The following is a 209,040-nucleotide window of genomic DNA, read 5'->3' on the forward strand; positions in this document are numbered from 1 at the left end:
TTTTTTGAAAAAATCACTATTGATTAAAAAAATCATAACTCGGTCAATGATTTTTTGCACAACCTGGAAATTTCTGAAAAGTTGGCATTTTATGACCTCTAAAACATATCAAAAAATAAAAAAAATTGAAAATAGTATTTTTTTGCAAATTAAGTTTTAGTGATAAAAAGTTAAATAAAAAAATCACCAATCACCTACAACTTTGCCGAAGACACCAAATCGATCAAAAAATTCCTTCAAAAGATACAGATTTTTGAATTTTCATACATCATTTTTGTATGGACAGCTGCCAAATTTGTATGGAAAATTATATGGATAAACTAATGATGCAAAATGGCTTCTTTGGGCAAACCGAAGGCTCCAAAAAGTTTTAGTCGGATTAAAAAATACAAAAAAAAAAATCGAATGACCGAAATCCTAGAAAACTGCTCAGCTTTGATATGTTCTACAAAGATGTAGAGCATTAAATTTCCATCTCACTTTTGGGAATAGATCGAAGAAGCGCACCATGCAGACCAAACTGTAAGAAAATTGGGTTTTCCATACATTTTTTTTTCGATTTTTCCCATACAAACTTCACCTCCGAGTATCAATGACCGATGTTGACCGATTTTGCTCATATTTGGCTCAGAGTACTAAAATAGCTCAAGGAACGATATTTAGCTTGTGGAGCGAGGTTTTGAGAAAAAGTCTCATATTCTGGGCATCCTAGTGCCCATGTTTGCCCACTTTTGAAAAAAATATTTTTGAATAGCTGAGAAAATTCACTATATTTTGCTTTTTTGAACTTTGTCTATACGATCCTTAGTTGCTGAGATACTGCCAGGAAAATTGATGTTTTCCAAGTCTCACCCAAACAACCCACTATTTTCTAATGTCGATATCTCAACAACTAATGGTCGGTTTTTCAATATTATCGAAATTTTGATAAATTTTTAAAAGTGCCAAAAATTCAATATTACGCCCATTTGAAATGTTAGTTTTGGTATTAAAAACTTGAAAATATTGTTTTCGAAAAGATCGAACAATTTCACAAATGTTTCATATTTTAACATTGAAAATCGGACCATTAGTTGCTGAGATATTGACATTAGAAAATCAGGCTTGAAATTTAGTTTTTTTTTGCTCCTCTCACTCCCTTTGACCTGGACCAGAGCCGATTGATTTTTTTTACTTAAAAAGTGCTCCAAACCAACACAGATAGGTTTTAGTTTTCTTCCAGTTAGTTTTCCTTCAGTTAGTTTTCCTCCAGTTAGTATAACTCGCCTTCACACAAAGCCGTCGTTTCTGGTTGCACCGGAAGCAAAGCAAGATCGCCCCAGCAGCTGGACACCGAGTTGCGGCTGAGGACAAAACGCAAAGGCCAGCAGAGCCAACCAAGACCCCTACACAATCCCCCTTCCCACCCCATGCCTTGTCTTTAACATCAATCCCTTCCCTACTAACCCTGAGTAAGCCGCGGGTAATCGGCTCCCCTCCCACTAACATTTACACACAAGATCCTCTGTAATTATTAAGTTTTTTGTAATTACAAAAGCCGACTCGGTCCTAACCAGGTCCCAGTACCGAAAAGGACCTAATAAAAATAATTTTATGAAAAAAAAAAAAAAAAAACACAGATAGGTTTAGTGTTACAAAATAAATTCCAAAGGACTATTTCTCAGCCAGTTTTCCCGATTTTCCATGTCAAGATACGAAATTTAGAATTACATTTAGAATAAAGTGTAAATAATTTAATTCAAACACTGTTGGACAATACGTTTTTATCAACCCTCTAACGCCGATTGTTACTCCAGAGCACTACAAATGTTTGGTTTCAAAATTAAATTTCTCTTCAACCATGCGTTTTTTCAACCTGGTTCAACCTGCATTAGTTTATATAGAATATTAACTTATAACCAATAAGATTTCATCTAATTTGGTCGATCCCATTACGAATAATGTAGAAAAACGTAAAAATCTCGATTATGCTCTGGGCGAAAAAGGGTTAAGATTACAAATTAGGTTTAATTTTCAGTTTTGATTCTTTTATTAAGTTTTTTTGTGATATTTGGCCAAATAAAACATCATTGAATATTTCTCAATTTTATTATCTTTCTGTTTGCATTGATTCAAATATAAATTCTCTCTATTTCATCACCGTCGCTCTCTCTCTTGTTCTCTCCAGCAACCTTTTGAACTGCCACAACAACATTCGTTATTTTGTGTTATTTCTCTCTCTCTCTCTAACGATTTTTCTCTTTCTTCACCTCGCTTCGCTCCGCGTTCCGCTTGCCTCTCTCGCACCTTCCAGTGAATGCTCTCCCGTGAATTTGCATCGCACAGATGTATTAGTAGAGGGAGAGGCGGCGTACCGAAATTGAAATCGTACGCGTAGCGGAAGCTATTTGTTTTTTTCCTAAAATGTAACCAACATTCCTCTACAATTTGAGAATTTCGCGTTCGAACCTAACTTAGAGCACTTATTTTTTGGCTAAACAATTTTTCAACACAAGTCGACTCAACTGCCTGTAACTGAGTGTTTTTGTGTGTGTTTGTGTTTTGTTTTCCACGAGAGAGAGAGTCTACGACTAAGAATAGTTAAATAACGCTAACGTTTGCTCTCAGCTAGGTTTCTCTTGTTTGTTTTAGTATTAGTGATGTTTTCTGGATAGTTTTTAGTTGTCGTCCTCGTTTTGCACGATGATTCGTTCTAGTTTAGCTGACTTTTCTGTATGTGTGTGTGCTGCAAACGGGTTCGCTTAACAATTAATTTGAATTCTTAAAAAATTAATTCCTCTTCTAAATCTTTATAACGTGTCTCTTTTGCTAGTCACATCGTTCGATTGTTTTAGACATGCTCATTTTTTTTTGTAGTTTAACTCTCTCTTTATATAAACTGAAGCTGTGGAATGTCGCATGTTGCTTATAAATAAGATGGTTCTTACAACTTGTTTGTTTTATTCTCTTTGTCTAACTTACTAGATTACTTTTAGCTATTTTGAACTAACTAAATAAAAAAAACGTTGACAGCGGACAGCTTGGGTTTACTAATTTCAACACTTTTATTTTATTTTTGTAAATATACAATACAAAACAGAAGATAAACAAGGTTCGATAACGATAAGGATTACTTGTAACATACTGCATGCAATGAGTAAGGAGTAAAAGACAACAAAACAGTGAAAATCAGAGAATGGGACAGGTTGACGAAGGTTGGCGATGAGAAGTTACGGTCCTGTGTTCAAGGTGTTTCTGGCTGGGTTGGGAGACAAAACCGTGTCCTGTTTTTGCTTCTGATATTCAAAGATTTTCCTTTTTAGCTTAGCTGTTTAAACCTACACGGTTCAGACGGGCTTAAATTACCTTTCTTTTAACATTTTTTTTTAACTTCAATTGACCAATGATTCCACTCTGTGTTTTTTGAGAGTAGGGGCGTGTTCTAAAGCTACGTTACTCAGCTACAGCTCTCTGATCGGGACTTCGGAAGGATATCACATCATTTGTTCATTCACACGTGGAAGGTCGTCCGGGATCGACCGGTCCTCTTTGCTTTCTTTCAAATATGGCAGCGCACGATTTAGCAGCGGCACGGGCAGCAACCGCATGATCAATGCCAGGCGAAGAGCACGTGGGCGAACATCAGATAGATAGTGGACACGATAATACTGCCGACCATCACTGGGAAACCGACCCTGGAAAAACGGGGAAGAAATGTGTGTTATTTACTGTCTACTAAATAAAAATAAGAATTAACATAAAAATATCATTAAAAAAACTATTCCAATCCTTTTGTTTCCACATTGACATACATTTCAATATATAATAAAAGCTAAATTTTAGATATCCCAGAAAGAGATTCTTACAATTACAAAACTCAATAAAAAAGAACATGTACTGAGAATAAAAAAAATTAGTTTACGCTCGTGAAAAGCTGACTGAGCGCCATAACGAAGCGACGTTCAGTGCACGCACAATAAGGTGGAACGAACGAAACCAAACTCAACACTCAGGCAGAGCAGTTGCTCGAAGCCACATAGTCCTTCTCTCTTTCTCTCTCTCTCTCTCTTTCTTGTCTGTGCGGTGCTGCGTGGCGACAGCAATCATTTGAACGCAGTGAACGGAGTTTGGATGGAAGGACAATGGAACGTGCTCTGCGCGAATGCATTGCTGATGACGAGAGCCAAATAACGTTGTTAGTGTGACAAAAGCAGAATGTCAAAATCAGGTTGACTTATTGAAGGCGACGAAGCGCTCAGTAACATCGCAAAAGTAACATTTTTGAACTTTACGAACTTAACGAAGAGGCACAAAACGTAAAGTAGTGTTTGACGATTTTTTGCGCGGTGCTTGTTTGCAATAATTTTTGATGAAAATCTGAATAATTTGGATAGAAACGTCTAAATAAATTTGTATTTCATATAATCATATTTAAAACTCAGAGTAACCGATCTAAAATTAGAAAGTCTGAATTTGTTTTTTGTTCAGACGAATTTTAAATTTTACGGCAAAAATTTAGTGTCACATTTTTTTGAATTTCATTAATTCAACAAATAAAATAAAAACAAGGATTTAGAATTCTAAAATTTAAAGCTAGGAGAATAATTGAAACATTAAATATAATTCACCCAATATTTAAAAATTCTGAAATGTATGAAACAAAAAATAAAGCATACAAAATTCAAAAATTTCAAATTTAGAAAAAAATCCAAAATTCTAGATTTCTAAAATTTTAAAACTTGCGGCATCAATAATTCCAAAAATTAAATAAAAAGAAATAGAAAAACATAAAAAATTTAATTTTATAATTTTGAAATTCTATAACCCAAAAATTCATTTAATTAAAATAACCAGAAATAAAAAAGGGATTCAGAATTCCCAAGATTTATAAATTTTCAAAATTTGAAAAATCGAAAATGTAAAAATTTCGAAATTTTAAAAACTAATTCTTTCAATTGACAAAAATCTACATGATTGTACGCAGCTTAGTCAAAATTTTAATTCGGACATTAAAATCATGAAATTTTTTACTCTCGTTTTCATCAAAATTTGAGTCTCTAACCAAAAGTAAGATCAGTTGCAAAGTAACCGCCGACCTTACAAGTCGCATTCTCAACGCCAGTCCGCAGTTTGTGTGCGCGTCGCCGCTTTTTTTTTAAAATGTGCACCGTAGACAAAAACAGTGTGGTTCTGGATTTTTGTCAACTCCAAAACCAACCAAGCCCGAAGCTTGTAAAAAAAATTCTCGCAGACCTTCAAGTAAACCAAGAAAACTTGCGAGCATTGCAATTATGCAATAGAAGAAAAATAGCCGTGTTGCAGTTCGCCGACTCAGCAATGGCCTCGCCCATCATCGACAAACCTCTGGTATATCAGGGTTGCAAAATCCCGATTTACCTGGACAACAACGCTACGGAAGTTCGTGTGCTTGACCTACCTCTAGGCATAAGCAATGATGACGTAGTCAAAGTGATGAGTAAATACGGCGAAATTTTGACCATCACCAACGACCGCTGGATTAACTTCTTCCCAGGGATCCCAAATGGAGTTCGGACCCTGCGGATGTTGCTGAAACAGCCAACGCCGAAATCAATCACTGTAAACAATGCTGCTGCAACAGTGACGATTATAGGCAAAAAATCGCTTTGCAAACTCAAAGCAAAGAACAAAAAATGTGCGGATTCGAGACAAAATGTGAACCAAAAAAGCAGTACACAACCGATTGAACCCGAACCAAGCAGCAACAGCAGTAAAAGCAACAATAGTAAACCAGAGCAAAATGCAATGGAAACCAGTGAAATGGACGAAGAAGACAACGATGGATTCGAGACCGTGCTTTCTAAGCACACCCGCCGCCGAAAGCGCTTACAGGAATATTTGAACGCGGAAGACGAACTAACAAAAAAACGAAGAGAGATGGCTGCAGAAGAAACAGATGAAGAAGATGAAGATGTCATAAAAGCAAAATATTATAAGAAAAAGTGTTGTGAGATAACTTCAAAATCCCTGGAAGAAGAGGACGAAGATAAACTTGAAGAGCTTGATAATTCACTCTTTAAATATTCCGCTAAATATTTGAAACATAGACAAAAATCGTTAGAAAAAAGGCATGGTAATAATTATTGAAGTGATTTTAAACTCTGTAATCTTTCCTCTTTCACTATCCACCTTGAAGAGATGAATGCACAATGGTGTAAAGTCTCTTTAATAAAACTAAAAAAAAAAAAAAAGTAAGATGATTGTGTATTCAGATATGAATGCTAAAATGGTGGCATTAGGATACTGCAACATTTTATTTTTTATGTATTAGGCAACCTGCAGGTTAAATTCAACTAATGTGGGATCGCTAAATTTCACTTCAAAAATAAAAAATAGATTTTTTTTTCAAGGATTCGATTCACCGATGTTTCTAATTGAATCCTTGTATGCTTAGTAAAAATCAGCTTTTTTATAAATTTTGGATTTTTAAATTTTTGTGTACATTAGAATTTTTAAATTTTCTTTAAGGAGCGGCCGTGGCTGACTGGTTACGGTGTTCGCTTTGTAAGCGAATGGTCCTGGGTTCGATTCCCATCTGCTCCCAACGAGAAAGTATAGGAAATATAAATCTTGAAACTATGAACATGTACGAAAAATCAAAGTCGCTCGAGTCGGGGTTCGATCCCCCGTCCTTTGGATTGGTAAGCAAAAATGCTAACCACTAGGCCATCGCGACTTGGTGAGCTATTACTGGAATTAGGAATACTGTTACCACCATCAACTATATACGCGCTGGGTCCTTGTCCATTTGACAAGGGTTCGGAAGTTCTAAATAACGTTTGAATCTGATTGGTCCAAACGTTCTTCAGGGCGGGGCTTGTCGACAAAGCTGAAGTACCTCGCGCTCGGCTAGCCAGCGTAGAAATGGGTCACCTAAGCTCGGCAGAGCTAACACCTTCCAAATGCCTATGCGAGTTATTTGTATGTATAGAATGAGAGCTAAAAATACATGGAAACAACTCAATTTGTAAGAAGCGACCGCGTGGTCCCGTTTGGTTGGTTGCACACACACACACACATTAGAATTTTTAAATTTTCTTTTTATAAGTTTTTTTTCCAAATCAAACAATAAATTAATTTTGAAATAGCATAAAGTTTTTGTAAAAAGTTTTTTTTTTTAAATTATTGCTTGTGACAAATTTTAGTCCAGGTTTCCATTTTGAATGCAAATGTAGAATTTAAGAATTGAGTTTTTAAAAATCTTTTCTAAATCATGGAAACTTAATGTTGCATTTGTTTATGCGAAAAAAAATGTCAAGAAATTGATCAATCATTGATCAAACTCTTTGTACTTTTTTTTTTTTTTTTACTGTGAACAGACACGGACCACTGCGACACTTGCGTATCTATTGTAGTATGATCTGTTCTCAGGTTTTTTGTTTTGCTGCTATACACAGCCTGCCGAACGATCGTCTTCCGTAGCGCTATTGTTTGAGCGAGACAGTTTTTGACGAATTATTCGAGCAGTTGCCCCTCTCATTCCCCAAACCAATCACTCAATGCCATGCCACACGAGCACGAGAGACCGATCCGAAGACGTGGAGATGAGCGAGATTGAGGGAAATCTCGTTTATTTTTGACCCATCTAGAGATCGTTACCGATCATATAGCCCAATCTTCAGCTCGAATTTTGCCTGAGAGCATGTGACCGAGTCGAAAGTAGCATTTGAAGCTCTTCTCTGTGTATTGCTGCAGAGTTCTTCAACGCTCAGACTCAGTCGCCAACAGATCGTCCGAGAGATTGGATGTGATGGGTTTTGGGGAGGCTTGGGATTTGACAAATCAATTCCCGCAGCAGCCGAAATCCCCTCTCGACCGCCACCTACCCCTTTTGCCTCGCCAGATGGGTTTCAAGCCATCGACCTTCCGCTTACAAAGCGAAACCCGTACCACTAGACCACGGGAGTTCGGCAACTACTTACTTGAAATATTCTATAAAGGTAAACCTATAGCCGTGCTGCTCAGCAACACCGGCGCAGACTACGTTGGCGGAGGCACCAATCAGTGTACCGTTGCCTGAAATAGAGAATAAATATTAGATGCAAACACTCTAAGAATCCAATTGTTAACACCGACCTCCTAAACAAGCTCCTAGGGCGAGCGCCCACACCAGCGGCTTCAGCGGCAGGTTGAGCGCCTCGTTCTCTGCCAGACCGATCGCGATCTTGACCATCATCGTGGTCAGCGGGATATTGTCAACAAAGGCGGATGCGAATGCAGATACCTGGGGAGAGAATTAGAAGGACTTAATTTAGTACAAGGTTTCTCGGACTAGGGTGATTGCTCCTACCCAGAGAATGAGTAATATGGCAACAGCTAAACGAGATTCCTCCGATACGGATAAAATAACATTCTCGGTCTGCTTTCCGATCCACTCGATCAGGCCGAGCTCGGCGAGGGCTTCCATCAGGATGAATAAGGCAGCGAAGAACAGCAGGGTCGACCACTCGACGCGGGCGATCACCGATTCGATATCTTCCCTGAAAGTTGTTCAAAAAAGGCGTTAAGTAAAGCTTTGGGTTATGATCAGCGAGGTAAGCCTACCTGTCGGCTAGGATCAGCAGCAGTATCGCTCCGAGCAGGGCAGTCCAGCCGAGCGACAGCTTCTGTATATCCGGAGCCGAGTGCAGGAAGAAGAAGGTGATCACGAACACGAGCGTGACGGCCGACTTGACCAGCAGCGAGTAGTTCCTGATGGGGTACTGTTGAATGATTTTAGTTAGATCGGAATCGTCTTATAGAAATGACGGATAGTCCCTACCTTGCTCTTCAGCTCATCCAGCGTGGCCTTGTAGCTCTCGACCGGTACGGACCCGCTGACCAGCTTCTTCTTGAGCGAGCGCGACAACCGGTTCACCTTCTTGAGCAGCGTCTCGCGCACCAGGTCTTCGTCCTTGGAGTAGGAAGAGAGCGATGCGGCGGCACGCTGCCACACTGCGATTTCGTGACGGATCTCCTGCACGTCCTGGGGCTCGGTGAACCGCAGATCGTTGATCGTCTTGAACTTCATGCGCAGCTGGAAGTACGTCGTCACCATAACGATCGCAATCGGGATGGCCATGTGCAGGGTGAAGGTCGCGAAGTTGACACCCTAAGAAGAAAGGTTTTAGCTCTGAGGTTTCAGAAGCTGGTTAAAGGAATGACTCACATTCTTGGAGATGTAGCTGTTGGAGGCGATGATGACGTTTGGCGGATCGCCAACCGGTGTCAGTGTGCCTCCGACGTTCGAGTAGATAACCATCGACATCAACACCGGCACCGGATTTAACTCCATCACCTCACACAGTCGTATAGTAACCGGTGTCATAAGCAGCACCGTAGTGACGTTGTCCAGAAACGACGACAGCACCGCCGTAAACACACACAAACAGTTGATCAGTGACCACACCTTGCCGTTCGTCACCTGGTACGCGTACACGGCCAAAAAGTCAAAGATGCCCGTCTCCGACAGAATCGCCACCATGATCATCATTCCGAACAGCAGCAGCAGCGTCTCCACGTCAATCCACGAGATCAACTTCGGCATACTGGGCCTCTCGTTCATCGCCGCCAGGACACCGATCGCGAGCGTTGACGCGATAATCGCCGCAAACGTACGGTTTACTATCTCCCAGATGATCAGTACGTACAGACCGAGCAGCACGATCGCCGCGTACATGACGCCCGTTTCCTTGTCGATCGGTGTCGGGTCGTACGTGAACCGTACAGGCACGTCCGTGTCCGCGTTCGAGCTGAGCCGGACGCGGATGACCGCCTTGCCGGCCGTCACCTTGCGGTGGTTCGCAGTGCCGATGTCGAACGTGTGTTTGCGGGAGATCTCGTCGAGCTGGTCGAGCCCGGAGACGTCCATCGGGATCGGGACCAGCCAGGCGTCGGTTACGTTCTGCAACGAGGAAGTCATGGTGAATTATTCATCTACAATCTTCAATCTCTGTTTTGTGTTTTCTTGAATTTCATATTTGCTTTTCATTTATTTTCTTAAACATGTTTAGACCCGATTCCGGCTCCAAATAAAATTTGTATGGCATATTTTATGTCATATTAAGACCGTTGCAAATTTCATTTTATGTTTTTGTCCTTCAAAAAATTAAAAAAAATGAGAGGAATTTTTATTGTAAAATTGATATATTCATTGAAAAAAACATGTAAATTCTACAATATTTTCATCCCGATTTTTAAAACAAATAGGCGAAAAGTATCACAAAATGCTTTATACATCATTACAGTTATACTACTATCGAAAATTGCAAAATATCAATGAATTTACGAAAACATTTTTTTTCAAAAATTGTTTTTTCAGTTGTTCTATAATTTAAAATATTAAAAAGTCTATATTTGGTTATAAACGCATAAATAACAGGGTGACCACTAGGGTGCCCAGAATATGGGACTTTTTCTCAAAACCTCGTTCCACAAGCTGAATATTGTTCCTTTCCCTATTCTAGGACTCTGGACCAAATATGAGCAAAATCGGTCATCATTTACCCATTGATACTCGGAGGTGAAGTTTGTATGGGAAAAATCGAAAAAATGTATGGAAAATCCAAGTTTCTTACAGTTTGGTCTGCACGGTACGCTACTTCCATCCGAATATTCCCAAAAGTGAGATTCTTAATGAAAATTTAATGCTCTACAACTTTGTAGAACATACCAAAGCTGTAAAACTCGATCCTGAAAAGTTATTAGCGATTTAAAAAAGTCATTTTTGTATGAAAAACATTTTATACACCAACTTTAAGCTCGGGTATCAATGGGTTAATCTCATCCAATGTCGCTCAAAATTTACACAGATGCTTAAAATAACCCAAAAAACCGTTTTCCGCTTGTGGAGCAGGGGGTCATTTTTTCTGGGCACCCTAGTGACCACTCAAATCCCATTTTCGAAATCCCGACTTTTTTAAAAGCTCAAATAATAGCCATTTCTAATCTAAAATAAAAAAAATGATTTAAAAATAAACTCTTTACAAAAAGTGAACATCAACAATCTAAAAGAAAAATATAAATGGATTTAAAAAATCCAAACTATTTATTGAAAGTTTTAGAAAAAAAGCAGAACTTTACAACAAATTTCTAAGAAAACATTTAGGTTTTGATTCAAATAAGAAACATAAGTTATTGAAAAATAACCGAAAGCTTAACAGTTTATTTCTATAATTGGCAAACGTAGAGTTTTTGATTTTTTTTTAAATAACTCAATTTGAAATTTGATTTTTAATTTTATTTTAAATCAATGAACGTTTGAATGATGCTCATGATTACTGTTCTTATTCTTTCGAAAAAATAAAAAAATATCTAGAAATTCGTTAAAAAAGATGTTATCACCAAGTTTCCATTTTAATTTTGTAAATTTTGATGTTGAAATTTTGAATCAATGTTGATTTGTCTTGTTGTGAGTATTTAGCTGTTTTATTTTATTTTATTTTTCAAATCAATTATTTTTGTTTTTTTTTGCAATTTCAATATTTTTTGAAACGTAAAACATACTAACAACGATTGGATTTAATTCGATATGTTAGTTTTTCCGATAACTGAAAATCAGGCTTTATCCACAGTAATTTATTTATACTTACAAAAACGCTCAATCCAAAAAATTGGGAAAATATATTTGAAATTACATTGTATTACATAATTTGAATATTTACCACAAAAAACCATTGCCAACCTTTATGAATTTATGATTTTTTGTCAAAAAGTCGGGAATTCTGAGCATACTTGTTTGAAAATTATTTTTTAACTCTTGAATAATTTTGTAGTATTATGTACAATTTTCAAATTGAATTCACTCATTTCTGCTTTAGTAACTTACTTTAAATTTAAGGTTCTTTTCACTATTTCAATATATTTGAGTATGGAAAAGCTGTTGAGTATGGAAAAGCTGACCTTCAAAATCTTTATGAATAATGGAGTCTTTGACACAGATTTTCATAATATTTTTTTTATGAATCAAATGATCGCTATTATTTTTTGTTCATAAACAAGAGGTAAATTTAATGAAAAACTAATATAAAAATAGAATTATGATTCTATTTCATTTTGTCACACAATTGAATATTTGAAACAGGATTCGAACTTCAGTTTGGCAATGGTTTTTTTTGGGTAAATATTTGTAATTGTTTAACTAAATTCATTAAGTATTTTAAAATATGTTATTTTTCCAAATGTTGCCCTTGAACTTTTTTTTGTGAGTATGGGTAAATTACCTACCATAGATAAAGCTTGCTTTTCAGTTTGCGGAAAACTTAAATATCGAATAAAATCCAAAATTGAAAAACTTTTTTACGTTTTGAAAACATAAAGAAAATATTGAAATTGCAAAAAAAATAATCCAAGAAATTTTGAGTTATTGCAAAATTCTTTTAAAAAAATTGTCTTTTCAAACATTTTGCTTAAAATAAGTGGGAAAACATAAAATCATATAAAACTGAATTTTCATTGAAAAAAAGAACTGTTAAGTACTGACGACTAGATAAATTAACATTGATTAAAAAATTCAATATCAAAAATTACAAAATTAAAAAGGGAACTTGGCAAAAACATTTTCTTTTATGAATTCCGAAACTTTTTTTAAATTCTTTGAATGAATAATAACAGCAATTATGTTTTAATCAGTCTTAAACAAAGATATCAAAAACTATACGTTTGCCAATTTAGAAAATACCGTGGAAGTTATAAGTATTTTTGAACTTTCGATTATTTTTTCACAGACTAATTGTTTGTGTTTCTACTCTGAATCATAATAATGAAATTACATTTTTGAAGTTTTCTTTATTTGTTGTTTAGTTTCTGTATTTACAAAAAATGCCTACATTTGCATTTTTTTTAAATTCATAGAGATTTTTTTTTCGGTGGTTAATATTGACTTTTCTTATAGAAAGTTTTTTGTTTGAAAAGTCGGGAATTCGAAAATGGAATTTTAGTGGTCACCCTGAATTTATAAAATATTGTCTATACTAACAACGATTGGATTTTATTCGATATGTTAGTTTTCCGATAACTGAAAATCAGGCTTTATCCACAGTAATTAATTTATACTTACAAAAACGCTCAATCCAAAAAATTTGGGAAAATATATTTGAAATTACATTGAATTAAATAATTTGAATATTTACCACAAAAATCATTGCCAACCTCAAGCTGGATTCTCTTTTCTAATAATCAATCAATGTAACAAAATGAACAGAATCATAATATTACGCTGACCATAGTCGTCAAAATTAGGCTCAATTTTTATTTTAGTTTTTTTAACTTTGTTACTGTTTTTAGTTAAATGTGGTTTGATAAACTAATTTTTTTTTTTAATATTGTAATGAAAATCTGTGTCAAATGCACCCAATATTTATTCAGATTTTTACTGTCTTAAATAACCTTTTCATTCTCGTAAATATTGAAATAGTGAAAGGGACCTTAAATTTAACCCTTTGAGACCTGATGGGTCATTATGGGTTATGTCGCAAATATCAGAATAATGTGAACTAGCCTATAATTTTCGCAAGATAAAATAATCATTTTCCCATCATTAACTATATAAATATTTTTTGAAAATTCAGTCCTGAAAGGGTAAAGTAAGTCACTAAATTAGAATGTTGTTGGTTATTTTGATTAACGTGATTTTAACCTAGAAAAGTCATTCCCTTTTAACAAGTTTAACACGTTATGTTTTATCACTCATTTCTTTAAATAGGGTTGTGAGATCTTCAATGGTTGGACTCGTTGGAAAGGTCTTACAAATACCTTTCTAAAAATATAAAACATGCCGGGTTTTCTTTCAAAAACAATCCTGCGAACTTTAGTCAAAATCGTTTTGTTAGCATAACTTTTGAAGTCTTAACATCATGATTTAAAGATAGCTATTCTCATATACCGTAAAACGGGGTGACTTTGATAGGTTTGAGATTTTTCCGCAAAATGAAGAATACAAATTAAATACGTACGGAATGGTTTGGAACCATACTGACCATGGTAGAGAAGTACTCAAAGTACATCAAGAAGAACTTTTCATAACATTTTGAAAGGTTTAAAAAGTTAGTTAACTATTTTCAAAAAAAAATGTTGATGAAAAGCATTATTTCAAACTACTCAAAGTGTCATGATTTTCTCAATTAACATGATTTCGAATCGGAAAATGGAATACATTTTCGGATTCTTTGAACAATTTTCCACTAGGAGAAGGTAAACTAATTTTGTAAATATTAAATAATATGTGTTTTTGAAACATAATTAAAAAAAAATCCAAAATTAAAGGCAATTTCAGTTGAACAAATTTCATATGAAATGTGAAAACTTGTGATTCGTGCTTCGAATTCAGTTAAAAATGTAATATAAATCGATAATTTTATGAACAATACTAGATTTAACGAATTTCAGGCAAAATTCCGACTTTTTAACAACTTTACCTAAAATTTATAAGTATTTTGTTAAAAAGCCTTAAAACTTATTTCACTTCATATAAACATTGGTTTTTTTTCTTGAAAACTATATCATCAACCTTAGTGATGGTTCATTTAACGTAAAAATGACGTTTGAGCACTTATAGTCTGATTTTAATAAGAAAAACTATGACTATCAAAGTCACCCCGGAATTTGAAATGAGAATTTTTAACGTAACTATTTTTCTGAACATTATAAAAAATAACTTTTTCCAGAAATAGTGCATGAACTTTGTGTGGCCTACACCAGTACATGTTTTAAAAATAATAATCTTGAGAAAAACTTTTCCAGTTGGGAAACATTCCAAAAATAAATTGAAATCCTATCAAAGTCACCCCGGTTTACGATATTAATAACCTTACCTCCACGTGCTTCACGTCGTGCTCCTGCACGTAGGACATGTTCCCAGAGCTGTTGTTGCTGTTGCCGGTGTAGAGCAGCTGCAGGTTCACCGAAACGTAGTTGGTCGTCATGTTGTGCTGCTGGTCGTTCAGGAAGGAACCCTTGAGGTAGATCCCGACCCTGGACCCGGGAGGTGCGTCCGGCAAAATGTATGCTAAAACGAGTAAAAGTGAATCGGGTTAGAAGATTTGTCAAGAATGGGGTTCTCGCTCAACTTACTCCTAACTTTACTCTCCGGGATCGACATCTGCCGCGGTTCCAGCTCCTTTTCGTTCTTGGACATGAGAAAGCCGGTGAAGACGAGCCACACCACCAGCAGCGCCGTCAGCTTGATGTACGTGAACACCTTGCCGTGCTGCTGGTGCGGATGGCCGTGCATCGAGTGCATCGTAACTTCCGGCTCCTCGACGTCCCCATCGGTTGTGGTGTTGGGGCCATTCTTCTCGCCGTTCTGCTGCTGTTTGTTGGCACGTGCTACCGCCGTGGACGAGACGCTCCGCTTGACACCGTCGGTTCCGTCGGTGACTCCGCTCGAGTCCGGATTTGTGACCTTAATTGTGATAAACTCCTTGCCGTCATCTCCGTCGTCCGCCGACGGATCGTCCTCCGTAGGCAACGGATCGTCTTCGGTACCTGCGAAAGATGATAGGGAACAAAAAATTAGCATTGATTTTGTACTTGAGGACAACATTTAAATCGCAACCATGGATAAATTACGAGCAAACGTAGCGACAGAATCAACATCGCAGTCATCAATCACCTAAACGCGTTGAAGGTCGGTGAACCACATAAACTCATCATAGCTGTCATGCTCGGGAGGGGGGACTCCGTGCTTCAATCTGCGTTGGTCGGTTATGGATCTTCCACTCGGTCCGGAAGATGGATCAAGAGATAGTAAAGCCAACCTGACTTGGTGACTTCTCGGAAGCAAACACTTGTCACACACTGGGAGGAGGAGGAAAAATCAATCAATCACGCAATGTCCACTAAAGCTTCCAGCCATAATTGGCACGAGTTGAGGGAAGTAAAATCGACAAACTCGACATCTTCAAAGGAGGAATTTTGATGCGTGCGGAAAGAATAAACTTGGTGCGATAAGAATCAGGCATTTAGTGTTTGTTTCCCATGGACCTCGGTCACTAGGTGAAAAAATGGTCCGAGGGGTGGGCGTCAATCGCCAATTTGTCATGGGCAACCCCTATAGTACTGTCTAGTAGTGGCAGGCAGAACTAAGTGGCTTGTTGAGGCGAGATATCACCACGAGGGCGCCTATCACATGCATTGCAGCACACCTCTAACATTGTAACAATTGTGTTTTACTGCTTCCGACTGCAAACACTCCTCCTCCTCCTCCTCCTCCATGCTGACTAAAACAACCGGCTAGTGATATATCCGCAACGAGTTTGCAAACAAAACTTCAAGTGGATGACCGCGTGGAGGGAAACGATGACGGCGTCGGGCGTGACGATTTTTTTTCTTCAGTTTTATTCTTTCAGGAAAAGAATTACAAATTATATTTCAATAAAAAAAGTGGCAGCTGAAACATACATTTGATCTTCATATCAAATTTTGAAATGTGATTGGGTCTGGGTGGTGAGATTGGGTCATACAAATTACAGCATTTTTGTAAGACCCAATTTCACCCCCGAGACCCATTGTCACCCCTGATGACGGAACAAAAAAAGATATCTTTTAAGTAGGAAATCTGGTTCCAGAGTTTTTTTTTGAAAGTGAAGATCAGATTTCACAAAAGTTTCATTTTATAACATTGAAATTTTTTTTATAAAGCGTCAGTTGAAAATGACATTCTAATCAAATGACATTTATTTTTTATTTTTTTAGTGGATCAAAAAAGACAATTTTTGAGCCATGGACAATGACAAAAATATTTGGCAGTGCTGCCAGTTTTTAGAAAAAGGTATAAATCGGTCGAAAGGAATTCGCTTTTTATTTTTTATTTTAATTAAATTTTGTCCTTTGTCAAAAGACGCAATTTTGCATCATTAGTTTTTTCCATGCAATTTTGCGGACATGTAAATATTTTATCAATAAAAGTTGAAATCTATTTTTCTTCATTTTAGAGATTTTTTATATGTGTTACGGGACTAAAAAATGCATCTTTTGCGTCAGCATAGTGCAACATCTGGTACTAAAACTGTATTTTTTTGTTCGGATAAAATCTAAAATTTTGTCGATCAAAATTTCAAAAATCATATTAAAAAGCAAAATCGAATTGAAATTGAAAGGAGCTGATAATTTCACTACAGCTTATGAGTTGACATTGAGAAAATCTCATTTTTTAACCAAATTTAAACTTTAAGAAGCTTTTTCTATTTGAGCAATTCTCTGAGATTTCGGTCATTCGATTTTTTTTTTGTATTTTTTAATCCTGCTGAAACTTTTTTGGTGCCTTCGGTATCCATATAATTTTTCATACAAATTTAGCAGCTGTCCATACAAAAATGATAAATGAAAATTAAAAAATCTGTATCTTTTTCTGGAATGTTTCATATTGTAACATTGAAAATCGAACCATTCGTTACTGCGATATCGACATTAGAAAATGTTGGGTTGTTTGGGTGAAACTTAGAAAACATAAATTTTCCTTTTTTTAATTTTTGCATGGCAATATCTCAGCAACTAAGAGTCGTATCAGCAAAGTTCAAAACAGCAAAATATAAAGATTTTTTTCAAAGGTGGGCATCAATTAAAAAAAAATAACTGCGACTATCTTCAAAAAAAATTCCTAAAAATGGCTATAACTTGAAAACGGTGCACTTTATCAAAATTTCACTCTGGTACTTTTTGATTGCAAATCAATTTTTACATCGACAAATCAAGTTGAAAAATTTTTGCGGTTATTATTTCGATTTTTTTAAAATCAGTATTGATTCAAAAAATCATAACTCGGTCAAAGATGTTAAATGCTCATTTTGGAAATTTCAGAAAAGTTGACATATGATGTCATGTCTATATCTAAATTAAATCAGAAATAGAAAAAATAAAAATAATGTTTTTTGGCAAATCAAGTTTACGTGACAAAAAGTAAAATTAAAATCACAAAAAAATTTACCGTGTATAATTTTTTTCAATGTAGTCCTTATCCATACCTACAACTTTGCCCAAGACACGATCAAAAAAATCCTTCAAAAGATAAAGATTTTGCCAAATTTGTATGAAAAATTATATGGACAAACTAATTATGCAAAATGGCTTCTTTGGGCATACCGAAGGCACCAAACAAGTTTCAGCTGGTTTAAAAAATACAAACAGCAATTCCCCACGAAAACAGCATGATTCGAAAAAAAGTTCTCCGATCGGGCTCAAAATTTTTCTGGGGGTTCCTTGGCCGATATAATTAGACCCGTATTTTTTTGTTATGCCATTAGGGTGACCTACGCCGTGTTAGGGTGGTCCGAAAAATGGCAATTTTCGTCGATTTTCGCAAAAACACTTTTTTCAAAAAATCATATCTCCGCGCCATTTCATCCGATTTTTACTGTCTTGGATGCAAAAGAAAGGTGATTAGTTTGACTATTTAGGAAAAACAGTTATAAGTTTCAAAAATCTAGCTTAACATGTGAAAAGGTCGTATGAAAACTTAATATGCTGTTTTGAAGGTCTCGGGACCAAAGAGCCTTTGTCTGAAAATATTTTTATCGGATTCCTCGGAAAATTTCACGTAACATATCAAAAAATTGTGAAGTTATGTTTTCGATACTCTGAGATACGATTTTTTGAAAATAAAAACTGAGTTTTTAAAACGGCGATAACTTAAAAATTTCAGCGATGACCTATGTTAGGGTACCAAAATTTTTCGTAATTGAAATACGCAACATATCTCTGATACCGTAATCTGGGGTGAATCGGGACTACAGTCTGAATAGGGACAGCAGTTTTTAGAAAACTTAAAGCTTTTAAATTTGGAAATGGATGTACACATTTTGTTGGCCTGAATATGTTCTAACCAAAACTAACCAGAAAAATCAAAATATTGTGCTCCAACATGGTTAAAACTGCTGTCCTAATTCACCCCATGAGTTCCGATTGACCCCAGTTTACGGTACCAGATTTACTACCATCCCAAACTCTGGCGCAAAAGATGCCTTTTTATAGTCTTCCTAAAACAATGGGTGCGGAATAGTGGTTCGCAAAACGGCCTCAATTTGGAACTGTCAAAGTGGAACCAATTTACTGTTCGCCAAAAGTAGAGAGTATTGTTATCGATCATTAAAAATTGTTTGTTTTTTTTTTTTTGGAAGATGAAAAAATGTGTGGCTTTTGAGGACCTGGAATTTAAGTCAAGAAATCTTAAGAAAGTTACAGGCGAGATCATCCTTTTTTTAATAATAAATGGATCATCCTTTTTTTAATTAAAAATGTTAATGGAGTCGATGCGGTTTTATCCATCCAAAACTGCCCACCATTGAAAAAACGGCTAATATCCACTTTTGGCAAAAACGAGATATTAGCACCAGGTGGTAGAGGACGTTCCAACGCATCTTCTGGAACTTAAATTTTACTGAAATAGTGTCTAGACTTGGCTGCCGATGCAAAAAACCAAACGGCTAATATGCCACTCTTATGGGAAATTACCTTGACGGAGATTTTGTGTCAAACACTAAAACGCGTTTTTCTAGGAATACTTGATTTGGCATAATAGCCGAATTTTCAATTATGGGCAGAAAAGTTGTCTTTATTGCTTGATTCCGTTTGAAAACCTGGTTTACTGAAAATCTTCTCTGTTTGTTGGATCAGTTTCGCTAGAATTAGCGATGTTTTTTCGCTGGACCAGAAAAAGCTGCAGGATTAAAAAATCATCCAGGGAATTTATCTGCAACATCGCAGAATGACACTCTCGCCGCAGTTCTTCGTCACCCGTAAAAAAGAGAAACCTCTTGTAACCGATCGATATTTGAAAACACACACAATTTTCCAGTAAAATATGTAAAATACTAGAAAAAATGAAACACAAGCTACTGATTATAAAACAGCTCATTTTCCAGTAAGAAAAAAGTCATGCTTGTGCTTGAACAGCCTCCTACAAAAACCACCCTTTTTACAATCTTCCGGACTTTTGTTAAAATCGTTTTTTTAGCATAACTTTTGTAGTACTTAACTAAACTGCATAATTTTTAATAGCGACTTATGGGACCCCAAGACGGATCGAACGACGCCAAAACGGACAAAATCGGTTCAGCCAATGTCGAGATAATCGAGTGACAATTTTTTGATCAACATCCCACCACACACACAGACATTTGCTCAGAATTTGATTCTGAGTCGATAGGTATACATGAAAGTGGGGAGGTCTAGGAGGTCTAATTGAGAAGTTCATTTTTTGAGTGATTTTATAGCCTTTCCTCAGTAACGTGAGGAAGGCAAAAATACAAAACTAGAAATCGCGAAAAAAATGCGAAATTCTAAAAAAATAATCAGTTGCATCAGATTCAAAAACAGAAAGAACTTTAGGCCGTTTCAAATATTTTTAAAAGTTTATGTCGTTTACGGCCCCCTTCAAATATGGCCCGAAAAATCAGAGGGCAAAAAAAATTAAAAAAGCACTCTAAAATTCCTTTTTCTGCATTGATAATCGTATTTAGTATGATTGAGCTCGTTGAAAAATAATTTGAACTTCTATGAAATTACAATGTACAGCACCGTAAAAACTTTTTTTTCTCGCAAAAATAAAATTTTTGTTTATATTTAGAAATTTTGGAAATAAATGATTGCAAAACAACTGGACAGGTGTATAATGCATTTTAAAACAATTTTTTAATTCAAATGTTGATACCGTGGCCTGTAATTTCATTTTTATTACTTTTTTTATTTTTATAGTGAAAATAATTAGGTAAATTTAGATGTTGATTTGTACTTAGCATTTCTAAATCAAAATCTATAATTATAAATCAAAATCTACTAGATAGCCTCAGTAACACGACAAATTAATATTTCTGTTTGACTGATAGGAAGTATACAAAAACTTAATGATTATGGCACATTTGTATAATTCATTTACAGATTTCTTCATAAATTCACGAAATCACGTAAATTGTAAAAAAAATTGCGGGATTCGATTTTTTCATGCCTTTTTCATGCCAAACCTCCAAACATTCAGTCGTAATTTTTAATAGCTTTGCGCAACTTTCCAACTCATTCGTTGCCAGATTTGCTCGGCCAATATATGCTCTCTTTCTATTGCCACTTGACATGAACCCTTTCCTACCGCCGCCGTCGGCATCGTCGTCATTTGTCCCGCGGTAGAATAAAACCGAGAACCGGCTCAATGCGATAATGAGCGGAAGTGTTTCATGGTGGATATTTGCATAAAATAATTGAAGATAATCTTCCCTCATCGCCGTCGTCATCTTGACTGATGCTGATGCTGGTCGGACACTTTGAAGGAACCGACCTGTTGCAGGCCAGTTGAACTCTTCAAGGGACGGCGGACAAATTCGTTTGCTGTTTACTTTTCCATTTGTGCGCGCGGGAATCAAGTCAAGTCGCGGGATTGAGCAACAAGTTCTTCCAACTCATTCGGCCTGGACCAACCAACTCCATCATCATCATCGCCACCACATCAAAGTGAGGGTCTTAATTCGAGGCGAAATCTGTCACACTTCCCGGCCTGACATGGCAAAATTGCCACTTCGGTCCGAAAATAAACCCCGCGCACGGGCTCACAACAAACTCACATTTCGAGAGATGATTCATGGCCACACTGATTAAGGTTCGACCCGGCCCCTGGCCCGCGGCGGTGGCGGTCATCAACACGTGAGAATTGGGTTGATACGAGGGATTAGTCGCTGGGTGATATGGTCGGGTGTTATATGTTGTGTGCCAGTGTACGGATCGTTATCGGGCAATGTTTGGAATTGTATGAAGGTCGACGAATAAAAACAATAACACCAAAAATAGTTAAAAGAAAAGATGAGAAAAATAAGCTTAAATCATTTCTCGAAAGTATTTGAAATATTGGTTTTAATTGCAATTGTGTACCTTCCTCAAAACAAAATAAAAATCACAAGAGCTGATTTCTGGGAGAGTTGCTCAAGTTGCAGATTAGATTTGAATCATATCACTAGGAATTTTGCTTACATACTGATTGCCTTTATTGCCTAATTGTTCACAGATATTGACTTGAAAGCTTTCGGTAGCACGCGTCAATTTGAAGTGGACAATGACATTGCTCAATAAATCAGGTTTTCCAAGGTAATAAAAGTATTTTTCTTGTTTCTATTTTGCTATATATGATGAATATGTTGTAAAGCAGAGAAAGATTCTTTATGATGTTTTTTTTTTATTTTAATTTATCAAAAACGTGTTTACCTACAATGTTTTTGAAACTAATTGAGAGAAAACGGAAAGACAAATAGCACGTCCCACCAATTTGTTCAGCAAGTAGCAAAATAGACCAATTTCCGGCTCCTCGCATCTTTAGTTTGCCACAATGAATTGTAATACGCGAATAATCTTGCAATTTCAGACGATGATCGTGATACGGCCAAGTTTATCTATAAATCATGCTCATTCACAGCCCAAGTGATGATAAGCCACGTCGAGCATAGAAAGAGAGAGCTCCCTGCTCAAATTTCACCAAACCTCAACTTATGATGACGGTCATAAATCACTCCTGGATACTGTACATTAAGGTGATTGGGGGGGTGCCTCCACTAACCACTAAGTTCTGGTGGGGAAAGCAATTACGGCCCCCGGGCAAGTGGTGAATTTATTTGATTTTTATGCTAAAAATAGCGACATCTAGCGGGGCGATATTGAAGCTTCCTGGATGGGCATAAGCTTGCGGCGTTATTGCCTTCAATGATAAGTGTGTCGTTGCTGAGCTTTGTGGAATTGGTTTTATTGTTTTGCTAGATTGATGACAACTTGTGATTTGCGAAAATAAGGATATTGTATAACTTGAAGAAAGAAATCAGTTCCACGGGGCTCATTTCTTCAATTGAAATGTCCTTTGCGAATTAATTTCATGGATGTTTTGTACTCTGGATCGTTTGGAAGAGTGTTCTGAGAAATAGAAAGATTTCTCAAATCTCGAAGCCACAAGTAAAACATCACCCAAAAACCTAAAATATACCCAATTATTCATGATTACGCGAGAACCATGAAATGGACAACTTTTTCGCCGATTTTCCTCTCACTCTCCGTGAACGACATTGACCTTGTCGGATGTGACCGACGTCGCTGCCGCCGCCGTTGCCTGGTGATTTTCCCTAGCATCATTTTTTTAAGCATTTCTAGCACGTACCGAAATCGGTCCAAATGGTGGAAACTCACCCCACCCACCACACCGTTTATGCTGTTTTTCTTCTTCTCGCTTCTCCCCGGGGTGGACCATCTGGCGATTGGCGGGAGCCTGCGGCGGCGCCTGTGACGCCAGCAACCGGAGAGAGAGAGAGAGGGACGTCACTTTTGTGGCAAGTTTGGGCCATAGAGTGAGGTTTGTGATAGTGCACAGGTTTTTTTCACAGTTTAAAAAAACGTGGTAGTTAAAAAGTTATTTAAAATGAGGATAACACTTTTTCAATAGGAAAAAATATGTCAGACTTCATTTTATTTTTTGATTTTTTTAATATCTATGGAAAAGATTAAATTTGAAAAAAACATTGAAAACTATAGAATATAAAAACAGTGGGAAAACACTAAGTTCAAACTTTTTCAAATGTTAGAGATGATTTTAAAACAAAGAAAAAAACACGAAAAACTTTTACTTGAACAATCAAAAAATTTCACGGTTGTTTCATTTTTTGACAATGAAAATCAGAAGAATAGATACTGAGAAATTGCTATCTGATTATTGAACGCTAGTTTGTGGGACTTCGAATAATCAAATCAAGAACAAAGAAAAAAAAATCGTGTTTTTTCAATATCTTGTTTTTAACAGAAAATTTGAGTTCCACGACCCTATGTTAGGTAAATTTGAGTTGTTGATTGCCTATTAAAAAATAAAATGCATTTATTCAATATTGCATCACTGCCATTTTGGACGCCATCTTGGATTTAAAAATTCTAAATCATTTAACCGTAGTTTAGGGGCCATACCTAAGCTCGACAATAAAAAATTATAGGGGAAATATACCCTTTCTAATCAAACACCTATCTTCGTCATATGAAGAGTTTGATGCTCGATTAAAGCTCCAACAATACTTTTCAGGCTATAAACATACCAGCAACAGCACCGCCTCGAGTAAGCACGCAAATTTATGCCACTTACTGGCCAAAAAGATCAAATTTAATGCACTTTTGATCATAATTTCTATTTTGCGAGACCATTTCTCATCATTTTGGTGGCACACACATCCACACGCAAGATGAGAGGTTAACTGCTTAACGAAAGCCGCCATCGAATCTTTTCACTTGCGCTAACGATTTCAAAGCGCTTAAGATATAAAATTGCTTCCAACTACCGGCAACATGTTCTTTTGACCATTACTTAGTCACTCACTTGAAAAATAATCCCGAAAAATATAAATAATAAGCAAGCACCAACAAAAAAACAAACGCGCTAAGCCTTTTGACGTTTCAATTTTGAACACCGGTTCTAATCGAAAGGCTGAAGAAAACCGAGCGAGGAGCGAAGGCAAATAAAGAACAAAGGGTGGCCACCAACACCACCAACATGCTGGTGCAGCGCCTGTTGGAGTGAGCAAGTGCTGCCAGGAAACTTTCGCTATAAATGCTACTTTTCGTGAGTGTTCGCCTAAATTTTCACAAATTTTGGCAGCACTAAGCAGACCCAAAAAAGCGCTGAAAGAAAAAAAGAACTAAGCTGAAAATAGAAAAATGGGCGTGGCCCAATGCACTCGACTGATTAGAATGCATTTATGAAATAGCTTTCTTAAATGCTTGTAAAAGGAATAGCATAACCTTTAATAAAAGTGAAAATAAACAGAAAAGTTCGCAAAAAGTTGCTCTACTCGTTGGTGTACTTGGTTTTAGTGAATTTCAAGGAACAATCCAGATTATCGAGCATCATTCAAACACGACCGCTTATTAGGCTTAAAATGGGCATATTTCCCCTACAATGAACATTTTTTTCGTGGTTCCATTATCCGAAGTGAAAATTTTCCGAGGTTTTCGGATACTCGAGTCTGGACTCTAATACAAAATCAATCATATTTGGAACAACATTAATAAACATGGTTTTAAAATTTGCTTTTCGTACTTTAAACAGAAATTTCGATGTGTATTTTTAACACATCGAAAAATGTGAAAAATATAGTTTTTTCAAAGCAATTGTAATCAAATTTTACCGTCATTATGGCTAAAAAAAATCATAACAATAATTGTTTTTTTTTGTGGAATATGTAAAAACTACTGCCAAAATTGAATTGTATGTATGTATTGTATAATTGTATGGACGAAATAATGATGCAATGTGTCTCCTTGGTCATAGAGGAAGTTCTAACAAGGTTTGAGCTAATTAAAAAAATCCCTCGAGGTCTCAGAGAATTGCTTGATAGATTGATTTAAATAAAATATAAATTTACCAGAAATTCTAAAGAAATTTTTTAATGCAATTAGCTAAAATTAATGTGTTTCTTATTAAGTTGTGTGTGTGTGTGTGTGTGTGTGTGCAACCAACCAAACGGGACCACGCGGTCGCTTCTTACAAATTGAGTTGTTTCCATGTATTTTTAGATCTTCATTCTATACATACAAATAACTCGCATAGGCATTTGGAAGGTGTTAGCTCTGCCGAGCTTTGGTGACCCATTTCTACGCTGGCTAGCCGAGCGCGAGGTTCCTCAGCTTTTATCGACAAGCCCCGCCCTGAAGAACGTTTGCACCAATCGGGTTCAAACGTTATTTAGAACTTCCGAACCCTTGTCAAATGGACAAGGACCCAGCGCGTATATAGTTTGTTAGTATCAGTATTCCTAATTCCAGGCGTCGTTCACCAAGCCGTGATGGCCTTGTGGTTAGCATTTTAGCTTACCAATCCAAAGGACGGGGGATCGAACCCCGACTCGGGCGACTTTGATTTTTCGTTCATGTTCAGTGTTTCAAAATTAATATTTCCTATACTTTCTCGTTGGGAGCAGATGGGAATCGAACCCAGGACCATTCGCTTAGAAAGCGAACACCGTAACCAGTCAGCCACGGCCGCTCCTTAATGTGTTTCTTATTAAGTTATATAAATAACAGAAAAAAGCACAAACAACAATTCATTAGTTCATCATCATAGGAAATTTCTGTGTAGTCATTTATTTAAATCATTAACAAATTTCTTTCTTTTGCATTGCAATTGCAGCTTAAGCTAGTAAAATAACTAAAATAATTCTATTGTATTTTTATTGCTCAGCTATTGTATTGCCTATGTTAATAGGAGCTTTCGAAACAAAACTTTGGATTTGTATTATCAATTAAATCAATAAAACAATAAACAAAACCAGCAAATGAATTGTATTTTCATGGAAGTGGAAAACGGAAAGCATTATCGGGTTCTTTGGACAATTTTACATTAGGAACAGTTAAAAAAAGTTATTAGTTAAAAGTTTTAGCTGCTACTGAAACAGAATTAAAAAGTATCATCAGAATATTAGGGATTTTCAGCTGAACAGGTTTCGCAGTGAATTTGGAAAATTGTTGATTCATAACACTGAGTTGGATTTGGTGACAAGAAAAGAGTTATTTTTAAGAAAAAAAAGAAAACAATTTCTAACGAGTTATGATCCTTCAAACTTTTTATACAAGCAACCTAAAATGAAAAGATTGAAATAACAAGCCATGATCTCAACATTTGAATGAAAAAAGTGTTTTAAAGTGCATTTACACCTGCCTAGTTGTTTTGCAATCATTAGTTTTCGAAATAACCAAGTATTGAAGAGAATTTTTTTTTCACCGAAAAAAAACTTTTTGCGGTGCTGTACATTGAATTTCCACAAAAATGTAAAATATTGATCAATCCCAGACATGCTGAATATGATTTTACAGTGACAAAGGTTTTTTTAAATTCAGCATTTTTTGTTAAAGTAATATTGTTTTTTGAAACGTATATGAACATAGAGTGGCCTACCTCGAAGATTTTCATTTAAAAATCAAATTTTCAGCGACTTTTTTCATCTAGTTTTTAATTTTGACTAAATAAACCATTTAGTCGTCTAGAATTCAGCTCTATGATTTGTCAGTACTACCAGACATTTTTTTCCTTCTCTCTGTCTAATTTGGCAGGGAAAATCATCACGCCAACAATACATGGCAAAGACGACGGCTTTGAAACTAGTCTGGAAATTTTCCGGAGGATGGTGTCCGTTGATGCTGCGGGAATGATTTGTTTGTTTTATTTTGATTTATTGATGATCTCGAACCGGTTGACGGAGCGATGAATTCGTTTGTCTTCGAGAATCGAGTATTTTGAAAATAAATAAATCGTGTTAATTTTTTCTGCGGCATTTTTAATTTGCGAAATTTGTTCACGGCTTGTCTAAAGGTTATTTTTATAAAAATTGAATGAACCTCGGTAATTCTTTCTGGAGCTTGTTGGAGAGACTGTCCCGAGTCAGGGAAACTGTTTATCGAAAAATTCTATCGGTAAAAATTGATTTTATCTTATTTTGAAGCTTTTATACAATAAATTTAAGCTAAAATAATGAAAAGTATTAAATAAATTGCTGAAATTATGATTTTTTATGTTGTTATTTCATCAAAACATCAGTTTCGAGTTCCTTAAACATGTCTTCAATATTCTACATCATGGAAAAATGTTTATCTTGGTCGTCAGTTTCGATAATAGCTGCAAAATAGGTTTTGTCCTATTTTTTTTCTTTTATATTCATCTGGAAACATCAACTTTATTCGTGTTTATCAAAACTGTTTACGTGGATTTGTAGCAAATAAGCAAATAAATTTGCAGGATAAACATGATATTACATAAAATTTCTGAAAAGTTTCAACAATTTTAGTGTAGAGATAACACTTCAAATTTTAAAATTCTGTGATATTTATTCCCTTTTTGTCCTACTACTATTTAAATTAATTTCAGGATGACAAATCAAAGTTCCTGAGCTAGATTTTGATATTTGTTTTATTTGTAAAAAAAACATGTTGACAAATTATTGAACATCTTACAATATTCTGCTAAGTGACTTAAGTGTATTGTTGAATAAAAATGTTATATTTACGGTGTTCCAATACAGCAATTTCCTACGCAAACGGCATGACCAAACTCTGAAGTGTTCAAATCGGCTTAAATTTTTCGAGATTCTCTTCCCAAAATAGTTTATACATAATTTTTGTTAGGTCATTAGGGTGGTTTCGGCCGCGTCAAAGTGGGCCATAATATGGCAATTTTGCAGAAAAAAAAATAAATAAAAATATATGTATTCCCAAAACCATTACTTGACATTGTTTCACTAAATTATTGTTATCCGGTTTGTGAAAGAAAAGTGACTAATAAGGCTTTCAAGGAAAAATACGCATGATCATGTTAGTTTAGTTAAAATGATTTAAAAAAAAATCTCAAAATTGTCATCTTTGAACCACCCTGACGCGGCCAGAACCATCCTCATAACCTAACAAAAATTATGTATAAACTATTTTGGGTAGAGAATCCCGAAAATTTGAAACTGAAAATAAGCTACAAATCCACGAAAACAGTTTTGATAAACACGAATAAAGTTGATGTTTCCAGATGAATTTAAAAGAAAAAAAAAAACTAGGAAAAAACCTATTTTGCAGCTATTATCGAAACTGACGACCAAGATAAACATTTTTCCATGGTGTAGGATATTAAAGATATGTTTAGGGAACTTGAAACTGATGTTTTGAATAAATAACAACAAAAACATAATAATTTCAGCAATCTATTTAATACATTTTAATGATTTTAGCTCAAATATATTGTATAAAAACTTCAAAATGAGATAAAATCAATTTTTACCGATAGAATTTTTCGATAAACAGTTTCCCTGACTCGGGACAGTCCCCGCAACAAGCTCCAGAAAGAATTACCGAGGTTCATTCTAGTTTTATAACAATAACCTTTAGACAAGCCGTGTGTTATTGAAGTAAATTGGTGAACGTTTAACTAGGTTAAATTTCTATGATTGTTGGGTGGTATATTTGGCATAATTTTGGCACCGAGTGAAAAAAATTGTCCTCATGTTGATATCGTAAAAATCAAGACAATTTACATGTTTAGTAGCTCATGAACTGTACAAACAATATTTTTGCGATATTTTTCAAATATATTTACAGTGTCGAATAAATAGACCAGAATCGATGGTAATTTGTTTGGGCAATTTTAGCCTGCTGAGACTACTCCAGGGGTGCTGTCCAAATGGGGTTGACCAACTGCTACGAAATGCCTTTAGCAGTCTGAAGTGACGATTTTATGGATGCTGTAATTAGACATTAAACAGCGTGAAATTTTTGTGTCATTTTTTGTAAATAAGAAGAGGTTTTTTTTAGTACAAATGCATTATTTTGTTCAGATATCAAGGTCAGACAAGATAATTTGACAAGTTAACCAGGAAACATTAACCATCTTAACAGTTCATTACATTTCCTCCTCGTGACAAATGCATTTCCTGCAAGTGGACCTATCTTAATCTTTCGTTAAAACAATTAAATATCCATTTATTATTGTTCTTAACACGACAGCGCTGCGCAGAAGTTTAATTGCTTGCTTGAATTCGCTTTTGAAAGCTACTACTATTCAAAGGTTTTACATGTCACTTGTTCTAGGGGAAGGTGGGGCAGAATGACTATTTTATTATTATTTCAAAATAATCATTTTAAGGTGTGTGTACAACTGTTTGAACTAACTCATAATTTCATCATTAAATATTTTTTTCAAAAAAGTCCACTTTACCCCACCCCTCAGGTCACTTTAGCCCACTCATTCACCGGCAAAGTGGACGTAGTGTTTTACGCTAGACAATACCGGCCGTCGTCGTCGCGGAACGGTTTTAGTCTAGGTTCGGGTTCTATTTTACGGCTGTCGTCGTCGCAAGCGCAACCGTTAATTAGCGAAAATTGAGCGCAATTTTTCATTCATAAAACGTGTGTGCGCTGAGTTCGCTGAGTCAACTCCATTTGCCGCTAATGACTGGCATGGCACTTTTTTTCTGCTCTCTGCGATAAAGTGCTCGATATGCGGCTGCCCAGTTAGAGCCTGATCTTTGGCCTCGTGCCATCGGGGTGTGGGGCATATTTAAAAAGATCTCCTGGGGGTGATGTGGATCTGCATATCTTGGACGGAATGATGATTAATTTGGTAAGAGTGACCTTTTGACATGAAAACATGGGCGAAAGTGAGTGGAACAGAATTTATGTAGAAAGTTATTAATACAGTCGATTCCCTGGTTGCCAATATTGAAGGAGCCATCGAGGTAGAGAATACCAGTTTATAGAATGATGAGAAGAAGAACATCTAAGTATGCAGTTTGAAGGGACTGAAGAAATCATCGATATATAGAGCAATATTGAGAAAGCGAAGATCGCCAATATTCTAGTCATGAAAAATAGTAGCATAGATTTTGATAAGGAAAAGGATTCGAATTTTGTTATTTGTTGCAGGACGTTACAACCTTAGGTGTCAATTTCAATAAATAACTTAGTTTCCCACCATCAATAGTACAACTTTGAAAATTTTCATTATGACAGCCAGTCAGACAAGCTCTAAAACAAACCCATCATCCGCCACGATGCAAGATGAAACCGAGCTAAACCGCTGCTGGTCGAGGTTCGAAAATAGAATTCCATTTCCATTTTTCTTCCTGTCTCTACAGGACCGTATAGTGTGCGATCGGTTTTGTCAGGCAGCAGCACTCCCCCCACCAACAAAGTGGTGCAGTAAAAATAGACCCCCCAGATAACATTGATGGGGTTTCTTTACTTCGAACTTGACCTATTGGACGCGCCCCCCGCTGGGAGCTCGATGTCTGGCGATCGAAAGGGATGTTAATTTTGGGACACGCAGGTTTTTCGTCTTCACAGGCAAAGAAGAAAAGCAAAATCGATCTTTATTTTTAGGAGTCGTATATTCATCAAACCGGCAGCCATAAAGTACAACCAAGCTGCTTCTCAAGTGAAAGATTTTCAGAAGAAAAAACAAAAAAAAAACTTTGAGGTTTCTCTGACTCAGAAAACAAACTCACAGAAGACTGGGAAGGTTCTGTACTGAAAGAGATATTGCACGTCTCTCAGCTGTCTACACGATGAAAATCATTGTTTTTATGGGACCTTTTTTTGTCTTGGGACATTCAAGAAGACATGTTTGATTCGGTTGGCGCCATTTAAATTCAATAAATTCGCTTCATTTAATTTTAACTCATCACAGAAAAAAGATGAATTTAGGAATGTTAAAAATTTGGTAGGTTGATATTACCTCTTTTTTATTACTATTACAAAAAAATGTGTAAAAAAGTGAACCTGATGAATATTCGTCAAAAAGTGATGAAAATTCCTCATTTTCTGAGGTAAAATTAATCATTTTTTTACACAAAATCTGTCACCATTTCCTGATGAATATTACCATTATTACCGCTTTAAAATGAACTTCGTGAACATTTAGATTGTAATTTTAGATAATTTTTATATTGACAATTTATTTCTTTTTGAAGCTTAATTAAGCCTAGTTGAATTTAATATTTACTTGATCTTTTCTGTTCAAAGATAAGACAATATTCCAGATAAATTGTTTAAATGCATGTCCTAACTAATAGATACACTTTGGTTACAATCCTATTTATATTTTAACGAGTCTTCTCAGGAAGGTAAAATTGGTAAAATTTTAATGAGAATTCTCATAAGCTTCTCACTCAAAACATCAAATATTTCGTCATAACTTACCTTTATTTAAATCGAAAAATTTAGCAACGAGTGAAATTGATAAATATTAAACAAATTTATATTAACAATTTAATTTATTCAAATTTCATGTATTTTCCTATTAAACCGCCAATCACATTTTGTAGTACTGTCCAGACTTGATTATCCGAAGCCTCGATTATCTGAAGTTTCGACAATCCGAAGTTCGATTATTCGAAGGTTCGTTTAGGACTTCGGTTAATCGAATCTTAGCCAATAAAAACTTTTCGTATTTTTTTATTTTCTTGCATTTAACATCAAATTCAAGTTATGTGACCCCATTTTAGCCAAATTTGAATATTTGATTGCCTTTTAACTTAAAAAAAAGCATTTTTTTCAATATGGCATCACCGCCATTTTTGCCTCCATCTTGAATTTAAAAATTCTAAATTATTTTAGAGTGGTTTAGACAACGAAAAAAACTATTTTTTGCGTCATTCGATTATCCGAAGTGAAATTTTTCCGAGGCCTTCGGATAATCTAGTCTGGACTATATTTCTAGGCTTATACAAACTTTCAAAAAAGCAAACGACTGAAAACAAATAAAAATGCAGTTTCAATTTATGATTTTTAGTTTCCAATATATGTTAGCCGTTTCAATATTATTTCGAGGATAATTTATCGAAAGTTTGTTAACAAAAAAACTGTTTTTCGGTGTAAAATATTCAATGTTTTCATTAATAATATTAAAAAAAAAATGCGATCTCTTTGGGTAATTCTCCGCCAACTCACACAGCAGTTGCCCCGACCCCTCTTTGATTTGCGTGAAACTTTGTCCTAAGGGGTAACTTTTGTTCCTGTTCACGAATCCGAGGTCTGTTTTTTTGATATCTCGTGACGGAGGGGCGGTACGACCCCTTCCATTTTTGAACATGCGAAAAAAGAGGTGTTTTTCAATAATTTGCAGCCTGAAACGGTGATGAGATAGAAATTTGGTGTCAAAGGGACTTTTATGTAAAATTATACGCCCGATTTGATGGCGTACTCAGAATTCCGAAAAAACGTATTTTTTATCGAAAAAAACACTAAAAAAGTTTTAAAAATTCTCCCATTTTCCGTTACTCGACTGTAAAAAATTTTGGAACATGTAATTTTATGGGAAATTTAATGTACTTTTCGAATCTATATTGGGGTCATTTTTTCATTTAGAACAAAAATTTCTCATTTTAAAATTTCGTATTGCAGGGTTATTTTTTAGAGTGTAACAATGCTGTACAAAGTTGTAGAGCAGACAATTACAAAAATTTTGATATATAGACATAAGAGGTTTGCTTATAAACATCACGAGTTATCGCGATTTTACGAAAAAAAGTTTTGAAAAAGTTGGTCGTCATCGATCATGGCCGTTCATGGTCACCCGCGACAGACACGGAGGACGAAACAAAGAGAAACGCAAAAAGTAACTTTTTCAAAACTTTTTTTTTTGTAAAATCGCGATAACTCGTGATGTTTATAAGCAAATCCCTTATGTCTATATATCAAAATGTTTGTAATTGTCTGCTCTACAACTTTGTAGAACATTGTTACACTCTAAAAAATAACCCTGCAAAGTTAGAAAAAACACGAAATTTTAAAATGAAATTTTTTGTTCTAAATGAAAAATGACCCTTCTGGGTCAATGTAGATTCGAAAAGTACATTAAATTTCCCATAAAATGAAATGTTCCAAAAATTGTTACAGTCGAGTAACGGAAAATGGGAGAATTTTTAAAACTTTTTTAGTGTTTTTTTTTGATAAAAAATACGTTTTTTGGAATTCTGAGTACGCCATCAAATCGGGCCTCTAATTTTACATAAAAGTCCCTTTGACACCAAATTTCTATCTCATCACCGTTTCAGGCTGCAAATTATTGAAAAACACCTCTTTTTCGCATGTTCAAAAATGGAAGGGGTCGTACCGCCCCTCCGTCACGAGATATCAAAAAACGGACCTCGGATTCGTGATCAGGAACAAAAGTTACCCCTTAGGATAAAGTTTCACGCAAATCGAAGAGGGGTCGGGGCAACTTTTCCCGATTTCGTGTGAGTTGGTAGAGAATTACCCCTTTATTATTTTCTGAAAACAAATGTTGAATATAGATCTTTTGAAAACAACAACATTTAAAAATGTTACAAAAACATGATTTTTTGAAATATGCAATACATCAGTTTGACAAACTTATAACGTATAACATATTTCAAATATTTATTTATTCATGAAATTAGTTTTTCTGGGGCCTCGATGAATAGTAAATATTAGTAATTTTTGTTTTGGCTCAAAATATGGCCAAAAAAACAAGTTTTTATCATCTTTTGATCAATACAAATCTGAGGAATGGTCATACGAAAATTACATGAAAATGTTACAAAATCTGTACCTTGAGAAAGAATTTTCTGATTGTAGGTTGTAGAAAAAAATATACTTTCAAAAATATTCCAACAGCGCAGAAATACAAATTTTGATCATTCTTATTTTTTTAGTCCAAGAAAGCTTAAAATGCAATCTTTTGAGCTGTTTCACATGATGATAACGCAATTTGAAATGCATTTTCCTTTGTTCAAAAACATATTTAGTATATTTGAGGTCGAAAAGAATATTTTATTTTTTTTGTGAAATTCCGTTGTACAGTGCTGCATAAATTTTATTTTTCGACAAAAAAAATATTTCGTTAATTCTTTGATACTTTGAAAACTAAGTCAAGTCAAAATCGGCCGTTTTGTGCACTATTCAATATTACGCCCTTTTGAAATGTTAGTCTTGATTTAAACAAATTTCAAAATGATTTTTTCTCAAGAAGATTGGAATTTGATTGATTTTTTTTTAATCAAAAATCTGCAAATTGTTAGTTGTAATCAGTGGCTATATCATGAAAACGTCCACTTTGTCGAAATTTCTTCAAAGTACTATTCGATTGCAAATTAGATTTTACATTAAAAACTGCAGTAAATAAAAAATTATAGTTTTTCGCAAAAACTCAAATTTACATAATTTTAAATAGAAATTTGTAGTTTTAGTGATAATCTATGTAAATAAAAAAAACAAGGTTTTTTTAAAAGTTTTAGCAATATCCCTAGTAACATTTTAGGTTTTAAGTAGGTCATAAAAGCCTATTTAGGCCGTATGAGGGTTTTCAGAACCATGATAAAAACTGTAAGTTTAAAAATGTTACTAGGGATGGAGTTTGATAAGGAAAACATTTATTTTTTCCACGTTTTGTTTCGACTAATCAAATTGGAACCTTAAAACAAAGAAATAGAAAAAAAAGAATGGGAAACTCACCGTGTAACCGCTCGTGCTCCTGCCGGAACGAGGCCAGGCTCGGGTCCTGCCGGATGACCGCCGGCAGCTTCCGCCATACCTCGAGCGACTCCTCCGTCACCTGACTGAGAGAGATAATAGAGTAGTTAGGCCTGAGTGTACGCTTCGAGACGCCGGTGCGCTGCAGGTCTTTCTTCTCCTCGTCTTCATTGAATTTGAGCAGCTTGAACACGACATTCTTGTGCTTGCCGTTGGCCAGCATGACTATTGGCGCTTTTTTGGCTTTTGGCTTTTGGTTGGTGTTGGTTTTTGGTGATGTATTGTTGTGCGCGTCGATCACTTTGGTGTGCGTGCGAATGGAACTGTTTTGGTTTCTTTAGAATTTCACTGATTGTTTGAGCATTGTTACGTTCGTTTGTTTGTTTAATACTGATTGTCTTAAATTCAATGAAACGTTCGAGTTTTTCGTTTGTTTGTTTTTTTTGGGTTAGTTTCACACACACAAACACACGAACAGGAAAAATCACAGTTAGTTTATCACAGGTTTTTCATGCAACATAAGAAAAGTGATAGCTGCAAAAGAGATTCATTTTGTTATAAAAAAAACACTGATGTCATATTATTTTCAGAAAAAGAGAGAAAGTAGCAAAAATACACGCAGAAGAAATAAAAAAAAAGTCATGCAATCGTTATGCTTGTGTCAAACCGATGGATGCAAAAATTAAAGAAAAAGTTGTCTGGTCACCTCGGATCCATATTTCACTCTGTTCGCGCAATTTTGAATTGCGATTTTGCAAAAAGGCACTCAGTGTGTTGGGAATTGGAGTAAAATATAAATAAACGCGTTGGGTTTGTCGTAATTCACTGCACTCTGGGATTCATACAATTTCGGCGACGTTGCTTTTCTTTCTTCACTTCAATCCATCGTTAAGCTGATTTTGTAAGAATGTTTATTGTTGGCGCTAATGAGTTTAAAAATAGTGAGTGAAAATTGGTAACAACAAATCTCAGCACGATTTATGAGTCATTTTTTTTAAGGTGTTTGAAAAAATAAAAAAAATTGCAATGCTTTTAATTTTGGTGAAACCTTACAGTTGTGTAAAAAATCCAATCTTTTACACAAATATCAATTAAATGATGTTTTTTTACATCATCATTTGGTATCCAGAAATCACTGCTGAACATTGAACTCTATGAACTAGACATGACATTTTGCATGAAGGTTATATCAGGCCCTTCAACCCACCTCAGGCAGTACCTTCGTAATCCCTGTTAATCCAAACACAAACAACTTAAAGCCCCAAGCAATTTGCCTTAAGGTACCACCGCCTCACCCCCCACCGCGACGATGATTGATTTGATTCTCATTAGACAGCTGTTGTCACATGCTTAATTTATCATATCAGCAGTGACGACGGCGGCACGCGCTCGGTTCTTCAATTATAAATTTGTCGATATCTGAAGTTTTTTTTTTCAATTTCAAATTAAATCTGTCCAACCTGTCTATCAAGAGGTTTGAGGCGCGTGCAACCCATCAGCCAATTCAAGTCTGGCCTGTGACGAGGCTTGACGCCTAGACCATACAATCTTGGAACCACAATAAACTAATGAACTCGTTTTTTCTTCGTATACTGTCGGACTCTGTCATTGTTGTTCCAGTTTAGTCTCCGGAGGGGAAATGACGCCGGAATGGAACGATTTCAATGCCAAGGAACGTGATTCCGGCAGTTTCAACCTAGCTCTGCTCTATTTGTCGAGAATTTATGGTAAGTGATGTGCAATGAGTCTATTGTGGCATATTTTATCCAATAGTTGCCCACAATTCTAGGAGGAAAATTTTAAAATCGTATCCAGACAAATTCTCCGAAACAAATTTATCAAAAAGGTAAAAAGAGCGGAAAATAGCTGCCAATTGTTACTGAAAAGGGAGGAGAGGGGCACGAGTCGACCCAACTACTCAGAGAGCGCCACTCCACGTGACACTAAACATAGAGTAACAACGCAAACAAAAATGCCACCGCCACACAATATGCTTTGTTGTGGAACAAAGCTCACTCTATGGCTATATCGGGGTAGAATGTTTGCTTTATTTGCACGAAAGTTGAGGCTGAATGGAAACTGTCAACGGCGAAGAAGATGCTCGTGCTGAATAGTGCAATTTTTGATGGGTACCTTTTTTAATTTTTGTTTTTTTAATTTTTTGAAAATTTGTTTTTTACATCATACACAATGATACGCTATGCTATGTTGCAATTTGAAAATATATTAAAAAAACCCGATTTAATCCCACCTGGGGTGAGAAAGAGCCTTTCTTACTAAAGAATATAACAATGGTAGAACTTCTTTCAATTAATATCATCGACTTTGTTTATTTATAACGTCAGCACAAAAGCAAGTCTTATGATGAAAGCGAAGTATTATGATGATATTATGAGTATTATGAATGAAATGATTTCCAAAAGAAATAAAAAACGCAATATTCACCACAAGAATATTTTTAATCGTACAATATGTTTGTACGTTTGTAATCAAACAAGCCTTTATGACAAATGCGATCATAGCAAGCTTCCCAACAACGCACACCGCGGTTTTGGTTTTCTAGTTTCGGTACGAGCCCTTTGTGTGACTGTGTTGGTGTTTTGGTTCATCGTACCAGCGCACGATGTCTTACATACTGAAGGAAACATCGGTAGGCAAGCTACTACAAAATGAGTATAAGTCGAGCCACAAAATATATGCGCCAGCATTCTCGCGCCAGTATTCGAAGCTCAACTTGACAACTTGTCGACTTGGCGACAAAGCGTCAAAAATCGATGCAGTGTGATTTTTTGACGATTTTTCCGATGAAAATTCATGCTGAATCGACATATTTACGAAGATGGAAATGACGTCCTGGTTTAAAGTAAAACCTATACCTTTCTTTAGTAAGAAATGCAAAAATTAAAAATTTTAACATTTAAATAAAAAAGTGTTTAAAATGCATCATAAACTAGTTATTTTACAATTCTGAGTTTAAAAAAATCTATGTAGTAAAACACTTTTGCGGTACTGTTAATTAAAATTTTACAAAAAATAATATAATATGTTTTAACTGGATCAATGATGGCAATGGATCAATGAAGTTGAAATGTGGTTTTGTGTTTTAAATTTAGTGACCCAATTAATTGGAAGCTGTATACAAAACTTCATCAATTCTATTTGATCAAAATGCATTATTTAATATTGCTCAATTAAGAAGATTATTTTTGGAGCATGCTCTCCATATTATGTACATAGTAAAAAAACTTGATCTGATATTATGTCAGAAAAATGTGTAATATGATTTGAAAATGTGTAAATTTACTTATTTGTATGTGTAACTTTCCTTATTCCTCATCAATGGAAGTAAAATTACATCAAAAAATATTTAATGTCAAACCATACAATTTCAATTAAATTTAGAAGGTTGAATATTACCTCTTCTATTATGTAATTTTACCTCAATTTTAGACTGACAAAGTGACATTACACCGGAATAGCGGTAAAATTACACATTTTCAGAGGTAAAATTACACATTTTCTGACATTAAAGATGTACCCCTTTCAAAATGTAATATTGCCATGATTTTTTTTCTGTGTTCTTAACCTCATTCTTTTTAAAATTTAAACAAAATTTTCACAAGGTTAGTTACTAGGGTTACAAAGATTTCTTAGGCATACTCACTGAAAAAGAGATCAAATTAAGAAATGTTTTTTAATGTTTAAAGTTGTATGCATAATACGTTTTCAATTCTGTGTTATTCGGCTTTAGTACAAATGTCTCAAATTGGTCTGAATTCATAGAAATTGGAAGCTTAACATTGCTAAACCATGCTGGAAAAATTTGAGCATCGTAGTATAAAAACAGCTTAAGTTATTTGCAAAACTTTAAAATGTTGTGTTTTCATCTAATTTTCATTGAACTTTCATTATGATTTTTGGACAATATAAAAAGCATGTATTGTTATTGTAAGTGTTGAGGTATATAGTTTTTGCCATAATCTTCACTATTATGTAGATAGATGAGTCCAAAAACATCAAAAAATGCATTTTTAATTAAATTTTCTGCAAAAAGCGTGGTCGGGGCAAAATGCACCGCTGTGAAGCTTCTTTGTAAAAACAACGGTGTCATCTAGTGGTGACTAGTAAAACCTGCTTTTACCCGGTGCATTTTGCCCCATGTTGTGGTGCATTTTGCCCCGCTGTTGTTGTGCATTTTGCCCCAATGTTGCGTTGCATATTGCCCCGCAAGGTTGTTTGAAATGAATGAAAAATGTTTTTAGAAATTTGATATTTTCGAACAATTTTGAAGTTTTTTAAGACTTTTTTCTCATGGATGACGAAGAACAATAGTTGTTTTAGAACATCGAACAAAATTCTTCCACAGTAATGCTGTAATGGTTGAGAAAAAATCACAGTTTTCCCTTAGGGGGTGCATATTACCCCCTCTCCCCCTAGTATAATTCATTTTTATATGTTTTCGATTTTGTACTGATAGTATTTGAACTGATTGAGAGAGTCAATAATTTGAAGGGGCTTAAGTTGCTCACTTGAAAGTTTAGTTTCAGATATTTTTTTTATGCAGCACTTGTCACAATTGAATGATTTTTTTTGGAATAATATGAGACAGCCGTAGTTAGTTGGAAGCTTCCAAATCGTGCTCAAGGCTCAAAATTTTCTGAATAGCAGAGATAATTCTAAGCGATCTACTCTCCCTTTTTCAATTTTAGGAGAGCATATTTTTTTAAGATTTTTAAAATTATAAGAATAGATATTAGGGACCGTAGTGTAGAGGTAAGCTTAGTTGCCTCTCACCCATTCGGCTTGTGTTCGATTCCAGACGGTCCCGGTAGCATTTTTCGGGACGATATTTGTCTGATCACGCCTTCCGTCGGACGGGGAAGTAAATGTTGTCCAGGTGTAGGAGTCGTCTCCTTGGGTCATGGTTCGGTGGAGTCGCGGGTAGGCAGTTGGACTCACAATCCAAAAGTCTTCAGTTCGAATCCCGGGGTGGATGGAAGGTGAGATGTAAAAAGTGGTTTGCAATTGCTTCAACAATCAATGCTGTAGAGCGAATAATTTGTTTATTTTTTAATATTTTTTTTAAAGCTGGCGGTCAATTCCAATAGAATTGTAATGTTTCTGATAAGGAAACACAAGCAATTATTACATAAGGTTATTACAATACAGTCCAGACTTGTTTATTCGAAGTTTCGATTATCCGAAGGTTTGTATGAGAGTTTGGATGTTCGAATCACAAAAAAAAATCAAAATAAGAATTCCAGCAAGTTGTTTGTCATTTTTTTAAAATGAATTTGGGCAATTTTAGTTTGTTCAATGATTTTGTTTTAGCCACAGATTTAAAAATAATTAATATATATTATTTATAATCTTAAATAAATTCAAAAGATAAAGGATAAAAACTTTTAAAAACATTTAAATAGCATAACTTCTCATTTTTTTTTGAGAAAATGAACTGCTATAGTTTTTTTTTCATTCTCTTTAGAACGTTGCGAATATTATTCAAAGTTTAGTGCAACATCAAAACAGTTTATTAAAACACTTACACGTATTTTTATGACATTTTTCAAAAGGTTTTTATTTTATTTAGCTCAATATAATGCAATTTAAGTGTGGTTAAGGTCAAACTAAATCCTGAAATTATTATTTTATCAAAAAATATTCTAAAAAAAAAAAAAAATCGCGATTCATATTTGGAGCATTTTTTCATTCGTCCTTTTCTACTTTTCTATGCAGGCTTGTGTTTTTACTGCTATCGAAAATGGAGATCACAAGAATTTGTTTTGACAAGTTCACGGTGGCATTGCACAAAACTTCTAGACTCATCTCGTCACAAAACTTTGTTCCGAAGAGCGTTTTTTGTTGCTTCTAGTAGCATCGCCAAAGTAATTCAATTTATTGTCATTTTCACGAAGCAAAAAAAGTAGACCTTCGAAACTCGCCGTAATTTGTTCTCTTCAAAAAGTCACCCTCACCGCGTGAGTAGCAACTTTACGCCGTTTTGTGACACATAAATCGTGCTCTGAAAGAATGAAAGAGTCCGGAGCAGCCAACGAGGAGAAGCAACGAAAAAAAAAAACAATTTTCATTTTTCACGACGATTTTCCTCGCGGCGGTTCACTGACGGCTGCCGTCGCCGCCGACGCGTCAATTTTTCCGCGCCAACCGGTTTCTTCTTATCAAATGTTTTGTTTGCGCTATGCGATAGTGTGTGTGTGAGTGAGTGGGTGATTTTCCTCCCGCTTTTCCACACAAACACACACATACACCCAGGGGGAATGGTGGTCGGAAAAAAATTCCCTTTATTTTTAACACTCGGGGTCACACGCGGTCGCACGATGTCCGCCAAATGTTGGACAGGATCGATTTTTTTGTTATGGGTTTTGCTATAAAAACTATTTGAACACTTTATGGCGCGGTATTCTTGGCCACTTTCTCTCAATTGCTCTCTCAGCTTCGCTCTGTTTGTTCACTAATCTCTCTCCGATATCTCTAAGCGATCACAACCGACAACATCTGCTAGTTTTAACGACTTTTCTTTTAATCGCCAATTAGCGCAGAGTGGGAGAGAGGAAATGGATTCTTTTTATAGCATACAACACACACTTTATGGCTGAAGCGCGGTTAAGAACACTGTTTGAGTCCCGCCACTTAACCGGTTCAACAAGTTTTTTCCGGAAAATCCAGATTCCAGAGTTCTTCAAGCGAGATATCTTAAGGTTCTTGGCGACCAAGTCGCCAAGTCGTATGCAAATGCGTTCGCGAACGCTTCTTTTCCAATCGTTACCATCTACTGAGAACTGAAAGTTTTTGGAACTTTTGGGAACTCGCGCGCGTGGAAGCAGTCGTTACGGGTGGGGAAGGATTTCGGGGGGTCCTTCCACTGTTCGAGCCGCGGGAGGGAGGACACTAAAAACAAGGCACATGCGTACCAACCGACCGTTGCCAGTAGACTGACCGTGGCGGGATCGGTAAATTTGTGCCTTTAAAAAAAATTATCACACATCACAGAGCAGCAACCGACTCGGACTGACTGACTGGTCAAAGTGACGACTGGCGAACACACACGTACAGCACAGCACACATACAATCGTCTGAAGTAGCGATATGAGTGCGGTGTAGGATAGCAACACTGATTGTCCGAAATAGGTAGCGCGCGCAAAAAAAAAAAAAACAGCAGCACGCTGAATAAAATAATATAGAGCAATATTGGCCGTTCGGCGCGCGAGCTCGGAAAAACAGCTGAGGGAACGCAGCGTCGTGAGTTGTAGACTTCCAATACAAACACTTGACGTGCTTCCTCGGGCGGTGAAGCTGGTAAAGGACAGAGGCGTGTGCTCCAGAGAGGAGAATCGATTGGTGGAGTTTTGTGGCAGTTGGTAAAAAACCATGCGTTTCCATGATAATATCAGAATCCATTCTAAAATATCTTTTAAACTTTTTATCAATCAAGCCCCTTTATAATTTTACTCTTCTTCACTACCATTGAAGGTTGGATGACTTTAAAGAAATTTAATTTATTCTGATTTGGAATACGGCTAATTTCGGTAAACTTATCTTAAAATCAAGTTATCAAAGCCATTTTCTATCAGGATCTGACATGAAATCTAGTTTAAGAAAATGACGTGTGCAAAAAAAATCGACATCGAGAGAATGAAAGAACAAAAATTGTAATAATTTTTTTAAAGAAAATGTTATTTTGATTATTAAAATCATATTAACGTTGAACTGTTGAACTCAGAGGATAAAAAATGTTCTTAAACACATTCCGGCGTTGCGACGTCACGAAATTTTTCCCTTTTTTCGAAATATGTCTCGTATGGTATCAAAAACTGTCTCGAACTTAAATTTTATTACAGATTTGGATTGAAAATTGGATTTTCTACAATTAGTGACTATGGAATACTAATTTTAAGTCAAACTTTTCATTTTCTTCATCGTTCCATACGTGACGTTGCAACGGAGTGTCATTTCTGTCGCTGGAGATTGTGTCTTAAGCAATCTTTACTTTTCAACAGTTTAAAGGTGCAAAAATTATTATTTCTAATGTTGAATCATGATTTATTTGAATTTTTTGTACCATGCTACAATTTTTGTTAACCATATAAAAAATGAAAGTTAATTTTTTGTTTGGTCTTATCTTCTAATCATAATTCGAATGTTAAAAAAATATCTTCTCTTCTTTTATAAGCAGTATTTGTTCAATTTATTGTTGTCTGTTTGAATAACTGCATTTATAATTTATAAACACAAATTTTGTAAAACTGAAGTAATTTAAATAAACTAAATTCTGTATTTATGTTCTATTCACTAAGGCCATTGCAAATATTCTTGAAAGTTTTTTTGAAAAAGTTTAAAAAATTGAATGTTAAAAGAAGTCTTATCACCTGAAACCAATTAAAAATGAATTTTCCTGCATTAAAACATTTTTTGCTGGTCTGGAATCGAAAAATATTTTTTGAGATTTCGTTGTATAGTGGTGGTAGTGGTACGGTACTGCTAAATATTTTTCTTTCGGCTAAAAACAAATTGTCTGTACTTAGATATTTTGAAAACTTAAGATTGCAAAACAACTGGACAAGTGTAAAATGAACTTTAAAACACTTTTTCCATTCAAATGTTAACACCATGGCTTGGAATTTCCATTTTCATATTTTTCATGTTTTGCTCTTCCCCTTCGAATTTCGCCAATTTCGAGGGATATAAACTTCAAAAAATATTTGCAGTGATCTAAACTGATGATTATACAAATGCAAGCAAAAACTTGAACAATTCAAGAAATAAATATTTCTTAAAGTCATCACAAACAAGAGTGCCACTTTGCAGAACGTTGTTACACTCCAAAAAATAATCCTGCAAAGCTAACAAAAACTACAGGATTTTAAAGTGAACAATTTTTTTTAAATTTTATTCGTATCTCAAAAGGGAAGCTTTTTTCTTGACTTATTGACATCTTTTCAAATCACTTTGCATTGAAAAATTGAAAAAATAAAAAGTAGTTCATGCAACATGTTGCAAAAAGCCGTTTTTTCAGCATAAGTCGTACATTTATCGAATGAAGTTCACCGAGTTGGATAAATACGACGAGAGTTGAAAAAAAAATCAAATTTTGTAACGAGTTCTATACAACACTGTTTGCAATTACGAAAAACACCCTTTTAATTGAACTTTATGTCAAATGTCCATGTCCTGTCCATGTGTTTAGTCAAGTCGCCGTTGGAATTATAAAAAATATTGAAAAGAAAAGTTCGTCCGGGACCGTGGTGTAGGGGTAAGCGTGGTTGCCTGTCATCCAGTCGGCTTGGGTTCGATCCAAGACGGTCCCGGTGGCATATTTCGAGACGAGATTTGTCTGACCACGCCTGGACTAACAATCCAAAGGTCGTCAGTTTGAATCCCGGGGTGGATGAAAGCTTTGGTGTAAAAAGAGGTTTGCAATTGCCTCAACATTCAACAAACAAGCCGTCGGACACCTAGTTTCGAGTAGGAATCTCGCAATCGAGAACGCCAAGACAATGCTGCAGAGCGAATAATTTGATTTGATTTTTGAAAAGTATTAAATTTCAATTAGGAAAGGAAAAAGAAAAAGGTTCCACGATAGATGAGCAAAAATAATATTTTAGTCAGCGGCGACCTTTAGAAAGTTGAACTGTTCAGCACTGAAACAGATGCTGAAAAGTTGAACTTTTCCGCAATTGTTTTGAAAAGTTATACTTTTCAACATTTGTTTGATTTAAACGGTCAATTGACAAAATACATGACCATTATAATTCCATTCAAAGCGTGTTTTTTGGAATTGCAATAAAATGTTGTATAAAACTCATTTAAAAAAAAAATTTCAGCACTCGTCGCATTTATCCAACTTGGGAAACCTTGTTGTATAAATGTACGACTCGTCTGAAAATAATCTTTTTTTTTTCATCTTGTTGCAAAAACTACTATTTTTATACCGTCTTTTTTTAAATTAAAATCCAAAGATTTTTATGCATTTTTTGCCTTTCTTACACCCAGAACTGGGCATCGGCATACGAGAGAATAAATAGCACGATTCGGTAGTAAAATGGTACTGTGTGCGGACAGAGAGGATAAATCCCGAAATTACCGAGAGTACATTACTCATGAGTTCATCTTCAAAAAAAAGTTCATCTATAAAAAAAGTACCGGTACCGAGACTCGAACCCAAGACCTTCGGCATATTGAATCGTGCCTTTGCCGTATGGGCCACCGCGGTTCGGTGACAAAGTGGCGGTCATGTGTCCATATAAGCCACTCAACGTTCCTCACGTTTCTTTTTGTGAGGACTATCCCCTCGTTCTTTAACTTTGGGTGTACTATAGAAAGGTGTATAACTTGCTTTTGGCTCAGTCTCAAAATTAAGCTACGTTATACAATCATTTCTCGAGTTTCAAATAAGAATTTTGTTCTAGACTGCAGAAATATTTTTTTTTAATTTGAATTAAAAACAAATGTTTCTTAAAGTAAACCTATGGGACGCCTCTGGAATTTACTAATAATAAACCCGGCGTGGCCACTCCGTGTCCCGGCCCGCACACCGGTCCACTTTAGTGAGCTGGTATCGCACTTTTAGTGGACGCACACACACTCCGGGAGAGTCCCTCTACGCGAGCAGCATCGATTCAAGTGTTGCTCTTGATGTTGCTGTTGTTGTTTGACGGCGCACTATTATACTATGACGAAGTTAAGTAAAAGCAACAACAGTTCATATCGACGTAGTTGTTCTCGGTCAGAGTGCTGGTGGTGGTGGTGGTCGTTGTTGCTATACCGACTCTTGACTGCACCACATGGAATGACGTTGTAATTCAGACCTGCAGACCAGGTCAGGTCAGGGTGGTTACACCAGGTTGGGCAGGGCCTGCACCGGTTCCCGTCGGTGCGTTGGCGTGGGCTCAACAGGTGGTTTACCTTGAAGGGACACTTTTTCCTCGTTTAGAGTTTAGTGTTTTAAATAGCACACTTCGGGAACTTATTGGAGTCTGAGAAAGCATTTCTGGTCTTAAATCTACTCCAAGTATAGAATTGAGTGTTGAACTTATATTGAACCTTGTAATAAACCTTGATTGCCGCAGAACACGAAACCTTGTTAACTACGACCAACTCTGGGGAACTGTCGGACTATTTTCAGAACCCCATTGAGAGGGGAAAGGGCACACCGCTGAACTGGGATTGACCGGATGAGCAATGAAAGCACTAATAGGGGTCACTCTCATGAAGCAACCGAGAGAGATGCTATCGAAAGGTGGGTGCCACGGTGTATAAAATGAAGTTTTTAAAACTTAAAAAAAAATCTCGTAAAATTCAAAACAAAATGAGTGGTAAAAACCACAAATTTAAAGCCTTCATATACTTTTTTGTATCAAATACATCCGAGTGATTGAAACACCGTGAAAATGGTACTGAACTCACCACTCAGCTATGGCAAACAGGTCAACGTGTAACTACTGGCACTGACCAGCGAATTCAAGGTGGAGCGGATATTGATCCAAAGGTGGCATGTCGAACCAAAATAGAGTGACATTGATTTTATGTCTGCCTTTGCATAGTGGTACGTGGAGTTGGATCTTATTCGAAGAGACTAACTATCGCATCGACTTTCAATCAAAATTTCTTCAAAAAACTTCAACAAAGCTTGCACCTCAACCACTTCAAACAGTGTTTAACTTGAAGCCATATGTGCGCATATTGACACCACGTGGAAATCTTCCTAATTCCACTTCATTAATCATCATCAACCAACTCCTCGGCATGCCTGCCTGCCTGAGCCTTGTCAGCCCGAAAAGTCTGCAAAGTTCAATATTTTGAACGTTTGCCACTTGAGAGGAATATCCGGCACGAAGCCACGTGTGAGCTTGAGGGCCCCCACACGTGTTGGGCGTCTTTTTGTTCGTGAGTGCGTAAAAGGCTATCTCTTCCACACTCGATTTGCGGTCGTGCGTGAAAATTGCGATGAATAACTCATTATCATTGTGGCTTTTTTCAGACGATACGCTGGCAAAATTCGAAAGTGATCTTCTAGAAGGAAAATCTACCGAAGAAAGGTGATAAGCAACAAGTGAAGGTTTTTTTGCTCGTTTTTACTGGGAGACAGTTTGTAAGAAGTGTCTACTTGAGTGATGCGTTCACGATCATTGCGCATGATGGGAAAATATGTGTTATGAAAGGCAGGGAATTCCGTGAAAATTTTTACAAGAGGTGTGTAGAGAATCTGCATTGAAGAAAAGTAAACTTTGTTATTTTTTTAAAAAGAATTTAAAGTTTAAATGCGATATAAACTTTGAAAAATATTTGAAACGGCCTTACACTCTAACAAAAATATACCTAGATTAATAAAAATAAATATAAGGTATGTTTTACATGAGTTGTTAAAAATTTATTTGAAATCATGATAATTAAGCATAAGCATGTTTTCTGGGTACCCTAATGAACAAATCAAATGACATTTTTTATTCGAGAATCTCAGAAATCTACAGGTAAAAACGGTGCCAAAAACCAAGTTTTCTGAAAAGTACTTTTTAACTTCAAATTTTATTTGACATCTTACAAAAAAAATCAAGTACAGTCCAGACTCGATTATCCGAAGCCCTTGAATACATTTCACTTTGGATGATCGAATTTTCGGATAATCGAATCATGAAAAAAATATTTTAACGTTGTTTTTTTGTTTGTTGTAACAAACAGACTATAAAATACTCTGAAGTGATTTGAAATTTTTAAATCCAAGATGGCAGCCAAAATGGCGGTGTTGTTCTATTGAAAATATGCATTTCCCTATTTAAAAAGCAACCAAATATTCAAATTGTACTAAAAAGGGGTCGCAGAGCTCGAATTTGATGTTAAAAATAAAAAAATTACAAAAAAAATTGTCATGATTCGATTATCCGAAGTCCCATACAAACCTTCGGACAGTCGAACTTCGGAAAATCGAAACATCGGATAATCAAGGCTTTGAATAATCGAGTCTGGACTGAAGTATTTATTTTCGATTTTTTGTCGACGTTTTTCAAAACTAATGATATTTTTTCGAAAAAAAATTGGCAACACTGCCATTTTGACCAACTTGTGATAATGATGAGATTTAAAAAAAAATGTTTATTTGCGGATTAAATTTTATGTGTGAAAAGTCGAACTAAAACAAAATGGATATTTTATTTAGGAGTGTAACTATTTTTTTCTTTGAAATCCTTAGCAATACCAACAACTTTGCCGAAGCCACCAAATTAATCGGTAAATTCTGAATATTGTAAAAGCCTTTTTGCTTTAGTTTTTGCCCATTTAAAAAAATATTTTTGAAAAGCTGAGAAACTTTTCTATATTTTGCTCTTTTGAACTTTGTTGATACGACCCTTAGTTACTGAGATATTGCCAAGCAAAGGTTTAAAAACAGGAAAATTGATGTTTTCTAAGTCTCACCCAAACAACCCACCATTTTCTAATGTCGATAACTCAGCAACTAATGGTCCGATTTACAATGTTAAAATATGAAACATTCGTGAAATTTTCTGATCTCTTCGAAAAAACTATTTTCGAAATTTTCAAACCAAGACTAACATTTTAAAAGGGCGTAATATTGAATGTTAAACATATCAAAAACTGAAAAAATGTGTTTTTTGCTAATTAAAAATCTTCAAAAAAAATTTACCATTTGAATTTTTTTCTTCAGTGTAGTCCAAATCCATACCTATAACTTTGCCAAAGACACCAAATCGATCACCTTCAAAAGATACAGATTTTTGAACTTTCATACATCATTTTTGTATGGACAGCTGCCAAATTTGTATGGAAAATTATATGGACAAACTTATGATGCAAAATGGCTTCTTGAGGCATACCGAAGGCACCAACAAAGTTTCAGCCGAATTAAAAATTCAAAAATCAAAATTAATAAAAAAGACCGATTTCATATAGAACTGCTCAATTGTATTCTTTGATCATATAAAAGGTGGTTGAAAAAAAAGTTTATCATGTAACTGATAAAGTTAAAGTTTATTTTGGAGTTTTGTTTGAAAAGGAAAGTATTAAATTTTCTTATTTTTGCTTTTTGGGTATTTTTGAAACCCCCTTAAGTAAGAGGTATTCAAAAACTAAAAAAATAATGATTCAGACTCTTAGTTACTTTGTTTGATTTCGATTGAACTGAAAATTTGATTTGGTTATCAATGAATTTTGTTTTTTTTTTACCAAAACCTTTAAAAAAATGGTGGATTGCATAATTTTTTATTCATGAAAAAATATTTAAAATTGGTTTGTGAAGCGACAGTTCTGAAATATTTTCTCGCCTGGGTATCGTTACATTTAGTTATTTTTGCAATTCCGTCGTGAAACTACTTACTTTTCCTGTCATTCTTGAACGACGAAATAGCCTACTTTTCTGTACCAAAAATAACAGGATCGAATAGCAACACTTTTCAAAATAAATGCTGAAAAGTTCTACTTTTCAGCACTCAAATGGGTGCTGAAAAATTGAACTTTTCAGCACTTGTTTTGAAAAGTAACACTTTTCAACATTTTTTTGATTTAAACGGTTTATTGACAAAATACATGAAAATTTGACATAAAATTTCACTCAGTGTGTGTTTTTTGGAATTGCAAAAAATGTTGTATGGAACTCGTTGCAAAACTTGATTTTTTCAGCACTCTTCGTATTTATCCAACTCGGTGAACCTCGTTGGATAAATGTACGACTCGTGCTGAAAAAATCCTCTTTTTGCAACATGTTGCATAAACTACTATTACAGCATTCTTACTGATAAAGTGAACCTGCTTGTTTTCAATTTCAGACCAGATATTTTACTGTCGTGATTTAGTCGATAAGATTAGATTAAGATTAAACCGAACTTGAAACGTTTTTGTAACGCGTGCTACTACTGGAGACGTTTTGTTTCAAGTGCAGCTGAGAATGATTAATTCAGCAATTTTGTTCAACACAGTTTCACTCCGACTATGCTATAATTGCATGGAGATGAAACTGGTTTTTCAAGTCAACAGTGTTGATGGTAAACAAATCAATTTTCTTGTTATTGATCTATAGGAAGAGAACATTCTTGAGCGATCTTAACAGTACTGAAATACCATTGCATCAAATTGCATCACCCCATCAACCTTATCAGCTGGACTCTCACCTTTTACGCCAGATGCCGTTCGAGTAAACGTACGTTACAGAGGCGTCCATTTATCCTCCCACACACACACACACACACAACACCCACAAATCACGAGATCCAATCGAGAGACTTATCCTTAAAACCGTCGCCAGTTTTACACACTTCAGGTGCCGGTTGAATCGATACTGGCGCAGTGTCCACCAGATTGGACGGCGCGACCTGTCCGGCCACATATCTATATCCGAGCGGATCTTCCGGCTTAAATTTGGCGAGGAAGAGCCACGCCACGTTTTTTCAGTCTTTATTTTGCGAAAGATATTGATAACCGCCGGGATTAGTTCTTAACTGGGCGGCGTCAACGGACGAAGGTCGGCCGGGATTACGTTCCATCTGCGTAGCACGAAAAAAAAAGTGACCAACAGGTCGTGCGACCGCGCCGAAGCACGTGCGTCTTTTCGCGAAATGTGCGCGGGCGTAATAATTAAACGGACAGTTTTGAGTTAAGCTGCGCCGTTTAATCCTAGCACGGGAAACGCAGAGATTAAGGGGAAGCTACTGCCGCAGTGACGGGTGGATTTTTTTGTTATTGACTGTGTCAAAACTGAGAACCGCTCGTAACTGGACAAAGGATTGTAAAATGTAAGCTCCACGCGTGATAAAGGTTTGTCGGCAGCAGAGTTGATTTCACCACCATTCAGTTGATGAACGGGAGAAGGATCAATACTTGGCGAATAACTCAGTTAAAAACTGGGGAAATTGTCATTCTAGAAGCAGCTATATTTGCCTTTTTGCCAGTCAGCAAGAGGCAAGAAAGTGACAATTGACTTTGCTTGCAATATTTCCCATGACTGTGTCCGGAGGAGTTTTGCAAATGTAATGTTACTTTTAATTTTTACGCAATTGACCGAGCAGCTAAACTGGGTGTGTAATTAAAGTAGAATTATTATTTACGATTTGTAATCTAGGCCTATATTCCTTAACTTTAAGTATTATTTTTTAGTTAAAACATTGTCGTTGTCAACGGAATCCAAATGTCAAGACAAAAGGGCTTTTGTTAATTTGATTTGGTTAACCGCGGTGGATTTTCTTGAAATAATTCGAACTGTCAAAAATCCACCAAAGCATCTACCACATTGATCGCACAAAAATCTGTGGTAGAAAAGTATCCACCGGTAGATGCTTTGGTGGATTTTTGACAGTTCGAATTATTTCAAGAAAATCCACCGCGGTTAACCAAATCAAATTAACAAAAGCCCTAAAGTATCTGACAGAGAACAAAAAAAAACTCCAAAACTGTCGGCTTCCCATCACTCCAAAGCGCCTCCGCCCCAATAATGTTCCGACCATTATCATAATATTTTGACGCCCGAGAACAATCATACAATTTACAACATTACGATCGCTTGTAAACACGACAAGCACGGGTGGTGAGGTTCAATTTTTGTTGCCACCCCAAAATCACTGCTACGTTTAGTTTAAGCACGCCCGCGTTAGGATATTGCTTCTTGTCACACTTTGGGCAACCGTCAACACCATCAACCGGGAAGTATTTGTACTTGTTTCGTGTAGATTAGGGTAAATGTAGCTGATTTTGGGTTGATTTGAAATCAATTTATTTTTTTATCAGTTTTGTTAAAAAAATAAGCGGACAAAAATAAAATCAATTTTATTTTAATTTAATAGGACGGAAATGAGTCCTCAAGTTAGAAGCATTGAAACATGTTCAAGTTTGATAACAAACACGCTGATGGTGGTGAATAAGTGTAAACGAATTTAATTTGATCCATTTGTTTCGGGTGCTCGTATTCGGAACTCCCATAAATCTACCTTAGCGTACAAAGACGTATAATATTTCGACACGTTGTTTACTCTATCGAATTACTACCGGTTTATGGATCAATAAAACCACCGGCATTTTCCACAATAAAGTATATTTGCGTGCTAAAGGTCCGGAAAATGGTCGTCATCGCTGATGGTGTTTTCCCACTAACATTTTTATTGATTTCTAATGTTTCGCCGAACAATTTCGGATCAGAATCTGAGGAACAATTTCAAAAGCACCCCCGCATCGTTACCCATTACAACCAATAAAAATGGTGAACGATTTTAGCTTGGCGGGCTCAAAATAACCCACCAAAATGGTCTAAAGATAGCATTTCTCTTCTTTTTTTTTGTGTGAAGCTCTCTTCGGGGACGAGGGGAATTGAGCCGTGGAACATATTTTTGACTGTCTTTCGTTTGAAGAAGCAGAGAAGTGGCAGATTTTCTGGCTGGCGTGAAAGATTTATTGGTTTCAACTATATTATTACTCGCCGGCGAATAATCACCGGATCATCGAAACACGATGCCGAATAGGTGGAAATAGACTTAAAAAATGTTTCCGTTCCTCATATAATTGAAATCATATATTTTTCATATCTTTAAGGTTTTTGATTAATATATCCTTTCGTCTAAAATATGAGACAATCTCACAAGTAAAAAATGCAAAAAACAAAGGTTTATGGGTAATTCTCCGCCAACTCACACAGCAGTTGCCCCGACCCCTCTTCGATTTGCGTGAAACTTTGTCCTAAGGGGTAACTTTTGTCCCTGATCACGAATCCGAGGTCCGTTTTTTGATATCTCGTGACGGAGGGGCGGTACGACCCCTTCCATTTTTGAACATGTGAAAAAAGAGGTGTTTTTCAATAATTTGCAATCTGAAACGGTGATGAGATAGAAATTTGGTGTCAAAGGGACTTTTGTGTAAAATTAGACGCCCGATTTGATGGCGTCCTCAGAATTCCGAATAAACGTATTTTTCATCGAAAAAAACACTAAAAAAGTTTTAAAAATTCTCCCATTTTCCGTTACTCGACTGTAATTTTTTTTGGAAAATGTCATTTTATGGGAAATTTAATGTACTTTTCGAATCTACATTGTCCCAGAAGGGTCATTTTTTCATTTAGAACAAAATTTTTCATTTTAAAATTTCGTGTTTTTTCTAACTTTGCAGGGTTATTTTTTAGAGTGTAACAATGTTCTACAAAGTTGTAAAGCAGACAATTACAAATATTTTGATATATAGACATATATTTGCTTATAAACATCACGAGTTATCGCGATTTTACGAAAAAAAAAGTTTTGAAAAAGTTGGTCGTCATCGATCATGGCCATTCATGGTCACTCGCGACAGACACGGACGACGAAACAAAGAGAAACGCAAAAAGTAACTTTTTCAAAACTTTTTTTCGTAAAATCGCGATAACTTGTGATGTTTATAAGCAAACCCCTTATGTCTATATATCAAAATTATTGTAATTGTCTGCTCTACAACTTTGTAGAACATTGTTACACTCTAAAAAATAACCCTGCAATGTTAGAAAAACACGAAATTTTAAAATGAAAAATTTAGTTCTAAATGAAAAAATGACCCTTCTGGGACAATGTAGATTTGAAAAGTACATTAAATTTCCCATAAAATGACATTTTCCAAAAATTTTTACAGTCGAGTAACGAAAAATGGGAGAATTTTTAAAACTTTTTTAGTGTTTTTTTCGATGAAAAATACGTTTATTCGGAATTCTGAGTACGCCATCAAATCGGGCGTCTAATTTTACATAAAAGTCCCTTTGACACCAAATTTCTATCTCATCACCGTTTCAGGCTGCAAATTGTTGAAAAAAACCTCTTTTTTCGCATGTTCAAAAATTGAAGGGGTAGTACCGCCCCTCCGTCACGAGATATCAAAAAACGGACCTCGTTTTCGTGATCAGGGACAAAAGTTACCCCTTAAGACAAAGTTTCACGCAAATCGAAGAGGGGTCGGGGCAACTTTTCCCGATTTCGTGTGAGTTGGTGGAGAATTACCCTTATGAAAAAATCGAAGATTTATAATTTCAAGTCAAGATACCTTTTTAACACCCTAAGATTTTACCCCGCCTCTTAACTGATCAAAATCTATAAAACCTAAAAAAAAAAAAATAAATAAAACAGTTTTTAAGCTTACTTAGAGTCTTCAAAAAGCATTGACTTGTTCAATGTGACTTTTCCATTATTTTTAATAACTAAAATTTCGGGTCAACTTTTGGCCGGTTTTGAAATAAGACTACTTCTGTCAAATACAGAAAGCAGTAATTTTTGTTTGAAAATAGATTCAATACCACTATTTTGCGAGAAATGTTTTGACAAAACCTTTTTTCTTTTACAAAAATTAATAATAAAGTGAGCTTAAATGCAAAAAAGGGAAAAGATATATTTTAATTGATTTTTTTGCATGTTTAGAGGAAATAAAGGTTGTATTCTTTAAAAAGTATTTGCAAAACCCTCATAAAACCCTCATAATGGTTTTAAATCCGCTTATCATAACATGTCTATTAGAAATTTTTAAACTTTTTCATATGCATAATTGGCAAAGCTAAAATTTTGTTAAAAACTCAAATGAATCTTCTGGATAATTATAAAAATTTGCCTTTTTGCATATTTTCAAAATTTATTCAAAAATGATGAAAAATATTTTACTCGGATTTTTTTTTACGGGATGAAGAATTTATTTTAAAATATATTTTTAGGACTAAGAAACATTTCTAATAGTTTTCCGGTTTCAAAGAAAAGATTAAAAAAAAAAATTAAAAAAAGCAATTAACTCGATTCAACTTCAACTTAATTTGAATTATAAGTAAATATGGTTTAAAATATTAGCTTTTTAATTTTTCTGTTTTTTTATCATTATTTTTATTTGACATTTATTCACTAAAAGTTGGTTTGTTTCATTTTTAATTATATTTATCGCCTTGCCTCCACACTACCTCGGAACTTAGCATTCAGTTAAGTATAAAATGTTCTTTGCATATTATTTTATTTGTTTTATTTCCTAAAAAAATTAATATAAACAATGTCATAAATAATTATTTATATTATTTTTTTAGGATATAAAAACAAATAAATTTTCCTGACAATTAAATTTTTAACACGTTTTTGTCAGAACAAATAACAATCTGAAAATAAATATGCATTCGAAAATACAAAAAAAGTTAAATCGAACTTATTCTATTCTTAGAAATTATGATGTAAAGATCTGCAGGTATCTTTTACCTGGATATATATTTACTCGCTGAAACTTATGTTTTTATTGGAACAAATAATACAAGAATAATTTCATTGTTTCGTTCTCATTGACTAGCATTGTAGGTTTTGGTTGTCAGTAAGTTTCAAAGTTATGATTTATGTTAGAATTTTTCATTCCTCCTTCCACAATTTTCAGAGTTGATAAAATATTTGAAAAAAAAAGAACATGAGCTTGATAATTTTAATCGTTTAATCGCTTTCACATTAAAAAAAAAATATGACAGAATCATGTGATATTTCAAAAATAAAATATCTCAGCACAAAGCAAAACATTTATTTTGTAAACTAACACCAAAACTGTCCATGTCATGAACCACCCGAACCTCCATCCCAGCAAGAATCAGCAAATCATGCTGTCACAGCCTGAGCCGTGGACTAGTTGGCTTGGCATTTTGTCGCTTATCAACTCGCTCAAAAGCCACTCTCCATGATTTTCAACGACTTTGCGACGACACGGTCACCCAGAACAGTCCGGTCTACATTCGGGCGCTTATCGGCGAATGGCTGCTGAATCAGAGAGTTTGCACTTTCAGCAGCGGCCACAGCTTTTACCTCTGCTGGAGAACATACACAAAGCTGCCAATTAATGGTCTCTCCCTCTCACTTTGGTCGGCCGGTGAATGGGGTGGCAACAGAATCGATCGCTGAATGAAACGGTGCGTCTTTTTGAGGGTTTTATTTGAAAAAGTCAAATTAAAAAAAAAATGTAGGGGTACCTTTTTTCAAAATAATTTTAAAAAATTTAAAAATAATATTTTTTTGAATTTCCGTCCAATGCTATTTTTAAACCTCCCAATTCCCACTGGCCCAATGGGGATGTCGGCAGTTATGGGAAAAGTTGCCCAAGCACAGTTGAATGAACCTCCCCGTCGCTCCGCGTGGTACAATTCCACCCCAGCAAGGAAAGATCTGGCGCGGTACGATACGGCACGGACCGGTTGGTCGGTCGGCCGGCCTGCAGAAAAGTTACGGCCTTCTCCTCTCCTGCCATCCCAAGGGTTTATGTTTTTATTCATTTGGCTTTATGGGACGTGAATGAAAGTGAAATTAGTGTGCGCGAAGTAGGCGGTCTGTTGTGGGTGGGTGGTTGTTGCTCATTTTTCTTCTCGTTTCTGCTGCCTAGTGGAGAATGTCTTCTTAGTTTTTTTGTTGGGTCTGTGCTTTATTTTTTTTTTTGCGCTCCAGCACGAGTGACGTACGTTCATGGAATGTTTTTGGCGGAAGGTTGGGTCATCCGAGATATTCGTTGTCAAGGTCATTTCTGTTACTGTTTTTGTTGAGAGGATAAATGGCATGAATTGCGTAAAAAGTCTAGAATCCTGGAAAAATAGTTTAAAATTTTAAAAGTTTTTCGCTGATTTTTGATAACTTTGATTTGATTTTGGTACTGATTAAAATATTATTTTTTTAAATGTTTTGATATTGAGCAATTTTTTACGAAAACTAGAAATATATCACAAATGTTTTGTTTGGTTGAATCTTTTTAATTACCTTTCCTTTGACCACAGAATGCATTTGCATAATTGGTGCGTCCATGCAAGCAGGGTTGCCAGGTCAGAATTTAAAATATCTGGCCAAGTGTTTATAAAAATTCAAAAATTCACCAGTGACGGATGAGTGAGGATTTTGGTCAAAAAACATGGAATTAAGCTGTTTTTTTTTCCTTTGTTGTTAAACTATAAACTTTTAAAATACTAAGCTTTAAAATACATGACCTTAAAAAAGAACTAATGTGATTGGCACCTTCATTTTCTTCAAAAATTGGTTCTAGTACAAAAGTTTGAAATCTGGAATAGAGCTTTGTTTATCTTTATTGTTTCGGGTATTCTGCCAACCATGCAAGACTTCATACAATTTTGGCAGCTGTTAATACTAGCTGTAGCTCGGGAAGAGATTTTCTGATCAATTTGGTGTCTTCAATAATGGCAATGATGAGGACAGTGCAGAAAATAGTAGTTTGAGTCTCAGAACAAATATCAAATTTTCCATGATTCTTTTTTTTTGCATAAAACCCGAAATTCACAAAAAAATATCCATAAAATAAGGCCTGAAAAGCAACTTTTGATGCACTGAGATGTATGGACAGAATTTGTGTCTCCAAATTATGAATTTTGGACTATAAACATTATAAAAAAACAATTTTAAAGGCAAAACTCAACTTGATATCAAAATATTGTGATATAAGTACATTTTAGATTTTTTTTCGTTCAGGATGCTGCACAAATTTCTTCAATTTTCATCTATAGACCTTGGAAATGGGACAAATAATTGCTTTGGTAGAACATTACAAAGGATTTAAATTGAGAAATGTGAAGTTTTTCAACTGTTTTTCAAATAGTCCTATTTTTCGTCAAAAAATTGATAACATTATGTTACATTGATGACCTGCATATTTTCATAATTTTAAATTCATGTCCGCTTCAAGTTAGTTAGATTTTGAAGTTAAAAAAAATATTTGAGAGATGGAAAAATTTTACATCTTCTTGAATGAAAATTGGACCATTAATTACCGAGCTATCGTTAAAAAGAAAGAAAACACTTAGAAATATAACTGTTATAAATTATATTTTTATGGATTTTCCACACATCTGTTTCAGAAATCAATTGTCCGTTTTTTAAAGTCCAAAAATGAAAATTGTACAGAATTTTCTCAACCATTAGAAAAAATAAGGAATTGACAAATATGGACACAAAAGTTTCCTTTTAGTTTTCAAAAACATAAAAAATGAAATCCGGTTTGAGAATTCCAAGTTATGTGGTTTTAATTTGCATATGAAATGGATTAATTTTTAATTAGAGTGCAACTAGAACAACTCTAAAGAAGTATACAGCGATTCCACGTCAAACAGTAAGTATCCAAACAAAAGTGCTACACAGAAAAAAATCATGGTTATATTTTCTCTGGGAAAGGGTACATCATCTTTCATTTCAGAAAAAATGTGTAATTTTGCCTCTGAAAATGTGTAATTTTACCACTATTCTGATGTAATGTCACTTTTTCAGTCTAAATTGAGGTAAAATTACATTATAAAAGAGGTAATATTCAACCTTCTAAAATTACACCATCCAAATTTACACAATTTTTTGCTGTGTACAATTTGGCTCATATGTGCCATGGGAGTTCCTTGGCCAAAATAATAAGACCCATATTTTTTTTTTGTTTGACGATTAGTGTGCTCCGATCCGAAATAGGGTGGTCTAAAAAATGACGTTTATCTTTGATTTTCGCAAAAACGGGGAAAAATATGTCTTTGGCCTAAATCATAAAAAAATGGTGAACGATTTTCAGGAAAAAAATATGTCTTTGTTAAAAATTTTCTATAGGGGGAGAGGGGGTAATATGCACGCCCGGGGCAAAACGCACCCCCTGCTTTTCTCAATATTTGGAGGAATTTTCCGGGGAAACAATCATAGAGATTTAAAGCCAAACATGGCTAAACCATGATGGAAAAATTTGAGCATCGCATTTGTGTGAGACTAGATTCCGCCCGGGAAATCGTCTGCCGAGGACGACCAGTGCGGACTGACATCCGATCTGGCCGAGCGTTGCTCGAGGAAAGAGGACGAGAGCTGGACCTGCTTTGCCAGCTGTCACCGAACCGTTCGCGTGGCTGCGTCCATGCGCTGTCAGCGCTTGGCTGCGTCGAGCCCAGCGTACGAGGGGCTTATTCGACTACATCCAATGGAGTGCGTTCGCATTCACCGCAACAGGGTGTATCACGCCACACATCTCTCCTCTTCTCCATAAAAAAAAACAAAATCTTACATGTGTTAAGCCACATACTTCTTTTGGTCTACAATCGGCTCGCTCTTTAGCTGCTAGTCCATGACTCGGTCAACTGTTTTCCCATCTCGGCATTAAAGCTTTTCGGCCAATTTTAGAGCAAGCCCAATAATGTAGTGGTAGTTCATGAAATATGCCGCGATATTCAAACCTATCCAATATTTCTCTCAAACTCTCAGTTATACAAGATTAAATAATAAGCATCAGATAAACATCATCAATCTCTTAAAAGATCAAAAAAAATTACTACTGCGGGAATGTAAACATACATAATCGGACACCCAAATATTGCTGCCAATCTACATTTCTCTCTCTCTCTCGTTCTCTCTTTATCTACATTTCTTTATCTAGCTTTTCTCTCTCTTTCTACCTTTCTCTCTCTATCTACCTTTCTCTCTCTCTCTCTCTTCTTTTCTCTCTCTCTTCCTTTCTCTCTCTCTACCTTTCTCTATCTCTCTCTCTATCTTCCATTCTCTCTCTCTACCTTTGTCTATCTCTCTCTCTCTCTCTCTGCCTTTGTCTATCTCTCTCTCTCTACCTTTGTCTATCTCTCTCTCTACCTTTGTCTATCGCTATTTGTACATTTCACTCTCCCTACATTTCTCTCTATCTTCCTCTCTATTTCCCTCTCGCTGTTTTTGGTTCCTTCTTTATACAACTATGCTTGTTCTCATAATTCTAACACATTTCCTCGAAACGCAATTCTTCGCTACCTTCTAGCCCAAGTTTACGCTTAAAAGTTCACTGCTTAGCGTATCAATAACATCCTATCACAGCTTTATAGTTTATAGCTAAAATAGTAACAACAATAGCGGCATTTCAGATTACCACGTCAAACCGGCCTACCTTGCCAACGCAACTCAATCTTATCTTATAACAATCGCGGCCTTTCAGGCTATTTACCACGGTGGGCTCATCTGACCCACCGTGCCCAACGCGATAAAATATTCCACTAATCGCGGCCTTCCAGGCTACTTACCACGGCAGGCCCATCTGACCTCCGTACCCAACGCGATTCTTTTTCTTGGAACAATCGCGGCCTTCCAGGCTATTTACCACGGCAGGTCAATCAGACCTACCGTGCCCAACGCGATAACCTGTTCCACTAATCGCGGCCTTCCAGGCTATTTACCACGGTAGGCCCATCTGACCTCCGTGCCCAACGCGATTCTTTTTTCCTTGGAACAATCGCGGCCTTCCAGGCTATTTACCACGGCGGGTCAATCAGACCCACCGTGCCCAACGCGATAACGTGTTCCACCCATCGCGGCCTTCCAGGCTACTTACCACGGCAGGCCCACCTGACCTCCGTGCCCAACGCGATTCTTTTTTCTTGGAACAATCGCGGCCTTCCAGGCTATTTACCACGGCGGGTCAATCAGACCCACCGTGCCCAACGCGAAAACGTGTTCCACCAATCGCGGCCTTCCAGGCTATTTACCACGGCAGGCCCATCTGACCTCCGTGCCCAACGCGATTCTTTTTTTCTTGGAACAATCGCGGCCTTCCAGGCTATTTACCACGGCGGGTCAATCAGACCCACCGTGCCCAACGCGAAAACGTGTTCCTCCAATCGCGGCCTTCCAGGCTATTTACCACGGCAGGCCCATCTGACCTCCGTGCCCAAAGCGATTCTTTTTTTCTTGGAACAATCGCGGCCTTCCAGGCTATTTACCACGGCGGGTCAATCTGACCCACCGTGCCCAACGCGACAAGATGTTCCTCCAATCGCGGCCTTCCAGGCTATTTACCACGACAGGCTCATCGGCCCACCGTGCCCAACGCGATTTTCGAAAATGATTTGACTTTCTGTCAAATTCAATTCCACCAAAAAACTTGCTCTAACCATTGAGCAAACTTCCGCACACAACCACAAATCTTTATTTCACCGATTCTTGTCTACTTGCCACACTCTACTTACGATGAAAACAAAATTGCTAAAACCTTCTTCCGACAACTTTCCTCACACACTTCCCTACTTTTCCACTTTCCTTGGCAGACGATTTCCCGCAGATTCTTTTAAATTGCAAATAAAAATGCAACTCCGTCACGGTCGCCAATGTGTGAGACTAGATTCCGCCCGGGAAATCGTCTGCCGAGGACGACCAGTGCGGACTGACATCCGATCTGGCCGAGCGTTGCTCGAGGAAAGAGGACGAGAGCTGGACCTGCTTTGCCAGCTGTCACCGAACCGTTCGCGTGGCTGCGTCCATGCGCTGTCAGCGCTTGGCTGCGTCGAGCCCAGCGTACGAGGGGCTTATTCGACTACATCCAATGGAGTGCGTTCGCATTCACCGCAACAGGGTGTATCACGCCACACAGCATTATAAAAAAAGCTTAAGTTATTTGCAAAACTTTAAAAATGTTGTGTTTTCATCTAATTTTCATTGAACTTTCATTATGATTTTTGGACAATATAAAAAGCATTTATTGATATTGTAAGTGTTGAGGTATATGTTTTTTGTAAGTGTTGAGGTATATAGTTTAATCTTCATTATTCTGTAGATAGACGAGTCCAAAAACATAAAAAATGCATTTTTAACTAAATTTTCTGCAAAAAAGCGTGGTCGGGGCAAAATGCACCGCTGTGAAGCTCCTTTGTAAAAACAGCGGTGTCATCTAGTGGTGACTAGTAAAAACTGCTTTTACCCGGTGCATTTTACCCCAAGTTCGGGTGCATATTGCCCCGCATGGTTGTTTTTAAATGAATCAAAAATGTTTTTAGAAATTTGATATTTTCGAACAATTTTGTGGTTTTTACAGACTTGTTTCACATGGATGACGAAGAATAATAGTTGTTTTAGAACATCGAACAAAATTTTTCCACAGTAATGCTGCAATGGTTGAGAAATCACTGTTTTCCCTTGGGGGGTGCATATTACCCCCTCTCCCCCTAAGTCAATGGTGTAGATTATTTTTGACCTGTGTAAATAGTGATCCACCTTTAGCGAGAATTACTCTCAATTAAATTTGAGAAATTCAAATGCTTTTGTACTTGGTTTATGGCAGAACTCATAACATCTATTTCACATGCAAAAGCGTTCTGTAATTGTAATTGAAATCCTTATAATCCAATTAATTGCACAATACGCATTCAAAATAAATCGATATTTTACACTTTTTATACCATGTCCGAACACCACCAACACAGAACTAACTAGGTGGATGCTCCGTTAGAACTGGTTGCCCACCGATCAATACGCTGTGTGCGTCCTCCCTGTGGACCGGACAGGTGTCCGACCAGCAGCAAGTAATCTCCATTAGCCGCGCGCCAAGAAAGTAGATTCCGCGTTGCTGCCTCCAAACAGGATTCCTCCGCGCGAGCAACAGCCAATTGATTCCGAGCTCTCTAAATTGACTTCGAACAAGCCGCTCGCCCCGCGATGATCTGCGCAATTGGATCATTTTACAAGATGTGTTCCCATCATTATCGCCCTCGTTGCTCCGGTCCGCTAATGGTCTAATAGATGAAACTATGGCGGGACATGGTTTGAGGGACGACGACGTGTGACCCATTTTGCATGTGGCCAAGATCAACACCGGTTTCATCGTCCATCGCGGGTCGTTACGTCGGCCTGAATGTGGTTTTGATGAGTGAAAGACATAAATTTCAATTGAACCGTAACTACGCCAGGGTGGTGGCACCAGCATTCGGCACGAGGACTCACCCTCAGCCTGGTCGTGACCTCGGGTCGATCTGATGTCGGTGATTTCGTACTCCAGGATTAGAGGGCTGTCGCAATAAATCTCTCCTTCTTGATTTGCCTGTGAAGCAAAACGCCGCCCAGACCTTGGCCATTACACCCGCCATCTTGGCCGTCAATTCCGCCAATCTGGCAGCAATGACTCGACGGATTACACGATGACGAAAATCGAATCACGTGTCCGTTAAAAAAAAAAACAAAGACGAAGCTGCTTGTCCCCAAAATGAGTCAGCTGGGTTCAATTTCACACTAAATCATGGACAATTTTACTGGACATAAACAAGAGATAAGCTGACTCCAATGAGATCTTACCCAAAAAGAGAAAACACTTGCCAATTACGGATGACAGTCACGTGCGGCGGACCTGTGATTGTAGAAAGTATTTGCAAACCACGGCCGATCGCGTGCGTCGGTGTGGGTGACGGCGCGACCTTCACGTAACTGACTTTTGGTCAACAACCGCGCGGTGAGCGCAAAATTTGCACATTTGATGAGTTCCAGAAATAGCCGCGGGCGCGTTGGGATTTTTCCGTAATCTCCAAAAAGCAAATTGGACGTTATTATCACGACTAATTCGCACTTTGGTCGGCAGACGAACCTCCTGAATGAATCAGCGGTAAAAGGCCCAACAATGGCACATAAAGACCTGAATGGGACCTGCTAATCAGGAAGGTAAACATACTTGAATGGGTGGTGCTTTCAGCCGGAAAGCCATCGCTTTCTGGAAGGTGCTCTGTTTCAGTGGAAGATTACGGCAGATGCAGAATGATCCTATTAGTGGAATTTAACCCTCAGGTGTTAATTGAAATATCGACCGAAAGAAGCATTCTGATAGTTTCAGCGGCGATATGACGCAATATAGCTAACCATTTCTGTTGTTTTGAATGGTCAGAAAATACCCGAAAGATTCGTCTAAGAAAGTTTGGAGATTCAGATTTCTGATAATTTATAAAGGTCTAATAAACAAAACATATTATTCTTTTGCTTTTTGTGTATTTTTAAATACTGGTTCAAGAACACCCAAAAAGCAATAAAAATGTTTATTGGACCTTTATAACAAAACACCAAAAAGCCAGTAATTTTTTTTGTAATTTTGGCCTCCCACATACACAGAAAAAAATCAATTCCCGTAATCGTGAATTAATTTAACGAATTTGAGATCCACGAAGGAATTTATTCATGAGTATGGTGCATTTGCACCATAAACGTGAATATATTCCTTCGTGGTTCTCATAATCGTGAACTGACTTCACGGTTTCGAGAATTATTTTTTTTGTGTAGGTCAAAGTTTTCAAAAATCGATAAATACGCTGGTTATCCATGAATTTGATTACGAAAATGGTCGAAAAAAGTATACTATTTCGTTTATCTTTGATCAAAAAATTTGCAACCTATTTTAGACCGGGTTAACCTAAAGAGCCTAGAGGTTATTAGAGAAAGGCCATCTCAAACCAAAAGTACCAATCGAAGCACGAGAACTGTCAAATGGATGGCCGTTCTCTAATAAGCTCCAGGCTCTCTAGGTTAACCCTGTACTGCTCAAATTTTTTTTCGAAATTTTTTTCTTTTTCCCGTGTTTAGGAGGTAATTTTGAGCAACTTTTGTTCTACGAAAAACTTTACTTCTCTTGTTTTATGCGTTTCTTGTTTTATTTTTAGTATTTTAATTTGCATTTATCTTGTTAATTTTATGTTTGTTTTTGGTAATATTTGGCCTATTCTACCATCTAATATAATTACATTATGCCTATCTTTTTTTCACGTTTTTTCAGTCACTTTTTCAATTTTTTGCTTGTTTTTCACATTTTCTGCTTTAGAATGGCACCATCATTATTTAAAGTGTGAAAAATGCGTAGAGACATAGACTGGGACACAGCAAAAATTACTGCATACTTCTTTTTACTGAAAATATAGGAAATTTTTGTAAAAAACACAGCCAAGTTTAAGGGGTCAACTTGGCTGTGTTTTTTTAAAAGGGCGTAATATTGAATGTTTGGCCCTTTTGAAATGTTAGTCTTGATTTGAAAATTTTGAAAATAATGTTTTCGAAAAGATCGGAAAATTTCACAAATGTTTCATATTTTAACATTGAAAATCGGACCATTAGTTGCTGAGATATCGACATTAAAAAATGGTGGGCTGTTTGGGTGAGACTTAGAAAACATCAATTTTCCTAATTTTAAACCTTTGCATTGCAATATCTCAGCAACTAAAGGTCGTATCAACAAAGTCCGAAGAAGCAAAATATAGAGAATTTTCTCATGTGCACTAATTTAAAAAAATGAAAACTGCGACTATTTTCAAAAAAGTCACCTAAATATGGATTTAACTTGAAAACGGTGCACTTTATAAAATTTTTACTAAAGTACTTTTTGATTGCAAATTTGATTTTACATCGAAAAATTAAGTTTAAAAATTTTTGCGACCATTATTTCGATTTTTGGAAAAAATAAGCATTGATTAAAAAATTCATAACTCGGTCAAAGATTTTTTGCACAACCTGGAAATTTCTGAAAAGTTGGCATTTTATGTCCTCTAAAACATATCAAAAAATAAAAAATAGTGTTTTTTTTGCAAATCAAATTTCAGTGATAAAAAGTTAAATAAAAAAATCACAAAAAAATTTTTTTTTGCCGTGTATCATTATTTTCCAGTGTAGTCCGTATCCATACCTACAACTTTGCCGAAGACACCAAATCGATCAAAAAATTCCTTCAAAAGATACAGATTTTTTAATTTTCACATATCTTTTTTGTATGGACAGCTGCAAAATTTGTATGGAAAATTATATGGACAAACTAACTTTGCAAAATGGCTTCTTTGTGCATACCGAAGGCACCAAAAAAGTTTCAGTTGGATTAAAAAATACAAAAATTAAAATTGAAGAAAAAAGACCGATTTCGTAGAGAATTGCTCACATAAAACAAGGTAAACTTTCAACCCATAAATTTTCAAAAAAAATTAAAAAATTTCAAGTTCAAAAATTGATTGAAAAATGGATTTTTGGCGATTTTTTTTAGATCGAAGCCCGTTTAAAGACGGGGTAAGAGTGTAGAGGGTTAATAAAAAAACGATTGGAGGGCAATTGGGGTAACATAGACCTTTTTCCATGGTCTTCAATAGATCAGACGATCATAAACCCATTCTTTAGATATCAAATTTCTAAACCATCACCAGGTCAGGCTGCAAATCATTGAAAAACACTTATTTTTTCGAATGTTCAAAAATGGAACGGGTTATACCGCCCGTAATTTTTAAGAAAACTTACTTCAAAAAGAAGCACTCTTTTTCAATTTTCTATCTGATGTTTGAGAGAATTGTAACATAACTCAAATGTTTTCTATTATATATTTTGTACTCTGTTACATATCCAAGCATATATTTTTAGATGGTATTTGTTGAACAGTGTTATTTTAGATTTTTTTTGTGTTCAAAATTTTAATAAAAATGATTATTACTTATAACTTTTTTAAACTTTTTAAATATTGTTGACTGTGTTAAAAGTAACACCATTAATAGACAAATTGATATCGAATTCTTCTTATCCACTCCCACAACTTTGCTGATCAGAAATTCCAATTAAATTAGAATTGTGTGAGAATCTGTATTTTGCAACGGATGATTTATCTGATTTTAGCAAGACTTAAAAAACAGCCTAAAAATAAAACAAAACGCAAGGAAATATTTTGGTATTTTTGCCTTCCTCACGTTACTGAGGAAAGGCTATAAAATCACTCGAAAAATGAACTTCTCAATTAGACCTCCTAGACCCACCGTCATGTATACCTATCGACTCAGAATCAAATTCTGAGCAAATGTCTGTGTGTGTGGTGGGATGTTGATCAAAAAATTGTCACTCGATTATCTCGACATTGGCTGAACCGATTTTGTCCGTTTTGGCGTCATTCGATCCGTCTGGGGGTCCCATAAGTCGCTATTGAAAATTATGCAGTTTAGTTTAGTACTTCAAAAGTTATGCTAAAAAAACGATTTTAACAAAAGTCCGGAAGATTGTAAAAAGGGTGGTTTTTGTAAGAAAACCCGTCATGCTATACATTTTCAGAAAGGTATTTAAAATACCTTTCTAACGCGTCCAAGACATTGAAGATCTGACAATTCTATCAAAAGTTATAAGCACTTAAGTGTTATTTACGCATTTTTTGCATTTTGGATAGCACCCTTAAATGTGAGGAAGGCGCCAACCACCTAAGGGTGGATTAATTAACGTTTTAATTTTAAACGTTTACAGAATGAAATGTGTTACCGACTGAGATTTGATACCTGATCTTTCTGTTCGTGAGACAGGTTTTACTACTAATTGTAGCAAAGGAGTTTGTATTCGTTAAAATTATCTGAAAATATTTTAATAAATGTAACCTGATTTTCGTCTAAAATAGATAAAAATGTTTAAATTGTATTTTTTTTTAGGATTGGTTATTAATATTTTTCCAAAGCAGGGTTGAACATTTATTTACAATTATGTTTACTTCGAGCAGATCAGGGTTAGTAACCGATGGTCGCTAAAAATAGCAACCACTTCAAAAAAGCATTCAAAAGATCAAAGTATTATTGACTATCGATTCACTGAATTGATAGCACTGTTGAAGCGGTTTAATTAGGCCATTTCACTGGTAGAGCTAACCTTAGACGTTAGAAAAGAGAGAAATTTCCGGTTAACGATATTGGCTTGAAATCAGTTTATCTCATTACTTTCATGTTAACGTTTCAAACCAAGCAAAATTCAGGTATCTCCCCCCATCGGCTCGAATTAAATTGCCCGTCTAGTCGATTGGGAAGGTCATCAAAAATCGACCTTTTCCCGCGAAAGTGAGCATTCGGGTTGGTCGGAAATTGGCCGCAAAAAGTGGGTGCGAGAGTGGGTGTACGAGTTTGTTTGAAAAATTCATGAGGACTAACCTGCAGAGAGAAAAAAAAGTGGCCCTCTTTTTCCGGCTAAATATCCTCTTCCGTGGTAAAAAAGGGCACCTGATTTTCATTCGCCATAGGGGGGATGCGTGTGATCTCTGGGTGACCTCCGGTGTGACTTTTCAACGTTCCCATGTCGGTGCCCCCCCCCCCCCCCTGCGCCGGTGAAGGTCACGTCGAAATGTTTGATATCTTCCTTTTGATTTTTGTATTGGACCGTTTGGAGGCTGGAATGTACGGGACATTTTCCCAGTCCAAAATTCTCGTGAATTCACAGTAGAAATGGCTGACACACGTTTTTAGCTCATGGAGCTTCCAATGAAGAAAGATGACAGTCAAAGCGGCAGAGGGATGTCTCCAGCACCAGAATGGCACGTGCCGATTTCTGTACGTACTCTAGGTTCTGGTCCGGTGAGTTCGAATTCCATCTCGCTGTTTGAGCGTTCACCCCCTGTTGGGAGCGTGGAAATTGACAACCATTTAGCGTGGCACACACGTTTGTTTGTGAGTTTTGCGAATGTGTATTCGAACGAAGCGTTTGATGAAGCTTTCGAGGAATCGAATGAAATGAATATCCTTCAGGAGATTTGCTTGATATCCAATTTAAGTCGTCCTTGGAAAACGTACAGGGATTTTGAAAACAAAAACTGGGTTTATTTCCATGACACTATCTGAAAAATTCTCTTTAGTAAGTACACAGTAAAGTGTTGTACTGATTGTACAGATTGACAACACTCTTCCATTTGGGTGCACACTTCGAAACAGTTTTAATCCAGCAATTACACACTAATTGGCTGTAACTCGTTTAGCGCATAACCTGCTCCCCGGCACAACAAACACCGGAAACGGAAAGGCTAGAATTACAAACTCGGTGTGCCTACATGACGTCTGCTACCGATATCTCCCACCTCTCCCAAGCATGTCCGGCCGGGAGTGCAAAGTTGATGTTTGATCGATATCTCGCGGATAGCGGAAGGAAGAAACGTCTGCGCTTTCATAATAATAACCGGGGGTACTTGCAATCGTATTTGAATTGTGGACCCAAACGGGCAACACTCTGCATGTCAGCATGCAATGGTCAGGGAGGTACACGGAAAGAATGTGGGTCAACTCAGAAGACCAACTTTTTCAAGGTTGCTAGACTGTAGATTGGTGTCAACCTTCTGGATTGTCACTGCCTGGTTGGGGGCACACGTGGCTGTAAATTAAAACGGAGGGAAAGTGCTTGTCGGACAAAGTTTTATGAATTAATGGAACATCACTCCGCTGGAAGACAGCACTGCTACAAAGTTTGATGCGTATTGCGCAGAACTTTACGGAATCTTCTATGGAGGTAGATTTGCTCATAAATTGAAATTTATAGGTTTTTGATGAAACCATAAACAGTGGTTTAATGGCAGCCTAAATTAATTTTGTAACCATACAATTCATTCCAACACCAACCATAATGGCTTCACATAGTTCACCCAAAGATCAATTGCTGTAGAAATATGCGTGTCCCATCCCACCAGAAATTCCATTGATCAACGCACAAAACAACGCAAGCTGACCCACATAAGAAAAAAACGTCTCCGCAACTAACCTTAGTCCTACCAGCAGCGAGAGCTCAAAAATAAAAACAATCGTCTAAGATTAACAAACGAGTGCTACATAAATTGAGCTTTATTCATTTAAACCGTAAGGTCAGCCACGTGTTGTTTCTGCGACGATCGGTGATGTCTCGCTGAGCAAAGCTGCTCAAGTGGCTTGGGTGATTTCTAAATTGCCTACCGCCCAAATGTTGCAGAATGCGCGAGTGGGACATTTGTGGCGTGGCGGATCAACCGCGCAACCACGAGGGAGGAGCACTAAGCGCCAAGTATCAATTTCCCATCGGGTCAAAGTTCGGCGTGCGGTTTCTCGGAAGTTCTGGTGTGGTGAGACTGTGACGATTAAGCTGGGCCGGGTTGTGGTTCATTGTTTAATATTGATGTCGTTGTGCTATCTTGTCGTACCCGCCGTTTCGACGTTCCGAGAAAAACGCGTTTTAATGTTTGTCCTTGAATAAACAAAAACGAGAGCACGCAATGTAAACAATAACAAATACGTTTTGTTTGGCTGACCATTATGTGCATTGTCCCGAAGTTTGGTTTAAGTTGGTTGCTGGAGTCCCAAGTTATAATTACAAATGTTTACGGTAGCCTAACTTGTACGTGCGTCAAACGCGTTCTAACCTGAAATAACTTTGGCCAGTTGTCGCACTTACATCAATTTCAAGGAGTGACAATATAGCACGACAAGATTGAACCTACTTTCGTATGTAAAGTGACAAAAATGCACGGAGTTTTTTCGGATTTCGTTGAATATCTCAGGATTGAAATCGAATTTTGGGGATCTGTGAAGTTCCAAAGGTGAAACATTGTGAGCTGCACAAAATGGCGTCCTAACTTAATTTGGCTCAAGATGCACGTACGACAAGTTAGCACGACGGCGACGATACGTGGATGGTTTAGTGGGAAGTTATGGATCTCAAACATAGAACAGTGGCAGCTTTTCGATGACTCGGAGTTAGAGTCGGATTCACCCAGCCTGATGGCAAGATTGTCAATTTGTATGTAGGTATGGGCCGCGATACTCACATTGGTTGGACCGTGGACCCCGCTATTTGGTCGCTTTACCCCTCTGACGCTTAATATAGGGTAAAAGAGCCGGCAAATGTGCAATTGAAAAAAAGTTTTTTTTGTGAAAAATTATTTTAAGTTTTGTTTTTGATGAATAATTCTGAATATGTTTTGTCAAAAAATCAATAACTAGAAAAAATAAAATATTCTCCAGTCTTTTGAGGACGAAGTCAATAGTAAACATTTTTTAATGCTAACTCATAAACATATTGTAGTATTAAATGTCAATATTCCAAGAAGATAATGTCCAGCTTGTGACGATAAACTACTTTTCCTTTACTTAGAAATCGAATCCAGAAGGGAAACGATAAACTGCTATGTTGGTCCGCACCGGGTCCTGAACTCCCATTTACGAGGAGGAAGCGTTGCCGCATGGCTCGGTCATAACAAAAAAAATAACTAGACAATAAATAACACTTCAAATTATAAACCTAAATATTAAATAAACTTATTTTCGAATTGACTCATAAATGGCCTGTATACCCTATTTTGTGCAACCAGTATATGGAGCGTTCACCCTATGTGGACTGTCAAAAGCGAGGTTAACTTTTTGACAAGCTTGCCACCAGTCTGGATTCACCGTATCCTTATATGCCGAAGATGGAGTTGTAGTCGTTGCCGGAACCGAATTGGCTTGTTTTTAACAGCAATTTTTGCCAGTTACGGATGCAGTCGGAGTCAGATCTTTTTAATATTTTTAAGAGTCCGGAATTGGGGTTATTCCTACTTCTCAGAAAACCCTAGAACCGAATCCAACTCTGACTTTCAGCCTTGTAGTTAACAATCGTTGAGCAATAGAATTCGGCTTATTAGTTGGAGTCGATATTTTCAGCAATTTTATTCTAGAGATATGCAGCAGTTGAGCAATTCTCTACCAAAACCGGAAATGGATTTTATTTGTATTTTTTGATTTGGCTCAAACTTTGTGAGGGCCTTCCCTATGACCAAATAAGCTATTTTGCGTCATTGGTTCACCCATACAAGTTTTCATACAATTATGGCAGCTGTCCATTCAAAAATGGTACGTAAATAATCAAACTGCTGTAACTTTTGACTGAATTTTCTGATCAATTTGGTGTCTTGGGCAAAGTTGTAGGTATTATTGAGGACTTTTGAGAAAAAAATAGGTACACGGAAAAAATAGCAGATTTTTTAATCAACATTTTTTTTCACTAAAACTCAATTTCCTAAAATACATATTTTTTGATTTTCGAGATTTTTTGATATGTTTTAGGGGACAAAAATCCGCAACTTTTGAGCAATAGAGAAACATGGTCAAACAATCTGCCGCCGAGTTATGAATATTTGAAAAAATAATGATTTTTGGAAAAAAATCGAAGTTTCATGCAAAAACAAGTTTGACATTATTTTTCAATGCAAAATTGAATTTGCAATCGAAAAGTGCTTTACAGATTTTTTGATAAAGGGCTCCGTTTTCAAGATATAGCCACCGAAAGTTTGATTTTAGCGAAATATTTGCAGTTTTTCAATTTTTAAAAATAGTCACCATGAGTGACCATTTCCAAAAATATTTTTTTTAAAAGTTCAGAAAATTTGCTATAAAATTGTCTAAGAGACATTGAAGATTGGACCTCGGGTTGCTGAGATAGAGCCGCTTTAAGAAAAAGAAACACGAAAATTGAAGTTTTCTAAAACTTACCAAAACATTCCACCATTTTCTAATGGCGATATCTCAGCAACTAATTGTCCGATTTTCAATGTTGATACATGAAACATTCGTGAAGTTTCCCGATCTTTTCGAAAAAAATATTTTGAAATTTTTTAAATCAAGACTAACATTTTAAAAGGGCCAAACGTTGAATATTACGCCCATTTAAAATGCTAGTCTTAATTTCAAAATTTTCAAAATATTTTTTTCCAAAATATCGGAAAATTTCACGAATGTTTCATGTTTTAACATTGAAAATCGGACCATTAGTTGCTGAAATATCGTCATAAGAAAATAATTGGGTTGCTTTGGTGAGATTTAGAAAACTTCAATTTTAGTGTTTCTTTTTCTTAAAGCGGCTCTATCTCAGCAACTCGAGGTCCAATCTTCAATGTTTCTTAGACAATTTTATAGCAAATTTGCTGAACTTTTCAAAAAAATATTTTTGGAAATGGTCATTCAAGGTCATTATTTTTAAAAATTGAAAAACTGCAAATATTTTGCTAAAATCAAACTTTTGGTGGCTATATCTTGAAAACGGAGCCCTTTATCAAAAAATCTGTAAAGTATTTTTCAATTGCAAATTCAATTTTGCATTAAAAAATAATGTCAAACTTGTTTTTGCATTATTTTAACATTTTAAGATTAAAAATTCACCTTTGACCAATTCTTTATATTTTTATTTTTCTATTTAATCACCATTCATAATCAATGTAAACCTCAAGCTAAAATGAACTATTGACGAGAAACAGCGATTCTACTGAAACAAGTTTGAATTTGCGCAGCACTCGGAAGTACATGGTGTACTTTTCAACAAAAAGGGTGGAATCCCGCATAATTCGGCTTTTAATGTGGGAAACTTATTTCGATCGAACGCTGCGCAAAATCGAACTTTTTTCAGGAAAATCGCTGTTTCTCAACAATAGTTCATTTTAGTTTGAGGTTTACATTGATTGTTATGTAAAATTGTTCGGGGAACACAATGGTGATTAAGTAAAAAAAAAAATATAAGAAATTGGTCAAAAGTGAATTTTTAAACTTAAAGCATTAAAATATAATATCAGGAGGCATTGAAGGTTATGTTTTATCAAATTCCTTGGACAATTTTCTATAATGTGCAATATGTAGAAAGTCTTTCGCTCAAATAGTTGCAAAGTTATATAAGAAAAAAAGTTTTATAGAAAGTCGTCAAAAAAGAGGGCGGTGCCAAAAATAGAGGGATGGTCCAAACAGCTCCAAACTTGGGATTTCTGACAACTATCGTTAGATGAACGTTCCCTACAAGTTTGGTCCAAATCGGTGAAGGTCGAGTCCAAAAGTGTACTCAGTTGACCTGTTTCTCTTCCTACACACGGACACAAATTTTTGAAAAGAGTTTCACACCAAAGAAAGGGTCAAATCTCTTAACAGCAGTGTCGATTTGAAATGTGGTAGATATTGCACCCCTATGTATCTCTGAACAAGCCGCAAGAAAGCGGGATCAAGAATGTAAACAATTCGGTTGTCCTCGCTTTGATCAGCGAAAGCAAATTGAGACATATAAACCAATTGATCGTCGACCAACCGACCACCATATCTTGGACGAGGCCCACAACCCATATCAATTGGCCCGATAAAGTTATGAACTGTGTGTGGTGTATGTTAATTGAAAAACATGCAATGCCATTGACTCGACTCGACGACGTTGACGACGATCTTCGCCAGGGAGTTTGTTTCCATCGATGATGCCTCATATCACTCGGCTAATTGATTGAATTTGATCGGAGCTGCCTCGCGCGGAGTATATTCTTCGCTCAGATCTTCCAAGACGTCCAGAGCAGAACTATGAAAGTGTCGCTGGCTATAGACTAGTGAAAAGTACGCCATTAGTGTCACTCCGCGTGACAGGTTTATGGCGCGATAAATTAGTTTTAATTGTGACTTTGTCTCAGAGTTGCCTGTGAAGTTCCGCGACCGATCATATCTTCCCATCAAGTGGCCGTTAATCAAAATAATATTTGTTTAGAGTGAGATAAATTTCAATTCACGGGTTCTCAGAAGATATTCAATCAAGATTTGTCAATCTTGGCGTGTCTTCTCCCGCGAAGAGATCCTTGTCCAATCATTGAAGAGTGCAGACACTGTTTTTGCAAAAGGTCCTCCACACCCTGACATCTAGTGGCGCGCAATTGACACACTTTGCACCAGGGTGTCCTCATCTACACAAGCGCACGCGCGCTTGGAATGCAGAAAAACAGCATTAATCGCTGAGAAATGGCCCGTAATCACTTAATCGGCGACGTCTTCGTCGGAGGGCACCTTTTTTTTTGCCTACGCACGTCCACACGATCTCCTTGGGCCGGGGGTCGCCACGCGGAGGCAATCGTCAATTAGTGTGGACACCCTGCTGCGCGGGGGATGGCTTTTGCAGAAAATGGTCAGCTTCTAATAGATCGTAGGTTTTGCGTATGAATTACACGCCAGCCAGCATGCTCATCATTTATTCTTCACTGTTTTGTTCTGAATCGAGCGCGAATATTTATGAGCGGTTATTAGTGGGCCTGATGTGGCCACATTTGGCTACCGGTTCCCTTCATGCGCACCGGAATCAGTGTCACGGTCGACCGCGATGATTTGCATGCATCAGGAAAAAGTTGGCAATGCTAAATCGTGAATGTTTATGGCACCGTCATTGCACGCGGAGTTTCGTGGACGTTTCTGGACATTCAAGTTGGGATTGAAATACGACTGGTGTGATTCCGAATTCCATGCCAATAACTACAACTCGTGGAGATTTGCTACCAGTTAAGCTTCCCGTAAACATGATTGCAATCTAAATAAACCGCAATTGAACCACGTGGGAAACTTTCTTCAACAGTTTGCCCCTTCAAACAACCGAACAATACCAACTTGTTACTCCAGAATCGCGTGCCCAAATCCACTTCATGCCAGCTCCTTCGAGTCCTTCGTGTGCCATCCTGATAGAAAACCCATTACTTGTAATCTTGTAAACTGCACCCGACGCCATTTGGATTGCCTCCAACAACGCTTGAATGAATCACCTTTGTCTGTTAGAAACGTGCCGCGAGTCCCTGAAAAAGGGAAAAGCAAGCTTCCTTGTTGAAGTCGCGCTCCGTAGCGTGGCGTGCATCCATCCACTCAGGGAAGACCGACTTGGCCGACCTACACTCTTTGTAATTCCAGAACATGCAAATTTCTGGCTGTACCTTCTATTAGCGTACCTGTTACAGGCCGGCCAGACTGGATCTGGCCTGTATAAATCACTGGATCAACACAGACCTGCCGTCGCAAGTCAGCACTTGTGTGCATTTCTAGTCGTTAATTTTTGCATAAATTAGATAATCATATTGGCAATTGATCATTCTCCGCTTTAGTCATCCGATATCAAGACCCGGCAGCCGGCAGTCAGCGTGTGGAACAGTTTATTGTAATTCCTGTGTAAATTTGTGTCAGGCATACACAATCGACGGCGATTGAGGAACCCAAACAGTTTAGTGCGATCCGCTACAATCTGGTCAAGAACTGGTCCAACCGTTAGGGATGTCGTACGTTTGGATTGAGGAAATGAAGTCAGGTTGACGTGACCTTCCAGATATTGAACACGAAGACAACCCTACGCTACACTCGTAACGAGAGTTTGATTAATAATTTTAATTAAATTTGCGATTACAATGGTGGAGCTAAGCGGTCTGCTTACTCACCAACCGGCCAAGAATTCCGCACAGCCACACAGATCATATCGGCGGACACGCGAGAGTAGTCCCACTTGCCACGGATATTTGCATACCTGCCGGTCTTGCGTCAATTGACCATAGGGGCAGAACAATGCAAACACTTCGTGACCTCGTTGCATACCAGGTGAAAACTGCATTCCCGTTGTTCACTTGACCAATTCGTTGACCGTCGCGTACTTGCGACGATCTCAAAAGCAGCATTGTGTCTGGTTATCGTGTTTTTTTTTCTACAACCAGGAAAAACTTGGACCGACCCGGGGTGTCATCGCCGTTGAGCATGATGGCCGCTGCGCTACCTTTGCGGCACGTTTCAACTTCCGATATGGAGCTCCAACGGCCGGGGCGGGGGTGAGTCACGGTTGCAAATGTCACGCTAAGATAAGGGTGGGATGCGATTCCCGCCTACAACTTGGAGCATTTGCATAAAGAGACTGCAGTGATTCATCGGATAATCGGAAAAGTTGTTTAAAACAACAAATTCCTTTTTAAATTTGATAAAGCTCATTTTTTTCGTAAAATCGCGAAAACTCGTTTGTACATCTTTTTTTTTACAATTGTCTGCCCTACAGTTTTGTTACGCTCTAAAAATAACCCTGCTAAAGCCAGAAAAAACGGTATTTTTTAAATAAAAATATAGTTCGAAATAAAAAAAAAATGATTGCAGATTGCAGTACATTAAATTTTCTCATAGAAATTTGTGCCAAATTTTTCAGTTGAGTAACAAAAAATGGCATAATTTTAGGAGTTATTTTGCATTTTTCCGTTTTTGGCGTTTTGACACCAAATTTCCAAATCATCACCATTTCAGGCTGCAAATTATTGAAAAACCCGTCTTCTTAGAATGTTGTTAAATAGAAGTGGTCGTACCGCCCCTCCGTCACGAGATATCGAAAAATGGAAGGCAAATTTGTGATCGGGGACAAAAATTACCCCTTAGGACAAAGTATCACGCAAATCGAAGAGGAGTTGACAGAGAATTACCCAAATCTGTTTTTCTATCGTTGACTTACAATAAAGATACTATGAGATATGAGTATTGTTAGTGAAATTTCCCGATTTCGCGGACAGCGTGAAATCCGCGAAATTTGGCTTTTCCCGCGAAATCCCGTGAAATTTTAAGTTTGTGTGAAAATGTAACGATTTTTCTTAAAATAATTTATCAAACTCAGAAAGGATTAAAATTAATCTTATGAACTACTGTAGAATTAAGCGAGTGAATACCCTGGTTTAATGACTTATATAGTGACTGGCGTGAAATTCGTGAAATTAATCAATTTTCTCAAATCATATTTTTAAATAACAACTTATTAAATATTTCACCCAAAAAAAATTACTCAAATTTTATTTGTTTTCAATTAAATAGCTAGAATATATATAAACAATTAAAGAAATGTTCAGAATTTGTTGTTTTTTAGAAATTGACTAAATTTAATAATATTTTTATTCGCTGTATTACAAATTTTGCTGCTATTTAATTTGAAAGGTATAGTTTTGAAAGAAACTAAAAGAATCAAGCTTTGTTTTATTCAAACTAAAATGAAGAGTATTTTTTTATCTTTGGAATCACATTTTAAAAACATATCAATTTTTTAACCTGTTTAACTTTAACGATATTTGTTAATTTGGGTGAGTGATTCCCGTGAAAGTTAAAAATTATTACAACTTTTGTTTTCTTTTTGCATTTAGAATAAAAATTTCGATTTTGTTAAAAACTAAATTATTTTTGTAAATTGATTTTTAATTTAGTTTTTGAAAAGTGTGCTAAAACCCGTGAAAAATATATTTAATAGGCTAAATGTCGCAGAAAATTCAATTTATTTTACTCATTTTGACTGCACAAGATTGTTAAATCTTGCTTTGAAGCAAATTTGCGAAAACGTGTTAGCCGTCTTAGTTAAATATTGAAAGAGCAGTTCACTAAATGAAAATAGGCGTGCCCTACATTTTGTTTCAAAATATATAGAAAGTCGTTTCCGAAGGATATTTTTTGAAAATTAGGAGAATTGGTTTTTGTGTCGCATTCAAATTTAGTGAAGATTTTATTAGTTTACCGTCAGTGGGGGTGACTATGGGTCAAAAAACGATACACCTCTCGTGATTTCTTAATAACAAAAACAATTTAAATAACATCGAAAATCTTTCAACGTAGATTTGCTCTTAGATAGTTTACTAACATTTTCCCAAAATATGGTGGATTTTGATGAACACTACCTTAAATGCCAATAGTTTGAAAATTTGAGGGGGTGACATTGGGTCAAATGAAACTAAAATGATGCTGGTAAAAACAAGTCATCCAACAGTGTTTCTTGTTCGAGGAAATCGTATTGACATGCTACAATGTTTGAAGTGGAGATATTCAAACATTTGGGTAGTTTTCGAGCAATTCTAACAAAAATATTAGAAAAATGATTTTTGAGTGGTCAATTTTGGCCAAAAACGTACCCTAACTTTAGACAGCTGCCAAAATTGAAGAACCTGAGAAATGGTAAAATCCGTAAAAAATCACTTTGACCCAATCTCACCCCCCAGACCCAATGTCACCCCCACTGACGGTATTGAAGAATAATATATAATGAAGCATAAAAAGTAGTTTGTGTGATTTAAACATAGGATTTTCAGAGTTATTTTAACATTTTTCAAGTTTCTCGAAATTTGCGTGAAAAATCACTAAGCCTAATTATGAGGTTAGTAAGGAATAGCTGGTATGGTTTTAGGGATTTGGTTTAACCCCCAGTTCTGATTCCGATCTTTATCTCAATAATCTCAAAACATCATATTTTTTCAAATAAGTGGAACAAAGCCAAATGAATGAATCAGTGATTTTAAAATTATAACGGTCAGCATAAATTTATTTTGATTTTTTTGTCTGTACCTCATTCCATTTTTTTTCTAAAAAATCAATGGTAAAACAAAACAAGTTTTTATTGAAAATTGAAGTTTTGATTGAAAACATCTACAATTGTTCAATTAAACTAAAATCCAGATTTTTGCAAATTATTCCGCAATATTTAAATAAGCATTTTCTAATTTGGATGAAAATTTGTACTTAAAACTCTGATCTCAAATGAAGAAATTTTGAATCATTAGTTAAGACATTTTTTTTTCTCGGGGAACCACGTTTACCAGTTTGGTTGAAAATCTGGCATTGAATTTATTACAATTTTAAATGAGGTCACCATTATTTTAGTTTTAGGCCAGCACAAATTTTACTCAAAGTTTTTGTCACTCTACCTCTACCTCTAGAGTGACAAAAACTTTGAGTAAAATTTGTGCTGGCCTAAAACTAAAAAATGGTGACTTCATTTAAAATTGAAATCAATTCAATGCCAGATTTTCAACCAAACTGGTAATTAAAAAGCAAAAATTCAACAATAATAAAAATAAAATTTATCATTTTAATCATCTGATGTAATCAATCCATTAGCTCTTGTTTCACCTTGAACACAAAATTGATTCAATAAATCGCCAAGTGTAATATCATAAATCCCCCAGTATAAATTAACTGTGCATCTTATTTACAATCCAACGTGCATTTTACACTAATCGTATATGCTTCATTACAAGAATGTTTAGCACTCTAATGCTAATTGCATTTAACGGCTCATTTGGCAGCAGCTAGGGTAGCAAAGTGTACTTTGTTTTACTATTAGGAAAAAAAAATCCTGTTCAAATAATTTCAAATAGGTTGACCAACATACATCTCATCGCCCTACAGCCGATCGTCATGACGAGAAGAAGAAATCACCGCATATTTACACGCTAAATCAGGGCTAATCAAAATAAAAAAAATCAAACTCACTTTGGCGTGGGGAAATGCTCCAGGCTTTTCTTGCTGCTTTTCCGGCGTCGCAAAATCCGCTTGCCGGTCGCCTTGACTTTCATCTCCAGCGAGCCACCGCAGTGGGTACCGATCTTACAGCGCGAGTGGGGACAGATCTTCCGGAGCGCTTCTGCCCGGCCGGACGACGTTGGTGGTGAAGTTGTTGGTTGATTGTTGGGACGATTCAGGATTGGTTCGATTGTACAATTTCATGAAACCGACGATTCACGTTGAACATTTGGGAGAAACAGTTGGTTTTATGTTGAGGATTTTGTTTCGTTTGAGGAGGTTTTGAGTGATTGTGATCGTTGCTTTGTACTTTTTTTTGTTGTAATTTCTTCCAATAATTGGTTTTCACACTATTGATTCGCTACTGTCATAGCTGAGCTTTTGTTGCGTAACTTTTTGCACTCTATAGACTTTCATTCACTAAAACAAAGTAATGAGAAACATACCACAAATTACACTACAGACTTTGTATCACATTCTTATAAAGCATTGCAGAACAAGGCTTAAACTAAAACTAGCATATTTGGTGCAACTACGTGGCGCAGAGTTGCTAACTGTAACAATTTCTCAAAGTGATCACGACCAAATTAAGCACTGGTGAATATCGCGAGAGTCTGCACAGCAACTTTAGGCCTCAAGCCGGTAACTTTCCAGCGGAGTTCTGCAGAAGCTGACTTGCAAATTTCTGCCCGAGCCAACTCCCAAATTCTTTAAATCATCAGCTGGTCACCAACAGAGAGCGAGAGGGATTTCTACCGCGAGAGAGGATGATGATCCTGGGGCGAAGAACCGTTGTTCAAGACTCCAACGATACCACCAGCGAAACGTTTGCCGGGCGGTTGATTGGCTCTTGAGCTTGTTTTGAGACGGCTGTGCTGCACTGGACTGAACTAAACTCCGTCGTCCCGGCGAGGTTTGCAAATTGCGCGCCCTCGCTCTTCGGAGCACTTTGTTTAAGTTCCTGCGGTGCGATGTTGCTGCACGGTGTGCCGGATGGTGGAGGTTTTGTGAAACAATTGGAAAAGTATTTTAATTTAAAATTTATTTTTTTCAATAATTTTTGCTATTTTTTCCTCAATGATACAGTGACAGTAGCACTGTATCATTGAGGACCGTTTTTTCAGTAGCTCTATTTTATTAAATATATAAAAAGTTCAACGTGTGTGTAAGAGAGCCCAGAAAAATTACCCGATGATCCATCAGAAAACGGGTTAATTTTAAATTATGTCAGCCAAGGAAAGCCTAAACCAATCTGAGCCCATTCTGAGCACTTTTTTTGTACCGTGCTGTTTTCGTATGGAATTGCATTTTCAATAATACATTACAGTAGACGTTAAGGTACCTGTGCAATCCACTACCCACTACGTGTTTCAAGGTAATAAAATTAAGAGGCAAAACGAATCCTTTTTAGTGTTTGGTGTGAACAAAAGCAGCCATCCTGATTATCCTGGACCTACCTGATCTAAAGCAGTAGACTGAAATAATAACTATCTAATTAGGAATGGTCCTGCAAGAGAAATTAACTCAACGATAATCTTTTTTTATATTTTTTATGTTGGACTTGCCCCAATTTTCCAGTGAGGCCATAATTCATAACATGTAATAAACAAATAGATTTGTTTGCCAAATAATCAATAAGGCTGTCGCAAATATTTTTCAAAGTTTATATCCCTCCTCCCCCTTCAAAGTTGGCACAAAAAGGGTGCACAAAATTTTGATTTCAAAAAATTTAGGTATTTTTATGGAAAATGAAGTTTAGTCAACTAAAACCAATTTGACATGTCCTATTTAACATGTTTGAAAAAAAAAAGAAAAAAAAAGGAAAACAGCTGGACTTGCGAAAAATGCTTCATAAAACACTTTTTCATCCCAATGGCCTCAACAAGCATGCAATTTAAATATTTATATTTTTTTGCCCCCCCCCCCCCTCTAGATTTCGTCCAGTGTCGAGGTACATAAACTTCAAAAAATCTAGAAGGTTTTTTTTTTTAATTTTTCCTTCTCTTGCCAAATCCATTGTTAGAATATCCAATTACATCAAAATGAATTATAGTTCAAATCATAGTTGAAAGGAACTCCAAAACTCTATTAGGTTATAAGAATTACGAAATTGCGAATTGATTATTTACTAATAAAAACTAATTGAATTGAATTGAATTGAATAAACTTCAAAAAATATTTGCAACAGCCTAATTATAAAAAATAATAAAAAAAGTAGTCTCATTTCAAAATATATATGATTACGATCGAAATTTTTGTATATACAGCTATATTTTGAGGTCATTTTTTCTAAAGATCTAATCTGATGAAGGATAGAAAACTTCCAACAATATTTAAGAAGCATGATTTTTTTTTCATTTTTTGGAACTGTTTATAATAGAAATAATGGAAAAGTAACTTAAATATTCCAACCATTTTTTTAAATAAAACAAAAACATACACAATATTTTGAAAGAAGCATTTTTAAAAAGAATCGCTAATTTGTAAAAGAATGAAAAAAATCACAAAACAATACGACAGAATGAAGAATAAGATAAGTCACAATATTATTACAACATATATAAACTAACATTTTTTTAGAGAATAGAAAACTTTTAAAATAAATTATTGGATGTTATTCTGATTACTTGAATAAAAAAACATTGCGTAAAGGATAGATAATCTTACACAATAACATCGAATTTGTTTTCAAGCAAATATTGTTTTTCAAGAATATTTTAGGAGTTTATAATTATTACTATTTCTTTCATTTTTTCACCTTTGCCCTTTTGTTCATTTGAATTTTGTTCACTTTCGACCTTTTGTCAATTCGACCTGATGTCTTTCGACCTTTTGGCATTCGATCTTTTTTGCATTCGACCTTTTGGCATTCGACCTTTTGTCCATTCGACCTTCTGTCCTTCTACATTTTGTCGCACATTAGTTTACTCCGCATATTTTTGTTTTATCAATCTATTGAACGATTTCAGAACTCGTTTATCGAACTCGGTGAACCTCGTTGGATAAATTTACGTCAAACTCGTGCTAAAAACATCTTCTTTTTGATACTTTTTGTATAAAAAACTATAAGCTAGGATTTTAATGAGATTGTTAAGAAAACAAGAAATTAGATTCATATAACTTCTAGTGCTGTTCTAAAAAAACACCATTTGAATAAAAACAAACTAGGGGAACTAAACCGTTTCTCAGCCTATTTCTATTATCGGCCTATCAGCACTTTGATCATGAATTACAGCTTTCATAGAGTGTTTTTGGCTGTTCCAAAGTAATAAATAGCTCAAATAAAAGTGAGCAAGCAGCTCTCTATTGTTGATACATCTGAAAATGTTGATTTAATAGTGGAAAAAGGCAAAAGTGATTATAATTGGTCGAACGGCTTAGAGTGATTAAAATGGGTATATTTCCCCTATGTCAATTCAGCGTTCAAAGCAAAACAATATTGAAAAGTATTTCTTTTTGATACAAGCGCTGAAAAGTATTATTTTTCGATTCTGCTATTTTTGGTAGAGAAAAGTAGGCCGTTTCGGTGACATGAAAAGTCTCGATTTTCTCGACCTTAACCAAGACATAAACTTTGCATAAAATTTGTAAAAGCCTAATTAATTTTCAACTTAACAAATATGTTTTGATTGGAATTTATAAAAAAATTACTTTTCATAAAAAAATGTTTCTTATGCAATTTAAACCATTTTTGAAATACGATTCATAAATAAAAACATTTACTATACAAATTGTTCTGTTGGAAAAGCTTATAAGTTTTATAATATTTTCGAGTCCTGTTCAATTCAGACCCGAATATTTTATAAGCTTGTTGTGTGAAAATAGCTATAAGATTTTCAAATTCACTCTTACTTTCGTTTACAAAAAATGACACTTTTGGAGTACTAAATAAACCAGAATTAAGTCTAATTGACCCAATTTGAAATAAATCAAAAAGCCTATCAAATTAATTCTAGTTTCTAAATTCGCCCGGTTTATGGTATCCCGGGCAGACGGTAATAACAAAAGTCATACCATTTCAATAACTAACACTGTTAAAATAACAAAAAGTGTTATGGAATATTCTTGCAAAATCCATTTTTGCATAAGAGTTCAATAACAGTTTATGTTATCATAACAAAATTTGTTATTGATCTGATATTGGTTGAAAGCCAAATCAACTTTGGAATAACATTATTAGTTATGGAAGAATACCTCCAACTGTTATTGGTATGATCGGATTAGTTGTTAAAATAACAAAAAATAATAACAAAGATTTGCTCGAAGAATAACTCAAAATGTTATTAGTTTGTTTTTACAATAACAATCCAATAACAAAAAATTCATAACGACGAATAACAAATATTGTTATAAATAACATAAAATGTTATGGGCCTAATATTGTCAAAAATCAAAAAATGTTATTCCAAAATTATTTCCGTCTGCTCGGGATCTTTGGATTTAGATACCCAAGGCATTCACGGATATCCAATCCATCCCGTGGATTCTTTCTCCGGCCTTTTTTTTGTACACAGAGAAAAAAGAGTTCCCAAAATCGTGAACAAGCGTTCGTGAAAATTGGAACCACGAACAAAGTGTTCAAATGCCATGGTACGTTTTTCAAAATCGTACCATGGGATTTGAACACTTTGTTCTTAGAAAAGGCAGCAATTTTGGAAGAAGAACAGCTTCCCAGTGAATTGTTCAATTTGTGTGCAAAAATTCTACCACCCGGAACACCGCAGCCCTCTCGGAAAGCAAAAAACTCGTTCGCCAGGCCAGGCAGCATCAGTTTGCCCGACTCTTGTAGCAGATCGTGTTATACAGGACCAGACCAGAGTCCATCGCGTATATTTACAAACTAGGCTCGCGGGAGACGTGCCATTCCACATATGATTTTAATGTGTTCTTGCCAGGGTGCCCAGCAAGTAGATGGGTAGGAGTCCGACGAGTCGTCGCGCATTCTGAGGTCACCCTATCACCGCTCAATATAGAGTGACTGGTTGGTTCTGCCGTTTCTTCTTCGCTGAAAAATGCACACGACGACGAGGGGCCTGGCCGGGCCTCTCCAAAACTCTGCCGGTTTGGAACGTCTGGCTTGAGAGATACTTGTTGTGCCGTTGGTGAATGTCGAGCTGAGTTTGAAAACGCGTAATAGAACTGGAATATATATTCGCGCGCCCGAGAGCGTGCGCGGTTTGGCGAAAATATCAAAGCAAATATGTGTGATCAATTGGCTGGGAATTGCGCTGGTTAAGGTGCTGTTGAGCTCTAGTCGCTGCTACTACACTGCTAAATTTGTGGGTGTACGCGGCTGGACTGGCTTGCTGGTGTGTGCGGGTTAGGTGCTTTAAGGAGTGGTTTGATAACAGTGCAATTGATGGAAATTTCCCCCTTGGGGGAAGACAATTCAGGCGAGGTGATGTAATTCTTGGTGGTAATGATAGTATATTAGTTAAGATCTCCAAGATTGGAGCAATTCTGCTTTGGAAAGGATTTCAACCTAATAAGATTTTATTCCACTGAAGTTCCACCAAAAAGTGGAACATCAATCCAAATTAAGACACCTCGTCACGGTATGCAAATGTTTCTCGAAACGAATGACCCGTTATCTCAATCAGCAAATCTTCCGCCCCCCACGTATCCCCTTAGCACGCGTCGTAATTGGACATAATGTTCAGGGTGTTGTCACACGGATTTCACGTGCCTCCCCTTCTCGAGTGTTCTTGATGCACTTGAACGGGTATTCGAGTAACGCTGGATCTGCTGAACGACCTGCTAATGAGTGGTTCGTTCGGAATCAGAAGGGAGTTGGGCATTCCATATTAGATCTAATTGGACGACTTTCTGGTCTTCGGCGGAAAAGTTGTCCAATTATCTAATCTGAAAATATTAAATTTATTGCCCCAGCAATTACTGCAATTTCAGATTGATATTTTAAGGTATGTGGGGATTGAAACGACTTGCTGAATGTCGTTTCATCGAAATGGACATTTCACCGAACAATTGTTACGTCTAATCATGGTTCAAATCTGTGGTATTAAACAGGAATGAATGTTTCGGTGAAATGGCTTCTTTTAAGGTATTCGGAGATCGAATCGAACTCACCGAATGACGTTTCATCGAATTGTACATTTCACCTAACAAACGTTACTTATCCTGATTATTTTCTTTGTTATTTAACAAGAATAAATTACTCGGAGAAATGGCGTCTTCTAAGGTATTCGGAGATTGAATCGAACTTACCGAATGTCTTTTCATCGAATTGGACATTTCACCGAACAAACGTTACTTATCCTGATTTTAATCTTTGTTATTTAACAGCAATAAATTATTCGGTGAAATGGCTTCTTCTAAGGTATTCGGAGATTGAATCGAACTTGCCGAATGTCGTTTCATCGAAATGGACATTTCACCGAACAAACGTTACTTATCCTGATTCTAATTTTTGTTATTTAACAGGAATAAATTATTCGGTGAAATGGCTTCTTCTAAGATATTCGGAGATTGAATCGAACTTGCCGAATGTCGTTACATAGAAATGGACATTTCACCGAACAAACGTTACTTATCCTGATTCTAATCTTTGTTATTCAACAGGAATAAATTATTCGGTGAAATGGCTTTTTCTAAGGTATTCGGGGATTGAATCGAACTTGCCGAATGTCGTTTCATCGAATTGGACATTTCACCGAACAAACGTTATTTATCCTGATTTTAATCTTTGTTATTTAACAGGAATAAATTATTCGGTGAGATAGCTTCTTTTAAGGTATTCGGAGATTGAATCGAACTTACCGAATGTCGTTTCATCGAATTGGACATTTTACCGAACAATTTTTACGTATAGTCCTGGTTCAAATATCTGTTATTCAACAGGAATGAATTTTTTGGTGAAATGGCTTTATATAAAATCTAATGTTTATAGAATTGTAATTTTTGTGGGAAACAGACATTCAAAAGAGTGTGTTTTTACCGATTTTTGAATCCCAAAGAAGTTTGTGATTTAGTGGTAGGCTTTCGGTAAAATGACCTACCCCCCTTCCAATACATTAGACAAGGTTCATTGACATATCTGCGATCTGCTAACGAGAACTCGGCCCCAAAGGCTTCGTGCTTCACAATTTGGACTTCCTGCAGCAAGCAAGCTGCAGCTGCATGATTTATGTGTGCCGTTCCAAGTTTCGTTTGGAGGTAATTTTTGCTTTCGTCCAGCAAATACCGGTTATGTGTCGTGTTGTGCGCTCTCTCAGGTGAGATTATTTTTAGCAGCGGTTATTTCACGGGATTTTCCAGGTCCAGAAATACCACCGCCAAACAATCAAAGCAACGATTTTTGCGAAATGTATCATCATCGAGGAATGTCTCGGGCAAGGAGTTCCATAAACACAGGTTTAATCTTAAGACCAGCAGCCAATCGAGGTTCTAGCTGGACCGGTTCTGCTTCAATGACCGATTAATGAAGCCTTCTCAAACGTGATTCTGCAAAGCATATCTCGTTTTACGACGCATAATTTTTGATCTGGACGATGACTTTACGAATATCTTAACGTATTGCGATTTAAAAAGTTTTAACACCTCTAAATCAATACTTTGTTCCTGCTTTGACAAGTTGCAATAAGTTAAAGTCCACTTATGAAAATCACCCCAAACCACTATTTAACGGTGATAATTCAGTCAAATTATGACCAAGCTTCCTAGCTTGCCCGGGACAACTCGAGCCCACCCCTGAGGTGATAATTAGAAAGCATTCAGTGGGGACAATTAGGTATGTGCGCGCGCGCGAGTTCACAAGAGTATGGTAAAACTAGCCCGCTGTCCATTCATGAAATATGTGAACAAAGTAGGGTGTAATTAAACTGATTATATTGATTTGCCAGGTGTTCAAAGCGTGAACACATTCTAAAGGGGCGTTTTTGAACGGATTTCACAACTGCGTCAAAACGGTACGGTCGAATTTTATGTTACTGATTGTCGCAGTTTGTTGGTTGGTCCAAATATAGCTGGAGAACAAAACGTTAGACTGTAGTTGACTGATTCATCGTCAAATAAACGCAACTGTTTTCACAATTGTTCAAACAAACGAGAATTTACGTTATTTACGTTTGTTCAATGGATTGGTCTGGAAGATTTTCAAACCCACTGGCCCTAAAAAACTGTGATGATTATTTTTGGACCACCCAGATTGTCAACTCAAATCTTTAATTCTTAAAATGTTTTAAATTGCTTACCCTACGAAAATTCGACTTCACGCACACGTGTCTCTAATGACTTGCATTAAAAAAATACTCCTCACAAATTTATATCCCCACTGCTATTAAGTTCGGCACGCACGTCTGCCCGAACCTTATTGTGAATCGGAAGAAGTGGCCAGACGTGCTTCGGCAGAACTCACAAATTGGCCTATCGATGCACTAGTATCGAAAAACATTTGGCAGCGCTTCAGTAAACAAGATTTTACAAAACCGCTCCCAACGAAGACTCGGTTCGTCGCTTGAACTCAGCGCAAGTCTCTTTTCAATTTTGACAGTTGCAATTCGCTCAACGTTACGTTTTCGCGTCACTGAACTTAACCCCGCGAGGGGCAGAAACTCAATCCACTTGAACCAGTCAGTCACAGCCACTATAATTGGCCGGTTTATATAGATAAGTCATCGCTGCTGCCGCTGCCAGTTGGTTTTGTCAATCGCAACCAATAATTTCTGTAGCACCCGCGCAATAATCGTTAGGCCACTCTTGGGCGCGATGGTAACATCACTATCAATGGATGATTTACTCTTTTTTTGCACTGCTCTGTTTGTCTACCACATAGTGTGTGAGTAGACAACAACGGCGCAAAAACAAACCAACAAAACCAAAGTGCGGCTTGATTGTTAAATATCCATTTCGCACATGGCGGTTGGCGGGGTAGGTAGTCGTTCAGTGTTGCTAAGGGAAGCTACGCGTTCGAGTGAAGGATTTACATTTTTTCGAAAGTTGGGGCAAAAAAAAAACGGACGCCAATGGCTCGACCTTCAACTTGCGGGTGCCGGAAAAACGATGCGCGGAAATTATGGGCGACTTGGCGCGGGTTTTGCAAATTGGTTTGACTTTTTTTTACTATATTGAGTTTTATTGTAGTTTCGTGGTGGAGGACACTTTATGTAAATTGGTTACACTACTCGACTCATTGTGGAACTAGGCAGCAGACTTCGTCACATTAACCTTTGGGAACATGTGACCATCATTGTCAACATGCTGCTGCTGTTTTTATATTTAAGCATTTTTTTTTCAATATTGTAAGTATAGGACGTTTTGAGATATTTTGATGATAATCTTAAAAAATGGGATAAAAAATCTAATTATTCTAAAAAAAAGTTGATCTTTACAATGTGACAATTCTAATCTGAAAGGAATTCCTAGTTCATTATGCAATACTGTAAATGAGCGTGATTGTAAACAGAAGCACTCAGATTCCAACAACTTGCATGTGCTTTTTGAAGTGTGTATTGCTCGATTTTTCTTGTTATTTGAAGTAATTTTTAGATTAGTCGATCAAATTCACATGGGACATAATAAAGCAAATCATAAAAAGTTGTTTCATACCAATTTAAACAAAAAAAGAAAATTGATAATAAAACAGTAAAAATAACAATAATTACCAAAAGTTTCAAACAATTTTCAAATGCTATTTTATACTTTTTTCAAAGACATTAAGAATGTTTAAACACTTGTTGATGTTTTTTTCTTTTAGGTTAGATTTTCTAAATTTGTGATCAGGTCGATAGGAAGCACTCATGAGATTTTTTTCTTCTCAAATCAAACAATAAAAACCTTTTTTTTTTATTCATGGCTTATTTTTATAAGGTGCTGTGGCCAGGTAAGGACCAAAAATCTTAAAAGAAAAAAATTTTGCAAACACTAATTTGCCCACAATAAAAACATTGTTGGGTACAATGCAGTTATTGAAATTCCTCCCGGTGAGTTGGGGTTTGGTTGGCACCGACTTATTGTTGTTAAGCCAAGCATGAAAGGGCAAACAGTTAAGGTTATTTGAAATAAAAAGTACCCATTACTTTCGATCGAAATTTTTATTCTTTTTATCAATTAAATTTTAAAAATTATTGACAGAACACCGTTTAAAAAAACGTTTTGACCAATTTTGACATTTTTTAAGTTAAAAGTTTTATAAATTGACTCTGAAAAATTGCATAATATAGATAAATTAATGATAGTAAACAATCGATGTTAAAAATAATTTTAATGTAAATAAATGTCTATAGATTTTTCATAGCTTTGAACTTATTGCATAATGTAGACCAAATTATACTTTTTTTTTTGATTTTTTAAATTGAAAAGATCAGAACATTTCGAAAAAGTTTTTTTTAAGAAAATCAAAAGATATCGTCAGTTCAAAATAACTGGCTAATGAAGCCAATCACTTAAAAAAAATGTTTTAATCGATTTGAATTATATGTAAGGCTGCATCTGAGAAGATAATTGACCGATTTTCTAAGTTCCAGAGATGAAATTTTGGAAAATTTCCATCAAGAATTATTTATAAAATGCAAAAAAAATCGTCTTAAAGAAGCTATAATTTAATAATGAGCAATTCCATGCCAAATAGGGAATCGGTTGTACCCGACCCTCTCCGATTTCGATGAAACTTTGTAGACATGTTATCCTTCGCTTATATAAGCCATTTTTGTGTATATGGAGCCAGTTCCACTCGATAATGACATTTGAGAAGGGCGTAAGTGTTTTAAATATTTTTGTAATTCGGAATTTAAATATTTCTGTATTTCGAAGCCGTTGCATCGTATCAAAAAGTGGTCAAAGACAAACTTGTAGGAAATTTTACGAGCTTTTCGATACAAATACACTGAAAGAAAAAAACACCCAACTTTTATGAGATTTTTTGATTTTTAAGTTTAAAAGTCAAATTTGAGGGGGAGCCCACGATTTTTTTTCGTTCAAAATTTTTGTGAAGATAGCCTAAGATGTTACAAAAAGACTCACGAAAAATGCAGGATGGAGCAACTCACCTAAAAAAATACAAAAATCATTTACTGAAACTGTTTTTTTGAAAAGTGCTCTAAACGTCAAAATTTTCAAAAACCGAATACGGGAATCGATTCTCCAGACAATTTTACATAAACGTCTCCTATTGAACGTTGTCCTAAGACCAATCCTTGTGAAGTTACAGTGGTTTTAAAAATAAAAATGTAGAAAAAATAGGTTTTTTGATGGTTTTTGGCAATTTCTATATGACAGACTTGATTTTTCAGTCTTGTAAATATTTTTACCGGAAAGCTCGTCCAATTTCCCATAAGTTTGTCTTTGACCACATTTCAATTGGATGTATGGGCTTACAGATATAAGCTAATTTATTATCCAGGTTACTATACTACACTGAAAAAATATGATGTTTTCAATTATGAGCAATGTAATTAACATTTAAATTGGATGTATGAGCTTGCAGATAAGCTCATACATCCAATTTAAATGTTGTCAAAGACAAACTTATGGGAAATTTGACGAGCTTTCCGGTAAAAATATTTACGAGACTGAAAAATTAAGTCTGTCATATAGAAATTGCCAAAAACCATCAAAAAACCTATTTTTTCAACATTTTTATTTTTAAAACCGCACAAAAATGGCTTATATAAGCGTAGGATAACATGTCTACAAAGTTTCATTGAAATCGGAGAGGGTCGAGAAAAAAGTACCTGAAAAATTCCTGTTTTGGGCTGGAATTGCTCTAATATCTAAAAAAATTAAAGAGTTTTTCGATTTTAAATTTGAAAATAACTTTAAATAATGTGTTTGTCCAGATTTTAGATACTAATTTATATTTTTTCCAAAATTCATATCTCCTAAACCAGTTTTATCACCATCACGCACTATGGCTCAGAAGATGTCTTTTCAGTCTCCTAAAACATATCAGAAAAAATCAAAAATAGGTTTTTTTTTTTTGTAAACGTGTACCTTTCCTCCTCAACAGGACTTTGACCTTAAACATTACAGAAGACACCAAATCGATCAGAAAATCTCTTCTCAAGTTACAGAAGCGTCATACGTTTACAAGTTTGTGTGACCAAAAACGAATGATGCAAAATAGCTTCTTTTGGGTACAATGCAGTTATTGAAATTCCACCCGATGAGTTGGGGTTTGGTTGGCACCGACTCATTGTTGTTAAGCCATGCATGAAAGGGCAAACAGTGAAGGTTATTTGAAATAAAAAGTATTCTTTTTAAAATCATATCAAATTGTAGGCTTTCGATTACCAAATTGCTGAAAAGTTTTTAAAATCAATGGAATGTTAAAATGTATGAGATTAAAATGGTTGAAAATTTTTCTCGAAATTTGTATTCTTTTCATCAATATTTTTGCCTTCCTCACTGAGGTAAGGCTATAATCCTGCTCTAAAAATGAACTTTTTATTAAAAGCTCGAAGACCCACCTTCATATATACATATCGACTCAGAATCGAAAACTGAACAAATGTCTGTGTGTGTGTATGTGTGTGTGTGTATGTATGTATGTATGTGTTCAAAAATCTTGCCAAGTTTTCTCAGCACTGGCTGAACCGATTTTGATCGAACCAGTTGCATTCGACTTGGTTTAGGGTCCCATACATCGCTATTGAATTGATTGAAGTTTCGATAAGTAGTTCAAAAGTTATGTATAAAAATGTGTTTTCACATATATCCGGATCTCAATTATATGCATGTAACGATGTCCGAATCCATCATCCAACCCATCGTTGGTTAGGTAATCAAAAGACCTTTCCAACAAGTCCACAACATCGAAGATCTGGCAACCCAACTTTTTTGAAGCCGGATCTAACTTAAATGCATGTAAACGATGTCTGGATCCATCATCCGACCCATCGTTGGTTAGGTAATCAAGAGACCTTTCCAACGAGTCCACAACATCGAAGATCTGGCAACCTTGTCTCGAGTTATGACCACTTAAGTGATATTTATGTACTTTTTTGAAGCCGGATCTCACTTAAATGCATGTAAACGATGTCTGGATCCATCATCCGACCCATCGTTGGTTAGATAATCGAGAGACCTTTCGAACGAGTTCACATAATTGAAGATCTGGCAACCCTGTCTCGAGATATGACCACTTAAGTGATATGTATGTACTTTTTTGAAGCCGGATCTCACTTAAATGTATGTAAACGATGTCCGGAACCATCACCCGACTCATCGTTGGTTAGGTAATCAAGAGACCTTTGCAACGAGTCCACAACATCGAAGATCTGGCATTCCTGTCTCGAGTTATGACCACTTAAGTGATATTTATGTACTTTTTTGACGCCGGATCTCACTTAAATGCATGTAAACGATGTCCGGATCAATCATCCGACCCATCATTGGTTAGATAATCGAGAGACCTTTCCAACGAGTCCAAATAATTGAAGATCTGGCAACCATGTCTCGAGTTATGACCACTTAAGTGATATTGATGTACTTTTTTGAAGCCGGATCTCACTTAAATGTATGTAAACGATGTCCGGAACCATCATCCAACTCATCGTTGATTAGGTAATCAAGAGACCTTTCCAACGAGTCCACAATATCGAAGATCTGGCAACCCTGTCTCGAGTTATGACCACTTAAGTGATATTTATGTACTTTTTTGAAGCCGGATCTTACTTAAATGTATGTAAACGATGTCCGGATCCATCATCTTACCCATCATTGGTTAGGTAATCGAGAGACTTTTCCAACGGGTCCACATAATTGAAGATCTGGCAAACCTGTCTCGAGTTATGACCACTTAAGTGATATTTATGTACTTTTTTGAAGCCGGATCTCACTTAAATGTATGTAAACTATGTCCGGATCCATCATCGGACCCATCGTTGGTTAGGTAATCGAAAGAACTTTCCAACGAGTCCACATGATTGAAGATCTGGCAACCCTGTCTCGAGTTATGACAACTTAAGTTATATCTGTGTACTTATTTTTCTGGACCTAAAAAAAATAGCTGAAATATGTGTCCAAACCACTCATATTACCCATTGTTGGTAACAAGTGAGGAAGGCATCAACCACATAGGTGGATTAAGTTAGTTTTTTTTAAGAAATTTTGACAAGACAACATATTAAAAAAATCTAGCCTGATTTTGAAAATTTTGAAGCTAAAAAATACAAATTAAAAATTGTCTTGTAAATTCTGTTAAAATTTCAAAATATTGATAATATGACATGAAAGTAAACATTCGATGTTAAACAAAATGTTTTAAAGTTCTGAACTTATTTTATAATGTAGACTAAATTATATATTTTTAGCAATTTTTATTCAAAAGATCAGAGCATTTTAAGAAACTTTTTTTTTTAATGAAAATAAAACCAATATTCTGAGACATCAGTTCAAAATTACAGGCTAATAAAAAAATCATTTTTAATCGATTCGAATTATCTGTAAGGCTGTATCTGAGAAGAAAATTGGCTGATTTTCAAAGTGCCAGACACAAAATTTAGGAAAATTTCTATCAAGAAATATATTTCAACTGCAAAAAAATCGTCTTAAAGTAGCTATAATTTAACAACATTTTTTTAAACAAACTCTAGAGAACTTTTCGGTTTAAAATTTGAAAATTCCTCTCAATAATTTGTTTGTCCGGGTTTTTGATATTTACCATTTTTTTTTGTTCCAAAATTCATGTCTCCTATACCAGTTTTGCAAGTACCTCGCACTATGGCTCATAAGATGTTATTTTTTGCCTCCTAAAGCATATAAAAAATCGTAAATTCAAAGATATATATTTTGGGAAATTAGCTTTGAGTGATAAAAAGTTAATTAAAAACGTTTTTTAAATATATTTACATTTTGTGAACCCTAATTTGTATAGAGACTTGTATAGAAAAACGAATGATGCAAAATTGCTTGTTTTGGCATGGACAAAGTTTCCTCTAAATTATTAAATGAAAATTTTGATTCAAGAAAAAAAAATCGAAATCGTAGAAAAATACTCAGATGTTATGAAGAAGTACAAGTTTTAGGCGTAATTGAAATAAAAAAATCTTCTGATTTATATAGCACAGCAATTTTAAGTAAATTTATTAATTTTTAAATCATGTTTTAAAGTATAATCAATTCTATTTGCTTACTTTTAGACTGAAATTGATTAGATGAACAGACTTTTTCGAAATTGTTTACAAAGCACTTTTGATGGTAGTCAGTCCCAGCCAAGTCCATATTTTGAAATACAAATCATGAAAAAAGTTAAATCTTGGTGTGTTTTAGATTTATAATTATTCTTCTCCAATTGCATGTTTTGTAAATTTCAATTCGATCGCTTTATTTTTAACCACCAAAGGTTTGCCCGGTATGGTATCGCAAATGCTGAACTGTTTAAACTTTAAACAGTTGTTATTATTCGGTTGTTCCAATATCTCATTGTTCTTGTAGGTTTAATACATGTTCAAGGAATCTGTTTTGATACAATGACTTCCTTTAAAAAGAAAACAAAAAGGAAATAACGAAACGTTTTCATATGAAAAATCCATATAGCTATGAAAATAATTTCCTCTGTTTTTACTTTTGGGACTTTCAAAGGATATGCATAACACTATAAAAATAAGTCGAGCTATAAATAAATTTATCATAAAATCACAAAAAATCTCAAAATAACGCATCAAAAACACGTGAAATGACCTTGTTCAAAATCAATCAATCATCGAGAAGTTGGAGAGATATTTTCGAACATGCTTCCGCGTGTCATACCCAGCTCCTGGCCAGCTTGAAATCACACGTCAAAACCTAAATCCAACTACATCAACAGCACAGCAGAGCTCAGTCAGCGGTTTTCCACGCGCAGCTTTTCGCGTCTCATTTTCCGCGCCACACCGGTACAGATCACCGATGTAAACATAGATTTCCATACATTTTGTTCGATTTTCCTCTGCGCTAAATCTTCCGGCAATTGTTGTATTGGTGCGAGACTCTCATCTTCCCTGACGTCACAAATTTTCCTCCCACTGCGTTTTGCAGGATTTTCCTTTATTTTCCGCACACACTCACATTTGTGTGTGCATTATTCGAGTTCGCAACCAACACCACTCTGCACCATGAACCATTTTTCCAAACGGTTACGATAATTATCACGCGGGAAGTTTAAAAATAGTGTTTTTCCTTCGGTTTATTTTTAAAACTCCCAAAAACAAAACTCTGCACACACTAAAACACTCACACTTCTTTATCACCGGGCCCACGTGCGTTTCTGAAAAACTAATAAATTTTCACTCTACCCCAGTTGACCACGCGGGGATTTGTCATCGGAAAAATTATCATCCTTTCGGAGCAAACAAAAAAATAACTCTCACCAGCTCTCGGCTGATCACCTCAATTATTTCGAAAAAAAAAATAAAGAAAATAAAAACACACCGAAAAATAAAGAACTCGCGATCGCGCCCCGCAGACGTGTATTGGCGATTTCGTGCGAAACTCCACGCGCGGCTCAACCAACCGACGGACGGGCGTAAAATGAAAACACGCCGCCGAGTTGGAGGTTCTGGTCGCGGCAGCTGTTCAACGCGCCGTCTATGTTTGTTTCACTGACTGCTACATGGAGTCTCCGAGTCCGCGCGCTACACAACTCTTTCACTCGATGACGACTGGTTTGTTGTAGCAGGCGAGGAGAGTTTTATGGGTAGGGGAGCGGGATGTAATTTAGGCTTGTTGGAGATTGGAATTGTCAATAAGTTGGTTGAAACAATTTATATTCATTCGATATTCATATTTTTTTTAGCAAGAATGTTATAATTGAAGTTTATGGAGCAAGTTGCAAAATTATTATTTTTTTGAATTATTATTTTAGAACGAACATTTATCCAACCAGGATCTTCCGAGCTGGATAACAAAGACAGGTACTAAACATTGAATTATTTTTTTCAGTTTGTTTCCCTACTTAAATGTTATTTTTGGTCAGAATAGTGTCAAAATCCAGAACAGTATCCAGAAAAGCATTACTCATTTGCATTAGCCTTTTACAGTAGGAACACAGAAAAATTAAGTTTCATTTTGGAAATTTTGTAGGTTGAATATTACTTCTTTTTGGAGTAATATTACCTAAAATATGTGTAACAATGTGAATCTGATGAGCATTCGTCAAAAACTGATGAATACTCACAAATTCCTGATGTAATATTACACACTTTTTTCGACACAAAATCTGTCACCATTTCTTGATGGATATGTATTACCATTTTTTTTTCTGTGAAGCGCATAATTGGTCATTACGAAAGCGAATAACTTTGCGGGAAAAATCCTAAAACAGCGTGTTTAAGTGAAAGTTGTTGCTTGCTTTTCTCCATACATTTGAATCCATCCTGTCTTCGTGATGCCAACGTACTTAGATTTTTAGAAGATACTTAGATTTTTTACCGAATCCGGTAGTTGAAAAATCAGTATTGTTAAGATCGGTAAACTATATGTCAAAATGAATCAAATTTTACCGAATTTCGGTTGTACGATTAACAAAAATGAACTTCATTACGAGAATTTCGGTAAGTTTTTATAAGAATTCGGTAATTGTCAATTCACCAAACTGTTCAGCAGTTGAAAATTCGGTAAACTATGCCGAATTCGCTAGAATCCCCTAAGTGTGACAAATCAGTCTTACCGATTTTTATCTTAAGTTTGTTCTACGAAACACATCGTGCCCACTTAGATTTTATTCACCGAATTCGGTAAAGTTTACCGAATTTTCAACTGCTGAACGGTAAATTGAAAACTACCGAATTCGGTAGAAACTTACCGAAATTACTTACCAGTAATAGTGTTCATTATTGATCATCGTACAACCGATTTTCGGTAAAATTTTGTTCATTTTGAGAGATGGAGTTCAGATCTGAACTTTACCGATTTTTGAACTATCGAATTTGGTAAAAAAAATCTAAATGTGTGATAATACAAAGTGTTAAAATTTTATTTTTTAACTTGCATTACAATAAATTCAAGGAGATATATTGAGCTTTAAAAAGTTTATCGGGAAAATAACAAAATATTTCAAATTATGACAACAAAATATAGCTTTTTTCTGATTTCTAGATATAGTTTCCAAAAGGTCCAATCTGCATAGGAAACCCAGGACGGATAGATTGTTTAGCAAATTTAATCTAGATTTAACATAATATTTGATAAAGTTTTTTCTTAATAAAGTGAACCTGTATATAATAAGAAAAAAGTATCAGGAGTCAGAGATATCAATAAAAATATTAAATAAATAAAATATATTTAATTATAAATTGATAAGTTCAGGAAATTTTCACGATTTTCATGGAAAGCGAATATTCCGTAAAATAACGTGAAAACTTCTTACAATAAATAAAGAGTTTAAAAATCTTAACATTCAACAAATATTTCATCCGCAAAGTATTTTTTATTTAAATTATGTTAGTTTTCATTTAAAAAGTGTTCCATAGCTAAACTTTTTTAAATTGACTGAACATGTGTATTGTGATTAGTTTGTTTTGATTTTTTTTATATATGTTCATTTATTTTTGATGAACGAATAATAGAAAAAAATCTCTCAAAAGTAACATTGAGTAAATAAAGTCGGCTTATGACTTACAAGGATCGTGGTTGGAGGATGCAATCAAGATACAGAACTAAATAATTGAAGTAAACTGTTAGAAGGGACTGGGAATTCCAATGGAATAGAGAAAATAATTGAGAGATCAATATTTGGATTATCGATTAGAATTTTATCATTTTTTTCTACGCAAGCTTAAAAAATCAATCATATTATCATTCACTATAATATTCATTTGACTCCCATTTTATGTTAAAGGTAGAAATACAAAAAAAATATTAAGAAGATTAAATGTGGCCTTTTCTAGAATAATTGAATATTGCTTAAAAAACTTTTTTTGTTCAAAAAATCAGGGCTCATAAATAGTATTTTAATTTTAATTTTCCGATATTTTTCATTACAGATATTATTTTTGTTACAGATTGTATCCATCTTTAATAATATTTTATTGGATTTCAGTAGACCCTCATAGTTCCAAAATTAAATCTCAGGTCAAATTTATCATTTTTGCTAGACAAGACTATTCAATTATTTCAATACAAAAATAGCTTGCGTTGAATAATATAAGATTAAGCATAAAAAGTGACGTCTGATATTTTAACATAAAATTAAAAAAATCAGCTTATTTCAAACTTCCTTGAAATCTTGTATTTTGGGAATCTTTAACATTACTTTTTACTTCTTGAAATTTTTTTGAGCATGAAAAACCATTAAGCCCAATTGTGAGTAATCACCAATATTCCGAATTCTTTCCTAGAAAAAAGAAATTTCACCAAAAATATCTCTTATTCATTTTAATTAGAACATAACCAATTTAAGAAATTAGTGGTTATTTTTTCCAAAATAAGTAATTTTCCTTAAATAGTTCAAAATTTGTTGGGCTCAAATTTAACCAAAAATGCCATTTTGTACCAAGCTTAAATACAAATTTATGTGCGGTCTATAATGAAAACAATAATTTTAGATTAGATTTAAGTATGAACTGATAAAATTGCAAAAAAAAAGATGATGCACGAATGTTTAATAAAAAAGAGACCCTATTGTTGATGTTTCAATTTTTTTGATGGAGCAACTTTGTTGAATCTAACAGTGACACTAACATAAACGAAAAAAAAAAACATTTTTTGTTCAAAATTTAAAGCTCGTAAACATTTGATTGTCTACAAATTTCTGTTAAGTATTTTCAATTTTCAAAATATTGTTGCTTGTAATAAGAAAAAAGGTATGCTTAAAAAAATGCTAGCAAAAATGTGTTAAAATTTGTGGTGAATAATTTTTAAATAGAGCTATTGTAACATGATTTCATATTTGATCCCATTCCTTTAATTTTTTTTAATCAGATAACTTTTCTATAAAAGATGATTTATCACATTTTAAATAGTTAAAAAAAAACGAAACTATTGGCACTACGCCCCCCGGGGCATGGCCTTCCTCTAACGTGGGATTTCTGCTCCAGCGCCTCTGACGAGACAGGAGAAACCGGGACCGACGTTTTACTTCACCATCCGATAGAAGCTCAGTGGATAAGGCGGGAATCGAACCCGCGTCTCATAGCATCATCGGGATCGGCAGCCGAAGCCGCTACCCCTGCGCCACGAGACCCCACCTTAAATAGTTAATATTTTTTAAAAATAAATCTTGTTCTCTGATTCTCTTTTCAAAACCTTCAAAAATATTAAGTTATTGAAATTTGGACTTATGTTGGAGTTGAAGTTGGTGGAGTGGGGTCTTTTTGGTGTACCGGAGATGCTGAATTTTCTTAAGAGTTTCTACCACCTTTATCGAACTTCAGATACTCAAAACGTCGGATAATCGAATCTAAACCGTTTTGATCTGAATTGACCAAAATAAACCCACAATAGGGCAAAATTACATCCCACCACCCGCTTCAAGACCGCGTCTCAACTCAAGGGAGAAGATGCGCGCCATCTCCTCCGTGTCGTCGTTGCCAACGATGAGTCGTTTTGTCATCATCGGGTTAAAAATTGTCGCCCCTTCCAGTAGTCGGTCGTCGAGTAACTGCCAATCATCATCAATTGTCGCGCGCGCACGTTGGACCATACGTATTTGAAGTGGAGCATCATTAGTCTTCATTCTTCACCTCACCCACATCGAGGGGGATACTCTGGCTGCTGGTGGAGTGAGGTTGATGACGATCACTAAGAGTCGTGTGATGATTAGTCATTTGTCGCATTGTTAGTGTTGCACGACAAGTTGTTTGATTTTTTTTAGATGTTGTGCGACCACTTGTTGCGCGCGTGTGCTAAGGAGCTTGTTTTAGGCGCGTGCTGAGGAATCCAATAAACTTGCAGCGAAACAGCTGACTCATTTGGTCCATAAATGAGCTGATCGATATTTTGATTTTTTATCACGTTATCATATAAGGATGAGGAATATGTTTTTTATTGCTTTTGTCTTTCAGTCATAACACAATAAGTGGAAAAAAGAGCTTGAAATGTTACTCTTTGTTGAGCTTCTACTGGCTTATTCTAATTTCAATCCTTTTCCTTGTTTACTAAAGACGAATTTAGTTGAATGAATTCGTCTAATTCAAAACTTAATTTTTAGTTAAGTTAAGACAAAATGTAACATAACGAGTCCTGAGTGCTTGAGAAATGAAGGCTCAAGATCGTCGATTTGTCTCGCCAACTAGCTGACATTTTTCCAATGTTTTCCATTGAACTTTTCCATCTAGATTTACAGAAGCTTGCTAGTGACGATTGCAACCTTTGTTTGCATCTTCTTCAATCGCTTCAGCTTGCCGATTTGAGGACAAGTGCAACTTTTAAACGATTTTCTTGGGTTGGTTCCAAATGTCAACCTCCCCCTCTTCCCACCAGTCTCATTTAGTTGATTCATCTGGATTTTGCAGCAAATGCAAACCAATTGTAAGAGATGCAAAACGAAATGTGTACACTACACACAGTTCATTTGCATAAATAATAATGCTTTCTGCTTCTGATGCTGAGCTGTGAAGAACCTGCTGTCACCCGTACGGCTGCTGAGAACTCGGTGTTCTCCGTTTCAGATCTAAATAAAGAGTCGCCCCTGATTGGGGTTTTGCCAGCATGCTACAGAATTAAGGGGGTTACATTACACGACGCGACGACACTGAAACTCGAAGAACAGGTCGGTACAGACTGAAAATACGGTGGAAATCCACCGGCTCGGGTTCGGCCATATATTTCCCCCACCACCCCTTCAACGGTGAGTTCCGGCTCACAGCAAATTCAATTAGTAAAGTTCATTAATATGAGATGCGACTCTTGGAGATGTGAAGCTTTTTCTTCTCGTTCTGTGTGCGATGTGTACTCATTAGTAAATCGACGTCGTCGTGCTATCATGTCGCACCCGCCATTTTGACGTTCCGAGAAAAACGCGTTTTAATGGTTGACCTTGAATATACAAAAACGAGAGCACGCAATGTAAACAATAACAAACACGTTTTGTTTGGCTGACCATTCTGTGCATTGTCCCAAAGTTTGGTTGAAGTTGGTTGCTGGAGTCCCGAGTTATGATTACAAATGTTTACGGTAGTCTAGCTTGTACGTGCGACAAACGCATCCTGACTTTCCTGGCCTGAAATCCCTTTGGCCTTTTGTCGCACTTACATCAATTTTCATGGAGTGACAAGATAGCACGACAAGATTGAAACTACTTTCATATATAAAGTGACAAAAATGCACGGAGTTTTTTCGATTTTTATTGAATATCTCAGGATTGAAATCGAATTTTGGGGATCTGTGAAGGTCAAAAGGTGAGGCATTGTGAGCTGCACAATATGGCGTTCTTAACTCAATTTGGCCCAAAATGCACGTACGACAAGTTATCACGATGGCGACGAAATGCGACCCAGCGAGTGGTTTTCTGAGTGGAAACAGCTAGATTTATTGTACTCTAAGGGTGAGGTATGATTTCCCCCGCTTCATTCTAGAGGTGTAGCATTGGGTACTTCCGAGCAGTCACAGAAAAAAAAGTTTTTCATTCAAATGAGAGCGTTATCGATCGCCAGTCGCCAGATTATCTCGTAAATGAACACAAAATCTCGACCGGGAAAAAGGTCGTCCCACATGATTACCTGCTGAAAATGTTGCAATTCACGGTCTCTCCGAGGAAGCTTCCAGCAGTCATAACTTTTTCAAGAACATTTCAGCGCAATTGGCGCGAAAACTCATTTTCAAGTTGCAGCCGTTTTACGATCGTCACGCGGCAGGGTGGCTGGGCATTCAAGTGTGCGTTTTTATTGGTTCGTCGTTTTGGGACATACGATCTAGACGAGGGACTCCTGCCGAAGAGGAGGGGGTGGTTGGCTTAAACTTTGCTGATGAAACCATTAACTTTGTGAACCGACTGCTTCGGGCGCAGTTTGAGGAGCTTTTGACGGTGTGAAATTGATGAACGTTGAAGAATTTTGGGGCAGGCAAACTTTTTGGGATGGTTTTTGCTGAATGTTTATTTGATGTAAACGCTTCTCAAATGTCCAAAGAAAATATCTTCAGGAGAGGAATTGAACTTTGATTACATGTAAATAAGAGAAAGAAAATGAAAATGAATCAAACGGTTACGTTTCAATCAAATCCCACCTAAAGTCATTTTCGTAAAATATCAAAAATCAAATCAAATCAAATCAAATTTGTTTTTAAATTGCTTCCAAAAACATAAGTTAGGATTTGAATGCTGTTAAGTCCTCTAAAGTCATGTTCCAGTTTCGAAAAGTTATTCGAAAAAGGTCATGTACTATTCATGACAAATTTAACAATAGAGTTTTTTTGATTTTTTTTTAACTTTCAATAAAATATCAATAGTAGCCATATTTTGGAGAATCTTATTATGTGTTTTATTCGAGATATTATTCAAATAGGTTTAAAACATGAATACACCGAATCAACTGCTTAATAATGTTTTTTTTTTTTGCTTTTAACTAACAATTGAAGTGCTCTTTAGATACTTATTCTCTTATCCTAAGTACCCAAGAGGAAAAAGAGATGCTGGTATTTCTTTAAAATATCAATAAAAAATGTAGGTTATAAGTTACAACGTTAGCAATTCAAAATCAAAAAACAATTTAATCAAAATAATTTCGAGTTATCAAGGCTTGTACAAATTTTAATTAAAGAATTCTGCAGAAATCAATTTAAAATGCATTCTTCTGCGTTAAGAAACATTTAAAGCATGTTTGAGTTAATTTAAAAACCCTTAGATTTATTGAAACTTTTCGATGTCAGGGGAAATCTACCCATTTTAATCCTAATAAGCGGTCGTGTTTGAATGATGCTGGATAATCTAGAGTCTCCCTTGAATTTTACTAAAACCAAGTACACCAACGAGTAGAGCAAGTTTTTGTGAACATTTCTGTTTATTTTCACTTTCACTAAAAGTTATTCTATTTCTTTACCAAGCATTTAACAAAAAAAAAAAAAATCCCAAGGGTATTCTAATCGAGGCGAATGCATGGAGCCACGCCCATTTTTCTAATATCGGCTTAGTTCTTTTTTCTTCCAACACTCTGTCGAGTGTTGCCGCTGACAGTTCAAACGAACACTCACGAAAAGTGGCATTTATAGGGAAAGTTTCCTGGCATCGCTGGCTGTGCTGCTGGTTAGAGGTGGGCAAAAAAAGAGCGAACCGCTCAAAGAGCCGGTTCACTGAAAAGAGCGAACGAACCATGGCTCACAAAAAAAGAACCGCGGTTCTTTTTCAAATTCCGGTCTTTTGAAAGAACCGGCTCAAGATGGAATGATTTTTGTTATAAATATAAGTTATTGAATTTCCAAAAAAAAATGTAGTATTAAATTTGTTTTGGAAACTTCAAAATGCAATTTCAAAACTTTCAATGCTTATCAAAATTAATCCCAAAAGTAAATGATTTTCTAAACAAAATGAAGTAAACTTTTCATTGTACAACTGATTGTACATTAACATTCCAACGCCCAAGGCTCCAAAAAAGTTGGAACGGTAACTTCAACTCAATGGTTCTCGGGCATAACTCAACCAATCAAGATGATTCTTCTTTCCAGTGATTTGTTAGGATGTCTAGATGATTCTAGACCTTTGCAGAACTTGATTTGAACAAATCTGAAATTTCTGCGACCGAAAACATCGTTCCAACTTTTTTTTTCGCGTGTAAAAAAAAATTCGCCGAAAATTCCGCGGAGGCAGTCGTTTAAAAAAAGTTGGAACGATGTTTTCGGTCGCAGAAATTACAGATTTGTTCAAAACAAGTTCTGCAAAATTTTAGGATCATCTAGACATTCTTACAAATCACTGGGAACAAGAATCGTCCCGACTGGTTGAGTTATGCCCGAGAACGGGCGTGTTGAAGTTACCGTTCCAACTTTTTGGGAGGCTTGGGCGTCCGTGTAAGTTGGACATGCGTTGGGCGTTCCAGTGTTAAAGTAATACCGGAATACAAATTTGAGCATTTCGAATAGCATAATTTGTCAAATATTACCAAAAATCTACTGAATATTTGAGAAATTTCGGAAAAAAATAATCATTTTATCCGAGTAAACTTTAGCATTTATAGACCTTATCTATTAAATTAGAATGTAGAGAAGAGTTCACATAATATTTTCTCCAAATAAAATATCAGCATTAGTCTTTCAGATATAAACGCAATTTTTAAAATCAATTTCAAATTTTCCATCATCCTAGATTTCAGTATGGATGCCATTCAATTACTCGAATGTTTAGTTTTGAGTAGAAATCTTGACATAGAGACCACCAAAACCTATGGTTTTCAAGGGCATTTTTTCGCTTTTTAAGATTTATTTATTTTATTCATAAAATATGGCCGTTACAAACATTTTTAAAAGTTTATGTCACCCCTCCCCTTCAAAATCGGTCTCGGTCAGGGGGCAAAACAATATTTTTTTCAAAACACTTCCAAATTTTAATGGAAATAGAAGTCTTATCAACTGAAAAAATTAAAAAAATTGGGATCGATATTTTTGAATTTTTGTGAAATTCCGTTTGCACAGTAATGCAAAAAGTTTTTTTTTCGGCTTAAAAAACGATTCATCAATACTCCGATATTTTGAAATCTGATGATTGCAATGCAACTGGGGATGTGTAAAATGCATTTTAAAACTCTTTTTTCATTGAAATATTTATACCATGGCTTGTTATTTTTTTGCTACTTTGGCCAGAGTTGAGGGACATAATAAACTTCAAAAAATGTTTGGTACGGCCTTATTTATAAAAGCCCAATGTGAAATAACTTATAAAATCACATGATTCTTGAAAAACCCCATTTAATCCAAATTTTAAAAAAGAGCGAAAGAACCGTTCAAAAGAGCGGCTCTTTTTAAAGAGCGAACGAAAATGAGCGGCTCCCAAAAAAGAACGGTTTTGCCCACCTCTACTGCTGGTGGTGTTGACGGCCAGCCTTTGTTCTTTTTTGCCTTCGTCTCTCGCTCGGTTTTCTTCAGCCTTCGATTGGAATGCAAAGTGAAAATTGAAACGTCAAACGACTTGGCGCGTTTGTTTTTTTGATGGCGCTTGCTAATTTATTACATTTTTCGGGATTATTCTTCAAGTGAGTGCCTTACTAATGATCAAAAGAACATGTTGCCGGTAGTTGGAAGCAATTTCATATCTTAAGCGCCGTGAAAAAGTAAGCGAAAGTGAAAAGTTAATTTTGGCGATATTCATTAAGCGTTTGAGGGATTCTCGTGTGTCACTGTGTGTGCCAACAAAATGATGAGAAGTGGTCTCGCAAAATACAAATTATGATCAAAAGTGCATTAAATGTGATCTTTTGGCCAGTAAGTGGCATACATTTGCGTGCTTACTCGAGGCGGTGCTGTTGCTGGTAAGTTTATAGCCCAAATAATATTTTTGGAGCTTTAATCGAGCATCAAACTCTCCATATGACGAAGATAGGTGTTTGATTGGAAAGGGTAGATTTCCCCTAATTATCGTAAAAAGATTTTTTTCGCTAATTTTTTTAAAAACAAATGATTGCGAAACAACTGGAATAGTGTAAAATGCAATTTGAAACACGTTTTCCATGTTAATGTTGAAACTATGGCTTGTTATTTCAATATTTATATGTTTATTTTTTATTTTTTTTGCCTGATTTATTCTTAGCTTTTATGCGTTGTTTATTTTCGAAAAATTCCCACATACAAGACGTGCACGAGTCACAACATTCGTTAAAGGGGTCATTCTTATGCAAAATCAGCTGAACTTTCAAAAAAAAAAAAAAACTTTCGAAAGTTGAATTTTAGGGGTTAAAAATTCGAAAAACTGGTAAAAAATGGTCAAAATCATAACTTTTTCAAAAAACTTTTTTGTAAGATTCTGATAACTCGTGAAGAATACATGCAAACCCCTTATGTATATATATCATTTTTTTTTGTTTTTGTCTGCTCTACAACTTTGTAGAACAATGTTACACTCTAAAATGTAACCCTGCAAAGTTAGAAAAAACACATACTTTCAAAATGCAAAATTTTGTTCTACATGAAAAAATGACCCTTCTGGGTTATTTCAGATTCGAAAAGTACATTAAATTTCCCATAAAATGACATATCTCACGATTTTGACAATTGAGTAACGGGAAATGGCAGCGATATCAAAACTATTTTTTAACTTTTTTTTGACGAAAAAAACGTTTTTTTTTCGGAATTTTGAGTACGCCATCAAATCGGGCAACAAATTTTACACAAAAATCCCTTTGACACCAAATTTCTATCTCTTCACGTGTCTTAGTAAAAAACCAGAAAAATGAAAGGGGTCGTACCGCCCCACCGTCACGAGTTATCGAAAAATGGACCTCGGATTCGTGATCAGGGACTAAAATTACCCCTTTGAGCAAAGTTTCACGCAAATCGAAGAGGGGTCGGGGCAACTGCTGTGTGAGTTTGCGGAGAATGACCCATAAATAGTCTTGAAACACAAGTTTTTATTATACATTCTTGTCCCATACAACATCCCGCAAAATTGTGATGAGGCTTGCATGGAAAAACTGATGCAAAGGAAATCGGCAAATTATCTATATACCAGATTTTGCAAATGTCAGCCAAAATAAATATTCATCCATCTCTGTGAGAGATATTGACGGATTTTGTCAGAATTTTCACCTTATGCCCATTTCCAACAACTTTTTGATTGAAATGAATGAATTTTATTTGAAAATAAAAAAACAGAATAACTTTTTTTTTAAGAAAGTGTAAATTATTTTTAAGATAGTGTAAATTATTCATAAAACCTGGTAAACCATCTGAGTTCTACAAACTATTTAATTAATTCATATCCTCCCTTTAATTTATTAATCAATATTGTTAGATTTTGGTCTGCCAGATTGTTCCAGATTTTTAATCGATATTTTGCCAGATTTTTCAAACCTGGTACGTCATAAAACTAATTTAAAAATTTTGAAAACCAGGTAACTAGTGTTCGAAGGTATTTCATAAAAAAATCATTCTCATTAAATCCGAACCAAAATGAAAATTAAAAAATCATTCCAGAAAAATCCGTACAAAAAATTAACTCCAAAAGGCACGTCCTTCATCCATCCCTCGTTTTACATAAAATCGTATACTTCAGCTCATCTGTGGCGGTACGAGTAACTTCCTCCCTTCTCTGAAAGCTGCAGAGAACTCCAAAAGCTTCAGGCACAAAACAAGAAGGATTGATTTATTTTCTGCGCCTACCCTTCGGTGTTGGCTCCGTTAAATTTGAGAGGAAACTTTACACCAAGGTGTTGCTGGTAACTTTGCGTTAATGTTATTACATCTTTTGCATGCAAGTATGTGTGTGTGTGTATTTGAGCGTATTGCAGGGACATAAAAATATACTTGAACGACGTGATTTCAAAATTAAATGGGATTTCTGAGGAAATTTGGGTAAGTAGGTTAGGCGGGCTGGCAGGAAGACGAAGGCTCTCTCTAAAGAATTCTACTTAAATCGCAACAAACTCCCATTAATTGGATGAGAGAATTTGAGAACGTAATATCTTATATTTTTTATTTATTTTGAAAACAAAAAGTATTTTCATTTTGAAAACTACAGAAATTGTTTAGTATTCTTAGAACGATGTCCATGTATCATTTCTTAATTAAAAAAAAAAACATCTTCATCATCCTACCATCAAAGAATAAATTTACAAGCAAAAGGTGCGCGTCCTTCACGATTGAAAGCGAAAGTAAGGAACTTGGGCGAATCTTTCGATTGGCATTCACGTGGTGGAACTCAATTTACAACGTTTCCACGCCACGAATATGGAATTAGCCCGACCGTCATTGAAAGCAAGGGAAGGCTTCTTCTGGCCACCCAGCCCAGCCAGTCAGTCGACAGTTTATGGCGGTAGTTTGAGAGAGTCTTCAACGTTCATTCGTCACAGTTTAACTGAGTAAGTTAGGGTTATCTGGATTTTACAGCGGCAGTTCGGGTCATCGAGAGTGCATTTCAAGAGAATCATTTAAATTTTACTGCTTATTGTGTTTTAATGAAAGTCATGTAATCAAGTTTGGAATACCCGTGTTTAAAGTGCTTTCCATTATCGCAACTGCATCATAACTCACAAAATCACCAGAAAACCACCAAACACTAGAGTGAATCTCCTCAGCTGACGCCAACAAGCAACCAGGAGGAGTGTGATGACAAACAAACAAAAAATCAATAACACCCCGCAGCACGCGACAGTGAAGAATGGCTTCCACAAAAATCGAGAATAAATAAAGTGATGCCATTATTTGAAATAATTGACACCCATGTACGGTGCTCCTGTGGCCAACGTCACGTAAATCAGATATCGGAGCTCGCCGGCGTCGCTGGTGGAACCCGAGTAAAATTAGAATTATGAATATTTGATTTATGCAATAGAATTAAGTTAAACTTATCTTAGGATCAGTTTTAAATTGGTATCAAACTGAATTAAGGTTATACAAAACTTGAAAAACGGCTTTTGAACAACATTCGATTTTCAAAAATTTAACCCGCTTCTTATTTTTTTCATTTTCATTTTCATTATATTTATGTTTTAGTTCACAAAAAGTGTCAACTATTGTAAGTTCAACAATTTTCTTGGTTGCTGTGTTTTCTTAAAATTATTTTTGGGATGATATATTCAGAAATAGATAAATAATTTTATAATTTAAAAAAAATTAAACGCTCGGCCGAAAAAACTTCTTATGACATGCAAAAGAAAAGGCATCTTCCCGCAACATATCTCCCAGTCATTCAGATGTGTACATGAGCTTGTAGCTCAGAATGGGCCATACTTGAGGAAACTTAACAGAGCTATGACAAGATTCAAAAAATCAATAGAGGAGAAAAGCAACTCACGACAAAATTTTGAGGCTAGGAATTTTGACAGATATGATTTCCATAAAGTATTCGTCTCCTTTTCTCTACCACAGAAAACTGGGGGACAATGTAGCTGTCAAACTAGGCCAAACTGTTAAAGTCACTCACAAAATGAACTTTGAGTGATTTGAGTTCATTTCTGACGTCACCATTTTCTCCTCTATACTGGGTATTGAAATAAAGCAGACGTTCCACACCATCAAAATACTCAAATCTACAGTTCAACAATTACGCAACCGCATCGAAGAAGTCACTCATCAATTATAGAGAAGAAAATCGTGACGTCAGAAATGAACTCAAATCACTCAAAGTTCATTTTGTGAGTGACTTTAACATTTTGGCCTAGTTTGACAGCTACCTCGTTCCCAGGTTTTCTGTGGGAGAGAAAAGGAGGCGAATACTTTATGAAAATCATACTTGTCAAAATTCCTAGCCTCAACATTTTGTCGCGAGTTGCTTTTCTCCTCTATAAGAACTAAAATGGCAGCTTACGACAACAACGGTAATTACTTTCGCTACATTGAACACTGTCCAATGCTTATCCTCGTCAATCTCTCTACACCCAAAACTGGGTAGCGGTTGTCCGAGAGAATAATGGCCTCGAGACGAAAGAATAGTGGTACCATTTACGGACAAAGAGAACACAGCTCGAGATGGGCGAAAGAATTATCCTCTCGAGGTTCATTTGCAAAAAAAGTTTATCCGTCAAAACAAAAAACCAAAAGTGCGACTACGGGAATCGAACCGTAGACCTTTGACATACTAACCCAAGGACTTTACTGCCTCGGCCACCACAGCTTGGTGGCTAATTCGTACACTACAATAGATCAACTAAATGGTCGCAGTAGTCTTAAATCCCACAAAAAAAAAAGGAGTGGTCAGATGTCGATGTATGACACTTGTTGGAGATTTATTGTATCAATTAACGAATGAACTCATTTGTTATGGTGGTGTGAGTTGATAGAATTATTCTCTCGATTTTGGCTCTGAGCCCTCAATAAATTTTGAGGGAACGATTCTCTCGACTCGGAATTTTGGGTGTACAATTTTCTGTTTTAGACATTGTTGACTCGACCTTTGGTTGTTTGGTGATTTGACCCTGCAAATAATTTTAAATGGAAAAGGTCCTATAAGCTATTGTCTTTCATATGTTTATATGACCTAATCAAAAATCGAGATTAAGTCCTTTATTTTCAATCTGTATTAATGTTATTTTTTAAACTATTGTTCCGATTTTGAATATTGAAAAGTTAAACTCTTGTTTAATTTTTTTATCTTTTTAATCAAGACTAGTACATAAAAAGAGATTTAATCGAAAATTAGGATCTTTTGTATTTTTAGAAAAGATTTTCTGGCGAATTTTTGATACTCATAACTAGAAAAAAATGAAACTTGAATTTGATAAATTTAAAAGTGTTAAATAAAAAAATCGAAGTCAGCCTATCAAATTCCAGCTTTTGTTAGGGAAATTTATAATGTTAGGATGTTAGGATTTTACCTCCAGCGCCACCAGGTTAACCCTTCATAGCAGTAGCCCGTAAAACAGTGACTCAGATTAAAAGGAGTTTATTTTCACATTACTGTCGTATGAAGGCCAAGCTTTTGTTAGATAAATTTAATTAAAAAAATTGCTTATTTTTATACGTGTACCTATTTTTCCGAATTGTCTTAGTCAAAACCTATAACTTTGCCGAAGACACAAAATCGATCAAAAAATCCCTACTCAAGATCCCTACTCAAGTTGCATTTATTCGAATTCAAACATAGCATTTTTCTATGAACAGGAGAAACCATTTATGCAACATTACTTATTTAGACCTAAGGGATCGATCGATAAAGTTTCATACAAACCAAAAAATCAAACACATTGTTTTGTGCTATCCAGAGAACTGTTCAACAACTTCCTTGGTTGCTGTGCACATTTAATTCAAAATCTCAACTTTAAATCGTTCTAGTAATTCAGTTAAAATGTTACAAATCATGAACTATTTACTTTTAATCTTAAATTTTGGAATAAAATTTAATCACATTTTCGCTTTTTTTTTTGTTTGGTCAAATATACCTTGAAAAGAAACTTTTTAAAAATTTGCCATTTCTTAATTTTTTAAGAATAATTTAAAAAACGTTACTTAATCCACCTTTAGGTGGTTGGTGCCTTCCTCGCATTCATAAATTGAATAAAATACACAGCCTCAGGAATGTGTATAAATAACACTTATTTTTAACAAAATATCTTGGATCCGGCCTAAAAATGTGTATTAAAAACACTAAAGTGCTTATAACTTTTGATAGGGTTGACAGATCTTCAATATTTTGGGCTCGTTGGAAAGGTCATATGATTACCTATCCAACGATGGGTCGCATGATAGATCCGGACAACTTTTTCATCAAAATATTTGAGATCCGGCCTCAAAAAGTGTATAAATAACACTTAAGTGCTCATAACTTTTGATGGGGTTGTCAGATCTTCAATCTTCTCAACGCGTTGGAAAGATGCTTTAAATACCTTTCTAAAAATGTATAGCATTACAGGTTTGCTTTCAAAAACCACCCTTTTTGCAATCTTCCGAAGTTTAGCTAAAATCGTTTTTTAGCATAACTTTTGAAGTACTTTTCTAAACTTCATAATATTAACTAGGGTCTTGTGGGACCCCAAGACGGATCGAATGAGACCAAAACGGTCCAAATCGGTTAAGCCAGTCCGGAGATAATCGTGTTCATATTTTTCGGTGCACGGACTCACATCCAGACACACGCACAGACATTTGTTCAGAATTTGATTCTGAGTCGATATGTATACGTGAAGGTGGGTCTACGAGGTCGAATAAAGAAGTTCATTTTTCGAGTGATTTTATAGCCTTTCCTCATTGAGGTGAGGAAGGCAAAAATCGTATTACAATTAACTTTTTTAATTTCAAAATCAAAACTGCAATTGATAGATGATTTTAAACAATCTAGTAATTACATTTTGGTTGATCTTTAATTTCAGTTACTCCAAATGATAAAAATGTTGTCAAATATTTTTCAAATATTAATCTTCTGATAAGGGATAAACATGTTTATTCTATCTGAACATAAAACAATTGTTCTAAAAACGTTCTGAATTTGGCCTAGGTGATATTTTATGACAAAGTTGCTGGTTTTCCAATAAATATTTGGAAATTGTAGAATAAAATATACAATTATGAAAAAACACGGCTCAACAAACAAAAAAATAATCTATTATATGATTCCCTAACAGAGTACAACTAAAATGAGTCCAAATCCCAAATAATGCCCGCCAAAAAGTCATTTTTGTTAGAGTTCATTATATAATGCATAGCAAAAAATCCGATGGTAAATTGCATGCAAAAGCAGGCACATCACCTTCGTCAAAAAATCTTCTTAAAAATTCTGAATAATGTTTGTTCTGTATACAAATATATTCTCAATCAATCAATGATTAAGGACAAAATGTGTATCTTCAATCGACTAATCATTACAAAGATGGATGTCTTTAAGTCGTTTTAAACTTTCAAAAAGTTTCAACCTATACGGATACTGCAAGCATTTTGTTCTAATATTTTTTCCAATTATTTTTTTCGTAAAACCTCTCTGCTCGGGCTATTGAACTTGAACTACCGCAATGCACCAGCCGCAGGTAGCACGGTAGCAGATTTTGTGTGACGGTGGCGTTGGCCAACTGTGGTGCGGGCAACGAATCACTGATTTGCTTAACCAGCCACCCACCAGTGACCAGAAATTAATTAAGTCTTGCCAACCGCATCCTAACTATGCATCATTTTTTTTCTATCGAGTAATCTTTAATTACTCATTTGCCACCGTAGAATAAGTTTGTTTTGTTTTCTTGGTGGTTTTGATTGAAGGTTTGAGAGAAAAAAAATAATTTTTCAAGAGCATTTTGAATTTTACGTATATTTAACTCTTGATTTGGAATCAGCTGGTTAGTTTAAAACCGTCATAAGGCTAAACTTCACGTCACGTCACGTCATTTGTCACACCGAGCTGTCTACCAAAAGAGAGCAGGGGGAAGTTCTCTTTCACTTTTTGATTGAAAACTTGGTCAGCGCTGTGGCTCTGTCATTTCGGAAAGAGCAAAGACAGACCAGAATGATGAGAAAGAAAGAGGTTGCTTTTTTGGAAGGTATTTCCAGACTGAGAAGTCTGGAGCATGTCGTCGGATATGGAAAACCAGAAGCCATGAATAATTTATGGGATACCTTTCAATGGAGGACTACTTTTAAAGCCGTTCGTAATTATGAAAATTAAGGTCAGCAAACTGTGCTGAATCATTGTGAAGCGTATCTCTTCTCGATTTTTGGAAAAGCCAACACAGTCCCTCAATTGTAATTCAACGTAACAACCCAATAATCGTTTAAGCTAATGAGAAAACTTTTGCCTCTCACTACCAATTAATCGATTGATTACATAACAAATTCACTCCATTTTCTGACTTTGATTCGACTTTAGTCACGCCACACATCAAGTAACACCAAAAAAAGAGCACGTAACCAACATTGTCTGCACCTATTTTCGTGCATTGACGTGGAAAACCAAAAGCCAGTAATTTTCCTCGATTAATAATCACGAACCGGTCGACGGGGGGTGACCTTGTCGGCACGCGGTCAAATTCATGGAAAAGGGCGTTCTTTTTCCTGGTCGGTGGAAAATTTTTGTTCTGAACCTGAAACAAGCTGCATAAATCACGTCACACTGCAGTAAAATTGCCAGGTCGGGGTGAGTTCTCTCCCTCTGGCTTCAAAGTTTTAAACTTAAACGACCATCAGAACAGCTCCACCGTCGTATTCTCCGATAGGAATCTTTACGAGCGCGCCAACTTTCGCCAGATATTAGCAGTTTGGACCAGACTTTCCAAGCAGCTGGTTTAGAATGGGGAGGGAGGCAGTGGAAAGTGGCAAGGTGGGTGGAAATTTGATAATTCATCATTTTGTTATTAGTTTTCACTTGTTTTAAATTATTTGATTAATTTATGAGTGGAGTTTTATCTTTTTTATTTGTTTCTATAATTTCTTCAAATTTTTAACCCACCGTGTCACGTCCAACAGTCCCTTCGTTAGCTTCACTTTGATGGCCCCGTCGATTCCCGGAGTTATCAGATCGAATGGGCACCAGCGACAGCAAAGGGACCAACCAGCCAGCCGTGTCCTCAAGAAGCGATTAATTAAAAGCAATTGAAGTGACTATTAGCACTAATGGTACTGCCACTGCTGACGATGCAAATAGCACAAACGGTGGAAACTACCTTTAAGAATCACACTTAATTTTAACTTCCTTTTGAGGGTAATTGATATTCGAATAGATTTTTGCTACAATGTTGAAGATAATTATTTTGACGTGACTTTAGAAGCAATCAATTACAACATCAGAAATCTGAATTGACTTACTTTTGATAAAATCTTGCAGGAAAACTGATTTCCACCTATAGGAATTTATTCGCAAGACCACTTCAAACAATTTCCTAGAATCATCCCATCGGAAAAGATTCTAATCTTCAAAGTCACGGCGGCCGTTAATTTCCAGTCAAGTCGGAACAGCTCAAACAAAGTGTGAAAAAGCGCGACCAATTAATGTAATTTATAAACACACTCAACACAGTGCATTGCATTGACAAATGCATTAGAAGGTTTCCTCCATTTGATACTATCTCGGGGGACTCCTCCTCCCCGTGCAGCACGATTCACAGTCAGCAAAAAATGACGACAGTACTACTGCTGGATGAATGGAACTAATCTGTGTTAATAAATTTTTAATTGTTTTGTTTTTGTGGGAGTTTTCGAGAGGTTCACAATCAACGGATGTTGCAAAAGCCAAGTGGCGTCGCCTCCAAATTGACGTGGAATCCAATTTGCTCAAAAGTCGATTAAAATTAATCCGAAACAAACAACCGAAAATTGTTTCCAACTTTGACACACGCGCGTGTGAGTTTGTGTGCTTGTCTGAAAGCTGATTCGTAGAATGTATCCTTCCAACCAACCAGGATCCCCTCGCTTTCTAACGAGGATGACAACCTTTTAGAAGACATTTTCGCTGGGAAATGATACAAGATACACGGTTCGCGCGTGGGTGGGGTTTGAAGGCCTCTGACTAGGGACCATCCACAAACCACGTGGACACTTTTTTGGAAATCTCAACCCCCCCCCCCTTCGTGGACAATTGTCCATACAAAAAAAAACTTTTTTGTATGGAGCGTGGACAATCGTCATACCCCCCCCCCCCTAAAGTGTCCACGTGGTTTATGGATGGTCCCCTAAGAGGAAACACGCTGCTGTGTGAAGACGTGAGCGATTGGGAAAGGGCGAGCAAACTTTTTCTAATTATTATGTTTGTTTGCATCGAGTTTGGACGAATGTGCTGTTGATTTTTGTCACAAAGTTTTTGACCTTTCATAAACCATTGAACTTTATTTAAACGTATTTATAGCATAGCATAGCATAGCATTACGGGTCTGCACCACGCTGTAGGGGGTGCCACAATGGTCAATTCAATATTCTTAGACAATTTGATTGCTGCCCGGTACAACCAAAAATATCTAATAACGGAAATTTCCACACTGTGCTCCAAGGCTACGCCCATACAGTCCCGTGGGGAGTTTATTTAAACGTATTTATATAAACATAAAATTTCTGAAAAATTGATCAGTAGTGCGGTGCCTGTGTGGACGCGCAGTCCTGTTTTTCGTGTTATTTTCCGTCTCTTTTGTGTCGGTGTTCGAGTGCATGGGGTGATTGGTCATTATAATTAAATAATGGCATCAGTAGTGTGGTGCTTTTCGGGACGCGCAGTTCTGTTTTTTTTTACCTTCTTTTTTTTCATTGTTTTTTTTTTCACTCGCGTTCGTTGGCCGATGAGTTTTTTTGTGTTGTTCTCTATTTATAGTTTTCTATAAAAACGTACCTATTTTTTTTAGACTAGCAAGTCGTATTGCTGGATTAAGCCCTTTCTATATCATTTCAATAATCATTTCAATAAATGAAGCCCTTCCTATATCACCGTTGATCGGAAGGCACGCCGACGGAGAATTTCTGGAGAATCGCGGTCGAATTAATACTATATTTAAATCCCTAGATAGCTATCTTTCCGCAGCCGGCTGCCTAAGATTTTTAAAATTTCAACCGATAAACAAATTGCTTATGGTCGCATCACCTACCACAGTGAATCCTGACCTCATACCCATCTTACTAACCCCTCAAAACTCATGTGATACTTTGTCGGAGACGCAGTCGATTTGGCGGTCCCATCACTCAAGTATCGAACTAACATTCCCATCCACTTCCCCGTGTCTTACCACTGGTCGTGGCCGGCGTCGGTATTGATCAGCATGATAGGGACCTTTGAAAATTGCGAAGGGGTGATGATTGGTTCCTACTTTTCATCTGTGGTCCACGGAGCAATTTTTGGGGGTCCTGGTCAATAACGAAGTAGCAGCTACGGGTAGACACCAATGCTATGCTATGCTAAACATAAAATTTCTGAAAATTTAAATTGTGTTCAAGTTTTCCTCAGCAAAATGGTTATATTGAATAAAGGTCAGTGCATGATAAAAAACAAATCTTCAGTCATGAAATAAGCTAACCTTTTTATAAGCTATGTCACTTTAAGAAATTAAAGACGAGCATATTTCTTTTTGAAAAAATAAAAGTTAAATCCTGTGTTGGAAAACATTGAAGAAACGAGTATAGAATATTTATTGAAAAATACTATCATCATCATCATTTTGTCGAAAATAAACCATTAAATTATACAATTTTTGAAACATTTCTATTGAAAAGATTAAAAAAGTTTCCGAGATATGTTCAGTTGAAAATTATAGGCTAATTAGGTGACATTTAAAAAACATTTTCGTCGATTTGAATTTTTTTTGAGGCTGTATTTCAGAATCTAATTACCTGATTTTTGAAGTTGCAGATAGGAAATTGTACGAAATTTCCTCAGCCTTTTAAAAATAGTTTTTGAAAATTAATCGAAAATGTATAAATAAACGTAGCTATAATTTATAAATGGTAAATTTTATTAAAAAATTTAAGATTTAAAATTTAGTCCAATTTTTCGATATTTTCAAAAAAAAAACACGATGTATTCAAAAATTCAGAAGATGTCCAAAAAACATCAAAAATAAAATAAAAATCGTTTACCTGTGTGCTCAGCCTCCAAAATTCCATGAAGGCATAGCTATGCTTCTATTCTATGATGAAGGGGAATGGAGGGGGAATGGAAAACTAATGATAAAATGTACTTATTTGACAAAGGGAATAAATAAACAAAGTTTCATCCAAATAAAAAAAATAAAATTAAAAAATATCGCGAAAATATTTGTGAAATCACAGAAAACTATTCATATTAATTTCGTTAAAAAAATGCTGAAAAATATCAATTTTACTTTGATTTATCAAAGCAACAAGAATATATTCAGAATATCAGTTTCATATTATTAAATTAATACTACAGAAGTATAAGGCTAAAATAAACAAAAAAAATGTTTTATGAAAGCTGAAATTTGTCATTTTTTTTAATAATATGATAACATAGTTCTTTCAGTGGGATTTCAAATATTGTTCTAGAGATCTTAAACGATGGAATTTTAAACATTTTCAAAACAAAGCAAACAATTGAATAACAGTTTATTGGCTCTGTTTTTTTGTTGTTTACAGTAAGGCCGTTACAAATATTTTTTGAAGTTTATGTCCTTCGACTCTGACCAAAAAAAAGGAGAAAATTTAAATTACGAGCCATGGTTTTAACATTTTAATGGAAAAAGTCTTTTAAAATGCATTATACACCTGTCCAGTGTTTTGCCATCATTTGTTTTCAAAATATCTAAGTAACTATAGACGTAAATTTTTTTGCGATTTTTTTTGTCCTGTGCATTGAAATTTTATAAAAAATCAAAACATTTTTAAACAACTCCAAACATGCTTATGATTATTATAGCATGAAAATGCATTTTAGATTGTGTTCAGTTGAGAAGACTTCTTTTTTCATGGAAGTTTTTAATTTTTTGGAAAAATATTTGTTTTGCCCCCTGATTATTCTGACCAATTTTAAAGTTACGCTTTTGTTACGCTTTTCCTATACTTATAACACGCAATATCACACTCTCAGCCCCTCCTTCCCCCCCAGAGCGTGACATACTTTATGAATGATACCTTAACAAAAAACTATTCAAAATAATAAAAAAAATCTTGCAAGTAAAAACAGCTATTTGCCTAAAATTTGCAACATTTTTATGCATTCAATCTTAAAATAATTAAATAAAAATTGAAAAAAAATATTTTCGAGGACTTCAAATCAGTAAAACTTTTTATATTTCTTAGGACCCTTAAACTATGACCATATTTAAAATGAAAGAATCTGAAAACTTTACAAAGCATTCCTAGAGTTTTTTTAAAGGCCAAAAAAACCAAATATTCAGTTTTTTGCTTTTTTGGGTATTTTTTAATGCCCCTGACTCGAGGCGGTTTAAAATACACCCAAAAAGCAAAAACTGGAAATTTGGTTTATTGGTCCTTTTCAAAAAAAAAAAAAAAAAAAAAACTAGCAAATTATAAAAAAGTTTTAAAATTGAAAATCAAATTTATCGGGCTCAAGGTGCTTTATCTCAGCAATCAGCAATCAATCAACAAAGTCTTGAATGAAAAATTATTTCAAATTTTAGTTATCCGGAAATATTTTTTCCGGGGGTGTTTGGCCGTCACGAAATATTTTTTGTTGATAATAATTGAACATTTTTCGAAATATTTAGTCAGAAAAACCTCTAACTTGAAAAGGAAGAAATAAATAAATTAAGGCAATTTTCTATGCATATTTTTACATTGACAATGGATGTAATATAATTACATGGAACAAATGAACAAATTTAAAGAACTTACCAAATTTTTTATTTCGTTTTAAGGTTTTCTTTTTGTAAATCGATACAATTTATAAAGGAATTTGTGTGAAAAAGTAATTAATTTTTTTAAATGTAAAACCAAATTATCATAACGATAACTCTTGCCTCAAACTCAAACTCAAACCTTTGTAGGGTTGAGAGGTGGGACCATCATTTTCATGGCGAAAAATTGATTTTGTTATTATGTTCAATATTTCATGGAATATTTTCAAAAAATCATACATCTTTTTCTTATAAACGTGAAATGTCATATAGCTTAGGAGGGTGCAATCTTAAACTGAAGTTCAATAGATACCATTTTTAGTGTCCTAAAAAATATCTAAAAAAAAAGAAAATTACCAAAAATATTTTTAAATTTTAATTTAGGGCGATCAATAGAAAAGAGAAAATTTAAAATTTGAATTTTCGATTTATTATTCACATACCCATTTTGTATGATTAATCAAATGTAGAGAGATTTGAATGGAAATACTAATTATGCAAAATTGCTGCTTTTAAAATAGGGCATAAATTAACAAAGTTTTGATTAAATAAAAAAATATCAAAAAGTGGATTCTCGAAAATGTAGAGAATTGTTTAATTTCTATTACTTCTTTTTATGAATAGATTCCTCCAAATTTTCAAGTCCATTCAAATCCTTCCAAGAAAACTCCCCTTCCATTCATTCCAGTCAAAAACTTTTAAAATTATCTTATGCAAACACAAACCCATTTTGCTTACCCCCTTGCCCATTTCTCTTCAAATAGTAAGGTTGGCCCTTTCCCAAAAATCGTTCGTGCTAAACTAAGACCGGTTTCCCAGCGGTGGTCGGTGGGGCGAAGATGTTCACTTTCCAGGAAGGAAATCCTATCAGCGGAAAGGTTGATTGGAAAAGTCAATAAAAAATATGCTTGCTTTCTTGTCCTCTCCGTGAAGAATGGGGCGTTGGTCACTGGCCACGCGCCCTGGCACAAAGTTTTGAAGGCCAACCCCAAGAACTTCCCGAGATATGTATCTCAAGTTTTTGTAATCGACCACGGTGACAATGTGACTTCCGGCAAGGGGAAACCCATTTTTGGTAAAATGGACGGAAAAGTTTTTTCTGTAAAGTTGTTAGCAAAGTTATGATTATGAAAAGGCTTTTTTTTGTTGGCGCCAGAGTTCAGAAAGCAAACTGCTGGACCAGATAATTAACGGTTGTATTTTCACAACTTTCCCCCCTGCAAGATTTAATGGAGGCAACCCGCCCATTCACAATAAAAGTGTAATTACCCCTCCCAGGAAAGCACCCCTGCTGGAAAGTCCCCCGTCGAGTGTCACTTCAAGTTGTCACAAAAGGACATCGCGCTGCGGACCTCCCTTTCAGCACTAAACGAGCTAAATTGATTTTGAACAAGCCGTTGGAAGATGTTTGTAAATATTCCATGATTCAATAATGGTGGGTCGTCTGCGAAGGGGAGGGTCATTTTTTTCCTTCTTTAAAAAAAAGTGGACGAGAACAAGTGGCCTCGTGGACACGTGATTGACATATTGATCCTGTTTGGCCATCACCTTGTGGACTGCTGGGAAAGAGACACTTGAAGAGGTTCGTTGACTTTGGCTGGTCGAGGGCCCCTTTTTGGGAAATCCAATCACGCAAAAGGATAATTATTCGGCACGGGACGGGATGTCCTGGGACGAGATTTGAGGGTTCTGAAGAAGCTACAGGAGAAGGAGGAGAACGGTTGCCACGTGGAACACGTGGACTTGTGTAACGGGATGACGCAATTGAAGAGGTTTGTTTTAGGGCTGGTTGTTGATGTTTTCAAAGGAGGGTTCTGATATGTTTAAACATGCAAATGGAGCTTAGAATATTAATGTGCACAATTTTCAAACTGAATTCCCCACTATTATATTATTTTATTCTTGGAATATTGATAAATATCATATAGTAATAATAGCAAAAAAATCTTTTTACCCAACAATCGATTGACAGAATTTTGATTCCTGAAGTCAAACAAGATGTGGGCTTGACATATACTATTTTTTTAAGGAGCCAGATCATAGGACTGCATGTAAAAAAACATTTGCAATTTGGAGTTAACAAATTAATAAAATTTATTTATTCGATTTAAATTCACATTCAGTTGGCAGACATCAAGATCAGTAACACTACTCGACAAAACAAAACTTGTGTCAAGGGATTGACGATATCTCATCGGTTCCTCAGAGAAAAGGCATCCCCGAATCCGATGCAATCGACAGAATTTGATTTTATGTCCACGCGGACTGACGAGAAGCTGGTAAATTTTTCAACATAAAAAAATCGAACAATTTAAAAAAAACTTGCGTCTCCTCCCAACTATATGAGCCATCTACAAAAATATGGAGGCGCCTGGTGCATAGCCATTTCCTTTAAGCACAACGGAAACAACCAATACAAATGTATAAAAAGTTGTCAAGTTCGGGGTCCACAGCTAGCATTTTTGTACGATTATAAAAATAAATATTAAAAGTTTAAAATTAAAATATTTGAAAAACATTTTTTTAAATATATTTGTTTACTAAAATTTTATGTTTCTCAAAGGTCTATGGGTACTTCGGGATGTCCATGGTAATCCAAGGACTCCCTAGAGTTAAGATCTATGAGTCTACCGCCGTAACAAGCAAGAGGTCGTCGGATTTTGACCCCGGATCTTGTGCGTATAGCATCAGTGCATATGGTAGACTACTATATGAATGTGTTGGGATGTCCATGGTCATCCAAGGACTCCCTGGAGTTAAGATCTACGAGTCTACCGCCGTAACAAGCAAGAGGTCGTCGGATTTTGACCCCGGATCATGTGCGTATAGCATCAGTGGATATGGTAGACTACTATATGAATGTAATAAGATGTACACGGTCATCCAAGGACTCCCTGGAGTTAAGATCTACGAGTCTACCGCCGTAACAAGCAAGAGGTCGTCGGATTTTGACCCCGGATCATGTGCGTATAGCATCAGTGGATATGGTAGACTACTATATGAATGTAATAAGATGTCCATGGTCATCCAAGGACTCCCTGGAGTTAAGATCTATGAGTCTACCGCCGTAACAAGCAAGAGGTCGTCGGATTTTGACCCCGGATCATGTGCGTATAGCATCAGTGGATATGGTAGACTACTATATGAATGTAATGGGATGTACATGGTCATCCAAGGACTCCCTGGAGTTAAGATCTACGAGTCTACCGCCGTAACAAGCAAGAGGTCGTCGGATTTTGACCCCGGATCATGTGCGTATAGCATCAGTGGATATGGTAGACTACTATATGAATGTAATGGGATGTACATGGTCATCCAAGGACTCCCTGGAGTTAAGATCTACGAGTCTACCGCCGTAACAAGCAAGAGGTCGTCGGATTTTGACCCCGGATCATGTGAGTATAGCATCAGTGGATATGGTAAACTACTATATGAATGTAATGGGATGTCCATGGTCATCCAAGGACTCCCTGGAGTTAAGATCTATGAGTCTACCGCCGTAACAAGCAAGAGGTCGTCGGATTTTGACCCCGGATCATGTGAGTATAGCATCAGTGGATATGGTAAACTACTATATGAATGTAATGGGATGTCCATGGTCATCCAAGGACTCCCTGGAGTTAAGATCTATGAGTCTACCGCCGTAACAAGCAAGAGGTCGTCGGATTTTGACCCCGGATCATGTGAGTATAGCATCAGTGGATATGGTAAACTACTATATGAATGTAATGGGATGTCCATGGTCATCCAAGGACTCCTGAAGTTAAGATCTATGAGTCTACCGCCGTAACAAGCAAGAGGTCGTCGGATTTTGACCCCGGATCATGTGCGTATAGCATCAGTGGATATGGTAGACTACTATATGAATGTAATGAGATGTACATGGTCATCCAAGGACTCCCTGGAGTTAAGATCTACGAGTCTACCGCCGTAACAAGCAAGAGGTCGTCGGATTTTGACCACGGATTATGTGCGTATAGCATCAGTGGATATGGTAGACTAATATATGAATGTAATGGGATGTCCATGGTCATCCAAGGACTCCTGGAGTTAAGATCTACGAGTCTACCGCCGTAACAAGCAAGAGGTCGTCGGATTTTGACCCCGGATCATGTGCGTATAGCATCAGTGGATATGGTAGACTACTATATGAATGTAATGGGATGTCCATGGTCATCCAAGGACTCCCTGGAGTTAAGATCTATGAGTCTACCGCCGTAACAAGCAAGAGGTCGTCGGATTTTGACCCCGGATCATGTGCGTATAGCATCAGTGGATGTGGTAGACTACTATATAAATGTGTTGGGCTCCCTGGAGTTAAGATCTACGAGTCTACCGCCGTAACAAAAAAGAGGTCGCCGTTTGGCTAAAGTGGTAAGCAAGGACTTTTGTTCATCGTTCAAACTTAAATATTTCGATAACTTCACATCGATTGTAGATCTTAACTCAGGGAGTCCTTGGATGACCATGTACATCCCATTACATTCATATAGTAGTCTACCATATCCACTGATGCTATACGCACATGATCCGGGGTCAAAATCCGACGACCTCTTGCTTGTTACGGCGGTAGACTCATAGATCTTAACTCCAGGGAGTCCTTGGATGACCATGGACATCCCATTACATTCATATAGTAGTTTACCATATCCACTGATGCTATACGCACATAATCCGTGGTCAAAATCCGACGACCTCTTGCTTGTTACGGCGGTAGACTCATAGATCTTAACTCCAGGGAGTCCTTGGATGACCATGGACATCCCATTACATTCATATAGTAGTTTACCATATCCACTGATGCTATACTCACATGATCCGGGGTCAAAATCCGACGACCTCTTGCTTGTTACGGCGGTAGACTCATAGATCTTAACTCCAGGGAGTCCTTGGATGACCATGGACATCCCATTACATTCATATAGTAGTTTACCATATCCACTGATGCTATACGCACATGATCCGGGGTCAAAATCCGACGACCTCTTGCTTGTTACGGCGTTAGACTCATAGATCTTAACTCCAGGGAGTCCTTGGATGACCATGGACATCCCGAAGTACCCATAGACCTTTGAGAAACATAAAATTTTAGTAAACAAATATATTTTAAAAAAATGTTTTTCAAATATTTTAATTTTAAACTTTTAATATTTATTTTTATAATCGTACAAAAAATGCTAGCTGTGGACCCCCGAACTTGACAACTTTTTATACATTTGTATTGGTTGTTTCCGTTGTGCTTAAAGGAAATGGCTATGCACCAGGCGCCTCCATATTTTTGTAGATGGCTCATATAGTTGGGAGGAGACGCAAGTTTTTTTTAAATTGTTCGATTTTTTTATGTTAAAAAATTTACCAGCTTCTCGTCAGTCCGCGTGGACATAAAATCAAATTCTGTCGATTGCATCGGATTCGGGGATGCCTTTTCTCTGAGGAACCGATGAGATATCGTCAATCCCTTGACACAAGTTTTGTTTTGTCGAGTAGTGTAATTCAATCAGTAGCCATTTGTATCGCATAACACTGGAGAGTCTGCGATTTTCTTCGCCGAAATCATTTCCGTCGAGAGCTAACAAGATCCTACTTTTTCGCTGGAATTACAAAGAAATCCAAGTCCTTGTTTGTGCCGGAGCAAAACAAAAGCGTCTGCCACTTTTTGCGTAACAAGTTTTCCACGTAACTCACGTAATGAAATCGAGCTTCTCGTGGCTGGCTGACGGTCCCGAACAAGGTTGCAAACGTATTTTGACGGTTCTAATTTCCTGGCTAATAGGACGTGTTGTGTGTGCTGGAGACCTTTTAACAGCTTCCTGGGGAAGTGGACTAGGGTGGCTAAAACGATTCTATTCTTTAGGAAGACGGATTTCAAAATCATTCAGCACCACCCTCACCCTCAATCACTCAACATCATCTGTCACATCAGGAAATTTTCTACGAAGATTATGCTTGCTTATGCGTCGTTATCTGCGTTCTGGCGTCAATGTGATACGTGTTACGAAATGATGACGACGACGAGATGTTTTCGGTCGGCAAGTGACTGATTACGAACAAGATTAATTGGGCACCATCGGTCGTGTGTTACAAAGTGGAAGCTCAAGTTGTCACTTTAGAAAGTGATCACACTGGGTGATGTATCGCAGAAAAAGTCAATATTGTTGAAATATTTTATCATTCTTTCAAAATGTATTTATTCAACTTAACTCATCTTTCTAGGTTCATCCAGTAAACGTCTCTAACCAGCAAATTAAGCTGACGATAATTGTCAAAACGCGCATGCAGCTTCCTCGACGAGAATTAGACAAATTGCATTTCTGAAAAACGGTTCACGTTGATTGATTGTGCTCAACAACCGAGCTGCTGCTGCTGCTGGGGGTTTTGTTTTCGATGTTGGCGACTAAAGGGGCCCAGGTCAAGTGGGACTTAACCTTTTTGGAGGTACGTTTTTGTAACGAAAAAGGTTCATTCAATTAGGCAGGCACAGTAATTTGTCACATTTCGCTCGCGGATGTTGAAAGCGATGTGGAATACATTGTTGCATGTTGAGAAATTCTAGTTTAATTGCATAACTTGTCAATCCATTAATATAATACAATAATATAATATAAATCGTAAATGGACATTGAGATTGACATTATCATTGCAAGTATTTATCAATCTTGATCGTTTCATTGCTCTTTCACAGAAAAAAAACTTTTTAGGTGATCTACTTCAATTTGATAAAGTTGCTTAGTTAACAAATAACAATAATAATAATAACAATAATATTCCCAAAAGTGAGATTCTTATTGGAAATGTAATGTTCTGCAACTTTGTAGAACATACTAAAGCTGTAAAACTCTATCCTGAAAAGTTAAAAGCGATTTAAAAAAGTCATTTTTGTGTGGATTTTTTTTTTCACCTACTTTACACAGCAAAAAATCCGATGGTAAAATCGAATACCAAAGCATGCACATCACCTTCGTCAAAATAAACACTTAATATTACACACTGCATGTACAATTTTTGCAAACACAAAAAAAAACAAAAAAAAATGCAATCGATGGGATTCAAACCCAGCACCAACAGTAAGGACTGGCGCCTTAGCCCATTCGGCCATCAGACCGATAAACTGTAAGGATAAACGCATATATGAGCTTGACTTTTCGGTCAAGTAGGTTTCCCATACTGATGGGCTACATGTTTCAGGGTGTAAAATCACATAAAATTGCATAAAATAATGCAATATTTATTTTACACCCAGGCCTTTTACACGCAGCTGGATTACTACTTTTTTAGCTGTGTAGGCACGAGTATCAATGGCTTAATCTCAACCAATTTCACTCAAAATAATCCAAAAAAACGTTTTTCGTTTGTGCAGCAGGGGGTCATTTTTTCTGGGCACCCTAAGGCTGGATTTTCATGGATTATGCAACGACATCGAGAGCACGAGCATCGAACCAACTCGATGCTCATGGCTTGCGTTACTTCATTTAGCTTGGACACAAACCCAAAATCGACTTTCCGGAATAAGGAACACTTGCATGCAAGTTAACGAAGGATGGAAAATGACATATTCAAACGTAAACAAAGCAGCATTTGCGTGGCGGTCGGAATTCCAGCACAACTTTTAAAATAAGCTGATGTTGCTCAATAAATCTTTTTCAAATGGTCGTATGAGTAGACTAGCGTCCAACGGGTGAAACTGGAATCACGAAAATGACAATAATTCAGTGAAAACAAATTTGCATACTTCTATGTTAGTTGGACTCGTTAGAATGTCTATTTTGCAAAAATGACCCACAGAACCCGGAAATGTTTCGGTGGCCGTCAAACGGTGGGTCAAACAGAGACAAAAATTGTCATTTTTGGGTCCCGCACAATTTTGTTAACAGAAATCATGGAAAAAACACAATTTTTCATGTTACGATCTTTGTTTTAGCCACAGACAGTACTGACCATGGATTTTGAACCAACGGGGATGTTCCGGATTGAGTGGACAGGTTCCCTACCCCGGGGGAACAGGTTAAGGGACGGTCAGAAATAAAACTATTTCTATCATGGCAATATTGGTGTCAAAGTTCATCTTTTTCAAAATCGAGCTCATGTATGATCTCCAAAACCACTTTTGGGCCGATCTGGCTACTTTGGGACCGGTTCCCGGCACTCCGGTGAAACCCGGAATATGGCAAATTACGGGATTATTTCTGAACAAGTTTTGACAGGACAATATGGATGTCAAAGTTCAGTCAAGTTCAGTCAAGTTCAGAAATTCAAGAAATTAAAGAAATGAAACCCGGAATATGGCAAATTACGGGATTATTTCTGAACAAGTTTTTACAGGACAATATGGATGTCAAAGTTCAGTCAAGTTCAGTCAAGTTCAGAAATTCAAGAAATTAAAGAAATTTAAGAAATTTAAGAAATTTAAGAATTTTAAGAAATTTAAGAAATTTAAGAAATTTAAGAAATTTAAGAAATTTAAGAAATTTAAGAAATTTAAGAAATTTAAGAAATTTAAGAAATTTAAGAAATTTAAGAAATTTAAGAAATTTAAGAAATTTAAGAAATTTAAGAAATTTAAGAAATTTAAGAAATTTAAGAAATTTAAGAAATTTAAGAAATTTAAGAAATTTAAGAAATTTAAGAAATTTAAGAAATTTAAGAAATTTAAGAAATTTAAGAAATTTAAGAAATTTAAGAAATTTAATTTTCAAATTTAGGACATTCATGAAAATAAAAAAAAATTAAGTCATTCTAGAAATTAAGGAAGCTCTAAAAATTCAAGAAATTCAAGAAATCTGAGAATTTTATTTTTCAAATTTAGGGAATTAATGAAACTAAAAAAATCAAGTCATTCTTGAAATTTAAGAAGCTCTAAAATTCATGAAATTCAAGAAATTCAAAAACTTCAAAAAATTAAAGAAATTCAAGAAATTAAAGAATGTCAAGAAATTCGAGAAATTTAAGAAATTCTTGAAATTTAAGAAATTCAGTAAGTTCAAGAAGTTTAAGAAACTCAAGTAATTCAAGAAATTTTAGAAAAACTAGAAACTCAAGAAATTCGAGAAATTCAAGAAATTTATGAAATTAAGAAATTCAAGAAACTCAAAAAAAATCGTGAAATTAAAATTCAAAAATTTCAAGATTTTTTTAGAAAATAAATCAATTAGGTTTAAGAAATTTAGGGAATTTTATAATTTCAAATAAGAATATTGAAAAACATCTAGAAATTCCGAAATACAAGGGGACACTCCATAAACTACTTGGACACCTTGAGGGGGCCCCCTCCTCTCTCTCTCAAATTCAAATCGTCTTTGCAACTTTCCAATACATTTCAAATCAAAATTATATCATTATGTGGAGGCGAGACGTTTTAAAACTGATCAACACTTTTATTTTCGACAGGCCAACTGTTTTGGGTTTTCTCATAAATTTTTCAATCTTTCCACCGTGACTCTTCCGCTTCTGCAGCGCCATTTAACCAGGAACCCACCAACTCCTTCGGCGTGGCCGTTGCCGCTGCCATTTTCCTTTGGAACACCAATAACCTGTTTTTGTGGGGCGTTGTGCCGGAACTCATCTGCTAGATCTCCCGTCTTGCCACTCGTGGACATTTCATTGAGCACCTGCAGCACGTTGTGCGCCAGAAACGGGTCCAGCCTGACGTGGTCTCATCGCAAAGCCGCCGCAGTGAGGGTTTCCAACTCCAACGATACACAAGTGTACGGTCTTGCCCGCTCTGAAACTGGCCTTCACGGTCAGCGGATCGCCGCTTCTTCTCGAAGTCGTTGTTCTGGCCAATTGTAGATCGAAACCTTCTTCGATCCACCTTGTATCTGGCCAACACCGTATTTTTCCTTCCTCGTCATCCAGCTTTAAACATTTTCCAACATTGTTTTGATTTTTTGTTGAAATTGCGATGGCAACAAAATCAGCTGTTTTGACAGATCAGTCAGATTTTTTCGTTTCGTTCAGTTTCATTTCCGACATGTTCCCGCTAGTTACCAAGCGTTATTCTGGTTTGTGTCCGGGGTGCAGCGATGGCAACAAAGCGGCGCGGACAAGCATCGTGTTTCGATGCACTGACATTTTAGCAAAGCATGGTCGTGAGTATGCTTTCGATGTCGGTCGGTTTAAAATGCTCGTGCATCGAAAATGAAAAGTCGTAAAATCGTATTTTCGCGACTTTCCGGCAATGAGTGGTATGTTTTATTACTTGTACAGTCATTTTACATCAATATAAAATATCTTTGAACATTATCTCTTTGAAAAAATGAAGTTTGCAACAAAATTCGACCACGAGCATCGAAAGCCGCTTTCGATGTCGGTCATCGAAAAATCCATGAAAATCCACCTTAATGGGCAATTGTCCACGAAGAGGAACAATGGAATAGAATTTAAAAAAAAAATTAGTGAAATACATTTTAAAACACAAATAAGCTCATTTTAGAAAGATTGATACCGCATTCTACTAAAATTGCTTAATGTTTATTTTTATTTGTTGAATTATAGATTAAATTTTCAAATGGTCATATTAGTATAGGAAATCTATGATGGATATGTTGTTTTAAAAAAGTAATCTATAACTAATATCAGGGCTCAATTCTGAGGTTATGTTATTTCAATACATATTTTTAAATCCGAAGTTCTTATTTTAAATATAATGTCAGAATTTTGTTTATTTTAATCAATGATCTAAAATAATCCGACTGCAAGTTTATAGTGGGCATATTTTTCGTAAGCTTAAACATACAATTATCAATGCACAGGTTTATGAACTGATGATGTGTTCAACTAGCAGCTTACGTGATAGTAGTGATGGTGATGGTGCCCAGTTGAGAATAACATAGAAGTACCAAGCCCAACACATTAGCTTATCGACATCAACACCGACACTTTTATGATCAACACAGAGAAGAGGACACTGACATTTTTTTTAATATGCACAGCTGATAAATTTAGAAAAAAAATATTAGAAAATTTTGAAAGATTATCACATCACAACACAAGCTTCCCTGCACCGTGCGGTACACGCGGTTCACTTGTCCCTCGGGTTTGCTTTGCGCCTGCTTTGTTCGGTTTACACCCGTACCCGACTCACACGAGCCGAGGGTATTTTGGTTCATTGTACCAGCGCACCACGACACTCTCGGTTCGCCGCGTCGGTTTTGTGTCTGGCACTCACCCATGGCATGAACCCGGTGTATGAAACAAGGTGCTTCACTCGGCACGAGCCGAGGTACGTGCCGTGGTATGCGCTGGCGGTACAAAACGGGTTCAATACCACGACACATACCACGGCACGGTGGGTTCATGCCATGGGTGAGTGCCAGACACAAAACCGATGGGGCGAGCCGAGAGTGTCGTGGTGCGCTGGTACGATGTACCAAGATACCAATACACAAATGGGTTCAGGCACGTACCGAAGCTAGAAAACCAAACCCACGGTGTGCGTTGGCACTGGCGCATGGGAAGCTTGTCACAACACAAAGAAAATCCACAAAATATTACTGAGTTAGTTCTTACACCGATACAAACAAAAAACACGACAAAAAAAATCAAAGTTCAAATCAAACACTCACGGGTCCTGCTCCTGACTGTGCAGGGAGTCGTCCGATTCCGGTACCATGCCGATCCGGCCGTACGCATTGGACGACGTCGGTGGCCGCAGGTGCTTCGGCATTTTCGGCGAATGCTCCTCCGTCGGGTCCGCCCTCGTCGTCGGGTTTTCGCGGCCAACCGGCGTCGCCGTCCTGTGTTGATGTTGGTTGCTTTCTATTGTGTTAAGCTCGTCAGATGATTGCTTTTCGGTGGTGTGTGATGGTGATGGTTGGTGGTTCGGTTGGTTTGAGTGAGAGGGAAAATCTTCTATTGTGTCGGACGCGTTGTGCGAACTTGGGTCACTCATACAAGATAAGGTGAGCCCGGTGACGTCACTTGATCTCAATAGAATGTGCGATTTTTTTTCAATTGTGATGATGTGAATATTTGATTAGCAACAATACAAACAAAAATTTAACACTAAATACTGCTGCTCAGAAAACGCTACGAGGCCACAAATTTAAAAACCAAAATTTAGGTCGTAAGGAAGGAAACCAGAAAAGGGTGTTTGAATTTTTTTTGGGTACAATTTTGCTGCTTTCTCTCTCTTTTAGTAATTCGCAGTTTTTTTATTCAATTCAACCAATACTAGTCCAATTGCGATGCTACCACTTTTCTTGGCGCTGCTCGACGTTACGATGGGTTCCGAATTTTGCGTTGACTTTTCCAATTGAGGTTTTCGATTGTGCGGATTCCGTGGTGCGTTTTCCACCACACACACACTAGCCAGCCACTCTACTGCGGAGGGAAAGTGCACTCTGTGGGATATATAGAAAAATGAAACGGTGTTTGAGTGAATCAATTAAGAATGATTGGACTTTTTTTTCCTTTTTAAAAGATACCTTAGAACTATAGATTTTTCACAGTTGCTGTTGTGTTTCGGGTGCATTTATACTAGTATCAATAATTAGCAATTAAATCTAACTAGCTTGCGAAGTTTGTCAAAATTATATTGTAGGGACACGCCACTTGATAAAATTGTAATCAAAATCAATGGTTTATATAATTTTGAAGGATTATTTGTTTTAATGAACTTTACACCAGGGCAAGAAAGAATTGAAATTTGGAAAAGCAAAACAATTTTTTCTTCGGATTCATTATAAATAAAAATCTAAACATTTTTGCATTCAATGCTGTCCTAATTTGCACAAATGATGTGATTATATCATCGAAATTTCTTAGAAATCCTTAATAAACATCATATTTCATTCAAGATCAAATGATGTGATTATATCATCGAAATTTCTTAGAAATCCTTAATAAACATCATAATTCATTCAAGATCAATTTTTAAACACTTTTTTTAACTTTTGATTTTCTTTGAAAATAAAAACTTTTTTTTATTAACATTGCCAAACAAATTTTTTTTCTTTAATTTTTCCAATTAATCAAATTTAAAATTTGTACATTTTCGCAAATTGACTTTTCGTTGTCCTTTCTTGAAATGATTTAAGGTTTGCTATTTTTTCCATGCAGAGCTCCAAACAATTTTGCAGGCTGGTCATACAATTTAACTCTATTGATAAAGTGCACCGTTTTCTAGTTATGTTCATTTCAAATTAAAATGTTCCGAAACATGTTAAAAATTTTGGTATTTAAAAATACTACATGAAGAAAAAGCAGCACTGTAAAAAATATTTGCAATAAGCTGAAAAAAAATCCCGCTCATGCTTATATTTTGCAAAACTGAGTTCTTTTTGTGTAGAGAATCGAATCACAAGTTACCGCGATATCACTCGTTTAAAAATGAAAACCAATTAGATAACACTAACTAAAACTCATTTTTCACAATATTCTAATTTAACAATGCTGTATGTCAGGTGCCATCAAAGCAAAAAAAAAATTTAGGAGTTTTATTTATCTTTGAGAATTTTTAAATTGAAGAAAACTAAAAATTTGAGCAATTTTTAATATTTAATCAAGTTTTTGTCCCCCAACCCTTCTGTTTTTCTTAAAAAATCAGAGGGCAAAAAAATAATTTTAGACTCGAATTTAAATTTTCATTAAAAAAATAACCGGTAAACTATACAATGCTGAACGCATTTTCAATCAGTTGATGAGTTTTTGATCTTTATACAAATTTAAAATTTTGGGACCACAGAACGGTACAAAACATAAAAGCTTAAGAAAAATAAATATTTTCTTAACATCATTGATATTTTGCTAAATTTGGAATAAATCATAACTGTAAAGATGTTTAAAGCATCCGGTGATACTTTTTGTTTCATTATTCAATCATTTGAAATTTCTTTTTTGGCCTTATGATACAAAATGGTTCGTTCAGACTTAAAGTGTACAATTGACAAAGTTGCATACAAAAGAAAAATAAACACATCTGGAGTTATTTTGAAAAGGTCCATTAAATCAAATTTCCAGTTTTCGCTTTTTTGGTGTTTTTGAAACCGCCTCAATCAGGGGTATTAAAAAACGCACAAAAAGCAAAAACTGAAAATTTGGTTTATTGGACCTTTTCAAAAAAAAAACTCCAAATGTCATAGTTTAAAATCTCGCAAAAAAATGCAATAATTCATTTCTTTAGAATTCAGAATAAAAACACATATGATACAAAGGCTTAATTTATTCAATTTGCACACTTTCAACATAGAATTTGCAAAACCATTTGATAAAATTCAATCAGTTTCATGAATGTGCAAATAAATTAACGAATTAATTTACATTTAAATCAACTTGTGCAAAATATTACTATACTAAAATGTTATACATTTTCAGTGCAATATATTTGATGTTTAATGTGGAAAATTTTGAAAATTATTTAAATTAAATAAAAAGTAAATAGTACTTTGCAATCAACAACCATTATCAAAGAAAATAAGTGGGCTAGTTAACTTACAATAAACTGGGGTGACTTTGATAGCCCAGGGTGACATTGATAGAAATTTGATCTGTCCAGTAATTTTGATACATCCAATGTTCCATTTTTGCATATATGTTCGACAATAATTTATTCTTTAATGCTTACACACTCATTTTTTTTTTTAAATGTTGAGATATTAATTTGATGAGCATTTCAAAAATCTATCAAAGTCAACCCGGGCTATCAAAGTCGCCCCAGTTTACGTTACAGGTTTTTTTAATCAAAATACAATGCTAAATAAATGTTGATGTTGCTAAATAAATGTTGAATATTTGAACAACAATTTTAAGTTCCATTAATGACATCAACTTTAAATTTAATGTACCTTCTGCAGACGGTACGAAAATACCAAAATGTGTTTAGGTTCTATTAGGCAAGGTCAGTTTCGCTTCGCGCGTTGAGCGCTTATCAACATATTTTTTTGTTATGTTTGGCAAGATTATGTCAAAACGTAATGTGATGAAATTGTTTGAAAATGTTGGATGATCTTACTAATACCAGAAAGAAAGCCTAGGTGTGTAGGTGATTCAAAGCAGTTTTTCTATAAGTATACTTATTAGAATCTACTTTAGTTATCTAAGTTATATTAAGAAGGCAAAAAATTAACTAAATTTATTTTACTATTTAAGTCCTCATTGGCAACATTCACCCTCTGTTTCTCCATCAAACCACTTACTTTTTAACATGATTGTATGCGCGCGGGATTAGAGTTTAGAGCAAGTTCACAATCGATCACACACCGCTGCTGTACAACTTGGTAATCCAATTAGTGGAACCATGTGCTCTCTCACTCTTTCTCTCACGGGAACTGTATCAACAACAACCCTTTGTCACACTAACACTCACATGAACTTTGGCTTTTACGGCGCTTGGCGCACACACGAGGCACCTTCCGGAACCCAACAACCGATTGCTTCTTTCGAACTTTTCTTATTCTTCACTTTACATTTTTTTTTCTTCTATATTTTTAATAATTCAAGGCCAGGAATACCACCGCCAAGGAGCCCCGCCCATACACTTGATTTTTAAGCTCTTCTTTGATTTTTTTTTTCAAACTTAATTAGCAACACTTTAACACATGCACTTCACAAACAAACGACCTCGTGACTTCTCCCTCGAATGAAACCACCTGCGATTCCGTGACACGACTATTCACGAGCTAAAAGGACTCCCGGGGTGGAATTCGTCGCCGTGTCCAAACCGATGCCGAAACGAGCGCGAACTAAGTCAGCAGGATCGAACCCCAGACGATGTGACGATCTTGGCTGAAGATGACGATCACCGTGTGTCCAGCAGCAGCCGAAGCAGTGACGAGTGATGATGATCTCTGTACGACAGTAGATTCGGGTCGCGGTCCTGCTCGTCGGCTATTTCTGAAATCTGAAATATAAATCAAAAAACGAAGGCAAAATATTAACGCTCGTTAATGTTTTTAATTGTGTGTGGCACGTACCACAAACGTGTTTGTGTGTGTGTGCGCAATTGGGTAGGGTAATGAGATGGAAATTTTGGGATGATTTCGGCGATGAGAGCAAACGGGTTAGTTTATATTGGTGCATCGGCTTTAGAACGATGACGGGTTAAGATGATAATCGTAAATATTCGGTTCGTAAGCTAAGACGATGATGACGGCAGCGAAGTGGGTTTGGAATGAAGCCATGATAGAGCTTCAAATATTTTGTTAGAATTATTATGTAGACATTGTAGACCTAGATACAAAATGACATTTAGTTTTGAAAAAAATTGAGATTAAATAACAAATTTGAAAGCCTAAGGTGAGATACAATCAATTAACTAAAACACAAAACATAATCCCAATAGCATACTACTAAGCTAAAGTATCAGAAAATTCTTTTGCAAGATATGGATTTGCGACTTCGAAAATTGATTTTCCGAATAAATAGTAAAATTTGGGTGCATTGGTGTCTTCAGAAGTAATGTTGCAAATGGTAAAGGGTCAACTTTTGGTATTATTGTAAATTAGGGTGCCAACTAGATGACTAAGGTTACTTAAAAAAAAAACTAAATTTTCAATAATATTTTTCGCTTTTTGTTGTCTCCTAAAAAATATGTTAGGTTTGTCAATCCAACCAACTTTGTCGAAGACACCAAGAGTTACTCTTGCAATCTACACCTTCTACGACCAAATTTAGAGAAAGCATCTGAGCAAACTATCCATAATAATATTATTGAACGTTGCAATTCTGATTCAAGATTTAGAGATAAATTAGATGTACAGGTAACTCTAAAAACAAACATATTTAGCCATTTCAGATAAATTGATGCAAATATATCTTGAAAAAAATCAGGCCATGCCTAAGGCTACCAACTGTTGCTGAGTAAAAAATCGTATAGTCATCCCACATATTCGGAACGGTTTCCAGATCGGCCAATGTTCAAAAAATCATAGCAAATCGATAATTGAACTTAATGATTCGCTTTTACCTTCATTTGAAAGCTTTTCTTGCGATCTTTCGAATGCTGTATCGTACATCAGCAAATTTTTAACTTTTATATGAAGATTTTGAAGAATTACTTTGACCCTTGAAATCCACAAATTCGGAACACTTTTTTCTTACGAATGTAAACAAACTTTGGATCTCTCCAGGAGTACATATTTATTACCAAATAATGACTTCACTCACTGAAACCAATAAAACTCAAGCTTAGTGATGTTTTATACATGGCTTGATAACATTTTGTGAAAATATCAGTTAAATTCAGGTGTTCCACAATTGTGGGTGACACAATAACATCCCACAATTATGAAACAGGCCATTTGGAGGCAGTGTTTTGCTGCTCTGGACAAAATAGTCTTGGAATGAAGTTTTTTGTTCAAAAAGTACTACTTTTACTAGTGAAATAGCAAGATTATGTCCAAATGAAGGTTCTAAATATAGTAAGTTCGACAGAAAAGCTACTTTTGGCATTCTATTGACAAATTATCATAAAAGTGTTCTGAACTTGTGGGTGTTGTTTTTTTTTTATTGAAAAGGTTCTATAACATGTGAAACACAATATTTTATAGGACTTTAAAAAAACTCTAGATTTGTTAATTCAAATGTCCAAATAGTTTCACAAGTTTTAGAAAGCCTTTGGAAATGGATAAATATATTTAGTAAGGAATTTCTAAAAGAACAATTCTGGATTTTTTTTTTAATTCTAGAGGTTTTACTTGGACTCGGCAATCAAAAATAAGTTCAATTTTTTGAAGGGAAATTTTCCCAAGGCCTTCGTACAATTGAGTCTGGACTGTATTAGTATAACCAACATTTTAATGGTTTTTAATAATTTTAGAACATATTTTTTGGTAAGTTTTTATTGGCTCGCCTAGTAGTCTCTCTTGGTACAGAACTACAAAAAAGTTCACCGAACAAATCGTTGCTGTCGTGCTAACTTGTCGCACGTGCCAGGCCTGCAAAATGTTTCCAACCCAGCGTATACATGAAGCAAACTAAAATGTCAGTTTACTGCTAGCATGTGACTGTAAGCCTACTGTGTCCGTTCAACCACTGCTGCCTGACTCGTGCCGGTCGGCTGCTGGAGAATGAGAGACGTGAAAAAATGAGCTACACTCACTCAATTCATGTCGTATGACTGACTCGTAAAATCCTCTCTAAACACTATTTTGACAATTTTTAAACAATTGAATGGTTCTAGACTGTGAAAAACACTCAAAACAACCATAACTTATATTCAAAATTACATTTCCACGTGTGGTGCTGACCTTTAGTTATGCACACCTTGTTATGCCAACCTTGGATAGATGGTTCCTGACACATGAAGATCTGTCAGTTGACTGATAGATGTCAGAGTGGGAAGTTGTGTGTCAGGGAGTGTGAGTGTGTGAACCGAGAGCGGATGTTCCCTGCAGGCCGGTGTGGCCATGATAATCTGTTCCGTGATAATACGGTACCACAAATGGCGACGAGGATTGGCGAAAGATTGGTAAGAATGTTTCAATTAGTTCGCCAGCTGAACTATCTTCCCGAAGCGGAAGAAGGAAAAAGGTAAACAAATGGTATATTCGTTTGGGTCCGCTGTGAGAATTCTCACTAGGATGGATAATTACGGGCCGTCAGGATTTTCTTTGGTTACTAGTGAGCCGCTTAACAAACAAGCAAGAAACTCAGTGACAACCAGTTAATGGACAACTTATACTGACGTTTGTTATGGGCACTCGGGTGGAGAGCTCACCTGATTAAGAACTCGTTAAGATCCAAGCGAATATAACCAAGAAGTGGCAGGAAATTATACTGTACCCAGTGTGGAGAGATAATATGCGTAAAAGTTTTTTGATCTAAAGTTGAATCGTGTTTATATTAGAATTGGTGGAAATGATTGAGGGTCAAGACGATATTCACTTCATCTTTGTTTTAAAAAATACAGCTTTCGGAGTTGGAAAAAATGATAATTTGAAATATTAAAATGGTACGAGTAAATAATCCAATGAACATAAATAGACAGACGCCTAAAATAATGAAAACGGTAAATTTTCAATGTTTTAAATTGTGTTGTTTTGTTCATAGACAGATACACTAAACCTGGAGGTTCACATTGTCGTTTGTACCCCGTTGGTTTGACGAAGTCAAATTAAATGAGACCCCATTCGTTTGAGACCATTGGTGTCGAACCATCGGGTTTGTAGTACATACAGGATCTAAATTAGAGTGGTTAAAGCCAAATACAATTTAAACAGACCGGAAGTCGAAACCCGGAAGAGTAGACTTCGAGGCTTCGAGCCAGTTGAAAATGACGGGAAGGCCTAGAGTCTGACCCGAGGCTTCGAGCCAGTTGAAAGAGACGGGAAAACCAGGAATGTGACCCGAGGCTTCGAGCCAGTTGAAAGAAACGGGAAAACCAAGAATGTGACCCGAGGCTTCGAGCCAGTTGAAAGAGACGGGAAAACCAAGAATGTGACCCGAGGCTTCGAGCCAGTTGAAAGAGACGGGAAACCAAGAATGTGACCCGAGGTTTCGAGCCAGCTAGAAAAGGCGGGAAGACCACGAGTTGAATCTTAAGGCTAAGAGCCAGTTGATGATGAAACGGGAAGACCACGAGTTGGATCCCAAGGCTAAGAGCCAGTTGATGATGAAACAGGAAGACCACGAATCGGATCCTAAGGCTACGAGCCAGTTGTTGATGGAATGGGAAGACCATGTATCGGATCCCAAGACTTTGAGCCAGTTGTCGATGGAACGGGAAGACCATGAGTTTGAATCCGAGTCGGCAAGCCAGTTGTTAATGAATCAGATAGACTAAGGGTCAGATTCTAAGGCTACGAGCCAGGACTTAATCATTCCAGAGGGACTGAGAGTCATCACCTAAGGTTACGAACCAGAAATTTATAAAGGTAGAGTAAGTGACTGATTGCTGAAGATTCGAGCCCGAAATTGGGAAAAGAGTATGAGAATTAAAAGTCACTCCTCCTTGAGTCAAAAAGGACCAAGAAGAGCACAACAATCAAATAGCTCCAGGATCCGAAAGACCATGTGTAAAGAACGCCGAGCTGGATAAATTTTGCCTGACTAGACTTCGAGGTTACCCAGAGGTTAGGTCGTTAGCTCAGTTCAATTGTAGGAATCGTCTCCCTAAAAAAAAACTGCCTCGGTAGAGTCACTAGGGGGCAGTTGGACCCACAATCCAAAAGTCGTCAGTTCAAATCCCGGGGTAGATGGGAGCTTAGGTGTATAAAGAGATATGGATTGACTCACTGTTTCAAGCCTTCGGACACCTAGTTTTGAGTAAAAATCTCGCAATAGAGAACGCCAAAGTAATACTGTAGAGCGAACAAGTTGATTTGATTTTAATTAGAAGAATTATAAAGGAGGTACACAAAAAAATAACTTCCCGTAACTACATCAGATTACAAAATGGTTGGAAAATAAAAAAAACTACTGCTACAAATCAGAGCAATATTCTTAAAGAAAGTGAGCGATGAGTCAAAGTACAGATTATTAAAAATATTAGATGATCTGAATGAGCATGTATGGACAGTAAAAAAAAGGGAAAGTGAAGGTGAAGGATAAATTCCTAGGGTCTGCCAGGTGGATAGTAAGGATAGTAGTGTAGCAAAAGTATAAAAAAAAATTGAAAGTAAAATGAGAAAATGAGAAATTGAGAATAGAGATGTGAGCCGGTAACATAGATTGAAACATTCGCAACTGTCATGGTAACTTTATCGAGAAATTAAAAAGAGAGATGTGAGCCGGTAACATGGAATGAAACTTTCACAGCTGTCATGGAAAGCTTCTCCATGTTGCACTTTTAATTTCTCGAAAGCGACTGTACAGAAAGTTTAGCTCCATATGTTGCATTTTTAGCGTCTTGACAATCGAATGCAAAGACAATAAGAAGTTAGTTAGATTTGAGTATTGGATTTAAAATGGAGCAAAGAAGGGAAACGGATTTCAAGGTAGTGACTTTCTTGAACGATAATATCTTGATCAATGCTTGAAAAGGGATCTATCACTGAATGGGACTGCTCGATATTCGATAGAACTTTCTGTCAGCGATCATTTCCCAAAACGATATTGGATCGCTGACACACAACGCCTATCTTGACCGTCGTTGCTTGGCGACGGTCAGTGAACGTAAACACGAAGACGAAACGAACGAAATATGCCTCAAGCTCAAGCAGCCGTCCGAACGAGACAACGTGCTCTTTCTCTTTCTCTCGTTTTTGTCTCTCTCTTCCTAATGTATGCTGCGTGGTGACAGGAGTCATATGATTGCTATCATTGGAGGGATGATCGGAATATCGGTAGAATGTCAAAGCAACGCTCTCCAAGCGATTTTTCTCCTGGAGGGAAGTCAATGATTGTGTGAGTGACTTTGCGTAGCACTCATTCCTTTGTGTGTGAAACGAACGAAAGTAGAATGTAAAAATCAGGTTGTCGTGGTGAAGACGATTGAAGTGTTCTGTCAGCTATCACAAAAAAAGTCGAAATTTCGCAAGCCCTGGATTGATGGCTCGCTCTATGGGGCCACAGTTGATTTATGGAATCACAGTCGATTTTGAATTTTTCGATATTTGCATGAGAAAAAAGAATGATCAGAACAGCTGCTGAAGTAATTTAAGCATTTAGGATCTTATTGTTTGAAATTGTGATTTTACCCTAGTTTGACAGAATCTGAATAAAATCAAACATCAAATCAACATATGATTAGACCTGCGTTCGTCGTGAGGAATCGCAAATGAGTTCAAACAGTAAGGTGGAAAGGTTTTATAAGGTGGACCCATAAGAGTCTCTAGCGGTGCTGTGAGAATACAGCACTTTTCCGAAGTGAGAAGAGAAATTGAGACATGAATCAAGAAAAACAGTAAGTTAATGCAGACTTTAGGCATACTTTTAGAAAGAAAACCGCTCATTCGCTCAATTTGAACCGGTGGACATGTAAGGCTAAAGAATAGCTATAATGGTAGAAGACAAAAGGAAAGGATGAGCACGACTAATGTCCGGTTCAGTTAATAAATATTTATGTGGAAATAGCGATTAGGCCTCACGTGGTGACAATATAAAAGTATTATGCTAGATAAAAAAAAAAACAATAAGTGTAACCGTTCGAGGATGATGTATTCTAGAAATTTTTAAACAAATTATGTGTAAAAGGTTTATACGCAGATGGGACCTTTTGAAAAGGAATCCAATAATTAAAACAAAAATAAAAAGGGTGTGAGGCGGAGTTAGTTGCTAAATATGAGGGTGGTTTAAGATAGGAATTGAACTGACCCTATGTCAATGATGCATAGTGACAGAATATTCCGTCAGTCTACTTAGTCAGTCTATAGTTCGGTTTTGGAAATAAAATCTGATATGAAATTTGCTGTTGGTATATGCACTGCAGAAGTAAACAGTTTGCTTTGAATAAGAGCTAATCACGCTCTCAAGTGGAACGTGTGACATTCTATTATTTGCATGATGAAAACGTATGTTGAAAACGAACATTATCGTAAACGAGAGTTTCGGTCCAGACTAGATAAGACTTGGTAAAAAGATCTAGTGCACATAACAGTTCCCAAGAAGCGTCCAAGGTTTTCAGTAATCGGTAGTCTACCGTCTGTAGAGAAAACGAGATGTGGTGCTGACCTTTAGTTATGCACACCTTGTTATGCCAACCTTGGATAGATGGTTCCTGACACATGAAGATCTGTCAGTTGACTGATAGATGTCAGAGTGGGAAGTTGTGTGTCAGGGAGTGTGAGTGTGTGAACCGAGAGCGGATGTTCCCTGCAGGCCGGTGTGGCCATGATAATCTGTTCCGTGATAATACGGTACCACACCACGCATAAATACCAACTTTTTATGTAAAAACTTGTTTCTTTATGTGTGTGCGTGCAACGTCGAATGAGCGTTGGTCGACTACTGCCTCGTTTTGCAGCTGCTCAGTGAGCTAGGGCACTCACGACTGAGTCGGGTTTGTTTATGTCACGGTTTTATGGGTCAGTGAATGGATCTGAAAAATTCGTGTATGCGTCGCCGATTTTCGCGTCATGACCCCTGACATTTTCAGCTCTGGCACGTGCATTTTGGGTTAAATTGAGTTAAGTACGCTATTTTGTGCAGCTCACAATTCTTCAACTTATGACCTTCACAGCTCCCCAAAATTAGATTTCAATCATGAGATATTCAATATAAACCGAAAAACGTTACTTAATCCACCAGAAGGTGGTTGCTGCCTTCCTCCTGAAAGCTTTGGCTAACGCTTACTTAGTGAAGACACTATACATCTGAGTGCTGCCATCTATGATTAATTTTTATTATTCATTTGAAAGCACTGCAGTGTTTGTATGCGTGCACGACGTGCACTGAGCGGAAAGTTCCGACAGCTATCCGCCGGAGCTTTCAAATTATGTAAATAATGACCCTTTTTAGTATCAACCAAAACAGTTTTTCTAACATAACTTTTGAAGTACTGCACCAAACCGGATGAAATTAAAAAAAGACTTAAAGGACCTGAAGGCGAATCTAAAAACATAGATCCGGACAAAATCGGTCGGGCCAGTTCCGAGAAAAGTGAGTGATAAAAAAAAATTCTACGTCCATCCACACGCACAGACATTTGCTCAGAATTTGATTCTGAGCCGATATGTATACGTAAAGGTATATCTAGAAGGCTTTTTTAAAAAGTTCAATTTTTGAGTGATTTTATAGCCTTGCCTCAGTGAGGTGAGGAAGGCAAAAACCGTGTATTTGTCGTGATATATTGACAGACCTTGAAAATTGATGTAAGTGCTACAAAAGGCAAAGGGATTTCCAATCAGAACGCATTTGACACAAGTGATAGCTTGACCACCGTAAACATTTGGGACTCCAGCAACCAAATTCAAACAAACTTCAGGACAATGCACATAATGGTCAACCAAACAAAACGAGTTTGTTATTGTTTACGTGTACTCTCTTTTTTATTTATTTTGTTAATCAAATTCTGCATACCAGTCGAAGAAGCAATCGAAGTTTTTATTTATTCATGGTCAAACATAACAACGCGTTTTTTCGCGTAATGTCAAAAAGCGACGTGCGACAAGTCAGCACGACAGTGTCGAAATGCACAAATCTGGAGTAACATTTGAAAAGGGCGCATAAGCATTTTGACAGCTGGAAGTATTTGGAAAATTCCGAATCAACTAGTAACTATTTAACAAAACCCGCAGTGTTGAGAGGTAGCTGGGGAAGCCAGCTATTCCTTAACGCTTCGAGTTTTGTGAAAAAATTAAAGATAACTTGAATATTAGCAAAACAGTTTAAACTGCCAGAATGCTTTGCTGCCCTTTTCTCGTGTTGCTCCAGAAATATATTTTACACAGTCAACATCTACCTTTGGGCCTGCTTCTGAATGATCAAACTGGATTGCCCTGAAAAATTGTTTTCAAATAATTGTTATTTTTTGTTTTTGTTGTTTGTTTGTTGCATTTTTTACATAGAACTTATACAAAATTTGTGTCATTCCATGTCAACTGAGTATACTTTTGGACTCAACCTTCACCAATTTAGACCAAACTTTGAGGGAACGTTCATCGACGATGGTCCAATCGTTACCAAACTTGGGATTTCTATTAACTATCGATAGATAAACGTTCTCTCCAAGTGTGGTCCAAATCGGCGAAGGTCGAGTCCAAAAGTGTACCCAGTTGACTTGGAATGACCCATTTCTAAAAAATGTTTGGAATTTCAAATGAATAAGAAAAACTACTTAGAAAGCTCATTTAGTTCACATTTAACGTAAACCAGTTGCTGCCAGACTCATGATTTTCCACCCCGTGCTTTGAAAACTCCGTACAAAGACGTTTCTGTCCAGACACAAAAAGAAAATCATCCCGGCGCGACTAATGAAACGAAATCCAACCCGCTCGCCAGGATGGCGCTGGAACCGGTCCAAAAACTATACACCGCGGGGAGGCCAGCCCGGCCACTGTGGCTGGCTGGTGGGTAAATATTTTCACTTTTATTTACGTAGAAACGCATTGGTTTTCCCAACGAGTGGCGGAGGTTGTGACGTACGAGCGCTACAAAGCAAAGCTGCTGACTGATGATTTCGGCGAGGAGGTGCGACGAGATGAGATTTGATGTTTATTCGGTGATATTAATGAGTATGTTACGCAACACTTGGGTTTTTGGATATCATCGGCTAAATAAATCGAGAGGGATCTTTGTATGTTGACTTTATTGATGATTTTTTTGCTGAGCTAAAGTCACCAAGGTTCGTAAAGGACTTCTCCAGTTCTAACACCTTTGTCTTCCGTGATGGTCAGTTTCTTCAAATACTTCCAATTGGAAGTGTTCTTTGCAATTTTAGAAATCGGATCATTACTCTCGATTGTAATTATTTCACAAAATTCTAAAAGTTTGCAATGTTTAAAGCTCGCTGCAATCACATCCATGTGACATCGATGTATTTTGAGCGTTTTGATTTTCTTCAACTGTTTGAACATCCCGTTCCAATCAAGTGCAGGTCTTGTAGCATCAATGATTTTGAGCTCCCGAATGGATTCCAAATTTTGAGTCATTAATGTATCGAGTGGTTTGTCACAAAGGCGAACCTCCAGCGAGGTCAGCTTCGTGCAGCCATGAAGAACCACCGATTCACTTCCTGAAGCTTCTTCAAGTCTTAAAGAATTTTTCTTGAACAGAATCTTTGCACGATGCAGCTTTGGCGCGAATATGTTGAATTGTGTTGAATTTTGGTTCAGCATCCTTGAGTAATAGGCACAAACTTGAGGCTCCTCCCAGTGCAGGACCTGAAGCTCTCCCAAGTGCAGATCATAGAACGCAGTTGAACTGTCTCGAGGATCTATGGGTTGAAAGGGCAGGAAGCAAATGTGAAGTTCCGACAACTTTCGAAAAACTTCCTCAAACGTTTCGTAACACTCAATCAGCTTACTTGACGATCCCACCTTGACGTACCACTTGCTCAGCTGGAACTTGTTCGTGAAAGCATCTATCAACTCGTAAACCTTCTCCATATCGCTGGTTGACCTATCTTCCACCAAGTAAACCACAACCGAATTGTACTTCCGGACGGAGTTGACCATCAAGACTCGATCTACGCCCGCGTGAAGTCGAACGGCAACGTTGCGCTTCGGGATCAATGTTCCAACGAGGACGTTCCAGGCCCGGCAGACGAGGGCCTGCTGCAGCAAATCCCGGACAGGTAGAAAGTTCAGGACGTGCTGTCGCATCTCCAGCGGTAGACGGTCGAAGTCCATGGCTGCTGAGGTGGTGTGCTGGGGCTGGTGGTTCAAACATGACTGTTTGAACTGAGCGGTAATTTTTGGGGTGGAGGTAGATTGAGAGAGAGGCAATTTCTTACCTGTGAAGAAGATAGTTCAAACCAGAAATATTGAAATCGTTCTGATATTTGTGAACCTTTTTGACAGTTTCTGTTAAAACTTTGAATCGGATGTTGGAGTTGCAATTTTTATTATCTCGAAGAACTTTTGCCAGAATTACAATTCTATTGCATACTGACTGCTTCAGACAAGACTTTAGAGCTTTCTTAACTACACAGAAAAAAATAATGTAAATTTGGAAGCTGTAATTTTGGAAGGTTGAATATTACCTCTTTTATGATGTAATTTTACCTCAATTTAGACTGAAAAAGTGACATTACACCAGAAAAGTGGTAAAATTACACATTTCCAGAGGTAAAATTACACCTTTTTTCTTACATAAAATATGTACCTCTTCCCAGATGTAATATTACCATGATTTTTTTCTGTGTAATCAAAATGATTTTGTTTTATAAAAGCTACGTGTAAAAAGTGAAAAATTGACTGATTCGTCAAATTATAAAAAGTTTTGTTTAACGTAAATGTTTTTGATTAATTATGTCTCAAATTTTGAACCATGCATCAATTCCGAATGATTATTCCGTTTGATTAGTTCTATTAAATTTCCATAATTATCCCAAAATCACTAAATGTCATAATCATTACGACCATTCATCACGAGCACACCTGTGACAAATTAAGCATCATTTCTTCCCCAAACCCAATAGTTCAGATTATTTTCGGTCCTTCCTTAGTATCGTGGCGCTGCTCGTCACGTCGAGTTCAAGGCTTCGGTAACAGCTGCTGCTGGCGCTCGTCAATGAATCTACAGCACAGGTAACACAGGTCTGACGTAAGCTCAGCCACCCACGACGGAGAGTAGAGCAAAAGGAGTGAATCCTTACAAAAGGCACGTGGTCACTACTCCAGAGACCTTTCAAAGAGGGAAGGAAGAAATCACGGGCAACCGAAGGCCTTGGCACATGTTTCCAATATGGATGTGTGTTTTAAAAGGATCTGGAAGGAAGGAAATGTCACATGTCAAATCAGTCAAGGTCACAAAAGTGTAAGGTTGTAAGGCAACAGCGATTTTTGACATCCATTTTAGAGAAAGTTGCAACAAGAATTTCATGTCCTTTAATCAACCATCTCAGTTTGCCCAGACTCTGCAACGGAAACGTGTTCCAGATGCATAAGTTAGAGTGGGTGCCTGACAGGCTGTAGATTTGAAAATGGAAATCAAAGCTTCCAAAAAGAACATGTTCACCAGCCCCATGCACTGTTTGCTAACGATCACCGGACGAAAAAAAGGGTTCGTGGAGTAGGGCAAGGAATGCTTAAATATTACATTCCTGCCTGGTGTACTGGAAACGAACATATGGCGTCACGGTGGAACTCTCGACGACCGGATATTGAGTAGAGATCCTACTAAAGTAACACGCAATGCGCCCCCTCCACTCAAATTCCCATTCAGCTGTTTTATTCATAACTCTGAACCCTGACGTGTCGGCGTTTGCCACGTAATTGCTACTACATCACCGTGTTCCCGGGGCGTTCTTCACCTGTCCATTACGGGGGGGAGCTTCCGGGGCGGTTCCAGAAAGGGAAAATTCCCGAAAATTGCCCCCGCGATGCTCCGAACAGACAGGCCAAGGGAACTGACATACTATAAGGGGAGCCAACCTGAAGGGTGAAGGGGATAAATAAACTCATTTCCGATGTCTGTTTGCCCGGTCATGAATGGGTGGAACACAAACACTTAGTTTGCGATGTTCATGTTTGGCACTTTGGCCTTATTCTAAGCCTAGTTATAGATACACCGGAATCGAGGTGAAACCGTTTGAAGCCTTGAACCTACCCGGCATAGACACGGCTAGGAGGTGCACTTTTCTGGCTCTGTTTCATGCTCCTGGGCGCTAGGAGGAAGGGAAGGCATCACGTATCAAGCCCGCGAGGTGGCGAGGTGATAACATTGATCGATTTTTTTTGCTCCACCATAAACAAACAGTATGACCTAAATTTAACTCAACCCAAGGATGTTAATTTCACTCGAGTTTCATTAGTTTTGTGCTCGCCGGTGGCGATGAGTAAAAGTGTTATCGTACGACGACACCTGATTCTCATTATCTTTTGCCAACCAGACACTTCCAGTCTATAGGAACCAGTTATTAGAAACGGGGAAAACTTTTCCCCCGGAGTGCCATTTCGGCTTACACAACGAGGAGCAGCTGTTTTTGGGGGTGATGGTGCGGCGATGTATGAATTTTGTGAAAATGTTCTCATGTCAGCTTGGCGGTGTTTATGAAGATTTGTACTTTCGAGAGAACTTGCTGCTTGTGTAAAGTGTCAACAGATGTTTGATAACAAGTACACATGTTAGCGCTTTTAGGACAGATTCATTTAGAAAATATTCGAACATTAACAGCATTTTTTTTTTCTTTAGATGACGCTTCTGCATTTTTTATGTTGAAAGTTTTGATTCATCGTCTTTTTCATGAAAAAATATGTTTCTAATTATACTCTTAGTTTTCTGTATTTTGTACGGATTTTTAAGAAGCCTTCAAGTGGTTTGAAAAGATCGGTTGATTGCAAAATGCTTGCCTTTCACTTTATTTTAAGTTTGAAAAAACGGTTTACGAGTGAAAAATTATCTTATTTTTAAGGCAACTATGTATGTTTAAGGTAGTTTTAGCTCGAAAAGAAAATGTTTTCACTTTTACCCAAAACTTTCATTAAAAAAATGGATGTTTTAGTATGGAATATCTTATCTCTAAAATCGCTTTGGGGGCGAGAATTTCCACTACATGGACGATCTGTTGAGTAAATTTTTAAACCCTTCCCCCTTCAAGGCCAGGTCATATAAAATCCTTACAAAATACAAAATATCTTCTAAAGAATAAGTGCGTCTATCCTAGAAAATCTCTGGGCAGAATTCCTGGGATTGTCCAAATCTGAGATTTTCCGAATACCAGATTTTTTCTTATTTTGTTTCTGTTTTCCCGAATTCTAAAAATATAAATTGATTTTTTTTTGTCAAATTCATTCACATTTTTTCATAAAAATAAAGAATAAAATTACACCTGAAAGTATTTTAATGTTTTTTTATTTTTTTTAAGAAGATTGAGATTTTTTAAAATTGGTTAACATATTTTCAATATCATGATTTTATTTATATCATGTTAATCAATTTTTATTATTTTTCTTAATAAATATCATGTTTATTAATTATTATGTTAGCTATTTTTCCTAAAAGCTCAAGATCCTTGATTTATGTGTGATGAGTACTTACATTCCGTTATTATTTACTTAGTAACTTATAGTATTTGTTTGTATTTATATTTCATTAAATGCCCTACCTGTCTCACTCCAATGATCCAAGATAAATTAGATCCCATGAAAATCTTCTCAAAAATCAAAAGGGTGGAATATCTTATATTTTCCAAAAATATATTTTACGTATAAAAATTTAAGTAGAGCAATTCTCTGAGATTTTGGTCATTCGTTTTTTTGTTTTTAAATCCATCTGAAACTTTTTTGGTGTTTTCGGTATGCCCAAAGAAGCCGAAAGCCCTTACATTTTTAGCAGGTTGCTCAAACGAAACCATAACAACGTTTTTGCCTAGGTATTTAAAAACGTGGGTTTTATAGAAAACCTAGATGTTTGGGTATCAAAAGATCGGAAATTTTATGCCCTTTCCGATTCCACATAGGTTGACTTGTGAATTGTGGACCGGTTCGGATGCCGGCGGATTTTCCGACGACGTAATTCCGGGTTGTTACGAAATTCCAACGAAAAATCTATTCTAGCGATACAAAGACCCCCAAAACGGTGTTATACCCACTCCAGAATTTTTATTTAGCAATTCTATGGTAGTATATTGACATTTAGTTAAAGTTTGCAAAATTAAGTTTAGATAAGTTTTATATAGAATTTCCAGAGTCATATAAACTTTTATACTAAGTAATTAGTAAACTTTATATTCAATCCAAATTATTTTTCTAATCAGTTAAAGATGCTTATTTGGATTTGGGAGACTGGATTTATGGTGATTTGTCAACAAATAACTTTATTTATGTTAATTTTTCGAAAGGTGTACAAACTTTTTTTGCACCTTTTTTATTTTTGTAATAGTATTTGTTATATAACTTTTTATAGAAATCATCTTTTCATGAGCTTTTTGTTGCACAATGTTCGGCATGAGTTTCTGAACAAAACGTAGTACTAGGTTTTTGTCAAACTTTAAGTTGTTACATGTTTCATCACAAAATGTGTATAGGGCCCAAGGGGTGTAAATACTTTTTTTACATACTGTGTTTATATTTCAATAAATACTTTGTCTGTCTCACTCTGTTTCCAATGATGAAAGATAAATTATATTCCATAAAAATCTTCTCAAAAACCGAAAAGGTGGAATATCTAATATTTTCCTGAAATATATTTAACGTATCAAAATTTATGTAGAGCAATTCTCTAATATTTTGGTCATTTGATTTTTTTTTAATCTATCTTAAACTTTTTTGGTGTTTTCGGTATGCCTAAAGAAGCCATATTGCATAATTAGTTTGTCCATATAAATTTCCATACAAATTTGGCAGCTGTCCATACAAAAATGATAAATGATAATTCAAAAATCTGTATCTTTTGAAAGAATTTTTTGATCAATTTGGTGTCTTCAGCAAAGTTTGAGGTATGAATTAGGACCATGCTGAAAAAAATGATACACGGTATTTGTTTTAGGTGATTTTTAACTTCACTTTTTAAAACTTAAACTTGTATTGCAAAAAACACTATTTTTTATTATTTTTTGAATTGTTTTAGAGGACATCAAATGCCAACGATTCAGAAATTTCCAGACTGTGCAAACAATTTTTGACCGAGTTATGATTTGTTTTAATCAATACTGAATTAAAAAATCGAAATATTGGTCGTAAAAATTTTTCAACTTCAATTTTCTATGTAAAACCAAATTTGCAATCAAAGAGTTCTGTAATGAAATTTTGATAAAGTGCACCGTTTTCAAGTTATAGCTATTTTTAGGTAACTTTTCTGAAAATAGTCGCAGTTTTTCATTTTTTTTAAATTAGTGCCCATGCTTGCCAACTTTGGAAAAAAATATTAAAGCTGCACTTATAAAGGGACAAAATAATGATACAAAATGGCTTCTTTGGGCATACCGAAGGCACCAAAAAAGTTTCAGTCTGATTTAAGAATACAAAAATAAAAAATAATAAAAAATACCTATTTCGCAGAGCATTTTGTAACCTTTATGAATCCCTTTTAAATAAAAAAGTGACACTTTCAAGCATTTTTTGATATATTGTACTTTGAAGCCACAGATTCATTGAAAATTAGGAAATTATAAATTTTAATCATAATGCTTCTGCCAAAACTTTCAACAAAGTCCATGATTTTTGCTTTGCAATTTTTTGGCAGTAGCATGCCCGTACTTATTCCTTTACCTTTTTAATACTTTTTATTTCAAAATTGTGAAAATTAATCTTGAAAAATCTCAGTTTTAGTTTCTTTTTTACTTATGAAAAATTACAAAAATTCCCGAGATTTAAAAAAATCTTTCCCCGTTTCCCGGGAAATTAAAACCCTGAAATTGGACGCTCTAGATAGAATATTTGTAATGAAGATTGAATATTCAAAAAAAAAAAACACTTGTTTTCAGTAAGCCGATACTAGAATGTTTTACCAAGTGTTTGGCTAATTCATGGATGATTTTCAAATTGCAAGAAAAAAATTCAAGTCGGTTTTTTCTCTTAAAAAATTGCATTTGTATTTTTAGCCATATTAAAAAAAAGTTCCATTAATGTCAACCAGTCACGCCAAATTTTCTTTACGATATAAGCACAGATCTGTATCCATACAATATTATTCAATCTTTCTGGCCCTTTCTATGACCGAGCCACGTAGCCCAGTGGTAACGCTTCCGCCTCGTAGGCGGTAGATCGGGGTTCAAATCCCGGCTCGGCCCAAAACAACTGGTGATCTTTTCCCTTCTGGATTCGATTGCTTAGTAAAGGGAAGGTAGTGTTTCGTCACAAACTGGACCTTATCAAGACACCTTAGGAAGACAACTTATGGAATGTTAACATTAACCTTAACATGTTAACATTAAGTTGATTAATAAACTGTCACTGAATCCGCTTTGTAAATGCCGGCCCCGATACTCTTCACGGGTGTTCCCCTCAGGAACAGGGAAAGATTTACTTTTACTTACTTTCTATATAGAAAAATCAACTATCTTTCGAAACATTGAAAACATTGGGAGAATTAATTCGTCCGTTCATTCCATGGCATACATTTTCTAGCAAATTAACATAAAAGCATACAAAATGATGATGGCCACCGTGCCGGCGGGTTGGACGTCCCGGTCACCACCGGTCTCCGGTCGTAAACATCCATTTTCCTAGAATGTGTTTGTGTGTTTTCTACCAACCGCCAAAACATGTTTCCATCCAATGCAACGACACAGACGCACACACATACAAACACACCTGCAGCAGATTTATTTAGTCCGACAAAGTTTTGCTATTCAAATCTAAAAATAACCGTGCTATTCAAATTGGCGTATAGAATAATGCCATTCAAAAAGTGACGACAAGTTGCACACACTCACATAAACATTTACAGGTGATGTGCACCGGCAGGTAACTCACCAGCTTGTCAAAGGCCCACCCCCAATGTCCTGGTTTTTGCGGATGAACGACGCAAAGCCCCTCCAGTCAGGTTGGCATGTCTCCGGCCAGAACCACCCAGCCCCAACCTCACTTCATTGCACACAGTACAAAGTGTATTATTAGTTCTTTGGAAAACAAATTTATTTTTTTTTATGAAATAATCAAGTGGGATTTTTTTTTTCAAAACACACTGAAAAAAACATTTTAATTTTTCCCACTGTGCGCCAATGAGTTTGTGTCAATGTTTTGCATACAGAATACAGAAACCACTCGAGCGGACAGCTCGACAGTGACAACACGATGAAGAGAGCGACGGGGATGAACGGCGAAAAATGGTTTCCACAACAAGTTGATTTTCCCCACCCACCACCACCACCCACTCTGGCAGCGATGCCCTAATTTCCCTCCATCAGCTGGTTGGGGGAACCCTGCAGAAACTGCAAGTGTTGCCATTTGCACTTTGTTTGCACCACCACCACCACCAACCAGTGAGTGAGTCAGGTTCAAAGGAGGAGGATGCTTTTGGTAAACAAAGAAGCCTCGGAACTGAAGCGAAAGGACGACTTTGCACTTTGTGTGCCAGGATCACCTCGGATAAAGTTCAACGTTGAGGGCTTCGCTTTTCATTATGAATTTATGGTAGGGGCATCAATGTTTGGGGAGGTGTGAGAAGGTTTTGCAGTTTGTAAAATAAAGAAACGATTTGATTTGAACTTCTTCTTTGTGTGTTTCAAGTTGCGATCAAAAATTTGCTTCTTTAGGTTGTTCCTTCAGAAAACTATGGTGTTTGGTATTACAGTTTTAAACTTATCCTAAAAACGTTTATGTCAAGAAACATCAAGAAGATTGAGCAGCTCTGCGCATTGATTTGAGGACACAAGTGAAATTTACAAAACCTTCATAAGGGACCATCCATAAACCACGTGGACACTTTTTTGGAAATTTCGAACCCCCCCCCCCCCTCTCGTGGACAATTGTCCATACAAAAAAAATCTTTTTGGTATGGAGCGTGGACAATCGGCATACCCCCCCCCCCCCTTAAAGTGTCCACGTGGTTTATGGATGGTCCCTAAAAGATTATAATAAACTTGGATGACTTCCAAAACTTACATTTATTATTTTTCAAGCAACTTTATTCGAGAGTCTTGATTTTCAGCTCAAAGATCAGAAATCACTCACTCATCGCCAAACGAATCCTTGCCGGCTGGAGCACGCAACCATACATTGCAAAACATTTTTGATCATATTGATTTGAAGCAGTTTAATAAATGATCAAAACAATGCCGATCGCAGAGTAGGGGAAATATAGCCATTTTAATCACACTAAGCCGTTCGACCAATTCTCATCACTTTTGCGTTTCTGCTATTAAATCAACATTTTCAGATGTTTCAACAATGGAGAGTTGCTTGCTCACTTTTATTTGAGCTATTTATTACTTTGGAACAGTAAAAAACACTGTATATAAGCTATAATTCATGATCAAAGTGCTGATAGGCCGATAATAGAAATAGGCTGAGAAAGGGTATAGTTCCCCTACTTCGAGTCAGCTTTGAGCGACATAGCGCAATCGGTCTCTCTGAGCCATTCGCTGTACCTACACGATTGGAGTGAGAGGGAGAGCGAAGAGAGAGTGTTCAGTAGCGATTGATGTGGAAGTGACAAACGATAGGAAACGGTCAGAGCAGTTTTGCGTCGCGTTCAATTTGTGATCGCGATTGAATGAAACTTTTTGAAGCAATCAGGACTAAATTTGGAACATTCTTTAGTCTCACAACTGAGCAATACCTAAAAAACATTTATTGCAATTCTCAAACGGCCTACTTTTCTCTAACAAAACGGACAGAATCAAAAGAAATACTTTTCGATTTTAGGGCTGTAAAGTTATACTACACAGTAAAAAATTGTGTAAATTTGGAAGGTGTAGTTTTTGAAGGTTGATGTTATTTTGCCTCAATTTAGACTGAAAAAGTGACATTACAACAGAAAAGTGGTAAAATTACACATTTTCAGAGGTAGAATAACTCATTTTTTCTGACATAAAAGATGTAATATTACCATGATTTTTTTTTGTGTATGCAAGGAAATATATTATAAGAAAATTATTGTCAATGCAGGCAACTGTGTTTACAACCTTTTTTCAGCTAATTCACTTCTGTTCACATTTAACCTCTTGCCGCTCAAAGCAAAATTGAGTTTTTTTACATTTTTCCAAATTGGATGAAACTGGAAATAAAAACAGTGGACAGCCTAAATAAAACTGTGCAAGAAGAATTATTCATGTTCATTTGACAGTTTTCGAGAAATTTAAATTTTGAGTGGAATTTGGTGGTGCTTTGGGGCAACCATGGTCGTAAGAGGGTTAAAGTATGAAGTTATGGAAAAAAAATTGTTTGCCCTCTGATATTCTGCGAATCTGTCCAAAAATAAATAACAACTGCGACAAAAAATGCATCTTTCAATGGTTTTGTTTCCTTCTCATTATTTTTTCAGTGAACAAAAAAAAAATATATTGCTCAAATAAGTTTGCTTAAAAAAGCATGTCCAATCATAAATAATCTCTTTTGAAATCTTTTTTAACGATAATTGTTGAATTTTAATGGAATGGGATGCCTTTAAGTTTATTTAGAATATCGAATGAAAGACTTAAAAAGATTAAGGGCAATAAAGCAAAAAGTAAGGAAGAATAGGGAAACGAATACAAATACAAAAGAAAATTGCAAACCATTTTTCATCATTAAAAAAAAAGTTATAAATTTTCATTTTACACCATTATGATTATTTTGAATAAATAATTTCCAAAATATCTAAGCATCTAGGAAAAAATCGTGGAAAAACAACTTTTTACTGTTCTGTAAATTACATAAAACATTAAAAAAAAAACATCCTTTTTTTTACCATTTCAGAAAAGAGTGCGAAATAAACATTGAAAATTATTTAAACGTCCTTACTGCATTTTCTGTTAAACAAGCGTTGAGCTTTAATTTATTTGTTCATGTTTAAATTACAATATGTTTTATTGGTTAAGCCGAACTTTTTTTTACAAAAGTTTATGAGTTAAGTGGTCCTTAAACGCAAATAAATAAATAAAAAACAAAAGTTTAAAATTTTGAAACGGAACCGATGTGACATAGGATGAAAAGATTAATTTAATGTATTAATCATGTAAATTTTCGTCATTTATTTCATTGTTTATCCATTACTTGTGTGAGAGATGTGGACTATTTTTCAACAGCTATGTTATCGAAACTTTCTAAAACTAAAAATGCAAAAAATTATATATGTGTGAAAATTATTTGAATAGCAATAAAACTGTTCGATTTTCTTAAACTTTACAAAACTATTACAACAATAATAAAACATTATAAATTAAACTTAATCCAAATTTTAAACTGTTGAAAATTTGGTATGGCAAGTTCTTGTTTCTAGGTATAGCTCTCTCACATATAACACATTTTACAATTGTTTCCAAGATAGGTATAATTAATCTAAATATGCACAAAAAATCTGTTTGAATCTTATTTGCCAGCAAGCAATTGGGCTAACTCAGCTTGTTTTTCGATTTTTTCATTGTTTTGTTTGTCTTTCTATCAGGTTTTAAACCAGGGGTGACCAAAGTATGGCCCGCGGGCAAAACGTGGCCCGCGAAGTGATTTTTGTGGCCCGCTTACCCATTTTGAATGATCACGTAAAATGGCCCGTTGACCACTTGTAAAGTGATTTTATGCTTTTTTTAAATTAAGGTTTATTCTAAACATTTTTATGCTTTTCATTTACATTTTTTTTGTTAATAAAAAGCTAAGAATTATCAGTATTTTGATGCCCATTTTAGGACACACATATTTTGTCAAAAAACCCTGTTAAATAAAACAATTTCTCACGGTTCAATGTGAGTGAAACTAATAAATAACGTGAAAACTTTCATCAAACATTTTTGAAAATATTTATTTGACTTAGGTAGAAACCTGTAATTGTTCTAAAAATATAAGTATTCTAGATTAATTTGAAATTCATAATGACCCTTTCATGAACTGACCCTCAAACTAACTTTACAATTAGAAACCGGGATTCGAACTCATGACAGTTAGATAACGAATCTGATGACTACCATCTGATTCAGGTAGACACAATGTTGAAATTGGAGGATCGAGGCTATTCCAAATATTTTACAAGGCTTTTGTCGAACGACCCTTCCCTCCCCAATTATTAAAATTTGACTCAAAGACAAGGAGCAACAATATTTATAAAAAAAATCGAAAAATCAATGGAAAATCCAAAAGGAATGGAATCAATGGAAATCAATTAAAAATGAATTCCTCTTCGTTCAGAATCATTTGGGCATGTTCGGGTTTATTAAAAATAAATTTTATTTTTGTAAATTTTCAATGAATCAATGTTGTTTCGTAAAAAAACATTTCGTCGTTTTTTTTGAAAATAATGATTGCAGTTTAACTTTACGGTTGTTGAAAACATTTTCTATCATTGAAATTCTAGTTCTAAAAGATATTTCATTAGTCACACTCGATTTAAAGACACAATTACCCCGCTACATAAGTTGATCAGTTTACATGTCACCACTTTGAAATATAAATACAAAACTATTATTTGTAATCATCGAAAATGTTCAAAAAATAAATAAAAAATAAACTTATAGATGTATTTTCCAGTCTTTTAAATTAAAATTATTAAGTAAATCTGGCCCGCAAGCTCAATTGGGCTTTAAATTTGGCCCGGCTTCCAAAAACTTTGAGCACCCCTGTTTTAAACTTTACTCGGTTCCTCATTTTCACGAAAAAAAAAACAATTCTTGAAAACGTGAGTTGTGTTGATGAATTTAAAAACCACGAAGGAATATATTCACGTTTAAAGTGCAAGTGCATCATTAGGGTGTAATATTAAAACCGATTTTCCAGCACAGCACTTTTTCAGTTCCTTTTGAGGCCCTAAACAACTCCTCAAAGTTTGGGACCGATTGGCTTAGTCCTCACTTTGCGCAAAGCGATTCAATTTCCCATATAAATTTGTATGAAGAAACCCATTTTTTGGATTTTGATATTTATCAAATCAACGTTTCATGCTACAATCAAAACCGGACTCATATTCGAATGCTCTGGAATGTGCTCTACAACTTTGCCGAAGAGAGTATGGTGCTAACTTGCTCCTGAAAGAAGATATAGCATCCTCAAAACTCGTCTAAAACGTGATTTTTGAGCAAAAAACACGTTTTAGACGAGTTTTTCGGAATTTTGAGTACGTCATTAAATCGGGCGTCTAATTTTACATAGAAGTCCATTTGACACCAAATTTGTATCTCATCACCGTTTCAGGCTGCAAATTATTGAAAAACACCTCTTTTTTTACATGTTCAAAAATGGAAGGGGTCGTACCGCCCCTCCGTCACGAGATATCAAAAAACGGACCTCGGATTCGTGATCAGGGACAAAAGTTACTCCTAAGGGCAAAGTTTCACGCAAATTGAAGAGGGGTCGTGGCAACTTTTCCCGATTTCGTGTGAGTTGTTAGAGAATTACCCATTAAGAGTGTGAAGTCAAAGTCCAGCTCGAGGCAATTATTTTCATATAAATTATACAGATGTTTTTTTTTTTAATTTTTCAAATCGCTTTTTTTGCCGAAAAAAAGCATTTTCACAAAATATTTCCATCAAGCTGTAAACGAGATTGAGATTGATTTTATTGTCGTTATTCTCCCAAAAACTAAATCATAGATCTCATTTATTTCATGGAAAAAACATAATCCTCAATCGTTCAGAAATGCCATTCAAACTCGTAACCACGGAAACAACACCGCGCCACACGGGAAATCAAAACCAAAATTTGCGTTACACCAATTACGATTACATCCCACAGGGGGAGGGTCGGGAAAATTGCGGAAAACCCCTCCGAAAACCGTTTCGCTTTTCCTGCATTACCCAGCCCCGAACCTAAAGATAAAGCCATTCGACGAGGTCGTCAAACTCGCTAAACCGCAAAAACCAATTCGCGTTGTTACAATTATCGGACGCAGCCTTGTCGACAGCGGGCCCAGCTCCGGTATATGGCTTCCATCAGAAGGGTGCCGCACCGATAAGGGCCCTGTGGTCCCTTATCAGCAGACACAACTGCCAGTGTCCCGACGATTGATTTATGGGCGCGAGGAAAAGTTGTGAGTGAGTGAGTGAGTTTGACGCGGTGAAATTACTTACTTTTCGCCGATCGTTTGCGGCGTTGATTAGCGGGCCCCCCTAAATTGAGTGCTTCTTCATGGGTGTATTATTTGCTGTGGTGGTTTTTTGGAGACGGGGTGTGGAGGCCAAAAATAACACCGTATTTCACTCGACACTTGTGCCGGAAGAATACTTCAAACGCGGATTGATGGTGACGACCCCTTCTAGACCGTGTCGTCCTCGTCGTCTTCCGAAACCACCGACAAATTGCACATTTTTCTTCTGTTTTTGGGTGGAGCAGCAGCGCCAAGTCCTGATTACAGTTCCCGGCGGTCCTGATGATGACTTGGAACTTTGGAACGCTCACAACTCATTGCTTTTTACTGCCCGTCACGCCAGGAGTGTCCTCGTTTCGGGCTGGCGACTGACACTCCTCTGTCGGGGCGGAAAATCCAGTCCAAATTTTCCACTAGTCCACAAACACACACGCACCCAACAAATCACGCCAAATGACAGCAATAGATAATACGCGAGCTTCTTCTTTCTAAAAAAAAATCAGCAGATTTCAGCAAAAATTACAGACCTACGTTCTTTCCTCTTTCCACCCGGAAAAAAAAAATCAAAAGGAAAATCAAGCACACCGACAGGCAGAGAGGGCGAGTTACGAGACGCGTCGCGACACAGAAGCTCCAGACTGCAGACTGCAGACTCGTGGGGCAGCTGACACGACCGAGACACGGCCGCTGAACGGGGCTATTCGCCTGGTGAGTAGACCCGTCGCTCGGTCGGTTGGTCGGATTTTCCGACTGGAGTGAGTGAGCGAGCGAGCTTTCCAGGCCGGAGGAACTCAAACCAGCTGTGTGAGCTGTGAAGGCATATCAGGAAAAAGGTAAAATGAGGTGAGAACGTGAGCAGTGAGCGGGCTGGAAAATTGTGGGAACGGTTATGGTTGGAAAATTCTCACTCGGCTTGGCGCTGCTGTTGGTGTGGTGAGTGCTGGATTTTTGTATGGGTTAGCGAAATTTGAACCAATACAGTGGGGATTTCCGAATACGTTTGTAATCGTGATGTTTGGGAAATTCAACTCATTTCCTTTGATAAGCAAAAAGCTCATTCACTTTTTTGGGAAAATTTTCCGGAAGATGGAGCTATTCAATACCACTCAAAATTCTCAAACAGAAATTTATTCCGTGGTGTCATAAGGGACTATTTTTTTGTTTTTTTTTTTTTATTTTTGCTTGATGCCAATTTCCTCACGAAAACAGCATGATTCGAAAACAAAGTTCTCCGATTGGGTTCAAAATGTTTTTGGAGGTTTTTTAGACGAAATAATTCCCGTATTTATATTGTTTGGCCAATAGGGTGACCTACGCCATGTCAGGTTGGTCCAAAAAATGGCAATTTTCGTCGATTTTCGCAAAAACCACTTTTTTTCAAAAAATCATAGCTCCGCGCCGTTTCAAACGTTTTTAGCTGTCTTGGACGCAAATGAAAGGGTATTAAACAGGCTTTTGATGAAAAATAAACAGCCTAACATTTGAAAAGGTCGTATGAAAACTTAAAATGCTGTTTTGAAGGTCTCGGGACATTATTTTTATCGGATTCCTCGGAAAATTTTACATATCATATCAAAAATGGTGAAGCTATGTTTTCAATATTACAAGATACGATTTTTTGAAAATAAAAACTTGGTTTTTCGAGTCACTCTCAAAATGAACTTTAAGTGATTCCAGTTCATTTCTGACGTCACGATTTTTTCCTATATGACCATGACCAAAAGGGCCAAAATGACCAAAATGACAAAAATGACCAAAATGACATAAATGACCTAAATGACCAAAATGACCAAAATGACCAAAATGACCAAAATGACCAAAATGACCAAAATGACCAAAATGACCAAAATGACAAAAATGACAAAAATGACAAAAATGACCAAAATGACCAAAATGACCAAAATGAACAAAATGAAGAAAATGAACAAAATGAACAAAATGAACAAAATGCACAAAATGAACAAAATGACCTAAATGACCTAAATGAACAAAATGACCAAAATGACCAAAATGACATAAATGACCCAAAATGAACAAAATGAACAAAAGGGCCAAAATGACCATAATGATAAAAATGACCAAAATGACATAAATGACCTAAATGAACCAAATGAACCAAATGACCAAAAGGGCCAAAATGACCAAAACGACAAAAATGACCAAAATGACATAAATGACCCAAATGACCAAAATGACCAAAATGACCAAAATGACCAAAATGACCAAAATGACCAAAATGACCAAAATGGCCAAAATGACCAAAATGACAAAAATGACCAAAATGATCAAAATAACTAAAATGACCAAAACGAACAAATTGAACAAAATGACCAAAATGATCAAAATTACCAAAATGACCAAAATGACCAAAATGACCGAAATGACCAAAATGACCAGAATGACCAAAATTATCAAAATGACCAAAATGACCAAAATGAACAAAATGAACAAAATGAACAAAATGAACAAAATGAACAAAATGAACAAAATGAACAAAATGAACAAAATGAACAAAATGAACAAAATGAACAAAATGAACAAAATGAACAAAATGAACAAAATGAACAAAATGAACAAAATGAACAAAATGCACAAAATGACCAAAATGACCAAAATTATCAAAATGACCAAAATGACCAAAATGGCCAAATTGGCCAAAATGGCCAAAATGATCAAAATGGCCAAAATGATCAAAATAACCAAATTAATCAAAATGATCAAAATGACCAAAAAAAACCAAAATGACCAAAATGATCAAAATGTTCAAAATGACCAAAATGACCAAGATGACCAAAATGACAAATATGACCAAAATAACAAAATGATCAAAATTACTAAGTGACCAAAACAACCAAAATAACCAAAATGACCAAAATGACAAAAATGACCAAAATGAACAAAATGAACAAAATGACCAAAATGACCAAATGACCTAAATGACCAAAATGATCAAAATGAACAAAATGACCAAAATGACCAAAATGACCAAAATGGCCATATGACAAAAATGAACAAAATGACCAAAATGAACAAAATGACCAAAATGACAAAAATGACCAAAATGACCAAAATGGCCATATGACAAAAATGAACAAAATGACCTAAATGACCAAAATGATCAAAATGAACAAAATGAACAAAATGACCAAAATGACCAAAATGGCCATATGACAAAAATGAACAAAATGACCAAAATGAACAAAATGACCAAAATGACAAAAATGACCAAAATGACCAAAATGACCAAAATGGCCAAAATGACCAAAATGACCTAAATGACCAAAATGATCAAAATAACAAAATGACCAAAATGACCAAAATGGCCATATGACAAAAATGAACAAAATGACCAAAATGAACAAAATGACCAAAATGAACAAAATGACCAAAATGACCAAAATGACCAAAATGACATAAATGACCAAAATGATCAAAATAACTAAAATGACCAAAACGAACAAATTGACCAAAATGAACAAAATGACCTAAATGTCCAAAATTACCAAAATGACCAAAATGACCAAAATGACCAAAATGTCCAAAATGACAAAATGATAAAATGACCAAAATGACCTAAAGAATCAAAATTACCAAAATTACCTAAGTCTCGAAATGACAAAATGATCAAAATGACTAATTTTTTTGTTTATTTGACGCTCGCGTTTTTCCAACTCAAAATCTAAAACATGTCGAAAAGCATCACTCTTCGATACATGTTCTGAAAATTTGATTGTTTCAGCACTCCATTGAGTGCTGTAATGAACCTTTAAGCACTATTTTTGATGATGTAGGGCATATCGTTATTAAAGAATGACTAGAAAATTAACCTTTCAGATGTCGCATTTTACGGCTTCTCTTACAAATGGCGCAAAAAAAATTTGCGTCTGCCGAAATATTAAGAAGTTATTTTCAAAATTTTCGTTTATTGAATAAAACAAACGAACTCGGTTTTTATGGTGGAAAATTTCGAATGAAGGTACTGGGCAGGTTTATCATATTTTATAACTTTATTCGTATCATACTAAAATCTCATACTTGTTACAAATAGATGCGAATTACAAACAAAGAAGAAACATTGTTTTTGATTTTTTTTTGTAATTTTGGATAAACTAACTAGAAGAAGAATTAGCAGAAAAACACTGATTAGCACATTATCAATATATGAATATATATTACTTCCAATATAACTACAAACAACTCGCGCTCTCTCGCTCTCGCTCGCTCATCCTAGGGATGTTTTGGTATTGTTTGAAAACCACGTGTTCACCGAAAAATGTGTCGGTTGTTCCTCACTGCGTGTCACTTTACACCACTCGTTGCTTTAGCTATGCTTCACTCGTGTGTTTATTTTTGCTTTGTTTTAGATCGATGATGGTTTTTTTTAAATGCCTCCAAATTTATAGTTAGCAGCTTCAGGTGTGGTGGATCTAGTGCCAGGCAAACACCACGTGGGCCATTATCAGATATCCGGTCGTCACGATCACACTCACCAACATTATGGGAAATCCCAGTCTGAAAATAAAATTATGTTGGTTATGATTTTGAGGTTATGTTTGTACGTATTTAGAAACTCACTTAAAATAGTCCATGAAACTGAACCGATAGCCGTGCTGTTCTGCTATTCCAGCGCAGATGACGTTAGCGGAGGCTCCAACCAGCGTGCCGTTACCTGCAAGAGTGATAGTGAGTGCATGAACCCCGGCAAGCCCAAATCGGAACCCACCTCCAAGACAGGGGCCAAAGGCAAGCGCCCAAACCAGTGGCTGCAGGGGAAGACCAAGCGACGATTTCTCCGACAGCGCCACCACAATCTTGACCATCATGGCCGTCACGGGGATGCTGTCGACGAAGGCCGACGTGAGGGCCGAGATCCAGAGGATAAGGATGATGGCCATCGCGAGGCGGAAGTCCTCCGACACGCCCAGAATCATCGTCTCGGTCACGTGGCCGATCCAGTCGATGAAGCCCATCCGCTCGACCGCTTCCATGAGGGTGAACATGGCGGCGAAGAAGAGCAACGTTGGCCACTCCACGCGCGAGAGGACCGCGTCCATGTCGTTTCTGTTGAAAGAGAAGGTTTGAGTAATTGTTTGAGGATCCCTAGATATTGAAAAAGTTACTTGTCCGCGATGATCAGCAGTAGAATCACTCCGAGCAGGGCAGCCCATCCCGAGGACAGTCGACGCACTTCCGGTATCGACTCCAGGAAGAACAGAGCGATGATAAAAGCGCACGCAACTCCGGACTTGATCAGCAGTCCCTTGTTCTTGATGGGATGCTCCTTCTGCAGCTCCTCCAGCGTCGATCGGTACAGATCTTCCGGCACGAACGCCTTGGTCATCTTCTTCTTCAGCTCGTGGCGCAGCAGCCGCACCTTCTTCATGAGCGTCTCGCGCACAATGTTGGCATCCTTGGAGTACGGTGGAATCTTGCCGGCGGCTCGCTCCCAGACCTTGATGTTTCGTCGCAGTTCCTTCACGTCCTTCGGTTCGTGCATCCTGAGGTTGTTGATGTTTTTGTACTTGAGCCGGAGGTGGATGTTGGTCGTGATGACCACGATGATCACGCCGACCATCATGTGGGCGCAGAACGTCAAGAAGGTAACACCCTGGAAAAGGGGAGGAATGTTAGCAAGGTCGAGCATGATTATTTAACGTGATCTTACGTGTTTCAAAATGTACTGATTTGACGTAATGATGATATTTGGTGGATCTCCGACTGGGGTCATCGTTCCACCGATGTTGGCGTGGACGGTGATGGCCATCAGCACCGGCACCGGGTTCATATCCATCACTTCACATAACCTGCAAACGGTATCGAATTCAGCTTATGATATCAAAATGATCAAATAAAAATTACCTTATAGTTATGGGAGCCATCAATAGTACGGTTGTGACGTTGTCCAGGAAGGACGAGATCAGCGTAGTACAAATACACAGACAGTGAATGAGATTCCAAATCTTGCCGTTGGTGATCTACAATACAAAGAAATCTCAAAGTCGATCCAAAAACCACCCCCAGAATCCCCTCATACCTTGTAGATGTACACCGCCAGGTAGTCGAAAATGCCCGTCTCGGCCATTATCGCCACCAGAATCATCATCGAAAACAGCAACAAAATCGTCTCGACGTCGATCCAACCCACGACATCCTCCATAGTCGGTCGATCGTTCAGCGCGGCCAGAATGGAGATAGCCAGCGTCGACGCAATCACGGCCGCAAACGTCCGGTGCACAATTTCCCAAACGATCAGCGCGTACAAGAAGATCAGCACAAAAGCCGCGTAAATTACCCCAATGTCCCGATTCACCGGCGACTGATCGTACTCGACCGCGATCGGAACGCTGGCCCGGACGTTGCTCTTGACCATCAACCGCACCGCACTGCTCTGCTGATGAATCCGCTCAAAGTTACTGTCGCTGATGTCGAACATGTGCTGCTTCTTGATGATCGGAGCACTATCAAACAGGTACGGATGGACGATCGGGATGTGCCACGGGTCGCTGATGTTCGCCACCGAACCCTCCGCGTACGACTCGTTCGCATTCCCGTCCAGCGTGGAAGTCAACGATTGCAAGTAAAACGTCAGATAGTTCTCCGTAATGTTGGTGAACGGCGTACTAAGGAACGTTCCCTCAAACGTGAACTTGACCCGCGTACTGTCCGGAAGGTCCTTCAAAATATACGGCCTAATCTTGCCCACCGGAACCGACAGGTGCTTCGCGAGCACGACCTTCTCGTCCTTTACCACCAGGAATGAAATGATCAACAGCCACGTAATGAACAGACAGATGATCTTCGAGTACTTCCGGAACGGGTGATCCTCATCCAGATGGTTCTGGCCGGTATCGTTGAGCTCGTCGTGCTTCGGTGGGGTAATGTTCCCGATGTAGTGACCCGCCAGGTGGTGCACGTGCGGCTTTGGGATGTCCTTCTTTTCCCGGATGTGGTCGATCTCCTTGCTCTGGCCGTGCTCGTTGGACACGTTGATGGTGATGAACTCGTTGCCGTTGTCCTCGTCCTCTTCTTCCTCCTCCTCCTCGACGTCGTCCTCCATGGGCTGGATCTCCGGGAAGGAGTCCTCGTGGTCATCGCCTGTTAAATAACATAAAAATAATATCAGATTCAATATTTTAAAATTTTAAAAAGTACTATAAAGGGTAACTCATGATGTGTTACAAAATCTTGAGTTTGGTGATTATTGTGACTTTTTCAATGTTTTGAACAAAATACAGTACTTGTTCGGTAACTGGGCTGAGAACGTAGCCCAGCACCGAATGCTGCTCGCTAACTGGGCTGAACGAAAAATAACGAGGGGACTACCGATGCATATTATTTTCATGATGAAATATAAAAAAAGGTTAATCAAATTTATTTACATTGCATAATTTTCATATTTCTTTAATTGTTACTTGAAATTACATAAAAATTTGAAAAAAGTTTTTTTTTATTTACTTAACATAATTTTTGCCGGGACCGTGGTGTAGGGGTAAGCGTGGTTGCCTCTCACCCAGTCGGCCTGGGTTTGATCCCAGAAGGTCCCGGTGGCAAATTTTGAGACGAGATTTGTCTGATCACGCCTTCCGTCGGACAGGGAAGTAAATGTTGGCCCCGGTCTAACCTAGAGGTTAGGTCGTTAGCTCAGTCCAGGTGTAGGAGTCGTCTCCCTGGGTCCTGCCTCGGTGGAGTCGCTGGTAGGCAGTTGGACTCTCAATCCAAAGGTCGTCAGTTCGAATCCCGGGGTGGATGGAAGCTTAGGTGTAAAAAGAGGTTTGCAATTGCCTCAACAATCAAGCCTTCGGACACCTAGTTTCGAGTAGGAATCTCGCAATCGAGAACGCCAAGGCAATGCTGTAGAGCGAATAATTTGATTTTTGATTTTGAATTTTTGCATCCATTAACCCCTCGGTCATTGCGGGTTTTGGTTTTTTGACGTTTGTCTGCTTTTTAACTGGGCTACGGCCCAGTTATCGAGCGCCCAGTTAAAAAGCAGCCCAGTTTAACAACCCCCAGTTACCGAACAACTACTGTAATAATATTTTTCTGAGGTCATATTTCTAATGAATATCCTATACTTTTTGTGTAAAAAAGTATCTAGTAATTTTGGTTGCCTTTTACTTTGTTGCGACTTAAACCTTATGTTATAATTTCATATATAAAATGTAAAAAAAAAAACTCTAAAAATAAAAAAGGTGCAAAAAAATTAAGAAAACCCGCTGATAGACAAAAGATATTAATGGAAGATTATGAAAGAAGCCTAAAATTACCAATGTAAAACAAGAAATAGACAATATAAATGCGTATAAAATGCTTTAAAAAGAATAAGCAAAGACATTAAACCAAAGAAGTAGAGTTTTTCGTAGCACAAAGGTACCTCAACTTTACTTCCTGAACAAAGGAAAAAAATAAAAATGATCCAAAAATAATAATTTGAGCAGTAGAGGGTAGGGTAGAGTAGTCATCAATGAGACACGGGGAACAATGATAAAATGGCTCTCACAAGTCGAAGTTTCAACCAATCAGGCTCATATTTGGGGGAAAGGTGTGTCTACTGGATACACGTCTGCCATATTAGTGGCTTTGGTTATGGATGCTCCCTTGAAAAGTTATTCATAAATGTTTGATTCTGGGGTGTAAAAGTAAATTATGGACAAAAATTACTTTTTCGCTCGTAGGCTGCCATTTACACCAAAACTAATATTTCTTCAAATTTCTTTCGACGTTCCATAGGGATTAAGTTGGGCTACAATGTCCTTTCATTAGATTTGGCCAAAATTTAGAATAAACTCAGGTTCCAGGGCTGTCTCATTGTTCCCCACTCATTTCAGCCCATGGGTAACAATGAGACACTTTGATTTTTCTTCAATAAACTTTTCAAAATCGATGGAAATCTTTCAAAACATGAATTAAAAGTGATTTTTGGCATATTTATAGAGTTTAAACTTCATTTAACCAAAAATACAAAGTTATTTGGTATTAATATATGGATTTTACAAAATTGAAATACTTTTTAGTGTAACTTTTGTTATTAAAAGTTTCATGTTGGCAAAATTGCTCTAAAATGTTCAAGACAAGTCACCTGCAATGGAACAATACAAAAACATGATGTTTTGCTAGAAAAATGTTGATTTTCGTAGAGTGTCTCATTGTTCCCCACCTGTCTCATTGTTCCTGCCAAGTGCGTCTACAATGAGACAGTTGAATAACTCTGGCTGTAGATGTCGGATCGATCTCATATTTTTGTCAATGTTAGAACACATTAAAAGAATAATAATGCAACTAAAAGCTCATTAAAACATGCTGATGAAAAAATTAGAAAAATCGTTGAAAGTTGAAAACCAAAAGTGTCTCATTGATGACTACCCTACCCTATATCAATAAAAGTTGTGACATTTTCATGTGGAAAGTAATGTTGCCTATTATTATTCATATTCATTCATTCATATTTCAATTTAGGTTGTTAAATTTTTCCCTTAAATAAAAAAAATATTCTGGTAAATATAAGCTTGACTCCTCCTAGTTCCTTAGACAACACAACTTATGGAAGACAAATGAAATTAAAATTACCTTAGTCTTAAAACTTTTAAAGAAAAATGAAATCAAACAAATTGAAATGTTTGAATTTCATAAGCTCATCAGTCCCAATTTTTTACTTTTCTTTGTGAAATTTAACACCACATCTCCAAAACTCTTAAAGAAATTGTAAAGCAACTATTGACTTTTTCGAGACCTTCAGATTTAAGGTAATTCATAAAATTCAAAGTTCAAATAGAATTACCAATTTTTAATTTTCTTAAATATTTTTAAAAACACATTTTCAGTAAAATAAATCTTAAATGCTCTTTGTTTTTTTTTTATAATATTGAATTTTTAATATCGATCGACTTTAAATATCTCTCGCGCTACAAAATGAAGCAAATGTATCATAATACTAAAAAAATATCAAAAAGAAGCTTACTATTCTTTGACATGTGATTCTAAAATGATATCGTGGTTGTTTTTTTTTTCTTTAAATACTTATTTTCTAGAATTAAAAATATTGTTTTGTTTACATTTATCGCTTCTTTTTTAAATTAAAGGAATAAATAAAAAAACATGGATTTTTAGAAGTTTCCGGAATATCTGAATTCAGTTTAATAAAAACGAGAAGCACACTAAAAATAAAAATAAATTTGTTGATAGGATTTTGGTTGCTGAGAACCATAATAATTTAAAAAATATATATAACGAAAGATCATTTTTTACATTGCAAATCAAACCAATAGTTTACGAGATATCTATTTTAAAGATAAAGTTTAATTTAAGAAGCTGTTTTCCAGTATTAAACACCGACTAAAATGTATCTAAAAAAAACACCTGCAAATGTTAATCACATAGCACTTTATCAAAAAAATTGTAAAGTCACTTTAGATTGCAAACGTAATTTTGAAATAAAATGTATTTTTCTGACAATATTGTAAACAACTGTTCTCATGAAATTATGTCTACATTTTTTCCCACCAAACGCCAATAATGCTTTTTTTTTAGTCCCCAATAGATTAAAAAAAATCTAAAATTAGAAAAACATGCATTTTGGGGATTCATCTTTAAGTAACAAAAAAAAAAAAAAACACTTAAATCAGGAACTGGTCATATCCTATAACGTTGCCGAAGACACCAAATTTATCAGAAAATCCCTTCAAAATAATACAGATTTTCGAATATTGACATGCCTATTTTGTATGATTAACACGCATAATTGTATTGAGACTTGCATGAATAAAAAACTAAAAAAAATAAAAACTAAATCAGTGCCTTCTTTAAACATTGGGAATGGACAAAGATTCATTCAAATAAAATATTCAAACAAAAGTCTTTTTGCGTAAGATTTACTCAAGTGTCAAATTCGATGTCACCATTTGACACCTAACATGACTTAACGCGCTTCTCGCTCAGCTTTTTCAAGTCCCCCTAATTCGATTATCCCGTAATAATCTTGACCCGTTTCCTCAGCACAACACGCGAAAAGCCATTGTGTCAACAGAATCAATCAATGTAGCAGGCCATCGAAAGGCCGGGCCAGCACGTGCCAAGAACAACACAACAAGCTCAACTAACTGAATCATAAATGAGATTTAAAAGGCTACTCGGATATTTTGTTGACAGAGTTGTCAAAGAAGACGCTCGATAACCTTTTCGAGCGGGTTTGAATTCAAAGAAATTTTCGTTGCTCTCTTTGTTAGGATGCTCGTGGATTTGGGGACTCTTCAAAGAGTAAATGTTTGCTCGGAACACAGGTCAAATGGCGTTTTTTTTTATCCATCCAACGATTACAAAAAACCACGAATGGACACAAACGGATGTCATAAGAACCCAAAATTGACACACAATGGTCTCTGTCTGCTTGAAAGTACAAATTATAGTCTCGTGTGGGGATTTGGAACGAACTAGAATGCGTTTTTCGAGTGGACTCATGAAAAAAGTTAGTTGCCAAAAAATGTGCTCTATTATCACTCTGAATTGCGTAGTAAAGCAAAAAAGCAATCAGATGTCGCATATAAATCATCGTTGATTTAGCACTAAAGTTACATTACTTCTACAGCAAACAGATTTCATCTCCCCTGACGGAGTACCCTCTTTGAGTTCAGGTGCACTCAGAAGTAATCTGATTTACTCTGAATGCAATTCAATTTTCCTCACTTGACACACGTGTTGCTTTGGTCAAAGGGAGACGAAAATTGAATTTGGAAAACTCAATCAGCTCACATAGAAAGTAAATAGCAAATTCTTCAAAGTTCACTAGCCTTGCAATCACCCACAACACTTGCACTTTCATTTTTCAACCCACTTGCATCATCGTCGTTGGAGCGTTTGACCCAGATCTCCATTCTCGTATTGTGCTTCTAATTTCCGCACAGCCACTTCCGCTCAATTGCACATCCTCCTTGTGATTGCGATAAATTGTATACGTTTTGCTGCAGACGACGAGATGAATTGCGTTTTGGTGCAATTTACTTGGGAAGAGAAATGGTTCGCATGTGGCGCTTAAGATCGACTTATATAAAGTGTATTTTGCAATTAAGTTGATTGAATCAATCGCAATGATATCAATGCTTATCACATAAATATTAAAATTCAGCAATAATTTCAACAGCTTTAGACATTGTTGTGACAGACGAAGAATAATCACATATTTTGGAACTAGTAGCTTCATAATTTGAAAAATCAAATATTTTCATGAAAAATTATATTGAAATGACTTTCGTTTAGAAACGGAGACCCTTGACTTTTTTTTACTAAAAAGTTTTCAAATTAAAACTAAGGTTATTACAATGAATGGAATTTCAGAATAGTTTTTTTTTAATTTACCCAATTGTTTCCCACTGTTAATTGCAAGTTATACATTGATTTTACGGTTCCACCTATAAATTTCATAACTTTCTTCTAATTAATTTGTAGTTTTTCGATCCCCGACTAAATCGTTAAAAATCAAATTTGAAGTCAGATCTTTGAACACATTGTTTCAGTTATGCTACTGTCCAAAACTTGCAAAATAGAAATGATTTTTGAACAAAATCTTTTATTTAAAGTTTTTTGACTTTGGTCGATCCGCGGTCAAAAAATTCAAATTATGATAAGAGATCAAAAGTGCCCTATATATATAAAAATATTGTTTGAATGAAATTGGTGACCTGCGCCCTATAAGCTTGTTAGTTTGAAATCAAGAAAATGCATTCGAAGTTTTATGATAAAGAATAAAGTCCATTGATTTTTTGGGCAGTTTTTGAAAGGAGAGGGGACTAATACTAGATTTATAATTTGCATTAGTTTTGGATTAATTTAAGATATTTTCCATAGTTCTGTAAAAAATAATCGAATCAATTGTTTAAAATTACAAAAGCAGTTGCAGCATTTTCTGTTTTTTTTATTGAAAATATTGAAAAATAATTTAGATCAAGAAAACAGCAAATTTCACAAAAGTTTCATTTTTTGGCATTGAAAACGAATGAAAAGTTAGTTAAAAATTAGGTGACATTTATAAAATAATATTCATCGATTCGCATTCCTTGTGAGGCTGCATATTAAATCTAATTGCACGATTTTCAACTATCCAGAGAGAAAATTGAAAGAAAAATATAATTTATTTTCAAGAAATATTTTATTAATGCAAAAATAACGAAAATTTTTTTTTCATCAAAATATTGATAAGGAACTTTTCGATTGCAAATTCGATTATGCTTTAAAAAACATAAATCATTGTTTTGTCCAGATTTTCGATATGATTCAAAAATCACGATTTTTTCAAGAACTCATATCTCCTATACCAGTTTTTAAACCATAACGCACTATGGCCTAGAAAGATATTTTTGTTAGTCTCGTAAAATATATCAAAATTTTTCGAATAATTAAAAAAAAATAAAAATGGGAAAATTAAAATGTAAAATAAAAAAAATCGGATATTTTTTCCATATATATTATTTTTAAAGTCCTCAAACTTTTCCGAAGTTGGTGTTGATTAGAAAATCTCTTCTGAAGATACAGAATTTCCGACATTCAAAACTCTATACCAATTCTGTATGACCAGCTTCGCATAATTGTACGGATACTTGCATATATTGATGGCTTTTTGGAAGTAGAAAATTCACAAGCAATATTTAATAAAAATACGAAAATAAAACATTAAAAATCTTCAACATACATTCGAAATTATAGGAGAAAACCAAGTATCGATATTGTTACAAATTAAAAACTTAAACTCTACATTATTAACCTAAACTGTATATTATTCAGATCTATATTTCACGGATTCTACCCAAACTTCGAGTTTCTTGAAAATAAATACTTCAAAGTTGTTCCAAGAGAGAATACGAGTAATTTTAATATCATGCTATACATAAATTAAAATAAAATTTCTAAAAAACAAAATTTCGATCACAAGTTAATTTACTTATTGCATGAATAATCGATTGTGATAAAATGTATCTCATCTTTTTTTCATTTTTGCATAAAAAATTAATCGACATGTTATTTAAGGGTTATGCTACTACAAATACCAAGTTGAATTCCAAGTTTTCCCTGGCCAAAATTTCAAAAATGATATTAAAAAGATTTTATTTTTAAGCAGAGGCAGAGCAACTCTCTACGAAATCGGCCGATTTCGACCATTTTTATTTTTTGTATTTTTTATTTGACTTAAACTTTGTGGGGGCCTTCCCTATGACCAAATAAGCTATTTTGCGTCAATGGTTCACCCATACAAGTCTCCATACAATTTTGGCTGCTGTCCATACAAAAATGGTATGAAAATATTCAAACAGCTGTAACTTTTGAGTGAACTTTCTGATCAATTTGGTGTCTTGCGCAAAGTTGTAGGTATTGTTGAGGACTTTTGAGAAAAAAATAGGTACACGTAAAAAAAAATTTGCCGATTTTTTTATCAACTTTTTTTTCACAAAAACTCAATTTCCCAAAATATGTATTTTTTGATTTTCGATATTTTTTGATGTTTTAGGGAACTATAACCCGCAACTTTTGAGCCATAGAGAAACATGGTCAAAAAATCAGCCGCCGAGTTATAAATCTTTAAAAAAAACAGTGATTTTTTTAAATAAACCCAAGTTTCATGCAAAAACAAGTTTGACATTATTTTTTAATGCAAAATTGAATTTGCAATCGAAAAGTACTTTACAGATTTTTTGATAAAGGGCTCCGTTTTCAAAATATAGCCACCGAAAGTTTGATTTTAGCGAAATATTTGCAGTTTTTCAATTTTTAAAAATAGTGACCATGAGTGACCATTTCTAAAAATATTTTTTTTTTAAAAGTTCAGAAAATTTGCTATAAAATTGTCTAAGAGACATTGAAGATTGGACCTCTGGTTGCTGAGATACAGCTGCTTAAAGAAAAAAAAACACGAAAATTGAAGTTTTCTAAGTCTCACCCAAACAGCCCACCATTTTCTAATGACGATATCTCAGCAATTAATGGTCTGATTTTCAATGTTAATACATGAAACAATCGTGAAATTTTCCGATCTCTTCGAAAAAAATATTTTGAAAATTTTAAAATCAAGACTAACATTTTAAAAGGGCCACCATTTCTAAAAATATTTTTTTTGAGAAGCAAATTAGCAAATTTTCTGAACTTTTCAAAAAAAAAATTTTAGAAACGGTCACTCATGGTCACTATTTTAAAAATTGAAAAACTGCAAATATTTCGCTAAAATCAAACTTTCGGTGGCTTTATCTTGAAAACGGAGCCCTTAATGAAAAAATCTGTAAAGTACTTTTCGATTGAAAATGAAATTTTGCATTAAAAAATAATGTCAAACTTGTTTTTGCATGAAACTTCGATTTTTTCCAAAAATCACTATTTTTTCAAAAATTCGTTACTCGGCGGCAGATTTTTTGACCATGTTTCTCTATGGCTCAAAAGTTACGGATGTTTGTCCCCTAAAACATATCAAAATATCTCGAAAATCAAAACAATACGTATTTTGGGAAATTGAGTTTTAGTGAAAAAAAAAAATTGATTAAAAAATCTGCAAGTTTTTTTCCGTGTACCTATTTTTTTCTCAAAAGTCCTCAACAATACCTACAACTTTGCGCAAGACACCAAATTGATCAGAAAGTTCACTCAAAAGTTACAGCTGTTTGAATATTTACAAACCATTTTTGTATGGACAGCAGCCAAAATTGTATGGAGACTTGTATGGATGAACCAATCACACAAAATAGTTTATTTGGTCATAGGGAAGGCCCCCACAAAGTTTGATACAAATAAAAAAATACAAATAAAATCTATTTCTGGTTTTGGTAGAGAATTGCTCAGCAGTTAAATTAGTTAAAGCTGAAATAATCTTAATGTCTAAAAATAAAATTGGGTTTCAAAGGTTTATTCCACCTGAACCAAAAAATATCAAAATTTAAAAAATAATCTCCAACTAACGTCTTCAATATCTCTGTGGTGTTAAATTGATGTGTTCAATTTATTCTGCTATGCTTTGTTGATTTAATAAAAAAAATCACATCAAAACCAAACAAAATTTGATTAAATCTCCTAGTACCTATTTTTAGCAGCTCGTAACGCATCACTTACGAAGATGGACCTCGAGCAGACAGCATGGTGAGATGACACACGATAACAATTTTTTAGAATGCACATATTGCGCATGGTAGTGCTGCAGGAGCTCCATCGCATCACATAAATATGCATCGGCTAGTGTCACCCGCCTTCGGCACACTCGACCTACATTGCATTGGATAAATTTAATTTCTTTAGCTTCTCACCCGTTACTTTGGTGGGGTTAGGGTACCGATTTTGGTTCTGTTTTAGATATTTTAATTGAACATTTTAATTGCAATAAAAGACTTATGACGACAAATTTAAAATTGTAACATTTGAATTAATTTTAAATCAAATCAAAGTTTAATATGAAAATTTCCTGAAAAAATGTGTCAAAAAAAGTCTTATTTACCCTAACCTATGTAATGCAACTCATTTCATCGGAGCAAGGATATCAAGTCACACACTTTATTGACGATTCCAACTCCACGTCGTGCTGATGATAATCTTCTGCGTCTTCGTAGAATGGCAGAAGAACGCTATAGGTCGAGTATTAGAATATATAACCGGTAAGATGACACCATTTCCAATTAGCGAATGTAACATGCATGACTAACGAAGAGACACTTCAAGTGTTATGCACAAATGAGAACTAAAATGACTAACTTATTCTCTAACTACTCACCATGCAACCGAGCGTGCTCGAGCTCGACCTGCTGGAACGACACCATGCTGGGGTCCTGCCGGATCTTGGGCGGAAGCGCTCGCCATAGCTCCAGCGACGCCTCCGTTACCTCGCTGATGGGAACGACGGAAACGGTGCGTTTACGTTTGCCCTTCTTCTTGGGCTTCAACCCCGAGCCCAGCGTTCCGTGGGGCGTACTTGGTTCACCGCTGGAGCAGGTCGAAATCTCGCCGGCCGAGGGCGATGCCGGCGAGAGGACTATCGTGGGCGAGGACGCCGATGCCGGAGCGGGTTCCGGGTCTGCGGCACCGGTTCCGTTCCGGCGTCGCCGGAATATGTTCAACTTGTCCAGGACGTCCATGGCAAGTTGGGGTTTTGACACTTTTTGTTGCTTTTAATTAGTTTCTATACGCCATAAAGTCAACTTATTCACACATTTCGGGCCGGATTTTAATTACTTTTGCTCTCACTTCTTCCCGATTTGGTTGATGCTTACTCTGCAAATGACGAGAACGGTTGCCTTTTCCAGCTAGCTCCAGTTTATTACTGATACAGCGTGAGTCCCTTCGTCCGGGTAGAACCCGATGGAAATCGAGACCTCCCACGTCAATGTTAGGGACACCTTTTTGAAGGGGTGTCCTTATACAATATTTAAAATTTTGAAATGGTTATCAGTCTTATTATTTGAATACTACTTTTAATTTGTTTAATCTCTTTTCAAATATTAATCAACAAACAATGATTGAGCAAGGAAACATTTCCAAACAGAAGAAAACCTTCAGCTCGATCGCCAGCCATCGATTCCAAATGCTCGATAACGTCGCTCAACACTCCACCCCCTTAATGACATGAATTTTAAGTAATAACACTATTAACCCCTTTTGCACACCCCCAGCCCCCGAACCCCACGTTCAACAGTTTTCCCACCTGATGCGCAGCACACACCTTCAACACATGATGAACTTTTCCAGGCAGCGAAATAAATACCTTTTGCAATCGACCCCCCGCTCCATCATCATCGTTTTCCCATCCATCGACGACGTTGACGTCGTCGTCATGATCCATTGTAGACGACGACGCCGAGGTCATAAAAATAGTGCCTCCTTATTTACTTCTTTTCCCATCGTTTTGGGTGGATTTGTGTGTAGTATGTATCTGGACAAGCCATTCAAATTGACGTAAGGGCAATAAATAGGCTTTCTAACGTGAATCTACTTTGATGAGGCAAAAACTTCTTGGAAGAAAATCTCAAATAAACCCTCTTATAATTTGTTACCATCTTGAAGGTATAGCACGTACTACTAACTTATAGGTTAAGTACCAAGGATAATTGAAAATAAATTGCCGTGTTCGGGGAGGAGCGCCAGCACCGGAACAATCGGATTTCGTTGAGGATTATAGTCAGGAAAGAGATTTGTGAATGTTTGTGCGTTGAATGAGAAGTCTTGAATCATTAAGAAAAAATATTTAAGTTTCTAACGCCAGTAAATTTTATCATTTAAAAAAACTTTGATTTTCGGGAAATTTTGAAAAAAAAAAATACTGTGAAATCTGTCGTGAAATATCGAATAAAAAAAATCATCAAACAGAAACCAAAACAAATAAAACTAGTGGTCGAAAATCCAGAGTGTAAAAGTTTAGAAAGAATTTTATCCAAAAAACCAACAAATGATTGCTGCCAACAAATGATTGCTGCTTTCAACAGTTCTCCACTGAAACCAAACTGAATTTTTATTGTATTTTTAAATTTAGCTTAAACTTTTTGGAAGTGGAGTTTTTTCCCTATGACCAAAGAAGGTAATTTGCATCGTCCATACAAAATTAAAAACAGTTTTGACAGCTGTCCATACAAAATCGTTTTGTATATAAAGTCCGGACTCGATTTCCGAAGGCCTCGGAAAAATTTCACTTCTGATAATCGAAACAGGAAAAAAAAACATTTTTTTTCGTTGTCTTACATTTGATTAGTTAATATGACCCAAAAATGATTTAGAATTTTTCAATTCAAGATGGAGGCCAAATTGGCGTTGATAAGAATTGAAAAAAAAGCATTTTTTAATTTTAAAGGCAATCAAAAATTCAAATGTGACTAAAATTGGGTCACAGAACTCGAATATGATGTTAAAAGTAAGAAAATAGAATGAGGACACTTAAAAAATAGATACACTCAGAAATTATAAATTATTTGTTTCCATTTACTTGGCAAATATTTATAAAAGATAAAAAGGGAGGGCTACAAAGCCCCCCTCAAAATTGTTCCGGAAAATCAAAGAGTAAAAAATATATTTTTTCAAAAGACTTCATGATAAGAAAAATAAAATAATTGAAATTACAAGCAAGAATTTTTACATTTCAATGAAAAAACTATTGAAAAACGCGTTATATACCCTTACTGTTGATATGCAATTTTAACCCCTTCCCGCCCAGAGCAAAATCGAGATTTTTTTACGTTTTTCCTCATTACTCGTAACTGGATCGACCAAATTGGACGAAATTTTAATGGTTATTAGTTAACATTCTATATTAACTAATGCAGGTTGAAGCAGGTTGAAAAAATGAATAGTTGCTGAGAAATTTAATTTTGAATCCAAAAATTAGTGGTGCTCTGGAGTAACCATGGGCGTTAGAGGGTTAAGTTTTCAAAAAATTTAAGATTGTTGTTTTTGTGCATCGCTAAAATTCAATAGATTTTTGAATAAAACCAAACAAGCTTAAATTTATTCTAAACACACGGGAATGCCTTTTAAATTTATTTCAGTTAATTGCACTTAAATTTTCAATAAAAATTGGAACTTTTTTGAAAAAAAATTGTTTGCATGTTTTTATTTAAGTTTTAAGTATTTAAGTATTTAAGTATTTAAGTATTTAAGTATTTAAGTATTTAAGTATTTAAGTATTTAAGTATTTAAGTATTTAAGTATTTAAGTATTTAAGTATTTAAGTATTTAAGTATTTAAGTATTTAAGTATTTAAGTATTTAAGTATTTAAGTATTTAAGTATTTAAGTATTTAAGTATTTAAGTATTTAAGTATTTAAGTATTTAAGTATTTAAGTATTTAAGTATTTAAGTATTTAAGTATTTAAGTATTTAAGTATTTAAGAATTTAAGTATTTAAGTATTTAAGTATTTAAGTATTTAAGTATTTAAGTATGGGTAATTCTCCGCCAACTCACACAGCAGTTGCCCCGATCCCTCTTCGATTTGCGTGAAACTTTGTCCTAAGGGGTAACTTTTGTCCCTGATCACGAATCCGAGGTCCGTTTTTGATATCTCGTGAAAGAGGTGTTTTTTTTTTTGCGAAAAGATGAAATTTAATATTTGGTTGAAAGGGATGAGATAGAAATTTGATCAAAGTACTTTATTTAAAATTAAATTTAGATTTGAAAGTTTTAGAATTCCGAAAACGTATTTTCATGTAAAAATTTAAATTTTTTTAAATTTTTTTAAAATTTTTTTTTTTGTTTTTTTTAAATTTAAATTTTGAATTTAATTGTCCCAGAATTTCATTTTTCATTTTTTTAAATTTTAATTTTAAAATTTAATTTTAAATTTTACATTATTTTTTTTTATAAACATCACAAGTTATCACGATTTTACGAAAAAGTTTTAAAAATTGGTCGTCATCGATCATGGCCGTTCATGGTACCCGCGACAGACACGGACGACGTTACAAAGAGAAACGCAAAAGTAACTTTTTGGTTTTTTCATAATCGCGATAACTTGTGGTTTATAAGCAAACCCCTTAGAATCAAAAGTAATTTTTCAAAACTTTTTTTGTAAAATTGTAACTTGTGATGTTTAAAGCAAACCCTAAGTTAGAAAAACACGAAATTTGAAAAATTTTGTTCTAAATGAAAAATGACCCTTCTGGGACAATGTAGATTCGAAAAGTACATTAAATTTCCCATAAAATGACATGTTTCAAATTTTTACAGTCGAGTAACGGAAAATGGGAGAATTTTAAAACTTTTGATGAAAATATGGGAAATTTGAGTAAACGCCATCAAATCGATGAAAATTTTGCATTCGAAATCCCTTTGACACCAAATTTCTATCTCATCACCGTTTCAGGCTCAAATTGTTGAAGGCTTTTTCGCAATTCAAAAAAACACCGTCGTTGTCAAAGATATCAAAAACGGACCTCGGTTTCGTGATCAGGGACAAAAGTTACCCCTTAGGACAAAGTTTCACGCAAATCGAAGAGGGGTCGGGGCAACTTTTCCCGATTTCGTGTGAGTTGGTAGAGAATTACCCGTATTTAAGTATTTAAGTATTTAAGTATTTAAGTATTTAAGTATTTAAGTATTTAAGTATTTAAGTATTTAAGTATTTAAGTATTTAAGTATTTAAGTATTTAAGTATTTAAGTATTTAAGTATTTAAGTATTTAAGTATTTAAGTATTTAAGTATTTAAGTATTTAAGTATTTAAGTATTTAAGTATTTAAGTATTTAAGTATTTAAGTATTTAAGTATTTAAGTATTTAAGTATTTAAGTATTTAAGTATTTAAGTATTTAAGTATTTAAGTATTTAAGTATTTAAGTATTTAAGTATTTAAGTATTTAAGTATTTAAGTATTTAAGTATTTAAGTATTTAAGTATTTAAGTATTTAAGTATTTAAGTATTTAAGTATTTAAGTATTTAAGTATTTAAGTATTTAAGTATTTAAGTATTTAAGTATTTAAGTATTTAAGTATTTAAGTATTTAAGTATTTAAGTATTTAAGTATTTAAGTATTTAAGTATTTAAGTATTTGAGAATTCAAGTATTTGAGTATTTTTTTGGTTCGTTCTATAAACCATGAACTTTTCAAATCGTCAGAAAAAGTAAGTTAAAAAATGAGCAAATTTCCACAACTTTCACGGTAATCCATTGTACAGTCAAAAATTGAATCTGCCCGAGTACCGTTCCCAGGAATTCCACACAACAATCGTACGTGTTGTTTTTGTTTCATAATTTCAGTGCCACTTCTAGTTCCACCAAAAATAAACTGCTCATCTGAATCCAAAACCTCCAATTTGTTCAGCGATTTGTATTATTGTAAAATAATAACCGCGATACCAAACAAATGACCCCCTCTCCATCTGTCTCGCATTAATATCCAATAAAATGCCACTGAAACAAACTTTTTCCTTTTCCTCTCTCAAACTGCTGACTCGCTTCATTAAACAATGTTCCGGTCGTAAAATTTTGCGATTTTCTTCCTGACCATTTTCAACTCTACGAAGAAAGTTGTTGCTGCGATTCTCTTCCCCTCAAAGTCCCTAACCTAGAAAGAGTCCAAACTCTGTCACACAATTCGTCTGCCCCTCTAAGAAAATATCTCGAACATTTGCGAAAAAACGCCTGTCTCGTCGCTCAACCAAAGTTATTGCCATTCGACAGACTGAATCTTCCAACCAAACCAACTACAACAGTGACCACCATGTATAACGAGGATCTATTAATAAAAACCCGGTGAAGGAAAAAACAACTTTTCACAACTTGAAGAAAAATTCACACACGCATCAGTTCGTTCAATGAATTGTGGGGGAGGTCACTTTTTTGACAGAAAAAGGAAAATCTTTTTTATCATTTCACAGATATTCGTTGAGCTGCGCCTGTTAGCTGATCGTAAAATTTTCGCAACTTTTTTGTGCCAGTCATGCACTCAATGTCCTCTGCAAGTCTTCACCGGTTGGCACGTAGATCACTTGTATCAACTTCCCATAAATCACTCAACTACTGAACGATTGAAGCAACTTTAGTCGATTGATTTATTCGAAAGGAAAAAAAACCTTCTTTTGATGATCACAATCAAAACAGTCATCCATCACCCACTGACTTTGACGAAGTCCATCAAGTTGATGGTCAAAACCACCGGTTGTACCTCGCACGAATCCTTCTAAACTGAATCCGTCAACCCGAGCGACCGATTCTCCGACGGCCGACTAGAACACCGGGCGGTGTATGTTTGCACCGGTTCGCGCTTCTCGCCAGACTGAACACCAGCGCTGAAACTCTCAGATTCACGGCTTATACGAACGAAAATCCTCCCATCCGCCACTGTTGCTGCTGTTGCTATTGCTACTGCTACCTCTTCAAGCTATCGAAGTGGTGGCGTTTTCGTTCGTGCTCACCAGAATTATTATTACGTCCGAGAGTACGGATTTTACTTTTCTTATTTCTGATTTCTATATTTTCGGTTTTGGTCCGAAAGTCTACCACTAATAGGGTAGGGTGACCTAACATTGACCTCAAACACCTCTACAATTTAGTACTCTCTCATCGTGCCTTAACAATCAACCATAAAAGTCCTAGTCCTAACTGGACCACTACCCCCTACCAACCCGAAGAAGAAGAGCGCGTCGTACTGACTCTGAGTACTGACCACCCGCCGCCGTCGGCAGCTAGTGTTGGCCATTTGGCTGGACAGCTACTACGAGCAGGTTACTACCACACTTGGGAAGCCGGAACCGTGCCGGACCGAGTGTTTGTTGTCCCGAATACATGCAAACGCACGGGGGCTTGAAATCGGTCCAGAAAATGACCGATATGGCACACAAGCACGCACGCACATTTGGACGGATTATAGAGCTCGGAAGGAGTAGCGCGACACTAAGTCGATGAAAAGCGAGTTTTTGCAGGTTCTTTTTATACAAAAGAGAGTAATGCATTGTGTTGGGGAAGTGGAATAGGGTTGATCTGATATTTTTGTAACTAATATTTCTATAGTTTTTTTAATGGTCCTATAAGCTATTGTGTTTCATATGTTTATAGGCCCTTTAAAAAAAACTTGATTTGTTCTTCAAATAAACGGGTCCAAGGAACACAATTTATGGAATCTTGATTGGTACAAGGTATATCAATAGGGTCCGAAAGTCCAATGATAATTTTATATTTAACGGTAAGAAAACACACTTGAAAAACAATTCAGATTTTTTTTAAATTTTGCAGCAAAATCAGTTAAAATTTTCAGTTATTTCCAATAACAAAAAGAATGACATTTTCTGTATTGGATTTAAGCAATTTAATAAATTTTCAACATTGTGGGTAAATATTTTAAAAAATGAGGTCATTTTAGAATCGAATAGTTCTTTTGAGATTATTCTTATAAAGCAAAAAAGAGAAATTTAATTGTAATAAAAAATATATTTTCATAACGTCATGATTCGAAATCCGGACACTTAGTGCCATATCATTTTTGTTATAGCTGTCAAAAAATCATGTAATAAGTTGGAAATGTAGAAATATCATAAGGATGTTGTATAAACAGTCAGTTTCAAGAAAATGCATGCAAAATATGTCTTTTCTAACAATTTTTCATCAGAATTTTAAAATTAAAATGACTTGTTGTGCTTCGAATTCCGGACACTGATAAAAGCTGATTTGAAATCCGGACACTTTTGCTTCGAATTCCGGATACTCGATTTTACTTATTAATCGCACAAATTGGGACTGAAATGTTAGTGAATGACATTCTTTAGGTCTCAAATAAGCTGTTAACATCAAAACAATCGATAGTTTATGTAAAAATTCACTAGAATTCAAGAAAATCGAAACCATAAATTTCTGCTATGCCTTCCCGGAGCTTCGAACGCCTATGAAATATTTCAAGTGAAATGTTTCGCATTTTTGGTAAACTTATAATTTTATTGTATTTAATTGTTTTGGCATTAACTACAGCGTTCAAACAAACTTTAAATGAAAGTTGATGTTGGAATTCATCAAATAACACAGTTTTGACATTCATAATGCGAACTTATATCCAAATAATTGATAAAACAAGATGGAGTGTCCGGGTTTCGAAGCGTCCGGGAATTCGAATCATGACGTTATAAGGATAGCCCGGTTACTCAACATCACAATTGGGGCTTTCATTAAATTATCTAATAAAGTTCTAAAAAACAGATGTTGAACCATTCAAATGTTAGGATTTAAGAACAACACATATTTTCTTTTTTCTTATAGTAGCTAGTTCTAATCTCAAATTTTGATTCAAATTGTAGTATAAAAATATTATATATTTGAGAAACAAAAAACTTCATTTTAATAAAAAAAAAATCAATTAAAAAAATAATAATGGAATTATTTTAAGATATTTCCATAATCACTGAACTTGGGCAAACAATTTTCTTCAATTCTTCTTAAAAATCAATAATGGCATATTAATGCCGAATCATAAAATAAAATAAATGATTATGTTTGATGCAAAATGGTGATTTTTGTATTATAAAGTTAAAAAACAAAATCAATAATTTTGTTTAAGTGTGCCTTTTTCCAAAATTCTACACCTGCAACTTTGCCGGAGACACTTCAGATACTGATCTGAGAAAATTGCTCTGATGTTTTGATTTTAAATAATATTTTTGCTTTTTATTAAGTTTTTTTTTCCATTTTTTTCATCTTTGGATTATTTTTTTTCTTGATTGGACCGATGCAAATATTTTAACGTTTCAATTATGAAGAATTAGCCTTTTTTTATTTTTTTATGTATTTTTTTATCTGGCTGAAACTTTTTGGGTACCGTAAACTGGGGTGACTTTTTGTGTATTGGTTTCCCAAAAAGACTATTTTCTTTTTTTATGTTTAAATCGAATAATATTTTTTTGAGAAGCATTTAAAAAAACATTTTCAATATAAAAAGTATTTTCACGAATTTTTTATAAAGTGCACCAATTTGAATAACTTAGGGGAGAGTGGGGAGACTTGATCCCTTTTTTTTGTATCGCACATAACTCTGTCAATTTCTCACAAAACTATAAACTTTTTGCATTAACCCTTTCAGGCCTGATGGGTCATATATGACCCATACCGAAATTCGGTTGTATAAAATCACACTGTGCTCAAAACATATAACATTGTTCAGCAAAGTTGTAATTTATGAGTTTCTCTAGCTAGAAAAAAATGTTTGAGTGGCTGTTAATGGCCTTTTTGACGACCTAGAACATCCTGAAAACCTGAAATTTGGAAACTTCAGAAAATGTTGAAGATAATTCAGGCTTACAACGATTTTTCAAGGCAAATGAAGTTTATTTATTACCAGTCACATCCCCACGACCATTTGGGACCACTTCGATCCCTTTGGATCTCTTTTGGGATGATCTAGGTCCTTCAAAGTGTCCAGTGATGTCCCTGGGACCCTTTGGCAACCCTCTGAGCTATGTGGGTCACTTTTGGGATGATCTGGGTCCTCCAAAGTGTCTTGGAATACAGGTCTTGGAGTCTACCGCCGTAACAACACGATTCTACCAAGTTTCCGATTATGGTTCATATTCATATTCAGTGATGTCCCTGGAATCCTTTGGCAACCCTCTGAGCTATGTGGGTCACTTTTGGGATGATCTGGGTCCTCCAAAGTATCCTGGAATACAGATCTTGGAGTCTACCGCCGTAACAACACGATTCTACCAAGTTTCCGATTATGGTTCATATTCAGTGATGTCCCTGGAACCTTTTGGCAACCCTCTGAGCTATGTGGGTCACTTTTGGGATGGTCTGGGTCCTCCAAAGTGTCCTAGAATACAGATCTTGGAGTCTACCGCCGTAACAACACGATTATACCAAGTTTCCGATTATGGTTCGTATTCAGTGATGTCCCTGGGATCCTTTGGCAACACTCGGAGCTATGTGGATCACTTTTGGGATGATCTAGGTCCTCCAAAGTGTCCTAGAATACAGGTCTTGGAGTCTACCGCCGTAACAACACGATTCTACCAAGTTTCCGATTATGATTCATATTCAGTGATGTCCCTGGGACCCGTTGGCAACACTATGAGCTATGTGGATCACTTTTGGGATGTTCTGGGTCCTCCAAAGTGTCCTAGAATACAGATCTTGGAGTCTACCGCCGTAACAACACGATTCTACCAAGTTTCCAATTATGGTTCATATTCAGTGATGTCCCTGGAACCTTTTGGCAACACTATGCGCTATGTGGATCACTTTTGGGATGTGCTGGGTCATCCAAAGTGTCCAGGAATACAGATCTTGGATTTTCCCACCGTAACAACATGATTCTACCAAGTTTCCGATTATGGTTCATATTCAGAGATGTACCTGGGACCCTTTGACGAACACGAGAAACCAATCCGCGGACGTGGAGATAAGTGAGATTGTGGGTAAACCTCGTATATTTTTGACCCATATAGAGTTCGATGCCGATCATATAGCCCAATTTTCAGCTCGAGTTTTGCCTGAGACTATGTTAGCGAGTAGAAAGTTGCAGTTGAGGCATTTCTCCGTGTATTGCTACAGAGTTTTTCAATGCTCAGATTCAGCCGCCCACAGATCATTCGAGAGATTGAATGTGTTGGGTTTTGGGAGGTTTATGACTTGAACAAATTCAACTAACGCTGCAGTCAAAATCCTCCCTCGATCGCCACCTACCCCTTTTGCCTCGCCAGATGAGATTCAAGCCATCCTTTTGCTTACAAAGCGAAACCCGCCAGGAGCTGGCACCCTTTAGCATTACTAGACTCCAAGAACTGTATTCCAGGACACTTTGGAGGACCCAGACCATCCCAAAAGTGATCCACATAGCTCATAGTGTTGCCAAAGAGTCCCAGGGACATCACTGAATATGAACCATAATCCAAGGAACCTTCCACCCCAGTGTTTGAACTGACGACCTTTGGATTGCGAGTCCAACCGCCGCCAGCGATTCCACCGGAGTAGGATTGGTTTGGTGTGTTGTTTGTACTTATGTCATGGAGACGACTCCTACACTCGGAATGACTTAACAGCCTAACAACCAAGGCCGGGACCGACACTTTACTTCCTCATCCGATGGAAGGTTGGAGCAGATGGGAATCGAACCCAGAATCATTAAATTATCTAAATGAAAATTAACCACCCTCAACTTAACAATTTGAGCGATTGTTAAACACTCGATTCACTCTACTTTTTCATCTGCACTCGTCGTGAAAGCTGCGTGACACGAGCACACAAATCCAACCTTTTTTTCCATTCATCGCAATGAAAAGAACTCACTCACTGCGTTGTATAGAGTGCTCTGTGGTAAACCGCTCCGTTGTGTGCGGATATTCGTCCGTATGAATGAAGCCATTTAAACACATCATAATCATTTAGACTCATTATAACACGTTTTGAGGACGGACCAGCAGCACACGATGGGGCAAAAATAGAGAGTTGAATTTAGTGATATACGCATTTGTTGGGTATTTGTGGATGATCTGTTTGATAAGTTATAAAATTGAAACTTATCTAAAGTCACAAAATTTCAGGAAAAAAAAAAGATTTAACATGACTACAGAGAGTGGAGTTGCATGGTTCTTCACACCCTGACTGATTTGCTTGGGTAGTGTAAATCGCCACATGTGAAAAAGCGAAAATCAAACCCAAACAAGTTGTTGTTGATGGATGAGGCGAATTTTGCCCACCCACGCTGTCGAACCAAAACCCGTTGGCACGATGATCAGCCACGATTGAAATAGCTGATTTTGGCGCTTTATTTGCCCATATATAACATGATTAAGGGGGCGAATTGGGGTTTATTATTCGCGTTGGGTGAGATGTAGAGCAATATCTGTACTATGTTTTGAAAAGGGTGATTGATTTTTTTCGTTTTTACAAAATCAAATTTAAAGCAAATGAAAACAGTTATTCCTATGACTGATTTAATGACAACTTGAAAACATGTTAAAGATATTTAAAATCGATAAATGAAATTGCGTGCAGACAAAACTGCGTGCAAGTTGATTGTGTATCCTGCACAAGCAAACGAAATTGCAAAGTGCTTCATTATTTTGCAATTATCAACTGTCAGAATTTTGAATGATAGCTCTTGGCAAACATGGATTCACCTTGGCATAGTTAAAAATAAGGAAACGTATTGAAATGAAAACCTTTTTTTTAATAACTTTAAAGCAATTTAGGGTAAAAAAAGTCAGATTGTATTTTTGTCAACATAAATTCGATCTTTGCATTTTTTTATCACATATTCGTTGATTATCTATTTGCAGCACAATGAAGGTAAGATAAATTTATATTGATTTCCGAGCTCCCCCTAAACGACCAAACCAGCTGTTATCAGATACCGAGATATAACATTTTCCGCCCACCCACGACGCTCACGATAGGTCATCCTCCCTTACTTTATTCATATTCGTGGCGTGACGATGCATCGAAATTATTTTTACGACATAATTGAAACGACCACCCAGCCCATTAGCACGTTCGAGTGCATTCTATTTTTGAATCTATTTTTGTATGCAAAATATATAATCCAAAATTTCGTATTCTTTGTTTTGAATAAAGATTGATGAAAACAATAAATTGAAGCAATTAACGTGAGGAATGCTCGACGATGTTGGCGCACTTTAATTGATATGGATGACGTTTCCTATTACCTATTTTAAGGGCAGTTTATTTGGTACATCATCACAACAACAGTGCAATCGAAACCCCAGTGGCCTATACACGACTAAAGAAGATAAATTTGTCATAAACTTTCCTCCATTAATCATCAAGCTGAAAGGGAAGTCTCCCTTCCCCAATTTCTGCATGCACGGGAGAGCTCCTCAAATTATAACAAGCAAAGGCTTTAATTAACACCAATTCTGGGAAGGTCGTGGTGAGGAAACCAACTTCACCCCCATTGCTGCTGGCAGAGTGTGTGTGGAGAGCCGGTTCTAATTAATGGAAGATTTGTGCGGCCTTTATGGAGCGGGACAAGCCGAATGTGACGCAATTTACTTTGCAGAGAAAAATAACTCATACACAGTAAAAAAAACATGGTTTATATTACATCTGGAAACTAGTACTTCTTTTATGTTAGAAAAAAAAAGTGTAATTTCACCTCTAAAAATGTGTAAATTTACCACTTTTCCTTTTCAATGCCACTTTTCAATCTAAATTAAGGTAATATTAAATCACCTTCCAAATTTTATTTTTTTTAACTGTGGATTTTTCAAGTGATGGTACAACTTAATTCAACCAAATGAGAAATTTTTCAAAAAGCTAAATAATTTATTTCAAAATTCAACAATTGAGTCCAAAAATTAATCTTAAATTGCTGATATTATGACTTACAATGATAAAGCTTATTTTTCTGAGTACATTGGCCCTTTGTGTGACCACAATAGGTTTAAAACGCATTTTGAAATATTTTTTTTAACAATTAACTACGCGACCTTTTTTTGAAAGAAAGTTTCTTACTTGACAGCTCATTCCAAGGGGTCCATACACATTAAAAAATGTGGAAATTTGGAAGGTGTAATTTACACGGCTACGTCACGACTGTCACCCACATGTACAGCGAGTGAAGTCAAGATCGTACCAAGATCGATCCAAGTTTTTGGCGCGTGGCTTTTGAAAATGTCGCATTCGCATCGGGTATAAATTACAAAATAATTTTTTTTTTTCTTTTTTAACTTTTTATATCAGGGGACAACAGCATTTAATTCCGTCAAGCACCTAATGTTGGCATATCCGCATTGTGGTGTTCAGTGACAGCTAGTTTAAAGCATTTACGACTGAAATGTAGTAAGTATTTAAAAGCGCAATTCATTTTAAATCAACGGTCTGGAACAATCAAACTAATTTCATTTTATTTCAAGGAAACTGAAGCTATTCAGTTTTTTCGTTTAGTTAAGTGTGTTCTGTTATATTACTTGAATCGCCAAGTTTATTGATCTAATAAATGTAAAATTTAAAAAAATACGCATTAATTGTAATCATCCCGCTAATATATGCAAAAGATAGAGAAAACTAACAAAAAATAAAGATAAACAATATTGACAGCGCCTCTGGCGGTGACTTCAAAAAACTTCTTGCGTGTCAGATCCCTGGTAATTTAGAAAGGTTGAATATTACCTATTTGATGATGTAATTTTACCTCAATTTAGACTGAAAAAGTGACCTTACATCAGAAAAGTGGTAAAATTACTCTTTTCTCAGAGGTAAAAATACAAATTTTTACTGGCTTAAAAAATGTACCCCTTCCCACATGTAATATAACCATGATGTATTGTACTATGTAGTAGAACATTTTTAAAATGATGTCTTGTATTTTTTTGCAATACAATAAATAAAAGTGATCATAAATGTTCGTCCATTCTAGTCTCTGTACAATTTTGGTAACTGTCAATTCAAAAAGGCCATTGAAATATTCAAAAAACTGTATCTTGAAAAATTTTCAGACAAAAATTGCTACTCTCTGGAAAAAAAATCCAACTTCAAAACAACTTTTGCACCCAATCGATCAGAAAATCTAAGAAAAAATATGTTTTTGAGGTACCGATTTTTGAATATTTCAACAGCTGTTTTGTGTGAAAGATTGATTAAGTTACATTTTTTTGTGTTATTTTTTCAATAGTTTCTTTTAACATGATTTTTTTAATAGAGCTTCAACACAAAAAAGCAGCTTATAGATGATGTTTTGAACAGCTTTCAAATAATGTCACTTATATTTTTATTACCATTTTGAGGTTTTTTGAAAAATGACTCTAGGATTTTAAAAACATTGTTCAGGCTGGAACAAATTTTATTTAAAGTTTTTTTCACCCCCCGACCCCACCTTTCAAAATTTGCCCGAAAAATCAGGGAGCAAAAATCTTTTTTCAAAAAACTTCAAAATTTCAATGAAAATTTCAGCGCAATCCGCTGATATCAATTTAAAATGCGTTTCTCTGCGTCTAGAGTCACTATCAGCATGTTTGAGTTGATTCAAAAATCTTTTGAATTTTTGAAATTTTTGATGCCTAAGTTTTTTTTCGCTTAAATTTGTGTTTTCACCAAATCTTTATCATTTTTTTTGAAAATTAATGATTGCAAAACAACTGAACTAGTGTAATGTGGCTTTTTATTTTAATATTCCCCCCCCCCCCACCTTGACCGCTCAAATTTGTTTTAAGGAACTGTTACGACCATACAACTGTTTAGGTTTGAATGTTTTGAACACTTTTTTAAAGGATATTTTTTTAAATTTAAATTCGAATTAATAAAAAAAGCTGATGTTTGCATGCATGAATGCATATTATTTGAATAAATATTTTAAAAAAACACAAAATGTTGTCGACAATGAACAACAGGTTGTTTTAGAATTGTAAAAATAACCTACATATTATAATTCGGACTTTTTTACAGAACTTTTTTTAAAAGGTCCAATTAGCTATTGTTTTTCATATGTGTATAGGACCTTTAAAAAAAACTCTAGATATTACGACAATCAATAATAAGAATTAGATGAGTTTTCCTTGCAACATTTTTAGAAGTCATACTTACTCTATTTAGAATAACTACGCAGGTTTGAAAGAATAGGATGACTCATTTTCATTGAGCTTATGTCTGTTTCAAATATATTGGATTTGTTCCAGAAAGTTAAAATGTCAGTAAGTTAAATTAATGTTTACATTAGAAAAAATTATGCACTATGTTAACTATGATTCCTAAAACAATTATTTTTATTTAAACCAGGTCAAACAAAAAAGAATGTTTTGAATAATCATCAAACTGTTCGTGGTTCACTTAATGGAATAGAGATAGAAATTCCACTGAAATTTCTGGACCCAACTTAATTCGTCATGGAATCACCAAAACTCATCAATCATGATCAACCATCGGCAGCGGTAATCAAACACCATTTAAATCATTCACCACAACAACTTATTCCAGCAAAACAGCAACTTAATAGATCAACTCGCGGTCAATTTCGACCAATCCCCAAAAAACCCTCCGGACTAACCAATTCTGTTTATTTTTCCCGTTCGCACGTATGTCAACAAAGCATCAAATTTCCACGCATCGTGTCGACCATTGAGGTCGAAGCTGTATGGAGTGTAAACATGGACCAATTCGAGCTGATATTAATGATCGCTATAAACACCGCGGGGAAGATCTTTCAGCTCTAAACCAGCTGTGACGTTCGGGGTAAAATGGACGATTATCGCCCCTTCTCTGAAATCAATAACTGGCTGTGACAGCTGCCACTCGTTATCATCAGACGAGAAGGGGATAATAATTTTCCCACATGTTCGTATTGCTACTGACTTGAACGAGCCCTCCTCGGCGTTTTCGAGTTACGGTCACCTTAATTGCATTTGGTTTTTATCTATTTTTATCACCTTCTCGTTGACGTTATTGTTGTAGCATCGCAATTTTATTCAATTTCAAATCGTTCCCACATCAACCGAACCGGATCGAGGAAGTGAGTTTTTACCGATGTTCTGTACACAGCTGGTTGACTTTATGGGAAAATTTATGACAATAACTTGACGTGATTTAATATGAGTCATGAACTCCTGGACGACCTGGACCCCAACGAAACCTTGCTCCCTTACACGGTGAACCAAGCAGACTCAATGTTTGAAAAATGAATTGAAATTTATTTTTAACATCACTTTCGATTGAAATTCAGGTTGTTCGTTTTATAATTAAATAAATTTAATTTCAATTCATTTTTTAGAAATAAATAATTTTAGTAGAGGCCCCAACAGGCCCCACCTTACCTCGGTTGGGGAAACTCGGGGTGGTGCTTGTGGCGGCGAAAGCTTTTCCGGGCGCTTTTCAGCCGCATCTTGATCGGTCCCGACACCGAAACGACGGTGGCCGCTGCCGCCGGGGTGGCAATTTTGACGGCCGGTCTGTGCTGATATGTGCTGATTAGGGAAAAAGAGAGGTAGAGGGTTGGGTAGCCGCGAAGACTGTCAGGTCACCAGACAGACCCGTTGATGTGGGTACGGTGTTTTGGGGCGTTAAAATTCCCTGATGGCACACGGTTTCCGTTTGGCGGGGGCAGTGGCTGGTGTTTTTGGTTTGGTTTTGTTTCGTTGTTTTCCGCTAATTTGACGTTGATGGTAAGGTTAGTACATCTGGGTAAGAGATAGAGAAGAAGATTTAAATAAGTTATATTTCTATATGTGTGTAAACCCCGAGAAGGTTAAATTTGCTCTCAATAAACGAACAATTCATTAAACAGAACCAGTTTTTCAAAAAATATTATGATTTTCAACACTTTTAGTATTTTTTTCATGTCTTAAAATTGAGCCATTTTTATTAAGTATGTTATGTTTGCAACTTTATGCGTTTTCATACAACAACAATTGTGATTAATTGAGATTAAAAGAAATCACTCAGTTATTATTTCAAACATGAGTTTTTTTTAACTTAGCATACAATTTATTATCATTTCTGAAAGTTTCTACATTCTTTCAAATAAAAGTGGATTTTTTTATTTTCAGCTTCTAATTTTTAACAATTTCTACAAGTTTTAGCATTTTTTGTTTTTAAGCTATAATTTGAAATAATCTGTGAGTTTTACATTCTTTCAAACATGAGCAGATCTTTTAGTTGTCAGCTTATTTTTTTTGTTTTAGTCACATTATTTGAATTATTCATGTAAGTTTTGCATTTTGAGGATTTTTTTTTATTTTTTATCATTTAATTTTGAATCAATTCAGTGAGTTTTTGCATTCTTTGGTTTTGTATGATTTCTGTTAGTTTTGCATTCTTTCAAATATGAACAGTTATGTTAATTCTCAGCATTAAATTTTAAATGATTTCCGCGAGTTCTTGCATTCTTTGATTTTTAAGCAAATTATTACAATTACTTATGTGAGTTTTTGCATGCTTTCATTCATGAGCAAAACTTTAGTTTTTGGAGAAGATATTGTTTTATAATATTATTATCTTGCCTCTTCTTCATACAAGTATTCATGAAGAGTGACAAAATATATATTTTTTTATGTAATTCGGTGAAACAAAACAACATTCGGCGAAATCTACCTGATCCGTTTAATTGTATGTAAATAAACTTACATTTCTTAATTTAATTTAAGTTCTTCATCTGATGGATTTGAAGATTTGAAGATTTGAAGATTTGAAGATTTGAAGATTTGAAGATTTGAAGATTTGAAGATTTGAAGATTTGAAGATTTGAAGATTTGAAGATTTGAAGATTTGAAGATTTAAAGATTTGAAGATTTGAAGATTTGAAGATTTGAAGATTTGAAGATTTGAAGATTTGAAGATTTGAAGATTTGAAGATTTGAAGATTTGAAGATTTGAAGATTCGAAGATTTGAAGATTTGAAGATTTAAAGATTTGAAGATTTGAAGATTTGAAGATTTGAAGATTTGAAGATTTGCTTAGGACATGTCTAAACCACTTTTTTTTCTTTTTACTTGACTGAAAATAATGGTTTCATTAAGATGTTGCCACTATTCGCAAATGTGACTTCAAAGCAAAAAATGCTCAAATGACCTCCTGAAAACAAGAAAAATAAAAATTTCGAGATTTGAAGATTTAAAGATTTGAACCGCTTACGAGGCGGAAGCGTTACCACTGAGCTACGTGGCTCGGTCATTGCTGAAATATAGGTTGCTGAAATACAGGCTTGAAAAATATCTAAAAGTTTAAAAAATCATCCAAGTGTCATCCAAGCAAACATTTTTCAAAAGGAGATAACTCGGCAACCATTTGTCGGATTTACAGTGATGAAAACGAAACATTTATGAAATTGCCCGGTATCTTATATATATATATAAAAAAATTCGACGGTTTTGTTCGAACGCGAATCAGTTCAATACGGAGCTTCGGATCGAGGTGCTCTTTGTTGCGTTGGGTTCATATAAGTCCAAGGAAGGTTCTTACGCCAAAAAGTGGCAACGTTGGCTACTCCGGAACCGATTCCGGAAAATCTGCCGATTGTATGGGAAAAGTTACGTATAATCAAATTTTGATCAAAGGAGGCTGAATAAAGAAAACAGCTATAAACGTCAACAAACGAAAAAAGGAAAAGACGAAGTTTTTCGGGTTAGGCTTGTTTGATAGAAATATTTTCAAAATTTTAAAATCCTGCAAATGTTTCAAAAGACTTTTTAGCCTTAAAAAATCCTAAAATTTTGAAAATATTTTTTCAGTTTTTTTATGTTTTGAATGGTTTGCAGTGTTTTTTTCGCTTTGTGAAAGAGAAAAACGCTTGAATAATTTGAAAAGTCAATTATGAAATACGAAAAATAATAATTTTAGCGAAAAAATGGCGGCAAAGGGTTAAATGCGATAGAAAAGGGTTTCTAAGTAATGCCAGCTCCCCCAGGATTCAATTACCGGAAACGGTCACCGCTGGAAATGTCCACGGCATTTTTCCCATTTTCCAAACCAGCAGCAGCAACAACAACAGAAAGGTTTCCATCTTGGTGGGGATCCGCTTATTGTACAAACGTCCCACCAGCTGCGCGGGCGGGTGGTAGGCCAATGACAATTACATTGATGTTTATGAAGGAACAGGACCCTGCTTCCCTCTTAGTTTGCTTTTATTAGGGTAAGCTGCCGTATTATGTTCCCATTGTCTGACCCTGTTCAACTTTGCCTACCAGATTATCCCCTCAATTAGACAACCCCACTCGTCGTGGCGGGGGATTGGCTTCCTTTCCGAACTATTTTTAGATTCTGAATGAGCTTTTCTGTGTGAGTTTGTGGGTGAGTGTATGTGATAGTGCTTCCCTTGTTATCCTTCGTTCCGCACTACTATCTGCCAGAAGCGTGTCTTGTTTTTGTGTCCCCCGGGGGCGGTTATCCGAAATCGACCGAGCTGAATGGAGAATGCTTCAGGCTAGTGTTCTTGATGTAGTGGTTTTGGTGTCCCGATTTTCTTGTTTAACTTCCAGACAATATCTTCACGACTTCAAGTTTGTTCTGTTTTGTTTCTCGATTTTTAGTCATTCAGGTTCATTATGATCAGTTTTTCAAACAAGGACTCGTGAGGGTACTGCCTCTTCCTTTACTCTACTTCCTCTCCAAGCCATGTATCACTTGGGAGCAACTAGCCTTTCAGTTTGTATGTTTTTGTTTGTCCCCACGTGCTTATCCTTATCGCGCCTAAAGTGGTGTGGTGAAAAAAGGAGTAAAATCAGGTCACCTCGGTTGGTGGTGGTGATGTTCTGATGGTGCGGTGGCGGTTGAAGTGAAAAGATCTCGAGGGTGCTACACTGTATACGATAAGCTACGAGGTAGAGTGGTGTAATCCATTACAGCCAGAGTGGTAGATTGAGCTGACGAATTGATATGGTGGTTGATGGGTGCTTAACTTTGTTTTGAACATCAAAAATCAAAGTAATTCAAGATCGTTTAATCCATATTTCATGGAAATGGAAACGCAATCAAATATACTACAACTTTAAAATTATATTTCAAATCATCCTTTTCTAAAAAAATTAAGATAAATTTTGTTCAAAGTCAATGACGTTGACATTGACGACTCTTCAGTGTCATCATGGAAAGAAAAGTGCTAAAGTCACTGTTGATGGATTACAGCGGCAGAAAAACGAAGGAAATCCTCCGATAATCCTCCTCGCTAGCTGTGGAGTAGGGCCACCTAATTGCTTCAAGAACCTGTGTGTAGTGAAAGAAAACGCAAGCTTCTCGCGCGCGCCAGTCAGTCAATCCAGTGGGATTATCTTCGACCTGCAAGGGTAGAGAAAACGCTTTCCAAGCGACCCGTAACCCTGAGAAATGGAACATGTATGCCATATTCCTCACTTGTGAGGATTCACTCTATTGATCTAACATCGAAATTTCCTAGAAAAAAGTACGCTCGGTTTATGATGTTTGCTCTGTTGAATGATTTCAAAGCATACTTGTAGAAAATGTTCAAGCACCAAATTTTAAATCATTCAAAACCATGAATAATTCAATGACAACTTTTGATACAAATTGAATTGCGTTCAGATCATTGAGCTGAATCTTTCGATGTGAAATTATGCCCGCGCTTCTTGATGTTGAAATCTCTTCAACAAGTACTACTTCTCGGTGCTGTCTCAAGCACTGAAATTCACAACCGTCTGAGCGAGCTTAAGAACTGAAGCGTTCCTGGAAATTGAGAAAAAAAAACCTTGCATCCTCAGTATGGCAGTAAATTTGTGTCCATCAAGCTGGAATAATTGTCTGTACAGAGAATGTGTGGGTAGGAGTGACAAGATATTTGAAATGTCTGTTTTGCCAGATATTGGATTGATTTTGGGAAATGGAATCGTGAAAGAAGATTGAATTTGGCACATTTGAAGAAATTACACGTCGTGATTTGAAAACAATCACATTTCAATCGTATAATTGTGTGGCTGGTAGGACCATTTCATTCACATAAGGCATCATCCATAAAGTATGTCACGCTCTAGGGGAGGGGGTTCTGAGAAAGTGTGACATTGCGTGTTATAAGTATAGGGAAAGCGTGACAAAGGGGGGGGGGGGAGGGAGGGGTAAATTTTGGCTGATTTTAGCGTGACGTACTTTATGGATGAAGCCTAAGCAACATTGATATACTTATTTTGTATGCAATAAAAAGTTGTTGCCAATTTTCATCAAATAATAGAACACAAAGCACCATGCGTCTCCGTTAAATAATCTTAATTTAACGAATGTCTGATATCTGTAAGCTAAGCTGTTTTGTTGTTGAACAATCATTATTTTTCAAAAATATAATAATAATGTCAGCAAATTTCATGTATTAAAATTATGTTTAGTTATTTAAAAATGTGAATTTAACTGATATTTTCCCTTTTTGTAATAAATAGGGGAAATAAACCCATTTTAAGCCTAATAAGCGGTCTTGTTTGAATGATGCTGGATAATCTGGAGTGTTCCTTGAAATTCAGTAAAACCAAGTACACCAACGAGTAGAGCAACTTTTTGTGAACATTTCTGTTTATTTTGACTTTTATTAAAAGTTATGCTATTCCTTTTGCAAGCATTTTAAAAAAATATTTCAAAAACGCATTCTAATCAGTCGTGTGCATTGGGCCACGACCGTTTTTGTATTTTCAGCTTAGTTCTTTTTTTCTTCCAACGCTCGTTTGAGTATGCTTCGTGCTGCCAAAATTGCTGAAATTTTGAGTGAACACTCACGAAAAGTAGCATTTATAGAGAAAGTTTCCTGGCAACACCACAAGCGCTGCTGGTGGAGTTGGTGGCCACCCTTTGTTCTTTATTTGCCTTCGCTTCTCGCTCGGTTTTCTTCAGCCTTCGATTAGAATGGATGGTCAAAATTGAAACGTCAAAAGACTTAGCGTGTTTGTTTTTTTGATGGCGCTTGCTAATTATTTACATGTTTCGGGATTATTTTTCAAGTGAGTGACTAAGTAACGGTCAAAAGAGCATGTAGCCGGTAATTGGAAGCAATTTTATATCTTAAGCGCTTTGAAATCGTTAGCGCAAGTGAAAAGTTATTGATGGCGACTTTCGTTAAGCAGTTAACCTCTGATCTTGCGTGTGGATGTGTGTGCCACCAAAATGATGAGAAATGGTCTCGCAAAATAGAAATTATGATCAAAAGTGCATTAAATTTGATCTTCTCCGCCAGTAAGTGGCATACATTTGCGTGCTTACTCGAGGCGGTGCTGTTGTTGGTAAGTTTACAGCCTAAATAGTATTTTTGGAGCCTTAATCGAGCATCAAACTCTCCATATGACGAAGATAGGTGTTTGATTAGAAAGGATATATTCCCCCTATCATACCATTTGGACAAGCAATAGCTGTAAATTTGATTTGTAAATAATAAGTTGAAACAAAAGGTTTAAGCTGTTTCAAAAATAATTAGCTGTTTCAAAAGAAATTATCATGCTGTGTTGAAAAATAAAGAGGGCTTAGCAAATAAGTTGATATTTATTCCGAAAAAAAAGATTGGATCAGAATACCGATAAGTATTAAAACAAATGCAAATTTTATTTAAATATTTTGTCTCTCCCCTTAAACATTTATTCCCATATATCAAGAGGCAAAAAAATATACATAGCTTTAAAAGAATAGAAAAAGTATACAAAATCGATTGAAAACTATTTATTTTATATAAAATTACTTTTTTTAACCCTTCAATTAAGTTGGGCATTTAAAGTAATAGCCTTTTACAAATTTTGATTATGTAGGCCAAAGATTGCAAATAAAGTAAAAAATGAAAAAAAATATTCATTTATTTTTTGCATTTTTTATGGTAACATTCCTCCTAACATAAATCAAGTAATTTGTGGTTCTATAAGTTTTGAAATCGTTTAAATAATATCAAATAATGTTTATACCCAAGATTTAATAATTTGAAGATTTTAAGATTAAAAGATTCAAAGATTCCAAAATTTAGAGATTACAAAACTTAGGGATTTAGAGTTTTAAAGCAGGCCTGCCCAACGTCCGGCCCGCGGGCCAGATCCGGCTCATGAAGCCATTTCATCCGGCCCGCGACGGCTTTTCGAAATAGTTGTATGACCGGCCCTTAAGGAAACGAAACTATTGGCACTACGCCCCCCGGGGCATGGCCTTCTTCTAACGTGGGATTTCTGCTCCAGCGCCTCTGACGAGACAGGAGAAACCGGGACCGACGTTTTACTTCACCATCCGATAGAAGCTCAGTGGATAAGGCGGGAATCGAACCCGCGTCTCATAGCATCATCGGGATCGGCAGCCGAAGCCGCTACCCCTGCGCCACGAGACCCATCAAGGCCCGGCCCTTAAGGCTGTTCATGAAATATTAAATAAATAAATTGATTGTCTGAATTTAAAAAATAAGCTTTAAACCAAATTTTAACATATTGTAATAACATTCTTCATATTTGAGTTTAATTCTTATAATTTCTATATTGATATTTTTAAACTGAAAAATGATGCAAGAAAACAAAATTATACATTTAAAATTGTGAAATGTATGAAAAAGCTTGGATTATTTTCTAAAAATGTACAAAAAGACACTAAATTTAAATTTCTCCATTTTTAACTTCAAACTGATGTTTTTTTCTATTTTTTAAAGAAACAGGTAAACAAAAACTAATGTTTTTTTCCAGAACAACTTTTCAGTGATAAAGTGTTTTTTAAGCTTAAAAAAGCAAATTATTCATACTGATAAAAGATCGCTTCAAATACTTTGAAAATTTTCAAAAATGTCTCAAAATGAATCAAGAAATTTTGGAGCAAAATACATATTTTCATAAACTTTGAATTTTGAAAATAACGAATTGAAAATGATTTAATATATATTTTTTACACTTTTTAAATTTTGTGTGTTTTTACAACAATTTTAAAATATTTTAATAAAGGTGCACAACAACGTAAAAAGTTTTTTGTAAAGGATATTCGAATCCAAATTTCGTTTGAATAATTTGAATCATGTCTCATAGATTTTTTTTTCTATTGAAGTGTTGAGGAAATCAAACTAAAAAAAATTGCAACGAGCATTGAAATTTGAATGTTTTTTTTTTCATATTAAAATTATATCAAGGTATTTAGTTACAATCGTCAAAAACAATAACTATACAATTTCTAACAAACAAAAATTAAAATAAGTCAAATAAACACATTTTTGAAAGTTATTTTTGTTTTTCATTCCTAAAATCAAGATATATGATTCTTATTTGCAACAATACATCTTTTATTTATTTACTTTAAAAGAACCCAATCATCAAAAATTAAAAAAAAATGTGTTTACTTTATCAACTTTTATCAAATATTAGTTCCGGCCCGTCACTGCTTCAGAAAAATCAGATCTGGCCCGCAAGGCCAAAAGGTTGGGCACCCCTGTTTTAAAGATTTGAAGACTTCAAGATTGATTGATTTCAAGATTCAAAGACTTACAAACCCGAAGATTTGAAGATTTGAAGATTTGAAGATTTGAAGATTTGAAGATTTGAAGATTTGAAGATTTGAAGATTTGAAGATTTGAAGATTTGAAGATTTAAAGATTTGAAGATTTGAAGATTTGAAAATTTGAAGATTTGAAGATTTGAAGATTTAAAGATTTGAAGATTTGAAGATTTGAAGATTTGAAGATTTGAAGATTTGAAGATTTGAAGATTTGAAGATTTGAAGATTTGAAGATTTGAAGATTTGAAGATTTGAAGATTTGAAGATTTGAAGATTTGAAGATTTGAAGATTTGAAGATTTGAAGATTTGAAGATTTGAAGATTTGAAGATTTGAAGATTTGAAGATTTGAAGATTTGAAGATTTGAAGATTTGAAGATTTGAAGATTTAAGATTTGAAGATTTGAAGATTTGAAGATTTGAAGATTTGAAGATTTGAAGATTTGAAGATTTGAAGATTTGAAGATTTGAATATTTTAAGATTTGAAGATTTGAAGATTTGAAGATTTGAAGATTTGAAGATTTGAAGATTTGAAGATTTGAAGATTTGAAGATTTGAAGATTTGAAGATTTGAAGATTTGAAGATTTGAAGATTTGTAGATTTGAAGATTTGAAGATTTGAAGATTTGAAGATTTGAAGATTTAAAGATTTGAAGATTTGAAGATTTGAAGATTTGAAGATTTGAAGATTTGAAGATTTGAAGATTTGGAGATTTAATGATTTGAAAATTTGAAAGTAAAAGAATAATTCATTTTGAAGATTGGATTATTTAAAGAATTGAAGATATCAATAGGCAGGGTAATTCCCTATGAATTTTATTATTCTTACAATTTTTATCTCTAATGGGACACCGCATATCAAGAGAATGGTTAAACTATGGGTCTGGTCTGAATGATGTGAGCTCGTTTATATAAACATTGAAAACTCTGCCAATCGAACAGATTTATTAAATAAACTAGATTTACTAGATTGTTAAAATGTTTGAAATTAAATCAAAATGCAAACACACATTTTTCCATGATTATTAATCCCTCCTTCGCGGAATAAATTATGCGTTTTTGCTTCCTTTCGGTTCCGCACAATTTACAACATAATTGAAGGCTTCCGTGGTAACGCAAATCCTTCGTCAAAACAATTACCTTGACTAGTCCTTCCGTTTGTTTCGAATTCTTCACCGCTTAAGTTCACCTTCAAAAATTGTACAAAAAAGGAAAAAGTTTTTCCTGCGCTCGCTCACTCACTGACTGCAGCTACTTTTCAAAACACTTAAATCTCTGTTTTCATCGCACAATAATAAAACTTCTACACTCACACACACAGACACGCGAAAAAGAAAAAATCCCCAATGTTTCCACGTGAATTCAGTCGTCGTCGCTTTTCCTTTCACTTCTTGTTGGGGTAAAAAACGGTAGGCCTCTAATCTGGCGTAAAATAAATCCTGCAGGACTTGCTCTTCCTTCCACTTCTCTCAACCGTCCAACCTGCTGTCAATCCGACCACAACCGCCAATGACTCACTCCCGTCCAAGACAATAACTGGAAGTAGACTGACAAGTGCACGAACCAAGCTTCCAGACCAGACCGAAAGAAGAATCCACCCCAAAAATGTGCTGGATGTGTCCCCCAACAAGGGTTCCCCCTTCTCACTCACAGACACAGTCGTCGCACACGCACCAACCCAAGTTGGAGCCCAAAATTGGAGCCGCACACGAATACCAACAAAAAAAACTACTGAGCTGCTGTCGTTGGAACGTCAAGCTTCGTGGACATGGAGATAATGGCACATTTTGTCCCCCAAACTCCCCTCCACCCCGCAGGGCACCAGTTGCCGCCGCAAATTGCCGGGACGCGTGTGTCAGCAAATCCGACCAACAAAACCTGGAAAGGCCACTCTCCGTGAGTGAGAACCCTACAGGACGAAGCAACAGTCATGCGTGTGTATGAGTGTCCCCCGTAACACACCATGCGTCTCCACCAAAACAACCACAACAACAGTGAAAGTTGCCTTCGGGCGTCGTGCAAGCTGGAACTCGTGGAAATTTTAGTGAGTGACACGAAATCAACCACTCATCGAGCCGGTTTCTATGGTGAAACAGATCAAACAACACCCCCTCGTATCGGCATCGGAGCAAACGTGGCTGTATTTGTGGGGGGAGCGTTTTGTTTTGAATGTTTGTGGCGAAAATGGGGGGAAAAGAAACGAAAAGCTTTCGTCGTCGTTGGGTGGCGGTGAAGCTTTCAATGTGAGCTTTTGCTGATAGATGGCGAAGCTATCGTCGGTAGCGAGAGCGCAAGTATTTAACGTTTAATTTAGTCTGCATTGAATGTTGAATTACCAGGTTTCTATTGAGTTTCCATACCCAATTTTCAAACATAAGAAGTGCCTATCGTAACTAATCTTTTTCTTAGACTATTTACCGCAAAAAAATGCACAACTGTATATTTTCGTAAACTAATGCGATGTTGAAAACAAATAATTACCATCATCTGGGCCAATCAGGACTCATGAGGCGAATTGGGGCAGCTGTTTTAGTCTGTTACTATACAATATTTGGATATTTTTTATAGGTTTCGGATAGAACAGACACAGTTAAACAAGATTAACAGATCGATTACAAATTTTAAGCTTTCAAGTGCTCTAAAACCGGCTGTCCCTTTACAGACTGTAGTTCCGATTCACCCTAGACGATAACCATCAAAAACATTGTACAATTTTTTTGAGTTCAAAATTAATAATACGACTTGATGATATACATAAATTTTTCGAAAGATTTTTAAGTTTAGATAAATTAACTTTATTTCTAATTTTAATTCAATGAGTACACAAAAAACGTTTTTTTCAAATTTGAATACAGCGGCTAATATGTTGGTGACGAAATATTGAAAAAAATCATTTTATTATTTTTAAGATTATCCGAAGACCTTTACAAACCTTCGGATAATCAAACTTCGGATAATTGAAACTTCAGATAATCGAGATAATCGAGTCTGGACTGTTGTTGATCGCCTATTAAATATCAAAATCCATTTTTTTTTTCAATATTTCATCACCGCCATTTTAGCCACCATCTTGAATTTGAAAATTCTGAATCAGCGTAGTTAGGGGTCATACTTAAGCTCGACTATCAAAAATATTACAAAGAAAAAATATATTTTTTCGTGACTCGAATATCTGAAGATTTGAATATCCTAAATGATTTTTTTCTGTGGCCTTCGGATAATCGAGTCTGGACTGTACATATTTCTATACTTAGATTTTGCTTGCTTAGAGCATCTCCACCGGTGCGCACATAACTGAGTGACTATTTTGTTCACCCACAGCGCTATTATTTTAGTTTAGTCACCCTTCCCATACCGGTCGTTGATAAAACGGGTTAGTAATATGGTCACTGCCAAACCCACCGGGGGTGAGTATCAGCTTATTTTGACGTTTCGAAATAAAATTTGTTCTAATTTATTGGCATGACCAATTTGCCAAAATCTTCAAAGCCAGAAGTAATTATTTCCGAAAAAAAAACTGGATTGGCCGCAACCTGGATTGGTCCGGGTTACCCTGGGGATGTTCCGTTGGAGGGACATTGGCGGCACCGTATGGATATGGGCATTATTGGTGTCAAACTTCACGATTTTCAACATCACATGTAAAAATTGCGAAAATGGGCATTTTCAACGAACTGGCCATAGCCCGGATGGTTCCAGGTTCCCCGAGGGATGTTCCGTTGGAAGGACATTGGCCGCACCGTATGAATATGGGCAATATTGATGTCAAACTTCACAATTTTCAAAATCACATGAAAATTACTACAATGGACATATTTAGTGGACTGGCCACAACCCAGGTAGTTCCCCGGGGGAAGTTTCATTAGAGGGATATGGCGGTATCATATGAATATGTTGGTGTCAAACTTCACGGTTTTTCAAAATCACCTATCGAAATTACGAAAATGAACATATAAAGTTTTTTCGTCATAAACTGCATTAGTCCGAGTTCCTCGGGGTATGTTTCGTTGAAGGGACATTATCGGCACCAATAAATAAATAACAAAGATTGAAGTTAAACAGAAAAACCCCATTGATTTTTTCTACAGTCATCCACAATCCACAATTTAAATTAACTCCAAAAACAAATTCCTTCAATGTCCCTACGGGTTGTGGCCAGTCCGTTTCAAATGTCAATTTTCGTAATTTCCATATTTGATATTGAAAATCGTGAAATTTGACACCAATATTGCCCATATTCATACGGTGCGGCCAATGTCCTTCCAACGGAACATGTCCGGGGGAACCCGGACCAATTCGGATTCGCGCCAGTCCACTCACAATGTCCATTTTCGTAATATTCACATGTGATTTTTAAAATCGTGAAGTTTGATACCAATATTGCTCATATTCATACGGTGCCGCCAATGTCCGCTCAACGGAACATCTCCGGGGGAATACAGACCAATACGGGTTGTGTCCAGTCCAATGAAAATGTCCATCATCAATGTCCAGTTCCGTGGAACCATGAAAAGTCCACTTAAAAAATATCTTGATTCTCCTTTCACTTCAAGCAGATGTCAAATATTTGTTCGCGCAGGGTTCTGAGATCGTCAATGTATTGGTTGCGTTGGAAAGGTCTTTTAAATACCTTTGTATAACATGACGGGTTTTCTTACAAAAACCACCCTTTTTACAATCTCCCGGACTTTTGTTACGATCGTTTTTAAGCATTACTTTTGAAGTACTTGACTAAACTGCATAATTTTTAATAGCGACTTATGGGACCCCAAGACGGATCGAATGACGCCAAAACGGACAAATTCGGTTCAGCCAATGTCTAGATAATAGAGTGACAATTTTTTGATCAACATCCCATCACACACACATACATTTGCTCAGAATTTGATTCTGAGTCGATAGGTATACATGAAGGTGGGTCTAGGAGGTCAAATTGAGAAGTTCAGTTTTCGAGTGTTTTTATAGCCTTTCCTCCGGCAGGAGAATTGCTCGTATGATAAAAGAAAATAACCTAGTTCAAGTTAAAACAAACTAATAAAACAATAATAAAAGATCATTTAAAATATTTAAAAATATTTTTAGAACTTGTGAAGCAACAATCAAGCCCATTTATAAATAAAATGTTTGTAAATCCATTCAACTCTGACAAACCCAACTTCAGAATGAGAAACAAACAAACCAGCTCTCCCTTCAAAAGCCGGTAACACTCAAAGAACATGTTTACAAACAAACCACTCCCAATTTCTCTTTCTCGCTTTGCGTCACAACTCAACCTGGGCGTCGGGCGCGAAACCTGCCGGCGCACTCCAAACGAGGGCAACGCACCTTTTCCACAAACCACCTCGCGGCGGCGCCTTCCACAACCGGTTGATGAGCATAATCGATCATAAGCGTGGCGTGGTGGGTGCGACAAAAGATCAACACGACGTGATCGTGCTATCTTGTCGCACGTTGCTTTTTGACGTTAAAACGCGTTCTAATGTTTGCCCTTGAATAAACATAAAATAGAACACGCAATGTTAACAATAACAAACACGTTTTGTTTGGTTAATTAATCTGTGCATTGTCCCGAATATTGGTTGAATTTGGTTGCAGGAGTCCCGAGTTATAATTTAAATGTGTACAGTAGTCGGGCATGTACGTGTGTCAAACACGATCTGACCTGAAATCCTTTTGGCCAGTTGTCGCACTTAAAGTAGGTGTGTCAAGATAGCACAACAAGATTGAAACTTGTTTTATATGAAGAGTGACAACAATGCACGGAGTTTTTTTCGATTTTTATTGAATATCTTAGGATTGAATTTCTTTTTTGGATCTGTGAAGTTCAAAAGATGGAGGTATGAGGGCAGCACAAAATAGCGTTCTTAACTCAATTCAGCCCTAAATCCACGAGTGACAAGAAAGCACGATCACGACGAACAGCTGAGCGGAGCTACTTATGTTTGCAGGGCTCGCACCGCAACTTCGTTTACATCCAGAACACGTCGTCGGGACCTCTCTTCGCGATAAGAGTGAAGACGATCTTTTGCAACCCGGCAAAAGGGGCCACTCCCGCACTCTGAGTACAGACGAGGCTTTTTAGCATTTTAAAATTTTTGAAACATGTTTAAAGTTAATTCTTACATAATTTGAGTCTCTGGAATGTTAGATGAAGCTGTTCGCAGGTGTCCATACAAAAAACCTTTTTTAAAAATTATTTCAGTGAGGACACCCACCAACAGGTTTACTTAACATTGCAGTGACACAAACCAAGCTCGGATTTTACATGCCAAAACAAAGAACAAACCTTAAAAGGTCTCACCCATATTCAGCCCATAGGTTTACTAAGCAGGAAACTCTTCAAAGGCATCGGGTGACCGTTCTTCGAGGTGAAATTACCGCTATTTGTATAATAAACTTCCCGTGGCTTGGTCACACGGCGCGACGCGGAATTTCACCTTTCTTCCCAGCCTTAACCACAGGGAATTGGCCTATAAAAGTGCCCGTTTATGACGCAGATCTAGCTATTTGACGACAGTTCTTGGAACGGATAGGATCAGCGGGACAGCTGGAGTGGCTTTTGTCGAGGTTAAGTTCAGTGACGATGGATCTCAAGTGTAGGATCTTGATCTTTTTTGTGGGGCTGACGGTGCTGAGTGTCGTGAACTGCCAAATACCAGGCTTCGGTGGATGTCCAGATTACACTCCAATTCTGAGGTTTAATCGAACGCGATTCCTGGGAACTTGGTACGAAGTTGAGCGTTATTTCACCGTTAGCGAGGTCGCTACCAAGTGCGTTTCGGCGACCTACGAACTGCAACCCGACGGGAAGATCTACGTGCGTAATGCTTTGACCAATCGATTGTGAGTGATCGCGCGTGAAGCTTGTGAAGATCGTTGATCATTGTTCTTCTACCTTCAGCAACAACGTGCAGCGCGTCATCTCTGGAGTGATGGAAGCCCAAGGCAGAACCAAGGATGGCAGGTACACGATTCAGTACCAGTCCTTCCCGTATAACTACAACGCGACATTCATGGTTCTGGACACGGACTACGACTCCTTCGCGGTAATCTACTCTTGTAGCTCGATCGGACCAGTCGGCCACACGGGTAAGACCTTCAAAGTAAACCACCAGCCAACTCTTAACGATATCCTTATCATCTCAACAGCTTCCACCTGGGTTCTGGCCCGAGAGCGACTGCCGCCCGGACCGGTGATGCAGCGGGCGTACGGAGTGCTGGACAAGTTCCGCATCAACCGCAGCTTCTTCGTGAAGACCATCCAGGAGGATTGCGTCATTCGGGCGCCGCCAGAGCCGGCGTACGATCCGACGGAATCGTCCACGGGCTCGCGGCGTCAAAGTGTGCCCGGTTTGAAGGGGGAGGACGAAGACGAGGACTCGGTGCTGAAGACGGAAGATGAGCTGGTGCAGCTGAGGAATGAGTTCGTCGTGATGCCCGAGATAGACGTCGAGGTTGATCCGGTGGTGGAAGAGAGTGATTGAAGATTTTTTTTGGAATCAAGGTGGTTGAAATAAAGTGAATTTTCATGAAATAAAAAATATTTATCAACACTGTTGAGTCAACAGCTATGAACAGCTGTATGAAAAGGTACTGAAAAAATGCTTGAAAGTTGGTGATATCTTCCATCAATTACTTCATCTTATGCTAAGGAAACATGTATTAAACATGATATTGATACGGGAAGGAAGTAGAGATGTAATGTTATCTGTAAGAAATCTGACTCTTCATTCCTTTCAATTAACACGTCTACTCTTCGTGGTACATCAAACCTTGTATGAAATAATTAATTGGTTTTAATTATTAATATTTATTTTAAATGCTGGCTTAAATTGTACCCAAGATGTTTAAAGCTGTTACTGTGTATGTTCAAGTTATTTTTAAATGCTTTCAATATTAACCTACCCCAACAGTTGCCCACCCCGAGAGTGTAACATAACCCCACTTTGATGCTTTCTTTCCGCCACGGTCTTTCCTTTTGTACGATAGGAAATTAATGCTGAGGCCCACTCTCATTTGGGTTTCCCCCCCGGTTGAAGAAGAGGTGAAGATCATCTTACCAGACGGTAAGCAATCACCATCGGCACCGAAGCCGAAAATCCAATCTGCCGATGCAGATCATCATTTGCCACCGAGCAGTCAAACGAACAGGTCGAACATCAACCATCACACCGGTCAATCATTCATTCATCAGTTGGTGTTACGTGTCACGTTCGCGAAACTCGTGCCCCGAGCGTCTTTTGTGGTGGTGTTACGAACATAATTTGGAAGCTTTTTTGTTCCAATTTAGGACGCGAACCGAGCGACTAACATACAGTGCAAGCGTGCAGATCGATTTGAACACCTGGGCTGTGATTGATTTATACGAGCTATTAGTGAAAAATAATAAAGTGAAATAACCAACCTGGAAAAATCTACGAAAATAATAAGTTGGTGGGGAAAGTGCAAGTTTCCGGAAGTTTGTGCAGATCGGCTCGTCGGACACTTTTGAACAAATGTTGAAGATTATCAGGTATATTTTATGCTGTGTTTTATATTTATGTGTATGCTTAATAGAGTGGTTCAAATTTGAAATTGTTTGGGTGTACTGATCCTGAAGTGATTTTTCCAGCACAGAATTTTTTGAAATATTTACCTCGCTTTGAATGCTCTAGGTGTCGTCCAATTGAGCTTATATTTAGCTTCAGAACACCCTTACAATTAATCTCTATAAATGTCGGCGAATAGTCAAATTTGAACCACTTTAATGCACCATCTCCATTCATGGGGTTGCACAAACTAGAGTGTCTCCGAGATCACGGGCAATTCGAACGTTTCCTTCCAAAATGCCGATTGCATTTATCTTAATTTTGTATGGAGAATTTGGGCGAAATTATAAAAAAGAAGATTGCACGTGATTTTGGGGGATTTCTAGATTAGCTTCCCCATACATTGAGAATGCACTGCATTGTTGGTCGCTAAAGTTGCTCTATTTTACACTTTACTAAAACTGCATTCCATAATTGACTAAATCGATTAGCTTCATTAATAAAAAATAATTTTGTTTTTTGCTTTTTAATGTTCAAAATGACCTAGTCGATGTCAACAATCTTAATATCACGCATAATTGCTCATTTTTTAATAACAAGCTAATAAATGGAAAATACTACCGTCATATGGGGCCAATTTAAACAGCCATTTAAACAATATTTTTGCACAATATTTTGAAATTTTCAAGTAGTTTCGAAAAGATACAGATCAACAAAAAAAATTGCATTGATTAAGTTCTCGAAAAATGGCTGTCCCAGTGTAATATACTCAACTTAAGTCGGTTATTTACACCGATAATTTTAATTTCGGATGGAACAATTCCGTTCGAGCAGTTTAAGCTATTTTCTGCTATATTTTCCTTATAGGAGAACTGACATTTCTACCAATCC

At 36.1% G+C, this 209,040-nt stretch overlaps 3 protein-coding genes across 20 annotated transcripts; 1 reads left to right on the forward strand and 2 right to left on the reverse strand.

Moving 5' to 3' along the window:
* Positions 1 to 2,069: 2,069 nt before the first annotated feature.
* Positions 2,070 to 158,974, reverse strand: LOC6046631 (P protein). 12 transcript variants are annotated; one of them, XM_038257038.1, is made up of 13 exons: positions 158,315 to 158,974; positions 134,334 to 135,037; positions 130,764 to 131,540; positions 34,939 to 35,042; positions 15,067 to 15,480; positions 14,808 to 15,001; positions 9,167 to 9,901; positions 8,780 to 9,109; positions 8,563 to 8,720; positions 8,309 to 8,498; positions 8,095 to 8,242; positions 7,941 to 8,034; positions 2,070 to 3,674 (listed from the first exon to the last, which is right to left on the reverse strand). In XM_038257038.1, the coding sequence occupies exons 3-13, from the start codon at positions 131,087 to 131,089 to the stop codon at positions 3,590 to 3,592; spliced, it is 2,778 nt and encodes a 925-aa protein (XP_038112966.1). In that variant the 5' UTR covers positions 131,090 to 131,540; positions 134,334 to 135,037; positions 158,315 to 158,974; the 3' UTR covers positions 2,070 to 3,589. The 12 variants fall into 12 exon arrangements, with proteins under 12 accessions (XP_038112966.1, XP_038112969.1, XP_038112970.1 ...); XM_038257041.1 differs by lacking the exon at positions 130,764 to 131,540 and adding an exon at positions 79,457 to 79,607 and having other exon boundaries at positions 158,315 to 158,973; XM_038257042.1 differs by lacking the exon at positions 130,764 to 131,540 and adding an exon at positions 79,457 to 79,906 and having other exon boundaries at positions 158,315 to 158,973.
* A 3,504-nt stretch (positions 158,975 to 162,478) lies between these two features.
* On the reverse strand, positions 162,479 to 201,327 carry LOC6046627 (P protein). Of its 7 annotated transcripts, XM_038253769.1 has the most exons (11): positions 200,762 to 201,327; positions 191,728 to 191,874; positions 191,512 to 191,661; positions 175,061 to 175,173; positions 164,366 to 165,426; positions 164,191 to 164,306; positions 163,997 to 164,135; positions 163,452 to 163,939; positions 163,055 to 163,392; positions 162,907 to 163,000; positions 162,479 to 162,843 (listed from the first exon to the last, which is right to left on the reverse strand). In XM_038253769.1, exons 3-11 carry the CDS (start codon positions 191,577 to 191,579, stop codon positions 162,759 to 162,761), a joined length of 2,502 nt encoding a protein of 833 aa, XP_038109697.1. In that variant the 5' UTR covers positions 191,580 to 191,661; positions 191,728 to 191,874; positions 200,762 to 201,327; the 3' UTR covers positions 162,479 to 162,758. The 7 variants fall into 7 exon arrangements, with proteins under 7 accessions (XP_038109697.1, XP_038109696.1, XP_038109690.1 ...); XM_038253768.1 differs by having other exon boundaries at positions 191,512 to 191,874; XM_038253762.1 differs by lacking the exons at positions 191,512 to 191,661; positions 191,728 to 191,874; positions 200,762 to 201,327 and adding an exon at positions 180,933 to 181,128 and having other exon boundaries at positions 175,061 to 175,557.
* Positions 201,328 to 206,066: 4,739 nt separating this feature from the next.
* Positions 206,067 to 207,156, forward strand: LOC6046626 (apolipoprotein D). The gene is made up of 3 exons (XM_001863762.2): positions 206,067 to 206,464; positions 206,523 to 206,710; positions 206,771 to 207,156. Exons 1-3 carry the CDS (start codon positions 206,205 to 206,207, stop codon positions 207,103 to 207,105), a joined length of 783 nt encoding a protein of 260 aa, XP_001863797.1. The 5' UTR covers positions 206,067 to 206,204; the 3' UTR covers positions 207,106 to 207,156.
* The last annotated feature ends 1,884 nt before the right edge of the window (positions 207,157 to 209,040 follow it).

Source organism: Culex quinquefasciatus, chromosome 2 (genome assembly GCF_015732765.1).
Source record: "Culex quinquefasciatus strain JHB chromosome 2, VPISU_Cqui_1.0_pri_paternal, whole genome shotgun sequence".
Classification (NCBI taxonomy): Eukaryota; Metazoa; Arthropoda; class Insecta; order Diptera; family Culicidae; genus Culex; species Culex quinquefasciatus.

Bases quoted from the DNA above. Each gene is read 5' to 3' on its own strand.
- LOC6046631 (XM_038257038.1), bottom strand. From the start codon at position 131,089: ATGAGTGACCCAAGTTCGCACAACGCGTCCGACACAATAGAAGATTTT. The intron at 15,481-34,938 runs GTGAGTTTCCCA...CATCTTTCGCAG, and splicing joins GGAGCACGAGCGGTTACACG to GTACCGAAGACGATCCGTTG. The intron at 9,902-14,807 runs GTAAGGTTATTA...TCCTCGTTGCAG, and splicing joins ACGACGTGAAGCACGTGGAG to AACGTAACCGACGCCTGGCT.
- LOC6046627 (XM_038253762.1), bottom strand. From the start codon at position 175,421: ATGGACGTCCTGGACAAGTTGAACATATTCCGGCGACGCCGGAACGGA. The intron at 165,427-175,060 runs GTGAGTAGTTAG...GTTATTTAACAG, and splicing joins CGAGCACGCTCGGTTGCATG to GCGATGACCACGAGGACTCC. The intron at 164,307-164,365 runs GTATGAGGGGAT...TTTGTATTGTAG, and splicing joins TGGCGGTGTACATCTACAAG to ATCACCAACGGCAAGATTTG.
- LOC6046626 (XM_001863762.2), top strand. From the start codon at position 206,205: ATGGATCTCAAGTGTAGGATCTTGATCTTTTTTGTGGGGCTGACGGTG. The intron at 206,465-206,522 runs GTGAGTGATCGC...TTCTACCTTCAG, and splicing joins AATGCTTTGACCAATCGATT to CAACAACGTGCAGCGCGTCA. The intron at 206,711-206,770 runs GTAAGACCTTCA...TCATCTCAACAG, and splicing joins CGGACCAGTCGGCCACACGG to CTTCCACCTGGGTTCTGGCC.